The sequence below is a fragment of the Mobula hypostoma genome, chromosome 2, assembly GCF_963921235.1.
Source record: "Mobula hypostoma chromosome 2, sMobHyp1.1, whole genome shotgun sequence".
NCBI classification, from domain to species: Eukaryota; Metazoa; Chordata; class Chondrichthyes; order Myliobatiformes; family Myliobatidae; genus Mobula; species Mobula hypostoma.
In genome coordinates, this window is record NC_086098.1 from 243,867,471 (window position 1) to 244,119,970 (window position 252,500).

A 252,500-nucleotide genomic window follows, 5' to 3' on the forward strand; every position below is an offset into this window, starting at 1 on the left:
GTAACGAGGCAGCAACACCGGCTGCAAATGGCTGGCTATCTCTCTACATGACACACACACACACGCACACACACACACACACACACACACACACACACAGATACAGACGGACAGACATACACACACAGACACAGATACAGATACAGACACACACACACACAGATACAAACAGACAGACATACACACACAGACACAGACACACACATATACACAGATACAGACGTACACACACAGACACAGATACAGACACACACACACACACACACACACAGATACAGACAGACAGACATACACACACAGACACAGACACAGATACAGACACACACACACACACACACAGATACAGACACACATACACACAGAGATACAAACAGACATACACACACAGATACAGAGAGACATACACAGATACAGACACAAACACAGAGAGACACACAGGCAGACTGACACACACATAGACTCACACACAGACACAAGCAGACACACACACACACACACACACCTTGGGAGTGATCTGTACTTTTGGGGTGGTTTATACCTTTGGAGCAATCTGCACCTTTGGGGTGATCTGTACCTGTGGAGTAATCTGTGTCTGTCGAGTGATCTGTTCAATTGCAGTGATCTGTACCTGTGTAGCGATCTATACATTTGGGGTGATTTCTAACTCTGCAGTGATCTGTACCTGTGTAGCGATCTATACATTTGCAGTGATATGTACCTTTGCAGTGATATGTAACTGTGGAGTGAGCTGTATCTTGTGGGGTGATCTGTACCTGTGGATTGATCTGTACCTGTGGATTGATCTGTACCTGTGAATTGATCTGTACCTGTGGGGTGATATTTACCTGTGCAGTGATCTGTACAGGTAGAGGTAGAGTAGAGGCTGCTAATGAAGACAAGCAGTATGGAGAAGCATGGCGTTTAGTCAACGAGATCGGCAGATGGAAGAAGTCCCCATCAGGTCAAATAAGTGGTAAAACAGCAGAGGACCATGTCCAGACATGGTTTACCCACTTTAAGAACCTGCTGGGAAGCCCTCCAATGATCACAGAAGAAGAAGAGGACATAACCACGATACTAACAAAAGTCAACGTCAATGCCGGCCCATTCACCATTGAGGAACTGAAGAAGGCCAAATATGTACTCAAATGGGGCAGGAGCATTGGACCAGATGGGATACCACCAGATGTCCTGAAGAACTGCGACCTGGACAACATCTTGCTGGACATATGTAATACGGCACTGATGAAAGGCGATAAACCAGAACAGTGGTCACTCTCAAACATTACCCCAGTCCCCAAGTCTGGATCGCTCACGAAGATAGATAACTACCACGGTATCAGCTTGACCTGCATCTTAGCAAAGCTATACAATCGGGTGATCTTGAACAGTAGTCGCACCGTCATTGACCCTAAGCTAAGATTCAATCAGAATGGTTTTTGGCAGAAGCGCACAACAGTAATGCAAATACTTGCTCTCCGTAGGATCATCAAGGAAGTCAGGAAGAACAACCTACCAGCCGTGCTTACTTACATCGATTTTCGCAAAGCTTTTGACTCCATTCACCAAGGTAAAATGCTGAAGATCTTGAAAGTTTACAGAGTGCCAGACCATCTACTGAGAGCAATAGAGTCCAGCTATACCAAAACCATGGCGAAAGTTGTATCACCAGACGGAGAAACAGCAGTGTTCGAGCTCCTAGCTGGTGTGCTGCAAGGAGACACTCTGGTACCCTACATCTTTATAATCGTCCTTGATTACGCTCTGCGTCAAGCTACCAAAGATCATGACAAGCTTGGTTTTACCATAAAAACAGGGCGAACCAAAAGGGTCAGACCAGTTACACTCACAGATCTCGATTTTGCAGATGACATAGTCCTGCTCTCTGACCAGATGGGGGAAGCACAGCAGCTGCTGACAAAAGTGGAAATTGAGTGCAGTAAAGTTGGACTTCACCTAAACGCTAAAAAGACAGAGTACATGGTGTTTAACTGCGACGAAGGTACTCTCAAGACTGTAGAGAATGATACCATTAAGAAGGTCTTTGACTACAAGTACCTCGGGTCAGGAATGATGAGTTCGGAGAAGGACATGAAGATACGGAAGGCGCTGGCGTGGAGGGCTATGAACGACCTGAAGGAAATCTGGAAGTCGAACCTGACCAGAGGGCTTAAAAAGAGGATTTTCATAGCAGTCATAGAGTCCATTCTCACGTTCGGACGCGAGACGTGGACACTCACCAAGACGATGTGAAAGACTCTAGATGGTTGCTATACACGAATGCTCCGGATGGCTCTTGACGTGAGTTGGCAACAGCACATGACGAACGTTGAGCTCTATAACAACCTACCGATGCTCACCACTAAAATCGAGGCGAGAAGACTGCAACTAGCGGGGCACTGTCTACGCCACCCCAAGCTACCTGCCAGCCTAGTCATCATATGGGAGCCCAAGCACGGGAGGATGAACCCTGGGCGCCCTCCCAAGACTATGGTCAACACGCTCCTAGAAGACAGCGGTGCGGCTAATGTAGATGAACTGAACACACTGATGAGGGAGAGGGAGAAGTGGAGAGTCCGTCATCGTGCCCGACGTCGGCCCCCTAGGCCTGAGTCGACATTGTAGTAGTGATATTTACCTGTGGAGTGATATTTACCTGTGGGGTGATCTGTACCTGTGGGGTGATATTTACCTGTGGGGTGATCTGTACCTGTGGGGTGATATTTACCTGTGGAGTGATATTTACCTGTGGAGTGATATTCTCCTGTGGGGTGATCTGTACCTGTGGGGTGATCTGTACCTGTGGGGTGATATTCTCCTGTGGGGTGATCTGTACCTGTGGGGTGATATTTACCTGTGGGGTGATCTGTACCTGTGGGGTGATATTTACCTGTGGGGTGATATTCTCCTGTGGGGTGATCTGTACCTGTGGGGTGATCTGTCCCTGTGGAATGATATGTCCCTGTGGAGTGATATGCACTTGTGTTGTGATCAGTAACTTCGGGGTGATCTGTTCCTTTGGTGTGATCTGACCCTGTGAGGTGATCTGTGACTGTGAAATGATATTTGCCTGTGCTGTGACCTGTACCGGTGCAGTGCACTCTATCATGTTTTTTAAAAAATTTTATTTAGCGATACAATGCCAAACAAGCCCTTCTGGCTGACTGAGCAACCAGCAACTCAACTACTTAACCCTAGCCTAATCACAGGGCTACTTACAAGTACCAATTATCCTGCTAACCACTGCACCTCTTGGCTTGTGGGGGGAAACTGGAGCACCCAGAGTAAACCCATGCACTGATGGGACGTGTGTGCAAACTTGGTACAAACAGCAACGGCATTGAACTCTGAACTCAATGTCCCAACCTGCAATATTGTCACACTATCCACCACGGTACCGTACTGTCAAGGATTAGGAATTGAGAAATGAAGAATTTTATGAAAGGACAGATATGGAATAAAATGTGCATAAATACCAGCGTATACTTACAATGGAAACAACATTATAAAAAGTGGTTTTCTGTGTTTACTGTGCAGAGACTGAGGGTATAGATGGGGGCTAACTAGAATGGTTGATCAGATTAACTGCCTGGAGGAAGAAAGTGTTAAGATGCTGTGAGGTTTTTGTTTTAATAGTCCTATCGCCCTTTGCAGAGAGGAGGGCTGGGAAAAAGCAGCCTGCAGGATGGGTAGTGTCCGCAATGATTTTCCTGCCTGCTTGCTTCTTTGTTCTGAACACATGTATCAGACTCCAGCAGGTACCAAGAGGGAACTAGTTATCAGGCGTTTAGATACCGTTTGTCAGCTGAATGGATGATAAAAGTCACGGTGTGATTTATGTAAGTGTAAAAGCTGGCAATAATAAGTTGCCTTTGCTTATCAGTGGCCTTTGGAAGGATTTATCAAGTGGGATACAATACTTCTGTTTGTAACGCCCAGCCTCACTGCTGATGAAAGAGTGATTATCTGCCCTGTTGCTAATCCCCCATATTTTCATAACGGCGTTCACCTCTAGGTTCAAATTTACTTAATAATCCTTCTTGAAATTAAAATATTCTGTTGCTTCCTGTAATTCACATCAAAGAGAACCGGCCACTGCAGCCTACTGCACAGGAAGCACCTTGTCCAAAGTTCAAAGTATGTAAATGTCAGCAAATACTACACACAGGTTCATTTCATTGCAGGCATTCACAGTGGAACGAAGAAATACGGTAGCGTCATTGAGAAGCTACGCTCAAGCAAAGACTGACGAGCAACCAATGTGCAAAAGAAGATAAACTGCAAATACAAAAATAAAAGAAATAAATAACACCGAGAACATGAGTTGTAAAGGTCTTGAAAGTGAGTCCATAGGTTGTGTCCAGTGATGAGTTCAGTGTTGAGGTGAGTGAAGTTATCCACGCTGGTTCGGGAGCCTGATGGTGTGGGGTCCTGAGGCTTCTGTACCTCCTTCCTGATGACAGCAGTGAGAAGAGAGCACGGCCTGGATGGTGGGGGTACCGATGATGGCTGCTGCTTTCTCATAGCAGTGCTCCTTGTAGATGTGCTCAGTGGAGGAGAGGGCGTTTCCTGTGATGGACTGGGCTGTGTCCAGCACTTTCCGTAGACTTCTCCCTTCTTGGGCATTGCTGTTTCCACACCAGGCCATGATGAAACCAGTCAGGATACTCTCCACTGTGCATCGATTATCCGGCTGCATCACGGCCACAAGAAACCGTGACGGCAAGAAACCGCAGCGAGTTTGTGGACACAGCTCAGCGCATCACAGAAACCAGCCGCCCCTCCGTGGAATCTGTCTACACCCCTCACTGCCCCAGTAAAGCAGCCAGCATAATCAGAGACCCCACCCAGCCGACAGAATCTCTCTTCTCCCCTCGCCCATGAGGCAGAAGTTGCAAAAGCCAGAAAGCACGCACCAGAGGGGCTCAAAGACAACTTCTTCTCAAACTCTTGAACAGACCTCTTGTACGATAAAATGGACTATTGAATGGTTCCCTGGAACAATGATGGGCTCTTGACCTCACAATCTCCCTCGTTATGACCGCACACCTTACTGTCTGCCTGCAGCACACTCTCTCTGTAGCTGATACACTTTACCTTGCTCTGCGTTTATTTTGTTCTTCAGAGCCAGAATCACTGACACAGATCGTGAAATCTGTTGTTTCGCAACAGCAGTACATCGAAATGCATAAACATGCTATAAATTGTAATACAAATTGTCTAAAAGAGCAGTGCAAAAAGAGAGCAAAATGACAGTGAGGCTTATGGGTTCGTGGACCGCTCAGAAATCGGGTGGCAGACCAGAAGAAGTTGCTCCTGAATCATTGAGTGTGTGCCTTCATCTCCTGCACCTCCTCCCTGATGGCAGCAATCAGAAGAAACAACGATATAAGGTAGTAACTATGGTAGTAATTGTTTTACCTTATTCTGGCTGAAATTCAGTATGCAACACCTTCCTTTCACTGTAGAATCTTGATTCTGATCTTTGTCTCAACAAGTTAGCAGTCAGAATCTGAATCTGAATCCGGTTTAATATCGCCGGCTTATGTCATGAAATTTGTTAACTTTGTGGCAGCAGCACAATGCGATACATTGTAATAGAGAAAAAACACGAATTACAGCAGATATATAATAATTAAGTTAAATTAGTAGTGCAAGAATAGAACTAAAACAGATGTGAGATAGTGTTCACGGGTTTAATGTACAATCAGAAATCTGACGGCAGAGGGGAGGAATTTGTTCCTGAATCGCTGAGTGGGTGCCTTCAGGCTCCTGAATGTCCTTCCTGATGGTAGCAATGAGAAGGGAGGATGACCTGGGTGGTGGGGGTCCTTAATGTTGGATGTTGCATTTCTTTGAGGCATCGCTCCTTGAAGCTGCCCTGGACGCTGGGGAGGCTGGTGCCCATGATGGAGCTGACTAAGATGACAACTCTGCAGCACACTTCGATCCTGCGTGGCAACCCCTCTCTATACCAGACAGTAATGCAGCCAGTTAGAATCGTACATCTGTAGAAATTTGCACGTGTTTTAGGTCTCCTCAAACCCGAGTGAAACATTAGCTGCTGTCTTGCCTTCTTTGTAGCCGCATCGATATGTTGGGTTCAGGTTAGGTCCTCAGAGATACTGTCAGCCAGGAACTTGAACTTGTTCACTCTTTCCGCTTCTGATCCCTCTCTAAGGACTGCTGCGTGTTCCCTAGTCTTACCCTTTGTGAAGTCCGCAATCAGCTCTTTTGGTCTCACCGACACGGTGCAAGGGTGTTGCTGCGACACCACATGTAACTTTACCAAAAGAGCCCACGGCCACAGAATCAGGTTTACTATCACTAACATATGTCGTGAAATTTGTTGTTTTGTGCACAGTACAGTGCAATACATAGAATAATATAAATTACAGTAAGTGCTCTATATATTATATATTTTCTGCCTGCACTGCACCTTCCCTGTAACTGTAACACTCTATTCTGCACTGTTGTAATGAAACCTGTATGAACAGTAGGCAAGGCAAACACAATCCATAAAATGACTATAAATTACAACAGTATTCACTATGGAAAAAGACCTTGGCGATTGTAGGGATGACTTACAGCGGACTGAAAAGCTTGAGCATGTAGATATTAAGGAAGAGGATGTGCTGGAGCTTTTGCAAAGCATCAAGTTGGATAAGTCACCGGGACAAGAAGAGATATAACCCAGGCTACTGTGGGAGGCGAGGGAGGAGATTGCTGAGCCTCTGGCAATGATCTTTGCATCATCAATGGGGACAGGAGAGGTTCTGGAGGGTTGGAGGGTGGCGGATGTTGTTCTCTTATTCAAGAAAGGGAATAGAGAAAGCCCAGTATATTATAGACCAGTGAGTCTTACTTCAGTGGCTGGTAAGTCGATGGAGAAGATCTTGAGAGGCAGGATTTATGAACATTTAGAGAGGCATAATATGATTAGGAATAGTCAGCATGGCTTTGTCAAAAGCAGGTCATGCTTTATGAGCCTGATTGAATTTTTTAAGGATGTGACTAAACACATTGATGAAGGTAGAGCAGTAGATGTAGTGTATATGGATTTCAGCAGGGCATTTGATAAGGTACCCCATGCAAGGCTTATTGAGAAAGTAAGGAGGCATGGGATCCAAGGGGACATTGCTTTGTGGATCTAGAACTGGCTTGTCCACAGAAGGCAGAGTGGTTGTAGATGGGTCATATTCTGCATGGAGTTCAGTCACCAGTGGTGTGCCTCAGGGATCTGTTCTGGGACCCCTACTGTTTGTGATTTTTTAAAATGACCTGGATGAGGAAGTTGAGGGATGGGCTCATAAATTTGCTGATGACACAAAGGTTGGGTGTGTTGTGGATAGTGTGGAGGGTTGTCAGAGGTTACAGCGGGACATTGAATGATGCAAAACTGGGCTGAGAAGTGGCAGATAATGTTCAACCCAGATAAGTGTGAGGTGGTTCATTTTGGTAGGTCAAAAATGATGGCATAATATAGTATTAATGGTAAGACTCTCGGCAGTGTGAAGGATCAGAGGGATCTTGGGGTCCGAGTTCATAGGACACTCAAAGCTGGTGTGCAGGTTGACTCTGTGGTTAAGAAAGCATACGGTGCATTGGCCTTCATCAATTGTGGGATTGAGTTTAAGAGCTGAGAGGTAATGTTACAGCTATATAGGACCTTGGTCAGACCCCACTTGGAGTACTGTGCTCAGTTCTGGTCGCCTCACTACAGGAAGGATGTGGAAACCATAGAAAGGGTGCAGAGGAGATTTACAAGGATGTTGCCTGGATTGGGGGCATGCCTTATGAGAATAGGTTGAGTGAACTCGTCCTTTTTTCCTTGGAGCAGTGGAGGATGAGAGGTGACCTGATAGGGTGTACAAGGTGATGAGAGGCATTGATCATGTGGATAGTCAGAGGCTTTTTCCCAGGGCTGAAATGGCTAACACGAGAGGGCCCAGTTTTAAGGTGCTTGGAAGTAGGTGTAGAGGAGATGTCAGAGGTAGATTTTTTATGCAGAGTGTGGTGAGTGCGTGGAATGGGCTGCCGGTGACGGTGGTGGAGGCAGAAACAATAGGGTCTTTTAAGAGACTCCTGGATAGGTACATGGAGCTTAGAAAAGTAGAGGGCTATGGGTAACCCAGGGTTCTAGGTAGTTCTGTGGTAAGGACAAGTTTGGCACAGCTTTGTGGGCTGAAGGGCCTGTATTGTGCTGTAGGTTTTCTATGTTTCTACAACAAGTATATATTAAAATATTAAATTTAATAAGTAGCGCAACAAGTGTGCGAAACTAGTATGTTAGTGTCCAGTCAGAAATCTGATTGCAGAGGGGAATAAGCTTTTGCTAAAATGCTGAGTGTGTGTCTTCAGAATCCTGTACCTCCTCCCTGATGGTAGTAATGAGAAGGGAGCCTGTCCTGGGAGATGGGGGTCCGCCCCGGTTTGCACCTATTTTCACACAGGGAAACTTGTTACCCTTCCCCCGTACAGCTGACAGAGCCAGACTCCTTATCAACAATTCCACACACTTACCAACGATTCTAATATTGCCAACAATGTTAACATTTTGTAAAAGAATATATAGAACAAAAACAATTGGTACTTAGCTGTGGAAGGAAGTGTCATTAAATGTAAATGTGAATGGTTCAACCCATTTGACAGAAATGTTATATTTAGTAATACAAGAGTTATTAACAGTATTGTAAAAACCAAACTTCCCAGTGGCCAAACATTTTAATTCTAAATCCCATTCCGATATGTTGGCCCGTGGCCTCCCCTTGTGGCATTCCGATATGTTGGCACGTGGCCTCCCCTTGTGGCATTCCGACATGTTGGCCCGTGGCCTCCTCTTGTGCCTCAATGGGACCACCTTCAGGCTGGAGGAGCAACAACTGAGTAGTCTCCAACCTGACGGAATGAACATCGAGTTCTCCTTCTGGTAAAAAAAAATCCCTCCTCCTCTCCTCTTCCTCTATTTCCCACTCTGCCCTCTTACATCTTCTCACCTCCCCATCATCTCCTGGGTCCCCGCCTCCTATGATCTCCAATGATATTCCTTCCTCTCCAGCCCTTTACCTTTCCCACCCTTCCAGTTTCACTTGTCACCTTCTAGCCATCCCTTCTCCCCCACTATTTTATCCTGGCTTCTTCCCCCTACCCTTCCAGTCCTGATGAAAGGTCTTGGCCTGAAACGTTGACTGATATTCATTTTCATAGACGCTGCCTGACCTGCTGAGTTCCTCTGCATTTTGTGTGTGTGGCTCTTAAATACCTTGTGATATTGGAGTGTTACATCTATTTAAGAAAGTGTTTTCTTTCAACTGCTTGACACTATTATAACTAGTTGGACAGGACTGGGTGTGCAGGAAGTTCCACTTCTATGTAAAGAAACACACACGCGCATGTACACACACACACACACACACCCACATATGCACACACACGCACAATGCCAGTCAGTCATTGTAATTGAGTTGTAGAATCCTACAGCACAGAAACACTCCCTTCGGCCCATCTAATCCATGCTGAACTGTTATTCTGCCTGGTCCCATTGACCTGCACCGGGACCACAGCCCTCCACAGCCCTCCCACCCATGCACTTATCCAAACTTCATTTAGTTTATTTGGAGATACACCTCAAAGTAGGCCCTTCCAGCCCCTTGAGCTACACCGGACGCCCAACAATCCCCCAATTTAACCTGAGCCTAATCACAGGACAGTTTACAACAACGAATTAACTTACCAACTGGTACGTCTTTGGACTGTGGGAGGAAACCAGAGCACCTGGAGGAAACCCACTCAGTCATGGGGAGAGTGTACAAATGTAATAATGGGGGGGGGGCGCTGGGAGCGGACCCAAATGCAAGACACAGACACTGAAGCACTAGGAACAGGACTAGGTGTGACAAGGAAGCAAGGGAAGTGGGGAAGAAAGGATGCTGGACATGACACAGGCCCTGGACGAGACCAGGATACAGGGCCTGGGCTAGGACTTGACTAGGACAGCGGAACCAGGACATGGAACTTGGAACTAGGAGCCTGGGCTTGGACTCTGAGCCAGAGACTGGACAAGGACCCAGAACCTGGGTCTTGACTTGGGCTCGGACCCCGGAACCAGGCGAGGACTTGACGTGGCTACAGGACTGGACATGGCTTAGGTACATCATGGCTTGGGTATGGACTCCGAGCCAGAGACTGGGCAAGGACCTAGAACCTGGGACTTGACTAGGGCTGGGACTCCAGAACTAGGCGAGGACAAGACGTGGCTACAGGACGAGGAGAGGCAACAGGACTGGACAAGAGACTCCTGGACAAGAAAGAGGGAACCCCAGCACTGGGCTGGGCAAGGTACTCCTGGGCTGGGCAAGACACATGGACAAGATGAGAACACAAAGCCATGGCTTGGACAGGACAAGGTTCTTGGATTGTGGCTAGGGCTGGACGAGACCCTGAAGCCTTGATTTGGTCAAGGGAGAGACAGGAATATGGAACACAGAGCCGGGACCCCTCCTTGGAAACAGGATATAGGGCCGGGACTCATACACAGAATGCAGAATATGACGAGACAGTTCTCAACACAAGGCAGCGTCAGATGGCTGGACCTACCTAGCGAAGGGGTGGACACGGAGACAGTTCCCAACACTAGGTAGCAGCAAACGGCCAGACCTACCTAGTGAAGGCATGGATACAGACAGTTCAAAACAACGAAAGACAGTTCCTTATCTTGCTCCGGCAGTAGAATTTGACAGCAGTGCAGGCGAGGGTTACAGGCGAGGCAAGGCTTCAGACCAGGCGAGACGAGGCGAGGCAAGGCAAGGCTTCAGACCAGGTGAGGCGAGGCAAGGCAAGGCTTCAGACCAGGAGAGGCGAAGTGAGGCAAGGCTTCAGACCGGGCGAGGTGAGGCGAGGCAAGGCTTCAGACCAGGCGAGGCGAGGCAAGGCAAGGCTTCAGACCAGGCAAGGCGAGGCAAGGCTTCAGACCAGGCGAGGTGAGGCAAGGCAAGGCTTCAGACCAGGCGAGGCGAGGCAAGGCTTTAGACCAGGTGAGGCGAGGCGAGGCAAGGCTTCAGACCAGGCAAGGCGAGGCAACAGAAGGAAGGGGAACAGGAGGGATTCAGACAGGGGGTATGGACAGGAACAATCCAGCAGCCAGAGGCCGAATCCTGAAGCTATTTATGAAGCCAGCCCAAACAAGAATCAGCTGCCTCAACAGAAACTGGTGAAAACCGGAAAACCTGGAATAAGGAGCCGACTGTAGCAGTGGTTTTAGATGATGAAAAGGCCTTTGATAGACTGGAATGGGATTTTTTATTTAAAACAATGGAAAAATTTGGTCCAGGCCAAATATTCATAAATTGGCTAGGAGCACTTTACCATCAATCTAAGGCCAAAATAATTATGAACGGGCAGATTCCATCAGTTTTCTCTCTACATAGATCCAGTAGACAAGGTTGCCCACTATCTCCAGCTCTATTTGTTCTGGCAATAGAGCCATTGGCTGAGGCTGTTAGACGGGATCCAGACATAAAGGGGTTTAAAGTGTCCCAGGAAGAATATATAATTAATTTATTTGCTGATGGCATTTTAGTATATTTGGCTGGCCCGGCCAGCTCTTTGGTAAGACTTAAGGCCTTGCTGGACAATTATGGTATAGTCTCGGGATATAAAATAAATTGGAATAAAAGTGAAATGTTCCCTTTAGGTAGAGGAGACTATGCCCAATATCAATATGGCACTCAGTTTAGATGGGTTAAAATCAACATGAAATATCTGGGGATTAAGTTTAATCATAATTTGGATGACCTTTATAAACTTAATTATCTCCCCTTGCTGTGGAATGTCGAGGAGGACCTACGTAGGTGGATAAAGCTTCCCATCACACTGATGGGCAGGGTAAACTGTATAAAAATGAAGATAATGCCAAGACTTCAGTGTTTTTTTCAGTCTTTACCTATCCCTTTACCCGATAATTTTTTAAAAAAGATTCTTAATGGACATATTCATCTATTTTTATGGTAGGGTAAAATATCTAGAATCTCCATGGAAAAGTTGACCTGGGACTATAAATTGGGAGGGTTAAAATTATCAGATTTTCAAAAATATTATTTAGCCACACAAGCATGTTTTATTGCTACTTTTTTTGATGAGACAACTATTCCTTCTTGGGTTACAATTGACTTGCATATGGTAGGAGAAGAGATGGCAGAAGAATTTATATATAAATGGGACTCCAAATTAATTAAAAAGAAAACAAACAATCCTCTACTGAGACATGTAATTTATATCTGGGAAAAAATTAAACAATTTATGGGTCTAAAAGAAAGGAATATCCTCAAAGACGCCTCTATCTCAGAACAGATTAATACCCATGACTCTGGGTAATAAATTTCTAGTCACCTGCTATCAACACGGTATCAGGCGCATTGAAGATTGTTATAATCAGCAGAAGCAATTTATGTCTTTTGAGGGACTTAAAAATAAATATAATTTATCTAATAACACATTCTTCTGCTATCTCCAATTACGATCTTTAGGCTCCATCACTGGCCTTACCAAGGTGCTCAGACATGGAGATTCTAATTCAAAAGGGGAATACAACTAAATGTATTTCTAATATGTATTCTTTATTCCAGGACCAATGCCCAAAGCTTGGTATATACAGATCGAGGGAGAGATGGGAGTCGGATTTGGGCTTTGTAATTGATCATCAATGTTGGTCACATCTATGTTTGGATAGTGTTACCACTCTTATCAACTCTAGATACAGGATGATACATTTTAATTTTTTTACATCAGTTGTATCTCACACCTGAAAAAATACATAAAAATAAACCAGAAATTTCTGACAAGTGTTTCAGGTGTGGCATAGATGTTGGTACCTTTTTTCATTCCACCTGGCTATGCACAAAACTGAGATCTTTTTTGGATAGAACTGGGGGAGGTACTGGGAAAAATTCTGGGGATGGATTTCCCTCTAGACCCAGAATTGTTTCTTCTAGGGAACTTAGCAGTTTTGGAAGTTAACCTCCCCAGGAATAAATCCAAATTTATTAAAATTGCGTTGTCAGTGGCCAGGAAATGCATAGCGTTAACATGGAAATCCGATTCCCTTGTAAATATTGATCGTTGGAATAAAGAAATGCAAAGTTGTATACCCTTGAGAAGATAACTAATACCCTTAGGAATGGATACACTATGTTCATTGAGATTTGGCAACCATGTTTGGATTACTTAAATGCCCAGATTGTTTAATGTATTTATTTTATTTTTTAAAAATTAATAGATCCCTTATTATAAGCTAGTTTCTTTAATTTGTATTTTAAACTGACTCTGAGAGCTGGACGCCTACTCTTCTTTTTCTTTTTTTTCTCTTTTTTTCTTCTCTCCTTTCTTTCCTCTGTCTTTTATGTTTTTTTCTCCCTCCTTTTTTCTAAACGCGGGGAGATGGTGTTGGGATAGGTGTTCCTTTTTTCTCTTGGACTTATTAATGTATTTGAATTAATTTTTTTCAATATGTATTAATTGTTGCATTAATTGAGTCCTTATATTTCTTCTTTAGAAAATTAAATAAAATAATTTAGAATAAGGAATGCGGATTTCACGGACCGGACCATGACAACAAACTCCTTGCAGGCAGCGATGGGAATTGAACCCAGGTCGCCTGTACCGTGAAGCGCTGTGCTAACCACTTCACTACCATACCACCCCCGGTCCACTCTCCGTTCTTCCTTTAAATGCTCCATTCAAACCCGCATCCATCACTTCTGCTGGCAGCTCATTCCACAATCCCACACCCTCTGAGGGAAGATATTCCACCTCAGGGTCCCCTTAAACATTTCACCTTTCACCCTTAACCTACGACCTCTAATTCTGGTCTCACCCAACCTCCGTGGAAAAAAGCCTGCTTAAGTTCGCCCCTCACAATATGGTACACCTCTTTATCAAATTCCCCCCGCATTCTCCTGCGCTCCTGTTGCTCAATTTTTCCCGATAACTCGTCCTCAATTGTTGACAACATTCTTGTAAATCTTCTCTGTTCTCTTTCCACCTTTCTGGTATCTTTGCTGTCGGTGGGTAACAGGCAGCATCGACGGAGAGGAGTAAGCGGCTGACATTTCAGGCATAAACTCTCCATCGAGACTGGACAGGAAGGTAGACAGCAGCCAGAAAAGAAGAACAGGGGGAGGGAAGGACGAGCGACAGCAGCTAGCAGGGAATGGTTGAGTCCAGGTGAGGGGAAGATAGGAAGATGGCAAGGTGGCGGAGCGCGAGTGGTGTGAAAATCTGAGAAGGCTGAAGAAGGACGAATCCGACAGGAGACCATGGAACAAAGGTGGGGAACCAGAGGTATAAAACAGTGGTACCGAAAGTGAGAGAAATTGAGGTTCATGTGTCAGGTTGGAGACTACCCAGATGGAACATGAAGGGGAAGCCATGGACAGACATGTCGGCGTGGGAAGTCAGATTGTAATGGTTAACCACCGGGAGATCCTGGCTGTCTGGCAGTCGAGTAACGGTGTTGGATCGAGCCCCCTCCCCTCCCCTCCCCTCCCCTCCCCTCCCCTCCCCACAATCTACGCCCGGTCTCGCCGACGTAGAGGCGCCGCACCGGGAGCAGCCGGCACACTCGCTTGCAGAAGTGTCGCCTCACCTGGAAGGACTGTCTTTAAAGGCCCCGAATCGTGGTGAGGGCGGGGGTGTAGCACTTGTGACGGCTGCAGCTTCTTCGCCTCAGCTATCAGATTTCTGAATGGTAATTGTACTAATTACTAGTTAAATTACAGTTTATGTCTTGCTGCCGCAAAACAACTAATTTCACGACAGGAGTCAGTGATAAATAACCTGATTCTGATGTACAGAATCATAGTATTACAACAGAATATGTAACGTGCCCAGGGAAGAACGATGATCACCTGTTGATTGATAAGTTATTGAAGTTATCTTTTAATATACACAGCATAGTTATGGCTGTGATGCCGTTCTTGTGCATACATATACTTGTGCATGTGGTAATAAACTCGACTTTGTTGTAACTGCGTGCACATGATAATTTTCCTGGGTTCTCCTGTTGCCCAATGTTATTACCCACACACAGGCTGATGCGCCTAACTACACGGCAACGTTGCTGATATCATTATTGCAAAACTGTTCCGAGATTTTTAGTTGTCGGGATTAAATCACAGCCTACCCCTGAGCGATTTGCAATACTTTTGTTGGTCGGAAACTTCAAGGCCACAATTGCACTGAAGTCGGTTAAAAAACCTCCGGCTTTCCCAAAGCTAAGGAGTGGTCGGTTGGACTACAAGTCCCAGGGAGCAACGGAGGGGGGGTGGGGAGTGAGGGCAGGCCAACGCGTGCGCACCGGCCACCGAATGAAGGCGAGCGGCTGTCCGGTTGGAGGCGTGGTCTGGAGAACCCCGTCCAATGGAGAGGCGAGGAGGCCGGCGAAGGGGGCGGGGTCGGCGGCCGTAAGGGAGGGCGTGGTCTGGTGGAGGGCGTCGGCCAATGAGAAGGCAGTGGAGGTGGGGAAGAGGGCGGGGCCGGGTACAGCTGGGAGGAGGGTGAGCCCGGAGGTTCGCCGCGAAGCGTTTTCGTTGGGATGGATCGGGGCGGTTCTCGGTGAAGCGACGGCCGAGGAGGCGGCGGCGAGCTGGGAACTGATGGCGGAGGCAGACCGGGCTGTTGAAGCTGAGCGGGACTGAGGGTTGGGCTACATTGTGGGTCTGAGGCTGGGGAGGGTGGGAGGGGACGGCGAGTGGGATGCTACCCGTAAAAGGCGGATAACCAGCTTTGCTAGCGGGAGAGAGCAAGTGAAGTGGAGCTCTCCCCGTTGGCGGTTAGAGAAGGCGGCGAGTCAAGTTGGGAGGTGGGTGAGGGGGGTGGGGAGGAGAGGAGGAGGGAGGGAGTGAGGGAGGGAAGGGGTGGAGCACTCCACTCCTAGTTTGCAGCCCGGAGACTTTGTGTTTGGGGAGTGGGTAAGGTACTGACTGACCATGGAGGGCGTACATTGCCATGACTCGGGGGTGGCGGACCTGGACGAGGACTCGGTTAGGTGCCAGTGTCCCGGGGCCGCGGGATTCCGGGAGCCTCCACCGCCTGGCCAGCCGCCTCGCTGCCACCAGCCAGGGTGTCCGGCTCCGCTCCTGCCCCGTCCGCCCAAGACGTCGCCCACCACCTTCTGCCCGGACGCCGGTGCCCTGGCCGCAGGGCAGCCCTCCTCTTCCAGGCACGGCAGTCTGCTCCAGCTGGGCGAGGACCACCCTGCCGGGGTCAAGCACCGGCAGCCCAGTCCGCTGGTCCCCAGGAGGGATAGCAACCCCTTCACTGAGATCGCTATGAGTAGCTGCAAGTACAACGGCGGCGTGGTGAAACCCCTCACCAGCCTCAGCACCTCCAAGCGCAACCTGGTGGACTCGGAGGCCGAGCCGCAACCCTTGCAGGTCTTCGCCTGCAACCACGTCCTGGGCTCCTGCACGGAGGACCAGCAGCAACAGCAGCAACAGTTCCTGCAGGGGCAGCCCGGCCAGTCGCGGCAGCCGACCGGCGGCGACGGCGGCAGCCGAAAGAGCACCAAGAAAAAGAACCATAACATCGGCTACAAACTCGGGCACCGACGGGCTCTGTTCGAGAAGAGGAAACGGCTGAGCGACTACGCGCTCATCTTCGGCATGTTTGGCATTGTTGTCATGGTGATCGAGACCGAGCTGTCTTGGGGCATCTACAGCAAGGTGAGTGGCGACCACCCTCCCCCCCTAAATTCCACCTCTATTATTGCCTACTCTCCTTCCAGACGAGAGGTTTCAGAACACGGACAACGAGAGAGTCTGCACATGCTGGAGATCCAGAGATCAAGCTGAAGGAACTCAGCAAGTCAGGCAGCAACTGTGGACGGTGTCTTCAACCCTCAAATGCAGGAGGAGCTCAACAGGTCGGTCAGCATCTAAAGAGGGGGGATGAAGCTGCCTTACCGGAGTTCCTGCGTGTGTTGCTCTGGATTTCCGGCACCTGCATTCTCAACCCCGCTGCCCTCCAGTCCGGCTCTTGCCCCTCCCGATACTTGTCAGGCCATTCTTGCCCCCACCGTCCCCTCATCCCCCGATTCCAAAGTTTGTATCCCGGCGCCCTCTCGTCCGGTGGGAGCATATTTTTGGGGAGTTGGATCGTGAAGACGATGATGAACGCCATCCTGCCGTGTCTCCCTGGGGAGACAGAAGCACCGCGGCGAGGGTTTGGGAGCGCAGCCCGCTTCCGTCTCCGGAGAGCCCGTTCCCGGAGGAGGGGGGGGGGGCTGCCATTGAATTTGTCCCTCTCCTGCCCCTTGATGTTTAGCAGTCCCCGTTGGCACTGACGGCCGATGCTGCCTGGGTGCCCCCTTTCCCGGCCGAGGAACAACATGTTGCGCGTTGCTCGGCTGCACGGCGTTCTCGCTGGCGCTTGCATTCCTCCACCCTCCCCACATCCAACAACCCCCTCCCCCCTTCTTTCTGCTGTCGACTGGTCTGTGTAGCAAATATAGAAGGATAGACCTCTCCTCCCACTTTTCATCCTCCAGTGTCAGAAGCATCCTGCCACACCTTTCTGGGCACGTCTTTTCCAGCGTAAAGGACAATCTGAACGCATCCTGGTCAACTAAGCCGCAAGCGGGTGGCGATGGGGCAGAGGGGGATTGGCTCGGGTCCCTTCCCTCCAGCGTGTCTCGTGTCTCAAAGCCCTTTCCATCTCTTTGAAGACGGAGTTCACGGCGACAACTCCGGTCCTCTATCGCGTCATTTCGGCGTGAGACCCGGTGTTGTGCTAACTTCTCCCGAGAAAAAGCCTTAAGTGACCCAGTGGCCCCCCCCCCGGTGGACCTACACCGAACCAGGGATGAGATTTGCCTTTTTGTTTCAGCCGCTGGGTGTTTGTTAACAAATACTGAAATTTTAAAAAAAAATTTGCGTGGCAGTCGTATGTCTGAGGGAATGCGGCTGGAGGGAAGAGGGAGGGAGAGAGGCTGGGGGTAGGTCAGAGTGGGTTGATCGGTTGAGAGAGGAGAGGTTTTCTAGGAGGGTGGGGGCTGTGATTTACAGAGCAGTTCGACATGGTAGTCAATGCCTGCGATCTGAGCGATGCTAATTTGAGAGCGAGCCTGCTACACCGAGCCACAGCTGTTGCGAAGAGATTTTCCTCTTCGAGGACTCCCAATGCACATATTCGGCGAGAGCTGCCTTTCGCACCGCACAATTTACATTTCCTTATTAACTATTAATTAATAACTGATTAGCCCAGTACTGGCTTACTGCCGCACGTCATGCCTTCGGTCAGTCTCACTCACTCGCACCTTCAATCAATTTCATCCCTCTCCCCCCTCCCTCTTCAACTCTTCACTCCGGCTCCCCTCGTACCCCTCCTCTCCTCACCCCTCCTTCCCTTTCCTCCCACGGTCCATTCTCCGCTCTTGTCAGACTCCTTCAGCCCCTGACCTTTTCCAGCGATCACCTCCCAGCTTTGCACTTCATCCCCACCCCCCCAACCTCCCCCACACCTGTGCTCCCTCCCCTCACTCCTCCACCTCCCTCACAGACCTGCAATGCTTGGCTGTACAGCGTTCTCACTCGCCTTTGCATTCCCCCGCCTTCCTCACCGCCAACAACCCCTCCCCTCCCTCCTCGGCCTGCAATGTTAGCTGATTATTCATCTCCATAGATGCTGCCCGACCTGCACAATTCCTCGGCTTTTTGTGTATGTTATTCGATTTCATCCGCTTTTTCTGACCCTATTTGCTCCCTCTTTTTTTTCATGTTCCTTCTCCAGTCTGTTATATAATTTTCACAAGAAAGTATTTGTTGTCGGCAATCACTGCTATATTTATTATAGACTCAGTGGCCAGTGCATTAGGTTCAGGAGTGGAAACCCAGTGTGCTGCCGTAGCCCGTCCACTTTAAGGCTCAATATGTTGTGTGTTCAGAGATGCTCTTCCGCACACCACTGTTGTAATGTGTAGTTATTTGCCCGTCAGCTTGAACCAGTCTAGCCATTCTCCTCTGCCCTCTCTCAGTAGCAAGGCTTTCTCTTCGACAGAACTGCTCCTCAATGGATGTTTTTCCTCACACCATTCTCTGTAAACTCTAGAGAATGTGCGTGAAAATCCCAGAAGGTCAGCAGTTTCTGAGATATTCAAATCACCTCGTCTGCCTCCAGCAATCATTCCACAGTGAAAGTCACTCGAATCCCATTTCCTCCCCATTCCGATGTTTGGCCTGAACAACTGAACCTCTTGACCATGTCAGTGTGCTTTACGGATTGAGTTGCTGCCACATGATTGGCATTAACGAGCAGGTATGTCGAATGACGTGGCCACTGACTCGGTGTACACTCTCTACTGATCAAGTCCTGCTAAATCTAGGCTCTGTATTCTTCTCCATAGAAGCTGCCTGACCTGCTGAGTTCCTCCAGGTCTCTATTCTCACTTTCACGTGAGCGAGGAACTTCATTGCACCCTGGTACTTTGGATTAATGGTCACATTGTACTGAGATACAGTGGGAAAACTTGACCTGCATACTGTTCATGTAAATCAAAACTTTACACAGTACACTGAGGTAGTGCAAGGCGAAACTACCACAGTCGTGATGAGGTAGAATGTGAGGCAGAGTTCTTATTGTACTGGAGAGCTATTTAATCATGGGAGAGAAGCTCTCCTTGGACCTGGTGGTACATGCTTTTGGGCTTTAGTATCTTCTCCCTGTTGGAAGAGGGTCAAAGGGAGAATATCTGGGGTCTTGGATTATGCTGGCTGCTTGGAGTCAGTGAGACGTGTAGACAGAGTTTGTGGAGGAGGGATTGGTTTCCGTGATGTGTCCCGCTGTGTCCACATCTCGCTCAAAGTCACGTGCTTAGACTGAGTGAACTTCTCAGGCCCTTTGTCAGAACCAGATTTCAAACATCTTCCTTGTCTCCCATTTTGGGTCTTTTATATTTATAAGTTTGTCTTGTGTTATCTCAGAATGGTTTACTTGAACTTCAGCAGTTAAGGTGATGGACACAGTGAGAAAATGACAGTGTAATTAAGGTAATACACCAAGAGGTGAGAGGGCAGAACTGCGGGATGTATGAGAGGGAAAGAACGACAGATGCAGCAAAGCAGAGGGAGACGTCTCAATGGGTTGGAGCAGAGCAAAGGCGGTTTAATCAGTGAAGTATGATGCATGATGTTTAACAGGAGTGCCTACCCCCTGGTCTGCTGAATTTCTACTTTCAGCAAAAGCTGTTATGGTCTGTGACTGTGGTAGAAAGGTGGTTTGGGAAGCGGTGGCTGTAACATGGGTGATATCGGTCAGGGATCGGTTCTCACTGCTGCCCGTGAGGGGTTTGTACGTCCTTCCCATAACCATGGGATTTCTCCAGCTGCTCCGGTTTCCTCCGTTCCAAGCGTTAGTAAGTTGTAGAGTTGCTATGTAGGTGCCTGAGGCGTGGCCACACTTGGGGTCTACACTGAGATTTGCTCACTGATTTGGTCTAGCATAAGGGATGCTTTTCACTGCTTCCATGTACATGTGACAAATAAAACTAATCTTTATCTTTTTATCCACTGCTGTGGCTTTCTCCATAGAAATCTGTCTTGCTTGCTCCTGGGTGGCAAATTATGATCTCCCGGGCATCTGTGTGAGATGCTTCTTCTCTTTCTGGAGGGTTTCATGAATTATTTTTGCTTTTCGTTGCTATGAGGTAAGAGATGGGCAGGCAGCTGTGAGCTGAGTATATGGGAACTCCAGAAAACAGGGATTTTATTCCACCCTGGTGTACGTGAGCCTAAACAAATGTGAATTGTGTAGCACTCAGGACCTGCTCCAGCGTTTGAGTGCTGTGGCTCCTCCTACCTCGGGCTCACCTCCACCTTCCTGCCTGTTCCCAGTCTCCCCCAGTTTCCTTGTGTCCCAGAAAGCTGACGACCTCAGCGATGGACGTATTCAGAGTACCCTTCCCTGAAGGAGAGTTCCAAACACATACCGTCCCCTGTCTCTTTGACTCCATCGTAAACCAGTCGCCAGTCTCTCCTCTCTGGAAGTTTCCTCCCCTCATCCTAGCCATGCCTGAATAAGGTTCTCTTTCGCTCTTCTAAATGTCAACAAGACTGTGGCCAGCTGACTGAATCTTGCGTTATCGATGTCTGCATCTCCAGTGTTGACTGAGTAGGTATTCTGAGACCCTTCCAATGCAAATTGGAAGCAGCTGAGACCTCAACTTTGCAAATTAGAAGCACATGTTAGCATTGTGGTTAAAACGGCTGGGTTCAGTTCCTGTTGTGTGAGTAGATCCCACGTTCTCCCTGTTCTCCAGGTGCTCTGGTTTCCTCCCACATTCCAAGGGCGGACAGGGTAATGTTTGCAGGCATCTGCAGGATTTTTTTTTTGTTCAGAGTCAGTAAGTTGTTGACCTTCTGTGTTGGTGCCAGAAGTCTGGTGACACTTATGGGCGGCTCAGCCCAGTCCTCGCTGACTTGATGCAAATGACAAGTCTTTTCTATACATTTCGATATATGGGTGACGAACGAAACTAACCTTGCTAAACTTACTAATCTTTATTTCTAAATGGTACGTGTACACCAGATGTAGTCTTGTCAGTGCACGTTACAAATCCAACAAGAGTTCCTTGTGTTCTACTAGATCTGTCCTCCTAATTGTTGTACGTGATTTGACATTTTCATGTACAATGCCCCTTCCACCACCTCCACAATATTCTGTTCATTTTCCAGAATTTAATCCAATTTCCTTTCTGTAGCACTCCACTCATCAAAAAATTTGCCCATTCACTTGACCTCTCCATGTTGTTCAGTCGCTCGTGACCTCATGGACCATAGGGTTCTCATGGCAAGATACGCAAGTAGATTGCCAGGCCTTTCTTCTGCACAGATACTGCTGCTGCCCAAGTTGGGATCTGGCTAGGTTTGAACCATCTGTATTGAAGTTCAGCGCTGATGCTACCACACCACGGCCGACCTCTCTATCATTTCCCCCTACAAATACTGTCTCCAGTTTACTTCCCCAGCTATACTTGCATGGTTAACAAATGTGTCTACAGAGAGTACGAATGCTGCAATCTGGAGCTAGGAACTCAGCATGTCCAGCAGCATCTGTAGGTGCGATATAGAAAGAGGAATTATTGATGTTGTGGGTCAAAACCCTGTGTCAGTATTGGTCCTGCAGCAGACAATTTGTTCTAAAATCGTCGGCATTTTTGGATCCCATTATCTGATGTGGGATGTGCTTGCACTGGTGTGGGACCAGAGGTGATTTAGAAGAATAGTCCCAGGATTGAAAGGGTTAATGACAAAGGATCATTTGGCTCTGCGCCTGTAGTTAAGAGAGGGGGGTCTGGGGTGGCAGTGGTCTCATTGAAACCTACTGAATATTGAAAGGCCGGCACAGAGTTGACTTGGAGAGGATGTTTCCAGTAGTGGGAGAGTCTAGGACCAGAGTGCATAGCCTCAAAATAGAAAGACGTCCCTTTAGAATAAAGATGAGGATGAATTTCTTTATCCAGAGGGTAGTGAAACTTTGGAATTTATTGCCTCAAATGTGTGTGGAGACCGAGTCATTGAGTATACTTAAAGCAGAAGTTGATGGGTTTTTGATTGGTCAGGGTATCGAAGGTTATGGGAGGAGGCAGGAGAATGAGGTTGGGAGGAATGATAAATCAGCCGTGGTGAATAGCAGATCAGACTCAATGGGCTGAATGGCCTAATTCTGCTCCTGTGTGTTGTGGTGTTATAAATCTTTGTACAAAACGTTTGAAACCCACTTCATACCCCCCTCTGTCATAATGTCATAAATTAAATCAGATGCCACAATTTGAGTGTCGATGAAGGGTCTCAGCCTGAAACTCAACTGTTCATTTCCCTCAATAGTTGCTGCCCCACCTGAGTTCCTCCAGCATTGTTTGTGCGTTGTTCCAGATTTCCACCATCTTTGTCTACAGAAATTGTATAATTTGAGTGCTTTATAAGCAGTCTGCAGTCTGGTCAGAAGCTGCAACACAATGATGCAGCCAGACGAGGCTCTCAAATGGGGGCAGGGAGCCTGGCACACCTCAATCTCCTCAAAGTGTAAATGCTGCTGTGAATTCTTGACTGATGTGGTAATGTGGGTTCAGGTTAGGTCATCCATTATGTGCACACAAAAGAACTTTGTGCTGTTCACTCTCTCCACGGCAGCGCCATTGTGCAGTGGAGAGTGGTGGACCCGGACTCCCTGAAGTTCACAGTCATCTCCTCTGTCTTGTCCATGTTGAGACTCATTATTCTCACGCCATTTGACGAAGCCGCTCTGCCTCCTCTCTGTGGACTCATCGCCGTTGCTGATGAGGCCGGCCGTTGTTGAATCATCAGCGAGCTGGATGCGGTTCGAGCTGGTCTGGCAGTGCAGTCGTGAATCAGCAGTGGGTTGAGCCCCAGTGCTCAGCAAGATGGAGCTTGAGATGTTGCTGCCGACTCCGACTGGGGTCTTTCTATCCAGTTACAGAGAGGGGTGTTGAGTCCCCACAAGGACCACTTTCCCCACCGGCCTCTGAGGGGCGATTATTTCAAATGCTGAGCTGAAGTCGATGAACAACACCCTCTCATTTGAGGCATTATTTCCCAGGTAGGGTGGAGGGCTGAGATTGTAGGGTAGTAACTTACTGAACCTGGTGGTGTGGGGTGGAATGCTCCTGAAATCCTGCTGGATGGTGGGAGCAAGACGAGGGCATGGCCAGATGGGACCCTTGCTAGATGCTGCTCTTTGCAGTGCTCCTTATAAAATGATCGATGCTTTGCTTGGGCTGTATCAACTCACTTCTTGTAAACTTTTTCATTCCTGGACATGGTGTTTCCATACCAGGCTGTGATACAATCATCTGGAACACTATCCACTTTGCATCTATGGAAATCTGTCAAAATTAGCAAATCTATGCAAACTTCTAGTAGAGTCACTGCTGTGTGTTCTTCATGATGCTGGATGCAGGACGGATCCTCCACCACAGGGAATTTAAAGTTACTGACTCATGGACCTTCGGTTTCCTCCGCCTGTACTTGATAATAAGCTTTTTGGTCTGTTGAGGAATCACTCGGCCAGATTTTCATTCCCTCTCCTATAGGCCAATTAGTCGCCACCTTTGATCTGGCCAACAACAGTGGTGTCGTCAGCAAACTTAATGCGTGGCATTGGAGCTGCTCTTGACCACATAATCGGAGGTAGAGCAGGGGGAATAAACACACGGCCCCGTGGCTGATGGTGAGTGTGGATTCTCTCTGAACAGTTCCCATTGAAAATAGTACACATGCACCAGGTCCAGTCTTGCCAGTGCCCGGTAGAAATCTAGCAAGAGTTCCTTGTGTTCTGCATCATTTGCCTTCCTAATTGCTGTACCTGCAGTCTGACTGTGTCACATAAACAACACTATCCCTCCACCTAACAATATTTATTTTCTAGTTTTTAATAAAATTCCTTTGCTGTGATACCATATCCAATATTTGCCCATTCACTTATCCTCTCTATATCCCCCTACAACTACTCTGTCCTCAGTTTGCTTCCCCACCTACATTTGGATAGCTAGCACACTTGGCTACAGAGAGACAGGACTGTTGGTGCCGTATCTGTGGCAACAAGCTGCTGGTGGAACTCAGCGAGTCAGGCTCGTTGTGTTGGTGCTGTTGCCCCATCAATAGTTCCTCTCCTCCTACAGATGCTGGTCAACCTGCTGAGTTCTTGCAATTGGTTGTTTGGCTCTACTACACCTGATCCCTTTAAGTCAATCTGCCAGGTAATGTTGCTGCTCTATAAAGCCCTGGTTAGACCACACTTGGAGTGTTCAGTTCTGGTCACTTCATTATCATCGTTGTGGCTATCCCTCGAGCTCAAGGATGATGGTCTTCGTTCTGAAGTGGCCCACAGAGTGAAGACGCCTGTGCGTGTGTTTGTTTAACGTGTACTTGATGTTGCACTCCAAGAAGCACACGATACTTCACAAATCAACCAACTGATTCCAATGGCATGGAAACCACGACGATTGGAGCTGATGGATTTGTTGCAGCCTTCATTCACCTTCACAGCCGTAGAGTTCGAAGTAACTTCGTCTGCTTGTTCCACCATTGAGGTCTTGGTTTGATTGTTCTTTGTCAGGGACCTCACCCTCGACCTTACCGCCATGGGTGACCCTACCAGGAGCATAGTTCCAGATGGCATCGGTCTCAGGATCACAGGACCACACAAGCTTCTCCGCCACGACAAGGTGAAGATCCACAGAGAAGGATGTGGACCCCTAACCCATACATCTTTGGAAGGTGGGTGGAAGCCAGAGTATATTCCAAAGACGTATGGGTTAAGGTTATTAGTGAGTTGTGGGCGTGCACTACTGGCGCAGAAGCATGGCCCCTTGTGGCTGCCCCCAGCCTCTGGTTTTGATGGAGTATTTCTGCATGTTTTGTTGTACAAAGCTAATCTTTAATCGCCTGCCTTTAGCAGTCACCTTTTAGTGACACATTATCAAATGACTTGAAAAATCTAAATACATTACATCTACAAGCTGTCCTTTATCTATCCTGCTTCTTGCATCATGAAGGAACTCTAATTTCTCAAGCTCCACTCCCTTCTTATAAAAGCTGACTGACTCTATTTGTGACTTTGTAAACGCTCATCATAATATCTTTAATGGATCCTAGCACTCTCCTATTGGATTTGGGGCTAACTATCTGATTAGTTTCCCTCTCTGTAGCTCTGTCCTCAGTCAATGATTGCCTTTATGCTTTTTTTCTCGTCCGCTCTGGGACCTTTCTAATATCTGGGGAATTTTTGAAAATTGAAAGCACAGCATCCACTATCTCTGCGGTGCAGATCGTAGGGACCAAGGGAATTGTGTTTAATCCCATTAACATGCCCAGAGCCTTCTCTCCCCAGTGGCAAAGTTTGAGCTGAGTGTTTCTACCAGGCAATCTCTACCATTATTGTAATGCTTTTAGTGACTTCTACCACAAAGATAAACATTTTTATTCATTTTTTTCCTCATTATTAATTCCCATGTCTCGGCCACTAAGAGGCCAGTGGTAATCTTGTCTGCTCTTATGTAACTTTTAAAAGCTCTTTTAATGATTAGATTAGCTTTATTTTTCCCATATACCTGGCAATGTACAGTGAAATACCTCATTTGCGTCAAATCAAATCAGTGAGGGTTGTGCTGGGGGCAGCCTGCAAATGTTACCACACTATTGTCTCCAACATAGTCCACACTCCCTAACCCTAACCAGTATCTCTTTTTGGAATGTGGGAGGGAACTGAGGCACCCAGAGGAAAGCTACATGGTTATGGGGAGAGCGTGCAAACTCCTTAAAGGCAGCAAGAGGGAATTGAACTCAACCTTACAGCTGGTGACGTAAGGCACTTACACTAACCACTATGCTATGGTGCTGCCATGTTAATTTTTGTTGTTAGTAGTTGTATTAACAATATTACCATTCCAAACTGTAGGTCCAAGGATGCCTGCGTGAGGCCACTCTCAGGTTGGAGGACCAATCCTTCAAATTCTGTCTGGGTAGCCTCCAACCTGACTGTACGAATATCGATTTCTCTAATTTCCAGTAATTTCTCCCCCCCCCCACTTCTTTTTCCATTTCCATTCTTGCTCACCTGAGTATCACCGCCATCTGGAGCCCACCCCCCTTCCCTTTCTCCCGTGATCCACTCACCTCTCCTATTAAACTCCTTCAGCCCTTTGCCTTTTCCACCTATCACCTCCCAGCTTCGCACTTCATCCCCCCGCTTCCCTGTCAGCTGATTTCACCTATCACTTGCCAGTTTGGACTCCATCCCTCCACCACCACCTTATTCTGGCTTCTTCCCCCCCCCCCCTTCCTTTCCAGCCCTGGTAAAGGGTCTCGGCTCGAAGCGTCGACTGTTTTATTTCCTTCCATCGATGCTGCGTGACCTGAGCTCCTCCAGCACCCATGTGTTGCTGTGGATTTTCAGTATCTGCTGAATCCCTTGTGATTGGTTATTTTCTGATCAGTTTACCCCTAGTGAGGTCCTCTAGATTTAATAGGTTGTATCTATTTCCTTTAATATCTGCAAAGTAGCACCTACGAAAGGATGATTTGGGTGTCTTGGGATGGCATTCCTGTCACACAGCAGTGACTACATTTGATAAACCATAGAAAAACTACAGCACAGAAACAGGCCTTTTGGCCCTTCTTGGCTGTGCCGAACCATTTTCTGCCTAGTCCCACTGACCTGCACACGGACCATATCCCTCCATACACCTCCCATCCATGTATCTGTCCAATTTATTCTTAAATGTTAAAAAAGAACCTGCATTTACCACCTCGTCTGGCAGCTCATTCCACACTCCCACCACTCTCTATGTGAAGAAGCCCCCCTCCCTTATGTTCCCTCTAAACTTTTCCCCCTTCACCCTTAACCCATGTCCTCTGGTTTTTTCTCCCCTTGCCTCAGTGGAAAAAGCCTGCTTGCATTCACTCTATCTATACCCATCATAATTTTATATACCTCTATCAAATCTCCCCTCATTCTTCTATGCTCCAGGGAATAAAGTCCTAACCTATTCAACCTTTCTCTGTAACTGAGTTTTTCGAGTCCTGGCAACATCCTTGTAAACCTTCTCTGCACTCTTTCAACCTTATTTATATCCTTCCTGTAATCTGGTGACCAAAACTGAACACAATACTCCAGATTCGGCCTCACCAATGCCTTGTGTCTTGATAGCCTGTAAGTGTCATGGGATATTGGAATGAGGTAAACAGCTGAAATATTTTTATTTGTAACTGTACTACAGAGTCATTTTAGACTTGCCAGGATAAAGAGATTGGGTTTATTAGTCACGTGTACATCGAACCACATGGTGAAATACATTGTGTCAATGATCAACCAAGTGTCGTCACACCTCCAGCGCCAACATGGCAGGCTAACCTGAACCTGTGGGAGGAAACCAGAGCCCCAGGAGGAACACGCCACGGGGAGAACGCACAAACTCCGTACAGATGGTGCACTGAATTGAACCCTGGTCTTATAGCTGGCTCTGTAACACGTTATGCTAACTGCTACACTACCTGGATTAGAGAACGTGTATTGTGAGGAAAGGATAACCGAGCTACAGCTTTTATCTTCGGAGTGATGGAAGATGAGAGGTAATTTGGTAGAGGTGTTTATATTAAAAGTTAGGGGGAAGTTCCTGAACCAGCATGGATAACTACATTTAACCGATTCCACAATCTATGGACTCAAGAACTCATGTTCCCAGTATTATTTATTTTTCAAATTTATTATTGGCATGATTTGACCTCTTTTGCAAATTGGATGTTTGTCAGTCTTTGTGTGTAGTTTTTCATCAACTCTGTATCTGTATTTTTGTGTAACAAAATGAATCTCAGTATAGTGTTATTTATTAATGTTATGCCACTGGTGTTTAGGGCAGCAACTAAGACCCTCCATCTCTGGCAGTGTTCAGGGCATCCTCTTGGTTTTCACTGCTGTCAGCCATGCAAGTCCCAGGTGGACACTTGGATGTAGAAGGATTCTTCATTGCTGTCTCCATAAGTTTTGTTTGACCAGTCGGGGTTGTTAACCCTGAGCTGAACCCCTACAACTGGAGGACCAGTGGACCACTCTTAGTCTGTCCTCTACTCTTTGATCTGTTTGGCATGGGTGATCCTACCAAGAGCCAAAGCACAAAGCCCTGACTCCATTCAACATAGCTCTCTGGGTCATTGAAGCACGCAATCCTCCAAACCCTACAATAAAGTTTTGGTCCTCTTGGAGATCAGTATAGTATCTGGTGACATCTATAAACTTTGATAATACATTTACATTGAACTTTGAGAGAGTAAACCCCCAGCACCTTTCACAGGGTATCTGTTTAAGGTGAGTGGAGGCAAGTTTTAGGAGAGATGTCAGAGGTTTTTTTTTTAACACAGTGGTGAGTGCCTGGAATGCATTCAGTGCTGGTGGCACAGGCTGATACATTAGAGACATTTCAAAGAGCCTACAAATGAAACAACTCTAAAATGATCACTTCAGGAAAATGGAGAGAGGACATTTCCAAATGTGATCTAATCAGTTTTATAGAGCTGTAACATTACCCCATGGCCATTGAGTTAAAAAGACCAGCTTAAGGGTGACTTAAATGGATCAGGTGTAGTACAGCCAAAAGCTAGAAAATAAACAGAATACTGCTGAGGTGGAGGGATGGGTGTTTTATGCGAAACAGTCAGACTGCAGGTACAGCAATTAGGAAGGCAAATGATGCAGAACACAAGGAACTCTTGCTGGCTGTGTACCAGGCTTGGTGTGACTGCATCTGCTGCACCTGTACAATTTGCATTGGAAACAGTTCAGAGAAGGTCTACTCAGTCAGCTCCCAAGATGCAGACATTGATAATTCAGTTAGCCAGTCACAGACTTGATGAGATTTAGAAGAATATCAGAGAACCTTATTGAAAAACGGGTACACAGATGGAGAGAAGGTTTCCCATCCAGAGGTAGGCGAATTGGTTCATAAGGGACAGCCAATTTAAGATGTTTTCCCACAGGAGATTACATGACCTCTTACGTGACCACAGGACCTCTTTCTCGGGGTGGGGGTGGGGGGGGTACTCTGAATATGACCATAAATTAAAAGCTCATGTGTACAAAGTCGCAAAGAGTAGTGGGAGACTGGAGGATTGGGAAAACTTTAAAAAGCAACAGAGAACAACTAAACAAGAAATAAGGAAAGGGAAGATAGAGTATTAAAGTAAATTAGCATAAAACAAAAACAGATAACGAAAGTTTTTATAATTATATAAAGTGAAAGAGGGTGGCTAAAGTCAACGCAAGTCCTTGGAAGACAAGAAGGGGAAGTCGATATTGGGTGATAAGGAAATGTCTGAGGCCTTGAATGACTATTTTGTTTTGGTCTTCATGTCTAATATCCAAAGAGTGATGTTATGGATGAAATGGGAGGTGAGGACCTTGATAAAATCACTGTCACTAAAGAGATAGTGATGAGCAAACTAGAGGGCCTGAAGGTAGATAAGTCCCCTGGTCCTGATGGGATGCATCCCGGGGTGTTAAAGGAATTGGCGGAGGTTATAATAGATGCGTTGGTAATCATTTACCAAAATTCTCTAGACTCTGGGCAGGTCCCGGCAGATTGGAAGACAGTAAATGTCATGCCACTTTTTAAAAAAAGGATGTAGGCAAAAAACGGGCAACTATAGGTCAGTTAGCTTAACATCTGTAGTCGGGAAAATGCTTGAAGCTGTCATTAAGGAAGAAATAGTGAAACATTTAGAAAGGAGTGGTTCCGTTAGACAGACGCAGCATGGGTTCACAAAGGGCAGGTCCTGTTTGATAAACTCACTGGAGTTCTTTGAGGACATAATGAGTGCAGTGGATAGAGAGGAACAGGTGGATGTCGTATACTTGGATTTCCAGAAGATGTTTGATAAGGCGCCGCACAAGAGACTTATAAATAAGATACAGATGCATGGAGTCGGAGGAAGTGTATTGGCATGGATAGTGGATTGGTTAACCAATAGAAGGCAGAGAGTTGGTATAAATGGGTGTTTCTCCGTTTGGCAGTCAGTGGTGAGTGGGGTGCCGCAGGGGTCGGTGCTGGGCCCGCGGATGTTTACCATTTACATTGATGATTTGGAAGAGGGGACTGAGTGTAGCGTAGCAAAATTTGCCGATGGACACTAAACTGAGTGGAAAAGCAAATTGTACAGAGGAGGTGGAGAGTCTGCAGAGGGATATAGGTAGGTTAAGTGAGTGGGCCAAGGTCTGGCAGATGGAATACAACATTGGTAAATGCGAGATCATCCACTTTGGAAGGTATAATAGAAGAGCAGATCATTATTTAAATGGTGGAAGATTGCAGCATGCTGTTGTGCAGAGGGACTTGGGAGTGCTTGTTCATGAATCGCAAATTTTGGCTTGCAGGTACGACAGGTTATGAAGAAGCCAAACAGAACGTTGGCCTTCATTGCTAGAGGGATTGAATTGAAGAGCAGGGAGGTCATGCTGCAACTATACAGGGTACTGGTGAGGCCGCACCTGGAATACTGTGTGCAGTTCTGGTCTCCATACTTGAGGAAGGATATACTGGCTTTGGAGACTGTGCAGAGAAGGTTCACCAGGTTGATTCCAGAGATGAAGGGGTTAACCTGTGAGAAGAGATTGAGTCGCCTGGGACTATACTCTCTGGAATTCAGAAGAATGAGAGGGGATCTTATAGAAACATACAAAGTTTTAAAAGAGATAGATAAGACAGAAGTAGGAAAGTTGTTTCCATTGGTAGGTGAGACTAGAACTAGGGGACATTGCCTCAAGATTCAGGGGAGAAGATTTAGGACGGAGATGAGGAGAAACTGTTTTTTCAGGGAGTGGTGAATCTGTGGAATTCTCTGCCCAGGGAAGCAGTTGAGGCTTCTTCACTAAATATATTTAAGAAACAGTTAGATATTTTTTACATAGGGGAATTAAGGGTTATGGGGAAGAGGCAGGTAGATGGAGCTGAGTTTACAGACAGATCATCCATGATCTTATTGAATGGCAGAGCAGGCTCGATGGGCCGGATGGCCCACGCCTGCTCATATTTCCTATGTTCTTACTACCAAGTCTGAAGTTATCAGCTATCTAGGACACAAAGGAAATTGAGAGACAAGGGGAACAGGCAGAAAGGTGGTACTGGGCCCAAGGTACAAACAGCCACTAACCTTCTGTGGGGCAGAGTTTGTTTTCAGCTCCAGATTCCAGCACCCGCAAGACTGTGTCTTCCTAGCCAAATTGGGTGAGGAAGAACACTGGTCTCAATTGGCTTTGAGGTTGGGAGTTTGAGGGGAAGGTATAAGAGCCGGTGTTATGAAGGCAAAAAGGGGGACTATCGAATGGTAGTCCTTTAGTCCACGATTTACTGACTTTTCAAGATCAGTCTCATCTTTCCCGGGATAGCAGGTTGCACCCTCAACCTGTTGCCCCAATTAACCGGGACTTTTGCCCAACAGCGTAACGCTGTCCCGGGGTATTTGCGGCCGCACGCTTGTTTAGGTCTGGGCTTCAATCTCAAGTGCCTGGAGGAACGCGACTTGCACCCGAGACCTCTGGGGTGGAGTAGAGCTTTTGCCCCCCCAGAGAAGAGACAGGGTGACTGGGGCTCGATAAAAATATTCCTTCCTTTCTCTCCGCCACCTCCTGCGTTTGCTTTTTAAGAGGCTTTTATTTTTAAACCTCGGAACACCTGAGTTAGTCTGATCAGAATAGGCATGTTTGTTTTCCGAGATTACGCCCGTTTGCGCACATTACTCCAGGTCGGGGGTCAATTGTCTCCGAATTCAGTGAACACACAGCTGCGCTCTGCTCCCCAGAGCCCTGCGCACATCTGGGCGCTGGCCAGCCGTTCGGTGACCGCGGACAGCCTAGGATAAACAAGCACAGCGGCGTGCCGGAGTGTCAGCAGCGTGTTCGTGTCGCCGGGACGGTTTCACTTGTTTGTGAAATCCGGAGCAAGACCGGATCGACCTCGCAGAGATCAAAAGATTAATACACAGGCACAGGTTTATCGGCTCCGGGCATTGAATACTGGTCTTGCAGGCCACACTGACACATTGGTGTTGAACACTATGAGCTCAGGGGCGAAATGCAAAGTGAAATTCATTTGGGCGCGTAATAAGTTCACAGCTGCTCGGGCAAGCCCAGTTTGTCTGAAGCAACCGCACGCTTTTGAATGCCAGCTGTAACCGAAGCTACGGCTGTACGGAGCGCATCGCGGCTGGCAGACCATGCAAAGCTAAATCCCTGAAATAGCAAAGCCCTGCAAGACAACCCCTCAGGCGTGAGACCGCAGACGCTGGCATCCAGGACACGAGTCAAAGTGCTGGAGGAACTTTGAAAGTCAAGGTAGATCTGCAATCGAAGAAGATTCAGTAGACGTCACGAGATAGTTCGAAGTGTGTATCTACCGTATACTACCCTGAGATTTTTCTTGCATTCACTGTGGAATAAATGAAAAAAAAACAGAATTAATGAAAAGCTACATACAATCAAAAACTGACAAATAACCTAGCCCTCGGGCTTCTGTACGTCTCGGCCGATGACAGTAAGGGGAAGAGAGCTTGGCCTGGTTGGTGGGGATCCTCTCATGGACTCGGTGGGTCGAGCAGCATCTGTGGGGGAAGATGGGCAGTCCAAGTCCCTTTGTCTGAACTGTGCCTCCAGGCCGCTGGTCACCTTGTCCAGAACGAGATCGCCTTTGTCATCTGCACAGCGCCGGGTGTGCACGGGTGCAATGAAAAGCTTGCTTGTAGCAGCGTCCCAGGCTCACGGCATCAGGTACACAACATTCAAGAGATGTCAATTAAATCAGAAATAACACAACTGAAACAAAAGATGTCCATTGCCGTGCTACACCAGCTCCCTCACCATTCCGGGCCCTGCCAAGTGAGGTTTCACTTCATCTGCAAGACTGTTATGGACATCTATTGGCTGCCTCGACATCGGTGAGACTTGATGTAGATTGGGCTACCGTTCCATAGACAACCTTCACTCCATCCGCCACAAAAGGCGGGAGTTTTCCCAGTGGACACCCATTTTAATTCTGCTTCCCATTTCCAATTGGAAATGTTGGTCCATGGCCTCTTCTACTTCCCCAGTGAGGCCACTCTCAGGTTTGGTGGGTGGGTCATTCCATCTGGGTAGCCTCCAACCTGATGGCACAAACGTTAAATTCTGATAATTTCTCCTCTCTCTTTTTTCCTGTTCCAGTTCTGCCTTCTCTCTTCTCACCTGCCCATCACCACCTCCTGGTGTCCCTCCTCCATCTCTTTCTCCCATGGCCCACTTTCCTCTCCTGTCAGATCCCTCCTCTTTCAGCCTTTTGCCTCTTCCACCTATCACCTTCCAGTTTCTTACTTCATCCCTCGTCTCCCCCACCCACTCACCTTCCCCCCTCACCTATCACCTACCAGCTTGTACTCTTTCCCCCCCCCCGCACCTTATCCTAGCTTCTGCCCCTTCCCTTTCCTTTCCAGTCCTGATGAAGGGTCTCCACCCAAATATCATTTTTCCCCCTTCCGTAGATTCTGCCTGACCTGAGTTCCTCCAGTATTTTGTCTGTTGCTCAGATTTCTGGCATCAGAGACTCTTGTCTCCATTGCAGCTTGAAGTGGTCATAATGTTGCTGTGCTGCATTGATTAGGGTTGTGCAGATTGGTTTGAGATGGTTGAAGGGAAGTCTCTATCCTTGAACCTGTTAGTGCCGGACTTGGGGCTTCTGTTCCTCCTGATCGACGGGAGTTGCTGAAAAGGATGGACGCTGAGTAGCGAATTGAAATGTTTGGAGTGAGTCCGGTCAGTTCACCAGGAATGGTCACGCTGCAGTGCTGGGCCAGGACGGAGTTTAAATTCTATTTTTATATTTAGATTTACAGCATGATCCTAGCCTCTTCCCAAGACTGAAAACATCCTCTCCATCCCCTCTTTCCAGGCCTTTCATTATCCGATACATTTCCATGAGAAACAATCTAACTTTCATCCCAGAGCCATCAATCGCTCCTCATTCTTTTCAGTCTCAAGTACACACTCTGCACCGGCCTATCCTCCTCGGAGATAGTCCCCAAAACTGCTCGCGGTACTGCACAGACGCAAGGGATTCTGCTGATGTTGAAGGGTCTCTGCCCAAAATGTCGACTGTTTATTCCCCTCCATAGATGCTGCCTGACTTGCCGAGCTCCTCCAGCATTTTGTGTGTGGTACTCCCGATATGGTCTGACCAACGCCCTATAAAGCCTCAGCAGTACATCTTGCTTTTACACCCCAGGCATTTGCCTGCATTAATTCCACCTCCTTGTATGCCCTGTCCAGATACCTCGTAAATGTTACAGTTCCTGCCTCCGGCAGTTCATACCAGACACTAGCAATCAGCAGACTCGATGGGCTGAATGCCCGTAAAACCTTGCCATTTGAATAGCCTAACCAGTATTGTTTACGGGGCATTGCACAGTGGCAGAGAACGTCAGCTGTTCATAAGCTGTAACAAAATGTACCACAAATAATTTATCCTTCCCTTCAGTACAAGCAAACATTTTTAAAGGGTTGAGAGTTATTAAAGTATCCTTCCCTTGGGCCTTATAGGAAGGTTTAATCAAACGCTAGTCTGTGGAGGAAAGGTCTTGTTATTTCCTGTGGAGAAGAAGCCGACAATACCTGCTTCTGAGTTATCCAGGAGCTGCCTTGAGGGCAGAGGGTGGAGGTGGATGGAGCGTGTTCTGCCTTCAGATCGGTGACCAGCAGCGTTTCGCAGGGATCATTTCTGGGACCCCTGCTGTTTGTGATCGTTATAAATGACTTGGATGAGGCTATTGATAAGATGCAGAACTGAGATGAGAAGTAGCAGATGGATTTAAATCTGGAACAGTGTGAAGCAATACACTTTGAAAGGTTGAACTTGGAAGGCAGAGTACAGGGTTAATGGATTCTTAGCAGCGTGGAAGAAAAGAGGAATCTTGAGGTCCACCCCCACAGATCCCTCAAAGTTGCCACACAAGTTGATAAGGTGGTTTATAGAGCTTATGGTGTGCTGGCCTTCAATAATCGGGATCGAGTTCGAGAGCTGCAAGGTAATGTTGCAGCTCTATAAAACCCTGGTTAGACCCCACTTCGAGTATCGTGTTCAGTTCTGGTCACCTCATTATGGGAAGGATGTGGAAGCTTTAGAGAAGGTGCAGAGGAGATTTACTTGGATGCTGCCTGCATTGGAGAGTGTCTTATGAGAAAGGTTGAGTGAGCTAGGGCTTTTCTCTTTGAAGTGCAGGAGGATAAGAAACGATGGCAGTCAGTGCTTTTCTCCCCAGGGTGGGAAAGGCTAATTTCTTCCACCAATCCCCACCAGCAGCTTACTTCATCCCTTCTCCCACCTATCCCCTTACCAGGTCACCTGCCAACTTATCCTCCCCCCACCCCCACCCCCTCCAGTCCTGGTGAAAGGTCTCATTCTGAAACATCAGCTCTTTATTCCCCTCCATAGATGCTGCCAGTTCCTTAAGGTTGGTGGGGGGGGGGGGAGGGGGTGGTCAGTAGTGGGGGGCAAGCTCCCACTACCTATTAAATGCTCTCAATGGTGTGTTTCTCAAATAGCCTCTGACAAGCAAGTCCTGTTCCTTCATGTGTAGTTTAGCTTCTAAGCGGGGGGGGGGGACAAATTTCTACTGACAGGAGCAGGGGCAAAGGTGGGTTACTGGAGCCTTAAAGCCACTCACTTTGGGCAGATGGGGCTTGTCAGCTGTGGTTGGCAGCTCATCCAGGAGGAGAACTCCGATCTCCGGTCTGGAGCTGGAGTCCCTAAGGCAGTCCTACGGTGAGTTCAACACTGCCTGGCAGCTCCTGCGGTGCCGCCGGTGCCAGACTATGTCGGTCTCTGCCGTTCCTTTGGGTTCATCCGCTGCTTGGAGAGGGGGAGCCTGCTGCGTGGGCTGCAGCTTGCTCTCCATGTCGTACTGCCCGGGCTTGCATATCCTGTAGACGGCTAGGATGCAGTGACCGTGGTCAACCCCGACCAACGGAGGGCCTCAGATGCTGCTGAACTTGCTGAGTTCTCCCGGCATTTTGCGTCTGCTGCCCTGGGTTTCCAGCATCTGCAGAATCTCTTCGCGTTTGTGTTTCTGCACATCTCCTTTAAACTTCTCCCTCTCACTGCCCTCTTCTACTTGACGTTTCTACCCTGGGAACAATTTACCAACAGTCATAGTCATACTTTATTGATCCCGAAGGAAATTGGTTTTCGTTACAGTTGCTCCACAAATAATAAATAGTAATAGAACCATAAATAGTTAAATAGTAATATGTAAATTATGCCAGGAAATAAGTCCAGCACCAGCCTATTGGCTCAGGGTGTCTGACCCTCCAAGGGAGGAGTTGTAAAGTTTGATGGCCACAGGCAGGAATGACTTCCTATGACGCTCTGTGCTGCATCTCGGTGGAATGAGTCTCTGGCTGAATGTACTCCTGTGCCCACCCAGTACATTATGTAGTGGATGGGAGACATTGTCCAAGATGGCATGCAACTTGGACAGCATCCTCTTTTCAGACACCACCGTGAGAGAGTCCAGTTCCATCCCCACAACACCACTGGCCTTACGAATAAGTATGTTGATTCTGTTGGTGTCTGCTACCCTCAGCCTGCTGCCCCAGCACACAACAGCAAACATGATAGCACTGGCCACCACAGACTCGTAGAACATCCTCAGCATCGGCCAGCAGATGTGAAAGGACCTCAGGAAATAGAGACAGCTCTGACCCTTCTTGTAGACAGCCTCAGTGTCATCCTCCCCCTCCCTCCCATGTTTTTGCATCAGGTCTCCGTTCCGCCCCCACTACAATCCAAGTTTGTTCAAGCTTTCCCTGTAGCTCTAGCCCTGTGCCCTGTGTCCCGGTGAGCCTCTCCCCAAAGCCTCTGCATCCTTCCTTCAACAGGGCTGACCATAACCGCGACAGCAGCGCGCACAAACCTTCCCCCTCTGTGTGCTCATTCCTTGTTTGAAAGGAGTGGTTGCGATGGGAGATGGCTGGACAGAGTCCAGATTCTGAGATGAAGGGATTGCCGTGTGTTTAACTTTTGATGTAATTCACCTGTTTTTCAGAGTTCCATGTATTCGCTCTCACTAAAATGCCTTATCAGTTTCTCCACGTTCATCCTGCTTGGACTCGTCATTGCCTACCATGCCAGGGAGGTCCAGGTGCGTAATCTCTCTGACTACTGATTTAAGTCATTTTTTTTAAATTTTCAGTGGATTCTGGTTAATTGGGACATGGCGGGGCCAGGACATTTTGGCCGAATTAAGCGACTGCCCAATTATCTGAAGTTTCATGGAAATAGTTAAACAGACAGACTGAGTAACAAGTTGGGCATTTACATTGAATACAGAACAAATTAGAACACTGCCATAGTACTACTGTACTATAAAACTATATTAGTTCCTAATAGCTATTAACAATGGAATTCATCCAGTGTACGCAACAAACAAAATCAGTGCAGACACCTCGTGCAGATAATAGTCTGCCTTCATACAATGCTGTCAATGATTGCGTCCTCCAAATCTTCATCGTCATTGTAACTTGCAAGAGGATTGTTGATGCCTTCAAATTGTTCGCAGTTCCTAACTTGTTGAAATCATTTCGCTTTCACTCCCTGCTGTTCCTGGCATCTCCAAACCTGAATGCTTGAAACCGCAGTGAGCAGAGCGGTTACTGCTTGTTTCTTGCTGGTTTCAGTGCCAAAAATCACTGCTTTTTGAACATAAACACACGCAAATAACACTATTTTAAAGTGCTACACATGCCCTTACACTTCCTCCCTTACCACCATTCAGGGCCTCAGACAGTCCTTCCAGGTGAGGCGACACTTCACCTGTGAGTCGACTGGGGTGATATACTGCGTCCGGTGCTCCCGATGTGGCCTTCTATATATTGGCGAGACCCGACGCAGACTGGGAGACCGCTTTGCTGAACACCTACACTCTGTCCGCCAGAGAAAGCAGGATCTCCCAGTGGCCACACATTTTAATCCCACATCCCATTCACATTCTGACATGTCAGCCTCCTCTACTGTAAAGATGAAGCCACACTCAGGTTGGAGGAACAACACCTTATATTCCGTCTGGGCAGCCTCCAACCTGATGGCATGAACATTGACTTCTCTAACTTCCGCTAATGTCCCACCTCCCCCTCGTACCCCATCCATTATTTATTTATATACACACATTCTTCCTCTCTCTCTCCTTTTTCTCCCTCTGTCCCTCTGACTATACCCCTTGCCCATCCTCTGGTTTTTCTCCCTCCCTCCCCCTTATCCTTCTCCCTGGGCCTCCTGTCCCATGATCCTCTCATATCCCCTTTTGCCAATCACCTGTCCAGCTCTTGGCTCCATCCCTCCCCCTCCTGTCTTCTCCTATCATTTTGGATCTCCCCCTCCCCCTCCCACTTTCAAATCCCTTACTCACTCTTCCTTCAGTTAGTCCCGACGAAGGGTCTCGGCCCAAAACGTCGACTGTACCTCTTCCTAGAGATGCTGCCTGGCCTGCTGCGTTCACCAGCAACTTTGATGTGTGTTGCTTGAATTTCCAGCATCTGCAGAATTCCTCGTGTTTGCTATTTTTAAAACTGTTCACTCTAAGCACGGTAGAGTATCTAATGGCCGCACAAGTACGTGCGACTGACGCTAGTTAGAACCTTTTGAGCAATAGTCTCCTGTCCCTGTTATGCGGTATAGTATCCCAAATAAGCAGCTGTCCTGATCAACTGATGGCCCAATTAACTGGAATCCACTATACTATTGTAATTTAGATTTTTAAAATGATTATGTACTGCTGCTGCAAAACAACCCAATTCTGAATCCTATTTCTCTATTCCCCATGTGCCTTTCTAAGAGTTTACCAAATGTCCCTAATGTATCTGCCTTTACCACCATCCCTGGCAGTGTGTTCCGCGCACCCACTACCCTGTGTAAATAACGTACCTCTGTCATCCTTATTCAAATTTCTCTTAAACGTTGCACTTCACCGCATCCACTGGCAGCTCATTTTGCACTCTCATCATCCTCTGAATGAAGAAGCTCCCGTTTAGGTTCTTCTTAAATATTGCACCTTTCACCCTTAACTCATGACCTTTAGATCTAATCTCACCCAACCCCAGTGGGGAAAAAGCCTGCTCGAATTTACCTTATCTATACCCCCAAAATTTTTGTATACTATTCCTCCATCAGATCTCCCCTCATTTTGCTACGCTCCAGGGAATAAAGTTAAAAACCTATTTTAGTCTTTTCCTATATCTCGGTGAGGTACTGCAACCCCCAGCAAAGAATTCAATAAATTTACTACTCTCTGGAAAAAGCAGTTCCTCCTCATCTCAGTGTTAAATCCACTTCCACCAAAACTTGGAGTTACGTCTTCTGGTTCCAGTTTCACTGAGCAGTGGAAATGGTTTTCCTTCCTCTGTCCTTTTTATAACTCTCCTCTGGGGCTTCTTTCCTCTTCCCACTGCTCTAGGATAAAATCTCAAACCTTCCTCCAACCCTGAGGCCTAAATCTTTTCTCATCACGTGTGCCTCGTGGCTTCAGGGACTTAGGTTTGATCCCGACCTCCGGCACTGCCTTTGTGGAGTTTGCATGTTCTAGCTATGACCGTGTGGGTTTCCCCCCTGGGATTTTCCAGTTTCCTACCCTATTGAACGTTGAAATGCCTGGTTAGAGGGGATGTGGAGAGGATGTTTCCTATAGTGGGAGAGTCTACAGTCTCAGGATAGAAAGACGATCCCTAGAACAGAGATGAGGAGGCATTTGTTTATTGAGAGGGTGATGAATATGGAATTCGTTGCTACAGATGGCAGAGGAGCCAGCACTCAGTAATCCCCTGATTTAACGCTAGCCCAATCAGCAGTCTACCAACCAGTAAGCCTTTGGACTGTGGGAGGAAACCAGAGCACCCGGAGGAAACCCACATGGTCACTGGGAGAACATACAAACTCCTTTCAGGCAGCAGTGGAAATTGAACCGGATCAGCTGTACTGTGAATTGTTGTACTAAACATTACGCTACTGTGCTGCCATGCCTTTGGAGGCCAGGTCATTAAGTATGTTTCAAATCAAGTTTAATTATCATTCAAACCATACATGGATACAGGTGAATGAGAGAGTACTCCTCTGGGGCCAGGGTGCAAAGCATTCAAAATAGTGAGCAAAGAAGCATATTCACTCCAAAAAAAAAACATGTATGTAGTCTAAGACCTTGCCCGGCAATCGATGTTACAGTCTGGTAGTGTACAGATGCACGCCGTCCGGCCTGTCATTTCACTGCTTGAACACGGGAGGGCAGCACCAGCAGGAGAGGAGGGCCAGGCCCCAGCTGAGCGCGGATGCCACGCTGTAATCCTTCTGTGTCTTTCACCTGGCCTGCAGCAGCAGGCAAGCCTGAGGCTTTTGAGGCCTAGTTCTTGCTACAACCGAGGCTACACAGCTCCCATGTCACCTGCCACCGGACAAGGGTAACAGGCCTGTGGCAACTTACATGGTCACTGTCCAACAGTCTTGTGATTGCAAGTGAAACGTCTGAGACAATCTCCCACTGTTATACTGCACCAACTCTGATGCTTTCAAGTAGCAGGCAGCAACGTGGTCTGCAGTTAGGGGAGCTCCGAACCCAAACCGGCCCCTCCGACATCCCTGTAGGCCTCTTTCCCAACATACCAGCTGGCAGCTCTCTGATGGAGTAGCACTGCTGTACTTGAAGAGTTTGGAGTAGAGCAGTCTTTGGAACAAATTTTTTCAAAGTAAAAGCATCTTTGGTTGGCTCCTGAGAGGCTGCTGCGTTTGCACGCGTCACTGCCTTACCACCATTTAAAACAGAGGTTGATGGGTTCTTAAGAACACTAGAAAATCTGCAGATGTTGGAAATCCAGGCAACACACACACACACAATGCTGGAGGAACTCAGCAGGTCAGACAGCATCCTGGCCTGCTGAGTTCCTCCAGCATTTTGTGTGTGTGTGTGTGTGTGTGTGTGTGTGTGTGTGTGTGTGTATGTGTGTGTGTGTGTGTGTGTGTGTGTGTGTTGATAGGCACTTCATTAGAAAGGACATTGAAGGCAGAAGAATGGAGTTGAGAGGGATAATAAACCGGATGTGATAGAATGGTGGAGCAGACTCGATGGGCTGAATGGCCTAATGGTGCTTCTATGTCTTGCGATGTTATCTCAATGAGCTGTGAGTTTTGGGGGGAGGGGTGGGGTTAATGGTCTGCTATAAATTCCCCTGCAGTGGGAGGTGGGAGAGTTGGAGGGGTGTCAAGGGTAATTATACTTTATACTTTATTGTCGCCAAACAACTGATACTAGAACGTACAATCATCACAGCGATATTTGATTCTGCGCTTCCCGCTCCCTGGATTACAAATCGATAGTAAATATTAAAATCTTAAATTATAAATCATAAATAGAAAATAGAAAAATGGAAAGTAAGGTAGTGCAAAAAAACCGAGAGGCAGGTCCAGATATTTGGAGGGTACGGCCCAGATCCGGGTCAGGATCCGTTCAGCAGTCTTATCACAGTTGGAAAAAGCTGTTCTCAAATCTGGCCGTACGAGTCTTCAAGCTCCTGAGCCTTCTCCTGGAGGGAAGAGGGACGAAAAGTGTGTTGGCTGGGTGGGTCGACTCCTTGATTATCCTGGCAGCACTGCTCCGACAACGTGCGGTATAAGCAGTGAGAGGTGAAAGGGAGATGGGAGTGTTCTCAGAGTCAAGTTTATAATAACTGATGTAAGTGACAGCAGTGTAGTTCAAAACCTAACAATTACACTTAAGTTGCAATAAATAAAACCTCGTGCCACCCGGCTGTGTCCTGCTGTTATCAGACTGTTGAACGGACTCCTGTACGATGAGATGGGCTGTTGGCCTCACAATCTGCAGAATCTCGATTACGATCTTGCACTTTATCGTTGACCTGCTCTGCCCTTTATCAGTAGCTTTTGCACTTTATTCCACTGTTGTTTCACCTTGTACACTGTGTAATGATTTAATCTGTATGAATAGCATGCATGACGAGCTTTTCACTGTATGTTGGTACATGGCCCTCCGTTGGCCAGGGTCGACCATAGACGCTGTGTCCCAGCTCCAGCTGTCTGTTTTACACGAGCCAGGGCGGTGCGGTATGGAGAGCAACCTGTTGCCAGTGTAGCAGGCTCCCCCTCTCCATGAACCTGATGAATCCAAAGAAATGGCAGAGACCGGTACAGTTTGGCACCAGTGGTGTCGTAGGAGTTGCCAGTCAACATTGAACTCAATGTAGAGGCCTTGGGAACTTCAGCTTCGAATTTTTCCTCAGGGGTTTACTCCCAAAGTGTTCCCCATGGGTGGGTTCAACCACAGCACAGAGATCAGAGTTTTCCTTCTAGATGAGCAGCCAGCCACGGTTGATGAGTACCATATACCCAAGGTGACTGCTTTTAAGGCACCAGAAACCCGCCTTTGGCCCGTCTCCTGTCAGTAGAAACGATTCCATTGGGCTTAGTATCTAAGCCACACGTCAAGGCCAGGAGCTGGACTTGGTTGTCAGAGGCTCTTTGGGAAGCACGCCATTGGGAGTGTTTAATAGGTAGTGGGAGCTTATCCACACTACAACTCCCGGCTGTGACAACCTTAAGAAACCATTGCGACATTTGACAATAATAAACCAATACCAATTTTCTATCTCTGGCGATCAGGCCAGAGAGCCGGGAAAGACAAATCCTACTCCCATGTTGGCGTAACCTTGGTTGTAAGCATACTCTGGGACAGAATTATTGATTATCTGGAGGAAAATTTTAATACTTGTTGCTAAGTGAGAATGTTTTATTAATGAGATAATGTGAATGAACCTTCTCATTAAGTCAGGCCTGCATAGATTTGTCAAGTGTTTTGTCATTTTTTACCCAGTTTTAATCCAATGTTCTGCAGTGGACTTCCAACAACGACGAAGCAAGTGCCTTATAAAGTTCAAAGTAAATTTATTATCAAAGTACATACAATATGCGTCTACCCTGAGATTCATTATCTTGCAGGCATTCACAGATACAATTAAATACAATAGAATCAATGAAAAGCTACACAAAATATTGACAAACAACCAATGTGCAGGAGGAAACAAATTGAAAATAAAAAACAAATAATAAGTAAATAAACTTTGAAAATTAAAACAGATCAATAAGTAAATTAAAACAAATCAAAGCTTGCAGAGAGATTTAGGCCAGTTAGAAGAGTGGGCTGAAAGATGGCAGATGGAGTTTGATGCTGAAAAATGTGAGGTGCTTCATTTTGGTAGGACTAATCAAAATAGGACATACATGATAAATGGTAGGGCATTGAAGAATGTAGTAGAACAGAGGGATCTAGGAATAATGGTGCATAGTTCCCTGAAGGTGGAATCTCATGTGAATAGGGTGGTGAAGAAAGCTTTTGGTATGCTGGCCTTTATAAATTAGAGCATTGAGTATAGGAGTTGGGATGTAATGTTGAAATTGTACAAGGTATTGGTAAGGCCAAATTTGGAGTATTGTGTACAATTCTGGTCACCGAATTATAGGAAAGATGTCAATAAAATTGAGAGAGTACAGAGGAGATTTACTAAAATGTTGCCTGGGTTTCATCTCCTAAGTTACAGAGAAAGGTTGAACAAGTTAGGTCTTTATTCTTTGTAGAAGGTTGAGGGGGGGACTTGATAGAGGTATTTAAAATTATGAGGGGGATAGATAGAGTTGACGTGGATAGGCTTTTTCCATTGAGAGTGGGGGAGATTCAAACAAGAGGACATGAGTTGAGAGTTAAAGGGAAAAAGTTTAGGGGTAACATGAGGGGGAACTTCTTTACTCAGAGAGTGGTAGCTGTGTGGAACGAGCTTCCAGCAGAAGTGGTTGAGGCAGGTTCGATGTTGTTGTTTAAAGTTAAATTGGATAGATATATGGACAGGAAAGGAATGGAGGGTTATGGGCTGAGTGCAGGTTGGTAAGACTAGGATAGGGTAAGAGTTTGGCATGGACTAGAAGGGCCGAGATGGCCTGTTTCCATGCTGTAATTGTTATATGGTTATGGTTAAATAATACTGAGAGTTGCGGAGTCCTTGAAAGTGAGTCCTTAGGTTGTGGAATCGGTCTTGAGGTGAGTGAAGTTGTCCACACCGGTTCAGGAGCCTAATAGTTGAGGTGTAATAGCTGTTCCTGAACCTGGTGGTGTGGGACCTAAAGATCTGGTACCTCTGGGCTGATGGATGTAGTGAAAAGAGCATGGCCTGGCTGGTGAAGGGCCTTGAAGATGGACGCTGCTTTCTTGTGACAGCACTCCTTGTAGATGTGCTCAGTGGTGGGGAGGGAGGGCTTTTCCTGTGATGGACTGGGCTGTGTCCACCCCTTACTGTATTTTTTTAAAGGGAGTTTGAGAGCCTTGTTTCTGTGTTGGGTAATGAGGGATTGTGGTCAATGGTTGCTCTTCAGACCAGGGGAAGGCCTGAGGTTGTTTGTCAGTGATCGGTGTTGGGATCAATGCTGTATTTAGTTAATGATGGAGCAGGTCACACTTTGTAAGCTTGCAGATGACACGTGACATTGCTGAATTGTCAACGCAGTGGAGGGGATGATTTAAAAAAAAACTGCAGAAGCGTTCTATAAAGTCTGGGGGAACAAGCAAAGCATGAAGCTGAATGTGGAGAAACATGAGGCGATGCCTTGTCGTAGGAAGGTTGAGGTGGCCATGAAAGAAAGGACACTTCTCAAAGGGATGGCTGGACAAGGTGCGAATGTACAGCACTGAAAATGGCAGGGCTAGGTGAGAGATTAGTAAAGTTTACATAATTCTGAAACACTGTCATGTTCAGTCCCAAGCCGAGCTGCAAGAGAATTGGGTATGGGGCTAGCTATCCCATCCCATTTAAAAAACCGTTGTCCAGGAAGCTCTAATCCCTCCTTTCTGGGACAGAAAGGATCTTTGAAGGTGGGCTTTCCAGTTGTCCCTAGGTGTAGACTTGAAGGGGATAACTGGGAAGACTTGAAGGGCAGAGGACTCTGGCAAGCTGCTGTCGGCAGCCTATACGCAGTAGGAGTCATGAGCTAAGAGGACATAATTCTGGATTTGAATTGAATATCGAAGAGAGCAAAGCTATGCTACTGAGTCCAGTTTTTTTATGATGAAGGTTCAGAAGCCAAGAATAATGCATAAAATGTATTGGGTATGATTTTATTAAGTGTTACAGCAGCAATAGTCAAACAAAAAAGATGTGCCAGGAGAACGAAGAAAAATAACTAAAGTAAAAACCGTCATGATCATCTCCTACTTGGGCTAAAGGTAACAACATTCCAGTGGTAACAGTTAACCTATAGTTAATTATAGGTAAAATAACTATTACAGCTTGTTATCAGAATTTTGTTATCTTAGGTGGCCTGACACCTATTGAAAAGTAAGAAGTTTCTGGAAAAATGCAGAAGCAGCTGTACTATAATTACACTGAAATTCACTGAGCACTCACATGTGTAGAGATGGTTATATATAAACTATCAAGCATGGGAAAGTAAAACTGCAAGAAAAATAATTCTGCACACCCTGAGCTAACAACTTCAAACTTTAAGCACGCTGGCTAGTCTCAGTGACGGCATTGTCTTTGAATAAAGTGGTTGCCTTGTTAATTGAAGGATGTGAAGAATTTTGGAGAGGGTCTGGAAAAGCTTCCAAAAATGGTAACGCACATCAAAGTTGCTGGTGAACACAGCAGGCCAGGCAGCATCTCTAGGAAGAGGTACAGTCGACGTTTCAGGCCGAGACCCTTCATCAGGACTAACTGAAAGAAGAGTTAGTAAGAGATTTGAAAGTGGGAGGGGGAGGGGGAGATCCAAAATGATAGGAGAAGACAGGAGGGGGAGGGATGGAGCCAAGGCTGGACAGGTGATTGGCAAAAGGGATACGAGAGGATCATGGGACAGGAGGTCCGGGGAGAAAGACCGGGGGGGGGGGAACCTGGAGGATGGGCAAGGGGTATAGTCAGAGGGACAGAGGGAGAAAAAGGAGAGCGAGAGAAAGAACGTGTGTATAAAAATAAATAACGGATGGGCCTCCCCCTCCTGTCTTCTCCTATCATTTTGGATCTCCCCCTCCCCCTCCCACTTTCAAATCTCTTACTAACTCTTCCTTCAGTTAGTCCTTACAGAGGGTCTCGGCCCGAAACGTCGACTGTACCTCTTCCTAGAGATGCTGCCTGGCCTGCTGCATTCACCAGCAACTTTGATGTGTGTTGCTTGAATTTCCAGCTTCTGCAGAATTCCTGTTGTTTGCGTTTTTCCAAGAATGGTGTCCTGTGCAGAGCAATATTAGAGTATTAGAGAGGCTGCACGGGTTTTCTTTCAGGAAATGACACTAAGGGGAGTTCAGAGAGAAATATATAGAAGTGACAAAGTGTGCGTTGTGGGAGATGGTTCTTTCGGGTATGGGGGTAAGGGCGACACAATAGAGGAGGAGGAAGTCCTTGCCGTGGTGTGGAGCTGGAATCCGGACGTACTTCTTGCGGCTGTGATGGGGACCGGTTCTGTGGTTGCCTTCAGGATGTGAGATTCAGAGTCAGGTTTATTGTCACTGATGTATGGAGTTCCCAATGATGGCAGTAATGAGAAGAGGCCTCTGATGGTGATTGTGCTCAGTGATGGATGCCCCTTCTCCGTGGGAGGACGTCAAGTGTAATAATATATAAAAAAACAATCTTGCAAAGCTGCAGATAAGAGACTGGAGAGGGGAGCCACTGTCTTTCTCTGGTATGAAGACGATGTGTCAAATGGCCTTGTGCACCGTGACTTTTCTAACACTGTTTGCTTCTTCAATGTTATCAGAAGATTGGAGCAGAATTGGGCCATTTAGCCCGTCAGGTCTGCTCTGCTATCCAACTGCCTCTAACTTTTTTCTCGCAACCCAATTCTTCTCCTGTATCTCCCTTTCCAATCATGAACTTATCAATTATTGCCTTAATTGCATAACTAGGATTCCACACTGATCTGTGGCAACAAATTTCAAAGATACACCACCTCTGGCTGAAGAAGTTCCTTCTCATCTCTGTTCTAGAGGGATGCCTCTCTATTCTGAGGCTGTGCCCTCTGGCCCTAGACTCCCCCACTATAGGAAACATCCTCTCCATGTCCACTCTACCCAGGCCTTTCAATATTCGATAGATTTTAATGAGATTCTCCCCCCATCTTTTGTCTGAGTCTGTGCCCCGGATCCTAGATATTCCTACTAATGGAAACATTTCTTTTGGCTTTGGTTTATTATTGACACCCATACTGAGATGGGAGTGGAAAAACTTGTGCACTCTCCTTGAAGGTGGCTACACAGGTCGGTAAGTTGGTGAAGAAGACTTGCGGAATGCTTGCTTTTATTAGTTGAGGCATTGGATTCAAAAGTCGGGAGGTGATGTTGCCACTTTATAAAACTCTGGTTAGGCTGCATCTGGAGTATTGCACACAGTTCTGGTTACCCCGCTGTAGGAAGGATGTTGAGGTTTCGGAGAGGGCGCAGAAGAGGTTTACCAGGACGCTGCTTGGTTTGGAGGGCATGTGCTACCACGAGAGGCTGGATAAACTTGGGTTGTTTTCTCTGAGCGTTGGAGGCTGAGGGGAGATCTCCTAGAACTTTACAAGATTATGAGAGGCACAGATAGACCTCTCTTTCCCAAGGTTGAAATGTCTCATACCAGAGGGCATGCATTTAAAGTGAGAGAGTGTAGGTTCAAGTGGGATGTGAGGGGTAAGTTTTTTTACTGAGAGGTGGGTGCCTGCAATGCACTGCCTGGTGTGGCAGAAGCAAATACGTTAGAGGCCTCTAGATGGGCACATGAATATGAGCAAGATGGAGGGATATGGATATCGTGTAGGTAGGGTGGAGTGGGTGTTGTGATTTGTTGCTTTAGCTGGTTTGGCACAACATTGTAGACCAAACGGCCTGTTCCTGAGCTGTACTGTTCTATGTTCAGTCTGGTCTTTACCCAGTACTGTACACTGAGTACAAGGTAAAGCAATAACAAAGTGCAGAATGAAGAGTAACAGCTACAGAGAAAGGGCTGTGCAGCTAAACAATAAGATGCAAGGTCATAACGAGGGAGACTGAGGTCAGAAGTCCATTGTATTGCACTGGGGGCAATTCAATAATCAGAACAGTGGGGTAGAATCTGCCCGTGAGCTCGCTGGTATGTGCCCTCAGGCTTGTGTACCTGCTGCTTGATTGGGGGCGGGGGGAGTTGATAGAATACCTGGGGGGAGATGGGGTTCTTGATCATGCTGGCTGCTTTACCGAGGCAGTGAGAAGTGTAGACAGAGTCCATGGAGGGGCGGCTGGTTTCTGTGATGTGCTGAACTGGGTTCACAACTCTCTGCAGTTTCTTGTGGTTATGTCCACTCTATTTTGAGTTATAATTGAGCCAAGGTGGACCCCATCCACCCCTGACATTCTATCTTCTCGCCCCCATCCCACCCCCAAATCAAGCAGCAGGTACACAAGCCTGAAAACACATACCACCAGGCGCAAGGGTAGATTCTACCCCACTGTTCTGATTATTGAATTGCCCCTAGTACAATATTCAATGGGCCGAATGGCCTAATTCCGCTCCTATGTCTTGTGGGCTTGATTGCCAGATTTAAGACATGGAACTGGTAAAGCAATTGTAGGAGTGTCCGCCAGATCTTCTAGCTGCTTGGCACTGAGAATTTAGCGATGCAGCTCTTGTAACTGTCCCCGTTCTTAATCACTTTAAGATCCAAATCGCCTCTCCCACTACGGAAATTGTTCTGCGGGACTGAACCTCTGGGTGTGAGGTAACTCTCCCCGCAGATTGCCAATGGCTGTGAAATCCTCTCCCTGCCAGCACCATAACGGGAACTGCTCTGAGCTTGTGAATTGTGGTTCATTTACAATATTTCATTAATAAAATATTCCCACCTAGTAACAGCAGAGACGGATGAAATATTAAAATGTTCCCCTCGGGGTGAGGGGTGACGATGCTGAAGAGGGCTCCCTACGCCCAGCACCCGTGAAATTCCACGCCCCCGAACAGAAAATATGTTCTCTCTGTTGCTGATTGTGAGAAATAATTAAAAGTATCCGGGCAAAATCACAATCAGGTTCATTATCACTGACATGTATCGTGAAATTTCAAACACAGGAAACTCTGCAACACACGCAAACGCTGGAGGAACTCAGCAGGTCAGGCAGCATCCTTGGAAATGAGTTACTGCTCCGGGCCAAGACCTTTTGTCAGGAATTGTTTATTCCTCTCCGTAGATGCTGTCTGACGTGCTGAGTCCCTCCAACATTTTGTGTGTGTTGGTGTGAAGTTTGTTGTTTAGCAGCAGCACAGTGCAAAGGGATAAAATGTACTATAAATTGTCATTACAAAATGTATATTTAAAAACAATCAAATAAGTGCTGCAAAAAAGACCAGAGTAGTGAGATATTGTTTCCTGGATTCACGGATTATTCAGAAATCTGACAGTGGAGGGGAAGAACCTGTTCCTAAAACACTTGAGTATGTGCCTTCAGGCTCTTGTCCCTCCTCCCTGGTTGTAGTAATCAGAAGGGGGCATGTCCTGGTGATGAGGTTCTTAATGGTGGATGCTGTCGCCTTGGAAGTTTTGATGCTGTCTTCTGGCGGGGAAGGCTGTCCAGGGAGAAAGTGAGTATCTGGACTGAGCGGCCAGTGGAAGTGCTAAAGCCGGGTCCAACTGCAACGTTTAAAAGGCGTTTGGGTGGGTACACGGAGTGGGAGGGCTTGGGGGGTTATTGGCTGAATGCGGGCAATTGGTTCGAGCAATGTGGTCGGCGTGGACCAGTTTCCTCCGGGTGCTCTGGTTTCCTCCCACAGTCCATAGGCCCGTGATGAGGCTGGTGTTTGTTCTGTGGCGAGACTGAAAGGGCCTGTTCAGCGCTGTATCTCTAAATAAATAACTAAATAACTCCTACCGAGGCTGGAAATCGATTGGCAGAGGAGGCTGCACCAGCCGTGATTCCGTCTCCCCGCTCGTTATCTTCAAAACACCTCGCCGCTGGTGTCGAGCATCGGGGAATGGCAGTCGCTGAAGGTTGGCTGAGGGCAGGGGGAGTCGATGGGACTCCAGTGAGCAAGTCAAGTTCAAAGTCAGAGTATCAAAGCACACACATGTCACCTTGCAATGGTCCCTCTAATTGTACTGAGAATGTGAGTTACCGGATCATTGGAAGTGTATCTACAGGGTGTGGAATTGGCTCGGAGTTGAGGTGAGTGAAGTTGTCCACACTGGTGCAGGTGGGTAGGGTTACTTCCTGTATCAGAAGGCTTTAGTGTCATTGTTGTTTAGACTAACCAGTAGAAATCTTGCCACCATCCCCCACCTCACAATGGCACCGTGAGGCCACACCGTCCGCTGGGGCGTGCCTCCCTCAGTCCTACCCCTCTGTCAATATGACATCACCTCTGACCCCTTCTCCACGCCCCTCCCCCGAAAGGCCAAGTGGCTACCACAGGGTCCCAACATTCGGCCTGGGGCAATAATACCTTCTCCCTCTTCTCTTTCCTCAGCTTTCTCCGGAAGCAGCAACCTTTCTCTGATTTAGTCATGTTGGGACACTGAGCTCTCCTTGGCGGCCTTTTGTTCCTACCTCTCTGGTTTGGGACATTAACCCTTACCTCCCCCCTTTATCATCTCTGCTCTTGGGGCAGGGAACCCTGTTTTGTTCCCATCCTTCCCATTGTGACAAATCACACCCCCTCCCCACCTGTCTTTGATCTCCAATCCCGATCTTTGGTCCCAACCTTAACTTTCGAAATGGCCACTCCTGACTGAGCTGAGAGGACTACCCGTCGAGTGACCTAGCTCCTCACTCCCTCCTCTACTCTTCCCCTACCCCTTCTCAAACTGGAGGGAGAACACCAACCCCTCCACACCTACCCTCTTCTCGGATCCACTTGAACTAAGCCAGAAGACGTGTAGGAATTATTCCTAGGGGACTAGAGTATAAGAGTAAGGATGTAATGCTGAGGTTTTAAAAAGCATTGGTCAGGGCACATTTGGAATACGGTGAGTATTTTTCGGCCTTGTACCCAAGAAACGATGTGCTGGCATTGGAGAGGGTTTAGAGGCAGTTCACGAGAATGATCCCGGGAATGAGAAGGTTAATGTACAAAGAGCATTTGATGGCTCTGGGTATGCACTTGCTGGAGTTTTGAAGAATGAGGGAGGGATCTAATTGAAACCTACTAAATATTAAAAGGCCTGGATAGAGTGGGCGTGGAGAGGATGTTTTCAATAGTGGGAGAGTCTTGGACCAGAGGGCACAGTCTCAGAATAGAAGGCTCTCCTTTTAGAACAAAAAATGAAGAGGAATTTTTTTTTTAGCCAGAGAGTGGCGAATCTGTGGAATTCCTTGTCACAGGCGGCTGTGCAGGCCAAGTCATTGGACAGGTTCCTGATCAGTAAGGGTGTCAAAGGTTATGGGGAGAAGGGACGAGAAAGCGGTTGAGAGGGGAAGTAAATCGGCTATCATCGAATGGTAGAGCAGACTCGATGGGCCAAATGGCCTAATTCTACTCCTATGTCTTATGGTCTATCTTAAATCTGTGCTGGTGCTAGGTTTTAGATTTATACCGAACATTACAACGCAGTACAGACTCTCGGGCCCATGATGTTCTGACCTTTCAACCTGCTCCAAGGTCGATCTTGCCCGAGGAAGATCAATAAGTTAGTGAGGGACAGCGCGGAACCCTGTTTTTTCTCTTCTACGAGGACAGTGACTGCAGCCTCGATTGCTTTACCGTGCTGGGTTTCCATGACGACTATAACTCTTGACTCGGAGGGCACAGATGCGCCAATGGCTTTCTCTGGGTTTTTGAGCTCGAGCCCGCGACTCATTGTAATGCTGCCTTTGTTTTCGAGGCTTTCTCCGCACTTGCAAATGAAAACAAAGTTTGGAGTCGTGTGCTTCCATGGAGAATTCTCTGAGGTTGCTAAACCTTGATGCTGGATGGGGGGTGGGGGTGAGTTTTACACACCGGAGAGTGACGAGTACTAAATGGCAGGGTAGGGGAAGTGGAGGTGACATGCAAGCCCCCACCCCCACACCTACTCTTGCTCCTGTGAGCAGTCTGCAGATGGGGGAAAAAGCAATAAGCAATATCTTGGAGGCTTTCTCCTCTCCCCGCCCCCCCCCCCATACTCAACGCTTCTACCCCTCCGCCATCATCGGTCCACAAGCACTTTTGTCTTTTCCAGTGTTTATTTTTGTAACTTAGAATAACTCTTGCACTGTACTGCTTCCTCAAAGCAACACATTCCACAGCATACAGCACCGGGCAAAAGTCTTGTGTGTGTGTGTGTGTGTGTGTATAATATATATAGCTAGGGTGTCTGAGACTTTGCACAATACTGCTGCAAAACATATTTATGACATCTGTGTTTGATTATAAACCTGATTCTAATATGAGCCTCTGTTGTGGACTGAGAACGGGATGGGGGCAGGGAGAGGGGATTTCTGGTTGGGAAAAGGAGGAGGGAGCAGGAAGCACCAGAGGGACTTTCTATAATGATCAATAAACCAACTGCTGGGAATCAAATGATCTTGCCGGGTGTCTCAGGGCTGGGTGTGCCTGTACATGCGCTGTCCCCTCACCCCCGATATGTCTCCTCTGCCGCCTGTCCCACACCTCTCCCATGGTACTCCACCCTCGTCATTTTTGTCTTTCAATATTTTTATTAATTTATATATATAAGAATACAGAGTACAGGAAAAAATATATATGTCAATACATTAAGCTAATTCACATATAAAGACTCCTTGCCCTATATTTGCACACGTCAATTAGTTTGTAACTTTGAAAAATAAAAATTAAATTATTTTTCAAACATCCAGATTTGCAAGCTGTGTCTCTGCTCCATGTTGACAAAGGTCTTGGGGACCCTAGCCTGATTTATATACAGTCTGTGTCCAAGACTTTGGCACAGTACTGTAGGTCAGTGATGATAAACCTGATTTTGATTCCTCTCATTATCAGGGAGGAGGTACGTGAGCCCAAAGACTCCACATTTTAGGATCAGCATCTTCCCCTCTGCCATCAGATTTCTGAATGGACAATGAACACCACTGTGTTATGCATCTTTAGCACAATTTATAGTTTGTCTTGCACTGTACCGCTGCCACAAAATAACAAATTTAATGGCATGCCTGATTCTGAGAAATGTCCCCAGTAGTTTCCACTGAACCTGGTGGATGCAGACGGGAGCCTGTTTAAATGAATGAATTTCCTGATGGAGGGTCTCGGAACAACGACCGTTTATTCCTCTCCATAAATGCTGCCCGACTTGCTGAGTTCCTCCAGCATTTTGTGTGTGTGTTGCCTGTTTAAATCCCCTGGATTTCTATCAGGTGTTTGCACCCTGAGATTACGGGCAGTAGTTACTGTGCCCTCACCTCTGTGAACGTGTCCTGGTGCTGAAAGCCCACAGGACACCCATGTGCATGCACCCTGAATATTCCACTACCATCCCTCGATGCAGGCAAGCCTTTAGTGTGGTGTTTTATGTAGATACTGGACTCAACATTGCAGCACAACACAGGCCCTTTGGAACCTCTTAATCTACTCAAAGTCAATTCAATCCTTCCCCCTGCATAGACCTCCATTTTTCCATAGACCTGTCTAGGAGTTCCTTAAATTTCCCTAATGTATCTGCTTCCACTACCATTCCTGGTGTTTAAAGGAAACTTATTTCTGATATCCCCCGAACCCCTACATTTTCCTCCAATCACCTTAAAATTATGGGCCCTTGTATTAGTCATTTCTACTCTAGGTAAAAGTCTATCTCTCTCCTTTTGATCTGTACACCTCTGTCAAGTCACCTCTCAACCTCCTTCACTCCAAAGAGCTCACTCAAGAAATCCTCATAAGACATGCTGTTCAATCCTGGCAGCATCCCGGTAAATCTCTTCTGCACCCTCCCTAAAGCTTCTGCCTCCTTCCTATAATGAGGTGACCAGAACTGCGGACAATACGCCAAGTCTCTCCTTGTGTTCAAGTTTCTACTCATGGTTAAGCACGCCCGGGGAATAGATGTCTTTGAACCTGAACAAAACGTTACATGAGCAGCGCGAGTTAACATCAAATTAACATAGATTGTATGCAAAATTGATTGCCAAAGTAGAATGGTTCGTTCCAGTGGAGAGAGAAAAAGACTCCAGTCTGGGTGTGTGTTAAGTTTTGTTCAAGAATCCAGTCTTCTAGGAAGTGCCATTGTGAGTAGTTTTGGAACTCTTATGTAAGAAAGGATGGGCTGGCATTGGAGGGAGGGTCAAGAGATGGATCTAATGCAGGGGTCCCCAACCTTTTGCGGACTGGTTTAATATTGACGATATTCTTGCGGACCGGCCGACCCCGGGCGGGGGGGGGGGTGTTCAACTTCAACACTGCGTGACAGGGGATGAAGAAAGGTGCAGCTGACTCATATCGTTTCATATCGCCAAATCATATCGTTTCCTCACGGCCCAGTGGTTGGGGACCACCGATTAAGAAGTACATGGGGAGCATTTAACAGCTCTAGGCCTGTACTGGCTGGAGTTACAACAGTGAGGGGGATCACACTGAAGCCCATCGGATATTGAAAGGCCGAGACAGAGTGGCTGTGGAGAGAGTGTTTCCAATAGTGAGAGAGTCCAGCACCAGATGGTAGGATGTCCTGTAGGACAGAGATGAGGAGGAATTTCTTTAGCCAGAGGATAGTGAGTCTGTTGAATTCATTGACACAGATGGCAGTGGAGGCCAAGTCATTGGGAATACTTAAGGTGGAGCATGGCAGGTTCTTGATTGGTAAGGACGTCAAGAGGTTACCGGGAGAAGGCAGGAGAATGGGTTGGGAGGGATAATAAATCAACCATGTGATTGGTGGAACAGACTTGATGGGCTAAATTACCATGTCTTATGATCTGCTGTTTTCAGATACTAGCCTGCCCCCAAACTCCTCTTCCCACCACAGGGGGCACAGGTTTAAGGTGAGGGGGGAGGAATTAAAATTGTGCAAGTACAAGAAGCGAGAAATAAAACAAACAAAATACTAAATAAATAAACAATAAACATCGAGAACATGAGTTACAGAGTCCTTGAAATTGCTGTGGGGACAATTCAGTGCTGGGGTGAGTGAAATTATCCAAGTTGGTCCAGGAGCCTGATGGTTGAGGGGTAATAACTGTTCCCGAACCTGGTGGCGCGAGTCCAGAGGTTGCTGTATCTTCTTCCTGATGGCGGCAGTACTAAGAGAGCCTGGCCCAGATTGGGGGGCGGGGGATAGTTGATATGGTACAGCTGTAACTCTGCTGAGGAAGTGTTAAGCCATCATTCCCTGCCTCTTGGGTGGATGTACGTGATACCACTCAATGACAGGTTTCTATTTATAACGTGCTCTTGAATCTGCAGGATATCCCAGTCTTATTTTTCCACAGAAATGCTGTCAAACAAAAGTTGGTGCCGTGCATCGTGAAGGAAGTTAGGGCAGATATCCAAAGAGGTGGTATCACTTTATTCTGCATTGTTATTGTTTAACCTTGCGTAATGCACTGAGCAGTGAATTGAACTGGAAGCACGATATGTAACACACACGAAATGCGGGAGGAACTCGGCAGATCAGGCAGCATCTATGGAGGAGATTAAACGGTTAATGTTTCAGGCCAAGAGCCTGCATCAGGGTTTCTGCCTGACTGGCCGAGTCCCTCCAGCATTTCAAAGTTCAAAAAGTTCAAAGGAAAATTGATTATCACAGTACATGTATGTCACCACATACAACCCTGAGATTCCTTTTTCTTGGGGGCAAACTTAGCAAATCTATAGAATAGTAACTGTAAACAGGATCAATGGAAGCACAAGTAGAACACAGACGACAACAGGCTGTGCAAATGCAAGTATAAATAAATAGCAATAAATAACGAGATCATGAAATGACAAGATAAAGAGTCCTTAAAGTGAGATAATTAGTTGTAGCAACATCTCAATAGATGAGTGTAGTTATCTTCTTTTGTTGAAGAGCCTGATGGTTGAGGGGTAGTAACTGTTCTTGAAGCTGGTGGTGCAAGTCCTGAGGCTCTTGTACCTTCTGTCTGGTGGCAGCAGAGAGAAAAGAGCATGGCCTGGATGTGGGAATATTTGATGATGGATGTTGCTTTCCTACAACAGTGTTTCATGTAGATGTGCTCAATGGTTGGGAGGGGTTTACCTCTGCAGATTCCTAAGGAAGTCGCTGTATGCTCCAATGTACGTACAACAAATAAATCTAGTCTCTTTATCTTTCTTTAGCCGGCAGCTGGAAGTGGATAGTGAGGTCATTAACTCCCAGTCCTTGAGGGAGATTGCCCTAGACGTGCTAACTGCCCGTCTCGGTGACTCCAGTTCTGGGCTGGGTGTGTAATCATGGACAAAGCAAGAGCTAAAATAATGTCCAGGCAAGGATAGTACACAGATAGTGTGCAGTCAACTCAGGCAAGAAAGGCCTTTGAAGGACAAGCAACACACACAAAATGCTGGAGGAACTCAGCAGGTCAGGCAGCATCCATGGAAAAGAGTACAGTTGACGTTTCAGGCCGAGACCCTTCAGCAGGACTGGAGGAAAAAGAAAAGATGAGGAGTTGGAGAACATTCCTTCCCTTGGCACAGCAGGGGACCGGAGCCATTTGGAACACCAAGACATGGACTGGACAAATGGACTGGAGCCACTAGGCACACCAAGACAAGATAAGGATGTAAATGAAGGGTTCTAGGGTGACACTTACTATTGGTTGGTTACTTTCCTAATTCTGAAGTATTATTGGCCTTTAATGTGGAGATCCTATTGGCTATTAATACCCATATTATTGTAGCCTGGTGGGTGATTGATTGCGCAAATAAGATATTTGAACATCCACAAGTTCAATGTCAGCCGTTACACAACTTCTGAATAAAACACAGATGGTCCGTCTGTCCATCTGTCTGTCCTGAACTGTAATTCCACCTAGTTCCATCGACCTGCACCTGGACCATATCTCTCCATACCCCTCCCATCCACGTACTTATCCAAACTTCTCCAAAAGTTGTGGTCCAGCCCACATCCACCACTTCCTCTGGCAGTTTGTTCCTCACTCTAACCACCCTCTGAGTGAAGGAGATCCCGCTCATTTCTTTGTTGAGACTTCAGAACGGAGAACGGTTTGGTGACCAGGGCCACGCTGTTCTCCTTGTGCACCCGTAATCAAAGTGTGGCTGAGGAGCGGGAGCAAGTTAATCAGCAACGTCACCTACATCACACCTGGCCTTTGGTTCTGGCTGTATACCTGTCCACAGGTACTCTCTCCTTCTACGTTCTCTCTCATGGAAAGTCTGAAGCAGGGTTGCAATGGAACGTCACCATCAGCAATATGGGATTACCCCACACGTTGGCGTAATCTGATCCTTTTCATAAACTATTATTACTTTAATCTCACATGCACTGATACAGATGCCATGACCATCAGGAAGGAGGTACAGGTCCCACACTCCCGGGTTAATACCTTTATGATCATGGAAGATAGAGCTCTACAGCAGGCCCTTCAGCCCACAATATTGTGCCAACCTTTTACCACTCTCTAAGATTAAACTAACCCCTCCCTCCTACATAGCCCTCCACCTATGTACCTATCTAAGAGATTTTTAAATGCTCCTAATGCATCTGCCTTCACCATCACCCCCAGCAGAGCGTTCCACACAGCCACCACTCTCCATGTAAAGATCTCACCTCTGACCTGCTCCCCTATACTTCCCTCCAATCATCTTAAAATTATGCCTGCATATATTCCAGCAAGGAAAAGATTCTGACTGTCCACTCTTTTTAAGCCTCTTGTCATTTTATACACTTCTATTGAGTCACGTCTGAACCTACTTTGCTCCAAAGAGAAAATCCCTAGCTTACTGAATCGATCCTCAGAAGACATGCTGTCTAAGTCAGGCATCATCCTGGTAAATCTCCTCTGCACCCTCTCTAAAGCTTCCACATCTTTTAATAATAAGGCAGCCAGTGTGATAGTGATTGATCATGCAAATAAGGAGTTTGAACATGCACTAGGTAACCCATTGTTCAATATCTGTTTCCACTTGTTAATTCTGCATTAGAAAAGGCGTTTCTTTGTTCAGCATTTAGAATGGTCTGCTGACGGGGACCATGCTGTTCCCTTTGTGCCCAAGGAAATAAAAGAGCGTTTAAGCAGCAAGTGCAAGTTTTCAGAGAATCGGAGTCAGAATTAGGTTTACTATTACTAACATGCTGTGAAATTTGTGTTGTGGCAGCAGTATAGTGAAATACTACAAGTTACAACAAGAAGTATAAAAAAATAAGTAAACAGTTTAAAGGAGCTAAATAGTGAGGTAGTGTTGATGGACGTTGAGAAATCTGATGGCAGAAGTTGCTCCTAAAACATTGAGTGTGTGTCTTCAGGCTCCTGTACCTCCTCCCTGATGGTAGCAGTGAGAAGGGGGGGGGCGTGTCCTGGGTGGTGAGGGTCCGGTTAATTGCAATGACATCCTCTTGTCCTTAACCACAAGCACAAGGCTATTCAGGAACAGTCCCAAGATAGCAACTAGTAGATGGCTGGGGAGAACTCGTGAATCTGATGAATGCTTTGGAAAGGGTGAGGTTAAAATGTATTCTTTGTTCTGGCAGCGAAGAGCGTTATAAATGGAGTCCCCATGCCGTGTGAGCTGGCGTTTATAGCGCTGTGTGAGGGAGTCAGACAGAGAGGCACTTCATTTCAAATGTGGTACTCAGCGGCCTTTTACTGGGAAGCTAATTAGTTATTTACTGGACTTTGATGTTGTTGCCCGGGCAACGGGAACAGCACACTGTGGTGTTCCGTGCTTGGAGTACAGCCGTGTTCACCCACTCGCTCACAACGTCCCCCTCAAGTCTCTCCCCTTGTCTGCCCCCCCCCACCCTCCATACCTTTCGTCACCATCTCCCTTATTTTGCCCAATTCCAGTCATTATCCCAACACTTCTCCCTGCCGTTCCCCCCTCAACATCAGCCTCCCTCTCCAGTTGTCTCTCCTGTTTTCCCTTCCTCACTGTCTCTCCCTTATTCTCTCTGTCTGTCTCTCCTTCCCCACTCTCTTTTTCTCACTGTCTTATTTTCTGTCTCTATCTCTCTTATTCTTTCCTCTCTCTTCTCTGTCTCTTTTCTTTCTTTGTCTGTCTCTGTCCTTTCTCCTTTCTCTCTCTTTCTCCCTATCTCTCCTCTCTTTTTCTGTGTGTCTGTCTGACTACCTCTCTCTCATTCTCTCTCTCTCTCTTACTCTCTGCAAACATCTTGTTCTCCCCAAAACATCTTATTCTTCCCGCCTCCCTGTTACTGACCCCACACACTCTTCCATTTGATCTCGGGTTCCTTCCCCTTGGGCTCTCGCTGTGTTTTCTTTGGCTTGCCTCTTGCCCAGCAGTAGTGAAGGCCGCAGACTCTGGCCTGTCTGGTTCACACAGACTTCCAGCTTGGAGATCTCGTGCCACATCTCTTATCTTTCTGAAACCGTGACTGCAATTCCTTGAGGACCTGACGTCAGCTCCTAATGCCAACATCCTTACCATGTCAGGATCTCTGCCTCTTAAGCATTAAAAGCCTTAAAATTACATTCCCAGCAACATTCAGTTCTGGATTTTGGAAATCTACTTATCTGTATCCCAGCAACCAACACCCCCTCCAGTAGCTGCAGTTTAGAGAGTGGTTAGAGGCACAGGTTTAAGGTGAGAAGGTGTCCTGAGGGGTAGGTTTGTCACACTTCAGGGTGGTGGGTCTGTGGATCGAGCTGCCCGAGGTAGAGGGCAGCAAAGCAGTGAGCATAACGCCTTACAGCACCCGTAATCGGGTTCAATTCCCATTGCTGTCCTATAAGGAGTTTGTAAGTTCTCCCTGTAACCGTGTGGGTTTCCTCCGGGTGCTCTGGTTTCCTCCCAATTTCCAAGGACATCGCTTTCCTCCCACTGCTGTCCTATAAGGAGTTTGTGCTCCCTGTAACAGTCCTCCCACACTCCAAAGATGTTGGGTTCCCTCCTCGCCAATAGTGTAGCACGTGGGTACAGCTGCCCTGCACGTCCTGCATCGCAGGTTCGATACCAGCCTCTGCGTTGTCAGGAATTGGACTGGGATTGGTTTATTATTGTCGAATGTGTGAGATACAGTGAAAAACTTGTCTTGCATTTTGTTCATACAGATCAGATCATTACACAGTGCATTGAGCTGGAATAAGGTAGACCAATAGCAATGCAAAATGAAGAGTAACAGCTACATAAAAAGATATAGTGTAGGTAAACAGTAAGGTGCAAGATCATAGTGAGGTAGATTGTGAGGCCAAGAGTCTATTTTATTGCACAAGAGTCTGATAACACTGGGGCAGAAGCTGTCTTTGAGCGTGGTGGGATGTGCCTTCGAGCTTTTGTATCTTCTGCCTGATGGGAGAGCGGAGAAGAGAGATTGTCTGGAATGGGAGGGGTCTTTGATTCTGTTATCTGCCTTACTGAGGCAGTGAGAAGTGCAGACAGAGTCCACGGAGAGGAGGCTGGTTTCCGTGTGTCGGCAAATCTCTGTAGTTTCATCAGGTCATGGGCTGAGAAATTGCCATACCAAGCCATAATGTATCCAGACAGAATGTTTCCAATGTTGCACTGATAAAAAATAATTGGTAAGAGTTGACAGGGAGTGAGACGATAATGAACTGATTACAATTTGATTCACCACAGAAAGCATCCTATCCAGATGCATCACAGCTTGGTACAGTTACTGCTCTGCCACTAGTTACAAGAAACTGTGGAGAGCTGTGGACCAGCCTCCCTTCCATGGACGCCGTCCATACTTCTCACTGCCTCGGTAAAGCAGGGCCAGCACAATGGAAGACCCCAGCCATTCTCTCTTCCCTGTTTCTTGTTTCAGCATCTGCTGGTTTCATTTTGATTTCACATGGAACATCCTGGAGGGGAGAAGGGAAGGAAGGTGGCTAGGAGGAGCCGGGTGAAGCCAGTTGGGTGGTTAAGGTCAGGGGCTGGAGAAGAAGGAATGTGGTAGGAGAGGAGAGAAGACAATGGGAGAAAGGGAAGGATGAGGGGCACCAGGGAGGAGGAGTTAAGCAGGTGAGGAGAAGAGGTAAGGGCCAGAGTGGGGAATGAAAAAATAGGGAAGGGGAAAGGGATTTTTTTTTAGTCATAGTCATACTTTATTGATCCCGGGGGAAATTGGTTTTCATTACAGTTGCACCATAATCATAAATAGTTACATAGTAATTTGTAAATTATGCCAGGAAATAAGTCCAGGACCAGCCTATTGGCTCAGGGTGTGTGACCCTCCAAGGGAGGAGTTGTAAAGTTTGATGGCCACAGGCAGGAATGACTTCCTATGACGCTCAGTGTTGCATCTCGGTGGAATGAGTCTCTGGCTGAATGTACTCCTGTGCCCAAACAGTACATTATGTAGTGGATGGGAGACATTGTCCAAGATGGCATGCAACTTGGACAACATCCTCTTTTCAGACACCACCGTCAGAGAGTCCACTTCCATCCCCACAACATCACTGGCCTCACGAATGAGTTTGTTGATTCTGTTGGTGTCTGAAACAAGAAGTTGATGCTCACGCCAGAAGGTTGGAGGCTATCCATGAGCTGTTGCTCCTCCACCCCGAGGGTGGCCTCATCATGGCAAAAGAGAAGTTGGAATGGGGAAAGGAATTAAAATAGTTGGGCGCTGGGAAATTCTGCTTTTTGCGGATGGAGAGGAGGAGCCCATAACTCCCCCCGTCCCTGTGCATATCCACGAATCTTTAAGTGTCCCTAATGTATCAGCATCCATTACCATGTCTGGCAGTATGTTCCACACACCCACCATTCTCTGTATATAAAAAAAACTACCTCCAACATCTCCCCTAAACTTTGCTCTACACACCTAAAACAGACGTCCTCTGCTATCAGCCGTTGCCGTCTTAGGATAAAGGTATTGGCTGTTACCTCAGCCTTTGTCTCTATGATCTTATACACCTCTATGAAGTCCCTCATCGCCTGTTGCTCCAAAAAGAAAACCCTAGCTCATTCAGAACTTTCCTAATAAGATATGCTCTCTAATCCAGGCAGAATTCTATGGTAAATATCCTTTGCACTGTTTTTAAACCTTCTACATCCTTCCTATAATCAGGCAACCAGAAATGAGCAATAATGCCTGTCTAACAAATCCCTTTCTTTTTCAATCTTTTTATTAGTTTCATAATAATAAACATAGCATAATATTGATACAAAGTTATTGGGAATACATCGTTGTAATTGCTTGTCTAACAAATCCCATCTCCTCACCCATGGTCTGTCTCCTGCTAATCTGGTTTAATATCTCCAGCATATGTCATGAAATTTATTGTTTTGTGGCAGCAGTACATTGCAATACATAATAAGAATGATAAATTACAATAAGATATATATATATATATATATATATAAGTTAAGTAAGTAACGCATAAAAGACAGCAAAAATAGTGAGGTAGTGTTCAATGTCCATTCAGAAATCTGATGGCGGAGGGGAAGAAGCTGTTCCTGAATTGCTGAGTGTAGTGTGTGTCGTCAGGCTCCTGTGCCTCCTCCCTGATGGTAGCGATGGGAAGTGGGCCTGTCCCGGGTGAGGGACTACCATTTGAGGCATTGCCCTTTGAAAGTGTTCTGGGTGCTGGGGAGGCTGGTGCCCCGTGATGGAGCTTTGCAACTTTCTACAGCTGATTCCCTGTGCAGTGGGCCCTCCATGCCAGTCAGCATTGCCGCCAGTCAGAATGCTCTCTGTGGTACATCGGTAGAAAATTGGGTGTGATTTTGGTGACGTACCAATTCTTGTCAAACTCCTTGCCTCTTCACGTATCTGTACATAAACCTCTGAAATGTCACTATTATCTCCGTTTCCACCACCTCCCCTGGCACGTTACAGGCACCCAGCACGCTCTCCATCTAAAAAAAACTTTTCATGTAAGTCTCCTTTAAACTTTCCCCCTCTCATCTTTAACTTATGCCCTCTAGGTTTGGCACCCTGGGGAAAAGATGCTGTCACTCCTATGTAGGCCTCGGATAATTTTATAAAGTTCTAACAGACTGCTCCTCAGCTTCTGATTCTTCAAGTTTGTCCAAACTCTCCTCAGAGTTTGTGCTCTCTAATCCAGGCAGCATCCTGGTGAACCTCTCTTGCTGCCTTTCCAAACCCTCCACATCCTTCCTCCAATGGGATGACTAGAATTGAATGCAATACTCTAGATGCAGCAGCCTAACACCGAGGTTATACTGGCTGTCTACTCTTATCTATGCCTCTCATAATCTTGTAAACCTCGATCCGATCTCCCCTCAGCCTCCGGTGCTCCAGAGAAAACAAACCCAAGTCTATCAAACCTCTCCTCGTAGATCACACAGCCCCTGGTCCAGGCAGCGTCCCGGTGAGCCTCTCCGATGCTCACTGCAACGTCTCCGCATCCTTCCTGTACGGGGGTGACTAGAACTGTGTGAAGTCTCCAAGCTCAGCTCAATTAATGTATTACTCCTCGCAATGGGATCTCCTTCCCAAATCTGGGACCCCGTAACTAAGAAAGGATGTGCTGGCATTTCGAGAGGGTCCAGAGGAGGTTTACGAGGATGATTCCGGGAGTGAAAGGGTTAACCAACAAGCAGCATCTGGTGGTTCAGTGCCTGTAATTGCTGTAGTATCCAATTCATCTTCAAGGAGCGGTGCCTGAGGAAGGCGGTGTCTATCATTAGGGATCCCCACCACCCAGGACATGCCCTCTTCTCACTGTTACCATTGGGAAGGAGGTACAGAAGCCTGAAGGCTCACACCCGATGATTTACGAACAGCTTCTTCCCCTCTGCCATCTGATTTCTGAATGGACAATGAACCCATCAACACCTCCTCATTACATTCTTACTTCTGTAATTTTGTTCTATTTTTTTAACTTAACTATTTAATAGATATATATATAGGCATCCGTTAGTCTCGTGAGACCATGGATTTGCGCCTTGGAAGGTTTCCAGGGTGCAGGGCAAAGTTGTATGGAAGACTGGCAGTTGCCCATGCTGCAAGTCTCCCCTCTCCACGCCACCGATGTTGTCCAAGGGAAGGGCATTAGTACCCATACAGCTTGGCACCAGTGTCGTCGCAGAGTGGTTAAGTGCCTTGCTCAAGGACACAACACACTACCTCAGCCAAGGCTCGAACTAGTGACCTTCAAATCACTAGGTGAATGCCTTAACCACTTGGCCACGCACCAACACACCTAATAACATATATATTAATAGGCATATATACTTAATGTAACTGTTCTTTCACTATATTTATTTATCATGTATTTCATTGTACTGCTAAAGTAAAGTTTACAAATATCCTCAGAAATGCTGGTGATATTAAACCTGATTCTGATTCTGGAGTTTAGAATACCTGTGGGGGGAGGAATCCCATTGAAACGTAGTGAATTTTGGAAGTTCTGCATAGAGTGGACACGGAGAGGACGTGGGGGAGAATCGGACCCGGGGCACAGCCTCAGAATAGAAGAACACAGATAGGGTGGAATTTCTTTAGCCAGAGTGAGGTGATCTTTGTGGATTTTTTTCCCCCACAAATGGCTTTGGAGGCCAGATTACTGGGTACTGGGTATTACAGGGAGTTGATTAGTAAGAGCGTCAAAGGGAGAAGGCAGGAGAACGGGGTTGAGAGGAAACCTAAATCAGCCATGATTCGATGGGCTGAATAGCCTAAAATTCAGCCCCTCTGTCTTACGGTCTTGTAATCAATGCCCCGATCGATGAAGACAAGCGTGCCATGCACCTTCTTTTCCGCCCTGTCCGCTTTCAGGCGTGATAATCGTGCACCTGAGGGTCCTTCTGTCCGCCATTCATGGTGTTGTTCTGTGACCGTGTCTCCTCTCTTTCAGCTCTTCATGATAGACAATGGAGCTGACGACTGGAGGATCGCCATGACGTACGAGCGGATTTTCCTCATCAGCCTGGAGATGGTGGTGTGTGCCATCCATCCGGTGCCCGGCCGCTACATGTTCCATTGGAAGGCGCGCCTGGCCTTCAGCTATACCATGTCAGAGACCTGGGCCGACGTGGACATCATCCTCTCCATCCCCATGTTCCTCCGCCTCTACCTCATTGCCCGGGTTATGCTCCTGCACAGCAAGCTCTTCACGGACGCCTCCTCACGCAGCATCGGCGCCCTCAACAAGATCAACTTCAACACCCGCTTCGTCATGAAGACCCTCATGACCATCTGCCCCGGCACCGTGCTGCTGGTGTTCAGCATCTCGCTGTGGATCATTGCGGCCTGGACCGTGCGTGTCTGCGAGAGGTGAGGGATCCCCCTGTCTGGGGAGGGGGGAGGGCGCGCTGTTGGTGGAACGGGGAGGGGGGAGTGCGGAATCGGATTCTGCCGCCACTTAAAGTGGCGGGGAAGAGTAGCTGAAGTGGCCTAACCCAAAACAGCTAAGTGAGGGGATTGACGCTGTGTGACGTGTTTTTAAATAACCAGTTTCAAGTTTTAAAAAAGTATATTTGATCATTACGAAACCAGCAAATATGAATGACAAAGAGATCAAAAATAGCAATAAAGACTAACAAAACTAGTGTAGCAACAGCAAAATCGGCAGTCAACAAAAAATCCATTCCCTACTCAGTTTCTTCCGAACTAAAGTAACAGTCAGCGTGAATACGTGACTACAATCATTTACTTCTACCACACCCAAACCCACGGGACAAACTACCGTAACCCTTAACAAAAACACGCAACACAAAATATAATACAGGCAGACAGAAAATAAATACAGGGCCCTGACAGTAACGTTGCAGCTAGCATGACATCTTGCAGCCCAGTCTGTGGCACGCATGGACACATCTCCAGCGAGAGTCCCATTTCATTCTCCACATTTCAGCAACCCCTATGCAGTTTCAAACTCCTGGGAGTGCACATTTCGCACAACCTCTCATGACCCCAGAACACATCTTCCACAGTCAAAAAAAGCACACCAACACCTCTACTGTCTGAGGAGACCGAAGAGAGCTGGTCTATCCGCATCAATGCTCAGTCTGCGCCGTGGAGACCATCCTAACATTCTGCATCACTGCGCTATGGAAACTGCCCAACGCGTCACTGGCACCAGCCTACCCGGAATTCAAAAAGGATGAGAGGAGATCTCGTGGAAACATATAAAATTATGAAAGTGAAGGATAAGATAGAAGCAGGAAAGTTGTTTCCACTGATAGGTGAGGCTAGAACCAGGGGACATAGCCTCAAGATTCGGGGGACTAGACTTAGGATGGAGATGAGGAGGAACTGCTTTTCCCAGAGGATAGTGAATCTGTGGAATTCTCTGCCCAATGAAGCAGTGGAGGCTACCTCAGTAAATATATTTAAGACAGGGTGGAATAGATTTTTGCACGGTGGGGGAATTGAGGGCAGGTAGGTGGAGATGAGTCCATGGCCAGATCAGCCATGATCTTATTGAATGGCGGAGCAGGCTCGATGTGCCAGATGGCCAACTCCTGCTCCCATTTCTTATGTTCTTATATACCTGCCATCAAGGACATATACAGTACCATGCATAAGTCTTAGGTGCATGTATATAGCTAGGGAGGCCTAAGACTTTTGCACAGTTCTGTATTTGTCAATGTGGAGTGGAGCGCGAGTTTGCAAATCTGGCAGGAGCAAAGGATGTTGGGAATGGCAAGGGTGGAGCACTGTGGGAAGGGTGTGGGACAGGTGGCAGAGAAGCACCATAAGATATTGGAGCAGAATTAGGCCATTTGGCCCATCGAGTCTGTACTGCCATTTCATCATGGCTGATCCATTTTCCCTCAGCCCCAATCTCCTGCCTTCAGACCCTAAATAATTAAGCATCTATTTAATATACCTAACGCCTTGGCCTCCACAGCTGCCTGTGGCAACAAATTCTGCAGATTCACCACTCTCTGGCTAAAGAAATTCCTCCTCATCTCCATTCTAAAAGGACATCCCTCTATTCTGAGTCTGTGTCCTCTGGTTCTAGACTTCCCCACCATAGGAAACATCCTCTCCATGTCCACTCCATCAAGGCCTTTCAACATTGAATGAGATTCCCCCCCCCCATTCTCCAGTGAGTACAAACCCACAGCCATCAAACACTCCTCATATGATAAAGCCTTTCAATCCCAGAATCATTTTCGTGAACCTCCTTTGAACATTCTCCAATGTCATCGCATTCCTTCGTAGATAAGGGATCCAGAACTGCTCACAGTACTCCAAACGAGGCCTCACCAGCACTTTATAAAGGCTCAGGGTTGCATCATCGCTTTTATATTCTAATCCTCTCAAAACGAATGCTAACATTTCATTTGCTTTCCTCACTACCGACTCGTCCTACAAGTTAACCATTAGGGAATTTTGCGCAAGGGTTCCCAAGCCCCTTTGTACCTTGGATTTTAAAATTTTCTCCTCATTTAGAAAATTGTCCGTGGCTTTATTCCTTCTACCAAAGTGCGTGACCACACACTTCCCTGCATTGTATTCCATCTGCCACTTCTTTGCCCATTCTCCCAATCTGTCTAAGTCCTTCTGAAAAGTCTCTTGTTTCCTCAACACTACCTGCCTCTTGACCTATCGTTATATCATCTGCAATTTTGGCACAAAGCCATCAATTTTATTATCCAAATCATTAGCGTACAATGTGAAAAGAAGTGGTCCCAACACCAACCCCTACAGCACACCACTAGTCACTGGCAGTCAACCAGAATATGTCCCTTTATTCCCACTCTTTGCCTCCTGCCAGTCAGTCAATCTTCTATCCATGCTAGTACCTTTCCTGCAATTCCAAGGGCTCTTATCTTGTTAGGCAGCTTCATGTGTGGCACCTTGTGAGAGGCCTTCTGAAAATCCAAGTAAACAACATCCACTGACTCTTCTTTGTCTATCCTGCCTGTTATTTCCTGAAAGAATTCTAACAGATTTATAGAGAAGTACAGCACAGAAACAGGCCTTTCGGCCCATCTAGCCCATGCCAAACCATTTAAACTCCCATCGACCTGCACCTGCACCAGGACCATAGCCCTCCATATCCCTACTACCTCGCCAAACTTCTCTTAATTGTTGAAATTAAGCTTGCATGCACCACTTGTGCTGGCAGCTCATTCCACACTCTCATGACCCTCTGGGTGAAGAAGTTTCCCCTCTTGTTCCCCTTAAACTTTTCACCTTTCACCCCTTAGCCACAACCTCGGGTTGTAGTCCCACCCAAACTCAAAAAGCCTGCTTACATTTACCCTATCTATACCCCTCATAATTTTGTATTCCTCTATCAACTCTCCTCTCAAGCTTCTACGTTCTAAAGCACACAGTCCTAACCTATTTAATCTTTCCTTATAACTCAGGTCCTCCAGACCCAGCAATATCTTGGGAAATTTTCTCTGCACTCTTTCAAATGTGTTTACATCTTTCCCATAGGTAGGTGACCAAAATTGCACCCAATATTTCAAATTAAACTTCACCCACATCTTATGCAACTTCAACATAACATCCCATCTCCTGATCTCCATTCTTTGACTTATGAAGGCCAATGTGACAAAAGCTTTCTTTATAACCCTGTCTACCTGTGACACCATCTTTAATGAAGTATGGGCCTGTATTCCCAGATCCATTGTTGTACCACACTCCTCAGTGCCCCAACATTCACTTTTGTAAGACCTACCCTGGTTGGTCCTACTGAAGTGCAAAATCCTGCATGTGTCAGAGACTTGTCAGGTAAGATTTCCCTTGAAGGAAATCATGCTGACTTTGGCCTGTTTTATCATGTGCCCCTATGTCCCTGGAAAGCTTATCCTTAATAGTGGACTCCAACATCTTTACAACCACTGAGGTCAGTCTATAATTTCCCTTCTTCTGTGTCCCTCCTTTCTTAAGCAGTAGGATGACATTTGCAATTTTTCAGTCCTCCGGAGCCATTCCGGAATCTAGTGATTCTTGAAGGACTATTAGTAATGCCTCGATACTCTTTTCAGCTACCCGTTTCAGAACATTTGGGTGCAGACCTTCTGGTCCAGGTAACTTATCTACCTTCAGACCTTTCGGCTTCCTAAATTGCATCGGTTCCAGAGTAACAATCGTTTTGTTCTCCTTTACACGTGTGTATTGAAGAATGACAATAAACCGTCTTGTTTCCCATAAACTCCCTTCCCTGTACCTTCACGGACTCTATCAACCAACTACATAGTTAGAGCTGTTTAACCTTCCAGCTTGCATGTGAGAGGTCATGTTTGGAAGGAAACCGGGAAACCCAGGCAGTTACAAAGAGAGAACGTACATACTCTGCTTAGAGAGCAGCGGAGGTTGGGATTGAACCCAAGGTCCCTGGTGTTTTGGGACTTTGGCTCTAACTGCTGCACTGCTGTAAATAGGACTGCACTAGGAGTCCATAATCCAGCAGTGTGCAAAAACAGCATGACCTATAGGGCCAGCAATCACCATTTGGTGTTTAATTCCCACCACTGTCTGTAAGGAGTTAATACAGTCTTCCAATGACCACATGGGTTTCCTCGCAGTACTTTGGTTTTGCCCCACATTCCAGAGACCTCTGGGTTAGGGTTCTTACATTGTGGGTATACTATGTTGGTGCTACTTTGACCGTGGCCATTCCCAGCATCCTTTGCTTCCGCCAGATTTACAAACTGACAAATACGGTGCCTAAGACTTTTGCACAGTACTGTATTCATCAATGTGGAGCGGAGAGTGAGTTTGTAAATCTGGCAGGAGCGAAGGATGTTGGGAATGGCGGTGGTCGAGCGCTGGGGAAGGGGTGTGGGACAGGTGGCAGAGAAGGAGTGCCGGGGTCGGGTGCAGACCACTCAACCCTGAGACACCAGGCAAGGTCATCTGATTCCAAACAATTGGTTTAATGATCATTGCAATTGGCATATTGATCATTATTGATCTTCCCACTCTCTCTACTCTCCATTCCCATTTTGCCAAGCATGATCAGTCCACAACAGAGACCCATAACAGAACCAGGTTTATCATCACTCACATATGTCATGAAATGTGTGTTTTTTTTACCGGCAGCAGTACAGTGCAATACATTAAAATTACTACAGTGCTTTGATGATTGGTATGAACAATGATTTCACTGTATGTTTTGATGTTTCAGTGTACATGTAATAAATGAAGGTAAGGCAGAATCCATTACAGCTATTTCCCTGATTGCCCATTGCCGCAAATCCAATTAGATCTCCACATTGGAACGCTGGATGTGAAACGTGGTTGGTTGGACAAATTAATATTCCTGGCGGAAATGGTTATTGATCAAATGGGGACTGCAGTTGTTCCACCCACTCCAACATTTCAGTCAGTTTTCTCAGCTTGTAGAGCGGTGCTGATGGTAAAATCCCAGCACGCTGCCTCTCACCTCTGGTGAAGATCCCCTGACTCCTCCCCCCTTCGCTCTGGACCCCTCCACCTCCAAGAGCGTTCCGTCATTTTAGGCTTCCATGTTGGGACCATGATCCCTCAGCCCTTGCACTGTTTAAAGTGTCAAAAAATGGCATGCTGTTCCTTGTCAGCACACACACAACGCTAGGGGAGCTCAGCCGTTCGGGGAATAAACTGCCGATGCGTTGGGCCAAGATCCTTTATCAGGACTGGAAAAGAGGGGGGCAGAATGTGGGGGAGGGGAGGAGTCCAACTTGGCAGGTGATGGGTGAGACCAGGTGGGTGGGTGGAGAGGGGGAGCTGGATGATGTGAGAATCTGACAGGTGATAGGTGAGACCAGGTGAGGGTGAAGGTGGGTGGAGGGGGGAGCTGGATGATGTGAGAATCTGACAGGTGATAGGTGAGACCAGGTGAGGGTGAAGGTGTGTGGAGGGGGGAGCTGGATGATGTCAGAATCTGACAGGTGATAGGTCAGACCAGGTGGGGGTGACGGTGGGTGGGTGGAGGGGGGGAGGCTGGATGATGTGAGAATCTGACAGGTGATAGGTGAGACCAGGTGAGGGTGAATGTGGGTGGAGGGGGGAGTTGGATGATGTCAGAATCTGACAGGTGATAGGTCAGACCAGGTGGGGGTGAAGGTGGAGAGGGGGAGGCTGGATGATGTGAGAATCTGACAGGTGATAGGTGAGACCAGGTGAGGGTGAAGGTGGGTGGAGGGGGGAGCTGGATGATGTCAGAATCTGACAGGTGATAGGTCAGACCAGGTGGGGGTGAAGGTGGAGAGGGGGAGGCTGGATGATGTGAGAATCTGACAGGTGATAGGTCAGACCAGGTGGGGGTGAAGGTGGAGAGGGGGAGGCTGGATGATGTGAGAATCTGACAGGTGATAGGTCAGACCAGGTGGGGGTGACGGTGGGTGGGTGGAGGGGGGGAGGCTGGATGATGTGAGAATCTGACGGGTGATAGGTGAGACCAGGTGAGGGTGAAGGTGGGTGGAGAAGTGGGAAGTTGGATGATGTGAGAATCTGACGGGTGATAGGTGAGACCAGGTGAGGGTGAAGGTGGAGGGGGTGGAGAAGGGAGGTTGGATGATGTGAGAATCTGACAGGTGATAGGTGAGACCAGGTGAGGGTGAAGGTGGGTGGAGGGGGGAGCTGGATGATGTGAGAATCTGACAGGTGATAGGTGTGACCAGGTGCGGGTGAAGGTGGAGAGGGGGAGTTGGATGATGTGAGAATCTGACAGGTGATAGGTGTGACCAGGTGGGGGTGAAGGTGGAGAGGGGGAGGCTGGATGATGTCAGAATCTGACAGGTGACAGGTGAGACCAGGTGGGGGTGAAGGTGGGCGGAGGGGGGAGCTGGATGATGTGAGAATCTGACAGGTGATAGGTGAGACCAGGTGGGGGTGAAGGTGGAGGGCGGTGCGCTGGATAATGTGAGAATATGGGAGGTGATAGATGGAAGAGATCTGATAGGGGAGGACAGTGGAGTAAGCAAACATGGAACACTACAGCACAGTACAAGCCTTTCGGCCTACGATTTTGTTCCAACCTTTTAGCCTACCCTAAGATCAATCCAACCCTTCTCTCCTCCATTTTTATTTAATCCATCTGCCTATCTAAGAGTCTTGTCAATGTCCCCAATGCATGTGCCTTACCACCATTCACAGTGTACGTTCCGTGCAGTTACCACGCCTTGAGTAAAAGAAACCTCTGGCATCCACCTTATCCTTTCCTAGAATTATGCCCTCTCACTTCTGCTCTGGGAAAAAGTCTCTGGCTGTCCACTCTATTTATGCCTCTTATCACCTTTAACCTCTATCAAGTCACCCATCATCCACCTTCACTCCAAAGAGAAAAACCCCAGCTCGCTCAACCTTTCCCCTGGGCCAGGAGGTGAGGAAACCGGAGGGAGCTGATGGACAGGTGATCAGGGTGGGGAGGACAAAAGGAAGGAAGTGTGAGGGCCACCATAATGGGAAAGAAAGAAATGGATGGTGATAAAAGAGAGAGGGGAGTGATTACGTTAAGAGTTATCAGCCTACAATCTCCAAGGGTCGTAAACCAACCTTATTTGTCTTTCCACTCAGTGACCATGTTGTGAGGTACCTCCTGTACCTAATAAAGTGGCCATTGACTGTAGGTTTGTGGCTTTCTGCTGTAGCCCAGCCACTTCAAATTCAGTATGTTGTGTGTTCAGAGATTTTCATGGTCATTTGAGTTACTGTTGTCTTCCTGTTAGCTTGAACTAGTCTGACCATTCTCCCCTAGCCACCCCCTCTGGCTCCACGGTCAAAGTCACTTAGATCACTTTTCTTCTCCATTCTGATGTTTGGTCTGAACAACAATCGAACCATGTTGGCATGCTTTTATGCATTGAGTTGCTGCCACATGATTAGTTGATTAGATCTTTGCATTAATGAGCAAGTGGACGGGCGTACCTAACAAAATGGCCACTGAATGTTTGTTGCCATACATTACCCTGAGATTCATTTTCTTGCGGGCATTCACAGTAGATACAAAGAAACACAGTAGAATCAATGAAAAACTACACACAAAGTCTGACAAACAACCAATGTGCAAAAGAAGACAAACTTAAGCAAATACAAAAACGTAAATAGATGGGTAAATAATACGGAGAAAATGAGTTGCAGAGTCCTTGAAAATGAGTCTATAGGTTGTGGGATCAGTTCAGTGATGAGTTGAGTGAAGTTAAGCTTCTTGTAAATGGTGGGGAGAGCTCTGACTGCACAGTGAGGGCTTTGCTCAACGTGGGATTTTTGCTGGCCAGACCAGCAATACCAACCAAGCAACGCAGTAGTTTTCTGAGTCCAACATCTTGTAGCATCTCTGATGGAAACAATATAAATAAGTCTCCCTTTCACTCGCTTCAGTAAACAAAAGTGTAATTATCAAACCACAGATTAATTCACTCCAACAACCTCAGAACCATCCTATCTCTATCATTCTTTCTCCCAATTGCTGTTATGAATCCAGCTATAACAAGGTTTTAAAGTTATTGCCCAGGGCTTATTCTCTGCTTCCTAAGCACTGAATGTAATTTCATTCAATTTGTGCCGGGGATCGAACAGTGCTGAAGGAACAGGGGGAGGTGAATTTGATGTCTTGGGTAACTTGAAGCCATTGGTCAGTGCCAGATACAGTTTGTGCTTGATAAATCACGATCACCTTTGCTTAAAAAGGTGCTTGAAAGTTTGTTGAGACAAGGACGCCCCAGGGCAATCTCCAGTGAGCTGTTAATTCCCTTTGAGACACTGGGCATGTAATCCAGAGCAGTACAGAGGAAACAGTGCGGAGATGTTGATCTGAGAGTCTGTGCGTCTTCAGACGTGCACATGAACCCCTGTGATCAATATTTTCAGAATTGGAGAGTTGCTTCATTTGTCACATATACATCAAAACATACATTGTTTGCATCAAATCAAATCAGCGATGATGGTGCTGGACAGCTCGTAAGCATTGCCATACTTTTGTTGTCAACGTAACTCACTAACTCTCATCTGTATGCCTTTGGAATGTGGGAGAAAATTGGATTACCCAGAGCAAACACACACGTTCATGGGGGAAAAAGTATAAACCCCTTACAGACAGTGTGGGGATTGAACCCTGATCTTACAGCCGGTGCTGTAAAGCGATTGCGCTAATTACTGTGCTACCCCATAAGTTCAAAGTTCAAAATAAATCTATTAGCAAAGTTCGTAGATGTTGGCATATACTACCTTGAGATCATTTTCTTGCAGGCATTTACAAGGAAAAAAGGAGATACATTATGCAAACTAGACATAAACAGACAAACTTGCAAACATCCAGTGTGTAAAAGAAGACAACATGTACAAATGATAAATAGTACTGAGAACGTTGAGTTGTAAAGAGCCCTTGAAAGTGGGTTTCTAGGTTGTGGAATCGGTTCAGTGTTGGGGTGAGTGAAGTTATCCACACCGGTTCAGGAGCCTGATGGTTGAAGGGTAATAACTGGTGGGGCAGGGCCTAAGGCTCCTGTACCTCCTATTGAATGGTAGAAGTGAGCAAAGAGCACCACCTGAATGGTGGAGGCCCTTTATGATGAACAAACACGAGCGATTCTGTAGATGCTGGAATTCCAAAGCAAAACACACAGAATGCTGTAAGTGGAACAAGTGCTACACATGCCCTTACACTTCCTCCCTTACCACCATTCAGGGCCCCAGACAGTCCTTCCAGGTGAGGCGACACTTCACCTGTGAGTCGACTGGGGGTGATATACTGCGTCCGGTGCTCCCGATGTGGCCTTCTATATGTTGGTGAGACCTGACGCAGACTGGGAGATCGTTTTGCTGAACACCTACGCTCTGTCCACCAGAAAAAGCAGGATCTCCCAGTGGCCACACATTTTAATTCCACATCTCATTCCCATTCTGATATGTCTATCCACGGCCTCCTCTACTGTAAAGATGAAGTCACACTCAGGTTGGAGGAATCACACCCTATATTCCGTCTGGGTAACCTCCAACCTGATGGCATGAACATTGACTTCTCTAACTTCCGTTAATGCCCCACCTCCCCCTCGTACCCCATCCGTTATTTATTTATATACACACATTCTTTCTCTCTCTCTCCTTTTTCTCCCTCTGTCCCTCTCACTATACCCCTTGCCCATCCTCTGGGTTTTCCCCCCCTCCCCCTTTTCCTTCTCCCTGGGCCTCCTGTCCCATGATCCTCTCATATCCCTTTTGCCAATCACCTGTCCAGCTCTTGGCTCCATCCCTCCCCCTCCTGTCTTCTCCTATCATTTTGGATCTCCCCCTCCCCCTCCCACTTTCAAATCTCTTACTATCTCTTCTTTCAGTTAGTCCTGACGAAGGATCTCGGCCCAAAACGTCGACTGTACCTCTTCCTAGAGATGCTGCCTGGCCTGCTGCGTTCACCAGCAACTTTGATGTTTGTTGCCTGAATTTCCAGCATCTGCAGAATTCCTCGTATTTACAAATGCTGGAGGAACTTGGTAGGTCAGGCGGCATCCATGGAAATGACCAGTCACCGTATCAGGCCGAGACCCTTCTTCATGACCCTTCCTCGATGATAGATTCTGTTTTCTTGTGCCAGTGCTCCTTGTAAATGTGCTCAATGGTGAGAGGGCTTTGCCTGCGATGGACTGGGCTGTGCCCACCACTTTCTGTAGAATTGTAGTATTTTATTTTTAAATCGTAATTTATTAAGTTGGAAAGCATGGGGTGGGGAGAGGCATCTTGGCGACCCTTTCCATTTGACCCTCAACCAGCAGGGAGCAGTCGTTTATCCGCTCATTCAATTTACTTTTACGTTGTTGTCACAATATTAAGAGCACTGACCAGCGCTGAGGTTGGGTCGGGGTTCCTGTCTTGTAGAATTGGGTCGATCATCCAGCTGTGGAGAAACGGAGGGATCTTGGGGTCCACATCCACAGATCCCTCAGAGTTGCCATGCAAGTTGATAGGGTGGTTAAGAAGGAGAATGGTGCTTTGGCCTTCATTAGTCGGGGGATTGAGTTCAAGTGCCTTGAGGTGGTGTTGCAGTATTGTAAAACTCTGGTTAGACCACTCTTGGGTTATTGTAAATGCAAGACATTCCGCAGATGCTGGAAATCCAGAACAACACATGCAAAATGCTGGAGGAACTCAGCAGTCAGAAATGAATAAAGAGTTGGCATTTCAGGAGATGGAAAGGACATTGTGCTCAGCTCTGGTCGCCTCATTATAGGAAGGATGTGGAAGTTTTAGAGAGGGTGCAGAGGAGATCTACCAGGAAGCTGCCTGGATAAGAGAGCATGTCTTGATTGAGCAAGCTGGGAGTAAAGGAGGATGAGAGGTGACTTGATAGAGGTGAACATAGTCATAGTCATACTTTATTGATCCTGGGGGAAATTGGTTACAGTTGCACCATAAATAATAAATAGTTATAGAACCATAAATAGTTAAATAGTAATATGTAGATTATGCTAGTAAATTATGAAATAGGTCCAGGACCAGCCTATCGACTCAGGGTGTATGACCCTCCGAGGGAGGAGTTGTAAAGTTGTAAAGAACAAAGATTATAAGCAGGCATAGATAGAGTGGACAGCCTCTTTCCTAGGGAGGCAATGGTTAATACTAGAGGACTTCCTTTTAAGGCGAGTAGAATCAAGTTTTGAGGAGATCTCAGAGGTTTTCTTTTGCGCAGAGAGTGATAGGTAATCTGTTCTTTTAGAGTCTCTTTTTAAATCCTTTAGGTGCCTGGAATGCACAGGTTACCGAGGCTGATACATTAGGAAAATTGAAGAGCCTCTTAGATAGTCACATGGATGTAAGAAACATGGAGGTTATGGGCTGTGTAGGAGGGAAGGGTTAGATGGATTATAGAATAGCTTTAAAGGTTGGCACAACATTGTAGGCTGAAGGGCCTGAACTATGCTGTTGTGTTCTATGGTCTGTGAACATATTTGTGGTTGGTACAAGTATTTGGTATCAGACTATGACGGCTTTGGTGGCGGTTAGGAAGGTATTCGTGGTTTGCAGGCGTATAGTATTGTTGGGGCAGTGGGGGAGGGGTCACCCCAAGAGCCCAGGGTGGGGAAGCTGGCCATGGGACAGGCTTGATGGTCACTCTGGGTGGGTGAGGAGCAGCTGTCTGCCTTTGGAAAGTAATCGGAATGAAGAGCAAAAGTTATCATGGGTGATGCCAAGGGGAAAGTTAGAATATTGGGTCTGTTGGATTCCTTGGCCAGTCTGTGGTGAAATTCTTCATGAAGGATCTCAGCCCAAAGGTATCAGCTGCTTATCCCCCTCCACTGAGGCTGCCTGACCTGCCCAGTTCCTCCAACGTTCTTTGTGTGTTGTTCCACGTTCCCAGCCTCCTTGTGGCCCGGGGCTGTGAAGGAACTGGAGTTGTTGATGAGGATAGGAGATGTCGAGAGGGCTGTGGGCCAAATGCAGGCCAATGGGACGAGCTTGCTGGGTAACAAAGGATGAGTTGGGCTGAAGGGTCTGTTTCTTTACTCTATGACACTCTCACTCGCTACCTCAGGACATCGTAGAATCCTTCCAACTAAGGGTAAAGAACCACCCTTTTTCCAGGATACCAGGGAGAAGCTCATTTGCCTTTCAACAAAACTATGCCAATATCGTAGATCCTGCTCAAGGCCGGGGGTAAGGATGGGTGCCCAAAGCAACAGAACCCTGGATTGATTTCTGAAAGATTAGCTTTATTTATCACATATACATTGAAACGTACAGTGAAATGTGTCATTTGCTTCAACAACCAAAATGAATCAAGAGCATGCGGGGGGCAGTCTGCAAGAGTCACCATGCTTCCAGCGCCAGCATAGTGTGCCCACAGCTCACCGGCTCTTTGGAATGTGGAAGGAAAATTGAGTACCCGGAGAAACCCATGTGGGCAACTGGAGAAGGTGCAAATTCCTTGCAGGGAGCAGTGGGAATTGAACTCAGGTTGGTAACCGGTGGCTTTGTAAAGCACTGTGCAAACCCCTATGCTACCATGCTGCCCATGTACGATCTCGGATAATGGGCTCGAGTCCCAGTCCTATTACTAGCGCAGCGGGTAGAGGCACTATTCCACAACACCAGAGACCCCAGGTTCAATCCTGACCTCTGGGGTTCTCTCTATGAAGTCTGCATGTTCTCTCCCTGGGACTGCATGGGATTGGGATTCCTCTGGGTGCTATGGTTTCCTCCCATGTCCTGACCACATGTGTGCTCCTAGTGTGTAGATGGGTGGATGAATCTGGCAGGGAGAGGAGTTGATAAGAATGGGAGGATTAATGCATGAACAACACACTCAAAATGCTGGAGAAACTCAGCGGGTTGGGCAGAATTTATGGAGAGGAATAAACAGTTAACATTTCATCAGGACTGGAAAGGAAGCGGGGGATGAGAAGCTGGGGGGAGGTGACGGGGTACATGCTGGTAGTTGATAGGTGAGACCTGGTGAGGAAGGAAGCTGGGTGGGTGAAGAGAGAAGCTGGGAGGTGACAGGTGGAAGAGGTAAAGGGCTGAAGAAGAAAGAATCTGAGAGCAGAGGATAATAGACCATGGAAGATGGGGAAGGGGGAGGGAAACCAGAGGGCATCTTCTAAAGAACACCTTCACTCCATCTGCCACAAAAAGCAGAACCTGCTGGTGGCCACTTCAAGTTCAATTTCCCATTCCCAATCTGACATGTCTGTCCGTTGTCTCCTCTGCTGCCATGATGAGGCCATATTCAGGTCGAAGGAGCAACACCTCATATTCCAGCTCTGTAGCCTCCAACTTGATGGCATGAACATTGATTTCTCCAACTTATGGTAATAAGTTGCCCCTTCACCTTCCCTCTTTTTCGATTTCCCGTTCTAATTCCCCTCTCACCCTTTCCCCCACTCTGGCACCTCTCCTTCTTCCCTTTCCTCCTTGATCCACTGTCCTCTCCTATCAAGTTCCTTCTTCTTCAGCCCTTTACCTCTTCCACCTATCACCTGCCAGCTTCGTTCCTTCCCCCTCACCAGATCTCACCTATTGCCTGCCAGCTTCGTTCCTTTCCCCTCACCAAATCTCACCTATCACCTGCCAGCTTCGTTCCTTCCCCCTCACCAGATCTCACCTATCACCTGCCAGCTTCGTTCCTTCCCCCTCACCAGATCTCACCTATTGCCTGCCAGCTTCTACTCTTTCCCCTCCCCCCATCACCACCTTATTCTGGCTCCTGCCCCCTTCCTTTCCAATCCTGATGGAGGACTTTGGCCTGAAATGTTGTTAATTCCCCTCAATGGATGCTGCCAGACCTGCTGAGTTCCTCTCAGAATTTTGTGTGTTTTGCCCAAGATTTCCAGCATCTGCAGAATATCTTCAAAGTTCAAAGTACATTTATTATCGGTGTGAATGCAGTGTACAACCCTGAGGTTCAGCTTCCCCACAGACAGTCATGCAGCAAAGAACTATAGAACCAATCCATTCAAAGAAAAACGTTAAACCCCCCTCCCCCCCATGCACAAACGGCAAGAAAAGAAACACGATCAAGCCACAGAATATAAACACAAAAGGCATATTTCAGTTCAGTTCAGCTCAGTTATTCATTATCTGCAGGCTCTCTCCCCGATTCAAAAATTGCCTAAAAAGTAGTAACAAAAAAATATCCAGAACTAGATCTAGAAACTGGAACGCATCATGAAAACTGAATTAGAGCCCAAATCTACAATCTGCATGGATTATACCTTGCTCCAGCCCCATCCGCTGACAGCATCGAGGGAGAGCGCGGACCTTCCCTTGGGAGCAGCGAGAGGGAGAGCCTGCTATACGCAGACATCTTCTCCAGCAGCGAGCGAGAGGCTGGTAGACGGCGCTGGACACTCGCTCACCTCCACACCTGCCTCGGTGTCCTCAGTCTCCCTTGATGCTTTAATCAGCAAGGTTGGCAAGAGATGGAGTCAATCATGGTCTCGCGCCTTATCTCCTGGTTTCCTGGCCTCTGCAGCGCACCCTTTGGTCACAACCTTGTGAAACATTCTCTGGGACAGCAAAGCGCTCAATCGGCCCAAAATCATACTGCAAGGATGTAGATTACAGGCTCCAACAGTAGCAGAGCCATATCTGAAATAAAAAGATGTAAAAACAGTGGAAGGATATTCTTCGTGACCTGTCTTGAGGATATCACCTTTGGTAACGTTGCTTGCTGGCACCATCTTCTTCTGGACTTGTGTTTAGGATTAATGCAGGAACCCTGTCCATGAGAGGCACAGACTGGACTGGCTCAATGTCCATGAGAGATTGATGGTCAGCACAGACTGTCCTGGCTGAATGTCCATGAGTGGTTGGTGGCTGGGTGAATGTACTGTTTCCGTACCGACTCTTTCTACGACTGTGACCCTTTGACCCTGACCAGCTTGAGGTATTTCCGATGTCATGGCAGCCTTGGCTTTACACTGACTTGGAGCTCTCCCACCACCCCCCACCCCCAAAAACCCCTGGAAAGGCGCTATGGACACACAACCTTTGCCGGTGTGAAGGGGAGAGGGTGGATGTGAACGGTGGTGGGGGTGAGGGGGCCCATTTCTCGCGTGTGATCAAGTCATCTTGCAGTCATTGGCCATCACCTTAACCCTTTCCAACCTCTGTCTACCCTCCCTCCACCCCCCCACCCCCTACTACCTTAAGGTACCACGACAATCAGGATGTCACCAGTAACTTCCTGGGTGCAATGTGGCTTATTTCCATTACCTTCCTGTCCATTGGATACGGCGATATGGTACCCAACACCTACTGTGGGAAGGGCGTGTGCCTGCTGACAGGGATCATGGTAAGTTGCCCTCTCTTCTACTTCACCGGGTGGCTGTGCGCTCAATAGTTGACACAGGGCTCCCCTGCAGCGTTCCTGGGGGCAGGCGGAACATCGCAAGAGCAATCATACCTTCAAGCCTGCTGTACCCTGCAGTGTGGGATCTGGAAGAGAAAACACGCAGTGCTCTGAAAGATCTTGATAGTGGTGATAAGTGGTATAAATCGAGTGGATAATCAGAAACCTTTTCCCAGGGTGGAAATGGATAATAGTCATAGTCATACTTTATTGATCCTGGGGAAATTGGTTTTCATTTCAGTTGCACCATAAATAATAAATAGTAATATAACCATAAATAGTAACATGTAAATTATGCCAGGAAATAAGTCCAGGACCAGCCTATTGGCTCAGGGTGTCTGACCCTTCAAGGGAGGAGTTTTAAAGTTTGATGGCCACAGGCAGGAATGACTTCCTATGACGCTCTGTGTTGCATCTCGGTGGAATGAGTCTCTGGCTGAATGTACTCCTGTGCCCACCCAGTACATTATGTAGTGGATGGGAGACATTGTCCAAGATGGCATGCAACTTGGACAGCATCCTCTTTTCAGACACCACCGTCAGAGAGTCCAGTTCCATCCCCACAACATCACTGGCCTCACGAATGAGTTTGTTGATTCTGTTGGTGTCTGCTACCCTCAGCCTGCTGCCCCAGCACACAACAGCAAACAGGATACCCTGTTTCTTGGGTCCCCAATAATAACAAAAGGCATAATTTAAAGATGATTGGAGGAAAGTATAGGTTGGGGGGGGGGAATGTCAGAGGTAGTTTTTTTTAAAGAGCACTGAGAGTAGTGGGTGTGTGGAACCTGCTGCCAGTGGTGGTGGTAGATGGACATCTGGGACATTTGAGGAACTCCGAGATGGGCATATGGGTGATAGGAAAATGGAGGGCTGTGTAGGAGGGCAGGGTAAGATTGATCTGAGAGTAGGTTAAACGACTGGCACGACAAGGGCCTGAACTGTGCGAATGGTACACCTCACCATGCGTGTGAGCGCCCCACCAAAGCAAATTACACGTTTAGCCCCGTGTGACGTGGCGGCATCTATGGAGAGGAATAAACAGTTGATATTTTGGTCCAACCTGCAGAGCTCCTCCAGCACTTTGCTGGTTTTGCTCAAGATTTCCAGCATCTGCAGGCTCCCTTGTGTTCTACGTCGCTGCTTGAGGTCGTGGTTGAGTGAGTCCCTGGATTTGTGAGGCAGTAGCTCTATCTCCTGTGTTACCATGCCCACTCCCCCCCCCCCACTCGGCCTTCAGTGAAACTGTAGTGATCTACGTTCTAACTAAACAGGTCAGGCAGCATCTATGCCCTGTCATCCCTATTGGGATATAGGCTGCCCACAGCATCTCACCAGGGTCCTCTGTCCTGGGCTAGTCTTTCAAGTTGTCCCCAAGAGTAGCTCATCCTCGAAGATCCTTCCTCTCTCCGGGGATGAGGTCTTTGGAGCTGCTGTTGGCGTTCCTGTAGCTCTGGGTTTTTATGGGATGGGGTTTCTCGCCCCATGCCCAACCGTCCACCGTTCGCAGCCAGGGTCGTGTCTGTCCAGGGTGGAGTTAGGTGTTTTGTATTTAATATTTGAGTAACATTGCAAATACATTGCTTGACCAAGCACTCTTTGTTGTCTGTACAATTCATCGCAGGCCACATGCAAAAACATACGACTGGCACACGTCACCATGCCACCACACCACGCGTGAGCGCCCCACCAAAGCAAAACGAAGTAGGCACGTTTAGCCCCTGACTCCCGTGCGACATGGTGGTATCTTTGGAGAGGAATAAACAGCTGATATTTTGGGCCAATCTGCAGAGTTCCTCCAGCACTTTGTGGGCTTTGCTTGAGATTTCCAGCATCCGCAGGCTCCCTAGTGTTCATAGCTAATTAAGGAATTACAAATCTAATCTTTAAAATGTTGGAGGAACTCAGCTGGTCTGGCAACATCTATGGTCAGAGGCTGAGATACATCCTAGGATGTGCTGGGACACACCATCAGTGATGCAACCTGGTGTCTTCAGCTGTTTCTGGTCTTTGAACATCAGACACCCTCACCCAGGCGACCCAGCCAGGGTTAATTAGACCCCGGCGTGTGTCCCAGCAGCACTGATCCATGGGTCAACCTCTTGATCCATAGCCATCTGGAGGCTCGTTCAGCAGCCTTTGTTAGCACAACACTTTACAGTACAGGCGACTCAGGTTCGATCCCTGCTGCTGCCTGGAAGGAGTTTGTACATTTTCCCTGTGACCATGTGGGTTTCCTCCGGGTGCTCCAGTTTCCTCCCATGGTCCAAAGACGTTCCGGTTGGTAGGCTAGTTGGTAGGTAAATTGTCCCGTAAGTGGGCTAGGGTTAAATCGGGGACTGCTGGGTGGCATGTCTCAAAGGGCCAGAAGGGCCTATTCCGCACTGTATCTCAATAATAAACAAATAAATAATAATGCCATGGAAAGAGTAGGTTCTGCAGAGCGAGCGGCAAACAAAACCCCTACAGCCCACCATTATAGACTCACGACATGCCTTCCACCCCTGCCTCTGACACTGATCTACCGGCTCCTGGTATCTGGGCGTTTTACGCTCAAACGCCTCCTCAATCCGGTCTTCCCAAGGCACTGTCAGCTCTACCATGACCACCTGCTTTGAGGTTTCTGACAGAATGACCATGTCAGGCCTCAGTGAATAAAACAGTCGATGTTTCAGGTCATCAGGATTGGAAAGGAAAGGAGCAGAAGCCAGGGTAAAGGTGGTCATTTGAGTTACTGGAGCCTTCCTGTCAGATCAAACCAGTCTGGCCATTCTCCTCTGACCTCCCTCATTAACAAGGAGTTTTCACCCACAGAGCTGTTGCCCACCGGATTTTTTTCTGTTTTGTCACACCATTCTCTGTAAATCCCAGAGAGATTCCAGGAGATCAGCAGTTTCTGAATACACAATCCAAACCACCTGACACCAACAATCATTCCACGATCAAAGTCACTTAGATCACATTTCTTCCCCATTCTGAAGTTTGGTCTGAACAACAGCTGAACCTCTTGACCATGTCTGCATGCTTTTGTGCTTTGAGTTGCTGCCACATGAGTGGGTGATTAGATATTTATATTAACGAGCAGGTGTACCTAATAAAATGGCCATTAAGTGTTGATATGGTACGTTGTGATTAATAGTTTATTTTGTGTCATGCACTATACTGTTGTCTCAAAACAACAAATTTCAAGACCTGTGTCAGTGATAGTAAAGCTGATTCTGAATCTGAGTCACTGGGAGCAGGAGAGGAACCTTTGAATTCCTTCTCATTTGTCCTTGGGAAATGGATCTGACTAGAGTCCCACACATAAAAACAGACGCTTCAGGCCAAAGTATCCAAATTGACTGTGTTGCCCAGTGAGCTGCTTCCATTTGACCCCTAGGCCTATAAACCACCTCCTGTTCATCTGATGGCTTTTAAATCTCGGGGCGGGTCTCAGTCCTCTCAACCTCTCCTACCCATGGATGGATTTTAGCGGATAGCGTAACGCTTTACAGTGCCTGCTGTAAGGTCAGAGGTCAATTCTCACTGCTGTCAGTAAGGAGTTTGTATATTCTCCCTGTGACCGTGTAGGTTTCCTCTGGGTGCTACGGTTTCCTCCCACCTTCCCAAGACTTGCGAGTCTGGGTTAGTGAGTGTGCTATGTTGGCACTGGAAGCATGACAACACTTGCAGACTGCCCCCAGAACATCCTTGGACTGTGCTGGTCGTTGACGCATTTTGCTGTATATTTTGATGTCTTGTTATTCCTCTCCGTGCCTTGAAACACAACAGAATCAATAAACAGGTTCAGGGCCCTGATGGTTGATGGGTGTTAACTGTTCCTGAACTTGGAGGTGTGGCTCCTGTACCTCCTGCCTGATGGTAGCAGTGAGAAGAGGGCATGGCCTAGGTGGTGGGGGTCCTTGATGATGGATGCAGCTTCCAATGAACTACACACCTGCGTTTCTCTATTCCATTACACTCCCTACTATTCACTAAGTCCCAAGCCTGGCTTGATCTCCCAAAATGTAATACCTCACATTGACCTGGGTTGGAAGCAAGTTGCCTGTCCTCAGCCCACATACCCAACCGATCAAGATCTCACTGTCATATTTCATGACCCCTGCTATACGTCATCCATTCGAGCATGAGGATTGTGGGATCCCTCCCGCACACGTAATGAAGGTACCTCCACTGTCTGGTTAGGTCAGATGTTCCAATATCCCAGTATACCAGCCGCCAATACATTTCAGAATCAGATATACCAGATGGAATTCAGAGATGACTATACCTCCAGAATAGTAAGAAACAGGAGCTAGCCATCTGGCCCTTCGAGTCTGCTCTGCCATTGAATAAAATCACGGCTGATCTGACCTTGGACTCGGCCTCACCTACCTGCCTTTTCTCCATAACCCTCAATTCTCCTGCTATGCAAAAAATCTATCTAACTGTGTCTTAAATATATTTAACAAGGTGGACTCCACTGCTTCCCCCGGGCAGAGAATTCCACAGCTTCACTGCTCTCCGGGAAAAGCAGTTTCTCTTCATCTCCGTCCGAAATCTATTCCCCTGAATCTTGAGGCTCTCTCCTCTGGTCTCAATTACCAATGGAAGCAAATTTCCTGCCTCTAGATTACCTAATCCTTTCATAATTTTGTGTGTTTCTCTATGATCGCCTCTCGTTCTTCTGAAATCCAGTGAGTATAGTACAAGGCAACTCAGTCTCTCCTCACGGGCCAACCCCCCTCATCTCCAGAATTATCCTGGTGACCCGCCTCTGCACTCCCTCCAAAGCCAGTATATCTCTCTCCAAGTAAAGACACCAGAAATGTATGCAGTACTCTAGGTATGACCTTACCAATACCCTGTACGGTTGCACCTCCTTGCTCTTAAAGTTAGTATTGCAGCATTTGAACAAGCGCCTGGAAGGGGATAGAGGGATGCGAAACGGACACAGGCCATTAGGACTAGTTTACTAGAACTAGGGGACAGAGACTGAAGATTTGGGGGAGTAAATTTAGGATGGAGGTGAGGAGGGACTACTTTTCCCAGAGAGTGGTAAATCTGTGAAATTCTCTGCCCAATGAAGCAGTGGAGGCTACCTCAGTAAATATATTTAAAACAAGGTTGGATAGATTTTTGCATAGTAGGGGAATTAAGGGTTATGGGGGAAAAGGCAGGTAGGTGGAGATGAGCCCCATGGTCAGATCAGCCATGATCTTATTGAATGACAGAGTGGGTTCGATGGGCCAGATAGCCGACTCTTGCTCCGATTTCTTATGTTATGTCCTTATGACTAGCAAGATGAACAGGCCTAAGGGCTTGTTTGTGTGGTCCCAGGCAGAGACGGGCTGGTCTGGAGGGCAGACGCTGTCTGTCAAGCACCACGCAGACCTGTCACAGAGCACAGACTGTCGGTTAGAGCAGGGAATCCCCTTTCCTGTCAAGGGTCCCGGTCCAGATATAGCCTGGGGTAGACGGTGGAATGCACTGAGTGACCAGTTAATGTTACAGAGATAAATTTACACAGACACACCCACACAGTCCCACAGGGAGAGGCTGGGCTCATTTCTAAATGTGGCTGTTGGGACGCTAAGGTTTGTCTGTTGTCGGGGCAGTCAGTCCCTGCGTCCTCTCTTCCCGTCCTCCTCCCTCTCCTGAGCTCTCAGAAACCAGAGAGCACCAGCTGTCTCTGCAATCATCTCTGGAGTTCCCGTGTGCGACGTGATAATACTTCCCCGCCTTGAGAAACCATCCCCATGTGCAGAATTCCACCAGCTCCCTTCCCTGTAGGCGAGTGCGGCCCAGGTCACTAGGCTGTGCGGGAGGCACTTGGTCAAGCAGCCCCTTTGGCTCATCTGCTCCGTGCTGATAGGAGGAAAACACAGCACCCAGAGGCATTCCACGTGGTCATGGGAATAACATCCAAGCTCCTTACAACGGGAATTGAACCCCAGCCTTCTGATCATCCAGTCGCTGACACTGTAAGTCACTATGCCAATGGCTACATTACCACACAGGTCAGGCAGAATCTGTGGGAAGGAGATCCCTTAAGACAGGCTCCACAGCCAGAAGCATCCCCTCAGTTTCCCTCCCGCACCGATGCTAAGCATTTCCGTCAGATGGTAAAGCATCTTGCCAAATTAGGCCATTCACCACATTGCGTCTGCTCCACCATTCCATCATTTATTTTCCCTCTCAATTCTTTTTTCCTGATTCATTTTCCCTTCTCCCTGTAACCTTTGACATCCATGCCAATCCAGAACCTATCAACCTCTGCTTTAAATATACCCAATGACTCGGCCTCCACAGCTGTCTGTGGCAATGAATTCCACAGATTCACCACCCCTTGGCTAAAGAAATTCCTCCTCATCTCTGTTCTAAAGGGACGTCCCTCTACTCTGAGGCCGTGCCCTCAGGTCCTAGACACTCCCACTACTGGAAACATCCACTCTTATGTCCACTCTGTTGGGGCCTTTCAATATTTGGCAGGTTTCAATGAGATTCCCCGTCATTGTTCAAAACTCCTGCGAGTTCCTCAAATGCTCCTCATACATTAACCCTTTCATTCCTGGATCATTCTTGTGAAACTCCTCTGGACCCTCACCAATGCCAGCACATCCTTTCTTAAATAAGGAGCCCAAAACTGCTCACGAGTGGAGTCTGACCAATGCCTTATAAAGCCTCAACATTGCACCCTTGTTTTTATATCTAGTCCTCTTGAAATGAACCATGGTTCTCACAGTGTGATACAGCACGGGGCACATGAAACTCAGAATCAGATTTATTGTCACCATCTTGTACGACGTGTTCCTCTTTCCCTTGATGTATGTATAGAATGCCTTGGGATTCACCTTAATCCTACTTGCCGAGAGCTTTCCACAGTTCCTCTTGGCTTTCCAAATTCCCTTCTCTAGTTCTTTTCTAGCTACTTTATACTTCTCATGGATCTCCACCCACGCCACCCCCCACCCTGGTACTCCTTCTCTGCTTCCTGCCCCACACCCCTGTGGCGGCGCTCCACCCTCAACGGTGAATGGAAGAAAGTGGCCTGTTAATGAGCGAGGCCAGAGGAGAATGGCCAGAGTGGTTCAAGCTGACAGAAAAGCAGCACTATCTCAACCAGTCACTACAGTGGTGTACAGAAGAGCACCTCTGAATGCACAACATGTTGAACCATGAAGTGGATGGGCTACAGCAGCAGAAGACCACGAACATACACTCAGTGGCCACTTTATTAGGTACTGAGTGTATACATCCTTGACGGCGGTAGACTGGTACTGGTGATGCAGCGGGCATTTCTAACTGCCCGTTGTAGATCCCTCTTGCCTGCCACAGTACAGTTTCCATACCACTCAGTACAACACTCTATGACCATTGAAGAAGTGAAAGGCACGATGTAAAGGAAGCTGATTTTCTTCAATAACAAAGTACTAACATTTCTTGTTGTAAAAGAAGATATGTGGAGGACGTGGACCATTCCAATTCCATCTACGCAGGCTACAATTTATTCATCTTCACGTAGTGAGTGCTGTAGGACACGCTCCTGTCCCTGAGGAGATACAACTAGCTGCCTCAAATAAATTGAATTCACAAGGAAGTCAGCACAACATCAAATCAGTTTCTCTATTTAACAGCAGCCGGGAGTAGGGGAGCAGGTTTGGGCCCCTTATCTTAGATGTGCTGGCATTAGAGATGGCCCAGAAGAGATTTATGACAAGGATCCTCAGAATGAAAGGGTTAATGTATGATGGACATTTGATAGCTGTGGGACTGTACTCATTGGAGCTTAGAGGAATGGGTTGGCGGGGGGGGGGGGGGAGAAATCTCGCTGAAAGCAATTGAATACTGTAAGGCCTAGACAGTGTGGATGTGGACAGGATGTTTCCTATAGTGGTGTGTAGGACCAGAGGGCACAACCGCAGAATGGAGGGACATCCCTTTCGAACAGAGATGAGGAGGAATTTGTTTAGCTAGAGGGTGGTGAATCTGTGGAATTCATTGCCAGGAGTGGCTGTATTGGCCAAGTTATTGAATATATTTATGGAGGTTGATAGTTTATTAATTAGGTAAGGGTGTCAAAGGTTACAGGGAGAAGTCCGAGAAATGGGGTTGAGAGGATAATAAATGATAGAAAGGTGGAGCAGACAAGATGGGCCGAGTGGCCTAATTCTGCTCCTATGTCTTATGCTCTTAGAAAGTCTCCTCAGAATAGTGATGTAAAAAACAAAAAAAAAATTATTCTGCTGCTTGCCTGAAGGAGTCAACGATTTTGGTGTGGCCAGCAGCGGCAACCCTTTTGACAGCAAGTGTACAAATTGGTGATAATCTTCTATAAAATATTCTCTCCTGTCCCATGGTAATTTTGAGCAGTGATTAATGAATTAGTACCAATAATTATGGACATTTTTAATGAAAAAGGGATGAGTCCTGTTGCTTATTTATGTGTGTTCATTGTTTGACTGTTAATATAACAGAGACAGATTGAAATTAATGTGTATTTTAGAAAAACTGTTCAAAAATTAATCTTAGTCTTTTAGAAAGACAATTGGAAAATAAACACAAGAGGTTCTCCAGATGCTGGAAATCTTGAGTAACACACACAAAATGCGGGAGGAACTCATCAGATCAGGCAGCATATTGGAGGGGAATAAACAGTCGATGTTTCAGGCCAAGACCCTTCATCAGGACTGAAAGGAAAGAGGCAGAAGCCAGAATAAGAAGGTGGGACAAGCTGGCAGGTGATAGGTGGGACCAGGTGAGGGGGAAAAGGTCACTTTTTCCATTCCCCATTCTGGTTACCCTCTCACAACTTCTCATCTCCTCAACTGCCTAATCATTTCCCTCCGACACCCCTCCACCTTCCCTTTCTTCCATGGTCCACTGTCCTCACAGGGCAAAGAATTTCCACAGACAAAATGCTGAGGGAACTCAGCAGGTCAGGCAGCAGGTACGGAGGGGAATAAACAGTTGACTGACGTGAAAAATTGTTGCATTGTGGTAGCAGTACAGTGCACGACATAAAACTTTAACTTGGAAAAATAATAAATTGTGCAAAAGAGGATTAGTGAGGTAATGTTTGTGGGTCCCTGGGCCGTTCAGAAATGTGATGCTGGAGGGGAAGAAGCTGTTCCAAAGTTAAGTGTGAGCCTTCAGCTTCTGCAACATCTCCTTGATGGTAGAGATAAGAAGAGAGCATATACTGGGTGGTGAGAGTCCCTAGTGATGGGTGTCACCTTCTTATAGACAATAGGTGCAGGAGTAGGCCATTCGACCCTTCGAGCCAGCACCGCCATTCACTGTGATCATGGCTGATCATCCACAATCAGTATCCAGTTCCTGCCTTATCCCCATAACCTTTGATTCCGCTATCTTTAAGGGCTCTATCCATCTCTTTCTTGAAAACATCCGGAGACTTGGCCTCCATTGCCCTCTGGGGCAGAACATTCCACATATCCACCACTCTCTGGGTGAAAAAGTTTTTCCTCAACTCCTTTCTAAATGGCCTACCCCTTATTCTTAAACTGTGGCCTCTGGTTCTGGACTCACCCATCAGCGGGAACATGCTTCCAGCCTCCAGCGTGTCCAATCCCTTAATAATCTTAAATGTTTCAATCAGATCCCCTCTCATAGAACCATAGAACATTACAGCACAGAAACAGGCCTTTTGGCCCTTCTTGGCTGTGCTGAACCATTTTTCTGCCTAGTCCCACTAATCTGCACCTGGACCATATCCCTCCATACACCTCTCATCCATGTACCTGTCCAAGTTTTTCTTAAATGTTAGAAGTGAGCCCACATTTACCACCTCATCTGGCAGCTCATTCCACACTCCCACCACCCTCTGTGTGAAGAAGCCCCCCCCCCCAATGTTCCCTTTAAACTTTTTCTCCTTCACCCGTAACCCATGTCCTCTGGTTTTTTTCTCCCGTAGCCTCAGTGGAAAAAGCCTGCTTGCATTCACTCTATCTATACCCATCGTAATTTTGACTGTGGAGGGGTTGGGTGAGGAGGATGACTGGATGAACAGTAGATCCCCCCTGCCCCACCCCCAGAGGGCAGGAAGAAACGGGGTGGGTGTAAGAGGTTCCAGTTCCCGCCGTTAATCTGGGACCCACCCTCAAACTTTCTCTAGAGCCGAGTTCCACTCACCCCAAGGCCAGCGGCAAATCCTTCTAAATTCCAGTGTATACAAGCTCAGTCGCTCCAATCTTTCAACATATGATGGTCCCGCCATCCCGGGAATTAACCCAGTGAACCTACGCTGCACTCTTGAAGATATCCTCAATGGTGCGGAAAGTTGTGCTTGTGATGGAGCTGGCTGACCTCTACAACCCTCTGCAGCTTCTTGCGACCCTGAGCATTGGAGCTCCACATCAGGCTGTGATGCAACCGGTCAGAATGCTCCCCATCTTACACATGTAGAAATTTTTAAGGGTCCTTGTTGACGCACCTCCTCAAACTCTGGATGACACGGAGCCACCGGTGTGTGTTCCGCAGTGTAGATTTCCCGCTCATGTTTCAATCTCCCCCCACGTCCCCCAGCACGTGGTGGGTAGGTTAATTTGCTGCTGTGAATTGCAGATTGTGTGGGTGTGCGGATGAGTGGCAGGATCCAAGGGGATTTGTTGGAAACATGGGGAGAGAAATGGGATTGGCAAAGAGCTAGTGTGAATGAGTGGTTGCCGGCTAAAAAAAGATTTCCTTAGTTTGCCATGTACATTAAAACATACAGAGAAATGCTTCATCTGTGTCAGCGACCATCACAGTCAAGGACGTGCTGGGGGCAGCCCACAAGTGTCGCCATGTTTCCAACATGAGTATGGCATGCCTACAACACACTAACCCTAACCTGTACACCTTTGGAATGTGGGAGGAAAACCAAGGTCACGAGGAAAACTTAAAACTCTTTACAGGCAGGGGCAGGAACCCGGATCACTGGCACTGAAGCTATGCGCTAACTGCTCTACGCTACCGTGACCACTTTCCATCCTATGTGGCTCTGTGACACTTCCTGCTGCCTCGGTTGTGCTTAGCTCGAGCCGACTGGCTTTCTGATGGGAGACCTGATCTGTTCCCAGCCAGTTGCTTCTCAAGTAAATTGAATTCACGCTGAGATCTGCAAAACGACCCCACTGGGAGTTCAGTGAAGAGCACCTCATCAGAAATCAATCATCTGCTGCTTGGACACAAAGATTCAGGCAGTTTAATTTGAGTATATGCAGCAAGATGAGCTGAATTTTAGAACATAGAACACTACAGCACTTCCGCAGGGGAAGAACAACAACGAGGTTAAATGTTTTTACCGAATTGTGGAACACGCTGGGCAACTTACAGTGTGGGGGTGACAAACTGAGCCTGCCATGACAAAAAACATGCACAATCGAAACTTCGTGCTCAAAAGAGAATGCATCCCACACGTAGAAGGTCCAAACAATTCATTCTCACACTCACCGCATCCCTGCAATCGATCTGATATGGTACCTGGCCCACAATGTTGTGCCAAGTTCTAACCTACTCTGAGGTTAATGTAACCCTTCCTTCCTACGTGGCCCTCTACTTTTCTATCATCCGTGTGCCTCAGAGTCTCTTAAATGTCCCTAACGGATCTGCCTTTGCCACTACCCCTGGCAGTACGTTCCACGCAGTCACCACTCTCTGTGTGAAAAAACTTACCTCTGACATCCCTCCATATACTTTCCTCCAAATCACCTTAAAAATTTGCATCGGTTATTTTGCATTTCAATTTAAATTATAATTTTAATTTTGCACCAGACCAGCACTGAGTGGAGGGTATGTGGAACGCAACTCGATGGAGTTGGTTTGATCTCCAGATGTGTTGATTTCAAAGTCAGCCCGGGGTACCACCGGGGAGCTCAGTGACCAAAAGAAGCTTCTAAAGAGGTGCAGGAGCCAGCTGTTTTCTCTTTCACTAGCAATGCACACAGAATGCTGAAGGAACTCAGCAGGTCAGGTGAGACACAGACTGGAGGACCAATACCTTGTATTCTGTCTGGGTAATCACCAACCTGAATGGAATGAATATAGATTTCTCCAACTTCCCATAACCATTCCCCTCTGTTTTTGTCCCATGCTCTTTTTGTTTTGTTTTGTTTTATCCCATTCTGGTGGCCCTCTTGCCTCTTCTCTTGGTGTCTCCCAACCTGCTAAGATCCTCCAGTATGTGGATTTCCAGCATTTTTTGCGGGATCTCTTGTTTGCGCCTTCTTTACTCCTCCCCTGTGGCCATCACCTCCCTCTGGTCCTTCTCCTTTCCTTTCTCCCATGGTCCATTCTCCTTTCCCATTAGATTCCTTTTTCTTCATAGTGCAAGAGATTCTGCAGAAGCCAGAAATCTTGAGAAACACACACACACACACACATACACACACACACACACACACACACACACACACACACACACACACACACGCAGAGTGGTGAAGGAACTCAGCAGGTCAGGAGGGGAATCAATAGTAGACATTTTGGGCCAAGGCCCTTCAGGGCTCCTTCTTCAGCTCTTTATCTCTCCCAACTATCACCTCCCAGTTTCTCACAACATACCCCCTCTCTCACTCACCAACCTTCCCCCTCACTGGGTCTCACCCATCACCCGCTAGCTTGTACTCCTCCGATACATCTCACCCTCTTATTCTGGCTTTCCCCCTTTCTTTCCAGTGTTGATGAAGGGCCGCGGCCTGAAACATCAGTTATTTATTCCCCTCCATAGATGCTGCGTGACCTCCTGAGTTCCTCCAGCATTTTTGGTGTGTGTGTTGCTCTGGATTTTCAGCATCTCCTCTCTGTCTCTGTGTGTGTCTCTCTCTCTCCCTCCTTCCATCCCTCTCTCTCCCTCTCTCCTTCCCTCCCTCTCTCCTTCCCTCCCTCTCTCTCTCTCCTTCCTCTCTCTCCTTCCCTCCCTCTCTCTCCTTCCCTCCCTCTATCCTTCGCTCCCTCTCTTTCTCTCTCTCCCTCCCCTCTCTCCCTCCCCCCTCTCTCCCTCCCTTTCTCCCTCCCTCTCTCTCTCTCCCTCTCCCTCCCTCCCTCCCTCCCTCGGTTGGTTTATGACCCAGCTGTCACTCAACAAGGGAGGGGGGTAAGACTTGTTTCTGTCCTTCCTATTGGGATTCTGATCCCTAAACTCTTCCCTGTATAAAGCGTCGGCAATGATTTGTCACCCATTCCCGGTTTTTCCAAGTATAAACACACTAATACTCACACAGAGAAGAGCATACCAACATGCCACACTGCAGTGGACAGGAGGGATCAACAACGGGTAGTTAAAACTGCCCAACACATCACTGACACCAGCCTACCCACCCATCAAGGACATATATACAGAAAGGTGTCACAAAAAGGCCAGCAATATCATGGAGTATGCCACCCACCCAGTCTGTCCCACTCCCATCAGGGGCTACGCAGACTCTAAGCTAGGACCACTAGACTCAAAAACGGTTACTTTCCCCAAGCCGTCAGGCTGATCAATACCTCCCCCCATTAACCCACCTAGTGACACTTTATGTACGTGTATTTGACAGTTACTTCTACCCTCTCTCTGAAAGTTGGTTTTATATTTATACTTATTGTGGTCTTTTTTGTGTTTTTAGTTGTATATTTCATGCGTACTGTGTTGTTTTATGTTGCACCAGATCCGGACTACCAATCATTTTGTTCTCTTGTACACTCCGGTATTGAAGAATAACAAAAAGTAATCTTGAATCTTGAAGTACTGTACATTCCAAACTGAGTTACAGCGAATACAGCAGCAACTGCGTGCCTAATAATGTAATAATAGATTTGGAAATCAGCACGCTCCATCCCCTCTCCTGTCTCCCTCCCTCCTACTTCTCACCCTGTCTCCTCCCCTCTCCTCCTTGTGCAGGGAAGTTAACTCTTATATTACATAGAATAGTACAGCACATTACAGGCCCTTCGGCCCACAATGTTGTGCCAACCCTCAAACCCTGCCTCCCATATAAGCCCCCACCTTAAATTCCGCCATATACCTGTCTAGTAGTCTCTTAAACTTCACTAGTGTATCTGCCTCTGCCACTGACTCAGGCAGTGCATTCCATGCACCAACCACTCTCTGAGTAAAAAACCTTCCTCTAATATCCCCCTTGAACTTCCCACCACTTACCTTAAAGCCATGTCCTCTTGTATTGAGCAGTGCTGCCCTGGGGAAGAGGCGCTGGCTATCCACTCTATCTATTCCTCTTATTATCTTGTACACCTCTATCATGTCTCCTCTCATCCTCCTTCTCTCCAAAGAGTAAAGCCCTAGCTCCCTTAATCTCTGATCATAATGCATACTCTCTAAACCAGGCAGCATCCTGGTAAATCTCCTCTGTACCCTTTCCAATGCTTCCACATCCTTCCTATAGTGAGGCGACCAGAAATGGACACAGTACTCCAAGTGTGGCCTAACCAGAGTTTTATAGAGCTGCATCATTACATCGCGACTCTTAAACTCTATCCCGCGACTTATGAAAGCTAACACCCCCTAATTATATTCAACACTATCTTGGAATAAGATGGCAGCTCCCTGGTAGGAAGACTTCCTGAGGCATTTGATCAGAAGATAATTAGATCAGATGGGGCAACAAGCATGTCCTCGGCCCATCACAAAAGTGCAATGTTGAAGAATTTCCTTAGGAGATTCGGCATGACATCTAAATTTTTGACAGACTTCTCTAGAAGTTGTGTGGTGGAGAATATGTTGACTGGCTGCATCACACCCAATGCCCTTGAATGGATAATCCTTCGAAAAGTAGTGGATAGAGCCCAGTCCATCACGAGTGAAGCCCTACCCACCATTGAGCACATCTACATGGAGCATTGTCACAGGAAAGCAGCATCCATCATCAGGGACCCCCACCACCCGGGTCATGCTGTCATCTCACTGGTGCCATCAGTAAGAAGGTACAGGAGCATCAGGATCCACACCACCAGGTTCAAGAACCCCTCAACCATTAGGCTCTTGAACCAAAAAGAATAGCTTCACTCAATTTCACTTGCCCCTTCACTGAAATGTTCCCACAGCCAATGGACTCACTTTCAAGGACTCTTCATCTCATTTTCTTGACATTTATTGATTATTTATTATTATTATTACTTTTTGGTTTCTTCCTTTTTGTATTTGGAGTTTGTTGTCTTTTGCAGATTGGTTGAACACCCAAGTTGTTGCAGTCTTTCATTGATTCTGTAATGGATTTACAGAGTATGCTCACAGAAAAATGAATCTCAGTGTTGTATCAGGTGACATATACATAATTTTACTTTGAATTTTGAAGGAGCTATAGACGGAGGCGGCCTGCCCAAACTCGAGTCTGTGAAGGAATGGCACAAACCGGCACTCAATCAGACCAGAGAACACAAAGGTTGGGGGTGTTGTAGATAGTGTGGAGGGCTGTCAGGGGTTACAGCGGGACATTGATAGGATGCAAAACTGGGCTGAGAAGTGGCAGATGGAGTTCAACCCAGATAAGTGTGAGGTAGTTCATTTTGGTAGATCAAATATGATGGCAGAATATAGTATTAATGGTAAGACTCTTGGCAGTGTGGAGGATCAGAGGGATCTTGGGGTCCAAGTCCATAGGACACTCAAAGCTGCTGCGCAGGTTGACTCTGTGGTTAAGAAGGCATACGGTGCATTGGCCTTCATCAACCCTGGGATTGCGTTCAAGAGCCGAGAGGTAATGTTGCAGCTATATAGGACCCTGGTCAGTCCCCACTTGCTCAGTTCTGGTTGCCTCACTACAGGAAGGATGTGGAAACCATAGAAAGGGTGCAGAGGAGATTTACAAGGACGTTGCCTGGATTGGGGAGCATGCCTTATGAGAACAGGTTGAGTGAACTTGGACTTTTTTCCTTGGAGTGACAGAGGATGAGAGGTGACCTGATAGAGGTGTACAAGATGATGAGAGGCATTGATTGTGTGGATAGTCAGAGGCTTTTTCCCGGGGCTGAGATAACTAACACGAGAGGGCACAGGGTGCTTGGAAGAAGGTACAGAGGAGATGTCAGAGGTAAGTTTTTAACGCAGAGACTGGTGAGTGCATGGAATGGGCTGCTGGTGACAGTGGTGAAGGCGGATACAATAGGATCTTTTAAGAGACTCCTGGATAGGTACATGGAGCTTAGAAAAATAGAGGGCTATGGGTAACCCTAGGTAATTTCTAAAGTAAGTACTGTGGCATGCAGAAGTTTGAGCACCCCGGTCAAAATTTCTGTTAATGTGAATAGCTAAGTGAGTAAAAGATGACCTGATTTCCAAAAGGCATAAAGTTAAAGATGACACATTTCTTTAATGTTTTAAATAAGATTACTTTTTTATTTCCATCTTTTACAGTTTCAAAATAACAAAAAAGGAAAAGGGCCCAAAGCAAAAGTTTGGGCACCCTGCATGGTCAGTACTTAGTAACACCCCCATTGGCAAGTATCACAGCTTGTAAACGCTCTCAGGAGTCTTTCAATTCTTGTTTGGGGGATTTTCACTCATTCTTCCTTGCAAAAGGCTTCTAGTTCTGTGAGATTCTTGGGCCGTCTTGCATGCACTGCTCTTCTGAGGTCTATCCACAGATTCTCGATGATGTTTAGGTCGGGGGACTGTGAGGGACATGGGAAAACCTTCAGCTTGTGCCTCTTGAGGTAGTCCATTGTGGATTTTGAGGTATGTTTAGGATCATTATCCTGTTGTAGAAGCCATCCTCTTTTCATCGTCAGCTTTTTTACAGATGGTGTGATGTTTGCTTCCAGAATTTGCTGGTATTTAATTGAATTCATTCTTCCCTCTACCAGTGAAATGTTCCCCGTGCCACTGGCTGCAACACAAGCCCAAAGCGTGATCGATCCACCCCCGTGCTTAACAGTTGGAGAGGTGTTCTTTTCATGAAATTCTGCACCCTTTTTTCTCCAAACATACCTTTGCTCACTGCGGCCAAAAAGTTCTATTTTAACTTCATCAGTCCACAGGACTTGTTTCCAAAATGCATCAGGCTTGTTTAGATGTTCCTTTGCAAACTTCTGATGCTAAATTTTGTGGTGAGGATGAAAGGTTTTCTTCTGATGACATTTCCATGAAGGTCATATTTGTGCAGGTGTTGCTGCACAGTAGAACAGTGCACAACCACTCCAGAGTCTGCTAAATCTTCCTGAAGGTCTTTTGCAGTCAAACGGGGGTTTTGATTTGCCTTTCTAGCAATCCTACGAGCAGTTCTCTCAGAAAGTTTTCTTGGTCTTCCAGACCTCAACTTAACCTCCACCGTTCCTGTTAACTGCCATTTCTTAATTACATTACGAACTGAGGAAACAGCTACCTGAAAATGCTTTGCTACCTTCTTAGAGCCTTCTCCTGCTTTGTGGGCATCATTTATTTTAATTTTCAGAGTGCTAGGCAGCTGCTTAGAGGAGCCCATGGCTGCTGATTGTTGGGACAATGTTTGAGGAGTCAGGTATGCTTTGAAATATGCATCACCTGGCCTTTCCTAACAATGATTGTGAACAAGCTATAGCCCTAACAAGCTAATTAAGGTCTGAGACCTTGGTAAAAGTTATCTGAGGCTCAAATCTCTTGGGGTGCCCAAACTCTTGCATGGTGCTCCTTTCCTTTTTCTCCCCCCTAAAATTGTACAAAACAAAAATAGTACACTAATCTTGCTTAAAATGTTGAAAAGAATGTTTCATCTTTAACTTTATGACTTTTGGAGATCAGTTCATCTTCTACTCACTTAAGCATTCACAGTAACAGAAATTTTGACCAGGGGTGCCCAAACTTTTGCATACCACTGTCCATGTTCAGTACAGCATTGTGGGCCGAAGGGCCTGTAATGTGCTGTAGGTTTTCTATGTTTCTAGAACAGTAGAGAGTGCAGGAGGCTGCAGGAGCAACAGGTTATGGAGAAGGGTTGGTCTTGAAGGATGAGTTAACAAGGAGAATAACCCAAGACATTGTTAGCTTTTGAGCCAGTGATAGGTGAGGCGTGTAAGTATTGCTGGGGTATGAGCTAGGCAGTGGGTCTGCCTTGCAGCCGTGGAGGTGGAGTTATGGAGAGTTGGAATATCAGAGGCTGGATGGATAATTCCCAGTCCATTGGAGAGGATTCAGAGTAGAGTACGCTGCCTGGAATGAAGAGCATGTCTTATCAAAGTCATTGTCAAAGTCAAAGTAAAATTTATTTCTAAAGTACGTATATATTACCATATTCTACCTTGAGATTCATTTTCTTATGGGCATTACATAAAAAATAAAGAAATACAATAGAATTTATGAAAAGCTATACTCAGATTTATGAAAAGCTGTGCTCAGTGGTGGGGAGGGATTTGCCTGTGATGGACTTGGAATGTCCACCACTTTTTGTAGACTTTTCTGTTCCAGGTTATTGATGTTTCCATACTAGACTGTCAGGATACTCTCCACCATGCATCTATAGAACTTTCTCAAAGCTTTTGGTGACGTGCAGAATCTACACAAACTTCTAAAAAAGCAAAGGTGCTCTTGTGCTTCATTTGTGATGGAATTTATATGCGGGTCCCAGGGCTGATCCTCTGAAGAATTACAAAGCCTTGTGATGGGGCAAGTGAGTGAGCCGGGGCTCTTCTCTTTGGAGCAAAGGAAGACGAGGGGTGATGAAGGAGGTGTATAAGTTGAGAAGAAGCATAGACCTGGTGGACAGCCAGAAACTTTTTCTCAGACTGGAAATGGCTAATCTGATGGGGCATAATGTTAAGGCGATTGGAAGAATGTACATAGTGGGGAGATATCAGAAGTAACTTTTTACACAGTGGTGGGTATGTGGAACGCATTTCCAGGGGTGGGGATAGAGGCAGCTACACGATGAACATTTAAGAGAGTCCTGGATCAGAGAAAAATGGTGTGTTTTGTGGGAGGGAAGGATTAGATTGATCTTGGAAGAAGTTAAAAGGTCAGCACAATATTGTGGACATTGTCCTACACTGTGCTGTGCTGTTCTATGTGGCACCAGCCAGTAGATCATTAGAGAAGCAGGTCATCCATGCCTATCAAGATGTCCACTTAGGCTCATCCAATTTGCCTGCATTTGGCCCACGTTCCTCTCAAATGTGATAAAGAAATGTTCACAGCCCCACAAATCAAGGCAGATGGTGTATGAGCAGCAATTTGTCTTCATTGTACGTTTAATGTTTCCTTTCTTGCTGCTATTTCCCAGATTGCCCATTGCCACAAATCCAATTAGATCTCCACGTCGGAACGCTAGATGTGAAACAGGGTTGGTCTGGCAAATTAATATCCCTGGTGGAAATGGGTATTAATGAAAAGGGGGACTGCAGATGTTCCACCCACTCGAACATTTCAGACGGCTTTCTCATCTCAAGTGCGTTGCTCCGCAGAATCCTAGTGCGCAGTCACTCACTCATCCAGTGAAGTCCCCCCTCTAAACCCCTCCAGTTGAAGAGCTTTGCATCATTTTTGGTTCCGTGATGGGACCATGATCCTTAAGCCCTTCCCCTATTTAAAGTGTCAAAAAATGGCCACTTTATTAGGTACCTCCTGTTATGTTTTGTAACTTCAAAACATTAAACTAATTCAAAGGAAGATACAGGAGTCTGAAAATGCATGTCTAACTTTGGGTTTACTTTAAGCGACGTGCCCACATATCACGTGGTAGCGTGATGACATTAGTAATTCACGTATTTATACGTATAACCTGTAATGAATTATTTAAATGAACAAGAATGCTTAATCAGCTAATATATATGATTTCTCAAACATTACTTAAATATTGTGTTGGCGCGTGGCCGAGTGGTTAAGGCGTTCGTCTAGTGATCTGAAGGTCACTAGTTCGAGCCTTGGCTGAGGCAGTGGGTTGTGTCCTTGAGCAAGGCACTTAACCACACATTGCTCTGCGACGACACCGGTGCCAAGCTGTATGGGCCCTAATGCTCTTCCCTTGGATAACATCGGTGGCGTGGAGAGAGGAGACTTGCAGCATGGGCAACTGCCAGTCTTCCATACTACCTTGCCCAGGCCTGCACCCTGGAAACCTTCCAAGGCACAAATCCATGGTCTCATGAGACTAACGGATGCCTATAAACTTAAATATTAAATACACAACACTCCCCTCTTCTTTGCTATAAATTCTAACAGAATAGAATGCATTTCAACTGTATACACAGTGTATTATATAATACTATTACTATATACAGACATCCATAGCACAGTAAATTTTTTAACTGTCCTATTCAGGCCTAAAGATTTTGTTACTGTGGAGGATTTATTACTCTTGTTCTATAATACCTTTCCTGAAAAGAGGGAAAACTCTGCTTGGTTGGTGAAATTTGTGGCTGTGAAACAATCTCAGGTTCTGGTGCTGCTCCATAGTGGTTGTTGGAGTTGACTCTGAGACTGTAAGAAGTGGTTCTAACAGCTCTTGACAACTCTCTCTCCTTTTCTTTCTCTGGATTTCTTTCTTTCTCATGTTCCTTTTCTCTTTCCCTCCATCTCTTCCTTCCTTTTCCTCCTTCTAGTTGGTGCATCTTGATCTTGGGAAGCTGCATTTAGTTCACTGGCGTATTCTCTTATTTATCGTTCTGTTGCTCCTTTTATGATCTGATTTCTTCCCTTAGTTTATGCATCCACAACATAGAGTCATTGAAAAGTGCAGCACAGAAACAGGCCCTTTGGCCCATCTAGTCCATGCTGAGCCATTTAAGCTGCCTACTCTCCCAATGATCTGCACCCAGACAAGAGCTCTCCATACCCCTACCATCCATGTACCTATCCAAACTTCTCTTAAACATTGAAATCGAGCTTGCATGCACCACTTGCACTGGCAGCTCGTTCCACACTCTTACAACACTCTGAGTGAAGAAGATGTTCCTCATGTTCCCCTTAAACTTTTCAACTTTTATCCTTAACCCATGACCTCTGACTGTAGTCCCACTCAACCTCAGTGGGAAAAAGCCTGCTTGCATTTACCCTATCTATATCCCTCATAATTTTATATACCTCTCTCAAATCTCCTCTCAATCTTCTATGTTCCAAGGAATAAAGTCCGAACTTCTTCAGTCTTTCCTTATAACTCAGGTCCTCCAGATCTAGCAACATCCTTGTAATTTTTCTCTTATTTACATCTTTCCTATAGGTAGGTGACCAAAACTGCAAATTAGTCAATTGAGGATGAGCTGTCAATTGACCTCTCATCCTCTTCACACCAAAGAGAAAATCCTCAGTTCACTCAATCTATCTTCATAAGAAATAAACAAGAGAAAATCTGAAGATGCTGGAAATCCAAGCAACTGTGGAAGAATGCAGTTGACATCTTGGCCCGAAACATCGATTGTACTCTTTTCCATAGATGCTGCCTGGCCTGCTGAGTTCCTCCAGCATTTTGTGTATGTTTCGTCATAAGGCATGCCCTCTAATCCAGGCAGCATCCTAGTAAATCTCCTCTGCATCCTCTCTAAAGCTTCCACATCCTTCCTATAATGAGGTGATCAGACGGAACACAATATTCCAAGTGTAGTCTAACCAGGGTTTTGTAGAGCTACATTACCTCGTGGCTCTTGAATGCAATCCACCGGCTGCTGAAGGCCAACACACCATACGCCTAACCTGACTTAACCCATCACCTAACGCGACAACTTTGAGAGGTCTATGGCCCCTAATGGGTGGACTCCAAGTGTGGTCTAACCAGAGTTTCTTATACCATCTTTTGCGAGTGCTGGACATCTCAAAGTGGTCTCAAAGACCATAAGATATAGGAGCTGAAGTAGGCCATTTGACCCATCGAGTCTGCTCCACCATTCAATCATGGCTGATCCAATTCTTCCAGTCATCCCTACTCCCCTGCCTTCTCCCCATACCCTTTGATGCCCTGGCTAATCAAGAACCTATCTATCTCTGCCTTAAATACACCCAGTGACTTGGCCTCCACCGCCACTCGTGGCAACACATTCCACAGATTTACCGCCCTCTGGCTAAAGTAATTTCTCCACATCTCTGTTCTAAATGGACATCCTTAAATCCTGAAGTCGTGCCCTCTTGTGTAGACTCCCCTACCTTGGAAAATAACCACCATATCTAATCTGTTCAGGCCTTTTAACATTTGGAATGTTTCTATGAGATCCCCCTTCATTCTCCTGAATTCCAGGGAATACAGCCCAAGAGCTGTCAGACGTTCCTCAAATGGTAACTCTTTCATTCCTGGATTCATTCTCGTCAATCTTCTCTGAATCCTCTCCAACATCAGTATATCTCTTCTAAATAAGGAGTCCAAAACTGTACACAATGCTTCAAGTGTGGTCTCACGAGTGCATTATAGAGCCTTAACATCACATCCCTGCTCTTATATTCTATACCTCTAGAAATGAATACTAACATTGCATTCGCCGCCTTCACCACCAACTCAACCTGGAGGTTAACCTTTAGGGTATCTTGCACAAGGACTCCCAAGTCCCTTTGCATCTCTGCATTTTGAATTCTCTCCCCATCTAAATAATAGTCTGCCCGTTTATTTCTTCCACCAAAGTGCATGACTATACACTTTCCAACATTGTATTTCATTTGCCACTTCTTTGCCCATTCCCCTGAACTATCTAAGTCTCTCTGCAGGCTCTCTGTTTCCTCAACACTACCCACCCCTCCACCTATCTTTGTATCATCAGCAAATTTAGCCACAAATCCATTAATACTGTAGTCCAAATCATTGACATACATCATAAAAAGCAATGGTCCCAACACCGACCACTGTGGAACTCCACTGGTAACCAGCAGCCAGCCAGAATAGGATCCCTTTATTCCCACTCTGTTTTCTGCCGACCAGCTGATGCTCCACCCATGCTAGTAACTTCCCCGTATTTCCATGGGCTCTTATCTTGCTAAGCAGCCTCATGTGCGGCACCTTGTCAAAGGCCTGCTGAAAATCCAAGTACACCACACCTACTGCATCTCCTTTGTCTACCCTGCTTGTAATTTTCTCAAAGAATTCCAGTAGGTTTGTCAGGCAGGATTTTCCTTTCAGGAAACCATGCTGGCTTTGGCCTATCTTGTCATGTGTCTCCAGGTACTCCGTAATCTCATCCCTAACAATCCATTCCAACAACTTCCCAACCACTGATGTCAGGCTAACAGGTCTATGGTTTCCTTTCTTCTGCCCCCCACCTTTCTTAAATAGCGGAGTAACATTTGTAATTTTCCAATGATCCGGGTCAATGCCAGAATCTATCGATTTTTGAAAGATCATTGTTCATGCCTCCGCAATCTCTCCAGCGACTTCCTTCAGAACCCGAGGGTGCATTCTATCCGGTCCAGGAGATTTACACGCCCTCAGGCCATTAAGCTTCCTGAGCACCTTCTCAGTCATAATTTTCACTGCACAACTTCACTTCCCTGACACTCTTGAATATCTGGTATACTGCAGACGTCTTCCACTGTGAAGACTGATGCAAAATACGCAATCAGTTCCTCTGCCATCTCTGCATCTCTCATTACAATATCTCCAGCATCATTTTGCATTGGTCCTATATCTACCCTCGACTCTCTTTTACCCTTTATATACTTAAAAAAGCTTTTAGTATCTTCTTTGATATTAGTCGCCAGCTTACTCTCATAATTCATCTTTTCCTTCCAAATGACCTTCTTAGTTTCCTTCTGCAAGTTTTTAAAAGCTCCCCAATCCTCTATCTTCCCACTAGCTCTGGCTTCCTTGTATGCCCTCTCTTTTACTTTTAATTTGGCTCTGATTTCACTTGTCAGCCATGGTAGTGTCCTTCTTCCCTTTGAAAATTTCTTCTTATTTGGAATATATCTGCCTTGCACTTCCCTCATTTTTTGCAGAAACTCCAACCATTGCTGCTGCGCTGTCCTTCCTGCAAATGTCCCTTTCCAGTCAACTTTGGCCAGTTCCCCTCTCATGCCATTGTAATTTCCTCCATTCCACTGAAATCCTGAAACATTGGATTTTATTTTTTCCCTCTCAAATTTCAATGTGAACTTGATCATATTGTGATCACTGTTCCCTAAGGGTTCCTTAACCTTAAGCTCTCTTATCACCTCTGGATCATTGCACAACATCCAATCCAGCACAGCTGATCCCATAGTGGGCTCAACCACAAGCTGTTCTGAAAAGCCATCCCTTAAGACATTCTACAAATTCTCTCTTGAGGTCCAGTACTGACCTGGTTTTCCCAATCCACTTTCATGTTAAAATCCCCAACAATTATCATGACTTTGCCTTTCTGACACGCCTTTTCTATCTTCTGCTGTAATTTGTAATCCATATCCCGGCTGCTGTTTGGAGGCCTGTATACAACTGCCATTAGGGTCCTTTTACCCTTGCCATTTCTTAACTCAACCCACAGACACTCTACACCTTCCAATCCTATGTCATCTCTTTCCAATGATGTAATATTATTTTTTGTATACAGAGCCACATCATCCCCTCTGCCTACTAACCTATCTTCCCGATATACTGTATATCCTTGGACGTTCAGCTCCCAATGGCAGCTATCCTTCAGCCAAGTTTCAGAGATGGCCACAACGCGTCCATTTTATTCCTTATGCTGCGTGCATTCAAATACAACACTCTCAGTCCAGTATTTGTTGCTTTCTGTTTTAACTGCACAATGCCTCTATTGCCCGGTAACTCATGCCACTGGCTTTGATTAAGTCTCATCTCCTGCCTGTTCTTTCTATAATCTCTGTTGCATGCTACCTTTGATTTATTTCTGTGTTCCCCTTCCTCAGCCCTATCAGTCTGGTTTCCATCCCCCTGCCAAATTAGTTTAAACCATCCCTAACAGCTCTATTAATTGTGCCCGCTAGGATTGGACCCCTTTGAGTTCAGGTGTAACCCATCCTTTTCGTACAGGCCGTACCTCCCCTGGAAGAGGCCCCGTTGATGCAGGAATCTGAATCCCTGCCCCCTACACCGGTCTCTCGGCCACACATTAATACATCTGATCATGCTATTCTTGCACTCGCTGGTACCTGCTGAAGGAGTTTACACATCAGGGAATACAGCAGCCACTCACTGTGTGCTTGGTAATACAATAATAGATTGGGAAAATAGGAGCAGGGATCAGAATCGGGCTTATTATAATTGACATGTGAAATTTGCTGTTTTGCAGCAGCAGCACGGTGTACTATATATACAAAACAAATAACTAGTGCAAAAAGAGAGCAAAATACAGAGGTAGTGTTCACAGGTTCATGATCAATTCAGAAATCTGATGGCAGAGGGGAAGAAAACGGTTGCTAAAGATGTTGAATGTGTGCCTTCAGGCTCCTGTACCTCTTCCCTGATGGTAGTAAAGAGGACATTTCCTGGGTGGTGAGGGGCCTTCATCCATAACAAGTCCTGTTCCTCCCTCCCATCCGTCCACCCACCCATGCACATATACAGTACTCTAACCCCACGATAGGCTGAATTTTTCAGCCTCCAGCCTCCAGTGGGCTCATGGATTCGCAGATATTCGCAGACTTTTGACTGACCTTCGGGCTTCATTTTGGACTTTTGGTCAACTTTCGGGATCGAGCTTTGGATTCAGCAATAATGATGAATGAGGATCCCGGATGCAGGCCTCAACTCTGGGCCTCGAACGCCAGGCTCGCTAATGACTGTGGGCCTGGACACCAGGCCTCGAACGCCAGGCTTGCTGATGACTGTGGGCCTGGACACCAGGCCTCGAACGCCAGGCTCGCTGATGACTGTGGGCCTGGACACCAGGCCTCGAACGCCAGGCTTGCTGATGACTGTGGGCCTGGACACCAGGCCTCGAACACCAGGCTCGCTGATGACTGTGGGCCTGGACACCAGGCCTCGACCTCCAGTCTTGCTGATTAGCATACTTGGGGGTTCAAATTCCAAATGCCTTCTTCACGATTGCATCAGGGTGTTGGGCTGAGGATAGATCTTCACAGATGTTGACACCCAGTCTGTGCATAGGCTTATAAACCTATTTATTTAGAGATACAGAGTAGAATGCGTTGCATCTGTAAACTAAATATCAATTAAAATAAAAGCACACAGGTGGTGGTGAGGTTAATTGGTATATTCACTTTGCAGAGAGAGAACAACAGATCAATCTGCATGAGTAAGTTATCATCAATAAGTAATCCTAAGGGAAGTTATTGCACTAAATGAAATAAATCCATACATTACACTTCTTCCCCCTTTAGATTAATGTAACAAAACATTCAATTTCCCTTTAACAAACCATATTCAAATATACATGCTTTCACAATAACACTCCATAACTACACTATACTAAAGAGTCAGTCTTTTGGGTGCTGCTCTGTTTCTTTCAGGATAGTGATTCTGGACCTGTGGAGTGGTATCAGGTTGGGCAAGTGTCTTATCAAAGACAGCTTTGACTGCTGCTGTCAGTGGCATGACCATCCTGAGAGATAAATCTGCTTGATGTAATATGTCCATCTTGTTGGATGCAATCGACTCAGGTGTGTTCTCCAGCTGTGCATCCAGTATCTGGTCCACATGACATCTCCATGTCTGGTCTCCAACATCCATTGTGTACATCAGTGGTCCAGTTCTTGTAGCTATCCTACTGGGTGTCCACTTGTCTACTTGGTAATCATGCAATAGGATTTCCTGTCCAATCTCAACACTCCTTGCTGATTTACATGACAACTGGCTGAACTGTTTATTCTGAACTTCCCTCCGGAGATCTGGTTTCAGGAGGTCTATGTGAGATCTCAGGTTCCTGCTCATGAACAGCTTTGCAGGTGTTTGATTTGCCATCGCATGAACATAGTTCTGATACACATAAAGGAAGTTGTCCACCTTGTGCTGTAGAGAAATGTCCTCCTTGCCCATCGCTTTAATGGACTTCTTGAAGGTTTGGATAAACCTTTCAGCTAACCCATTCACTGCTAGGTGGGGAGGACCTGACTTGAAATTTCTGATGCCATTTTTCTTCATGAATAATCTGAACTCTTCTGATGTGTATCATGGTCCATTGTCACCCACAATTTGTTCAGGTAAGCCATTTCTGGAGAAGATCGTCTTCAGAGCGGAAACAAGTCTTTTCTGAGGTGGTTGACTTCATCGGTGTGACTTCTGGCCACTTCAAATGAGCATCCACAGCAATCAAAAACATGGAGTCCATGAATGGCCCAGCAAAGTCAATATGCACTCTCTGCTATGGTGAAGATCGCCACTCCCATGGGTGTAAAGATGCGTGTGGGGATGCATTTTGAACTTTGTGGCATCAGCTTTTGGTCAAATCTTCAATCAGTCCTCTTATTCCCAGCCACTACATATAGTTGCAGGCAAGACTTTTCATCTTGACTGTACCCAGGTGCAGATTCTTTATAAATCTGGTGGGCAGTTTGGAGGGAACCACAACATGAGATCCACACATCAGTGTCCCTTGACATGCAGACAATTGGTCTTGTCTCACTGAGAACTCTGGAAACATAGGATTACCATGAGCTGACCATCCTTGCATGGTGATGGCATAGACTTCTGATAATGTCAGGTCTTTCCTTGTTTCTCTTTGTATTTCAGAATTTGTTACTGACAACTGGTCCACCAGTGCTGTGTGGAGCACCTCTGCTGGGAAGACTTTTCTTCTTCAGTTACCAACAGTGGAAGATGTGACACGCTGTCAATGTTGCTGTGTTTTTCGGTACCCTTGAACTCCATGTCAGAAGAGTGGGCTTCTAGGAAAAGTGCCCATTGTTGTATCCAGGTAGCAGACATCACTGGATTTCCCTTGAAAATGGACACAAGGGGCTGGTGGTCTGTCACTAGGGTAAACTTTTGTCTTTATTAGACAAAGGGACTTTCGGTCGATCTGTGTGTAGTTGCGTTCTGCACTTGTTAGTGACCTTGAAGCAAATGCAATTGGACGTTCAGATCCATCTTTTTAGTGTGTGACAAAACAGCACCAATGCCTTATGGGGACACATCACATGCCAGTCCGATAGGCAAAGATGGGTCATAATGGATGAGCAGTTCATCTGATGTTATTAGTTTCTTTGTTTCCTTAAATGCTCTTTCACATCTTTAAAAGTTTAAGAATCGCGATGTAATGATGCAGCTCTATAAAACTCTGGTTAGGCCACACTTGGAGTACTGTGTCCAATTCTGGTCGCCTCACTATAGGAAGGATGTGGAAGCATTGAAAAGGGTACAGAGGAGATTTACCAGGATGCTGCCTGGTTTAGAGAGTATGCATTGTGATCAGAGATTAAGGGAGCTAGGGCTTTACTCTTTGGAGAGAAGGAGGATGAGAGGAGACATGATAGAGGTGTGCAAGATAATAAGAGGAATAGATAGAGTGGATAGCTAGCACCTCTTCCCCAGGGCACCACTGCTCAATACAAGAGGACGTGGCTTTAAGGTAAGGGGTGGGGAGTTCAAGGGGGATATTGGAGGAAGTTTTTTTACTCAGAGAGTGATTGGTGCATGGAATGCACTGCCTGAGTCAGTGGTGGAGGCAGATACACTCGTGAAGTTTAAGAGACTACTAGACAGGTATATGGAGGAATTTAAGGTGGGGGCTTATATGGGAGGCAGGGTTTGAGGGTCGGCACAACATTGTGGGCCGAAGGGCCTGTAATGTGCTGTACTATTCTATGTTCTATCTTTCTGACCATTCCCACTTTGCCCCTGTCTGTAACAGTGCATTCAACAGATGCAGCACTGTAGCAGTGTTTGGGAGAAAGCAGTGGTAGAGGTTTACAAGGCCCAAGTATGGCCCGAGGTGTGACACATTTTCCAGTTTGAGTGCCTACAACCCTGCCTCAGTCTTGTAAGCCATGTTTATCAATGACATGCCCACAATATGAGATTTCATTCTTGAAAAACACATTTCTCTCTCTTTGCGCACAGACCATACTCACTCAGCCTGGTAAGCACTTTACCGAGGTTCTGGAGGTGCTCTTCATCATTCTTGCCAGTCACACAGATGTCATTAAGGTCACATTGTGTTCCTGGGATATCTTGGAGTACTTGGTCCATTGCTCTTTGCCGAATTGCTGGAGTTGATGCGACTCTAAAGGTGAGACGATGATACTGGAACAGTCCCTTGTAATGTTGATTGAGGACCTTCCTGCTTGACTCCTCCATCTCTATTTGCAGATAGGCTTGTGACAAGTCAATCTTTGAAAACCTCTCCTCACCTGACAAAAATGTCTTCTATTTGTGGCTGGGTTGATGCTCACTTTGAAGTCCTCGCATATGTGAACAGCTCTGGCCTTCCCTTTCCTGATCACTGGGACAATGGGCACAGCCCAGTCGCTCCACTCAACCTTGGAGGGAAGGCCAGATGCCTCCAAGCTCGGCAGTTCAGCATCCACTTTAGGGTGTAGAGCGTAAGGCACTGGATGCGCTTTATGGAATCTTGGTGTTGCTGCTTCATCAGTTCAATTCTAGCCTTCATGCCTTTGAGTTTACCATTCACCTTCTCAAACTCCTGCTGATTAGCATTAAGCAGATGTGACTGTCTCTGGTTAGTGCTACCATTTGGGCTGCCGTTGCCTGTTGATGACACATTGAGAGCTTTGATTGTGTGCCGGTCTAGTTGGATTTTTCTCAATCATTCACGTCAAAAAGAGCTGGCCCTCCACTTTTCAACACATATAGCTCCAACTACTGTGTTCTGCCTCTGAGTGAATCAATGAGTAGTGCTAAGGGCAGTCATTGCACTAAAAGAAATAAATCAATTTATTACAGAACAGGCCCTTCTAGCCCAACAGGCCACACCATCCTGCAACCCACCTATTCATCTCTCGCCTAATCGCAAGACATTTTGCAATGACCAATTAACCTATTAAGCGGTTCGTCTTTGGACTGTGGATTATTGGATGTACATATAAACTTCTTATAGATGGTGCCAGAATTGAACTCCGAACTCCGACACCCCGAGCTATAATAGCATTGTGCTAACCGCTACGGTAATGTGACACCCTTAATACAGGGCATAGCTCTATGCATAAGCCTCCAACCCACACTCTGCCCTTATCCCGGGACAGTGTGACAGAAAAGTTTAAAGAGAACTTTCACACTGTGTTTGAAATGAGAAGCACTCTGCTTCCCAGTGGTGAACACAAAAATGGCTAATTTTCTGGAGAGCAGGTATATTTATTGTCCCCATCAGTTCTCAGCTAGTTTCAGTAATATTCCCTTGATCTTATAAATGTTTTGGAGCTGTGGTGTGCCACTACTCATTATCTTTTATTACGAATCATCTTCGATGTGTGCCTGCAGCAAGCAGTCAAAGACAGCTGGGTGTGGGGAATAAAACACAGATCCTCAAAATAGAGAAGTGAATTTTCTTTAAAATATCACCCAAAATGCTGAAGAAGCTCAGCAGGTCAGACAGCATCTCTGGAGGGGAATAAACAGTCAATATATCAGGCCGAGACCCTGCAACGGGGTTATTCCTCTCCATAGATTCTGCCTAGTCTGCTGAGTTCCTCCAGTATTTTGTGTGAATTGCTCTGGGTTTCCAGTATCTGCAGAATCTCTTGTGTTTAAAATATTATTTCACTCCAGTGCACATCTGAAGACATTGATGGTTCTATCCTAGAGCTTGGTTATTGGCTGTTGGATTCCCCATGAAATCCTCAGGAAGTTCCCAGGAAAATGGGACTGCACAGTAGCATAATGGTTAGCGCATTCGTGTTCTCCCTGTGACCGTGTGGTTGCTCTGCTTTCCCCACACATTCTAAAGGCATACAGATTCAGGTTAGTAAATTGTGGGCATGCTATGTTAGTGCCAGAAGCATGGTGTCACTTGCAGGCTGCACCCAGCACATACCCAGACTGTGTTGGTCGTTGATGCAAACAATGCAGTTCACTGTATGTTCTGATCTTTCGATGTACATGTGACAAATAAAGCTGATCTGAAATTCCTCCGTGCATCACACCCCAACCCATGGTGACTTCATCTGGCCCCACATACAATGTTCTCCCTTCCGCAGTTTGGAGACCTTGAGACAAATGATCAGACCATTTACTGTGTATGACCTACCAGTATCTGACCTTACAAAGTGCATTCAATCTCACTCGCCTAGATTACATTCCTTCTGCCATCAAGATGGATGGATGGTAACAGTCTTTTTTTAAAACAGTGGAATATTGCAGCATACTGTTGTGCAGAGGGACTTGGAGGAACGCTTGTGCGTGAATCGCTGAAAGGTTTGTTTGCAGATCTAACAGGTTATCACAAAGTCTAAGGAATGTTGGTCTTCATTGCTAGAGGGAATGAATTTAAAAGCAGGAAGGTTATACTGTAACTGTACAGGGTACACGCTACCTCATCAACTATAATTAAGCCACAGTTAGATAGATTTTTGCACAGCAGGGGAATCAAGGATTATGGGGCTTGTTATGTTTTGTAACTCCAAAACAGGAATCTAATTTAAAGGAAAAGGCAGGAGCCTGAAATGTGAGTCTATCTTCGTTTTTTACTTTAAGCAAGGTATGCATGCATCACATGGTAGTGTGATGACGTATGCCATTTACATACTTTTGCATATGACCTGTAATGAATTACTTAAATGAACAAGAATACTCAAGCATTACTTAAGTATTAAATAAACAACACTCCTCCGTGCTTAGCTATAAATTCTAATTCAATATAGAATGCACCTCAACTTATATGCATCTCTATCTATCTATCTATCTATATATATATACACACACACATACATATGTATGTATGTATGTATGTATGACACGTACATATACACACACACCATAGTAAATTTTAAATTGTCCCATTCAGGCATAAAGATTTAATCACTGTGGAGGATTTCGTTCTCTTGTGGGATAATATCTTTCCTGACAAGGGGGATCACTCTGCTTGGTAGATGAGACTTGTGGCTCTGAAACAAACTCAGGTTTTGGGTCCTTCTCTGTGGTGTTGTAGGAGTTAACTCTGAGACTACAGGAGGTAGTTCTGACAGCTCTGGACACCTTTCTTCTCCTTCTCTCGGCTTTTCTCTGTAGATCGACTCTCCTTTTCACTTCATGCCTTACTTTTTCTCGCCTTCCTTTTTCTTCTAGTTTCTTGCGAGTGTCTCTGAATTTGTTAATTTCTTGAGAAATTAGCTCTTGTTTATCCCCTTCCATTTTCATAGCACTTATGTCATCTTCCCCTTTCTTTTCCTTTCTCTTCTTTCTTGGATTTGCATCTTGATCTTGGGAAGGTATATTTAGTCACTGGCGTATGCTCATATTAATCCTTTACTGCTCCCTTTATGATCTGATCTCTCCTCTTGGTTTCATAAGGACTTAAGAAATAGGAGCAGGAATAGGCCACCTGGGCTGTCGAGCCTGCTCTGCCATTTAATAAGATCATGGCTGATCTGACCATGGACTCATCTCCACCTACCTGTCTTTTCCCCATAACCCTCAATTCCCCTACTGTGCAAAAAGCTATCCAATCTTGTCTTAAATATATTTGCTGATGTAGCCTCCACAGCTTCACTGAATTCCACAGATTCACCACTCTCTGGGAAAAGTAGTCCCTCCTCATCTCCGTCTTAAATCTACTCCCCCAAATCTTGAGGCGATGTCCCCTAGTTCTAGTCTCACCTACCAGTGGAAACAACTTTCCTGCCTCTATCTTATCTATCCCTTTCATAATTTTATGTTTCTATAAGATCTCCTCTCGTCCTTCTGAATTCCAGTGAGTACAGTCCTATACGACTCAATCTCGCTTCATAGTCTAACCCCCTCATCCCTGGAATCACCCTGGTGAACCTCCTCTGCACCACAAATAAAGCCAGTACATCCTCCTTCAAGAAAGGCGACCAGAACTGCTCACAGTACTCCATGCATGGCCTCACCAGTACCCTGTACAGTTGCAGCATAACCTCCCTGCTCTTAAATTCAATCCCTCTAGCAATGAAGGCCAACATTCCATTTGCCTTTCTGATAACCTGCTGCATCTGCAATACAGTACAATCTTTTGTGACTCATGCACAAGTACTCCCAAGTCCCTCTACACAGCAGTATGCCACAATTTTTTACCATTTAAATAATAATCTGTTTCATTTTTCCTTCCAATGTAGATGACCTCACATTTACCAACATTGTACTCCATCTGCCAGACCCTTGCCTGCACACTTAACCTACCTATATCTCTCTGCAGACTCTCCATAACTTCTGCACAATTTGCTTTTCCTCTCAATTTAGTATCATCAGCAAACTTAGATACACTACACTTGGTCCCCTCTTCCAGATCGTTAACCTATATCGTGAACAGTTGTGGGCCCAGCACCGACCCTTATGGCACACCACTCATCACTGACTGCCAACCAGAGAAACACCCATGTATCCAAACTCTCTGCTTTCTATTGGTTAACCAAACCTCCATCCATGCTAATACATCACTCCAACTCTATGCATTGTTATCTTATGGAAAAGTCTTTTATGTGGCACCTTATCGAACGCCTTCTGAAAATCCAAGTAAATAACATCCATCTGTTCCCCTCTATCCACTGCACTTGTTATATTGTCAAAGAACTCCAGTAAACTTGTCAAACAGGACCTGCCTTTGCTGAATCCATGCTGCATCTGCCTAATGGATCCATTTCTTTCCAGATGCCTTGCTATTTCTTCTTTAATGATAGCTTCAAGCATTTTCCAAACTACAGATGCTAAACTAACTGACCTATAGTTACCTGCCTTTTGTCTACATCCTTTTTTGAAAAGTGGTGTGACATTTGCCTCCATCCAATCTGTTTGGACCTGCCCAGAGTCCAGAGAATTTTGGCAAATTATCATCAAAGCCTCAACTATAACCTCTGCCATTTCTTTCACTACTCTGGGATGCATTCCCAGAACCAGGGGACTTGTCTGTCTTTAGCCCTACAGGTTTGCTCAGCACTACCTCTTTAGTGTATCAAGGTCCTCACCTCCCTTCGCATCCATATCATCTCTCCTCGGCATTTAGATGTTTCCTCCACCATGAAAACCGACACAAAATAATCATTTAAAGCCTCGGCCATTTCCTCATTACCCAATATTAATTCCCCCTTCTCGTCTTCCAAGGGACCTATGTTCACTTTGGCCACATTTTTCTGCTTTTTATAATTATAAAAACTTTTATTGTCTGTTTTTGTATTTTATGCTATTTTATTTTCATTTTCTATCTTCCCTTATTTATTACTCACTTAGTGGTTCTTTGGTGCTTTTTAAAGTTTTCCCAATCTTCCAGTTTCCCACTGATCTTGGCAACTTGGTATGCACGAGCTTTTAGTTTGATGCCTTCCTTTATTTCCTTAGTTATCCATGGCTGGCTCTCACCATCGTTACTGTCCTTGCTTTTCACTGAATATACTTCTGTTGAGCACCGTGAAAGACCTCTTTGAACGTCTTCCACTGTTCCTCGACTGTCCCACCACATAGCCTGTGTTCCCAGTCTGCACTAGCCAAATCCTCCCTCATCCCGTTGTAGGATCTCTAACTACAAGATCACTAATTTTACCTGTTTCATTGCACAGGACCAGATCCAAGATAGCATATTTCTCTGTAGGTTCAGTAACATGCTGTTCAAGAAAGCTATAATGTATACATTCTATGAAGTCCTCCTCAAGACTGCCTCAACCAACTTGATTCACCCATCTATGCAAGTTAAAGTCCATCATGATAACTGCTGTTCCATTCTTACATGCCTCAGATATTTCTTGGCTTATTGCCTGTGCCACTGTAATGTTACTATTCCGTGGTCTATAGACAACTCCCATCAGTGATTTTTTTTCCCCCCTGTACTATCCCTAATCTTTTCCCAGATGGATTTAACGTTCTGCTCCTTAGATCTTATGTCATCTCTCACCATCACTCTGATCTCATCCTTAATTAAGAGCGCTACCTCACCTCCATTTCCTTCCTGCCTATCCTACCATATTACCTGATATCCTTGGATATTTAATTCCCAACCTGTCCACCCTGCAGCGACGTTCCTGTAATGGCCACTAAATCATACCCCTTTTTACTGATTTGTGCCACAAGTTCACTGACCTTGTTACGAATACTATGGGCGTTCAGGTAAAGTGCCCTTACACTCATTGTGACTTTAAGATCTAGTAATCGTTGTCTCTTATGCACTTGACTTTCCAGCACTCCACCCTTACTTTTCCCTCTTTTAACTTTTGCTTTTGGTGGCATCCGTTAGTCTCGCGAGACCATGGATCTGCGCCTGGAAAGTCTTGCTTCAGACTGTGTTAGAGCAGCATCTATTGTGGCTGTAGAGTCCCACACGGGAGTGACAGTCTCGGCTGCAGCAACTGCACTTGAAGGCGCTGTCCTCCAGTGTTGTCTTGGTGCTGTTTTTCCGACGAGTGCGCTTTTCTTCAGCAGCAAGCGTCAGCTTCTCTTCTCCTCTTTTTAGACCTCTGTGTAGTTCCAGCCTCCAGTGAGAGCAATTGCTTGCGATGTCCTATCTTTATCCACACTTTTCTCTTTTACTTTATCCATACTTCTCCAATCTGTTGAACCCACCGCCCTGGTATTTAGTTTAAAGCCCTATTCACAAACCTTGTTATGCAATTTGCCAGGATCCAGGTCCCATCACAGTCAGGTGGAGCCCATTCCAATGGAACAGCTCCCTCCTTCCCCAGTACTCATCCACAACATCATCTGGTGAATCCTCCGTTTCTGTATCTCCATTAACTCCTTTCTTTTTGGCCTTCTATTCATCCATCTGGGTTTTGGTCTTTGTACCTATACTTACAAGCAGCTTTTTGTCTCCCACTTGAAGTTCATGCAATAACCTTAATGCATGCAGAGTAGATTCTGGTTCTTTATACTCACAAAAGCTGAATGTTTGCAACTTCCCCGAAGCTCCCTGAACTCTCTTCCAACTTAAATACAAGCCACATTTTGGAAGTAATTGCCTGATTAACATATTCAAAGCTTTCTCAGATATGTTGCCTACAAAAACTGTTTTAGTCGAACAACTGCTTTCATCACTTTCACATTCCCTCTGAGCAGCATGGTCCTTCCTTGGTCCAATATGCTTTCCAACCAGAGGCACGGAGGTTGGCATCAACACCTGTTTATCCTCTGTTGGGGAATGGTTCATGGTCTACACTATGGAGACAGTTGTGGTATTATCCAGTACCTCGTTAATTCACTTTCAGCTGACTATTACAGGGCATGTGACATGCAAATAGTGTATGGATCTCCAGTCAAGCTGTAGTTGTCTCAGTTAATCACAACTCCAGAATACTGGCCCTTCTGTTTTTACCACATACAAGCTGAATGTGGTTTGTTGGTAGTTGTATTTCCACAGTTATGAATATCATTCCCACAAGAGTTACCTTATCTTCAGTCTAAGTTGTTAATTGGTTATCTGTAGACTGATTGTATGCACAGTACGGTATTTGTCAATGTGGAGCAGAGAAAGAGTTTGTAAATCTGGCGGGAGTAAAGGATGTTGGGAATGGTGAGGACGGAGCACTGTGGGAGGGGTGTGGGACAAGTGGCAAAGGAGAAGTGCCGGGGTGGGGGGTGGCACAGGTGCTGACAAACCCAGCCCTGAGACACCAGGCAAGGTCGTTTGATTCCAAACAATTGGTTTATTGATCATTACAGAATGTCTCTGTAGTGCTTCCCACTCCCTCCCCTCTTCTTTCTCCTTTTCCCAACTGTGATTCCCCTCTCCCTGTCCCCTTCCCACTCTCAGCCCATGATAGAGACCCAGATCAGAATCAGGTTTATCATCACTCACATATGTCATGAAATTTGTTTTTTGTGGTAGCAGTCCAGTGTAATACACAAAATTACTACAGTACTGTGCAAAGGTCTTAGGCATCCTGGCTATATATATGTGCACAGTACTGTACATAAAGTGATGCTAGGTGGACTGTACATAAGGACACTGACAGGAACTGTTAAAGTGACAAAGTGTCTCTTGGCAAGAGAAATTCTTCTAAGTAGCCGTGGGATGTATGAAAACATAGTAGGGCAGTGACTGTGTCAGTGTAGGTATGAGGTGTGGAGTGTAAATCTAAAGTGGCAGTGCATTGGGGGGGGTGAGTTTGAAGGGCTATAGACCCGGAAGAAATCAAGGTAGTGAAAGCAATATTGTGGCAAGATGCTATAACACAAGAAAATAAGGCAGGGGTAACCCAAGCGGCCCCTCAAGCCTGCCCTTCCCTTTTAATGTGTAATGGCTGATCTGTCCAAATTCTCAGCTCCTCTTCCCTGTCAGTTGTCCAAACTTCAGTGATCACGCCCCCACAAGACTCTGGTGCAGATAATTCCCGGGATTCACCGCCTTCTGTGAGAACATAGCCAGAATGGTTTCCCGGTCTCCTGCCGAGTCCCATCGCTCCCATCCATGTGCTTATCCAAACTTCTCTTGAACGTTACAACCGAACCCACATCCATTCCACTCTTACACCATCCTCTGAGTGAAGAAATTCCCCTTAAGAGTTTCACCTTTTATCCAAGACTATGACCTCTAGCTAATAGACTCAGTCAGCCTAAGGGGAAGAAGCCTGCAAGCATTTACCCTATCTATATTCCTCATAATTTTGTATATCTCTCCTTCTCCTGCACTCCTAGGAATGAAGTCCTATCCTATTCACCATTTCCCTATAACTTAGGTCCTCAAGTCCCAACAACATCTGTCAGGTGCCATGGTAGTGTAGCAGTTAGGGTGATGTTATTACATTTCGGGGCGTTGGAGTTCAGTATCCAATCCCGACATGCTCTGTAAGGAGTTTGAACGTTCTCCCCACGAAATGCGTGGGCTTCCTTCCACAGGCCAAAGGCATATCAGTTAGTAGGTTAATTGTCTGATGATTAGGCTGGTGTTAAATTGGGGGTTGTTGGGTGGCGCGACTCGAAGGGCCGGAAGTTTTCATCATGGGAGACAGCACTTGAAAAGGAATGGAAGTGGGTGTGGGCGCTCTGATTCTGTTCTGTTAGTTTTCCTTGACTAATTTCCTGGGCAATTCTCTTAACTCTTTTGATGTACATTAGAAATTCTGCCCCATTGTAATGAGTGGCACTAACTAAGTAAATAAGAAATTTTTCTCTGTATTCCTTCAATCATATTGATATCTTTTCTGTAGGTAGTGACCAGCACTGCACATAATACTCTAAGTTTTGCCTCGCCAATATCTTGTACAACTTCAACAGAACTTCCCAGCTCCTGTTCAAGATGCCTTGATTTATGAAGGCCACGCTAAGATTGGTTTTTAGAAGATTAGCTTTATTTGTCCCATGTACATTGAAAGATCAAAAGATCCAGTGAAGTGTATCATTTACGTCAACGATCAACACAGTCGGAGGATGTGCTGGGGGCAGCCCGCTAGTGTCACCATGTTTCTGGCGCCAACGCAGTATGCCCACAACTTAATAACACTCACCCATACATCTTTGGAATTTGGGAGGAAACGCAGGTGTTCACAGGAAGAATGTACAAACTCCAGACGCACACCAGCATGATTGAACCCAGATCACTGGCGCTGCAAGGCATTTTGCTAACCACTATGTTACCATGCCACCCCAATCTGCCAAAAGAGATGGGAGCTGAAGTTACCACAATGGAAACCGGCCCTTTGGCCTTCCTTGTCCATGCCAACCAAGTAGTCCAGGCGAAACAGTCCCATTTACGTGTGTTTGCTCCATATCTCCCTCAACCCTCAAAGGTAACGCACAGGTTAATAGGGTAGTTCAGAAGTATAGCGTATTGACTTTCATTAGTCGGGGGTGCCCTCCTCCTTCCCCTTCCTCCATGGTCCTCTGCCCTCTCCTATCATTTCCCCCCTTCTTCAGCCCTTTATCTTTTCCACCTACTCCCTTCCAGCTTCTTACTTCATTACCCCTCCTCCACCCAACCACCTTTCCCCTCACTTGGTCTAACCTATCACCTTCTAGTTTGTACTCCTCCACCTCCCCCCAACTTCTTATTCTGGCTTCTGCCCCCTTCCGTTCCAGTCCTGATGAAGGGTCTTGGCTGAAATGTCTACTGTTTATTCCTCTCCATACAAGCTCTCTGATTTGCTGAGTTCCTTCGGCATTTTAAAGACGAAAGATTACTTCTCACGTACATGAAAACATACAGTGAAATGCCGTGGTTCTGTCAATGACCAACACAGTCCGCGGATTGTGCTGGTGGCAGCCGACAATAGTTGCTAATACTTCTGCTACCAACTTAGCATGGCCATAACTTACTAGTTCTGACCTGATGTGGGAGGAAACCAGACCACCCAGAGGAAACCTACATGGTCAAGGGGAGAATGTACAAACTCCTTAGAGACAGCAGCAGGAATTGAACCCAGATCGCGAGAGTGGCATTTTGTATGTGTGAGTGTAGGATTAGCATTGGTCCACTGCTTTTGATGGCCAGCACAGAGTCAGGGTGCTGAAGGGGCCGGTTGTCTGTACTGCATGTCTCTATGAAGCAAGGGGACAGGACAAGAAACAAACATCTGATCTGTTGACTCAACCCCCCACTCCCCCTGTGATCTCTCAAAGAGCTTAGGAAAACAACAGCTGGCATTTTCTATAGTGCTTTGTTAAGGCAGAACACCAATTTAGCAGCAAGCCACACAAGGACATGCACCAGGCAAAGTAAACTTCAACCAGGGCAAACCGGTACATTTTAAGGAAATCATTAAAAGAGGAGAGAGGGAGGGAGGACGAGAGAGAGAGAGAAGAGAGTGCCACAGAGAAAGAAGAGGCAGAGTGAAAGAGAGAGCGAGTAGAGAATGACAGAAAGATAGGAGAGAGAGAAGAGAGACAGAGAGAGAGAGAGAGAGAGACAGAAAAGGTGGGGGGTAGAGAAAGATTTGGGGTACAGCTGGTTGGAGGCAAATACATCAGACACCTGCAGAATTCAGAACTGGAATCAATCACAGAGCTCAGGAAAGGAAGACAGAAGTTTAAGGAATTATTAAAGCTTTTGACGTCACTGGCAATGGGAGAAATAAATCCTCAGTTTAATATTTCATGTATGAAATGAATTTCATGCAGGGAAGGGAACATCTATAATTCCCATCAAACTGAGGATCACTGTGTGAGAAACAGTGAGTTCTTAATTGTGGTATCCATGGGAGCAGTTGTTTAAGCAGCCCAACTGATAAAAAATTTTTTATGGATTGAGATCTTTATTGCAATTTTGCAAAACATCCCTCTAAAGCACTCCATGGGAAACTGATTCCACAGACATTAGGCGTCTCTGGGGACCATTTTCACAGACACTTGCTATATCTCGGGTCCAGTTTCACAGACACTTGCTGTCTCTATGGGGACCAATTTCATAGTCATGCGCTGTCTTTGGGGACTGCTTTCACAGACACTCACTGTCTCTGGGGACAGGTTTCACAGACACTCACTGTCTCTGGTGACTGCTTTCACATAACTTGCTCTCTCTGACCTGGAAGACAGAATTGATGGCTTTACGGCCAATTTTGAGGATGCTGAAAAGATAGGTGGAGCAGCAGGGAGTGTTGAGGAAGCCCTGTCACAGGGAGAATATCCAAACTCCATACCCAGACATACCCGAGGTCAGGACTGAATAGAGTTATACGGCATGGAAACAGGTCCTGCGGCCCCACTGGTCCATTCTAACCACAACATCATCCATACCAGTCCCACTCGTTTGTGTTCACTCCATAATCCTTCCCTCCATGTACCACAAATACCTTTTAAATGTTGCAATTGTATCTGCCTGAATCACTTACTCTAGCAGCTCATTCCAGGTACTCACTGCCCTCTGTGCAAAGAAGTTACCTCTCAGATCTCTTCTAAACCTCTCCTGTCTTATCTTGTGCCCTCGAGGTTTGGACTCTCCAACCTTGGGGAAAAACAATGACTGTCCACATTCCCCATGATTTTATAAACTTCTCTGAGGTCAACCGTCATTCTTCTAAAGAGATTTTAAAAATTAGCTGTATTTGTCATATGTACATAAAAACATACAGAAAAGTGCATCGTTCGTGTCAAACCAAATGGTGCTGGGCAGCCCGCAAGTGTCGCCACACTTCTGGTACCAACTTAGCATAGCCTACAACTCACCGAGCCTATCCGCCGTGTGTCCTTGGAGCGTGGGAGTCATGGGGAGAAGCTACATATTCTTTACAGACAGCAGCAGGGATTGAACCTCCATCTTATGGCTGCCGCTGAAATAGCGTAACGCTAGCCGCTACCCTCCCGTGTCGTGCCTCGGCTACAAAGGATAAAGATCAAGCATAGCCAACTTCTTCCTCAGACCCTCTAGTCCAGGGAGCATCCTTACGAGTCTCTTCTGCACTCTCCCCAGTCTTTCCCACAACAGGATCAGGTGACCAAAACTGTACGTGATCTCCAAGTGTGCAGGGGTCTTTGGCGCTGTGGGACGGCATTAGTGCTACCATGGTACTGTGCCAACCTGTTGTATCTAGACCTGGGTTTGGAGCCAACAATGAGGTTCTCTGGATGACTTAAATCCGTTATTAAAAGTCCCGTTACATATGTCGGTGAACAACAAAGGTTGAGAGCTGTTATTCTCACCGCCTGGCTGACTGTAGCCCCTCAGGGATTGACAGTGTGACAGCAGTGACGGATTACTTGAACATAATATCTGTGCGGTTTATAATCCCACCAGGAGAAATTAACCTGTCTGCTCTTTCTCGATTTATCTTGGTTCATTCCCTACTTTATATTTTCCATCAATTATTGATCATTGGGCCAGCAACAGATTCCGATTCAGATTAAATTATCATATGTATATTGGGGCATACAGTGAAATCTGTCATTTGCGTTAATAACCAGCACACCCAAGTATGTGCTGGGAGCAGCCCGCAAGTGCCACCGTTCATTCCAGCGGCAACATACAATGGCCACAATACTCAGAAGAACAACACAGAGCACAACAAGCAACAAAATGACAACAAACGAGCCTTGTTCCTCCCTCCCACCCGCATACAGAGTCCTCTAACCCAAGGACAGGCTTTGGCTTCCATCAGACTCCTGGATTCACTGGGCCCCAACTCCCCCCGTGGACTTCCCGAGATTCGCAGACTCAGTATTCTGGCCGTTGGGTCTTGAGATCTGGACTTTGACCTTTAGGCTTGGATCTGGATTTCTGAGAGTTGTCTCTTCAGTACTCCAGATTCAGATTTATTTATCATATGTACGTGGACACATACAGTGAGATGCGATATTTGCCTGAACAACCAACACAACCCAAGGATGTGCTGGGAGCAGCCTGCAAGTATCACCACGTGTTCTGGCGCCAACAATAGATTAGATTATGAGGACACGCAGTCCTCTTTTATTGTCATTTAATAATGCATGCATTAAGAAATGACACAATGTTCCTCCAGAATGATATCACAGAAACACAAGACAAACTGACTGAAAAACTGACAAAAACCACATAGTTATAACATATAGTTACAACAGTGCAAAGCAATACCGTAATTTAATGAAGAACAGACCATGGGCATGGTAAAAACAAAAGTCTCAAAGTCTCTCGAAAGTCCCGCCATCTCACGCAGATGGTAGAAGGAAGAAAAAAAACTCTTCCTGCCATGAGCTTCCAGTGCCGCAAACTTGCCGATGCTGCATCCTGGAAGCACCCGACCACAGCCGACTCTCGAGCCTCCGACCAGCCCTCCGACACCGAGCACCATCTCTGCCGAGCGCTTCAACCCTGGCCCCGGCAACAGGCAATAGGCAAAGCCGAGAATTTAGCGTAGCGATTAATTACTTTACTTTACTTTATACTTTATTGTCGCCAAACAATTGGTACTAGAACGTACAATCATCACAGCAATATTTGATTCCGCGCTTCACACTCCCTGGATTACAAATATTAAATATTAAAAGTATTAAAAATAGTTAAAATTAGTAAATATTTAAAATTTAAATTATAAATCATAAATAGAAAATAGAAAATGGGAAGTAAGGTAGTGCAAAAAAACCAAGAGGCAGGTCCGGATATTTGGAGGCTACGGCCCAGAATCCGGGTCAGGATCCATTCAGCAGTCTTATCACAGTTGGAAAGAAGCTGTTCCCAAATCTGGCCATACGAGTCTTCAAGCTCCTGAACCTTCTCCCGAAGGGAAGAGGGACAAAAAGTCTGTGGGCTGGGTGGGTCGTCCTTGATTATCCTGGCAGCACTGCTCCGACAGCATGCGGTGTAAAGTGAGTCCACGGACGGAAGATTGGTTTGTGTGATGTGCTGCGCCGTGTTCACGATCTTCTACAGCTTCTTTCGGTCTTGGACAGGACAACTTCCATAACAGGTTGTGATGCACCCTAGAAGAATGCTTTCTACGGTGCATCTATAAAAACTAGTGAGAGTTTTAGGGGACAGGCCAAATTTCCTTAGTTTTCTCAGGAAGTAAAGGCGCTGGTGGGCCTTCTTGGCAGTGAACTCTCCTTGGTTGGACCAAGTCAGGTCATTTGTGATATTGACCCCAAGGAACTTAAAGCTTTTGACCTGTTCCACTTGAGCACCACCGATATAAATTGGGTTGTGCGGTCCGCTACTCCTTCTGAAGTCAACAACCAATTCCTTCGTCTTGCTGACATTGAGGGATAGGTTATTGTCTTCGCACCATGCCACCAGGTTCTTAATTTCCTCTCTGTACTCAAACTCACCATTATCCGAGATACGGCCTATTAGCGCAGCCCTATTACAGTTCGGGGCATTCCTGAGTTCGGATTTCAATTCCGGCACTGTTCTGTAAGGAGTCTCGCCATGGAAATGGTGAGGTTTCCCCCAAGTGCTCCAGTTTCCTCCCACAGTTCAAAGATGCATGGGGTAGGGTTGGTCCTGTGATGACGTGTGGGTTGATCGGAGTGGTGCAGTTCCTGGGCTGGCATAGCCTAAAGGGCCGGAAGGGCCTACTCCGCATTGTATTGCTAAGTAAATAAATAGCATGCCCACCATGCTTGGCAGAACAGCACAATCAGTAACAACAATGAAAAAAGAAAAATAAGATAATTACCATTCCCTCTTAGCTGTGCAGGTGCACAGCCATGGAATAACCAACATGCTCCCGTGCACATAGCCTTTGTTGCCACGTTGCTGGAATTTCCAGTATGTGTGTAATCACTTGGATAATAGATTCCCTGACTGTGAGATAAGAGAACGGCAAGCTTTGGACCTGTTGCTATTGCAATTGCAACCAATTTTGAATTTGGAAAGGAGAATGTTGTAGAACTATAAAAAAAATACCCGGTGACTATTACGAACTATGCCTCAAAAATAATGCAGCAGTACTGTGATTCCAAATTTATCATTTCTGTAAAAGTTAAGACTGGTTTAATTAAGACATTCACTGACATGTTGAACTACGTGCTTAGAAATGAAGAATTTGAAGAATTGTCAATCCTTGTTGGACTATTTCAAGCCTTTTCTGCTGACTGCAAATGTGGATTCAGTATTATGAATTCAATCAAATGTAAATCCAGAAACAGACTATAAGTGGAACATTTGGATTATCTAATGAGGATTAAGACGTATCTTTCATTTGGATGTGAAATTAATCCCTGTCCTGAAGGAGGGTCTTGGCCCAAGAGGTCGACTGTTTGTTCAATCCATAGATGCTGCCTGACCTGCTGATTTCCTCCAGCATTTTGTATAAGTTGCTTTGGATTTCCAGCATCTGCAGAATTTCAAGTGGTTATAGACAATGGGTTTGTAATAAAGACAGACGAGAAAAAGTTTACAAAATGTGATTTTCTTTGTTATACTGTATTTCATTATACCCTTCAATTAATAAATAAAATCGTGTGAGATTTTTCATCTATCATTCTAAATATTCACAGTATGCATATTACAAAAAAAGAACATTTAAAATGCCACTCAGTTTTCAAGCCATGCAGATTTCCTGCTCAGAGCAATGGTTGGACTGCGCAGCTGTAAAAAAAAATAGAGGGAACAACAGCAAACAAGCCCCTCTCCCAAACAACTTATTCTCAGTCACTTTCCCTCCTATTGGCTCTTTTACCAACCACTCTCCTTTCTGAGAGTTTTTCTAATTTTCTTTCACCACAGCTTCCAGGCGGTACATTCCACATTATGACACTTTGATTTAACTTGCCTACTTTGCCCTGATCCTCTGCCAACTGATGTGAATCTGTGTCCAGATTTATTTAATCACATGTACACTCAGTGGTCATTTTATTAGGTACACCTGCTCGTTAATGCAAGTATCTAATCAGCCAATCACGTGGCAGCAACTCAATGCATAAAAGCATGTAGACACAGTCAAGAGGTTCAATTGTTGATCGGACCAAACATCAGAATGGGGAAGAAATGTGAACTAAGTGACTCTGTGGCCTGCAACTAACGGGCTCCTGGACCGACTGCAGTGATGACTGTGAACTCTCTTTTATGAACTTTCATTATTGGCCTACTTTGTATTGAGTGTTGAATGTTTTCTTTTTTTTTTAAATAGGTTCTTTTGGGTTGCTTTGTTTTGTGGCTGCCTGTAAGGAGATGAAACTCAAGGCTGTAGATAGTACACGCACTTTAATAAACGTACTCGGAAGTTTGACTGTGGAATGATTATTGGTGCCAGGTGGGGTGGTTTGATTACTCAGAAACTGCTGATCTTTGGGGATGCTTCATGCACAACAGCCTCTGGCGTTTACAGAGAATGGTGCAGAAAACCAGAAACATTCAGTGAGCAGCCGTTCTGTGGGTGAAACTGCCTTATTAAGGAGAGATGTCAGAGGAGAATGACCAGGCTGGTTCAAGCTGACATGAAACAACAGTAACTGAAATAACCACGCGTTACAATGGAGGTATGCAGAAGAGCATCTCTGATCGCACAACACATCGAACCTTATAATGGATGGGCTACAGCAGCAGAAGACCACAAACATACGCACAGTGGCCACTTTATTTGATATAAGAGATACCACTGAGTGTGACGTCGAAAAATACAGCGAAATGCATCATTTGCGTTCATGCCCAACACCACCTACAGATGTGCCAGGTGTTGCCATACATTCCAGCGTCAACATGCCATTCCTACAAAGGTCTTTCCTCTCTCTGTCGATCATCCTCTTCAATTGTCCTTCACTTTTTCCATCTGTACAGATTTCTCCTTCAGCCTTTTTAGTGATTAGCTTTACTTGTCACACGTACTTTGCAACATACAGTAAACGTGCCCTTTTGCGTCAACGACCAACACAATCCGAGGATTTGCCCACGAGTGTCACCATGCTTCCGGTGCCAACATAGCGTGCTGTCAACTCACTACCTGTACGTCTTTGGAATGTGGGTGTAAACCCGAGCCCCCATAGGAAACCCAAACCATCGTGAGAAAAACATACAAACTCTTTACAGAGAGTGGTGGGAATCAAACCCCAATCAATTATCGCCGGCGCTGTAATGCTGTTGCGCTAACCACAACAGTACTGTGTTTATGGCCTGCACCCTTTCCTATAATATCTTATTTCTCATCCTCTCTCCTTCACAATTCATCTCTCACTTTTACCTCATTACTAACATTCCACTTATTTTCTGCTCACAGAGTATTACAGCAAGGAAACAGGCCCTTCAGCCCAACTCCTCTGCGCCGACAACAACATCCACCTGCTAGTCCCAGACGCCTATATTTGGCCCATAGCCATCCGAGCCCCTTCCCCTCTATCTTACCTGTCAACTACTCTTATGTGTTGCAATAGTAACCATCTCAACTGCTTCCTCTGGCAGCTCATCCCAGGTACTCATCTCCCTCTGGCTCCTTCTAAATGCTCTATCCCACTTGGTTAGACACAGAAGGTTGTAGACTCAACCAGCTCCATTATGGGCACTAACCTCCCCACCATTGAAGACATCTTCAAAAGGCAATGCCTCAAAAAGCCAGCATCTGCCCATCATTAGGTACCTCGTCACCTTCTTCTCATTCTACCATTAGGGAGGCGGTACAGAAGCCTGAAGACCCAAACACAACATTTTAGGAACAGCTTCTTTCCTTCTGCCGTCAGATTCCCGAATGGTCTGTGAACCCTGAATGGTCACTCTGTACAGAAGGCCCGTGTTCAAACGGTCACTTTCCCTGATGCTGCTGGAAGATGTTTTTGTAATTCTGAGATTTATGTGATTATTGGTGTGGACTGTAGTTTATATTGCTCTCCCTTTGTTTTCTCTGTTTTCCTTCTTGTTGCCGATTGGTGGGTTGGGGGTTTGGGACTTGATGTTCTTGTCGGTGTTTTTAAGTGAAGGGAAATCCGTTAGTTTTTTGTGCGCGAGAGAGGCAGCTGGGGGTTTGATGTTATTGTCACTGTCTTTTTTCCTTTTGGGTGACCTGGTTTTTGTGAGGGAGGGGTTTAGATTATGAGAACACTCAGTCCTCCTTTATTGTCATTTAGAAATGCATACGTGCATTAAGAAATGATACAATGTTTCTCCAGAGTCGTATCACAGAAAACAGGACAGACCAAAGACTGACACTGACAGAACCACATAATTATAACATATAGTTACAGCAGTGCAAAGCAATACCATAATTTGATGAAGAACAAACCATGGGCACGGTAAAAAAAAGTCTCAAAGTCCCCGAGTCGATTGACTCCTGAGTCCCCGATAGCAGGCAGCAAAAGGGAGAAACTCCCTGCCATAAACCTCCAGGCACCGTCAACTTGCTGATGTCTTGGAAGCAGCCGACACTGAGTCCGTCCATCCGAAAACTTCAAGCCTCCGACCAGCCGCTCCGATACAGCCTCCCGAGCGCCATCCTCTGCTGAGCGCCTTCAACGGTTTAGGGGTTTGAGGTTTGATGTTCGAGCTGCTGTTTCTCGTGTGGGCAATCTGTTAGCTTTTGTGCAAGGGAAGGGTTGAAGGTTTGGAGTTTGCAATAGTTTGTTTCTATTTTTTGTGTGTGGGGGCCGTTGATCTGTTTTCTTTCAACAACTTCCATGGTTTTTCTTTGTTCATGACCATCTGGAGAAGACGAATCTCAGAGTTGTATTCTGGATATGTTCAAAGGTTCAAATGTTGAGGAGGCGGAGCTAAGTAGTTATGGCACCCAACATGTTGATAATAAAATGAACCTTTGAACCCATGAAAACTACCACACTATGTTGCTCTCTCTCTCTTTCTGCTTTTCATTTCTCTGCAAGAACACAAATGGGAAAGGTTCCTTTAGATCCTCGCAACACCCAGAACACACTGGAGGAACTCAGCAGGTCACGCAGCATCCGTGGAAACATTAACTGATCGTTTCCACGGATGCTGCCCGACCTGCTGAGTTCCTCCAGCGTGTTGTGAGTGTTGCTTTGACCCCAGCATCTGCAGAGTATTTTGTGTTTACCTTTAGATCCTCGAACCTGTATTATCATTTAGTAAGATCACAATGGATCTAACACTTTTTGCTAGCTACCAACTCTCAAAAGAGAGCTTTTGGCACAATGCCCTTCATAAATTAGGGCATTGAGTACAGGAGCTGGGGTAGTATGTCGGGGTTGTGTAAGACATTGGTGAGGCCAAATTTGTAGTGTTGTGCAAAGTTCTGGTCACCTACCTACAAGAAAAATATCAATAAGCTTGAAAGAATGCAGAGAAAATTTGAATGGATGTTGCCTGGACTTGAGGGTCTGAGTTATAGGTAAAGGTTGAATAGATTCGGATTTTATTCCTTGGACAATAGGAGAATGAGGGGAGATCCTCTATCAAAGAGGTGTACTAAATTATGAAGTGTATAGACAGGGTAAATGCAAGCAAGCTTTGGTTAGGTGAGACTAGAACTAGTTCATAGGTTATGGGTGAAAGGCAAAATATTTAAGGCGAATCTGAGGAGGAACTTCTTCACTCAGAGGGTGGTGCAAGTGTGGAACGAGCTGTCAGCGGAAGAAACGCTTGGATAAATACATGGAGGGGAGGGGTATGGAGGGGTGCAGGTAGTTGGGACTAGGCAGAAGATTGGGTTGGTATGGTCTGTATCTCTGATTCCAGATCCCTCAGCTTGCTCACCTCGCTCTGCTCCTTTCTTCTGGATCGGGTGATCCTGATGAAGGGTCCCAAATAGTCAACTGTTTATTCCCCTCCATAGATGCTGCCTAACCTGCTAAGTTCCTCCAGAATTTTGTGTGCATTGGAAGATCATTAGTTAGAAGTATTCTGGAATTTTGATTTTTATCCTGAGAGGTGCTGGAGATTACAGATCAACTTTGCGGTCTCTCCTATTGTAATGTTTACTCTGTAGGATAGATGTCTATCTTCACTTTCAGTAAGAAGTAGTTCACGAAGAATAATTAATCATTGTTTTTCTTTCCTTCCCACACTTTGAATGCCCCATTACCTGTGTGTGTATTTTCCTCCCTCACCCACCTTCCTTATCTCCCTCCTTCTCTGCCTCTCTCCCATCTTCCCTCCATCCTTCCTTCCCTCTCCCTCCCTCCCTCTCTCCATTTATTCCTCTCTCTCTCCCTCCCTTTGTTTCTCCTTTCCCCTCTCTCTCTGCCTCTCTTCTACATGACCCTCTTTGACATTGTGTTTTCCTCTCCTTCTCCTTGCTTATACTTTGCTTTCTCCTCTCCCTCTGCTGGCAACGTTTCTTTCTTTCTCCACACAAATCTCTCCCCTTCCTTCCTTTCTGTTTGCTGCACCCACTCATCACCCCTCCCCTCTAACCCCTTCACATTCCCTCTCCCCTTCTTTCACCCCACCTTTCTTCTTTCATCCCCCTCTTCCCCCCACACACTTGCCACTCTTTCCCAACTTCTCTGTCCTTTCCATTTCTCCCCTTTCTGTACTTCCCCTCCATCCCTCTCTCTCCTCTCCAATTTTTCTTTTCTTCCTTTTTTCTCTCCCCTCTCTATTTGTCTTCTCTGCCTCCCTCTTTCTCTCCTAAACCTTCTTTTTCCCCTCCCACCACAATCTTTCTTTCTCTTCCTTCCTTCATCCTCTCTCTCTGTCTCAATATCTATCTGTCTGTCTCTCTCTGTTTCTCCCTCTCCCTCTCATACACGCATCCTCCTTCCCCCCCCACCTTCCTCCCTCCCCAAGGGTGCAGGATGCACTGCTCTGGTGGTAGCTGTCGTTGCTAGGAAACTAGAACTAACCAAAGCCGAGAAGCACGTCCATAACTTCATGATGGATACACAGCTCACTAAGCGGGTAAGCATCCAAGATTTCATTAACCTCTCCGACCTTGTGCCACGTGTCTGTATTAAATGCATTGAAAGGGCCGGTCCCGTGCTGTCACACTGTAGAGTAGAGTGCCAAGTGCGACAAAGGATGTAATGGGTAATTAAATGGCAAAAAACGAGACTAGAGCAACTTTGGAGAGGAAAGAGTTGCTGAAATATAATTATCATTTTTTTTGTAATCCCACTTTCTCTGGGTCTTCCTTTCTGTTCCGCTAACCCTCTTTATCCCCCTCCTATCCCCCACCGCTTCTCTCCCCCTCTCTCATACGCTCTCTCCTCTCCCTCTCTTTTCCATTCCCTCCTCTCCATTCCACCCTCCACCTCTTCCTCTCCCTTTCCTTCTCTCCCTTTCTCTTTCATCCCCTTTCTCTCCCCCACTCCCCCCTCCACTCTCTCCATCTTCCCTTCTCAACTTCCCTCTCTTGCGCCTCTCCCCCTCTCTCCCCTTCCTCTCTCTACTCCCTCCTCCTCCTCTTCCCCTTCCCCTCTCCCTCTTCTCTTTCTGCTGCCTTTCTCTCTTTCTGAAACTCCCCTCTCTGTCTCACTCTCACATTAAGACAATGTGTTCCCCCCAATTCTTCTTTCTGCACAAAGAGCTTTGGCAGTTTGGCCAACTACAGACAGCAGCTCACCCCATCCTGACTTGGGGTCCTGTATATTTCCCACAGCAGTGATCGCAGCATAGAGACAGGAAGGACTGGACAGGCTGGGACTGTTCTCTCTGGAGTGAAAGAGGCTGTGGGTGATTTTAGAGAGGTTTATAAAATGATCAGGAGCTTAGATAAGGTGGCTAGGTCACCATCTTGTCCTCAGAGTATGGGAGTCCAAAACTACAGGTTTAAGATGAAAAGTTCAGGGATAGTTATTACCCTACAAATATCAGGCTCCTGAACTGGTGTGGATAACTTCAGTCACCTCACCTCTGAACTGATTGCATAACGTATGGCCTCACTTTCAAGGACTCTATTACTCATGTTCTCAGTATTTTTTATTATTTTCAATATTTGTCTTCTTTTTCACGAGTCTTTATGTATAGTTTTTTAAATAAATTTTACTGTATTTATTTATTTTTCTGTAAATACCAGCAAGAAAATCAATCTCTAGGTGGGATATTGTGACATTTATGTACTCTGATAATGAATTTATTTTGACTTTAAAGGGAACCTGAGAGGTAAGTTCCATCACCCGGAGGGGGTTGGTATATGGAACAAGCTGTCAGAGGAAGTGGTAGAGGCAGGTACAAATACAACATTCTAGAAGGCATTTGGACTTCGATAGGTGAGGCTTAAATGGACCAAATGCACAGGGAATTGGATTAGTTTTGGAAGATACCTCAGCAAGATTCCAGATTGTTAAATGTTATTTATTTATTGACATAGGGTATGGAATAGGCCCTTCCCACCCTTTGAGCTGCACTGCCCAGTAATCTCCCAATTTAATCCTAGCCTAGACATGGAACAATTTACAATGACCAATTAACCCACCAAGCGGTACGTCTTTGGATTGTGGGAGGAAACAGGAGCACCCGGAGGAAACCCATGCGGTGATGGGGACAACGTACAAACTCCTCCTGGGAACTGGAAGTAGTGGGAATTGAACCCGGGCCGCTGGTACTGTAAAGTGTTGTGCTGAGTGCTATGCTACAGTGCTGTTACTCCAGATCTGATGCAGCACGAAAAACCCCCAGAAAAGACACAGAACACAACAATAATAATAATAAACACAATAAAGACATAAGATATTTCATATACATAGATTGATTGTATGATCATAAAATGTTGCTAGGGACAGGAATGTCTATACATTCAAGGACAAGATGGGTTGAAGGGCCGATTCCCCTGCTGAATCATTCTGTGATTCTGAGCTACTAAAGCCCACTTCTTAGTAGTATTGAGGCATCTATATCTCTTCCCTCATTCTCCCACAGTATTACTAATAAAAATGGTAGTGTAGCAGTTAGTGTGACGCTACTACAGCTTGGGTGTTCTGGAGTTCAGAGTTCAGTTCCAGCATTCTATGTACGTCCCCCCACCCCATGAAATGAGTGGGTTTACTCTCACAGTCAGACACGTAGCGGGTAGGTTAGTTGGTCATTGTAAATTGTCCCATGATTAGGTTAGGATTAATTATGTTCGCCGAGGATTGCTGGGGTGGCTTAACTCGAAGGGCCATAAGGACCAACTCCATGCTGTGATTGCTAAATAAATAAATATTAAAATGACTCACAATAAAAGCAGTAGCTGTTTTTGCTAAATCCCTCCATCCTTAGTAAATTATGTACATCGCTGTAAGTTACACTTTAGTGATCTGAATCTGCCGGTAATAATACCCTTCTGTTCCACAACCAACTCCAGTGATGATATTTCCATCCCTTCTTCAAAATCAGATTTATTGTAACCGACTTAGATGACATGAAATTTTTGTATTGTGGCAGCTGTACAGTGCAGGGTCATAAAATTGCTATAAATTATAAAAACAAGTAACGTAAAGGAGTAATGAGGTTATTTGAGTTACTGTCACCTTCCTGTCAGCTTGAACCACTCTGGCCATTCTCCTCTGACCTCTCTTACTAACAAGGCATTTTTGCCCACTGAACTGCCTCTCACTGGATTTTTTAAACATTTTCGCACCATGCTCTATAAACTCTAGAGACTGTTGTGCATGAAAATCCCAGGAGATCAGCAGTTTCTGAGATACTCGAACCGCCCCGTCTGGCATCACAATCATTCCACAATCAACAACGTTTTCCTTCCCCATTCTGGGGTTTGGGCTGAACAACAACTGAACCTCTTAAACCACGTCTGTATGCTTTTATACATTATGACTCCGGCCCGTGAATGGCTGATTGGATATTTTCATCGATGAGCAGATGTACAGGTGTACTTAATAAAGTGGCCGCTGAGTGTAGTGCATAAGGAAATGGAATAATCAGGTCTTCAGTTGCCTCCCATAAATAGTGTTGGGTTTAGAGGGGGTGGGGGCTACCAGAAACAGAAGGGCAGAAGGCAATGCTGAAGACCCAGTTGGACCCTGCCCTTGCATTAAGAGGTATCTCCGCCTCAGACAGCAGGAGCTGCCACACAGTTAGGAGCAGGAGGAGAGGCAGGCTTGTGCACAGCAAAGAACATCAAGCTATTTGTTTAATCTTAATGGGGGGGTCGGGGTGTGCTGTCTGATGGTGTGACATTCTCTGCTGAAGTGCCACTTGGTAAGGGCGATGACGGACTCCAAAAAAATTTGAGTATTAAACCATCCAAGGGGTCTTGGAGTGAGATCCAGTTTTGAATCCGGTCCCCGTAAGTTGCAGCATCCATGCCTTGTTGCCAAAGGTATTGCTATTGGTTTATAATTGTCACCTGTACTGAGATACAGTGCCCCGCATTCAGGTCTAATCATTACATAGTGCATCCAGCTAGAATAAGGTTGAACGACAACAATACAGAATAAAGTATAAAAGCTACAGAAAGAGTCCAGTGCAGGTAAACGGTGAAGTGGAAGATCATAATGAGGTAGATTGTGAGGCCAAGAGTACAGCTTGTTGTATAAAAGATCCATTCAATAGTCTGATAACAGTTGGATAGAAGCTGTCCTTGAGCCTGATGGTAGGTGCCATCAGGCTTTTGTATCTTCTGTCCGATTGGAGAGGAGAGAAGAGAGGATGTCCAGGATGAGTTGGGTCTTTGGTTTTGCTGGCTGCTTTACTGAGGCAGCAACAAGTGCAGATGATGGAAGGGAGGGTGTGATGTGCTGAGCCGTGTCCACAATTCTCTGCAGTCACGTGCAGAGCAGATGTCACATTAAGCTGTTATGCATCCAGATAGGATGCTTTCTATGATGCATCGGTAAAAATCGGTAAGGGCTGAGGGAGACATGCCAATTTTTTTTTGCCTCCTGAGGAAGTAGAGGTGTTGGTGAGCTTTCTAGGCTGAGATGTCAACGTGGTTGTACCAGGACAGGTGATGGTCACTCCTAGAAATTTGAGGTATGAGTCTCTCGTGGCTTTCTCTTCCGCTTCTCTAATCGGCTGCCTTCCCTGTGATGAACAGATCAAAAACGCTGCTGCCAATGTTCTGCGGGAGACCTGGCTGATCTACAAGCACACCAAGCTGCTCAAGAAGATCGACCATGCCAAAGTAAGGAAGCACCAAAGGAAGTTCCTGCAGGCAATCCACCAGTGAGTTTGTGGCAATGGACGGTGTGGAGGGAGGGAGGGAGGGAGGGTGGTGTGTCGGGGGGGGGGGGAAGGAGGGGAGGGTAGACCGCATTCAGTGCACAGGACCATTGGAATGAGATGGAGGCTGGGATCTGACAGAGGTGGCTGGTGTGGATGTGTCTTACACACACATACACAAAATGATGGAGGAATTCAGTAGGCCAGGCAGCATCTGTGGAGATGAAATATTGACACTTTGAGCCAAGACCTTTCATTAGGACTGGAAAGGAAGGGGACAGAAGCCAGAATAAGAAGGTGGGGGGGGGGAGGGGAAGGAGTACAAGTTGGCAGGTGACAGGTGAGAGGGAACCGCTCTGGTTACCCTCTCATCTCTCATCTTCCCCTCACCTCCCTCTGGCTCCCCCTCCTCTATTCCTTTCTTCCTTGGTCCACTGTCCTCTCCTATTCAATTACTTCTTCGGCCCTTTACCTCTTCCACTATCACCTCCCAGCTTCGCACTTAACCCCCTCTTCCCCACCCACCTGGTCTCACCTAAAACCTGCCACCTTGTACTTCTCCCCATCTTGCCACCTTCCTATTCCGGTTTCTGCTGGTAAATGGGATTAGAATAGCCACGTATTTGATAGCAAGGATGAGATGGGCTACTCCGTTCCTTTCCAGTCCTGATGAAGGGTCTCGGCCCAAAAAGTCAATTGTTTGTTCCCCTCCATCAATGCTGTTTGTTCTACTGAGTTCCTCCTGTGGTTTGAGTGTGTTGCTCTAGATTCCCAGCATCCACAGAATCTCTTGTGTTTATGGTCTGGATATGGGCACTGTTTTGTACAGACGAACCCTGTACCTGGACGTTGGAGGATTCTTGTTGGGGGGGGGGTCATGGTTTGGGGTAATAACTGATACTTGTGTAACCCTCTCACCGGGGCCAATACATAGATTTGGCTCATTAGCTAACTGCTAAAAGCCAGGTGACTCCACAGTGAAAGGCTACCCTTCATAAACAATGTACGTCCAGGGTCGGTATGATTTGGGGTTCAACCAAACGGGAGCATTGTGATGTTCCCATCAAATAAACCTTGATTTGAGCAAATGTTGTGTAAATCCTGCCCATACACAATTATTGGTAGCCCAAAAATGACAGATCATACACCAGCATAAAATTATAAACTATATGTACCAAATTATCAACTTTAACAAACATTTACAGAAAAAGAAAAGCTACAAAGGGCCCACTACAGTTAAACCAGTCCAATGTGCACATAAACATTGAAGCTCATACTGGGGTACTCGGGGGGTGTGTCTCTTATTCACACACTGAACTCACGGTCTGCGTGAAAGCACACGCCATATTCCGAACACCCCTGGAGGACCATCTCGAGGGAACTGGCTCTCTCTCGGGAGTATTATCCCTTCCTCCTTGCAGCCATTCATCTGCACAAAGCACTTCCTGCAGCAGCGACTCCCCTTCCAATGATATTCTGCGGCATCTTTCCTTGTGCCCCGCTCGGCAGCTCCCGCCAAAAGACCCCAAACCAGAACAATGTTCCGAAGAAAACTCTTCCCGACAGCTCTCTCTCACATCCCACAATCCTGATTGGTTGACACACATTCCAAAGTGGCTCCTTATCTTTAGCCAAAGCCAAAACATTCTTTCCAGCAGGTCACATTGCTTGTACAGAAAACTGCATAGCAGTAGAAACCTTAACCAGGACATTACAGCTGGAAGGAGAGATCTGCTGGAATCTGTTGATGAAATTCGAGGGGGTATGAGAGGTGTTAGGTATAGGATAATGTATCAGGCCTGCAATCTACCTGCAGTATTCGGGCGATGGTGGCAGCAAAGTGGTACAGCTGCTGCCTGACAGCCCCAGAGATCCCGACCACCAGTGCTGTCTGTGTGGAATTTGCAGGCTCAACCTATGACCGGGTGGGTTTCCACTCACACCTCAGACATGCACAGATTGGTGGGTTAATTGGTGCTGTAAATTGCACCCCCCCCCCCGTGTGTGTTTGAGGAATAGAATTTGAGGAGAGTTAACAAGTTGAGAAGGTGAATAAAAGAAGTGGTTAATGTGGTATAAATGGCTGGTTGGAGGTTGATGTGGACTTGATGGGCCAAAGGGCCGTTTTCCATGCTGTATCTGTCAGATAAGAATTTATCTGAGAGGTTTGTGGGGTCAGGAAAGTTATGCTTTGAGTGGGTGTTGGGAAGGGCAGCGAAACTCTTAAGAGGGAGCTGGATAGCGGAGCACATGAATTGTCAATGCACTAGAAGTTACAGGCCAGGTGCCAGTAAATGGAATTAGAATAGGTGGGTGTTTGATAGCACAGGTGAGATGGGCTGAAAGGTCTGTTTCTGTGCTGTATTACTCTGTGATTTACAAACAGTGAATCAGATACCCTGGTGTGAGATACTGCTTCTGGTGTCTAGCCAGTCAATGTGGTTGGCAGGAGCCTTGATGAGTTGGGTGAGATTAACATGAGGTTTGGCTATGATGTTATTTGTGTAAATATTCCCTGAAATAAAAAAAGGAAATGTCGATGATACTTAGCAGGTCTGGCAGCATCCATGGAGAGGGAAACATGTTTCACACTTCAAGCTGAAATTAGTAGAAGGTGCAGAAATCAAAGGGAACATAGATCACACAGGTGAAGGTCCACGATAGGGTGAAGCTTGATAGAGGTGTACAAGAGTGGATAGCCAGAGACTTTCTCCCAAGACAGAAATGTCTAATACTGTACCAGGATAATTGGAGGAAAGTATAGTGAGGATATCAGAGGTAAATTCTTTACACAGAGAGTGGTAGGTGCATGGTCTGCCAGTGGTGGTGGTAGAGGCAGATACATTAGGAGCAATTAAGAAACTCTCAGATGGCACCATGGATGATAGAAAAGTGGGGAGTTATGTAGGAGGGAAGGGTTAGATAGATCTTAGAATAGGTTACAAGGTCAGCACAACATCATGGTCTGAAGAGTCTGTACTGTGATGTTCTATGAGAGAGGGGTGGTGAGACAAGGGCCAGAAGTGATTGGTGAACCTAAGGGGGGGGGAGGCAGTGTGGGTGAAGGATGATTTAAAGATTTGCTTTATTTGCGACATGTATCAAATATAATGAAGTGCATCGTTTTGTGCTATCAACTTGCACAGTGCGACGATGTGCTGGGGGCAGCCTGCAAGTGTCACCACACTTTTGCCACCAACATAGCATGCCTACAACTCACTAACTCTAACCATGTGGGACGAAACTGGAGCACACGGTGGAAACCCATGCGGTCATGGGGAGAATGTAGGAACTTCCTACAGGCAGGGGTGGGAATTCAACTGTGGCGGGCAGAATAAAAGGATGAATGTGAATGATGAGACCCTGGATGGGCTGAATTCCCTCCCTTTACGTTGTCGGAAGTGGGGTTGGTGGGGGACGACTGGCAGTCTTGAAGCACTGTGCGTTTCTGTACATCCCACAGGCTTCGCAATGTGAAGATGGAACAGAGGAAGCTCAGTGACCAGGCAAACACTCTTGTTGATCTTTCCAAGGTAACATTGGCGAAGGGAAACGCTTTGCCTTGCTGGAGTCCTTCCTGCTTCCTGCTCAGAATGTCCCAGAGGGAGTAACACGTACAAAATGCTGGAGGAACTCAGCAGGTCAGACAGAATCTATGGAGGGGAATAACAGTCGATGTTCTGGAGCAAGACCCTTCGTCAGGACTGTACAGAAAGAGGGAGAAACCAGGATAAGAAGTTGGAGGGAGGGGAAGGAGTACAAACTACAAGGTGGTAGGTAAAACTGGGTGGGATAGACAATAGACAATAGCTGCAGGAGTAGGCCATTCGGCCCTTCAAGCCAGCACCGCCATTCACTGTGATCATGGCTGATCATCCACTATCAATATCCAGTTCCTGCCTTATCCCCATAACCTTTGATTCCGCTATCTTTAAGAGCTCTATCCATCTCTTTTTTGAAAGCATCCAGAGACTTGGCCTCCACTGCCTTCTGAGGCAGAGCATTCCATATATCCGCCCCTCTCTGGGTGAAAAAGTTTTTCCTCAACTCCGTTCTAAATGGCCTACCCCTAATTCTTAAACTGTGGCTTCTGGTTCTGGACTCACCCATCAGTGGGAACATGCTTCCTGCCTGCAGTGTGTCCAATCCCTTAATAATCTTATATGTTTCAATAAGATCCCCTCTCAGCTTCTAAATTCCAGAGTATACAAGCCCAGTCACTCCAATCTTTTGACATGACAGTCCCGCCATCCCGGGAATTAACCTTGTGAACCTACGCTGCACTCCCTCAATAGCAAGAATATCCTCCCTCAAATTTGGAGACCAAAACTGCAGACAGAACTCCAGGTGTGGTCTCACCAGGGCCCTGTACAGCTGCAGAAGGACCTCTTTGCTCTTATACTCAATTCCCCTTGTTATGAAGGTCAGCATGCCATTAGCTTTTTTTCACTATGGGGGAGGATTTAGTGAGAAGATGTGAGGTGATAGGTGGAAGAGGTAATGGGCCGAAAAAAGGAATCTGATAGGAGAAGAGAGTGGACCATAGGAAAAAGGGGAGGATGAGGTGCACCGGGGAGATGATAGGAAGGTGAGAAGAAGTAAGAGGGGAGGCAGAATGGGGAATGGAATAAGAAGGAAGGGGAATGGGAGAAATTGATGTTCCAGCATTTGCAGAATGTCTTGCATCCTAAAGAAACGTGCCTGTTTAACCGAGGTGCAGCTGCAGTTGTATTGATGGAAACCTGGCAATTTGTTTTCCCAAAGCAAGATCCTGCAACATGTAACCTGATCATGAAAGCAATGGCAAACTATAAAGACGAGAGATTCTGCAGATGCGGGAAATCTTGAGTAACACACCCACCCAAAATGCTGGAGGAACTCAGCAGGTCAGGCAGCATCTATGGAAGGGAATATGAAGGGTCTCTGCCCGAAGCTTTGACTGTTTATTCTCCTTCATAGATGCTGCCTGACTTGATGAGTTCCTCTAGCATTTCGCATATGTTGCAGGAAGAGAAGGCATTTTCCCAGGGTGGGACATCAGTGCTGGAGCAGCCAACCTTTCCGTCAGACCTTTCCTCACTGTCATTAGAGCAAGGGCAAGAATCGGGCAGAGGAGCAAGTCTTCTTTCTGCTTTATATGAGGGTGATAATCGCATAACCTGCGCCTGAACTTAACATGGAGAGGGAGTTGGTGTGTGATTTTAGACTCTGTCCACTTCTCTGCTCTCTCTCTTCTCAATACCCCTTGACATCCTCCCTGCTCCTTCCTCCATTTTCCCCACTCATCCCTTTCCACTGTCCATTCAACCTTCTCCTCTTCAACCCCTACCCCACCTGTTACCTCCTGTACCCCTCATCTTCTGCTCAGTGACCTCTCCTGCTACTCACACCACTGCTTCTCTGCCTCTACCCCTCTATCTCAATGCCTTCCCTCCCCTCAAAAATTAGCTCCTTCCAGTCCTTCCCTTTTCACCTTCCCTCCCCCTCCCTTGCTCCCATTCTCCTTCCCACCCCCTCCCTCCTACTCTCCCTCCCCCTCCTCCCCCACTCTCCTTTCCACTCTCCCTCCTAACTTCCCTCCCACTCTCCCTTGCCCCACTCTCCTTCCCTCCAACTCTCCCTCCCCAACCACTCCCCTCCCCGCTCCCCCAACTCTTCCTCCATCCCCACTCCCCAACTCTCCTTCCGTCCCCCCTCCCCCTCCTTTCCTCCCCTCTCCTTCCCTCCCCCTCCCCTCCCCCAACTCTCCTTCCTTCCCTCCGACTCTCCCGCCCTCCTTCCCTCCCAGTCTCCCTCCCCAACTTCCCTCCCACTCTCCCTCCCCCAACCACTCTCCTTCCCCTCCCCTCCCTCCCCCCACTCTCCCTCCTCCCCTCCCCCCACTCTCCTTCCCTCCCCCCACTCTCCTTCCCTCCCCCACTCTCCCTCCTCCCCTCCCCCCACTCTCCCTCCTCCCCTCCCCCCACTCTCCTTCCCTCCCCTCCCTCCCCCCACTCTCCCTCCCTCCCCTCCCTCCCCCCACTCTCCCTCCCCCACTCCCCCTCCCTCCCCCCACTCCCTCTCCCCCTCCCTCCCCCCACTCTCCCTCCCCCACTCCCCCTCCCTCCCCCCACTCCCTCTCCCCCTCCCTCCCCCCACTCCCTCTCCCACTCCCTCTCCCTCCCCAACCACTCTCCTTCCCAACTTCCCTCCTGCTCTCCCCCCCACTCCCCCTCCCTCCCCCACTCTCCCTCCCCAACCACTCCTTCCCAACTTCCCTCCCGCTCTCCCCCCACTCTCCCTCCCCCACTCTCCTTCCCACTCTCCCTCCCAACTTCCCTCCCCCTCCTCCTCCCACTCTCCTTCCCTCCCCCTTCCCCCAACTCTCCTTCCCTCCCCTCCCCTTCCCCCCAACTCTCCTTCCCCCTCCCCAACTCTCCTTCTCTCCCCCCTCCCCTCCCCTCTCCCCCTCCCCCTCTCCCCCTCCCCCTCCCTCTCCCCAACTCTCCTTCCCACCCCCTTTCTCCTCCCCTCCCTCCCTCTCCTCCCCTCCCTCCCTCTCCTCCCCTCCCCCACTTCTCCTCTCTTCTTCCCTCCCTCCCTCCCCCTCTTCTCCCCTCCCCCTCCTTCTCTCCCCTCCTTCTCTCCCCTCTTCTCCCCTCCTTATCTCCCCACTCTCCTTCCCTCCCCTCCCTACCACCCCCTCCCTCCCCCTCCCGCCTCTCCTTCCCTCCCCTCCCCTCCCCCTCCTCCCCCCCTCCCCCCTCCCCCTCCTCTCCCCCCCTCCTCCCCTCCTCCCCCCTCCCCCCTTCCCCCCTCCTCCCCTCCCCCTTCCCCCTCCTCCCCTCCCCCCTTCCCCTCCCCCCTTCCCCCTCCCCTCCCCCCCTTCCCCTCCCCCCTCTCCCCTTCCCCCCTCCCCTCCCCCCTTCCCCCCTCCCCTCCCCCCTCCCCCCTCCCCTCCCCCCTTCCCCCCTCCCCTCCCCCCTTCCCCCTCTCCCCTCCCCCCTTCCCCCCTCCCCTCCCCCTCCCCCTCTCCCCTCCCCCCTCCCCTTCCCCCTCTCCCCTCCCCCTTCCTCCCCTCCCCCCTTCCCCCTCTCCCCTCCCCCCCTCCCCTCCCCCCTTCCCCCTCTCCCCTCCCCCCTTCCCCCTCTCCCCTCCTTCCCCCTCTCCCCTCCCCCCTTCCCCCTCTCCCCTCCCCCCTTCCCCCTCCCCCCTTCCCCCTCCCCCCTTCCCCCTCCTCCCCTCCCCCCTTCCCCTCCCCCTTCCCCCTCCTCCCCTCCCCCCTTCCCCCTCCTCCCCTCCCCCCTTCCCCCTCCTCCCCTCCCCTCCCCCCTCCCCTCCCCCCTTCCCCCTCCTCCCCTCCCCTCCCCCCTCCCCCCTCCTCCCTCCCCCCTCCTCCCCTTCCCCCTCCTCCCTCCCCTTCCTCCCTTCCCCCTCCCCCTCCTCCCCTCCCCCCTCCTCCCCTCCCCCCTCCTCCCCTCCTCCCCTTCCCCCTTCCCCCCTCCCCCCTCCTCCCTTCCCCCCTCCTCCCTCCTCCCCTCCTCCCCTTCCCCCTTCCCCCCTCCCCCCTCCTCCCTTCCCCCCTCCTCCCTTCCCCCTTCCCCCCTTCCCCTCCCCTTCCCTCCCCCTCCCTTCCCCCCTTCCCCCCTTCCCCTCCCCTCCCTCCCCTCCCCTCTTCCCCTCCCTCCCTCCCCCTCCCTCTCCTTCCCTCCCCCTCCTTCCCTCCCCCTCCCTCTCCTTCCCTCCCCCTCCCTCTCCTTCCCTCCCCCTCCCTCTCACTTTACTTCTTTCTCTTCCCTCCCTTTCCCTCCTCCTCCCCCCTGCACCTCCATTTTCTCCCACTCTCTTTGCTTCCCTCTTCCCCCTCTCCCTCAACCTCCCTACACCTCTTCTCCCTCTCCTCCCTGCTGTCTCCCCCACCTCTCCTCTGCATCCCTTACTGTTTCCTCCCTTCCCTTCCCTACCCTACCCTACCCTACCTCACCTCAGACATTGACCCTGGTCGATCCTCCTCAGTTGACTGGGTGAACACTTTGTCGAGGTGCTGGTAAAAGAGTGGTTTCCCCAGCCGGTGATGGAGCACACTGTGGGAAGTAGGGAGGGAACTTCCATGGCTCAAGGCAGAGAAGGAGTGAATGGGTGGGAATCTGTAGCAACTTTACACTTTCATAGGGTTCAGAAGCAGGGAATAATGAGAGGATTATTCTGAAGCTACATGGCAGAATTAAATGAGAGTTAAGAACAAGGTTTAAATTATTAGGGGATTAAATCTATGTGGCTGCAGCCTCTCAGCCTATGCCAGCCTTAATCCCACCCGCCATTCTATCTCATTACATTCACCTGTCTGTTGACTCCCTTCACCCCTGCTTTAGGATTGTGGCCATGGTAACCAGCAGGTTTTTTTAAATCCAATTGCAGATCTTTATTTAATTCAATTAGAAATCCTTTAACAGCCAGCTCAGGGACCGTCTCCAAAATGCAGAGCTCTACCCAAAGTGAACTGCACACCATTTTTATATTTTAAAAAATTAGAGATACAGTACAGTTACAGCCCTTTCCAGCCCAATGAGCCCATGCCATCGAATTACACCCATGTGGCCAATTAACCCACTAACTCGTACATCTTTGGGATGGGGGAGGGACCCAGAGCACTTGGAGGAAGTCCATTTAGTCAAGGGGAGAGTGTACAAACTTCTGAAAGGCAGTGGTGAGAGTTGGACCCGGTTCACTGGGGTTGTAAAGCATTGTGCCAACCCGCCATACTGCTGTGCCTCCTCCAACCATTTTATTTTAAATGATAAATGGCATCAGTGAACTGATTTTCCTCTCGAGATTAAATTGTTGAGGCACAGAGTAGTGAACAGCTGTGTGGAAAGTGAGATGGAGGAAAAGGCTTTGGGTCAATGGCCTTCTGAAAGCTTGTTTTTAAAGTTTAGCTTTATCTGTCACATGTACATCGAAGCACACAGTGCAATGCATCATTTGCATCAAATCAAAACAGCAAGGATGTGCTGGGGGCAGCCCACAAGTGTCATAGAAACATAGAAAATAGGTGCAGGAGTAGGCCATTTGGCCCTTCGAGCCTGCAGTGCCATTCATTACGATCATGGCTGATCATCCAACTCAGAACCCTGTACCTGCCTTCTCTCCATACCCCCTGATCCCTTTAGCCACAAGGGCCATATCTAACTCCCTCTTAAATATAGCCAATGAACTGGCCTCAACTGTTTCCTGTGGCAGAGAATTCCACAGATTCACCACTCTCTGTGTGAAGAAGTTTTTCCTCATCTCGGTCCTAAAAGGCTTCCCCTTTATCCTCAAACTGTGACTCCTCGTTCTGGACTTCCCCAACATCGGGAACAATCTTCCTGCATCTAGCCTGTCCAATCCCTTTAGGATTTTATAAGTTTCAATAAGATCCCCCCTCAATCTTCTAAATTCCAACGAGTATAAGCCTAGTCGATCCAGTCTTTCATAGAAACATAGAAAATAGGTGCAGGAGTAGGCCATTCGGCCCTTCGAGCCTGTACCACCATTTATTATGATCATGGCTGATCATCCAACTCAGAACCCCACCCCAGCCTTCCCTCCATACCCCCTGACCCCCGTAGCCACAAGGGTCATCATATGAAAGTCCTGCCATCCCAGGAATCAATCTGGTGAACCTTCTTTGTACTCCCTCTATGGCAAGAATGTCTTTCCTCAGATTAGGGGACCAAAACTGCACACGATACTCCAGGTGTGGTCTCACCAAGGCCTTGTACAACTGCAGTAGTACCTCCCTGCTCCTGTACTCGAATCCTCTTCTGGTGCTAACATAGCATGCCCACAACCTAACTTGTACGTCTTTGGGATGTGGGAGGAAAACGAAGCACCCGGAGGAAACCCACATGGTCGCAGGAAGAACATACAAACTCCTTACAGACGGCAGTGGGAATTGAACCCCACCTGACAGCGTTAAAAGCGTTAAACTAACCGCTACGCTGCTGTTCCACTCCCTCCTGCTCCCACTTTTCATGTGCAGAGTGGGGTGGAGTCAGCCCAACACATCACGAGCACGTCATTCCACACCATCGGTGGTATCTGCAGACGGTGCTGCCTCAAGAAGGCGATACCCATCATAAAGATCCCCACCATCCAGGCCCTGCCATCCCAGCAGCCCGCTAGTGTCGCCACCCTCCCAGCGCCAATATAGCATGCCCACAACTTACTAAACTGTAAGTCTTTGCAATGTGGGAGGAAACCCACTCAGTTACAGGAAGACATACAAAGTCCAAACCAACAGCGGTGGGAATTGAATCCCAACCTTACAGCCAGTTCCACCCCAACAGAATCAGATTTTTTATACTGACTTATATGCCGTGAACTTTGTTGGTTTGTGGCAGCAGTACAGTGAAGGCAAAGTCATGAAAATTACAAAGTAAATTGTTCAAATAAAAGGAATGAAGTAGGGTTTATGGACCATACAGAAATCTGATGGCAGAGGGTAAGAAGCTGGACCTGAAACATTGAGTGTGTGTCTTCAGCCTCCTGTAACTCCTCCTTGATAGTAGCAATGAGCAGAGGGGATGTCCTGGGTGGCAAACTTGGATGCCAACTTCTTATGAAGGTCAAATCAATGGGTATATCTAAAGCAGAGGTTGATAGCTTTGTGATTAGTCAGGAGTGTCAACGGTAACAGGGAGTGATAGCAGGAGAATGGGATTGAGAGGGAAAATGAATCAACCAAGATCGAATAATGGAGAAGACTGGATGGACTGACAGGCCTAATTCTGCTCCTATGTTTTATGGTCTCATGCCCACGATGGTGGGGAGGGTTGTGCCCCTGATGGATCTGGCAGAGTCGACAACCCTCTGCAGTGGCTTATGATCCTGTGTGTTTGAGGCTCCACACCAGGCTGTGATGTAACCATTCAGAATGCTTCCACTTTCTTTTTAAGGTAACCTGACCCTGTATCTTGTGCAGTTGTGTCTTCTGGTGAACCTCTGTGCATGTTGTTTGTCATGTATACCAACGACTTGATGAAAATGTAGGTGGTCTGTGAAGAAGGCTGTCAAAGGTTAGAGTGGAATATAGCTCAGTTGCAGATACCAGCAGAGAAATAGCAGGTGGAGTTTAACCCAGACAAAGCAGGAGAATGTTGCACTTTGGAAAGGGGATGAAAACAAAATGTAAAGGGAAAGTATACAGTTAAAACAAGATCCTTAACAGGACTGGGATCTTGAAGCAGAGAGAGCTTGAAGCGCAAGTCTTTAGCCCAAAAGTGGCGATACAAGTAGAAAAGGGGGTAAAGAAGATTGAATATGAGTCAGGAAGTTGTGTCAGGCAGTATTTGTAAGCACTGCATGCAGTTCTGATTGTCCCATTACAGAAAGGATTGTTACAGATGATGCAGAAGAGGTTCACTACAATGCTGCCGAGATTAGAGTTTTACCTTTAAGGAGAGGTTGGATGTAATTGAATTGTTTTCTTTGGAGTGTCAGAGACTGAGGAAAGACCCAATAGAGGTTTATAATATTACATGAGGCATTAATAACATAGACAAACAGAGTCTTAATCTGAGCAATATCAGTACCAGAGGAAATAGCTCCCTTTTCACAATCAGATTTCTGAAAATTTCATAAACACTACCTTGTTATTCCTCTTCTGCGCTTTTATTTTTGTAACTTACATGGATGTTTATTGTCTTGCACTGTCCTGCTGCGCAAAGCAACAAATCCCATTATTGATTTATTAATTTGTTTATTTATTGAGATACAGCGTGGAACAGGTCTATTCGGCCCTTCGAGCCACACCGCCCAGCGATCCCCGATTTAACCCCAGCCTAATCACAGAACAATTTACAATGACCACTTAACCTACTGACCGGTACGTCTTTGAAATGTAGAAAGAAACTGGAGCACCCAGATGAAACCCACGCGGTCACAGGGGGAAGGTACAAACTCCTACCAGACAGCCATGGGATAGGAGCAGAATTAGGCCATTCAGCCCATTGGGTCTGCTCTGCTATTCCATTATGAATGATTTATTATCTCTCTCAACTCCATTCTCCTGCCTTCTCTCTATAACCTTTGATGCTCTGACTAATCAGGAGCCTATCAACCTCTGCTTTAAATATACCCAATGACTCGGCCTCCACAGCTGCCTGTGGCAATGAATTCCACAGATTCACCACCCTCTGGCTAAATAAATTCCTCTTCAGCTCTGTTCTAAATGGACGTACTTCTATTCTGAGTCTGTGCCCTCTAGTCCTGGACCCTCCCGCTATAGGAAACAACCTCTCCATGTCCACTTTATTTAGGCCTTTGAAATATATTGAATATTAAATGAGATTCCCCCCCCTCCCAATGAGAACAGGCCCAGAGCCATCAAACACTTCTCATACATTAACCCTTTCATTCCCAGCATCATTCTTGTGCACCCTCTCTGTCAGCGATAATAACCCTGATTCTGAGAGAGCGGGATGAATGCTGATAGAAGTAGGTTCGATAGTGGTGTTTTCGAGGCATATGAACGTGCAGGGATGGATCATGTGTAGGCAGATAGGTAGATTTGGCATCACAGCAGTATAGACATTATGGGTCGAAAGGCCCCTTTGTGTTGTACCGTTCTATGTTCAAGACGACTAATCTCGGCAAAGTGATTCCAATCCCTTTCTGGGGACCTGATACATCGGGTGCAGTACTGAGGGTCACTTTGTGCACAGTGACTACTGTGGGTGAGGTGGTACTGAGGAGGGTCACACTGTAGGAGGAGCAGTACTGAGGGAGGAGATTATTGAGGGAGCACCACACTGTGGGAGAAGGGTAATGAGGGAGTTTCGTACAATGGGAGAGGCAGTACTGAGGGAGTGCAGCACTATGGTTGGAGACATACTTGAGGGGTGTCACGCTGTGGGACAGGTGGCACTAAGGAAGCATTGCACTGTGGGCGGAGAGGTCCCGAGGGAGAATGGCACTGTGGAAGGGGTGGTGCTGAAGAGATGTCACACTGTGTTTGGGGCAGTACTGAGAATCCTCTGTCCCTGTCAGAAGGACGGTGTTATGGAACCTGTCACACTTTGTGGATGGCTAGGGGATTTTCCCCATGTTGTAGGATAAGTATTTACCTCTCAATTAAAAAGGCAAGAACAGATTATGTCTATATCACTTCAGCATGGTGAAAGAATAATTTCTGCTGTGGTTTTCCAGCTGAGATGCGTGAGAGGCAGCAGCTGCAGTTGTGTGAATCGCAGGGGTCCACTTGCAATGGCCTCTCTGATGATTGGTATGATATGCACTAATTCAGGACTGAGATCTGAAAGCTTAGTATTTCTTGAACATTTGGTGCCATCATGAGGAATCCCAAAAAATCACAAGCAGCAGACTTGAATTGAAAAATCAGAATCAAAATCAAGTTTATTATTACTGCTCTTTCTCTTTCTCTCATGGTCTGCTGTCCTATCCGATTCCTTCTTCAGCTCTTTACCTCTTCTGCCTATCACCTTAAAGTAAGCTTCTTACCTTATCCCCCTCCCCCACCTTCTCCCTCATCTGGGTTTACCTATCACCTGCCAGCTTATACTCCTTCCCCTCCCCCTACCTTCTCATTCTAGCTTCTGCCCCCTTCCTTTCCAGTACTGATGAAGGGGCTCAGCTTGAAATGACAATAGTTTATTCCATTCCACAGATGCTGCTTGAACTGCTGAGTTCCTCCTGCATTTGTGTTTGTTCCTGTGAATTTCCAGCATCTACAGAATCTCGTGTGTTTATGATCATGGACATATAGAACATAGAACACTTCAGGCCCTTCGGCCCTCGATCCTGTACAAGCCTTTTAAGCTACTCTTAGATTAATCGAATCCTTCCCTCCCACATAGCTCTCCATTGTTCTTCTATTGATGTGCCTATCTAAGGCTACGTCCACACTAGACCGGACAAATCCGTAACCGAAGCTTTTTCTCTTCGTTTTGACCCTCCGTCCACGCTGAAACGCCGCTTTCCTCCCCCAAAAACGGAGCTTTTCTAAAATGCTCTCCAGAGTGTTTAAATCTGAAAACGCCGGTTGGGTGTTGTAGTGTGTACCGGGTAACCGGAGGTTTTTAAAAACCTATCGTCCCTTTCATCGGTGAAGAGACTATGGCTGTAGGAAATGTTTCCAGGGTGACCCCTCAGTGGGAGTGGGGAAGATGTTGATGGGGCCACCCGGAGGTCTGTGTGTCTGTATGTGTAGCTACTGTAGTGGCTGTGAGGCTGGTATTGTGGCGGTGAAAAGCTCTGGGGGGTAGCCATCATATTCCTCATCATTGCAAATCCCTCTGCAACAGAGTTAGTCAGTTTTTCAATGTTCATCGTCAGCCAGGTCATACTGTCCGTGAACTCCTTGTCGGTTGCCTCCATACGCTCCAGTATTTGTTTTTTTCAGTTTTAAGTCCTTCTGCGCAAAAGCCAACAGCTGTCATTCTCTTGGCAATTTCCTTTTAAGTTTTTCTAGTCTGTAACTGGACAAACGCGCACCAAGTATACCATTTCCTCTTCGCTTGTTTCCTGTAGATGTGTCCTGCGCACGCCCAGTAGGAGGAGATTCGCCCAAATACCCATTTTAATGTGGACGGAGGTATTTTCAAAAACGCCTGGTGTGGACGCCTATCGTTTTTACGCACAACCAGCGTTTTCAAAATTATCCGGTCTAGTGTGGATGTAGCCTAAGAGTCTCTTAAATGCCTCTAATGTATCTTCCTCTACCACCACACCTGGCAGCGCATTCCACGCAACAACCACTCTGTTTAAAAACCTACCTCTGACATCCCCCCATACTCTGATCCAATCACTAAGATGATGTTTCCTTGTATAAGCCATTTTGCCCTGGGGACAAGGTGCTGGCTATCCACTCAATTTATGACTTTATTATCTTATACACCTCTATCAACTCATTCCTTCGCTCTACAGGAAAAAAAGCCCTAGCTAGCTCAATCTTTACTCATAAGACATGTTCTCTAATTGGGGGAGTAATGTGATAAATCTCCTCTCCACCGTCTCCAAGGCTGCCACATTCTTCCTATAATGACGTGACCAGAACTGAATACAATATTCTAAGCGTGATCCAACCAGAGTTTTTCAGCTGCAACATTACCTTGTAGCTCTTGAACTCAATCTCCCAACTAATGAAGGCCAGCACACCATGGCCCTTCTTAACAACCCTATCAACTTGTGTGGCAACTTTGAGGGACCCCAAGATCCCTGTTCCTCCTCACTGCTTAGAATCCTGCCATGAAGATAAATAAAAACTACAGATGCTGAAAATCTTAAAAGATTAGCTTTATTTGTCACATGTAGATTGAAACATACAGTGAACTGCATCATTTTGCGTCAACCCTTTTATGAGGATAAGTGAGCTAGGGAAAGGAGGAGAATGAGAAGTTATTTGATACAGGTGTACGAGATGATAAGAGGCATAGATTGTATGGATAGAACAGAGAATATTGCAGCACAATATTGTGCTGACCTTTCATTCTACTCTAAGATCAATCTAACTCTTCCCTCCTACATAGCCCTCCATTTTTCTATCATCCATGTGCCTATCTAAGAGTTTCTTAAATGCCCCTGATGTTTCTGCCTTCAGAATCACCCCCAGTAGGGTGTTCCACTCACCCAGCACTCTTTTTGTAAAGAACTTACCTCTAACATCCCTCTACACTTCCCTCCAATCACATTAAAATTATACTCCTTTGTATTGGCCATTTCTGACCTGGGTAAAAGACTCTGGCTATCCACTCATCATCTTGTACACCTCTACAAAGTCACCTCCCATCCTCCTTCACTTCAAAGAGAAATGCCCTAGTTCATTCAACCTATTTTCATAAGACATCTGGTCCAGGCAGCATCCTGGTAAATCTCCTCTGCACCCTCTTTAAAGCTACCACATCCTTCCTATAATGAGGCGATCAGAACTGAACACATATTCCAAGTGTGCTGTAATCAGGGCTGCAGATTACCTCATGGCTCTTGAACTCAGAGCTCAACACAGTACTCCAGGTATGGTCCAAGTAGGGTTTTATAGAGCTGAAACATTAGTTTGGGCCTCTTGAAATCATGATAGTCAGAGAGTTCAGTGCAGACGGGTATGTTTTGGTGTCATTGTAGGTGGGTACATGTTGCAGTCAGTGCGATGGACAGTGTAGGTGAGTATGTGTTGGGATTAGTGTTTACAGGTATGTGCTGGGGTTAGTGCAGGTGGCCATTCCAAGATTAGCCTATGGATGGGCATTCCATGGTTGGCATGAATGGGGGCAGTTCTGCTTTGGCCTCTACACTACCACCGACACTAACTGCCTCTGCTTCTACGGGCCAGATGCAGACCATCATGTATGACCTGATCACGGAGCTGAACGACCGCGGTGAGGACCTGGAGAAGCAGATCCTGAGCCTGGAGACCAAGCTAGAGGGACTGACCAGCAGCTTGCATGCCCTGCCCGGCCTGATCGCCGAGTCCCTGCGGCAGCAGCAGCATCAGCAGCTCTTGGGCGCCATCGCCGAGGCGGGTGGTGACCCCGCTGACTCCCAGCGCTCCGACAGCCAGCTGGGCCTCAGCTCGGCCTCCTTCCCCACTGGTTCCAGCAGCTGCTAGGGAGCCGGGGAAGGGGGAGGGAGTTGGAGCTGGACAGATATGACTAGACACCTCCCTCACCCCCACCAACTATGCTTCCTCCCCATGCCTCTCCCTCCTAACCTGCCCACTACAGAGGCTGACAGGTGCCAGTGGGGCTTGGCTTCGCCGCAGACTGCATTCTTGCTACGGGGCACCCCCCCCCAACCCTCCTCATTCTCGCATTCCCCAACCCAACACCCTCAATGCAAGAGAAGGGGCTCCAGAACTGGCTGATTGGGTGGTGGTGGTAGGGGGGGGGGTAAAATAACAGACAGAAGCAGCCAAAGAAGGGACCAGAGGATCTGGAGCTGATTCTGACAAGAATTTACAAGGGGACATGGGGTGGGGGTCTGTTCCGCCCTGTGCCCCAAACGGTATTATTTTTTAATGGAAGAAATATAGTAACCAAAAAATTAACAAATAGCTCAAGCACAATGGGACTGGCAGGCACCCAAGGCAGGGGATAGTACTGGTGGTGGTGGTGATGGGCAGTGTCTCCCTCTTGTCTAGACTAGATGAGAGAGAGAGAAGAGACCCTAGGTTCAGTCTTGCCTGACGCTGGGATGCATTTCCCGTTCTGGAGGGGATCAAGGGACATGTGGTCTTGAGGACATCCTCTGCTGCCCGAGGATGGTGTTTGCCTAGAGTCCTGGGGAGACGAGGCCTGCTCCAGACAACAGGAGGAAGTGCCCATCGTTTCTCCCGAATCAAAGGGGTCCCCGAAGAGTAAGTCGCTGAATGGGATGTGAGGGAAACGCTTAGCTTCTTAATTGTTTCAAACAGACATTATTACGGTGGTGGAACATTAATGTGTCAGGACCCTGTTTTGGCGATGGGATGTGATTTAGGTGGGTGGTGGAGAGGTCATGAGTTGATAGTGGAAGAGAGGCCAGTACCAGGACACAAAGAGGTTGGGGTGATTGTGGTGGGGGTGGGGGCGGGGGCGGGGGAGCGCAGCACTCCTTCTCTTTCTTTATAAAAGCCAAGAAGTGCACAATTCAAATGCTGTGGACTGGGGAAAAAAAAATCTGCATCTTCCCTTCGCAATGCCACGTTTTTTTATTAATCAAAATGAAAACAGATGAGATGAGGGATTAAAGCCGTGGAAGAATGCCAGGAAGCCGGAGGGGACTGAAGACATTTAGCAGTACCTGTACCTGTAATATTGGCGATGGGTTTACACCATACGTTATACCTGTCCAGGTTTGACAAGAAGGAAAATTTGCCTATGGCAATGGGTGTCAGAGTGGGTGCGTTTTAAGTGAGTTGGATCCTCCGACGGCTCGATGGGGAACCTGAAGCTGGGTGGTTCAGAGATTATCCCTCCTCAGCGTCCGGTGAGGAAAGTTTAAAAGCTGCCTCTTGGGATTTTGTTCCAATAGCAGCAACAGAAAATAATGTCAGCTCTGTGGGATAATAGGTGGCAAAGCTGATTCTGCCTATCCATACCACTATCCCTGTCTAATTTCACCACAAGTGAGAAAAGGGCATCATTGATACAGGGAAGGTGAACATGGATAGAGATGTGGAAGCTAACAGCAGTGACAAACCACAAGTTATGGCATGGAGGAAATCAGGTAATGGTCAATAGAGGATTATATAATGATAACTTGTTTAGAATTGCACGGCTTACAAGCTAGAATTACCCTAATATTAACTGCCTGGATAACTGTTTGCAATATCCAAATACCCTATCCTTGGTCAGACTCTTAGAGATTTTTTTATTTTTTTATCTGTATGGCAAACTTAAAAGTATTTTAAAAAGTGGTTCAGCCAAGGGTCGGGATTTGATTCATCCCTTCAAGTAAGATTGATTAAAATCAAATTGGAAGTACAAATCTTTGGTCATCTGGAGATGATTTGATTTGAACTGCTTTCTGTGGATTATTCGATGTGCGTCTGTATAAGTTGCTTCCTGTTTTCTGACTGTTATCTATATAGAGATGGTAGTCAGGGCAAATTCAAGATTCAAATTTCTCCTGCGATCTTTCTGATCTACTTGTTGCAGCATCACAATGGGTTACAAATCTGCACAATGGGAGGTAGTGGAGAAATGTACATTTCGAATGACTACTGAGTCAGCACAAAGGGAGTCATGTGATGTACACTGCAATGGCTACCAGTCTGGGAAGTTTGTGAGTCACACAATGCACACTGCAATGGCTACCAGTCTGGGATGTTGTAAGTCACACAATGTGCACTGCAAATGGCTACCTGTCTGGGATAATGGGAGATCAACTACTGTATAATATAAATATACAGTTATAGGGGGAATAAACTTTTGTACAATGCAAATAGTTCCCAATCTGGAATGACTACACCACCTGGAACAATGTGATCAGTTATACTTCACTACAAATGGTTATCAATTTGAGAATTTTGTGTCAACTGATGTACACAACAAATGGCGACCTGTTTGAGACAGCCGGGCATACAAAAGCGTGGGAAAGTGGATGCACGAATGTGTCTCGGCTGAAAGTTAACTTGTTTCCCACTCCCTCTAACTGACCTGTCCCACTGCTAACCAAGCAGTGCACATATAGACATAGCTGAATTATGTTATAACATTTGCAAACATCTAATCTGTTGCTTGTTTCTCAGTCAATCAATTTCCATTATCATTTGGTTGGTGGCTTTGTTTTGGTTATATGTGCAGTGTCACTGTATCCGGAATCTGACACCATCTAAACAATGGTCTAAACCTGTTCACTGTGCAAAGTGCCTTGGACTTCAAGCTAAGGGGTCATCAAATTTGAAGGATATTTATTAAACGGCTTCAGAACCTACCAACTGAATCTCTGGCTCTTTATTCATTCTTACAAATTTAACCTGTTTTTATTCAAAGAGTGGAGGCAACAGTACAGCATTGGAACAGGCCATTCAGCCTACAATGTCTGCTAGACTAACTAATCCCATCTACCTGTATGTGATCTCTATCTCTCCATTCCCTGCTTGTTCATATGTTAGCCTAAATATTATATCTGCTTCTCTCACTTCCCCAGGCAGCACGTTCCAGACACCCAACACTCTCTGCAAATCTTCTTTACACTTTCCCCAGCTCACCTTAAACATATCCCCTCCAGTATTTGACGTTTGCATCCTGGGTAAAAGACTGTCGACACTATAATTTTAGACAGTTATATCAAGTCTCCCTTGGCCTCTGATGCTTCTCAGTCCTTGGTCAGATCTGCTCTGGAGTTTAATGCATCAAATCCATGCACCACAGCTTGGCCAAAGTGTCCTTGCCGTGGCAATGCGGTTTCACTGGAGCAGCACTGGTGCATACTGGCTCCTGTGCTGTACTGTTCTATGTTCTATGCACTGGTGCTAAAAGAGCTCAAGCATAAAGTCAGTTTACACAGGATTGGCTTGCAGTGCATTGAAGGCATGGTACAGCAACTGCACTGTCCATGTCCGCAAAAAGCTGAGGAGAGTGTCACTACACTGCTCGCTGCCTTGAGAAAGCCAGCAGCATGATCAAAGGCCCCACCCATCCATCCCAATCATCTTCTCTTCCTCTCCCACCCATTGGGTAGTGGATGCAAAACCCTGAAAGGATGTACCACAAGGGTCAAGGACAACTTCTACCACACTGTTTTAAGACTATCGAATTATTCCCTAGTATGATTATGTGGACTCCTGATCTTACAGTCTACCTCGTTATGATCCCGCACCTTATTCTCTCCCTGCACCACATTCTCTGTGTAACTGTTGCAGTTCTGCACTTTGTCATTGCTTTAGCTTGTACTACCTCAATGCACCCGTGTAACGCTTTGATCTACGAATACGGGGATCGATGGTTGCCTACTACTCTATATGAACAGAATGTAGGACAAGTTTTCACTGTACCTCGATAAATGTGACAATAACTAACCAATTCCACAAGATCCATATGACATAGGAGCAGAATTAGGCTATTTGACCCATTGAATCTGTTCTGCCATTCCATCACGGCTGAGTTATTTTGCCTCGTAACTCCATTCCCCTGTCTCGCAGTAACCTTTGATGCCCTGACTAATCAAGAACCTATCAACCTCCTCTTTAATTATTCAATGACTTGGCCTTCCCAGCCATCTGTAGTAATGAATTTAACAAATCTGCCACCCTCTGGCTAAAGAAATTCCTCATCTCTGTTCTATAGAGATGTTCATCTATTCTGAGGCTGTGCCTTCTGGTTCTAGACTCCCCCTATCATTCCAATGATAGGAAAAATTGAACTGGAATAAATAGATAAATATTTATTTTATTTATACATACAACACAGAATAGGCCCTTCAGGTCAGCAATGTCCGATAACCCTGAATTAACCATTACCTAATCAGGGGCCTGCCTTATTCTGATCTCCATAACCAGTCAAAGCATCTTGTGGAGGAGGGTGGTGTGATGGTTATGATAAAGGTTTAGAAGATCTGAGGTGCAGAAAATGTGGATTTCTTAGAAGTTTGTGTAGATTCAGCATCCCACCAAAAACTGTGACAAACATCTATAGATGCACAGTGGAAAATATCCTAACTGTTGCATCATGGCCTGGAATGGAAACACCAACGCCGAGGAATAGAAAATTCTACAGAAAGTGGTGGATATGGCCCTGTCCATCACAAGCAAAGCTCTCTCCACCACTGAGTATATTTACATGGAGCATTGCCATCCATCTACAAAGATCCCCACCATCAAGGCCATGATCTCTTCTTGCTATTACAATCAGGTAAGGGGTACTGAAAGCTTAAACCCCTACCACAATCCGATAGCCATCAGGCTCCTGAACCAGTGTGGATAACTTCATTCACCACTGCTCTGAACTGATTCTATGGCCCAAAGACTGACTTTCAAGAACTCTTTACAACTCACGTTCTTAGCATTTTTTTTAAATTTGCTATTTATCTTCGTCAACCTTTGTATAGTTTATATAAATTCTATTATAATGGATTCCAGTTAATTGGGCCATCGATTCATCGGGCAGCCACTTATTTGGGACAGCTCTTAAAGACACAATGCTGCTCAATTGGGACAGGAGACTGTTGCCGAACAGTTTCTAACTAGCATCTGTCATGTGCGCTTGTGTGGCCATTGGACACGACCTGATTTAACCCTAGCCTAATCACGAGTCAATTTACAATGACCAATTTATCTGCCCAGTGCATCTTTGGACAGTGGGAGGAAACTGGAGAACCCAGAGGAAATCCATGCATTCCACACGGAGGATGTACAGAGACTACTTACAGAGGGTTAGTCAGTTGTGGGCATGCTACGTTGGTGTCAGAAGCATGGTGAACAACCAAACAACAGCAAAATGAGCCTTTTCCTCCCTCCCCTCTACGCACCCACACATAGACAGTCCACCAGCCCCAGGTCAGGCCACCTCTGGGCCTCCAGCCTTCACTGGACTTGCAGACTTCCCCCATGGACTTGCAAACCTAGGGCTTTGGAGTTTAAAGTTCAAAGAAAATTTATTATCAATGTACAGTATATGTTACTATATACTACCCTGAGATTCATTTTCTTACAGGCATTTACAGAAAAATGAAGTACAATAGAATTTTACAACAACTATACATAAGTAGAAAAAGAATTACAACCAACCAAAGCACAAAATAAGACAATTAGAAAAAACATTTTTAAATTAAAAAAATAATCAACCCATGATTGGCAACCTGTGCTTTCTGGAATTCTCTGTGTAATCTTTCTGAAGTGTGGTCTCCACCGAGGTTGCTTAACCCTCTGAGATCCTCCAGCAGTTCCCTTTTTTCTGTAGGTCCCAACATCTGCAGACCCTTGGGTCTCAAAAATCTTTCTGCCTTCGTAACTTTGTACACTCCTTAAGTTAATTTTTTCATGCTAATTTTTATCACGGGTCTTAACAACTGTTTGTGCAGTTCAGAGTCAAAATAACTGTCTTTCACAATGCAAAAGGCGTTGTTAATCACCTACTTCTCTGGTGAGTCGCTATACAGCAGGGGGAGACAGAGTACCTCAATCTGCAAATGTTGATGAATCTGATACAGTATAAGAGCAGAGTACCCATGTAGGAAAGGGAGAGAGGAGAGGAAACAAAACCAGAGTGGGGTGATGGGCAGGTGAGGAAAAGAGAAGGGGTAAGGGGATGTCTAGAATGGGGAATAGAAAAGACCTGAACATTGTTCTGTGAAAGGCTTTTTGTAGTTTCAAGCGGTAATGTGGAAAATACCCAAAACAACAGGGACTTTCATATACACAAGAGATTCTGCAGATACTGGAAATTTTGAGCAACACACACAAAATGCTGGAGGAACTTAGCAAGCCAGGCAACATCGCTGTGGGGAATAAACAGTGATGTTTTAGGCCAAGACTCTTCATCGGGACTGGAAAAGAAGGGGACCGAAGCCACAATAAGTAGGTGATGGGGGGGGGGGAGGGGAAGAAGTACAAGCTGGAGAGCGATAGGTAAAACCAGGTGAGGGGAAACGTGTATTAAAGGGGGAGGGGTGAAGTAAAAAGCTGGGAGGTGATAGTGGGAGAGGTATAGGGCTGAAGGAGGAATTTGATAGGAGAGAACAGCGGACAAATGAAGAAAGGGAAGGAGGAAGGGAACCAGAAGGAGATGGGAGGGTGAGGAGAAGAGAAAGGGTGAGCGGTGAACCAGAATGGGGAATAGAAAAATAGAGAAAGAAGGGGGGAGGGTGGAGAAATTACTGGAAATTGGAGAAATTGATGCCATCAGGTTAGAGGCTACCTGGACAAAATATGAGGTGTTGTCCCTCCAACCTGAGTTTGACTTCATCGTGTCAGTAGAAGGAATATTGTATAAAGTTTTTGCAAACTTTCCCCATAATTTAACCCTGTTTAAGGCCTGGCATGACTAGTATAGGAAATGAAAATCTGAGCTGAGGCCAAGATTAGATCAAATGTAATCTTATTGAGCAGCCTAGGGGACATGATTTAGACATAAAATTGAAAGCACACATGGAGACAAAACTATCTAAATACTGTACAGTTTTCAACCAACATCATCCTTTCTGTAGTATAAAAATCTCTAACATATTTGAGATTGAAACATTAACTATTGATATTGAACATGCAGTAATACAAACCATGTCATTCACCACCAGAATAAAACACAGAGACACACTGGCCTGGAAAGATACTCTACATCCAACCCTAACTGAACCTTTTGAACTTGGGCTGGGGAACCAGCTTCTAGTATAGCCTAATCCTGCTTGTTTTTTTCCTGTCAGTCACATACACTCAGTGGCCGCTTTATTAGGTACCTAATAAAGCATACAGAGTGTACTTTCATGGTCTTCTGCTGCTGTAAGATGCAGCAAGATCCACTGCAAACTTCAATGTGTTGTGCATTCAGAAATGCTCTTCTGCCCATCACAGTTGTGCAGTACTTGAGTTACTGTCACCTTCCTGACAGCTTGAACCAGTCTGACCATTCTCCTCAGACCTCTCTCGTTAACAAAACATTTCTGCGAACACAACTGCCACTCATTGGATTTTTTTGATTTTCCCACCATTTTCTGTAAACTCTTGAGAATGTTGTGTGCACAAATCCCAAGAGATCAGCAAATTCTGAGATACTCAAACCAACAATCATTTCCACAGTCAAAATCACTTAGATCACATTTCTTCCTCATTCTGAAGTTTGGTCTGAACAACAACTGACCATGTCTGCATGCTTTTATACATTGAGTTGTTGCCACATGATTGGCTGATCAGATATTTGCATTAAAGAGCTGGTGAACCTAGTAAAGTAGCCACTGAGTTTATCCTTAGTATGGAGCTTAAACCATTGATAAAATTTGACTGGATGGACACCAGAAACAATTTCCTCTGATTGGGAGGAGAAAGGGGTGTGGGGCGAATGGTGATTTCAGTGGCAAAGGATTACAATATTATTGGAGCTAAGTTATTAAGGAGTGAAATGAGGAACAACACAGAATCAGAATCAGGTTTAATAACACTGGCATACATTGTGAAATTCTTGTTTTTCAGCAGTAGTACAGTGCAATACATAATTTAAAAAACACAATAAATTACAATAATATATACAAGAACATAAGAAATCGGAGCAGGAGGAGGCCACCTGGCCCGTCGAGCCTGCTCTGCCATTCAATAAGATCATGGTAGATCTGGCCATGGACTCATCTCCACCTACCTGCTTTTCCCCCCATAACCCTTAATTCCCCTACTATGCATAAAGCTATCCAACCTCGTCTTAAATATGCTCACTGATGTAGCTTCCACTGCTTCACTGGGTAGAGAATTCCACAGATTCACCACTCTCTGGGAAAAGTAGTTCCTCCTTATCTCTGTCCTAAATCTACTCCCCCGAATCTTGATGCTATGTCTCCTAGTTCTACTCACCTACCAGTGGAAACAACTTTCCTGCCTCTATCTTATCTATCCCTTTCATAATTTTATATGTTTCTATAAGATCTCCTCTCATCCTTCTGAATTTCAGCGAGTACAGACCCAGGCGATTCAATCTCTTCTCATACTCTAGCCCCCTCATCTCTGGAATCAACCCAGTGAACCTCCTCAGCACTGCCTACAAAGCCAAAGTATATGCTTTCTCAGGTAAGGAGACCAGAACTGCACGCAGTACTCCAGGTGCGGCCTCACCAGTACCCTGTACAGTTGCAGCATAACCTCCCTGCTCTTAAATTCAATCTCTCTAGCAATGAAGGACAACATTCCATTTGCCTTCTTGATAATCTTCTGCATCTGCAATACAGTACAATCTTTTGTGATTCATGCACAAGCACTCCCAAGTCCCTCTGCACAGCAGTATGCCACAATTTTTTACCATTTAAATAATAATCCCCTTCCAATGTAGATGACCTCACATTTACCAACATTGTACTCCATCTGCCAGACCTTTGCCCACTCACTTAACCTACCTACATCTCTCTGCAAACTCTCTGTAACTTCTGCACGATTTGCTTTTCCACTCAATTTAGTATCATCAGCAAAATTCGATACACTACACTCGGTCCCCTCTTCCAGATCGTTAATATATCGTGAACAGTTGTGGGCCCAGCACCAACCCCTGCTGCACACCGCTCACCACTGACTGCCAACCAGAGAAACACCCCTGTATCCAAGCTCCCTGCTTTCTATTGGTTAACCAATTCTCTATCCATGCTAATACATTATTCCAAACTCTATGCATTGATATCTCATGAAAAAGTCTTTTATGTGGCACCTTATTGAACTTCTCCTGGAAATCCAAGTAAATAATGTCCATTTGTTCCCCTCTATACCACTGCACTCATTATATCCTCAAAGAACCTTCCCTTGGTTCTTCCTTTGCTGAATCCATGCTAATCTGCCTGATGGATTCATTTCTTTCCAGCAGCCTTGCTATTTCTTCTTTAACGATAGCTTTAAGCAGTTTCCCTATTACGGGTGTTAAATTAACTGCCTATAGTTGCCTGCCTTTTGCCTACATCCTGTTTTTGAACAGTGGTGTGACACTCACAGTCTTCCAATCCGCCAAGATAATAGGTGCAGGACGAGGCCATTCGGCTCTTTGAGCCAGCACCGCCATTCACTGTGATCATGGCTGATCATCCACAATCAGTACCCCGTTCCTGCCTTCTCCCCATATCCCTTGACGCCTCTACCTTTAAGAGCTCTATCTAACTCTTTCTTGAAAGAATCCAGAGAATTGGCCTCCACTGCCTTCTGAGACAGAGCATTCCACAGATCCACAACCCTCTGTGTGAAAAAGTTTCTCCTCAACTCCATTCTAAATGGTCTACCCCTTATTCTTAAACTGCGGCCTCTGGTTCTGGACTCCCCCAACATCGGGAACGTTTCCTGCCTCTCGCGTGTCCAATCCCTTAATAATCTTATATGTTTCAATTAGATCCCCTCTCATCCTTCTGAATTCCAGTGTATACAAGCCCAGTCGCTCCAATCTTTCAACATATGACATTCCCGCCATCCCTGGAATTAACCCAGTGAACCTACGCTGCACTCCCTCCATAGCAAGAATGTCCTTCCTCAAATTTGGAGACCAAAACTGCACACAATTCTCCAGGTGGGGTCTCACCAGGGCTTTGTACAACTGCAGAAGGACCTCTTTGCTCCTATACTCAACTCCCCTTGTTATTAAGGCCAACATGCCATTAGCTTTCTTCACTGCCTGCTGTACCTGTATGCTTACTTTCAGTGACTGATGAACAAGGACACCCAGATCTCGTTGTACTTCCCCTTTTCCTAACTTGACACCATTCAGATAGTAATCTGCCTTCCTGTTCTTGCCACCAAAGTGGATAACCTCACATCTATCCACATTAAATTGCATCTGCCCACTCACCCAACCTGTCCAAGTCACCCTGTATTCTCATAACATCCTCCTCACATTTCACACTGCCACCCAGCTTTGTGTCATCTGCAAATTTGCTAATGTGACTTTTAATCTCTTCATCTAAATCATTAATGTATATTGTAAATAGCTGCGGTCCCAGCACCGAGCTTTGCGGTACCCCACTAGTCACTGCCTGCCATTCTGAAAAGGACCCGTTAATCCCTACTCTTTGTTTCCTGTCTGCCAACCTATTTTCTATCCATGTCAGTACCCTATCTCCAATACCATGTGCTCTAGTTTTGCCTACTAACCTCCTATGTGGGACCTTATCAAAGGCCTTCTGAAAGTCCAATACATCCACTGGCTTTCCCATGTCCATTTTCATAGTTACATCCTCAAAAAATTCCAGAAGATTAATCAAGCATGGTTTCCCCTTCGTAAATCCATGCTGACTCGGACCTATCCTGTTACTGCTATCCAAATATGCCGCTATTTCATCTTTTATAATTGACTCCAGCATCTTCCCTACCACTGATGTCAGACTAACTGATCTATAATTGTGTTTTCTCTCTCCCTCCTTTCTTAAAAAGTGGGATAACATTAACTATCCTCCAATCCGCAGGAACTGATCCTGAATCTATAGAACATTGGAAAATGATTACCAATGCGTCCACGATTTCTAGAGCCACCTCCTTAAGTACCCTGGGATGCAGACCATCAGGCCCTGGGGATTTATCAGCTTTCAGTCCCATCAGTTTACCCAACACCATTTTCTGCCTAATGCGAATTTCCTTCAGTTCCTCCGTTACCCTAGGCCCTCTGGCCAATATTACACCTGGGAGATTGTTTGTGTCTTCCCTAGCTCGTCCTGACTTGACCTGCTCAGAGTCCAGAGAATTTTGGCAAATAATCACCAAATCCTCTACTATAACTTCTGCCATTTCTTTCATACCCTGGGATGCATTCTATCAGGACCAGGGGACTTATCTACCTTCAGGCCCACAAGTTTGCTCAGCACTAACTCTTTAGTGATAGCTATTGTATCGAGGGTCTCACCTCCCAATGCATCCATAACATCTCTCTTTGGCATGTTAGAAGTGTCCTCCATCATGAAGACAAACACAAAATAGTCATTCATATCTTACTGTATATCTTATTGTTATTTCTTATATATATTGCACTGTGTATATGGTCCTTTGCTTTTTTAATTCAATTTTTGTTTAAGGTGTTTATTTTTGTCTTCGGCATTAGTGCATCAGTAGAAAAGAGCAAATTTAGATTTCCAAAATCTAAGTGGAACAAGTGCTACACGTGCCCTTACACTTCCTCCCTTACCACCATTCAGGGCCCCAGATAGTCCTTCCAGGTGAGGCGACACTTCACCTGTGAGTCAGCTGGGGTGATACACTGCATCCGATGCTCCCGATATGGCCTTCTATATATTGGCGAGACCCAACACAAACTGGGAGATCGTTTCACTGAACACCTACGTTCTGTCTACCAGAGAAAGCAGGATCTCCCAGTGGCCACACATTTAATTCCACATCCCATTCACATTCTGACATGTCTATCCATGGCCTCCTCTACTGTAAAGATGAAGCCCCACTCAGGGTGGAGGAATAACACCTTATATTCCGTCTGGGTAGCCTCCAACCTGATGGCATGAACATTGACTTCTCTAACTTCCGCTGATGCCCCACCTCCCCCTCGTACCCCATCCGTTATTTATATATATATATATATATATATATATACACATACACACATTCTTTCTCTCTCTCTCCTTTTTCTCCCTCTGTCCCTCTGACTATACCCCTTGCCCAACCTCTGGGTTTTTTCCCCCTCTCCCTTTTCTTTCTCCCTGGGCCTCCTGTCCCATGATCCTCTCATATCCCTCTAGCCAATCACCTGTCCAGCTCTTGGCTCCATCCCTCCCCCTCCTGTCTTCTCCTATCATTTAGGATCTCCCCCTCCCCCTCCCACTTTCTACTAGCTCTTACTAGCTCTTCCTTCAGTTAGTCCTGACGAAGGGTCTCGGCCCGAAACGTCGACTGTACCTCTTCCTAGAGATGCTGCCTGGCCTGCTGCGTTCACCAGCAACTTTGATGTGCGTGGCTTAGATTTCCAACATTCATTTTCCAAAAACTTACATGTTAGAGAATTTTTTGTATTTTGTTAAAGAAGCTAACATATTAAGTACAAGATCACTTTTCAAATAAAACTTGATTACTTTGTAGGCATACAGCTCAGTGCACGATTAAACAAAGATAACAAGTGCTAATGATCACTGACGTAATGAGTTGAATGAACTAAACTGGTTAACTGAAACAGAAATGGGTGTAGAAGGAATCAAACTGGGTGAAGGACAACCAGACTAAAAGTTGTGGCAGATGTAACAGCTGAACCTTCAAATCATTAATTCTTACACCCCGGCAAAAGCAAGCATAGCAACAAGACACAAGATGGTCATCCTGCATCAGGAAAGTTTCCCCAAGCAAAAATTTTGCAGCAGACAGGTGTTTCAAGGTGTGCTGTCCAAGCTCTTCTGAAGAAACACAAAGAAACAGGCAAGTCTGAAGACCGGAATCACAGTGGTTGGTCACAGAAACAGAGTGCAGCAGATGAGAAATACATCAAACTGACATCCCTTCTAAATTGGAAGATAAGCTCTGAACTCACAGAAACCACTGGAACTCAAGTATACCCCCCTACAGTCCAGAGAAGTCTTGCCAGAAGTCGTCTTCATGGAGGAGTTGCCGCCAAAAAGCCATTCCTCTGGTGGAAACGAAGCTAATGGACTCATCTATACACAAAAACACATAGACTGGGTTGCTGAACAATGACCGCAAGTACTCTAGACTGACCAGTCAAAATTTGAAATTTTGGGCTTAAACGGGAGGCAGTTTGTTAATAGCAGAATTGGAGATTGCAACATGGTTGAGTATCTGCAGCCAACGGTGAAGCATGGCAGAGGTTCCCTGCAGGCTTGGGGTTGTATTTCTGCAAACAGTTGGTAATCTGGTCAGAATTAAAGGAATTCTCAATGTTGAGAAGTAAACATCAGGTGGGAGGAGAGAGAGCAGCGCACCGCATGCGTGCGCAGCCCTCCGGTGAATATGATATCATATCTGTTAAATAGGAGCCGTGGACAATTCTGATTTGATGGAGAATGAACGTGAAAGCACAGAGGAACATCTGGAGAAATTTCTGAAACGCTCGTTCGCTGCTGTCGTTACTGCGTGGTTGGGAATCTTTCGGAGGGTAGGCCTCAAAATCCCCGGCTTTGCCTGCTGTTGGCAACCGAGGTTGAGGTCGAATCGTTCGGACAGAGATGGTGCTCAGTACTCTGTGTCGGAGAGCTGATTCGGAGGCTCGAAGTTTTCGGACGACTCAGAGTTGGACTGTGGTCAGCATGGCAGGGAGAGTTCTTCCTTCTCCCGTCTGCATGAGATGTGGGACATTTGAGAGACTTTGAACTTTACTGTGCTGATGGACTTCTTCATCAAGTTATGGTATTGTTGCACTGTTGTAACTATATGTTATAATTATGTCAGTTTTTTCAGTCTTGGTCTGTCCTGTGTTTTGTGATATCACACCGGAGGAAATATTGTATCATTTCTTAATGCATGCATTACTAAATGACGATAAAAGAGGACTACGTGTCTTCATAATCTAAAAGCAGATTCTTACCACCAGGGAAGTGTGATTGGTCCCAACTTCATTCTGCAGCAGGACAATGACCCTAAATACATGGCCAAGGTTATAAAGAACTTGAAGTGAAGAGAAGAACAAGAAGTTCTACAACAGACGATATGACCTCCACAAAGCCCTGATCTCAACATCACTGAGGCTATCTGGGATTAGCTGGAGAGACAGAGGCAAGCAAGACAACCAAAGTCTGCAGAATAACTGTGGCAAGTTCTCCAATATGCCTGGAAAAATCTATCAGCCGACTTTCTTATAAATCTGTGCAACAGTGTAGCTAAGAAAATTTATGCAGTTTTAAAGGCAAATGGTGTCACACCAACTATTGATTTGATTTAGTTTTTACTGTTTACTGCTCTTTATAGTTTTTTTGATACTTAGAAACTTTACATTACACTATTTTTTAAAGCATCTTTGCTTTACAGAATTTTTTTCATGTGCCTAAGAAGTCTGTATAGTACTTGTGGTATATATTTATATATAACTGTACATATTGGTGATAATATCTCCTCCTCGCTGATGATCAGGGGTGCACCTCAGGGGTATCTGCTCAGCCCACTGCTCTACTCTCTCTATACCCATGACTGTGTGGCTAGGCATAGCTCAAATACCATCTATAACGTTGATGATACAACCATTGTTGGTAGAATCACAGATGTAGGTAAGAGGGTGTATAGGAGCGAGAAGTACCAACTAGTGGAGTGGTGTTGCACCAACAACCTGGCACTCCATGTCAGTAAGACGAAAGCTGATTGTGGACTTCAGGAAGGGTAAGACAAAGGAACATGTACCAATCCTCACTGAGGGATCAGAAGTGGAGAGAGTGAGCAGTTTCAAGTTCCTGTGTGTCAAGATCTCTGAGGACCTAACCTGGTCCCAACATATTGATGCAGCTATAAAGAAGGCAAGACAGCGACTATACCTTATTAGGAGTTTGAAGAACTCTTAAATGGTCACTGAACCCATGAACACTTCCTCACTTTTTTAATATGTACTATTTCTGTTTTTGCATGATTTTTTATCTATTCATATATTATGTATTGCATTGAACTGCAGCTGCTAAGTTAACAAATTTCATGACACTTGCCAGTGATAGTAAACCTGATTCTGATATATATATGGATTCCAGTTAATTGGTACACATCAGGACCAGTACATTTTGGCCCAATTAAGCGACGGCCTCAATTAGCCGAGGTTTCATGGAAATAGTTCAAAAGGTATAAAAAGACAAACTACCATTTAATTAAGTCAAATATTATGTACTTAAATGAAATACAAAACAAGTTAAACAACAGGAATTCTGCAGATGCTGGAAATTCAAGCAACTCACATCAAAGTTGCTGGTGAACGCAGCAGGCCAGGCGGCATCTCTATGAAGAGGTACAGTCGACGTTTCAGGCCGAGACCCTTCGTCAGGACTAACTGAAGGAAGAGTTAGTAAGAGATTTGAAAGTGGGAGGGGGAGATCCAAAATGATAGGAGAAGACAGGAGGGGGAGGGATGGAGCCAAGAGCTGGACAGGTGATTGGGAAAGGGAATATGAGAGGATCATAGGACAGGAGGTCCGGGGAGAAAGACAAGCGGGGCGGGGAGGAACCAGAGGATGGGCAAGGGGTATAGTCAGAGGGACAGAGGGAGAAAAAAGAGAGTGAGAGAAAGAATGTGCGTATAAAAATAAATAACGGATGGGGTACGAGGGGGAGGTTGGGCATTAGCGGAAATTAGAGAAGTCGATGTTCATGCCATCAGGTTGGAGGCTACCCAGACGGAATATAAGGTATTGTTCCTCCAACCTGAGTGGGGCTTCATCTTTACAGTAGAGGAGGCCGTGGATAGACATGTTAGAATGGGAATGGGATGTGGAATTAAAATGCATCTCCCAGTGGCCACACATTTTAATTCCACATCCCATTCCCATTCTGACATGTCTATCCACAGGCTCCTCTACTGTAAAGATGAAGCCACACTCAGGTTGGAGGAACAACACCTTATATTCTGTCTGGGTAGCTCCAACCTGATGGCATGAACATCGACTTCGCTAATTTCCGCTAATGCCCCACCTCCTCCTCGTACCCCATCCGTTATTTATTTTTATACACACATTCTTTCTCTCACTTTTTCTGTCCCTCTGACTATACCCCTTGCCCATCCTCTGGTTCCCCCCCCCTTGTCTTTCTCCCGGGACCTCCTGTCCCATGATCCTCTCATATCCCCTTTCCCAATCACCTGTCCAGCTCTTGGCTCCATCCCTCCCCCTCCTGTCTTCTCCTATCATTTTGGATCTCCCCCTCCCACTTTCAAATCTCTTACTAACTCTTCCTTCAGTTAGACCTGACGAAGGGTCTCGGCCTGAAACGTCGACTGTACCTCTTCCTAGAGATGCTGCCTGGCCTGCTGCGTTCACCAGCAACTTTGATGTGTGTTACAAAACAAGTTAGAACACTTGTGGCTAAAGGGATTAGGGGGTATGGAGAGAAGGCAGGTACAGGGTTCTGAGTTGGATGATCAGCCATGATCATACTGAATGGCGGTGCAGGCTCAAAGGGCCGAATGGCCTACTCCTGCACCTATTTTCTATGTTTCTACTATCAGCAGTATGAGGAGCTACGGGATCTTAGCTCCTCATAGTTGGCTTGGGGGTTGTCCATTGTATAGACCAATGGCAGAAAACCTGTTGCAGGTGCTTTAAAAGTGGAAACACCATGTCACTGGGGCAGTTCCACTGTCTCATACCCAAAAGTCCAGGTCCAGCGATACAAAGGTCGTCACAACTGAGGTCTTCATTCTTTGCCTTGGTTAACTGTTACTTATTTTGTGCCTTGTCATGTCCTTCGCTCTCCACAGAGCATTGCAGAATCACCTTTCTGGCCATTGGATCTCACTGTACATCTTACCTACCTAGTTCGTAGGAGCTAGATTTGAATGCTAGGACAGGCATGACCTTATCTCACAGGGGTACAAGGCCCGCTGGTTACCCTCACCTGATTTAGCCTACCTGTTGAAATGGTTTACTGGGATGTGCCTGCTGTTGAATGCAAACAGCTGTTTGGAGCCACAGGTGAGAGCTTATTGTATGCTGTTGTGTTCTTTTGATTGACTGTAAATGAACAAACTCAGTGCAGACACCTAAGTGTAGATAATGGACTACCTTCATATAATTTTTGATGGTTGCATTCTCCAACTCTTCATTTTCATTGTGCATTCAAGATGATTGTTGATACCTTCAAATTCTTCGTAGTTCCTAATTTGCTAAAGTAGTGAAATTGTTTCATTTTCATTCCTGGCTTTTTCTGGCATCTCCAAGCCTGAATGCTTGAAAGCACAGTGAGCAAAACAGTTCTGAATTGTCTTACTGCTTATTTCTCACCAAATATCAGCGAAAAAAAATTGCTGCTTTTTGAATACAAAGACATGCAACTGACACTATTTTAAAAACTGTTCGCTCGAAGCATGGCGATGTGTCTAATAGCCACGCAAGTACACATGACTGACACTATTTAGAAACTTTTCAGCAACAGTCTCCTGCCCCAATTAAGCGGAATAGTGCCCCAAATAAATGAAGGGAATCCCAGCTATTTTCTCGATTAGTGTTTGTTCTTTAAGAGTTGTCCCAAATAAATGGCTGCCCTGATTAACCAATGCTCCAATTAACTGGAAACTCACTGCACATAAAATTAAATAAGTCGTGCAAAGAGTGAGGGAAAATTATAGTGATGTAATGCACATGGGTTAATTGTCCCTTTAGAAATCTGGTCATAGTACATATGTAGAAATTTGTTAGAGTCTTTGCAAATCTCCTCAAACTTCTCATGAAATATAGCCACTGTCGTGCTTTCTTTGTAATTGCATCAATGTGTTAGGCCTGGGATAGATCTCCAGAGATATTGACACCAGGAACTTAAACCCTTTCCACTGCTGATCGCTTGATGAGAACTGGTGTGTGTTCTTTTGCCTTCCCCTTCCTGAAGTCCACAATCAATTCCTTGATTTTACTGACATTGAGCACTTTCTCACACAGGAATATTGGAGCTCTAGGCTACATACTGAGGTCAGTAAAAATTGGCATGGAGGTAAAAAATGAACCAAAAGGGCTTTTGGAAAGTTTCCCTTCCACTCGAGAGTGCTGTGAAATTGTACTTCCAATGTAAACTATATTGAATTGGCTCCATCTGTATTCCCACTTTCAGCATTGCAGCTTACAGGAAAGAAGGGCTTCTGGGTTGTGCAACCATTCACAGATCCGCCTTTGATCTCCATATCAAACTATCAGTCCAAGTATCTAAGTGTCTTGCTGAGGTAGGTGGTATGGTGGTTATGATAAAGTACTCGTAAATCCGAAGTGCAGCTATGTGAATTTCTTGGAAGTTTGCATAGATTCAGCATGTTGACAAATGTCTATAGAGGTACAGTAGAGAGTATCCTGACTGGTTGCATCATGGCCTGGTATGGCAATACCACTGTCCAGGGATGGAAAATTGTACACAATGGTGGATATGGCCCTCCCTACCATTGAGTACATTTACATGGAACACTGCCACAAGAAAACAGCATCCATCTTCAAAGACTCCCACCATCCAAGCCATGACCTCTTCTCACTACTACAATCAGGTAGGCAGTATAGAAGGTTTAGACCCCTACCACCAGGTTCAGGTTATTCCTACAACCATCAGGCTCCTGAACCAGTGTGGATAACTTCAGTCAACACTCCTCTGATTCTTTGGCCTACAGACTGACTTTCAAGGACTCTTTACAACTCACATTCTTAGAATTTAAAAAAAAAATTTGCTATTTATCTTTGTCAGTCTTTGTATAGTTTTTTGTAAATCCTATTACAGTGGATTCCAGTTAATTGGGCCATCGACTCATTGGGCAGCCATTTATTTGGAACAGCTCTTAAAGACGCTGTGCTGCTTAATTAGGACAGGAACTATTGCCGAACAGTTTCTAACTAGTGTCAGTCGTGTGCACTGGAGTGGCCATTAGACACTACACTGTGCTTAGAGTGAACAGTTTTTAAAGAGCATTAGTTGCATGTGCTTGTGTTCAAAAAGCAATGATTTCTGTCACTGATCATTGATGAAAAGTAAGCAGTAAGACAATTCATAACTGTTTAGCTCACTGCAGTTTCAAGCATTCAGGCTGTGAATGAAAATTAAACTATTTCACTACTTCAAAAAGTTAGGAACTACAAAGAAATTGAAGATATTGACAATCATCTTGAAAGTTGCAATGAAAATGAAGATTTGGAGAATTAAATCATTGGAAGTTGTATGAAAGCAGTCCATTATCTGCACTAGATGTCAGCTGATTTTGTTAATTTACAGTCATTCAAGAGAACACGGCAGTGTGCATTGGATGAATATCCCAGATAACCATTAGGAACTAAAACAAAGTTTAATAATACTGTAGTAGTATTGATAGTGTACTAACTTATTCCATGTTTCATTTAAATACATAACTTGTAACTCAGTACTTTGTGTTTTTATACCTTTTCAACTATTTCCATGAAACACTGGCTAATTGGAACAGCTGCTTTGTTGAGCCAAAATGTACTGGTCCTGATGTGTCGCAATTAACCAGAATCATTATATCTTTATTTTTATTCCACTAAATGCATGCAAAAAAATGTATCGCAAGGTAGTATATAGTATCTTTGACAATAAATTTACTTTGAACTTAAATATGAGGTATCACAATTTTAAGATGATGGAAGGAAGTATAAGGGGGAAGTAAGAGGTAAGTATTTACACAGAGTAGTCGGCAAGTGGAATGTGCTGCCTAGGGAGGAGGTAGAGGCTGATACATTAGGAACATTTAAGAGACTCTCAGCCACGTGAATAAAGAAAAAATGGAGGCTCTAAATGGGAGGGAAGGGTTAGATCGATTTTGGAGTAGGTTAAAGGATTGGCATAACTTCTATGTTCTAAAGTGCATCATAATAGTTTAAGGATTTAATTTTTTTTTGAATTTTTTAAAAAAAAGTGTACTTAGTACAAGTGATCATCATGCCCAGTGTCAGTTTGTCATTTAAAAAACCCGACTGGTTCCCAAATACCTTTTTACAATAGAAACCTGTCCTATGTGTCTCCATTCCTCAGACCATTGTGTGGGGCATCTGGCACAGAAACAGACCATTCAGCCCTACTGTTCTAGGCCACTGCTTTTGTTTGCCACCAAACCATTCCCATCCACATCACCCTAACTGGCGGAGGTTACATCCTCTTGAGTGAACTAAAATAAACGATACAGAATAGGGTGGTTAACGAATTGCCACACTTGCACTGAACTTCTCTGTTCCTGTGCACTGTAGTTAGGGTTAATTTGAATGGTATCCCTCTATGAGGGAAACAAATTCACCAAGGTCCCTTCATTCTGACCTACTACTGAAGAAGACAACAATGCTCCCAAGCCACAAAAGGGTGCAGAAAAGATTCACCAGGGTGTTGCCTGGGATGGAGCATTTTATCCGTGCACATCTTACTTAAAACTGCTCACAATACTCAAATACCTTTTGAGGCCTTACCAGTGTGTTATAAAGCTTCAACATTACATCCTCGCTTTTATATTCTACTCCTCTCGAAATGAATGCTAACATTGCGTTTGCCTTCCTCACCGGTCTGCAAGTTAACCTTTTGGGAATCCTGCACGAGGAATCACAGGTCTACTTGCATCTTGGATTTCTGAATTTTCTCTCCATTTAGAAAATAATGCACATTTTTATTTCTTCTACCAAAAGTGCATGGCCATACACTTTCCAACACTGTATTCTATCAGCCACTTCTTTGCCCATTCTCCTTGACTTGCTAAGTCCTTCTGCAGCTCCCTGCTTCCTAAACACTACATGCCCCTACACCTATCTTCATATCATCCACAAAGAACATCCAGGTGGTCTTTTACAAACTTGAGTTGTGCAGCAATGTTTTTTTTTGGAGAGCAGTGGTTTCCTCCATGGGGTCCTTCCATGAATACCATTCTTGTTCAGTGTTCTTCTTATCGTGCACACACGAACAGAGACCTTAGCAAATCCTAGAGATTTCTGCAGGTCTTTTGCTGTTACCCTTGGGTTGTTTTTAACCTCTTTCAGCATTGCATGTTGTGCTCTTGGTGTGATCTTTGCAGGATACTCACTCCTAAGGAGAGTTGCAACAGTACTGAATTTCCTCCATTTGTAGACAATTTCCCTTACTGTGGACTGATGAACACTCAGGTCATTAGAAATGCTTTTATAGCCTTTTCCAGCTTCATGCATCGCTACAATTCTTCTTCTCAGGTCCTCTAAAAGTTGTTTTGATCACAGAACGGTGCACATAAACAGATATTTCTTGAAAAGAGCAGGCTCTGTCAGTAACCTGACTGTGTGTGTGTTTTTACAGAGCAGGGCACCTCTACAACCCACATCTCCAATCTCATCTCGTTGACTGGAACACCTGACACCAAATAGCTTTTGTAGAAGGTATTAGCCCAGAGGTTTACATTTTTTTCCCAACAAATACATGTAATATTGGATCATTTTTTCCAATAAATAAATGAACAAGTATAATGTTTTTGTTATTTATTTAATTGGGTTCTCTTTATCTAGTTTTTGGACTTGGGCGAAGATCTGATCACATTTTAGGTCATGGTTATGAAGAAATAGAGAAAATTCTACAGGGTTCACAAACTTTATAGCACCATTGTATCCCTTCAGACCTTTCAGTTTCACAAGCACTTTCTCCTTAGTAATGGCAACTTCACTCACTTCAGAGTGGTCGGCTATGTGCGGAACCAAAGGAAATGGGGGAGATCTTAAATAGGTTTTTTGCGTCTGTATTTACTAAGGAAACTGGCATGACGTCTATGGAATTAAGGGAAACAAGTAGTGAGATCATGGAAACTGTACAGATCGAAAAGGAGGAGGTCCTTGCTGTCTTGAGGAAAATTAAAGTGGATAAATCCCCGGGATCTGACAGGGTGTTTCCTCGGACCTTGAAGGAGAATAGTGTTGAAATTGCAGGGGCCCTGGCTGAAATATTTAAAATGTCGCTGTCTACAGGTGAGGTGCCAGAGGATTGGAGAGTGGCTCATGTTATTCTGTTGTTTAAAAAAGGATCGAAAAGTAATCCGGGAAATTATAGGCCAGTAAGTTTAACGTCGGTAGTAGGTAAGTTATTGGAGGGAGTACTAAGAGACAGAATCTACAAGCATTTGGATAGACAGGGACTTATTAGGGAGAGTCAACATGGCTTTGTGTGTGGTAGGTCATGTTTGACCAATCGATTGGAGTTTCTCAAGGAGGTTACCAGGAAAGTGGATGAAGGGAAGGCAGTGGATATTGTCTACATGGACTTCAGTAAGGCCTTTGACAAGGTCCCGCATGGGAGGTTAGTTAGGAAAATTCAGTCGCTAGGAGAGGTGGTAAATTGAATTTGACATTGGCTCGATGGAAGAAGCCAGAGGGTGGTGGTAGAGAATTGCTTCTCTGAGTGGAGGCCTGTGACTAGTGGTGTGCTACAGGGATCAGTGCTGGGTCCATTGTTATTTTTCATCTATATCAATAATCTGGATGATAATGTGGTAAATTGGATCAGCAAGTTTGCTGACGATACAAAGATTGGAGGTGTAGTAGACAGTGAGGAAGGTTTTCAGAGCCTGCAGAGGGACTTGGACCAGCTGGAAAAATGGGCTGAAAAATGGCAGATGGAGTTTAATACTGACAAGTGTGAGATATTGCACATTGGAAGGACAAACCAACGTAGAACATACAGGGTTAATGGTAAGGCAGTGGAACAGAGGGATCTGGGAATACAGATACAAAATTCCCTAAAAGTGGCGTCACAGGTAGATAGGGTCGTAAAGAGAGCTTTTGGTACATTGGCCTTTATTAATCAAAGTATTGAGTATAAGAGCTGGAATGTCATGATGACGTTGTATAAGGCATTGGTGAGGCCGAATCTGGAGTATTGTGTTCAGTTTTGGTCACCAAATTACAGGAAGGATATAAATAAGGTTGAAAGAGTGCAGAGAAGGTTTTCAAGGATGTTGCCGGGACTTGAGAAACTCAGTTACAGAGAAAGGTTGAATAGGTTAGGACTTTATTCCCTGGAGCGTAGAAGAATGAGGGGAGATTTGATAGAGGTATATAAAATTATGATGGGTATAGATAGAGTGAATGCAAGCAGGCTTTTTCCACTGAGGCAAGGGGAGAAAAAAACCAGAGGACATGGGTTAAGGGTGAGGGGGGAAAAGTTTAAAGGGAACACTGGGGGGGGCTTCTTCACACAGAGAGTGGTGGGAGTATGGAATGAGCTGCCAGACGAGGTGGTAAATGCAGCTTCTTTTTTAACATTTAAGAATAAATTGGACAGATACATGGATGGGAGGTGTATGGAGGGATATAGTCCGTGTGCAGGTCAGTGGGACTAGGCAGAAAATGGTTCGGCACAGCCAAGAAGGGCCAAAAGCCCTGTTTCTGTGCTGTAGTTTCTATGGTTTCCCCCTGACAGTCTTGAACTTCTGGCATACTACTAGCGTCTTCCATAGTGAAGACTTATGCAAAATACTTATTCAGTTCGTCTGCCATTTCCTTGTGCCCACTACTACCTCTCCAGCATCATTTTTGTAGCGGTCCGATATCTACACTCACCTCTCTTTTACTCTTTATATTTCTGGTGAAAGCTTTGGTATCCTATTGGCTGCCATCATTTCCCCGCTAGTGTCCCCTTCCACTCAACTTTGGCCTAAATACTGATATATCTGACTTTAGCTTCCTCCTCTCAAGTCGCAGGGTGAATTCTATCATATTATGATCACTGTTACCTAAGGCTTCCTTAAGCTCTCTAACTAATTCCGGATCATTGCACAACACCCAATCCAGAATATTTGATCCCCTAGTGGGCTCAACTATGAGCTGCCCTAAAAAGTCATCTTGTCAGCATTCTATAAATTCCCCCTCTTGGGATCCAGCACAAACCTGATTTTCCCAGTCTACCTGTCTATTGAAATCTCCCATGACTATCATAACATTGGCCTTTTGACATGCTTCCTCTTTCTCCTTCTGTAATTTGCAACCCACAATCTGGCTACTGTTCATAGGCCTGTATATAACTCCCATCAGGGTCATTTTACCCTTGCAGTTAACTCTACCCACATGGATTCTACATCTTTTGATCCTATGTCACCTCTTTCTAAGGATTTGATTTCAGTTTTTACCAACAGAGCCACCCCACCCACTATGCCTACCTCCCTGTCCATTCAATACAATGTGTATCCTTGGATGTTCCCTACGCGACTCCCTTGTCCATTCATCCCTCTGCACTGATCTCCTGCCTGGCACTTATCCTTGCAAGCAGAACAAGTACTACACCTGCCCCCTACACCTCCTTCCTCTCTACCATTCAGGGCCTCAAACAGTTCTTCCAGTGAGGTGACACTTCATCTGTGAGTCTGTTGGGGTCATCTACTGTATCCATTGCTCCCGGTGCGGCCGCCTGCATATCGGCAAGACCTGATATGGATTGGGAGACAGCACCGTTGAGCACCTACGCTTTGTCTGCCAGAAAAAGAGGGATCTCCCAGTGGCCACCCAGTTTAATTCCAATACCTATTCCCATTCTGACATGTCAATCCATGGCCTCCTCTACTGTTGTGATGAAGCCACACTCATGTTGGAGGACCTTATATTCTGTCTGGGTAGCATTCAACCTGATGGCATGAACATCGATTTCTCCAACTTCTGGTAATGCCCCCTTCACCATTCCCCATCCTCTTTTCTCTTTCTCACCTTATCACCATTGCCTCTCTGGTGTTCCTCCCCTTTTCTTTACTCCATGGCCTTTTGTCCATTCCTATTAGATTCCCCCTTCTCTAGTCCTGTATCTCTCTCATCAATCAATTTCCCAGCTCTTTACTTCACCACTCCCACCTCCCAGTTTCAGTAATAACCTTGTATTTCTTCCTCCTCTCCCTTCCCCCTGCCCCCACCTTCTAACTTTGACTCCTCATCTTTTTTTTCCTTCAGTCCTGCTGAAGGGTTTCGGCCTGAAATGTCGGCTGTACTCTTTTCCGTAGATGTTGCCTGGCTTGCTGAGTTCCTCCAGCATTTTGTGTGTGTCACCTCTTTCTAAGGATTTGATTTTTTTTTACAACAGAGCCACCCCAACCCCTCTGCCTACTTGCCTGTCCTTTCGATACAATGTACACCCTTCCATAATCTTCCCTCAACCACAACACAGTGATGCCCACAATGTCATACCTGCCAACCTGTAACTGTGCTACCGGTTCAACTACCTTATTCTATATACTGTGTGCATTCAAGTATAACACCTTCAGTCCTGTATTCATCACTCTTTTAAATTTTGTCCCCATTTTACATTGCATTTTATCCTACTGACTGCAATTTTGCCCTATCATTGGCCTGTGCTTGCAAGCAGTCTTTTTAGTAGCCTTGTGGTAAGAGTTCAAAGGTATCATTAGGTAAGTATAAGTAATGTTACATCAAAATGCTTCGACTACAATTTCAACAATAATGTGTTAGGAGTATTTTTAACTAATTTGGGTTTCAGTTTCCAAAGCAGAGATGTAATTTAGGCTACTTGAACGATACTGTTAAAGAACTCTTCTTGTAGGTATGAAGCTGGTCCTAACTTTTTCTTGAAGTTCATGTGAGTACAGTCCAGCCTCTTGCAAACATTTCTCCTTTTAGAAAGTAGCAATTGACAGTAATTGAAATAGTTTCTATAAACACTCAGTGGCCACATTATTAGGTACACCTTGTCAATGCAGATATCTAATCAGCCAATCATGTGGCAGCAACTCAATGCATAAAAACATGCAGGCATGGTCAAGAAGGTTCAGTTATTTTTCATACCAAGCATTAGAATGGGGGAAGAAATGTGACTTAAGTGACTTTGACTGTTTAATGATAGTTGGTGCCAGACAGGGTGGTTTGAGTATCTCAGAAACTGCTGATTTCCTGGGATTTTCACACACAACAGTCTCTAGAGTTCACAGAGAATGGTGTAAAATAACAAGCAACATCCACTGAGTGGTAGTTTTGAGTGAAAATACCCTGTGAATGAGAGATGTCAGAAGAGAATGGCTCGACTGGCTCAAGCTGACAGTAACTCAAATAACAACAGTGGTGTGTAGAAGAGCATCTCTGAAAGTTACTCCACATTGAATTTTGAAGTGGATGGGCTACAGTAGCAGAAGATTGTGAACATACACTCAGTGGCCACTTTATTAGGTAAAATAACCTAAAGTAGTCACTGAGTGTACTGTATATTGGCTAATGTTTGCTATGTTTATAAATAACTACACTAAAATGAGGGTGTGGGATGGCTTTGTAAGTAATGCATTTGTTTGTATAAACAGAGTCCAGTCTGTTTGTTCCCCTAGTAGTGACGTGTTGGTGGAGCTTGTGTAAAATGTCCAGCAGGTTAACGTGATTGAAGTTTCCTGCAATTGTGAAGAAACCATCTAGATGCTTGTTCTGTAGAGAGCTGGTAATACTGTGAAGATCTCCTAGTGTGTCCTTGGCATTCGTGCTCAGCGGGGATAGGATGTAGACAGCGGTGATGAACATAACAGTAAGCTCCCTGCGCAGGTAATATTTATTATTAAAGTCTGTCATGAGCCTTGTGGCCCATCAGGCCGGTGCTTATGCCGGTTTCCGTGGCGTGAAGTAACTGAGAGTACGAGACTCCCCCCCCCCCCGCCGATAGGACGCCAGGTAATATGGTGGCATTTAATTATGAGATGCTCAATTTCCTCAGAACAGTAACTACTAGCTACAGATAAGTTTGTGTACCAACATTTGTTGATCTACGTACAGATTCCACCTCCTTTCGATTTCCTCGACAGTGAGTTCCTGTCTGCATGGAACAGAGTCATCCGGTCAAGTTGAAACACTGATGCTTGACCCCTAAATAACGATGACAACAGAAACACTGCCACAGGGAAATCAATACTGAAGGTGCTGCAAAAGGAAGATATACTAACGCCCACCTAGCAGCTGCTGAACAGGCCCATTTTGTACCTGTGAAGAGACTCTGGCTTCTTACCAGAACATACTAAGACTTTTTTTTTGAGACAATCAATTTATTAATCACAAATTCCTGCAGCGGAAATTTAAGGGAAACTGAGTGGGAAAGCATAGATAACTATAGTGAAATAGCAAATTGGGTGCAGTGGCAAGGGGAAAGGGAAAGGGAATGGGATTGATGGGGGAGTTCAGTTCAGAGCCATGTGGACCTGATGGGCTGAACCGTCTGCCACGCCATGAGTCCATAAGTAGAAAGGAAAATTAACATTAAATTGTTAAAGAGAATTACAAAATATTTTCTGTAGTCACTAAAATGGGAGGTTAGGCTCAGAATAGGGTCGAAAGGAATGATGGAATTAGGAAATTAAATTAAATTAAATTGCTTGTGATGAATTAACAATGACATAACATACATGAATAATTTATAATTGTCAATTATTATTTATATAGTGTGGACGAGAGGATATTTCCAATAGTGGGTGATGTCTAGGACCAGAGGGCACAGCCTCAGAATAGAAGGATGTCCCTTTAGAACAAAGAGGGAGGAATTTCTTTAGCCAGAGGGTGGTGAATCTGTGGAATTCATTGCCACAGGTGGCTGTGAAGTCCAAGTCATTGAGTATATTTAAAGTGGAGGTCGATAGGTTCTTGATTATTAAAGGTATCAAAGGTTATGGGGAGAGGGCAGGAGAATGGGGTTGAAGGAAAATAAATCGGCCAAGATGGAATGGTGGAGCAGACCCACTGGGCCAAATGACCTAATTCTGCTTCCATGTCTTACAGCAGCGGTCCCCAACCACCAAGCCGCAATGTGCTACCAGGTCGTGAGGTAACAATATGATCTGGCGATATGAAATGATACGAGTCAGCTGCACCTTTCCTCATTCCCTGTCACGTCCACTGTTGACCTTGAACGCATGCGTGGTCTTTACCCACGCAAGGTCATCAGTTGGTCAGACTTACAGAACTTAGTTAAGCTTCTGAATCCAGACTCCTTCAAATATATTGGCAATTGGAGCTCTCGGCTGGGCTCGAATTCTCAGGAGTCTGAGACTTATTGAAAACTGTACGAGACAGTGTGTGTGTATCAATGGCGCAAGGACCCAGCAAACCAGTGAAAGGTGTTAGCCTCACTTTCCTCTGGAAAAGAAACCTTTATTTGTTTATTACCTTTCACACATGCTGCATTGCTGATATTAAATAGAGGAAATAGCAGCAAATCTAAGGTTAGGGCATTTCTCACAGCAATAAAATAATTAGTGCAATTATCTTTTGGTGTTGACTCAAGGTATTGAGCAGTGTTCTCTAAGAACTGTTCTTCAATATTGCTGAGAGATCATCTACCTTCAATTAAGAGCAAAGACAGATGGAGGCAACATATGTTTAGGGTGGTAGGTCGAACATCAAGCTACTGAGTTACTTATGTGTGGGAAATACTGTCATAGAACAATACACAATACAGCGTTGAAGCAGGCCATTTGGCCGATCCTGTGCCGAACCATTAATCTGCCTAGTCCCATTGACCTGCACCCAGCTCATACCCCTCCATACAAGCTGGGTGGACAACCAGCTTGCAAATACAAAAAGAGAAAAAATACATTATTATAGTAAAATAAATAAGTAATAAACATCAAGAACATGGAGCCTCAAGAGTCACATCACCAGGTTCAGGAACAGTTATTATCCCTTTAACCATCAGGCCCAGGGGATAACTTCACTCAACTTCACTTGCCCCGTCACTGAACTGTTACCACAACCTATGGACTTACTTTCAAGGACTCTTCAATCTCATGTTCTTCTTCCTGAAGGCAGCAGAGAGCATGAACTGAGTGATGAGAGTGATGAGGGTTCCTGATAATGAATGTTGTTTTTTCTGCGACGACACTCTGTGTAGATGTCTTTAATGGTGGGGACAGCTTTACTCGTGATGGACTGGGCCCTAACCGCTAGTTTTGGTAGGATTTTCCATTTAAGGTGTTTCTGGCTATGATTCCTGAAAGATCATTACTAATGCCTCCACAATCTCTTTAGCTACCTCTTTCAGAACGCTGAGCTGCAGTCCATCTGATCCAGGTGACTTATCTGCCTTCAGACCTGTCAGCTTCCCGAGCACATTCCCCCTAGTAATAGCAACTGCACTCACTTCTGCCCCCTGACATTCTCAAACTTCCAGCATATTGCTAGTGTCTTCTATAGTACGATGAAGACTGATGCAAAATCTTCTAATTCAGTTCGTCCACTATTTCCTTGTCCCCCATAACTACCTTTCCAGCGGTCCAATAGCTACTCCCACCTCTCTTTTGCCCTTTATCTATCTGAAAAAAAGTTTAGTATCCTCTTTGATATTATTGGCTAGCTTTCATCTTTTCCCCCTTTATGGTTTTTCTAGTTGATTTTTTAAAAGTTTCCCAATCTTCTAACTTCCTATTAATTTTTACTCTTTTATAGGCCCTCTCTTTAGCTTTTATGTTGACTGTAGCAGTTACTTGAAAACAAAGCAAAACCAACGAGAGTCTAAGCCAGGGAACATTTGATCCTTTATTACCAAACCAACAAGGATGAATGATCTGGTAACGATAAAAGAACTATTGAAACTAAACTAGTGAAGAAACTAAGTGATAATAAGCGTAATTAGTAGTCAAACTAAATTAGTATTTCAATTAATGAAGTTAGCGCATTTAAGCAATATTAGGATTGGCGTTCCATATGTAGTTAAGCGATCTAACAACATTCCAATTAACGGTCAACAAAAAAAAACTATCATTCTCTGTAGCTCAACCCCTCTTCACTAGACTTAACTAAGCAACTAACAAAACGTGAATACGTAACTATACCACCATGCTTCTACCATGCCCTAACCCATGTGACAGATTACCATAATAAACATGGTACAAACTACAATACAGAGAGGAAATAGATGGATCCAACAGACAGAAAAGATACATGGGTCCTGGTCCCTTAATAATTACAACTACGTACTACTAAAACAGGAGACATTCAAGGACAAACATCTTAACATTCATACAAATGTTCTCTTTCTTCTTCCAGTCATGTAACAGTCATCTAAGTCAGATGTTACCAGTACAGAGTGATCTTTACCACCATGCTCTGTCAAGTCAAAGTCATGAAGCTTCTACAGCTATCACTCCTCAAACCTCTGCCTGCTGTAGAAGACAGATCTTGGTTATAGGCCTATAACCTGTCTTGGTTTTGATGTGCACCTGCTGCAGAAATCCTCTTCCGTCTAGAAAGACTTGAATGACTCTTCGCACGATCCATGAATTGTGGGGCGCTGTGTGTCATCAACTATAAGCACAATGTCTCTTGGGAGGAAACTGCATTTTATACCCGACCATTTCTGACGTTCCTATAACTGCGGCCCACCGTTTCCAAAACAAGTTTGACGTGTATTGGACCTGCTTCCATCTACGATGTCTTCCTTTTAGAACTCTCCTGTGGTAAGGATGGTGAGGTCTTCAGAAGCAACAGATGGTTGGGTGTGTTAGTGCTTCCAAATTATTAGGATTAGAGGATGCTTTAATGATTGGACGGCCATTGATAGTAGCCTCTACTTCAAAGGACTGTGTGGAAACACTCCATCAAGATTCTGTACCTTCATGGAGGAATTGAAGACCTTTCACACAGACCTGATTAATCTCTCCTATGTTCCTCCATGATGTGAACCAGCTGGGTGGGTTAAAATCTACTTAATTCCTCTTCAAAGAAGGACATCACTGATCTGTGAATGATTCCACTTTTCAATGGCTTCTAGCAACTCGCGCTCAGCACTAACAAAATTTGTTGCATTCTCAGAGCGCAGTTCATGAACCTGTCCTCATCTTGCTAGAAAGCGTCAAAATGCATTGACAAAGGAAGATGCCACTTCAATGTGAACAGTTCATACAGCTAGACAGGTAAATATGACCCCATACCTCTTCACTGTGCTTCTTTTGCTCTTCACCTCAAAGGTCCAAAGTAGTCCACTCCTACACATGTAAATGAAGGTTCATCTGGAGAGACCCTATCCAGAAGTAAATTTGTCATGTGCTGGCATTCTGGAGTTGTGTGCAACCATTGACAAACAACACACTTGGACAGGATTCTTCTTATAGCTGCTAGTCTGCTTTAAGTGTTTATATACCACCACTGAGACGCTTGTGAGACTTTTAAATTTTGTCCCCTTTTTACACTGCAACTCATCCCACTGACAGCAATTTTGTTCTATTCTTCCTGACAGTCTCACTAACACTGTTTCTGCTGTCAACCAACTGCCCTACTCTCAGCCCTATCACCCTGGTTCCATCCCCCTGTCAAACTAGTTTAAACCCTCCCCAACAGCTGTAGTAAACCTGCCTGGTCCCCCTCGGGCTCAGTTGTAACCCATCCTTCTTGTACAGGTCACACCTTCCTCAAAAGAGAGCCCAACGATCTAGAATTCTGAAACCCTGCCTGCTGCACCAGTTTCTCAGGCACACGTTCATCTGTCATGTCATCCTATTTTCACCCTCACTGGCACATGGCACATGCAGCAATACAGAGATTGCATTGCTAGAGGTCCTGCTTTCAGCTTTCAACATAGCTCCCTGTATTCTCTCTTTAGGACCATCTCACTTTTCCTGCCTATGCCAGAGGACACCTAGTCTTGACTGTTTGTCATTACTGTTATGTTTCAAGTTAATAACCCCCAGGCTCTGGGTATTGGGAGAATCTGGTGACAGAAACACCATTAAATATCAAAGCATTGTAGTTCAGCTCTTGAGATGTTCAATGCCTGGCATCTTTGAAATTACTGACCGCCCCCCCCCCCCACTCGGTCCAAACCCTGGATGCTGTCTAGTTTGGCTGCTGTAAATGGCTATGTGGAGTTAGAAATAGAATTGAAGATTGCCGACTTTTTAACTTGAAGACGGAAGGTCACAGAAGCAGCTTAAGATGGCTATTAATGTACTGAAGCTGAGATGACTGACCTCCAGCCTTTGAGCTACTACTCTGAATACTGGAGGCATTTCCTCTTCCAAGTGCACCAACCTGAGATCCTCGATGCTACACCGGGTGCTGTGTTAATGTCAAGGATAAGCCCTCTTGCTTCTAGGGGGTCATTCAGTTGCTGGTTCACACTTGGGCCAAGCAATCCTAATGAAACCTAAACTGGGCATTTGCCATGCAGCTTAGGTACCACGCCATAATCTTTATTGGTAACATATCAACAAGGCAATGGGAACCTATCCAATACCTTCTGAAGTGTGCTAATGCAGGGTCTTGACCCAAATCGTCAACTAAAACTTTGCCTCAGATGCTGCTTGACAAGTTGATTTTTCCAGCAGATTTTTCCAACTTCAGATTCCAGCATCTGCAGTCTCTTGTATATCCTCAATTCAGAAGAGTTTTAGAACATACAGCACAGGACACCAAATATAACTCAAATTAAACTAATTTCTACCTGTACAGATCCACATCACTCCATTCCTTGCATATTGCTGTCCAATCCTGGCCCCTGACAGCTTATTCCAGGCACATATCATGGTGTATTTTAAAATAAACTTGTCCTGTACATCTTTAAAAACGACCCCCACCATAAATACAGCTCTAGTGTTCTTCCCTGGGAAGGGGGTGGTACTATCTCAAAGTATGTTTTGAGATCATCTGTACGTGACTGCAAAACTCCCCTCCAGCATTTACGTAGGGAAATAAACAGTCGAAGATCCTTCGGAACAGGAAGGGGGGGGCAGAAGCCAGAATAGAGGATGGAGTGAAGGAAGGAGGAGCATAAACTGGCAGGTGATAGGTTAAACCAGATGGGGAGAGAATGAAGGTTCACGGCGCACAGGTCAATGATAATTTCTGATTCCTTACTCATAGGACGGCGGCTTGACATTCCTGCCTTGATCAATGATGGCCGCTCACTCTTCTAATTGGCTTCGAGGCCGCAATGTACAGGCGGGCTCTCTCCTGCCTACGTTGCCCGCACTCTGGGGCGAGAAGCTTCCCGCCTGCCCCTATCGGACGGAGGTCGCAAGTGCCGGCTTGGTCTGCAAGGGGAGGAGTGATAATGAAGGTGGGGGGGAAGGGGGCGGGAGAATGGAGGGGAGGGCTATTATCATTTGAAGGAAGGAAGCAATAGGAGCCGGTGTTTGGGAGGGGGGTGAAAGAGGGAGGTGTTGGGGGAGGGGAGGGGGAAAAAAAAACGTGGGAGCGAATCAGAGACGTAAGAGCCGCCCGGCGCCGCGGAGCGTCGGTCAGAGCCTGAGGAATACGCCGGCGCCTGCGGCCTAAGCCGGTAAATGAGAACCCGCCGCCTGTGCACGGATGGTTGGGGGGAGGGTGGAAGGAAGAGAGAGGGAAAGTGAGGAGAGATTGTTTAGTCGCCGGGATCTTACCTGAGGGAGCGGGGTGGCGGGCGGGAGACGGGAGGAATCGCGCCGGAAGGAACAACCACCGGAGAGCACGAGGGCGCCGCTGGGGGTGGGGGGGGTAGTTCACTGGAGGCCCCGGGCTCTGGATAGTTTATATTGGGGGGGGCTCGGTGGCGGGCCCCGGGCTCTAGATGGTTTATATTGTGGTGGAGTACGCACTGGACGGTTTATATCGGGGGCTCACTGGCGGGCTCCGGACTCTGGATGGTTTATATTGTTTGGTGGGGGCGGTGTTGTTCACCAGAGGGCCCCGGATGGTTTATATTGTGTGTGTGTGTGGGGGGGGGGGGAAGAAGAGATGTACTTGCGCGCTCCCGAGCCCTTAAATCGCTCCCTCCTCCCCTCACCACGGCCCTGTGCACGTGCGCCTTCAACCTCCGCCCTCGGCGGGAAAATCTCGCACGCGCAGTCAACGTGAACGCGCTTCCGATTCCCAATCCCCATCCCCTTTCATCCCTTACAACCTTCGCCATGCCCCCTCCCCAGCTCATTCCCCTCACCTCTATACTCCAACCTCTCACGTTTATCTCATCCTCTCACACTGACTACCCCATTCCCCTCATCTCATCCCCTTACACCCCCCTCATCATCCTTCCCCTCCTCATCCTCTCACCGCCATTTCCCCACCACATCATCTCCCTCCCCTTTTCACCCCCTCACTCAGTCCCATCAGCTGCCGCCCCCAACTTGTCCCTCATCCGCAGTCTCCTTCACCCCCTCCCCAACTTGACCACCTCTATTTCTCCTCCTTCCTTTCCACACACCTACCCTGACATGGGTTCTCAACCCCAAACGTTCAGATGGTGTTTGACCCACTGAGATCCTTCAACACTGTTAGCTTTTAATCCACCATGTCAGAGTCTTTGTGTAGGCCACAAAGTTTCCATTTACCTTCCACTTTTTATATGCAAAATGACTTCAGATGTAGAAGTGAACTTTTCACATTTCCTGCTTTTATTGTAAAAGTAGATTTGTAAAACTTCATAGAGACAGCATGGAACCATACCTCTGAGTCCCTGCCAGCTTTCAACTACCCATTTACTTTAATTCCTTTATTTATGCTTTTCCTCTTCCCGTCAACTTCCCCCCGATTCTCCCGTTCACCTACTCACTGGGGGAAATTTTGAGTGCAGAATTGGCACCACAGTAGTGTAATGGTTACAGTCGGGCATTCTGGAGTTCAGAGCTCAGTTCCGGTGCTGTCTGTCAGGAGTTTGTACGCTCTCCCCTTGACTGCGTGGGATTCTACCGGGTGTTCCTGTTTCCACCCATATTCCGAAGATGTATCAATTAGTAGCTTAATTGGTCATTGTAAATTGTCCTGTGATCAGCTAGGGTTAAATAGGTGGGTCGCTGGGTGGTACAGCTCATTGGGCCAGAAGGTTCTGTTTGGCGCTGCATCTCTAAATAATCTATCACCTTTGTGATGTGGGAGGGAATCCGTGCAGTCACAGGAAAAACATGCAGACAGCTCTGGAGGTCAGCTTCGAACCCGCGTCTGACATTGTGAGAGTCTACGAGCTGCGCCACTATATAGGGAGGCAAATTTGCAAACTGTGCATGTGGGTGTTTATTAATCTTGCCCTGCATCTTCTAGGGTTGCCTGTGAGGTTGCTCAAGTGAATGTGCTGTTTAGTAATGACTTGCACTGCTCAGATATGGTCGTGTTTGCGGCCTTATGTCACTTTGAGCTGCAGTTAATGCCATGCAGTATTCTGCTACCCTGCAGTTTTGTAAAGGTGCATTCGAGTTAGAGCATGATATTATTCTGCTGCTGAGGTGCAGTTGTAATAATGCAGTAGAGCTGTGCTTGCTGTTGAGGTGGTGACATGCGTATACAGTTGGAGCATTATTTTGTTATTAAGTGGTAGTTTGTTGAAAAGTGACATTCTCTGGCTGGAATTAATGGCTTCAGACACTTTAGTGCCTGCTGCTCATCCACATTCAAAGTCAGATCATAGTTTCTCATTTTGAATTTCTCATCTGGAAACTGCAAATTAATTTCTCGTGGCATTTGTATTATTTGACATCTACATATCTGTATAGCATTGGCATTAGGAAATGGCCCAATTCTGTCGTGAATATTTTGAAGTTAGTTAAATATTTATCTGTAGTTGCAAGTGCTTGAACGTTTTTGGTTTAAATTCATTTTAATCACATTTATTCAGTTACTTTTGGGTGTTTTTGCAGTTCTGGGTGCTATATGTCACAAACAGCATATTATTTTTATATATTTAAAGTTCTCGGCTTATTTGGAAGATTTATACTGCCGGCAGAATCTCACTAGTGCTTTATGTATTTTTAACCTACGCAGTTTTTGTTCATTTTCAAACCCGTATTTGCAATTTTGGCCGTATATTGTAGAGAGTAAGCATTTATTTTTGTTGACGTTTGATTTGTCTATTGTTGGAGAGATAATTGAGAAGTTATATTCCTGGTAGTTTTATTCTATATTTTTTAAAATGTGAACTACGGATGAAATTAGCACAGAGTATATGTTGCTTGTGTATCATTGGCCTATGGATATTAAAAATCTACTAATTGCCATGGACTAGTCAAGACATAGATCCCAAGGAATCTTCCCAGAATGGTAATAGTGAAATTGGGATTTTACAATAAATGGTCAGTTTAGTCTATTGTAATTTTCTAAAAAAATTACATATTGTTGAATCTGTGATTAAAAATTCCACAAAAAGTAGTGGACACAGCCCAGTCCATAATGGGTAAAGCCCTCCCAACTATTGAGCACATCTATGTGAAACACTCGTATAGTAAAGCAGCATCCATCATCAGGGACCCCCCACTGCCCAGGACATGCTCTTTTTGCTGCTGCTGCTATCAGGATGAAGGTACAAGTGCCCTTAGGACTTACACAACCAGGTATAGGAATAGTTACTACCCCTTAACCATCAGGCGCTTGAAGAAAAGGAATAACTTCACTTGCCCCATCATTGAATTATTCCTACAACCAATGGACTCACTTTCAAGGACTCTTCATCTCGTGTTCTCAATAGTTATTACTTTAATATATTATTGTTTCTTCTTTCTGCATTCGTACGGTTCGTTGTCTTCTGCACTCTACCTGAAAACACTAGTTTGGCAGCCGTTCATTGATTCTGTTATAGTTAATAGTCTATAGATTTGTTGAGTATGCCCACAAGGAAAGACAAATGAGTCTCAGGGTTGTCTATGGTGAGAAATATGTACGTTGATAATAAAATTTACTTTAAACTTTGAATTCGTACTCATGTGACAACTATGCTATAAGACATAGGAGCAGAATTATGACATTCAGCCCATCGAGTCTGCTCTGCCATTCCATCATGGCTGATTTATTATCCTTCTCGGCCCATTCTGCTGCCTTCTCCCCGTAAACTTTGATGCCCTTACCAATCAACAGCCTATCTTTAAATATACCCGATGACTTGGCCTCCACAGCTGAATGTGGCAATGAATTCTGCAAATTCACCATCCTTTGGCTAAAGAAATTCCTCCTTATCTCTGTTCTAAAGGGATGTCCCTCTATTCTGAGGCTGCACCCTTTGGTGCTAGTCTCCCCCACTATAGGCAACATCCTCTTTACGCCCACTCTTGGCCTTTCGATATATGATGGGTTTGAATGAGATTCTCTCCCCTCCCCCCAGAAATGCTTCTAAACTCCAGCAAGTACAGGCCCAGACTCTACTCCTCATATGTTGCCGGGATTATTCTCGTGAACCTCCTCTGGACCCTCTCCAGTGCCAGCACATCCTTTCTTAGACGAAGGACCCAAAACTGCTCACACTACTCTGAGTAAATACTCAAGATATTTAGCTGGCGGTTTCATGTATTGTTGGAATTCCCTCTTTCACCCTGTGTTAGAGGAGGGCATATGATTGCTAGTCATTGACGGACATCTGACTGTTAGTGTGCCTTGACTGATCTGGGGTCCGTTATGACAGTGTAACTCTGTGCCACTACCTGGTTGATTTCTTTTTAATTTGGCTATCGCCCTTAATAACCTTGGGTGATTAAATTTTTATCCCATTATCCCGGTCCTAAGAATATTTGATGAAATTGTATGGAAGGTTGTTTATATTACATCCTATGCCATACCTGCACAGGGCATATTTGATGTGACAGTGTATAGGAAGCTGGATACCATCAAGTCTCAGGTATTCTGGGAACTGTCCGATCCACATTGTTAGTGAGATAAACCTGATTCGGAAAAACTAATTTCAAGATGGCATGCCAATCTGGAGTAGTGTTTGATTCTATTCCTTGTTTTTTGAGAAGTGATTTAAGTGCATTGGATGTGGTTCGGAAGAATTCAGATCCGAGTTTCAGTTAATGAAGCCCGTTACGTATCCTTATCTCCGAATTTGATGCCGATATTGCTATCTATGTCACAGAAATGGTACCAAGCACCACCTTTGGGATGAGTATCAAGAGGTGCTTGTGCCAGGCTTTCAAGCAGTTCAGCACGTTGTGCAATAACATACTGAAATATTTGAAGGTAAGTGTCCAATTTCTAATAACTCCAGTTGGACTTTGTTTTCCCAGTGGCCCAAAGGGTCCACTCTCTGACTCTTGACAAAAAATTTCCGAGTACCCTAGTTAGCTTTGGCTGTACCTGTGACTCCAAGGAACAATTAAATTTACATAAGGGAACTTTTACTGTACAAAATATTTGAGAAATGTATGTACATGTATTGTTCGTTTAAAATTATTTTAAGTGCAATGTATTTGGGAAACTCCACATATAATTGCAATTTTCACCTGAATCTTTTCACGGAAGACAGCGTTTACTTGAGTGCTTTCCAAACCATTTGCGTGGATTGTTTGGCTGCCAGTTGATGACAAAGGCAAATATTTTCATATGGAAAAAATAAATTGAGGCATCTAAATATGTCTCATTGGTTGCCATGAAAGTCACCCTCCCTGATGTGTAATTGGACGAGCCATGGGAATGACATCAGCGGGGGACATTGCTTTTGTCATTGCGAGTAGGGTGGTATGGTGGGTGTGATGGACATTCAAGGGCTTGCTGAATGGAGAGGAGGGAGTGGGAGGTCCATGGCTCCATTATTGATTGCTCTTTAATAGATTGTGCTCCCGTTTGGATTGTGGTGAATTGGGTTGGAATTTGGCCATATTTCTTATCCCTGGAGATCTTGCTGACAAAATGCACATCTGTAGCTGGCTGCTGAGGGTTGGACTGAAATCAGTTTTTATATCTTTCAGTTGGATATCTTACTTTCAAGAGGGCAGGATGGTAGAATAGCAGTTGGTGTAATGCTTTATAGCACCAGCTTTAAGATTGGGGTTCAATTCCCTGCGCTATCTGTAAGCAGTTTGTAAATTCTCCCCACGACCACGTGGGTTTCTTCTGGGAGCTCCAGTTTCCTCTCAGATTCCAGAGATGTATGAGTTAGGCTTAGTGACTTCTAGACAGGCTGTTTTGTCTCGGGAAGCATGGTGACACTTGTGGGCTACTCCCAGCGCAACCCTTGGACTGTGTTGGTTGTTTATACAAAGCAACACCTTTCACTGTATGTTAATATGTACTTGTGAGAAATAAGGCTAACCTTTCCATGTCAAGAATGATTATAGTGACTCTTGCATGTGGTCAATTTTGGCTATTAGTTTAGTATCCTTCTGAAACTTGTCTGTGACAAATACAAGACCACTCCATAAAGACATGCAAACCATGATTTAAACCAAAGGGTCTACATCAAACACGATGTAGACTGGGCGCCACGGTAGTGTCGCGGTTAGTGCAACACTATTACAGCTCGGGCCGTTTTGGAGTTGAATTCTGGTGTTGTTCTTTAAGGAAACTGTACGTCCTCCCACAGTCTAAAAAACGTACTGAGTAGGTTAATTGGTCAATGTAAATTGTCCTGTAATTTAGGTTAGGGTTAATCAGGTTTGTCACAGGCGGCACGGCTCAAAGGTCTAGAAGAGCCTATTCTGTGCTATACCGCTAAATAAAATAAAAACACATGCCTCTGCCATCTTCCTAGTGCTTGTTGTTGTACTCTGTCCATCAGCTCCACCACAGCAGGAAGCTGGAGTGGAACCGGGGGAAGTTGAGAAACTGTGCAATCTAATTTGCTTTCACTCTGAAGCCAAGGGTATCCCAACCTCTCATTACCCCAATGTGAGGTTGGCAATGACATCCCTAGGAATTGTATAGTCACTTGCCATATTTTGAGAGCGCCTCTCAGTAAAGGGGGATGCTGATGATGAAAGTACCATCAACTTCTGTACGGCTCTGTAGCTTTTGGCCACCTGACATGTTTGAAAAACTCAAAGTAACGCAGGTTGTGAACTTGTGCACATCTGAAACATTGGCTACCCACAGCATGCACCTCAAAACACTGATAAATCAGTTTATAATTGTCACGTGTACTGAGGTGCAGTGAAAAGGCATGCTGTGCGTACTGATCAATTCATTCCAACAGTATATTGAGGTAGGAAAGGAAAGGTATGTCGCTTCTGGAGTTTCTCTGGTTAGCGGACGATTTCGCCTCTCTGATGGCAAGTTACAGCAATGGTTTGCCATTGCCTTCTGCCGAGCTCACCAGCTTGTAACCCAGCATGGATGGAAAGCCTGCAGGGGAGCCAGCTGGATTCGAACTTGGGACCTTTCGTCCCAAAGTCCGGCACTGATGCCACTACACCACCAGCCAGGTCGTATTGAGGCAGAACAAGGTAAAATAATAAGAGTGCAGAATAAAGATTAACAGCCACAGCAAAAGTGCAGTGGAGTTGGACAATAAGGTGCAAAATCATAATGACATAGAATGTACTGTCCAGAGTACATTTTATCATACTAGGGGACAATTCAAGAGTTTAATAATGGTCTAAAAATAATTTAAGCTGTCCTTAAACCTGGTGTTATGTGCTTTTGGGCTTTTGTATCTCCTGCCCAATAAGAGAGGGAAGAAGACGCAATGTCTGGGCTGGGTGGGATTTTGATTATGCTGGTTTCTTTACCCATGCAGCAGGAACTGTAGACTAGAGTCCATGGAGCAGAGGCTGGCTTCCAAATGTGCTGAGCAGTGGTCACAACTCTGCAGTTTCTTGTGGTTAAGTGGAAGGCAGTTACCATACCAACCATGATGCATTCAAATAGGGTGCTATGTCTTGTGTGTTGATAAAATTCGGTGACGGGGTGACAGGGGCATGCTAAGTTTCTTTAGCCATCTTTTGAAGAAGTAGAGGCACCGGTAAGCTGTCTGGGCCGTGGTGTTAACGTGGTTGGACAGATTGGGTGCTTCTACCTCTCTACCCTCTCAACCTCATCACCATTGATGTAGACAGGAGCATGTGCACCGTCCCCCTTCATGAAATCAGTGACCACCCCTTTTGTTTTGGTGCCTGAATCAGTTCATTGGTCTTACTGATGTTAAATGCAAAGTTGTTGCTACGACATTACTCAACTAGCTGAAACATCTCGTTCCTACATGCCCTCTCGTCACCAAGCTCTCTTATCAACTTCCTGCATTCCGACTCATTGATATGGGATATATGGTCCACTAAGATGGTATCTGCAAGCCTGTAGATGGAGTAGAGCAGAATCTGGCCACACTGTTGTGATTGTACAGGGGATCGGGGCTGAGGATACAGCCTTGAGGGGTACCAGGGTTGAGAATAGTGAACCATGTTATTACTAGCACCAATACTGTAATATTGAAACTGCCAAAGAGGTAATGCATTCCTCCAAGTGAACTATCCTCTCCTAAGCTGAAATAGTCAGAACTAAGGGCGTCATTACACTCTGGGCAGGCTATTTCATTTGTAAACACAACAGAGGCAAACAGGCCCACTGCTGGGAGCAATGTCTTGGAAGTGATTACCTTCTTGACAGGGAAGCAATTTGTAGATTTTCTCAAAGCCTCCTTGGGGGGGAGGGGGGAGACATTCCTTACTGACCTGTTGGTCTTCCTTGCATGTGATTATTCAAAATGGAGGACGAGCACTTGGGATGCCACGGAAAGCCTCGTGCCCCTGAAGAAGCTGAGTTTTTTTAAAAAAGGCTGGAGATTACCACCCCATCTGCACGTAAAGAATCTGCTGCCCCGGTCATGGCAGTGTCTGCTGTTTCCATGTTGGCCTCATGACCAACCCCAAATCCCACAAAACCAGAGGGAAAAGACTCCACCCTGAGGGGCTGGCTGAGAAGCAGACATATCTGGAAGGGAAGTGGTGATTGATTACCTGATTATGTTCGTAGAGTGAGGAGCTAGATTGAGTTGAGACAGGAGCGAAAGAGAATTAATTGTTTGCAATTATATAAATTGCGTCTACTCAGGGTTGTTGGTTGATGTTAGTATGTTGGGTCGTTCTAACCCGGGCTTTGTTCCTCATTGTTGGCCAGAGGGGCTCTGCCAGTGAAAACTGCCTCACCAAGCAAAAATATGAATCACAATTAAAGGAATTTCTTCAGAAGTCATGATGACGGGTTTTGGACTAAAACATCAACTATTTATTCCTTTCCATAGATGCTGCCTGAACTACTGAGACCCTCCAGCATCTTGGCTGTCTTTCCATGCATTTCCAGCATTGGCAGATTTTGTGTAAAGGAATTTCTTCATAACCTTTGCTAGTGTATTCATATTTTCACAATGTTTCCTATAGTCCAAAATAGTTGCATTTTTGCCATTGAAAACGTGCTATGATAATACTGCTTGATGTGTGTGTGTATATATACACACACACACCCTCTCCCTCTCCCTCTCCCTCTCCCTCTCCCTCTCCCTCTCCCTCTCCCTCTCCCTCTCCCTCTCCCTCTCCCTCTCCCTCTCCCTCTCCCTCTCCCTCTCCCTCTCCCTCTCCCTCTCCCTCTCCCTCTCCCTCTCCCTCTCCCTCTCCCTCTCCCTCTCCCTCTCCCTCTCCCTCTCCCTCTCCCTCTCCCTCTCCCTCTCCCTCTCCCTCTCCCTCTCCCTCTCCCTCTCCCTCTCCCTCTCCCTCTCCCTCTCCCTCCCCTCTCCCTCTCCCTCTCCCTCTCCCTCTCCCTCTCCCTCTCCCTCTCCCTCTCCCTCTCCCTCTCCCTCTCCCTCTCCCTCTCCCTCTCCCTCTCCCTCTCCCTCTCTCCCTCTCCCGGCCTTACATTGGCTCCTCACTAAATATAAAGCAGTAGATGGGTTGGATTGATTGACCTTGGAAAGCCATTTGGGAAATTTCATTATATTGATTCTTTGGTATCTTTATGGCCTCTGTATATTGGAATACATTTCCTAGCTGTCAGGGTACATCAGTAATAGAGCAAGTGTAACTTTTGTGACTCGGACCCTGGCACCGAATGTGTAATTTGCACGCTGTAGGAAGCAATGACATTGGGGCTATGTTAATGATGGCTCCACTTGTTTTCACTTGAAAATAGTTTTTTATTCATCCTATGTGGGTGTTTGCTGACAAGCCCAGTATCTGTTACTCATCCTTGGCTGTCTTTGTGTAGATGGTGGGGAGCTGTGCGAGTTGAAAATATTCTTAGTGCTGTTATATTGGAAATTTTGGGTCGATAGGATTATGCAAAATAATAGCTTGTTATAGACTAAATGGGCTAAATGGCCTCTTCCTGTGATGTAGTGTTCTATGACTGAATTTGTCCCAGTGACAATGCAGGTCCTTCCCAGTCAATGTGTTACATTATAGAAGATGCCACCTCTGTATTCTCTGTACCTTATCCCATATAGCCAAGGTTCAGTTTTGGGCCCTTTATTGAAAAGGTTTTGGGGAGCCAGGAGCCAGTATAATCCACACTCAGTCTCTGACCATCTCTTGCAGCTACAGTGACCACAGTATTGATGAACTTAGCAAGCCTCTGGTTTCTCAGTGCATTTGTACATAAGGACATAAGCAGGAGGAGGCCACTCAATCCCACTGTTCTACTTCCTGCTGGATCCCCTTAAACCTTCAGGAAAGAGATCTAAAAATCTGTTTTCATCACACTTGAATATGCTCATAGATTAAACACCCACAGCCCTTGAAGGAAGAGAATTCCAAATATACCTTAAATCTCACTGTACAGGGGAAGCACAAGTTGAGCTGCTTGTGGAATGAAACAGTGATAGAAATTCACCATGCCTAAAAATTCTAGTAGTTTTTAGTAGTGTGGGGCAGTGGGAAATCCATAATAGTGGCTACTTTTGATGGGAAGGATTTTGCACCCTCTGTGGAGATGTGATGGTGGAGAAAGTCAATAGTTGATAACCCAAACTGGCATTTAACAGCATTAATAATCAACCCGTTTTGGCTTAAGTGCTCAAAAGGTGTGCGGAGATAATGTAGATGCTCGGATTTGGATGCACTGGCGACAAGTTAGTCATCCAGATAAACAAAAAGAGAATCTAAGTCTTTTAATACACAGTTCATCAGCCATTGGAAAGTCTGTGCTACATTTTTCAGCCCAAATGGCATGCATGTAAACTCGAGGCGATTTGGGGTTATCACAGCTGGTTTGGGGATGTCGTCCAAGCACACAGGCACCTAATGGTAGCCCCTAACTAAATTGACTTTGACTTTCCAGCTAAATGTGCTGGAAAGTCTTGGAAGTGGGTGACCGGGTAACATTTGGGATTGGTGAACTAATTCAGGCGTCAGTAATCGCCACATGGGTGGCAACCACCAACTGACTTGGGAACCATATGGAGGGGTGAAACCCAGGGGCCATTCGATTTCTGTACATTGCTGCATCATTCCATGTTGGCAAACTCGCCCTTTGGGGTTGCCAGCTTTTCTGGGTCCAGTCTACGTGCGGTGGCATGAACTGGCAGACCAGTTGTGAAAATATGGTGCTTCACCCCATGTTTTGTGACTGTCGCGGAGAACGTGGGCTTGGTGAGATTTGTGAATTCATCCAGCGGTTGAGTAAGCTCACATGCGGTGGTACATACGCTTGATAATTGTTGTGGGGAACTTACTGGGGGAGAAGGGTAATGACCCAAAATCCTTGGATATCCACAAGCCGGCAGTTCTAAAGGTCAACCAGCAGTCCTTGGGCACACAGGAAATTTACGCCAAGCAGAGGTTTAGCCACTTCAACCAGGACAAGGTCCCAGAATATCACCCGTTGTGTCCCATAAGTCTGGATTTTGCTGCCATTGGTGGACTCCAGCAAGGTTTCATGGCGCTTTGCCTTCTGGGAAAGAGCTGGCGTTGAAGGCAGCACACTCACTTGAGTAACCGTGTCATCTTGAAGCAGTTCCATAATGAACAGTAGATGGCCCTGGCAGCTGGAACCCACGGTGTTCACCCACCTCTGTTGTCCCGATGCGCTGGCACCGTTGAAGCCGCAAAGCGGTCGGCACTTCCTAGTGTTCCTGCAGAGTGAGCATGGTAAAAACACATACCCGGCATAGTCTGTTTCGCAGCTGTGGGCTTCCTTATGTCGTGGGTCTTGCTGACCAGGCTTATTGAAGTAGAGAAAGGAGGAGGAATGATGCAATGCTGCCCGACTGAGTGTAGACTTTCAGCCATTTTAGCAAGCTCCCTATAGTCCATAATGGGTGCGTTAACGGGGGCTATGTGAACTTGATCAGGCACTTGCTGCATGAAGACTTATTTAAAAAATAAAATAAGGATGGTGATTTGCCAAGAGAGACAGCATGTGGTCCATCAGTTACGATAACTTAGCATTTCCGAGGCCGGGCGAGGAGAGCAACTGTTTGGCATGCTCAGACTCTGATAGTCCAAAAGTCTGGAAAAGGTGAGTTTTTAGCAATCAATATTTATCATGTTTGGTTGGGTTTGGAGCAGACTCGCCACCCTTGCAGCTGTGGAGTTGTTGAGCGATGTTACTACATGGAAATATTTGGTGGTGTCTGCTGAGATTTCTTGAAGCATGAATTGAACTTCAGCTCGTAGAAACCAAGTGAAGAGATTTTGAACCAAGTGAAGAGACTTTGCTCTCAAAACTCTGTCAGCTTCAAAGCAACTGCGTTGGCTGACATATTCGATAACCTTGGAATCATCCTAGTGCATCAGGGTCACCAATGTAGGTTTTTGCAAATACAAATCCCATTTCCAGAAAAGTTGAGATATTTTCCAAAATGCAATAAAAACAAAAATCTGTGATATGTTAATTCACGTGAACCTTTATTTAACTGACAAAAGTACAAAGAAAAGATTTTCAATAGTTTTACTGACCAACTTAATTGTATTTTGTAAATATACACAAATTTAGAATTTGATGGCTGCAACACACTCAACAAAAGTTGGGACAGAGTTAAAATAAGATTGAAAAGTGCACAGAAAAGTCACTACTGTCGCTACTGTGACAATTATAGCCACCTGGGCTCGGGAGTACTTCGGAAAACCATTGTCACTCAACGCAGTCCGTCGCTGCATCCAGAAATACAACTTGAAACTGTATTACGCAAGGAGGAAGCCATACATCAACTCTATGTAGAAACTCTGGCGAATTCTATGGGCCCGAGCTCATCTCAGATGGACCGAAAGACTGTGGAACTGTGTGCTGTGGTCAGATGAGTCCACATTTCAGCTAGTTTTCGGAAAAAACGGGCATCGAGTTCTCTGTGCCAAAGATGAAAACGACCATCCAGATTGTTATCAGCGAAAGGTGCAAAAGCCAGCATCTGTGATGGTATGGGGGTGCATCAGTGCCCACGGCATGGGTGGGTTGCATGTATGTGAAGGTACCATTGATTCTGAGGCGTATATTAGGATTTTAGAGAGACATATGTTGCCATTAAGGCGACATCTCTTCCCGGGACGTCCATGCTTATTTCAGCAGGACAATGCCAGACCACATTCTGCACGGGCTACAACAGCGTGGCTTTGTAGATACAGAGTGCGTGTGCTTGACTGGGCTGCTGCCAGTCCAGATCTATCTCCTATTGAAAATGTATGGCGCATCATGAAGAGGAGAATCAGACAACAGGGACCACGGACTGTTGAGCAGCTGAAGTCTTATATCAAGCAAGAATGGAAAAAATTTCCAATTGCAAATCTACTATAATTAGTATCCTCAGTTCCAAAATGATTAAAAACTGTTATTAAAAGGAAAGGTGATGTAACACAATGGTAAACATGCCTCTGTCCCAACTTTTGTTGAGTGTGTTGCAGCCATCAAATTCTAAATTTGTGTATGTTTACAAAACACAATTAAGTTGGTCAGTAAAACTATTGAAAATCTTTTTCTTTGTATTTTTGTCAGTTAAATAAAGGCTCACGTGAATTAACATATCACAGATTTTTGTTTTTATTGCATTTTGGAAAATATCCCAACTTTTTTGGAAATGGGGTTTGTAAAACGACAGTGGCATCTTATGTTTCAGAAAAGCCGTAGCAGCCTATTTATCGAGTAACAAAAGATTTAACACAAAGCGTACTGAAAAAATTCCCTTCATGTAATTCAGTCATCATGGCAGACTGACCTCTCAAAGTGAAACCTCAGCTCAATGTTAGTGGTAGTGAATTATGTACATTTCCACCAATTACATTACCCTACAGTGGCAATGAGAAGAGGGCATGTCCTGGATGATGGGGGCCCTTAAGGATGGATGCTGCCTTTTTGGGGTATCACTTTTTGAAGGTATGCTAGTGCTCATAATGGAGCTGGCAGAGTTCACAACTTTCTGCAGCTTTTTCCGATCCTGTGCAGCGGCCCTTCCATACCAGACAGTGTTGCAACCAGTTAGAAGCTCTCCATGCTATACCTGTAGAAATGTGATTGCCTTTGGTGGCATACCAATTATTCTCAAAATCCTGATGAAATATAGCCGCTGTTATGCTTTCTTTGTAATTGCATCAATATGTTGAGCCCAGGATAGATCCTTAGCAGTATTGAGACCTGGGAACTTGAAACTGCTCATCCTTTTCATCTCTTGATGAGGACTGGTGGGTTTTCTCTTCAATTCCCCTTTCTGAAGTCCACAATCAATTCCTTGGTCTTGCTGACATGAGTACAAGGTTGTTGCTGTGACACCACTCAACCAGCTGATCTCTCTCACTCCTGTACACTTCGTCATCACCATCTGAAATTTTGCTAACCCTGGTTGTGTCGTCAGTAAATTTATAGATGGCATTTGAGCTGTGCCTAGCCACAAAATCGTGGGTGTAGACAGTAGGGCAGTGGGCTAAGCACACATCCTTGTGCAGCAGTGTTGATTGCCTTGACTTTCATTAGTTAATTAGCCAAATTCACTAGTGTATTTCAGATTCTGTATTGAGTGTTACTCTTCCTGGTCCATTTCACAGGGCCTCCTGGTGACCAAATTTACAAAGTATTCTCAAAGAATTTTATTTTATTTTAAAAAGTTTTGGAATATAGATCAGTATGGCATAGTACAAGTCCTTCAGCTCATGCTGTTGTACTACTTTTAAACATACTCCAGGATAATCTGACCCTTCTCTCTCACGTAGCCTTCCATTTTTCTATCATTCATGTGCCTATCTAATAGTCTCTTAAATGTCTGCCACCACTCCTGGCAGCAGATTCCAAGCACCCACCACTCTCAGTATATAAAAAAAATTACCTCTGACATTCCCCCTATACTTCCTAACAAACACCTTAAAAGTTATCTTGAGGGTTCTGCATGATGATGCTGCCGCCTTGAAGATGTCCTCGAGAGAGAAAACCATTCACAATGCTGTGGAAAAGCTGTTTTTTTTAATGTCTATTTTGAAACTTGACACACTGCATTGGATAGAGTAAGGATGCAAAGTTATCATTCAACTGAATTTGTAGCTAACTATTCCTCCTGCCCACAGTTGAAAAGTTGTCTATACTTGGCTTTGGTGGAGTGGGGCTAATGTGCAACTGACCCCATTTTGCATGTTACGATCTTTAATGGCTGTATTAAAGCAGAGATTGGTCTGCTAAATTGCTGCTGACATTGTTGACTCCAGTCGCTTTCGTAATCCACGCTTGTATTGCAGCATTGTTGTTCCTTGGTAAGTGAAGCTGATTGAATTTCTGACCTTGTAGCAGTGGGCAAGTGATAAATGAACATTAATGTACTGATGTGCTCATTTCTCTGGAGTCCAGTTGTACAGCCAGCTGGGAGTTAATGCTGGAGACAATATAGGAAGTTAGTTCAATGTAAAGAGCTATTTGTTCCTTTCTTCTGGTTGTGATATTTTTAATGTCTGTCAACATAAGACATAGGAGCAGAATTGGACCATTTGGCCCATTGAATCTCCTCTACCAGTCCATCATGGTTAATTTATTACCCCTCTCATTGCCATTCTTCGGTCTTCTCGCCATTACCTTTGACATCCTGACTAATCAGCCTGAACTTTAAATATACCCAATGACTTGGCCTTGTCAACCATCTGTGCACTGAATTTCACAAATTTACCATCTCTTGACTAAATAAATTCTTCCTCATTTCTCTTCTAAAGGCATGTCCCTCTGTTTTGAGGTAATGCCCTCTGGTCCTGGTCTACCTCACCATTGGAAACATCTCCACATTCACTGTATCCAGGCCCTTCAGACCCTTAGGTTTCCATGAGGGGGGCCTTGCGAATATTAATAGGCTTCCATCGTAATTTTCTGAACACGATGCAAGAATTTAACTTTAATTCATATGTATTCTGCATCAAAAAGTCATTATTAAGTTAGCCAAAAGCAAGCAGTGCTCATGACAAAAAAATTATTTAAGGTGATACTATGAAACAGAAGTAAAGGGCTGGTATAAGTCTTGAACAGAGGAGGTGATCTGAGTGATATCTGGCACCTCCCTCTGTTTGACTCACTCTTTGTTCAGTATTGGGTAGATTATCTCAATTATGTGGGCGTTTCCGACAAGATCAGTATTCTCTGCCTACTTCCCAGTTGCTCTTAAAGGTGACAATTTTCTTGAAAGCTGCATTCCATCTGGTACAGGAACTCACAGTGCTTTTTGACTGACAGAACCCTTTGAGCCTGCTGCTTGGCTGTGTATGTGCTTCACAGTCGTGCATGAGACAAGCCCATATTCCTCGGCTTGTAAGCCATTTGTTCTCAAATGACTTCTTTCTACTGAGGTTGTACGTGAACATATATGCTCACCTATGTGACAAGAGAACATTGTAGAGTTTGAGGAACTTAGATTTGAGGTTTGGGCAAGAATTTTTTTTCGGTGGGGGAGGGACAGAGTTGGCAAGGGTGTCATGTTGGGTTGGATTTGTTGAGGGTGGCATGCTGAGAACCTCTGATTTGTGGAGGTAGCATCATTCAGCACGGTAGCATGCCGGTTAGCGTAACTCGTAACAGCACCAACGAATGGGGTTCAATTCTGTCTGTAAGGAATTTGTACGTTCTTCCCATGACCGCTTGGGTTTCCTCCAGGAGCTCCGGTTTACTCCCACATTCCAAAACACATGGGTTAGTAGGTTAATTGGTGACGTGTGTAATTGCATGGCGTGGGTTCGTTGAGCTGGTCCTGTATCTGTAAATAAATAGACTAGAGTAGGGTGTTTCATTTGTTTATGAGATTCGTAGCTCATGGATTCATGATTCACGAGTCGGGGCATTACTGAGTCATAGGGCATCAGGAATGAATACTCTCAATCTTATCGGATGCTAATCTTTCAGTCTTGCTTTTTGGTGTGGCACGTTGATCATGTGAGGTCTGGTATGGAGTGAAAATGAATTGTAGAGCAGTTGGTCAGGTTCTGAAATAAACAGCCATCTGTTTTGCACAAATAAACTGTATTGTTTGCGAAAATATTCCAAGCTTTGATTTGAGAATCTGGAATACTTAAAGTACCTTCCTCAGCCAAACATGAAATGGCCTGTAGCGTGTATTCAACATTGTGCTGCCTGTCATTAAAGGACATCTCAATTATCTTTCAATTCATTAGAAAGGGAAGTGTTCGTATGCAACAGGGATTTTATTAATTCCATTTTCTTCAGTATAAAGACAACCAGTTGAGTGGGCTGAACGCCTAGTGTGACATGCATATCCACACAAGGTGCTGGGTCGCTTTTTTTGTTCTGTCTGTTTATCAGCCAGGGGGTCTATGGGGAAAGCTCAGAATCTGAATCTGACACTAGCTGCAAGGAAGCAAAAATACAGAAGTGCTGAACTGAGAAAACCGAAATGCACTGGGGACTTGCTTTGTAGTCTTCTAAATTGGGATTCAAAGTGACTGTCGACGATGTTAAATAAAGGATGATTAATGAGATTTTTTTCCTACAAATTTGAGCCATGTGCTTTAATTGTGGTAGTGCAGTTGAAATGTAGAATTCAAATCAAGATCACTGATTAATTCCTATTGAATTGGTAAATTGGTTTATTACTGTAACATGTACTGAGGTACAGGGAAGAACATTGTTTTGCATGCCATCATACAGATCACTACATTACACAGTGTATTAAAAGGGAAAAGCACTAACAGAATATAGAATAAAGCATTACTTTTACAGAGAAAGTACAGTCCAGGCAGACAATAAGGTGAAGACCATGACCAGGAAGATTGAGGTCTTACTGTACTGGGGAGCCATTCATGAGTCTGATGATGGTGGGATAGATGCAGCAAGGTAACAGTGGAGGACATCTTAACTGGCTGTACCATTGGTGTGGTGGCTACATCACAGGATTGAAATAAACTGCAGGGAGTTGTAAAATTAGTCAGTTCCATCATGAGCACTAGCCTCCATAGTATCCAGGACATCTTCAGTGAGCGATGCCTCAGAAAGATGCTGTCCATCATTAAAGACCTCCATTACCTAGGACATGCCCTCTTATTGCTACCATCAGGAAGGAGGTACAGAAGCCTGAGGAGAGACACTCAACAATTTAGGAACAGCTTCTGTCTCTCTGCCATCAGATTTCTGAATGGATATTGAACCCATGAACACTACTTTTTTGGTTCCTATTTTTGCACTACTTATTCACATAGTGCCTGTAAAAGTACCCCCTAGAAGTTTTCATGTTTTATTGTTTTACAACATTGAATCATAGTGGATTTGATTTGGCTTTTTTGACACTGATCAACAGAAAAAGACTCTTTCATGTCAAAGTGAAAACAGATTTCTGCAAAGTGATCTATATTAATTACAAATGTAAATCACAAAATAATTGATTGCATAAGTATTCACCCCCTTTAATATGACACCAAATCATCGCTGGTGCAGCCAGTTGGTTTTAGAAGTCACATAATTAGTTAAATCACTTGTGTGCAGTCAAGGTGTTGTCAAGAGACTGTTGTACATAAAAGTCCCAGCAGTTTAGCAGTTTCTGAGATACTCAAACCATCCCCTCTGACACCAGCAATCATTCCACAGTCAGAGTCACTTAGATCACATTTCTTCACCATTCTGATGTTTGGTCTGAACAACTGAGCCCCTTGACTATGTCTGCATGTTATGATGAATTGAGTTGCTGCCGAGTGATTGGCTGATCAGATATTTGCATTAGTGAGCAGACGCACAGGTGTACCTAATAAAATGGCCACGGAGTGTATGTCACCATGCTTCTGGAATACAATTAATGACTTGACCTCAACTGTTCTCTGTACTAGAGAATTCACTGGTTAATCATCCCGTGCATGAAGAAATGTCTTATTCCTGCCCTAAATGGCACACTCCATATGGGTCATTACGGTAGCGCAGGGATGATGTGGTAACATAGCAGTAGCATAACACTATTAAGTGACCTGGGTTCAATTCTGCTGCTGTCTGTAAGGAGTTTGTGTATTCTATCTGTGACTGCATGGGCTTTCTCTGAGTGCTGTAGTTTCCTTCCACGTTCCAAAGACCTACCAGATGGAAGGTTAATTGGTCACGTGGGTATAATTGGGCGGCACGGCCTCATTGGTATGGAAGGTCCTGTAACCGTGCTGTAACTCTGAATAAAAACAAATAAAAATCCTGAGGCTATGACATGCGATCCTGGACTCTCCTGCCACAGGAAGTTTCCTTCCTGTGTCATACCTGTCCAGTAGTGTTCAAATTTTGAATAGGTTTCTGTCGTCTTCTCTTACTCCAGGACTAACTGATCTGATCTCTCAAGCATCAGTCCTTCCATCCAAGGTATCAGTGTAATAGGAGTTTGTTGGGGTTTCACCAAGGCCTGGTGCAGCTGCAGCTGCAGCTAGACACCCTTCCTCTTGTACAGAGTTCCTCATGTATGAAGGCCAACTGTGTGCTTTCTGAATTGCTCGTACTTTGGCTGAAGGACTTGTTTCATCTTCAGCAATGCCCGAAGCATTGTTGAGAATCCCTACCACCCATCCCACAATCTCTCTGACCCACTACTGTTAGGAAGGTGGTACAGGAGCATCCGGACTAGGACTGCCAGACTAGGTAACAGCTTCTTCCCTCAGGCTGTGGGACGAATGAATACACTGCCACCACGTTGAATTAAACCATTTTGAACGATATTAACTTATTTGTGGTAATGTTTAGCTTTATGTGCCGTGTGTATTGTGGGTGCACCATGATCTGGAGGAATGTTGTTTCTTTTGATTGTATACACGTACAGTCAGATGACAAAGTTGACCTTGAACTGTCCCTTCTCCTATCATCCCTTTCTATCAAGTGAGCTTTGTGGTGCTGATTCCACTATCTCTGGTTCAGCCCACAATGTCTGCGCCAAACTTGATGCCAAATTAAACCATACTCCCAGCTTGGTCATGTACCTATCTAAAAGTTCCTTAAACACCACTATCGTATGTTCTTCCATCACCACACCTGGCACCCACCACTCTCTGTGTAAAATAAAGGGTGTCCACACACCTCCTTTAGACATTCTCCCTCTCAGCTGGTGACGCAGTGGAATCAGCGCCGGACTTCGGAGCAAAGGCTCCCAAGTTCGAATCCAAGTCGGGCCACCCCCGCCCCCCCCCCCCCCCGTGGCACGCTTTCCATCCGTGCCAGGTGGAGCGTTGAGCTAGCCACTCGGCCTCGTAAAAAAAAAAGGGTCGAGTCAGGAACGTTCATATCATGACCCGGTTGATCTGAAAGGAGACCAATCCTGACACCACATGCCAGACAAGAATGGCTGAATGTCTGGTGCGACATGCTAGGAAGGAACCTCAAAGCTATGCCCTTTAGATTTTGACGTATCTGTGCCGGGAAAAATATCTGACTGCCTACCTTGGCTATGCCCCTCATATTTATATAAACTTATATCAGGCTTCCGACACACCAGATGTTCAGTAGGATTTTTGCCAATGCTTATAATAAAACTGAGGTCTCCCTGTGAATGATAGAACAATATCATTTTGCAATTCCTTCCAAGCAACACATGGGTTTTTTTTCAATGGTGTGCTGATCTGTCGACGTGAACCTATGTTTCTCCTATGCTATCATGAAGGATCCCACCCACCCTGCTCATGGACTGTTTGTCTAATGTTCAATAAAGCAGTTGTTTGGAATCAAATGACCTTGTCTGGCGTCTGTGGGCTGGGTGTGTCTGCACCTGTGCCACCCCCTGCCCCTGGCACTTCTCTGCCACCTGCCCCACGGCCCTCGATTGGCACGCCACCCTTGGCATTCCCAACATCCTTTGCTCCTGCCAGATTTATGAACCTGTTCTCTGCTCCATGTTGACAATTATACGACTGTGCAAAAGTCTTAAGATACCCTAGCTATATACAATGCCATGAAAAAGTATTCAACCCTTTGGAAGTTTTCATGTTTTATTGTTTTACACAGTGGATTTGGCTTTTTTTGGACACTGATGAACAGAAAAATACTCTTTTGTGTCAAATGGAAAACAGATCTTTACGAAGCCATCTAAATTAATTACAAATATAAAAGCCAAATTAAATTCACTGTGATTCAATGTTGTAAAACATGTAAATTTCTGGGGTTGGGGGGGTTAAAGACACTGTATACATGCCTAAGATTTCTGCGTATATTTATCGTGATTTTCTTTTTAATTGATATTGCGTTCTTTATCTTATTGTGGTTTTTGTGTTGCATCAACTCCAGCGTAACAATTATTTCTTTCCCCTTTACACTTGTGTACTAGAAGTGACATTAGTAATCTTGAATCTTGAAACTAGGGTTTCTTCAGCAGCACATGGGAGGGAAAAAAAGACTTCCATTTCTGAAGTGATTCTCTTTGTTTTGGGATGCCTCGGAGTATTTTATGTCAGCAACGCAAGCTTGATGGTCAGCACAAATAGAGCGGAGTGAAGGGTCTGTTTCTGTATTGTATCGCGCTCTGTGACTCAATAACGTGTTGTGAAATTTGTTGTTTTGCAGCAGCAGTAGTACATTGCAATACATAGTAATTAAAAACTATAAATTACAACAAGAAATATACATATTAAATAACTAGTGCAAAAAGAGGAGGGCAAATAGTGAGGTAGTGTTCATGGGTTCATTGTCCACTTTATTGATGATAGCAATGAAGAGGACATGTCCGGGTGATGGGGGTCCTTAATAACTTTTGTTGGTGGAAATGTTACAACCATTCAGGCAGATGGGGCTTATCGGCTGTGGTTGGCAGCTTGTCTAGGAGAAGGAACACACTTATCTCCAGCCTCCGCTACCTTGCAGTTATACCTAGGGGAAGGCTTCGAGTAAACCCCATGGGAAAAATCCCTAACTGGAGTCCCTAAGGCAGTCCTACGTTGAGTTCAACACTGGCAGCTCCTGTGGTGCCGCTGGTCCCAAACTATATCAATCTCTGCCATTCCTTTAGATTCATCAGCTACCTGGAGAGTGGGATCCTACTACATGGGCAACAGTTTGCGCTCCATATTGTACTCCCCTGGCTTGCATATCATGTAGGCAGCTGGGATGCAACAATCGTGACCCTCATAACGGAGAGCCTCGGCAACCAGTACGCATCAGGCTCCCGACAATTAGCAAAAAGAAAATCCTCTTAATTAGTTGACTGGGAAAGTACAGAAGGCTTCCCTGCAGAGCAGAATTCAATCCTAATTCATCCTGTCAATTCCTCTTTCTGCTACCAGTGACAGGCTTGTTATTGCCCTGTTATAAAATGCAACATTCTTCCAGCTGCTTATTCTGCTTTAGAAATAGAGTTTGAGCACACACTAAAGAATTTGCTGTAACAGCAGAGTTCATCTTTTAACTTGGGTTGTTTTCTCTGGAGTGGCAGGAGCTGAGTAGAGAACTGATAGAAGTTCATAAGAGTATACCGTAGATAGAGTGTACATAGTTTGTGAGTGCCTGGGTTGTTCTGCCAGTGGTGGTAGAGGAGGCAAATATGATAGAAGAGTTTGAGGAGCGGTATGACAATGTAGGTGTTGTGGTTTTCCCTTTGAGGCAAAATCTTGAACTCGGGAGTGTAATGTCAAAAAAAAAATTGGCTATTAAGATGGAGAGAAGGGTATATTTTCTTTAAGCCTCTTATAAGTCACGATATGAGATATATGTCACCATATACAACCCTGAGATTCATTTTCATGCAAACATACTCAGCAAATCTATAGAACAGTAACTATAACAGAATCAATGAAAATTGAGAGTGCAGAAGACAACAGATAAATAAATAGCAATATATAATGAGTACCATAACACCTCTCCTAATTGTCAGAGATGTAAATCTTGTGACGGAGGCTTACTTCATATGCTTTGGAATTGCTCTTATCTGGAAGACTTTTGGAAATACATTGTTAGAATAACCTCAGATATTATAAAAACCAAAATTTCATTTGATCCTGGGGTCTGGATTTTGGAGACCTACAAGGTCTTAATGTGAACTACAATAAAAAAAAGTACTTAATATTGCTCGTGGCTACAGCCGGGAAAAAGTGTATCCTACAAAACTGTAAATCAGAATTTCCTTCCTCACTCAGGCAGTGGTTAAATGAGTTAACATCCTGTAGTAAACCTGAAAAGATCTTGTATATTGTGAGGAGGAAACCAGCAACATATGAAAAAATATGGGGCTCCTTTTTGGCCTTATTACCATCATTACACCTCCTCGGTTACTGAATTAGTATGGATACCCATCTTCGCGTGCTTCTACTATCTGCGTAGTCTAGTAATATATACTTCATTAATACACATTAGGACCTCATACCTTACTTGATCAAATTTTATTTTTGCTATTTTTCAATTGTGAACGAAGAAGAAATTTTTACCATACCAGGGTTGTGGGTGGGTGGGGGGGGGCGGTGGGAGGGAGTATTTTGTCTGTTTTTTGTTTGTTTTCTTTCTTTCTTATGTGTATCTGTTTATAAAATATGATTTTTTTCCAATAAAAATATCTATAAAAATAGCAATAAATAATGAGAATATGAAATAACAAGGTAAAGAGTCCTTAAAGTGAAATTATTGGTTGTGGGAACATCTCAATGGATGGGCAAGTGAGTGTAGTTTATCCCCTTTTGTTCAAGAGCATGATGGTTGAGGGGTAGTAGTGGTTCTTGAACCTGATGATGTGAGTCCTGAGGCTCTTGTACCTTCTACCTGATGGCAGCAGTAAGAAAAGAGTATGATCTGGGTGGTGAGGATCTCCGATGATAGTTGCTGCTTTCCTACGACAACATTTCGTGTAGATGTGCTCAATGGATGGGAGGGCTTTACCTGTGATGTACTGGGCCAAATCCAGTACCTTTTGTAGGATTTTCTGTTCAAGAGCATTGGTCTTTTCATACCAGGCTGTAATGCAGCCAGTCAGTGCACTCTCCATATGGCAAGTGATCAAGATCTTATTAAGATTCTTAATTGATGTGGGAACAGTTTGGCATAGGACCTTTTGCTTTCCAGAGGTTCAGTGTGAAGCTCATCACTTCAGTGAAGTAGTCCATAATACTTCTAAACACTGAGATTGGTTCTGGGGTGGAGCTAACAAGCACGGGCAATCTCCTGTTCATCCTGTACATAAAGTCTGCTTTATAGAATGGGAAAGCACAGAAATAGGCCCTTTGGCCTATCACATTAATTACCATCTTTTTGGCCATCTCTATTAATCCCACTTGCCTGCATTCAGGCTGTAAGACACAAGAGCACCTCTTGATTTTGTTACCCCTTCCATGAGGGAAAGAAATTTTGGCTCTCTATATTTCTCATCATCTTGTACTTCTTGTCAGGTTAGCCTTTTTCAAGAAAAATAACCCAGGACATGCCCCCTTCTGACTGCTACCATCAGGAAGGAGGTACAGAAGCCTGAAGGCACACACTCAATGATTCAGGAACAGCTTCTTCCCCTCTGCCGTCTGATTTCTGAATGGACATTGAACACTACCTCACTACTTTCTTATCTTTTTTTTACGCTACTTATTTAACTATTTAATATATATATTCATACTGTAATTTAGTTTTTTCCCTCTATTATTCTATATTACATTGTAATGCTGCCACAAAGTTAACAAATTTCACATGTGCCATTGATCTTAAACCTGGTTCTGACAAATAAGCCCAACCTGTCCAATCTCTCCCCATAACTTCTCTCCTTCAATCTACGCAATGTCCTTCCTGGTGAATCTTCTCTGCGTTATCTCGTGCAGCCAAACCACTGTTTTGTAAAGTTACAACATTATGTCTTAACTGTTGTATGCTATACCTTGGGCTATGAGCCCCTGTTGACCTCATCACTTTCAAGGAACTATGATTTGCACTCCCCTAGCACCATTCCTTAGCACTTGACTACTTAAATGTATATGTCCTTTCCCTATTTGACTTCCCAAACTTCACCACTTGTTAGAATAGAATTCCAACAGGCAATGCTCTTTCCATCTGATCTGTATCCTCTTCTCGCTATCCACAACACTAGCGGTTTCTGTGTCAACCACAAACTTACTAACATGGCTCTTACATTCACATCCCAGTATATAGGTTGATCACCACTAGCAACGATCTCTGTGGTACTCCAGTCACAAAAGTTTACTTCCACCTCTGACCTCCTATTAACAAGGCAGTTTTGGATCCAATTAGCCAGCTCACTTTGGATTTTAGACAACCACCTTATCAAAATGCTCTACAATGGTTCATATAACAAAATGGTAGATGTTGTCTATTACTTCACAAAAAAAGTCATATTCACGACACTAAAATTTCCCTGCACAAAGCCATGCTGATTATCCTAATCAGTTCACACTTGCCCAAGTGTATGTAAATCCAGAAAAACACACACATAATGCTGGAGGAACTCAGGTCAGGCAGCATCTATGGAGAAGAATAAACAGTGTTTTGTGCCGACACCGTCATCAGCATCCCGGTAGATGGTGCCAGACCTGTTGAGTTCCTCCAGCTTTTTGTGTGTGTTACTCTGGATTTCCAGCATCTGTAGAATTGCCTGTTTTTATGTCTGTAGATCCTGCTTCTTACAATTTTCTCTAATAATTTCACTATCACTAATACCAGTGTGTAGTTTTCTAGCTCATACTTGTGGCCCCGCTTAAAGGAACAGTATTTCTTATCCTCCGGCCTTCTGGCCTACAAACTAGGAAAAATCTCTCCAGAGTGAGAAATGTAAAGCAGGGAAATTATTAAAAAAAAACTTGTGCTGAGCCTTAAGCACACCACACCAGGAACTGGGTACATTTTCTGCTTTATATATATATATTGGTTTCCAGTTCATTAGGACACCTTGGGACCAATACAGTTGGCCCAATTAAGCGGCTGCCCCAATTAGCTGAAATAGTTAAAATGGAAATAATGAAAAATGCTTTTCAGTTCTCACTCTGGGGGGTGGAGGGGAGGTATAAAAAGTACAAACTGCCGTTTAACTGAGTAACAAATTAAGCACTACAATTACTACTACAGTGCTATATTAGTCCTTAGTAGTTAACCATGGAGGAATTAATTCAGTGTACACAGTTTGCCATGATCTTTTGACTGTAAATGAACAAAATGACCTAGTGCAGATAATGGACAGCCTTTATGCAATGCTTTTGACAGTTGCAACCAACAAATCTTCATTTTCATTGAAACATTCAAGATGAATCATCTCTAAATTCTTTGTAGTTTCATTTTCACTCCTAGTCGTTACTGCCATCTCGAAGCCTGAATCCTTAACTGCAGGGAGCAAAACAGTTCTGAATTCTCTTGCTGCTTACTACCAACTAACATGGAAAAAAAAAATCACTTTTTTTTTGAACACGAACACAAGTAAGTGGCATTATTTTAAGAACTATTTACTCTAAGCACAGTGTAGAGTCTAAGGGACACACAACTGTACACGACTGATGCCAGTTAGAAACTGGCAACAGTCTTCCGTCCCAATTCAACAGCAAATAAAATGGTTATTTTCTTGATTAGTTTTTGTTCTTTAAGAGTTGTCCAAAATAAGCATCTGCCCTGATGGTCAAATTAACCGGAATCTGCTGTATTTAAATAAATCAGGTCAGGCAGCTCCTATGGAAGGAAGAGAAAAGCCAACGTTTCAGGCCAAGATCCTTCATCAGGACTGGAAAGGAAGGGGACAGAAAATGGGGAGGGGAGGAGCATCAGCTGATGGGTGATCGGTTTATCCAGGTAAAGGAGGGGGAGGAGCTGGTTGGTGACAGGTGGAAGAGAGAAGGGGCTGAAGAAAAAGGAATCAATGGGAGAGGACATGGAAGGAGATGGGGATCTGGAGGGAGGAAGGTGTAGACAATGGGCATGTCATGTGGGTGGGGGAGGGTTAGAGGGGTAAGGGTTCTGGCCCGAAGTCTCGACTGGTCATTTCTCTCCAAAGTTGTCTGACCTGATATGTTCCTCCAGCATTTTGTGTGTGTTTATAGATACAGTTCCTTAGGATTTTCTCCAATAATTGCATGAATCCCAGCCCACGTCTGCTACCCTGCTTAAATAAAGGAACAATATTTATTACCCTCCAGCTTTTTGGTACCTTGCCTGTAGCTAACAAGCTAGCAAAAATCTTGTCAATTTCCCAGAGTGACAACTGCATGGCAGGAAAATTATATCAACTTGTGCGGAATCATGGTCATGCCACTCCAGATGTGTAGTTTTAACACCAAATACTGGAGTAACTCAGCAGCTCAGGTAGCACCTGTGGCATCTTACCCCTTGCTTTCCAGTCCTGATGAAGAGTACCTTGGCCCAAAAGGTCGTCTCTTTATTACCCTCCATGGATGCTGCTGCTGCCTGACCCGAGTTCCTCTGGCATTTTGTGTTAGTCCAGATTTCTAGCATCTGCAGAATCTCTTATGTACTGCAGCTTTGTTGCCAGTTTTTAGTTTTAAGTGAAAAGAAACACACACAGCATCAGGACCGAAGATAAAGGGGGCAGAAGCCTGTGTATACACAAGCCAGCAGGTGACATGCTGTCGTCCTTTCCAGTCCTCGTGTGTTAACACACGTCCCCCTTAGATCCAAGTCAACACACACAAAATGCTGGAGAAACTCAGCAGGTCTGCCGGCATCTATGGAGAGGAATAAACAATCGATGTTTCGATCTGAGGCCCTTTACCACGACTGGAAAGGAGCCAGAAGCCCAAATAAGGTGTAGGGAGTGGGAGGAGTACAAACTGGAAGGCGAGACCAGGTTGTGGCGGGGGGGGGGGAAGAGTGCGAATCGCGAGGAGCTGGGAGGTGATTGGTGAAGGAGGGAAAGGGTTGAAGAAGGGATATTGATAGGAGAGGACAGTGGACCATAGAATAAAGGGAAAGAGGAACCAGAGTGAGGAAGGTGTAGGTGATTGGCAGGTTGAGGAGGGCTAGAGGGATAAGGGTCTTGACCCGAAACGTTGACTATTCATTTACCTCCATGGACACTGCCTGACCTGAGTTCCTTCAGCATTTTTGTGTGTGTTTCTCCGGGTTTCCAGCATCTGCAGACTCTGTTGAGGAGTCTTTCTGTTTCCCTTGCATGCTGTGATGTCCAAGCAATGATGCATCAGAAATTCTGCTAGCCCATTTCACTGCCTTTAACTTTATGAAGTCCATTTGATTCTTCTGCTGGGGACAGAAGCAGAACCAGAACCACAAGAATTTCGCTCCATAAACAACCCCAGACTTAGAAGGTCAAAGGGCATTTGTGTGTTTAAGTAGAGACTCATTTAAAATGGATATATACAATTTTGGAATTGCCACAAGGAGATGATGAACTCCCAAAAACAACAGTGCAAAGCTTGATGACTTGATGATCATTTGTAATCTTTCAGAAAAACTGAAAGTGAAACTAACTCAGGCCCCCAGACAGAAAAATTTTGCCCTGAGCAGGGAGGGCGGAGCAACTGTGGTTTACACTCAGTATGAGAGGGCCCCCGTAAATCTCTAGTGATTGGAAATTGTCAGGCAGCTCAGCCGGGAATCAAAACCGAAACTTAAAGCTTGCTAAAGGAGCGTTTAAAGGCTGTATCGGGGCCCAGGAAGCACAGTGAACTCTGCTTAAGATAAGATTCTTGTAGCCAGAATTGTTCCATTTTAGACTTTGCATATAACATTACATTAATAGATGTATAATCTGTGTACATTTTGTAGAGATTATTACTTGGCTAAACCTAGGCGTTGCGAATCTTCCTTGCCCCGATACAGTCGTTTATCAGTGGAGATTCAGCTAACTTCCTGACCAGGAAGCCTGGTTTTTGTGGTGAAACTCTTCCCTCTGAGTTGCCAGTAAGGAAAGAGTTAGTGCTGCTCCTCAAAGCATGCAGTTCGTCTGTGACTAAAGGTGGTGCCTTTGTTTTGAAATACCTGTTTGACAGGGATTGTGCTTGGCCTTCCTAAGGTGGGTGTTTAATAATAGATATTTCTGAGAGCATGTTCATTTGGTTGAATTAGAATACCATGTCTAATTTAGTAATTAATTCAGCTAACTTTCTGAAGTGTGCTTTCTTTCCCAGATTAGTTTTGCTAAGTATGTGCTAATTCAAATCCCTTTGCTGCCCTGTGTTGATACTGATACAAACTGCTTTCAAATCAGCCTCTTTGGATTCTAGCACAGAGTCTCTGTGCTGATAGGAATGAGTCAAAAATAGGATCAGGAACTGGAAGATTTTTAAAAACTTTTTTTTGGTCTGCCATCCATGAACGAATCTTTGAATTCACAGTACAGAGACAGGCTGTTCAGCACCACCAACTGTACATGTTACTGACCAATGTTCCCTCTAATTTTTAATAGTGTGCGCAAAAATTTTATGTTGTGCAAATTTTTTTCCTGTGACAAAAGTATGTGCGCACTGAATGCACACATGGCACAGTTTATGGAGGTTTACAAAATGTTTGACATAAAACTTCACAGAATAACAACAAAATAAGATACATATTTAAGTCACTCAGTTATTTTTTTCTCTCTCCTGTCTTTGGCATTTACCCATTCTTTGTAAACTCTATCTAGACTAATAGAACTTCCATCCAATTGATAGCTTTTGATTCTCATTAACATATCCAAATGACATACACCTAAATGAATGTTCTGAACTTAAAGAGGGGTAACTTTGAAGGTATGAGACGTGAATTAGCTAAGATAGACTGGCAAATGACACTTAAAGGATTGACGGTGGACATGCAATGGCAAGCATTTAAAGGTTGCATGGATGAACTACAACAATTGTTCATCCCAGTTTGGCAAAAGAATAAATCAAGGAAGGTAGTGCACCCGTGGCTGACAAGAGAAATTAGGGATAGTCTCAATTCCAAAGAAGAAGCATACAAATTAGCCAGAGAAAGTGGCTCACCTGAGGACTGGGAGAAATTCAGAGTTCAGCAGAGGAGGACAAAGGTCTTAATTAGGAAGGGGAAAAAAGATTATGAGAGAAAACTGGCAGGGAACATAAAAACGGACTGTAAAAGCTTTTATAGATATGTAAAAAGGAAAAGACTGGTAAAGACAAATGTAGGTCCCCTGCAAACAGAAACAGGTGAATTGATTATGGGGAGCAAGGACATGGCAGACCAATTGAATAATTACTTTGGTTCTGTCTTCACTAAGGAGGACATAAATAATCTTCCAGAAATAGTAGGGGACAGAGGGTCCAGTGAGATGGAGAAACTGAGTGAAATACATGTTAGTAGGGAAGTGGTGTTAGGTAAATTGAAGGGATTGAAGGCAGATAAATCCCCAGGGCCAGATGGTCTGCATCCTAGAGTGCTTAAGGAAGTAGCCCAAGAAATAGTGGATGCATTAGTGATAATTTTTCAAAACTCGCTAGATTCTGGACTAGTTCCTGAGGATTGGAGGGTGGCTAATGTAACTCCACTTTTTAAAAAAGGAGGGAGAGAGAAACCGGGGAATTATAGACCGGTTAGCCTAACGTCGGTGGTGGGGAAACTGCTGGAGTCAGTTATCAAGGATGTGATAACAGCACATTTGGAAAGCGGTGAAATGATCGGACAAAGTCAGCATGGATTTGTGAAAGGAAAATCATGTCTGACGAATCTCATAGAATTTTTTGAGGATGTAACTAGTAGAGTGGATAGGGGAGAACCAGTGGATGTGGTATATTTGGATTTTCAAAAGGCTTTTGACAAGGTCCCACACAGGAGATTAGTGTGCAAACTTAAAGCACACGGTATTGGGGGTAAGGTATTGGTGTGGGTGGAGAATTGGTTAGCAGACAGGAAGCAAAGAGTGGGAATAAACGGGACCTTTTCAGAATGGCAGGCGGTGACTAGTGGGGTACCGCAAGGCTCAGTGCTGGGACCCCAGTTGTTTACAATATATATTAATGACTTGGATGAGGGAATTAAATGCAGCATCTCCAAGTTTGCGGATGACACGAAGCTGGGTGGCAGTGTTAGCAGTGAGGAGGATGCTAAGAGGATGCAGGGTGACTTGGATAGGTTGGGTGAGTGGGCAAATTCATGGCAGATGCAATTTAATGTGGATAAATGTGAAGTTATCCACTTTGGTGGCAAAAATAGGAAAACAGATTATTATCTGAATGGTGGCCGATTAGGAAAAGGGGAGGTGCAACGAGACCTGGGTGTCATTATACACCAGTCATTGAAAGTGGGCATGCAGGTACAGCAGGAGGTGAAAAAGGCGAATGGTATGCTGGCATTTATAGCGAGAGGATTCGAGTACAGGAGCAGGGAGGTACTACTGCAGTTGTACAAGACCTTGGTGAGACCACACCTGGAGTATTGTGTGCAGTTTTGGTCCCCTAATCTGAGGAAAGACATCCTTGCCTTAGAGGGAGTACAAAGAAGGTTCACCAGATTGATTCCTGGGATGGCAGGACTTTCATATGAAGAAAGACTGGATGAACTGGGCTTGTACTCGTTGGAATTTAGAAGATTGAGGGGGGATCTAATTGAAACGTATAAGATCCTAAAGGGATTGGACAGGCTAGATGCAGGAAGATTGTTCCCGATGTTGGGGAAGTCCAGAACGAGGGGCCACGGTTTGAGGATAGAGGGGAAGCCTTTTAGGACCGAGATTAGGAAAAACTTCTTCACACAGAGAGTGGTGAATCTGTGGAATTCTCTGCCACAGGAAACAGTTGAGGCCAGTTCATTGGCTATGTTTAAGAGGGAGTTAGATATGGCCCTTGTGGCTACGGGGGTCGGGGGGTGTGGAGGGAAGGCTGGGGCGGGGTTCTGAGTTGGATGATCAGCCATGATCATAATAAATGGCGGTGCAGGCTCGAAGGGCTGAATGGCCTACTCCTGCACCTATTTTCTATGTTTCTAAATGGTTTCTCAGCTTGTTTTTGAGTTGATTCGCTCACAGTCCGCACTAGATGCAAGAAAGGGTTTCCCAATGTCCGCATCAACTGCGCAAGGTCGCAAAACTGTTCATTTTGAAGTACAAATGCCACCATTTAAGCAAAGTTTGAAATCAGTTTGGACTTAATTTTTTTCTTGCACGGAAAATTTGAAATCATTAAACTGTCTAACTATTACAGTATGTTCAGCTAGAAAATTATGATATTTTAGACATAAGGCATTAACTTGTTAATCGCCAAATGTGAAGTCACAATCTGCAATTGCAGAGAAATCAAAAGCTGACCATTCTTGTACCTCACCCTGTAACGGGTAATGACGGGTTCTGTTGCTTGAGCTTTAGTACACCGTCCAAATGCAATTTAGTTGCCAAATGACAATTGAAAAAGTCAAGTTTCCAAATATCATCCCACTTCTTTCCACTAGCGTATTCTCCAGCAACTTTGCATCACGACAATACAAACAGCTAACTCCAGTTTCCGATCATATGTAAATATTTTTCGTAGCTGAACGTTCATGACCTCATGAGCTTTCGGTGTAGCCGTTTTTACAATTTTGTTAAGCCATTCAATTTTGAACAAATTTGCAGTTCTTTTGCGCTTCACGCCCTTCGCTTCTTTTGAATTCGACATAGTGAATCAATAATTTTTCAATTAAAAACTTTGTGAGCTATCTACAGGATTTGAAACAGATCTTTGTAAACTTTACGATATGAACACTGTCCGTCAAAGATGGCTGCTGCCATGATGCAGCAGTACAAACTGGAACAGGATAGGTGAGGTGACGAAAATTACTGACGTGCGTTGTGGTATTTGAAAAACCGACTAACTAGTTAACAGAAGCATTTAGCTAAAAGATTATTTTCAGTAAGTATAATTATTAATTACATTATTTTGGGTAACTAACCTTTTGTGCGCTGGTTGAAAAACGCACACTGCTTAGAGGGAACATAGTTTAATAGAAACTAAGATTTATGAGTCAGAATCTATGTATTTGCATGCTTCTCCACTTTTATGTACTTAATCAAAACTCTGGAAATTTAAACTTAACTCATAAAAAAAAAACCCATCAACTGTTTATTCCTCTCCATTGATGCTGCCTGATCTGCTAAGTTCCTCTAGGTGTCTGTTTTTTGCTCTAGGTTTCCAGCCTCTGCACCATTTCTTGACTTTTAAATTCCCAGTAGTTTCCTCTTGATGGATTATAACACTATTCCCATTTTTAATAGTGGCTGCCATCCATGGATTAGCGTTGCATGGTATAAACTGACATTTGACCCCAGTATTCCTGCAACCATTGTGTCTGTTACCTGACCCAAGAGTAGGTCAGTTCCAGCACGGTTAGGGGTTTGTCGTGGTAATTAATTTTTCAGGTGCCTGATCTGAAATTCTTTAATCATTTTCTCTGGAGGGGCAAAGGCAGTAATAATAAACCTGATTCTGATTCAAAGATAGTAAGGAAAAGTGATTAAAGCTGCAGATTTTCAGTGCATATTCTTAATTAAAATGTAATTGTGCACCAACCTATTTTCAGGAATCCTGGTTCTCTGAGACCTGATGGTTCCCAGGTCCCCAGCTTTTTGGCACCTGGATTATCTGAGCTGTCCTCATTCATCCAGCCCACTGGATACTGCCCTCAGTCAGGTGCTGACCGTAACGATGACATGACCGCTGACTGTGACATGTAATGATGTGAGCTGACTAATTGATGCCATGTCACACTTCAGAGCAGGTGATCAAAGGCTTACGCAGTGGAGTAGGGTTCAAAGTGTGCCTTAAAGGGGAAAAAAATGTTGATGTGGAGAGGCTTTGGAAAGAAATTCTAGCAATTAATACCCAGGCAAGTGAGGTAGCACCAATGGCGGAATGGTGAAAAATGACAAGGGATCAGTAATAATGAAGCACATACACTCATTAGCCACTTTAGATAGATACTTTATTGATCCCAAATAGGAAATTACAGTGTCACAGTAGCATTACACGTGCACAGATATACAAATATTGGAAGAAAAGTAAGAAAAAAATAAGTTACCACGAACAGTCTAATAGGAGGGGGTTATTACTTCCTTGGCGATAGGTTGCCTCATTATAGAGCCTAATGGCCGAGGGGAAGTATGACCTCGTATAGCGCTGTTTGGAGCAGCGCAGTTGCTTTAGTCTATTACTAAAAGTGCTCCTCTGTTCAGCCAAGGTGGCATGGAGAGGGTGAGAAATATTGTCCAGATTTGCCAGGATTTTCCATGGGGTCCTTTTTCCTACCACAGCCTCCAGTGTGTCCAGTTTGACTCCTATAACAGAGCCAACCTTTATAATCAGTTTATTGAGCCTTTTGCCATCACCTATGTTGATGCCATTGCCCCAGCACACCAGCACATAACATTGTACCAGCGACAGCAGACTGGCAGAACATGTAAAGGAGAGCTCTGCCTACTCCAAAGGTCCTTTGTCTCTTCAGGAAGTAGAAGTGACTCTGGCCCTTCTTGTACATAGCCTCCATGTTGGTAGCTCTACTCAAGTCTGTCATTCAGGTGCACCCCCAGGTACTTGTAGGTCCTCACCATCAATAGTAACAGGAAGCAGTGCAGGCTTAGTCTTCCTAAAGTCCATCACCATCTCCTTTGTCTTACTGATGTTTAGCTGCAGGTGATTCAGCTTGCATCATTTTACAAAGTCCTCTACCAGGGCCCTGTATTTAACCTTCTGTCCTCCCTTTAAACACCCAACAATTGCTGAGTCATCAGAGAATTTCTGCAGATGACATGACTCAGTGTTGTATCTAAAGTCTGAGGTATACAGGGGAAACAGCGCAATATAGTCCCCTCTGGGGCCGCAGTGCCTCTGATAGCCATGTCTGACACGCACCTTTGAAGCCGCACAAGCTGTGGTCTGCCAGTTGGTGTTTTGAGTTGAGTGGAATCCAGTGTGGTCTTCTGCACACCACTGTTGTAATGTATGGTTATTTCAGTTACCGTCTCCTTCCTGTCATCTTAAACCAGTCTGGCTATTCTCCTCTGATGTCTCTCATTAACAAGGCAAAGCCCACAGATCTGTGGCTCACTGATTTTTTTTTTTGTTTCTCGTAGCATTCTCTGTAAATTCTATAGAGATTGTTCTGTGTGAGAATCCCAGAGAGTAGCAGCTTCTGAAATACTCAAACCACCCCATCTGGTACCAACAATCATTCCACAGTCAAAGTCACTTAGATCACATTTCTTCCCCATTCTGATGTTTGAATAACAACTGAGCCTCTTGGCCATGTCTTTATGCATTGAGTTGTGCCACATGATTGGCTGATTAGATACTTGCATTAACAAGTAGGTGTACTTAATTACTTAATAAAGTGGCCATTGAATGTGTGTGTGTGTATATATATATATATATATATATATATATATATAAATACACACAGGAGCAAAGAGATACCTTATTAGATAGAGATGTGTGTGTTTATATATGTAAGGTCATGGAGAGATTTATAAACAAGCGTGCCAATTTTGAAGTTGGTTCTGCTTAACTGTAAATACAATATGTCAAAGAAGTAGGATTGTGCTGGTTTAGACAGAATAAGCAGAGTTCTGGATGTTCCCAAGTCTCCTTCTCTGCTTTCACCCCTGGATGTCTTGCTCCAATAATCACAGACTCTATTTTGTCATCTAATGGGGTATCTCTTTGCTCGTGTCCTCAGATATCAAACTTTACCTTCTCCAGCCATGTTTTTCTCCCTAGCCCTGTGCCTTCCCATCTTTCCTGCCACAAAACTCGCATTTGTCACGACAGGAGCTTCAGGTATTGGTTTTGTTCGGTTTTCCGGGAGCAAAAAGGTGTACTTGGAGGAATATTGTCTCACTTAATAGAAGGAAAAAGTGCCCAGCGTCAAGGACAGAAAAAAGGTGAAGTTCCCACAGTCCAAAGGTGTACCGGTTGGAAGGTTAATTGGTCATTGTAGATTGTCCTGTGATTAGCCTGGGGTTAAATCAGGGACTGCTGGGCTGTGCTGCTTGAAGGGCCGGAAAGTTCCGTTCCGTGCTGTATCTCCATCAGTCAGTCAATCCTACCTCAGCCTTGTTTGCTGCATCGGGCAGCAACTTGCTGTTTCTTTAGCGTTTGTTCGTTTTACGAGGTTCAGTTGCTAGCGTGATGCGTAACCCAGCACAGGTGGAAAGCATGCTAAAAGCTGGCTCGATTCAAACCCGGAACCTCTTGTGCAGGTTCAGATACCACTATATCACCAGCACGGACATATCAAATCAAAGCAAGTTTAATCGTCGTTCAGACCATACATGGATACAGTTGAATGAGAAAGTGTTCCTCTGGGGTCAGGGTGCATAATATACTTCCAAGATAGCGAAAGAGAGAAAAGCACACACACACATAGTTAAGCAAGAAAACACAGGTATGGTCCAAGTCCCTGAGCGACATGCAAATTAATGGTACAGCTCCCGGCAATCCAGCCTGTCAATTGACCAGTCGAACACTGGAGGGCAGCACTGATGGGAGCAGCCAGCTTGCAACTGGACTGCAGTGCTTGAGGCCTAGTCCTCGCTACACCCGAGGCTGTGCTGCTACCTTGTTGCAAACAAGAGAAAATCTGCAGATGCTGGAGATCAGCCTGTCTCGCCACCAAACAAGGGAAACAGGTTTGTGGTATCTCACATTACCAGTGTCCGACAGGGTCTTGCTATTGCAAAAGAAATGTCAAAGACATTCACTCATGGTTTCACTGCATGCTGCTTTCACACCCAATCTGCTCATGGACTGTATGTCCCACGCCCATCAGGGGAGAATGCTGTGTGGCCATCCACACCAGGGCACCAGGCTCATAAACAGTTACTTTCCCCAAACAGTAAGGCTGATCAACACCTCCACCCAGTAACCCCCACCCCACCCCCACAGCAACACTGCTTTATCATTTCCTGTTAGAGTCATCTTATATGCAGGCAGTCCTGCACCTAGAGTCACTTTATGTACATATATCTATGTATAAGGTATCTTATGTATTTATATTTATTGCGCTTTCGTTTCATTGTGTTCTTTTTGTGCTGCATTGGATCTGGAGTAACAATTATTTTGTTCTCCTTTACACTTGAATCTTGAAATTCATTTGCAGGGATTGGTATCTTCAAACGTCTGAGTAGGTTTTTCCTAAAAAGGATTATTTGTCTTTAGGCACTCAAGCTGAGATTCAAGATAATGTTGTCATTTTTAGTAATTGTTTTACTCCAAGGTTTTGTGTGTATTATTTCATTTGCACGTGTTGGCAGAACCATCCATATTTCTGCAGTGTGTTCATGATCCTCCATTTGTCCTTGAAGCCAGGCTTCTGTTAGCCAGCTCCGTGTGACGTCAGAAGCTGCTTTCAATGCCTGGATACTGTAGGGAGCAGGCGGGCTTGAGCAAATTCCAGGGCTTTCCTGCCAAAGTCCTGTTCAGAGCTTCAGCATGAGCCTTGTGGTGTTTCTGCCTCTCGGGATCGGTAAAATACAGGCTATTTATGCTATTGGAAGCCTGGAGCTTGTCCTCGTAATCTGAAGTAGTCATGGTGATGACAGTGCTGTGCACACTCCATTGTTCACCTATGGGATAAATGACTTGGACTGAATGGCCTCTCTCAATGTGTAATTCCACAGTCAAATCTTCCATCTGGTCTGCGACTTCTGGCTGTTGTAAGTTGGTAACTGGTTCCCTGTGATGTTGCTTAGAGTCTGTGGATTCTGTGCATTAACTATTGCAGCATGCTGGCAAGTTCCCCACCACCACCTCCCACCTCAGCTTGTGGTGTACAACCATTTACTGGGGACTTTCCTGATTATTGAGGCAGATCACTTGAGTTTTCTGGGGTGGCAAGGAGTAAGATGATGCAGAGCTGCTTTCAGGATTTTGAAGTAGCTTCTCCAAAATTATATGCCGCCTGGGTAGCCTCCAACCTGATGACACAAACATTGATTTTTCGAACTTCTGGTAATTGCTCCCCACCCTCCCCGTTTCACCTGTCATCTGCCATCTTGTACTCCTTCCTTTGCTCCCCCCGACCTTCACAGGGGAAAGGTAAGTGGTTAGAGGTGGAGGAGAGGGACGAACCCTGGGAAGTGATAGAGTGGAATAGGCAAAGGGCTGAAGAAAGAGGAATCTGATGTGAGAGGATAGTATGCCATGAATAAAGGAAAGGAGGTGGCAAACCAGAGGTCAAGGGGGTGGGAAGGAGGAAAACAGAACTGCAAATTTGAATAATCAATGCTGATGTCATCAAGTTGGAGGCTACCCAGACAGAGTGTAGGGGATTGCTCCTCTAACCTGTGTCTGGCCGCGCCTGTCCATGCTATGATGTGCCTGTGTGGGAGTAGGAAGTGGAATTGAAATGGGTGGCCACCGAGGATGTATTTTTCTCGTACTGTTCCAAGACCTTAATGCTCATTGGCACAATCATTGGGGCGGGGGATGGATGCAGGGGGTTGTCCCGTCTGACTTCACCTGTTTCTTCTTCTGGCTACCTAACAAAGGACTTCAGCAATCACTCTCCTTTCAGTTATATGTCCCAAGGTAAATACAAGCAGGCTTTTTCCACTGAAGTTGGGTGGTACTATAACTAGAAGTCATGGGTTAAGGGTGAAAAGTGAAAAGTTTGAGGGGAACATGAGGGGGAAACTTCTTTACTCAGCGTTGTGAGAGTGTGGAATGTGCTGTCAGCACAGGTGCCCGTGAGCTTGATTTCAACGTTTAAGTGAAGTTTGGATAAGTAGATAGATGGTAGGGGTACGGAGGGCTGTGGTCTCCGTGCAGGTCACTGGGAGTAGGCAGTTTAAATGGTTTGGCATGGAATAGATGGGCCAAAGGGCCCGTTTCTGTGTTGTACTTTTTTGTGTAATAAAGTACTAAAGAAGGAAATCAAGAAGGCAAAAAGACACGAGGTTGCTTTTGGCAGATAATGTGAAGGTAAACCTGAAGGGTTTCTGCAAGTGTATTAAGAGTAAAAGGATAGTAAGGGACAAAATTGGTCCCCTAGAAGATCAGAGTGGTCGTCTATGTGTGGAGCCTCACGAGATGGGGGAGTTCTTAAAACAGTTTTTTTGCATCAGTATTTACTCAGGAAACTGGCATAGTGTATATGGAAGGAAGGGAAATAAGCAGGAGTGTCATGGAACATACAGAGATTAAAGAGGAGGAGGTGCTTGCTTTCTTACAGCGAATAAAGATAGATAAGTCCCCCGGGCCTGACATGATATTTCCTCGGACCTTGAGAGAGGCTAGTGTAGAAATTGCAGGGGCCCTGGCAGAAATATTTTAAATGTCCTTAGCCACGAGTGCGGTGCCAGAGGATTAGAGGGTAGCTCATGTTGTTCTGTTGTTTAAAAAAGGCTCCAAAAGTAAACCAGGTAATTACAGGCTGGTGAGCCTGACATCAGTAGTAGGTAAATTATTGGAAGGTGTTCTGAGAGATCAGATATGCAAGTATTTAGACAGCCAAGGGCTGGTTAAGGATAGCATGGCTTTGTGCGTAGTAGATCATGTTTAACGAATCTTGCAGAGTTTTTCGAGGAGGTTTCGAGAAAGTAGATGAAGGAAAGGCTGTGGATGTTGTCTACATGGACTTTAGTAAGGCCCTTGACAAGGTCCCACATGGGAGGTTAGTTCAGAAGGTTCAGACACTAGGTATCCACGGAGAAGTTGTAAACTGGATTCGAAATTGGCTGTGTAGGAGAGGACAGAGAGTGGTGGTGGATTATTGCTTCTCAGACTGGAGGCCTGTGACTAGTGGTGTGCCTCAGGGATCTGTGCTGGGACCATTATTGTTTGTTGTCTCTATCAGTGATCTAGATGATAATGTGGTAAATTGGATTGGTAGGTTTGCTATGTCACTAAGATTGGAGGCATTGTGGACAGCGAAGAAGGCTTTCAAAGCTTGCAGAGGGATCTGGACCAACTGGAAAAGTGGTCCAGAAAATAGCAGATAGAATTTAATGCAGACAAGTGTGAGGTGTTGCATTTTGGAAGGACAAGTCAAGGTAGGACATACACAGTAAATGGTAGGGCACTGAGGAGTGCGGAGGAATGAAGGGATCTGGGAAGTGGCGTCACAGGTAGACAGGGTTGTAAAGAAGGCTTTTGGTATCCTGACATTCATAAATCAAAGTGTTGAGTATAGGAGTTGGGACATTATGGTGAGGTTGTATAAGACATTGGTGAGGCCAGATTTGGAGTATTGTGTGCATTTCTGGTCACCTAACTATAGGAAGGATATCAGTAAGATTGAAAGAGTGCAGAGAAGATTTACTAGGATGTTGCTGGGTCTTCAAGAGCTGAGTTACAGGGAAAGATTGAACAGGTTAGGACTTTATTCCTTGGACCGTAGAAAAATAAGGGGGGAATTTGATAGAGGTTTACAAAATTATGAGGGGTATGATGCGAGTAGGCTCTTTCCACTTAGATTAGGAGAGATAAATACGAGAGGACATGGCTTTAGGGTGAAAAGGGAAAGGTTTAGGGGGAACTTTTTCACACAGAGAGTGGTGGGAGTGTGGAACGAGCTGCCATCTGGTGTGGTAAATGCGGGCTCAATCTTAAGCTTTAAGAATAAATTGGATAGATACATGGATGGGAGAGGTCTGGAGGGTTATGGACTGGGTGCAGGTCAATGGGACTAGCAGAATAAAGTTTCGCACAGACTAGAAGGGCTGAATGGCCTGTTTTCTGTGCAGTAGTGTTCTATGGTTCTATGACTGTGACTCATTTCAGAAAAGATTGAGCAATTTGACACAGACTGGGGCTGTACTGTAGAGCCCTTCACAATGATATTGTTGGCCTTGCACCTGTTTGTTATGTACCTATGAACCTGTCAGGAGTTGCTTAATACATTTGCAGATGATGCAAAGGTTGTGGAGTTGTGGATAGTGTGGAGGGTTGTTGTAGCTTGCAACAGGACATTGACAAGATGCAGAGCGGAGCTGAGAAGTGGCAGATGAAGTTCAATCTGGAAAAGTGTGAAGTGATTCTTTTTGGAAGGTCAAATTTAAAGGCAGAGTGCAGGGTTAATGGCAGGATTCTTGGCGATGTGGAGGGACAGAGAGATCTTGGGCTCCGTGTCCATAGATTCCTCAAAGCTGCTGTGCAAATTGACAGGGTGGTGAAGGAGGTGTATGGTGTGTCGGCCTTCATTAGTCAGGAGATTGAGTTCAAGAGCCATAAGGTAAAGTTGCTGCTCTATAAAACTGGTTCGATCACACTTGGAATATTGTGTTCAGTTCTGGCATCTCATGGTGGGGGGGTGGGGGGAGGATGTGGAAACTTTAGAGAGGGAGCAGAGATTTCGCGTGGATTAGAGATCATGTTTTATGAAGATACTATTGGTTGAGCAAGCTAGGGTTTTTCTCAGTGGACAAAAGGAGAGTAACAGGTGACCTGATAAGTGTACATAATAATAAGAGGCGTAGATCAAGTGGATAGATAGCGACCTTCTCACAGGGCCAATGTCCCTAATTTGATGGGGCATAATTTTAAGGTGATTGGAGGAAAGTATAAGGAGCATATTAGAGGCAAGTTCTTTATACCAAGTGATGGGTACACGAAACGCCTTACCAGTGATAATAGTAGAGGCAGATTCATTAGGGGTATTTAAGAAATTCTGGGATTGGCACATGGATGATAGAAGAATGGAAGGTTATATAGGAGGAAAGGGTTAGATTGATCTTGGAGTTAGTTAAAAGATTGCCACAATATCGTGTGCCGAAGGGCCTATACTGTTCTAAGTTCTATAAAGTGCTCTTGAACTGTTATGTGACCGTAACCAAAATCTTTTTTCAATTAAAGGTACATATCAGGGATCTAGTCAGTTGGGCTTTTCTGGTTCTACGTGACCAAGACACACCACAAGGCTCTTAATTAAGAGCATGAGCAGAGGTGGTGGCGGTGACAGAAGAGCACGAAGAGGTAAAGCAAACAGCTCTCGCCAGTACAGCCGTTTCAATCACCCACACGAACAGTCCAACTACACTCAGTCGGCACCTAGTTCCTTTGGTCAAGGAGCGGGAATTGATCAATTCCGGAACCAGCAGATTCTGTTTCTCACTGGGCAAGCTGCGCGAGCACCTATCTTTCTGCCCCAGCAAGCGTACAGGTACCCGGTATACTACCAACAGAAGCAGCAAGACTTCCGCCCAGCCGCGCACAGTTCTCTGCCAAGACCCAAATACATAAGCCGCGGCAAAGCCTGCTTGCAGCCTGTCACTTATCCCCGCCCGCCTGCTGTCCCGGCCCAGAAGGGGACCAAGAGCTCAAGGTCAGTTGATAATCTGAATCAACTGTTCTCAAACCTCTGTAATATCTCCTTTGGTGGAGGTATTCAGCAAGAGATAATCTGTGTTCTGGGAAAGCTTAAACCGGGGGAAAGCATACCAGCACGTAAAATAGCCAAGCAACTTGAAATTCAGAAAAAAATTGTCAACCACAACCTGTACAAGTTGTTGGAGGGAAGAAGTGTGAGGAAGGAGGGAACTTCACCCCCACTGTGGTGCCTTGCTGAGGCTGCGGAGGCCACTGTAAGGTCTGAAAGTCAGCAGTCAACTCCTGAGGGCTGTGCCGTAACGCTCCCAGTCAAGGAAGAGAAGCCGGCATCTGACGACGAAGACAGCTCCGAGGACAGTGTGACTGAGCAGTCCAGCATGGAGGACAGCGAGAACAACAGGGACAAAATCTTCCATTTCCTCTTGGAAAAGAGCAAGGCAACAGCCCTGGAGATTGCCAAGAACATCGGGCTGAAGTCAGCCCGACAGGTCAACCCCACCCTCCACATGCTGGAAAATCAAGGTGACCTCGACAAGGAGGTGGCCCTCCCGCCCATTTGGACACTCTCGGATAGGAAAAGGGAGGTTCTGCTGCGGAAGAAGAAGGTGCACGAATTGGGCACAACTGTAATCGGACCTGTGGACGCCATTCCGGTGGCAATCAAGTGTGGGAGTGATGTTACACAAGAAGAGGTTGCAGAGGTCAAAGTCCACGAAGAGAGCAGCATTGGGAATGGGCAACCAGTCGCTCCCAAAGGGGAGGAAAATGACATGGAGCCAATGTTACTCACTGAGCCGTTGATGCCCGACAACAAAACTATTACAGAGACTAACAAAGTTAATCACGCCAGGCCGAACTACTACGATAACACCGCGGGAAATTGCCAGTGGGCATCTGATGATATTCCCGATGACCTGAACATCATAAACCGGGTGAGCGCGGCCGGTGAGGTGGTTGGCCTCCCGCAAGGTGTGCTGGCAGGCAAGCCCGGCGGCGACCAGCACCCGGTGCTCTCGCCGACAGAACGGCTTCGTGCGTGCTTAGCAAAGAATCCGGTGAGCGGCCTCATGGAGTACTCGCAGGGTGCGTCGCTGCAGTGTGAGTTCATCCTCCTTGATCAGACGGGCCCATCACACGACCCACGGTAAGAGAAGCCTTCCTTATTAAAAAGAAATGTCATTGGCTATGTTGACTCTAAGGGTGAGATCAATGATTTTAAGGGGCAAAGGTTGTGCTCCTTCACTCCATCTGCAACAAGCAGGGTTTCCCAGTGGCCAACCATTTTAATTCCATACCCATTCCCAGTACAACATGTCAGTCCATGGCCTCATCTACTGGCATGATGAGAACACTCTCAGGTTGGAGGAGCAACACTTCATATTCCATCTGGGTGACATGAACTTTTGATTTCTCTAACTTGCAGTAACTTCTCCCCCTCCCTTCGTTCTTTTTCCATTTCCCATTCTGGCTTCCCTTTTACCTCTTCTCCGAACAAGATTATCACCTGCTTCTGACGCCCCACCTGCTTCCCTTGGTCCACTGTCCTCTCCTATTAGGTTCCTTCTTCTTCAGCCCTTTATCGTTTCTATTTATCACCTCACAGCTTCTCACTTCATCCCACTTCAGCTGGCCTCATCTATCATGTAGCTTGGGCTCCTTCACCCAACCACGTCACCCCCCACCGTCTTTTTCAAGCTTCTTCACCCTTCCTTTCCAATCCTGATGAAGGGTCTCGGACCAAAAAGATGATTGAAGATTCATTTCCTTGGGTGCTGGCTGACCTGCTGAGCTCCTCTAGCAATATGTGTGTTGATCTAGATTTCCATCCTGTGCAGAATCTCTTATGCTAATGATTTTAACTGTTATTAAAACCCTTAGGGAGATGGAATGATTTGTTTTTAATAAAGCCTTGACTGCTCCATCTAACTTCTAATCAAAGAGAAATAAAATCGAGAGAAAGACTGCATTTTACAAATCTCAATCTTTCGGGTCGGCTTAAGCCTGGCTGTTGGGATATTTGTAGCCTGTCCCTCAAATTTATTTAGCCAGTCTTGGCAAGAATACCCAATCCAGTGCTCTATCCAGGCACCAGGATTTTTCAGTGTTGCTGGGACTGATAAATTTAATCACACCACCATTAAAGCTCCAATTATTTTATTTATTTTTTAATTATTAAGATACAGTGCAGAACAGGCTTTTCCAGCCCTTCGAGCCGTGCCGCCCAGCAATTCCCCAATTTAAACCCAGCTTAATCACAGGACAATTTACAATGACCAATTAACCTACTAACGGGTACGCCTTTGGACTGTGTGGGGAAACCGGAGCACCCGGAAGAAACCCACGCGCTCACGGGAGGAACGTACAAACTTTTTACAGACTGCGGTGGGAATTGAACCCAGTCACATCCGGTCCTGTAAATCATTGTGCTAACCACTATGCTATTGTGCTGCGACGACGTTAAAAACAAGATTTTTACTTGCCATATAATGCCTGACATTCTTTATTCACTTAACGCAAGTTTAAGTTCAAGTTTATTGTTATTCAGCCATACATGTGTATACAGCTCAATGAAACATCATTCCTCTGTGGCTAAGATGCAAAACACAGTACATATAATCGCACACAGCACATATAGTTACAATCCAGTACAAGCAGTTATAAAGTACAGGTCGACCTTCACTAATCCGACTACCTGTAATCCGGTTCCCTTGATAACCCGGCACTGATTATGCTTAATGTGATCCTTCTGTAATTTGACATTTTCAGTAATCCGGCACCTCTCAGGTCCCAGTGATGCTGGATTAGTGAAGGTCGACCTGTAATAGAACAAGTCCCTGAGTGATGTGATGAGGTTCATGCCTATGTGAAGCAGTATAATGTTACTGCCACTATTATAATAAAACAAGTAGTCATATAACTTTGTGAAACAGCAGCATTAAAAGATGAGAAGTGACTAATGCAGGATTGGAATTGGGGCAGGGAGGGTGTCAGGGCATTCAGAGAGTGTGTGCATGTGTCCTGAGTGGCAGCAGGGCAGCCTGGGGGAAGAAGCTTGTCATCCAGCCTGACAGTTCTGGTTTTTATGCTGTGGTACTTTCTGACTGACAGCAAGACAGAGCTGTTTATGGCCTGAATTTTTGAGCTCAAGTATGACTGGATTTAACTGCCCCAGGTTAAGGAGGCAACGTGAGCTCCTTTGGATCGATTCCAGAGTGGAGACTAGGAGTGGACCATACTGGAATCGATCCAAGCGATTCCAGGTTGGGCCACACCCAGTCTCCACCCTGGAGTTGCAAATGACTGGATGCAAACACTGGTAAAATAGCTGACACTGAAATGGTGAGATTTCACTGAAAAGCAGGAGGCTGCCCTTCATATATTGTTACACTATAGTTTGCAGCATTATCTTCCCCCGTCTCCTCTCCTCTGACATCCATAACCAACAATCTTGTCATGAAAATCAAAATGGCTGAAGAAGCAGGGAATCTGAAAACACTGGAAAGACTCAGCAGGGCAGGCAGCATCAGTGGAGAGCAACACTGATTTCTCTAGCTTCCAGTCATTTTTCCCCTGCCTGCCCCCCCTTTTCCTTTCCCCATTCTTGCTTGTATTTTATTGGTAGCTATGCATTTCCTCAGCCCCATTACTCCCCAAATCAATAGGTCCTCTACCTTGTCAAATTCTTCAAAGCACAATCAGATGAGCACTGGGAATCTGTACATGTAGCAGCTGATGGGACTGCTCTTTCCTTCCCAACCTACTCCATCATCCACGGATGGTTACTTTTTATTCTGCATCTTTTGATCGATCTATTTCAGCCTTAAAGGGCTTTTTTCCAGCCCCAGCATCCACAGTTTTGTTAGGGGAGAGGCTTCCAGATGCTTTCATAAAACTTGTGCGTGCTGCAGTCCGAACCAGAATCAGGTTTATTATCACTGACAAAAATTGTGAAATGTGTTGTTTTGTGGCAGCAGTACAGCACAATATTTAAAAAACTAAAAATTACACTCAAAATATATGTACGTTAATTGAATAAGTAGTGAAAAAATAGTGAGGTAGTGTTCACGGACTGCTCATGATGGCGGAGGGGAAGATGCTGTTGCTAAAACGTTGTGTGTCTGTCTTCAGTCTTCATTTTTGCTGGAGGACACAGCATGGGGATGTTCATAATATACTGTTAATGAGTTTCAGATTGTCATTTTTCCTAAAAACTGTAAAGGGTCACACACAAAATGCTGGAAAAACTCAACTGTTCAGGCAGCGTCTATGGAGGGAAAGAACAGTCGGCGATTCAGGCCAAGACCATTCACCTGGGCTGTCCTCATGAAGAGTCTCAACCTGAATTGTAAACTGTTCATTTCCCTCTGTAGATGTTGCCTGACCTGCTGAGTTCCTTCAGCACTTTGTATGTGTTGCTCAGGATTTCCAGCATCTGCAGAATCTCTTATGTCATGAATGCACAGACTTCATTCACTTCTAAAATCATAAGCAAAAAAAAATGTTTTTGTTTTGTTAATCCAGGCTATTCTTTGAAATGGTACACCTCTGCCTGTTTTAATTTGCATTTCAACATACCTTCCAGATTTCATTGTTCCCCAAAATTACAACAGTTGACAACTTCTCTTTGTGTTGTGACTTGCCATTAGAATCTGAATCAAGTTTATTATCACTGACATATACCTAGTAGCCACTGAATATATGTTTTGTGGTTCAACGTGTCGATCAGAGATGCTCTTCTGCACACCACTGATGTAATGTGTGCTTATTTGAGTTACCGTCAATTTCCTGTCAGGTTGAACCAGTCACGCTGTTCTCCTCTGTCCTCTCTCATTAACAAGACATTTTCACCCACAGAACTGCTGCTCACTGGATGTTTTTTGTTTTTCACACCATTTTCTGCTGTGCAGTTTCTGAGATGCTCAAGCCGCCACATTCAGCACCAATAATCATTCCACGGTCAAAGTCACTGAGATCACATTCTTCCCCATTCTGATGTTTGATCTGAACAACGGCTGAACCTCTTGACCTTGTCTGCATGCTTTTATGCATTGAGTCGCTGCCACATGATTGGCTAATCAGATATTTGCATTGATGAGTAGGTGTACAGGTGTACCTAATAAAGTGGCCACTGAGTTTATATAACAAAGCAGTGCAAAAAGTGAGGTAGTGTTCATGGTCCATTCAGAAATCTTATGGTGGAGGGGAAGAAGTTGTCACTAAAATGTTGAGTATTTACCTTCAGGCTCCTGTTCCTCTCCCCTGATGAGATGAGGGAATGTCCTGGCTGTTGAGGGTCCTTAATGATGGAGCAACGTATATTGAAACAATGGGAAAGCTTCAGGCATTTTATCAGATTCAAGGTGTAGTTCTGAATTGACTTCTCTAAAACAAATGCCTTGTAAATTTTAAGTCATCCCGACCCCCCCAGCCTCAAGCAGCTGTGCATTTAATGTGGAGTGGGAAAGATTCACAGTAGAGTTAACTCAAGGTCGAGATCAGAATTCAAGTTTGTTTATCACGCCTACATCAAAACGTAGTGAAATGTGGCATTTGTGTTAACAGCTAACACACCTGAGGATGTGCTGGGGCAGCCTGCAAGAATGGCCACACTTTCCAGCACCAAAATAGCATACCTATTAATGTTGGCAGAAAAGCACAGAACAGACCAAGCAACAACAGCAAAACAAGCTCTGTTCCTCCCTCCCACCCACACTCAGACACAGTCCGTTAATCAGAGGACAGGCCTCCAGTGTCCAGTGGACTCTGACACGGGCAGGCAGACAGGAGCTCCATTGCCCCAGTGGATTTACACAGGTCCGCTAACTCTGTTTTAGCCAATGGGTTTTCAACTCTCAGCTCCTCACCAGACTGAATGCCATGAACTTTTAGTGGGCTAGGGGACAGGGTAGATCAGAATCTGCATTTTCACAGATCACTGCTAAGATTCAGAATCGGGTTTAATATCGGTAGCGTACATTGTGTAATTTGTTAACTTTGTGGCAATGGTACATTACAATACATGATTATAGAGGAAAATAAACTGCAATATACATACATATATTAGTTAAATAGTGCAAAAAAGAAATAAAAAGTAGAGAGGTAATGTTCATGGGTTCATTAAGAAATCGTATAGTAGAGGGGAAGAAGTTATTTCTGAATCGTGTGCTGTCAGAATTCTGTGCCTCCTTCCTGATGGTACAAATGGGAAGAGGGCATTTCTTTGGTGATAGGGATGTAAATGATAGATGCCATCTTTCTGAGGCAGCGGTCTTTGAAGATGCTCTGAGTACTACGAAGACTCGTACTCATGATGGAGCTGACTAATTTTACAACTCTGCAATTTATTTTGATCCTGTGCAGTAGCTTCCCTCCCCCCACCCCACATGCCAGACGGTGATGCAGCCAGACAGAATGCTCTTCACTGTACATTTGTAGAAATTTGGTGTTACTGAAGTTGAGTGCAAGGGTGTTGCTACAACACCACTCAACCAGATGGTATATCTCAGTCCTGTACACCCTCTTGTTACCACTTGAGATTCTGTCAACAATGATTGTGTCATCAGCAAATTTATAGATGGCATTTGAATTGTGCCTCGCCACACAATTGTGGGTATAGAGAGAGTAGAGCACACGTCCCTTAGGCTCGCCAGTGTTGATTGTCAGTGAGGCTGAGGTGCTATTTCCAATCCACACGGATTGCGGCTTTCCAGTTAGGAAGTCGAGGATCCAGTTGCAGAGGGAGGTACAGAAGCCTAGGAACTGGAGTGGCTTCAGGAAGAGGCAAGAATTCGGATTAAGTTAGGCATCCATTGACTGAGCAAAAATGGTTAGTTTCTAATCGCATATAGCCGAAAACGTGATGTTAAGAAGCAGATACTGCAATTTTTTTTGTGCTTCTGACGTGAAGCAACAAATTTCACGACCTGTGTCGGTGATGGTAAATCTGATTCTGATTTTGTTGAATTGTGATATTGATCCAGTTTCTTTGGAAGTCAAGAATAATGCATAAACTTGGTGATTATGGCCATTTTATTAAGTTTTACAAGAATGAAGAACAAATAAAGGAAAGAGGGAAAATGAAAAGTTGTGGTCATCACTCACTCAAATTAGAGATAAACAGAATTCCAGTGATGGCATTTGACCTATGAAGTAGCCAGATTCAAGTTGTGTGACATGTGTTGCCGAAAAACACAGAACTGGCAATTATTAGAAGATTTACTGATCAATTACATGTATATAGACTATAAGATGTAAGGGCAGAATTAGGCTATTCAGTCTATTGAATGTGCTCTGCAGATGTTTATACAGTACTATGCAAAAGTCTGAGGCACATATATATAGCTATGATGCCTAAGACTTGCACAGTACTGTAGTAATTTTATGTATTGCACGGTACTGCTGCAAAAAAAAACAAATTTCATGACAAATCTGATTCTGATATGGGTGTGTATGGTGGAATGAGAATGGGAAGGGGACAGGGCGAGGAGAATCATGGTTGGGAAAAGGGGAAGAGAGGCACCCGAGAGACATACTGTAATGATCAATAAACCAATTGTTTGGGATCAAATCACCTTTACTGGTATCTCAAGGTAGGGTGTGGCTGTATCCACCCCTCCTGCAGCGCTCCATACTTGTCATTTCCAACAGCTTTTGCTCCTGCCAGGTTTACAAACTTGTGCAAAAACAGGAATAAGCAAAGATGATTATATAAAAATACAAGCAAGCATAGGAAAGTAAAACTAGAAGGAAACTACTAGAAAATTAGCAACAGTACAAGGGTGGTAAGTTATTGGACCAGAATACGCAGGACTGGGCTATTAATCCACAAGTTTCAATTTCATCTTTCCAACTGGTGAGTTAAATTATAGCAGTAAAATTGATCTGAAATTACCAAGCAAGATTCCATGATACTGATGGTGATGTCAGTGCTGCCAGATCCTTCAATGTCATTTCAGGGCAGTGGTCCCCAACCACCGGGCCGCGAGCATGTGCTATCTGGCCATGCGGAAACGATATGATTTGGCAATATGAAACGATATGAGTCAGCTGCACCTTTCCTCATTCCCTGTCACGCACTGTTGAACTTGAACACCCCCTCCTCCCCGTCGGCTAGTCTGCAAGAATATCGTCAATATTAAACCAGTCCGCGGTGCGCAAGAGGTTGGGGACCCCTGCTTCAGAGGATGTAAATCAGTTACATTTGAATTAGCTCATGTGACTCTAGATCCACCAGTGAATTGAGGGGGGACTTCTTCACACGGAGGGGGGAATGAGCTGCCAGTGGAAATGGTGGATGTGAGTTCAATTTTATATCATTTAGAGATACAGTGCTAAGCAGACCCTTCCAGCCCAGTGAGCTGTGCCGTCCATCAACCCACCTACTTAACCCTAGGCTAATCATGGGACAATTTACAATGACCAATTAACCTACCTACGGGTACGTCTTTGGACTGTGAGAAAAAACCGGAACACTTGGAGGAAACACACGGGAAGAACGTACAAATTGCTTACAGATGGCACCGGAATTGAACTCCGAACTCCTGAGCTGTAATAGCATCACAGTAACTATTACACAACAGTGGCACCCGTTTAAGAGAAATTTGGATAAGTGTGTGGATGGGAGGGGTATGGAGTGTGAAGCAATGGGACTAGGCAGAGTAACAATTCGACAAGGACCAGATTGCTTGTTTGTGTGGTGTAGTGCTCCATAACTCTCCAATGCACAGTTTGGGGAGCTCAGGATTGACAATAAATTCTGCCATCCAAGACCAGGAATGAATTTGAAACCACTGGGAATACATATTACATGAGCAGTTAATGGGGGAAAGCCTCCAGGGATCCTGATGGAATGCCAGATTACTCTAGATACTTGGGTATTATTCTTCAGCTTCTTTTAGAGAGTGGCTTCTGGTGTATTCTTGAACAGGAGCTTTTAGTTTCTCCACCTGTGAGAGACCCAACCCTGCAATCTTCACTGCCGTGGATTGTGGGTTCTCTTTGCATGAGCTCAGTTTATTATGTAATACCACCCATCTTCCCCTGTCATCAGTTCATTGGCTATGTGCTCTATGTAATTGCTGCTGTTTTCCTAACAATCTTTTCTTCTCCCCGCCCCTGCCCCCCCCCCACGACAAAGGTTCCGGATGCAGGCCGCCATAGACGGCAGGAAGTTCCCCCCAGCTGAAGCCAATAGCAAGAAGACCGCAAAGAAAGACGCGGCAACCAACGCTCTGAAGGTGCTGCTGAAGGAGATGCTCGGTGAAGACATCGAGATTCCTCCTCCTTCGCCACAACAGGAACCCATGGCGGTATTGGAGGTGAGTGTTATGCTGTAAGCTAAGCACAATGTCTGCCTGCTCTTTGGTCTTGGATTTAAAAATCCTTGCTTTGCTTTGCTTTGCTGTGCTTTTCGTACTGGTAGCAGACTTTAGAAACATTTGTATCACTAGCAACACAGCACACAACGAATGATGTATCAATAGCAATAGGAAGATTCCTGTGGCTATTTTCAATGTTTCCTCTTTGTAATTGCCTTTTACTCAGTGCCAATAATCAATTTGCAGATTATTGTTGCAAATTCACAGGAGGTGAATCAGAATCAGGTTTTTTATCACTGATGTATACTCAGAGTGGCCACTTCATGAGGTACAGGAGTGGAACACGGTGTGGTCTTCTAAAAATCATAGCAAGAAATATGTTTTTGCTTTGTTAATGCAGGCTTTTCTTTGAAAGGGTACACCTCCACCTAGTTTAATTGGCATTTTAACACACCTCCCAGATCTCATTGTTCCCAAAAAATTATGCCTGTTGATAATTGTCTTTGTGCTGAGGCGTGGCCTTAGAATCTGAATCAGGTTTATTATCACTGACGTACACTCAGTGACCTCTGAGTGAATGTTCGTGGTTTTCTGCTGTTTTAGTCCATACACCTCAAGGTTCGCCATGTGTATTCAGAAATGCTCTTCTGCAAACTACAGTTGTAATGCATGGTTATTTGAGTTACTGTTACCTTCCCGTCAGTTTGAACTAGTCCAGCCATTTTCCTCCAATCTCTCATTAACAAGGCACAGAACGGCCACTCACTGGATGTTTTGTTTCTCATACTATTCTCAGTAAACTCTGGAGACTGGTATGTGTGAAAATCTCAGGAGATCAACGGTTTCTGAGATACTCAAACCACCCCATCTGACCAACGGTCAAAGTCACTTGTATCACATTTCTTCCCCATTCAGATGTTTGGCCTGAAGAACAACTAAACCTCATGACCATTTTGGCGTGCTTTTAATCATTGAGTTGCTGCCACATGATTGGTTGATTAGATATCTTTATTGATGTGCAGGTGTACTTAATAAAGTGGCCACTGAGTGCACATTGAGAAATTTGTTTTGCGGCAGCAGTACAGTGCAAAACATAAAAATCACTATAAGTGACAATAAGAATGTATGTAAGAGGCAAACGGGTTTTCCACTGAGGTTGAGTGCGACTAGAACTTAGAAGATTGAGGGGAGATTTGATAGAGGTATACAAAATTAAGGGGTATAGATAGACAGGCTAAATGTAAGCAGACTTTTTCCACTGAGGTTGGATGAGACTAGAACTAGAGGCCATAGGTTAAGGGTGAAAGGTGAAATAATTAAGGGACACTTTTGCTCAGGATGGTGTGAATGTGGACCAAGCTGCTTGCGTAAGTGGTGGGTGTGGATTTGATTGCAACAGTTAAGGTCAGTTTGGATAGGTACATAGATGGGAGGAATGTAATGGGCTATGGTTCGGGTGCATTTCCATGGGACGAGGCAGATTAACTATTTTTCTGCTATAGTTCTCTAACTAAATAGTGCAAGAAGAGATCAAAAATTGAGAAATAGTGTTCATCTGAAGGCAGGCAGGAAGAAGCTGTTCCTAAAACTTAGAGTGTGCACCTTCTTCCTGATGGTAGTAATGAGAAGAGGACATGTCCTGGATGATGATGGTCCTTAATAATGAGATGTCATCTGAAAACAGAAACTAATCGGCTTCACAAATGCACTTTCATTCCGGTGCAACATTTTCGTCAACTTTTGAATAGTTAAGGACATGAGTAATTGATGGCAGGGAAAGCCCGGCTGAACTATCAAGTTTCAGTGGACCTATACAGTTAAAACTCCAACTGTTTCACCCTGTGAGTTGTACTCACTTTCTCCTGTCAAGTAATCCCAAAGAAAAAGCAAAAAAAAACCCCTCTAGGGCCAGTAATTGGGGGGGGGGGGAGGGATCCATAAAATTTAAACAGCAGAGATTCTGCGGAGACTGAAAGTCCAGAGGAACATACACAAAGTGCTGGGAGAACTCAGCAAGTCAGACAGCATCTACGGAGAGGAATAAAGAGTTAACGTTTCGGACCGAGACCCTTCATCAGGACTGGAAAGGAAGGAGGAAGAAGCCGGAGCAAGGGGGGGGGGGTGAAGGAGTCCAAGCTAGGAGGTGATAGGTGAGGCCAGGCGAGGGGTTGAAATGAGAAGCTTCGAGCTGATAGGTGGAAAAGGTAAAGGGCTGGAAAAGAAGGAATCTGATGGGAGAGGGCAGTGGATCATGGGAGGAGGGGAACCAGAGGAAGGCGATGGGCAGGTGAGGAGAAGGCATGAGGGTAAGAGGGGAGCCAGAATAAGGAGTGGAAAAGGAGAGAAGGGTGAAGGAATATGAAGTGAAGCTTCTCCCACCTGGGTGGCATCATCATGGCAGTAGAGGAGGCCATGGACCGACATGTTGGAATGAGAATGGGGAATGGAATTAAAATGTTTAGCCACTGGGAAATCCGTAAAATTTGTTCTCTAAGGCACGAGAATCTAGACCAGGAAATCCTGTAGAATACCTGTAATCTGTAACAACATTTGCCTTCCAGATATGACGATCTCTGAACATATACAGAGCACAGTCTACATCAGCCAGCAACAGTTTCTAAAGACATTTATTGGGGAATGAAAGCACCACTCTCAGTCTCTGCATAGCCGACGGCCCATCCTTAGTGGCTCTGCCAATTCCTAAACTGTTTAAGCTGGGCCTAGGATTGAAAGGGTTAATATACTCTGTGTCTCCGGCCTGTACTTGATGGAGTTCAGAATGTTGAAAGGCAGGTGAAAGGGGGGAAATCTCAATGAAACCTGGATATTGAAATGCCTAGATAGATTGAACGTGGAGGGGATTTGGGATCTGAGGTCACAGCCTCTAGAACTGAGATGAGGAGGAATTTCTTCAGCCACAGGATGATGAATCTATGGAATTCATTGCCACAGACAACTGTGAAGGCCAGATCATTGAATGTATTTAAGGCAAAGGTTAATTGGTTCTGAATGGTAAGGGGGTTAAAGGTTACAGGGAAAATGCAGGAGAATGCGGGTGATTGAAAAGATGAGCAGTGATTTAAGCTGATGGATTGAATAGCGTACTTCTCCTATATGGTGAAGATTTGTGACTCTTAGACCAAAGACTAGCGAATTTCTATAGGTGTAATGTGGAGAGCATTACCGTCTGGTATGAAGAGGACCACGGCACAGGTTTTGAAAAAGCTGCAGAAGATTGTAATCTCAGCCAGCTCCCATCCTGGGCACTAGCCTCCCCATCATCCAGGACATCTTCAGTACACGGTGCCTCAAGAAGGCAGCATTCATCATTAAGGATCCCGATCATCCCGGACATGCCCTTGCCAAGGAGGTACAGGAGCATGAAGACACACACCCAATGTTTTAGGAACAGCTTCTTCCCCTCTGCCATTTGATTTCTGAATGGACAATGAGCCCTACTCACGATTTTTTGCTCTCTGTTTGCACTACCTATTTAATGTGTTATATATATAACTTATAATTTATAGTATACTTTGTGTATTTTACTGTACTGCCAAAAAACAGCACATTTCATGATGTGTGTCAATGATAAACCTGATTCTGATTCTCCCCAACCTGTTAAACTGAAGAAATTTAGCTGTAGAGATGCTATCTCACCTTGTATTCATTAATCACATTACTTCCAAATCTGTGCTGCTGTAAAATTAATGGGTCTTTTGCTCTGTAGAACGTGAGTTTATCCTTTGTGTGCCCTGTCACTTGGCAATTTAAGGAGTCCTCTTGGGCAGTAGTGCCATGGGTTAACAGTGAAAGGTGAAATATTTAAGGGGAACCTGAGGGGGAACTTCTTCCCTCAGAGAGTGGTAAGGGTGTGGAATGAGCTGCCAGTGGGAGTGGTGGATACAGGTTTGATTGCAACATTTAAGAGGAGTTTGGCTAGGTATATGAATAGGATGGTTACCTAGAGCTACGGTCTAGGTGCAGGTTGATGGGACTAGGCAGATTAATAGTACTGCATGGGCCAAAGGGCCTTTTCTGTGCTGTATTGCTGTATGACTAGTAGCATACAGACCATTTAATCCCAGGACGTTTGTTGAACATCTATGTCAGAGGCCGATGCTGAAACTCTGCTGAGTAGCCCAATGACCGTTACGAGCATATAACCGTATAACAATTACAGCACGGAAACAGGCCATCTCAGCCCTTCTAGTCCATGCCGAACACTTAATCTCACCTCATCCCACCGACCTGCATTCAGCCCATAACCCTCCATTCCTTTCCTGTCCGATGAATGCAGTCTGCTTCATCGGCCCTCCTGTGGGGAAATCTTATTTCAGTTAAACAAGTTGGTTCAGTGATTGGAGGTGGGCCCATTCTGTGTTACTGGAGCAGTATAGATGCAATAACTCTTCCTTCGCTGGCCATTCAGTGTGGGTAATCGTCATGGATCTTGACAAAAGGGGTTATGAAGTCTGCAATGCGATCTTCATTAGTTAGATACTTCAGACAGTCACTCATATTCTCAGTACATACAACTTGTAGTCTCAGCATCATTTATTTATTTACCTTGCTTATTCATCCATTACACTGGACAACAAAGATTTTGCTTGTTAAAAACTTTTGGGTGTAGAGTCACAAGAAGAAGTTTGTGAACTCTGCAATTACCTTGTTTTCTATATTAATTACTCATGAAATGGAGTCTGATCTTCATCTTGGTCACAATAAGGCAAACACAATCTGCCTAAACTAATAACATACAAACAATTTTACTACTTCTCGTTAATATTGAGTACACCATTTAAACAATCACATTTTGGGTTCAAAAAAGTATATGACCCTCCGGGGTCATGCCTTCTATGAAAGCTATTTGGATTCAGGTGTTCCAATCAATGAGATGAGATTGGAGGTGTGGGTTATAGAGGTGCCTGCCCCATGAAAAAGACCAAGTCAGGTTACTGACAGCCTGCTTTTCTCAAGAAAGATCAGTTTATGTGCACCATGCCTCGATCAAAACAACTTTCAGAGGACCTTGGAAGAAGAATTGTAGAGATGCATGAAGCTGGAAAAGGCTACAAAAGCATCTCCAGAGACCTGAGTGTTCATTAGTCCACAGAAAGAGAAATTGTCTACAAATTTGTCTACAAATGGAGGAAATTCAGTACTGTTATTACTCTCCCCAAGGGCGGGTGTCCTGCAAAGATCATACCAACAGCACAACTTGCAATGCTGAAGGAGATGAAACAGAACCAAAAGCAAAAGACCTGTAGAAATTTCTAGAACTTGCTACAGTCTCTGTTCATATAAGAAAAACACTAAACAAGAATGGTGCTCATGGAAAGACCACAGAGGAAACCACTGCTCTCCAAAAAATATTGCTGAACATTTCAAGTTTCCAAAAGATCACCTGGATGTTTCTCAACGCTTCTGGGACAATGTTCTGTGGACAGATGAGACAGAATTCGAACTTTTTGGCAGAAATGTAGGGAAAAGGGCACTACACACCCCATCCCAACTGCCCAGCATGGTGGAAGGAGCATCATGGTTTGGGTCTGCTTTGCTACCTCAGGGCCTGAACAGTTTGCAATTGTTGAAGGGAAAAATGAATTCAAAATTGTATCGAGACACTTTACTGGAGAATGTCAGGGTAGCGGTCCATCACCTGAATCTTAATAGAAGTTGGATGATGCAACAAGATAATGATCCAAAACACAATAGTAGATCAACAACAGAATGGTTTGAAAAGAAGAACATTCATGTTTTGGAATGGCAACATCAGAACCCAAACTTGAACGCAATTGAAATGCTGTGGCATGACCTGAAGAGGGCCATTCATTCAAGGTATCCCAGAAATATTGATGGACTGAAACAGTTTTATATGGAGGAATGCTCTAAAGTTCCTCCTCGCCATTGTGCAAGTCTGATCAGCAGCTACAGGAAATGTTTGGTGGAGGTTAAAGGAAGGGCTGACAGTTATTAAATACAAAAATTCACATACTTTTTCCAACCTGAACTGAATGATTGAACAATGTGTTCAATAAAGACACGAAAAGTTCAATTGTTTGTGTGTTACTAGTTTTGGCAGATTGTGTTTGTCCATTATTGTGCCTTAGATGAAGATCAGACCATAATTAATACAGAAAACCAGGTAATTGTATAGGGTTCACAAGCTTTTTCTGGCAACTGTACCTTATGGATTTTGGGCTGTGAATCATGAAAATCACCATGAAATTTCCCTACCTTGCACCATTTTTTAAAAAAATTGTCGACATTTGCTATTTCAACTCATAATTCAAGTTAATTAAAATGTTGTCCACAATTGGAGGGTGGCTAATGTAACCCCACTTTTTAAGAAAGGAAGGAAAGAGAAACCGGGGAATTATAGACTGGTTAGCCTGACATCGGTGGTGGGGAAAATGCTAGAGTCGGTTATCAAAGATGTGATAACAGCACATTTGGAAAGCGGTGAAATCATCAGACAAAGTCAGCATGGATTTGTGAAAGGAAAATCATGTCTGACGAATCTCATAGAATTTTTTGAGGATGTAACTAGTAGAGTGGATAGGGGAGAACCAGTGGATGTGGTATATTTGGATTTTCAAAAGGCTTTTGACAAGGTCCCACACAGGAGATTAGTGTGCAAACTTAAAGCACACGGTATTGGGGGTATGGTATTGATGTGGATAGAGAATTGGTTGGCAGACAGGAAGACAATAGACAATAGGTGCAGGAGAAGGCCATTCGGCACTTCGAGCCAGCACCGCCATTCACTGTGATCATGGCTGATCATCCACTATCAGTATCCAGTTCCTGCCTTATCCCCATAACCTTTGATTCCGCTATCTTTAAGAACTCTATCCATCTCTTTCTTGAAAGCATCCAGAGACTTGGCCTCCACAGCCTTCTGGGGCAGAGCATTCCATATATCCACCACTCTCTGGGTGAAAAAGTTTTTCCTCAACTCCGTTCTGAATGGCCTACCCCTAATTCTTAAACTGTGGCCTCTGGTTCTGGACTCACCCATCAGCGGGAACATGCTTCCTGCCTGCAGCGTGTCCAATCCCTTAATAATCTTATATGTTTCAATAAGATCCCCTCTCAGCCTTCTAAATTCCAGAGTATACAAGTCCAGTCGCTCCAATCTTTCGACATATGAAGCAAAGAGTGGGAATAAACGGGACCTTTTCAGAATGGCAGGCAGTGACTAGTGGGGTACCGCAAGGCTCAGTGCTGGGACCCCAGTTGTTTACAATATATATTAATGACTTAGATGAGGGAATTAAATGCAGCATCTCCAAGTTTGCGGATGACACAAAGCTGGGTGGCAGTGTTAGCTGTGAGGACGATGCTAAGAGGATGCAGGGTGACTTGGATAAGTTAGGTGAGTGGGCATATTCCTGGCAGATGCAATATAATGTAGATAAATGTGAGGTTATCCACTTTGGTGGCAAGAACAGGAAAACAGATTATTATCTGAATGGTGGCTGATTAGGAAAAGGGGAGGTTGCAACGAGACCTGGGTGTCATTGTACACCAGTGATTAAAAGTGGGCCATGCAGGTACAGCAGGTGGTGAAAAAGGCAAATGGTATGCTGGCATTCATAGCAAGAGAATTCGAGTACAGGAGCAGGGAGGTACTACTGCAGTTGTACAAGGCCTTGGTGAAACCACACCTGGAGTATTGTGTGCAGTTTTAGTCCCCTAATCTGAGGAAGGACATCCTTGCCATGAAGGGAGTACAAAGAAGGTTCACCAGATTGATTCCTGGGATGGCAGGACTTTCATATGATGAAAGATTGGATGCGTTAGGCTTATACTTGCTGGAATTTAGAAGATGGAGGGGGGATTTTATTGAAACATATAAAATCCTAAAGGGATTGGACAAGCTAGATGCAGGAAGATCGTTCCCGATGTTGGGGAAGTCCAGAACGAGGGGTCACAGTTTGAGGATAAAGGAGAAGCCTTTTAGGACCGAGATGAGGAAAAACTTCTTCACACAGAGAGTGGTGAATCTGTGGAATTCTCTGCCACAGGAAACGGTTGAGGCCAGTTCATTAGCTATATTTAAGAGGGAGTTAGATATGGCCCTTGTGGCTACGGGGATCAGGGGGTATGGAGAGACGGCAGGTACAGGGTTCTGAGTTGGATGATCAGCCATGATCATACTGAATGGCGGTGCAGGCTCGAAGGGCCGAATGGCCTACTCCTGCACCTATTTTCTATGTTTCTGTGTAAACTGAGAAGTTTTCTATTTTGTCCAGGCATGTACACTTAGGCAGGGCAGATGCTGCATAGTAGAATTGGGTTTAGAAAGGCTCTAAATTTTCAATATTTGAGACAGGTGTTTCCCAGCATAACTGATGCCAAGATTAAGGAGGGAATTTTTGTTGGTCCCAAATCAAGCAGATCATCAATGACTCATTTCAAAGGACTTCTAGTGGGACCGGAGAAAATCGTATGGAAGTTATTGATATTGTTGATAATTTTCTTGGCAACTACAGAGTACCAAATTCCGTGCAGCTAGATGACACCATGCTTCAAGTATACAAACCATGAAGTGCAACATGTTGCTTAAGATTCAATTTCTGCTTTCCCATTTAGTTTTCCTCCCTGCAAATCTTAGTGCTGTCAATGACGAGCACAGTGAAAGGTTTTACCAGGACATTGCGCTCATGGAGAAAAAGTATCAGGGCAATTGAAATCCATCAGTGCTGGCTGATTATTAGAGGACACTTAAGCAAGAAGCCTCAGACATGGAGTACAAACAAAAATCATCAACAAAACATGTTTAGCTTAGTTGAACTGTTGCGAAGTATCAGTACTGTTATTCAATTAAATGAATTATATTCAATGAAAGTTAATTTCTTGTTTCTCCAAATTCCTATGTGATACAAGTAGTCTGAAATTATATTTGTGTTCAGCTTCACACGGTCTATCATTAAAAAAACAATTCTGAGGAAGTAACACATTCAAAAAAATTTGATGTCCAGTATTAGCTATATTTTTTTGCACTGTTTGTCCTCCTTTGTACATTGCTTGTTTGTTAGTCTCTATGTGTAGTTTTTTTATTGATTCTATTGTGTTTCTCTGTTCTACTGTGAATGCCTGCAAGAAAATAAGTCTGTAGGTAGTATATGGGGACATATGCAATCTTTGATAATAAGTTTACTTTGGACTTGTAAACTATTAAACGGTTTGTCTGGTTCTTTGCTAGAGTTATTGTTCCATCCTCCGAAATCTACCAAATACATTTTTAATCATTCTCTCCTCTCACCATTATCCCATCCAGTGCCCAACTGCTCTGAATGAAGCCAAGAATGAACCGTGCACTGCCTCTCAACCGATGCTGCCTGCCGGGAAGAACCCCGTCTGCATGTTGATGGAGTACGCACAGAAGTCAGGCAATGCCTGCGAATTCCAGCTTGTTTCGCAAAGTGGTCCTCCACATGACCCCAGGTATGTGGAATTACTATCTACCAAGCAGAAGACATCTCCGATAATGTTTAAACTCATCAGCTCGAAGCATTTAACTGCTGGGAAACACAATATACCTAGCAAGGTATATTGCCCCATTAAGTACTCCCTGGGACTCAATTCCTTAAAGACTTTTAGTTATAAGGAAATCAAGGGGTGCGGTAAGTGGTGCCAACCTACTAGAACAGCCACAATCTTAAGACCATAAGACTTGGGAGCAGAATTATGCCATGCACCCCATTGAGTCTTCTCTGCCATTCCATCATGGTTGAGTTATTATACCTCTCAATCCCTTTCTCCAGACTTCTTCCCCTGACCTTTGATGCCCTTACTAATCAGAAAACATCTCCAATAATGTTTAAACTCATCAGCTCGAAGCATTTAACTGCTGGGAAACACAATATACCTAGCAAGGTATATTGCCCCATTAAGTACTCCCTGGGACTCAATTCCTTAAAGACTTTTAGTTATAAGGAAATCAAGGGGTGCGGTAAGTGGTGCCAACCTACTAGAACAGCCACAATCTTAAGACCATAAGACTTGGGAGCAGAATTATGCCATGCACCCCATTGAGTCTTCTCTGCCATTCCATCATGGTTGATTTATTATACCTCTCAATCCCTTTCTCCAGACTTCTTCCCCTGACCTTTGATGCCCTTACTAATCAGAAACCTACCAACGTCTGCTTTAAATATATCCAATGACATGGCCTCCAGAGATGTCTGTGGCAGTGAATTCCACAGATTTATCATTATCCTCTGGCTAAAGAAATTCCTTCTCATCTCTTGGAAAGTGGTGTCCTTGTACTCTGAGGCTATGGCCTCTGGTCCAGGATTCCCCCCATCTTGCTGAATGTCAGAGCAGGCACCAGGGGCTGAATGGCCTGTCCCTGCTCAAACTAAAGTTCAGGTAAACCACTCATTCTGTATCCTGCATCTTAAGAGTTGGGGGGGAAAAAAAAGGGAAATGTGGTAAGCTGTCAGTGTACAGTTGGCCTGCTGACCATCTTGTTTACGGGTAGATAAAAAAAAAAGTTGGCAGAGAGATTGAATCCGAATTAGTTCTGGTATCGTTGATATATGTTGTGAAATTTGTTGTTTTGTAGCAGCAGTGCATGTATAAATAAATTACAATAATAAATACATGTAAAAGTTAAGTAAAATAGTGAGTTAGTGTTCATGGGATGGTTTATTGTCCATTCAGAAATCTGCTAGTGAAGGGGAAGAAACTGTTCCTAACATGTTGGCTCCTGTACCTCCTCTCCAATGGTAGTAATAAGATGAGGAATGGGGGGGGGGAGAGTGGTGGGATCCTTAATGATGGATGCTACCTTTTTAAGGCATCGCCTTTTGAAGGTGACCTCAGTGCGGGGAGGCTAGTGCCCATGATGGAACTGGCTGAGCTTGCAACCCGTTCAGCTTAGTCTGTGTGTATAAACTAATCCCGTGCAGTGGCACATTCATACCAGACGGTGATGCAGCCATCTGGAATGCTATCCACAGAATTGCATCTGGAGAAGTTGGTTTCGTACCAAATCTCCGCAAGCTCTGAAGAGTGAACCTGTATTTATTTATGGAAGAGTTTTCTGAACTTGCCCTCCTGCCTTCACCATCCCAAAGGCTTTATAGCCAGCCCAAGGTTCAAGACTGTTTACTGCTATTCTTCAGTGCAGGAATGCAAAGGAGAACTCCAGATCCAAAAAATCACAATAAGCATAAAATACACAACTGTAAATATTGAAGCAATCCGTAAAACACAATGTACAAAGAACTGTTAAGTGTGACCATATATACATAAGATTAGCTTATATACATAGACTAATTGTATATACATAAAGTGACGTTAGGTTCAGGAGTATCTGAACATCAAGTAGGAAATGATAAATTAACAAAGTGACTCTTGGCAAGACGAACTCTCCTAGGTAGCAGCAGGACACATAGAACATAGAATAGTACAGCACAGTACAGGCCCTTCGGCCCACAATGTTGTGCCGACCCTCAAACCCTGCCTCCCATATAAGCCCCCACCTTAAATTCCTCCATATACCTGTCTAGTAGTCTCTTAAACTTCACTAGTGTATCTGCCTCCACCACTGACTCAGGCAGTGCATTCCACACACCAACCACTCTCTGAGTAAAAAACCTTCCTCTAATATCCCCCTTGAACTTCCCACCACTTACCTTAAAGCCATGTCCTGTTGTATTGAGCAGTGGTGCCCTGGGGAAGAGGCGCTGGCTATCCACTCTATCTATTCCTCTTAATATCTTGTATACCTCTATCATGTCTCCTCTCATCCTCCTCCTCTCCAAAGTGTAAAGCCCTAGCTCCCTTAATCTCTACAACACAGTATGTCAGTGCAGGTAGGAGGTGTGGGGTGTAAGCGTAAAGTGACAGTGTATGGGGAGATGATGAACTCTGAAGGGCTGTGGAGTGGAATGGCTGCTGTATGTGTAGTGGTGAGTGGGTTAATGGGTGGAGGCATTAATCAGCCTGATAGCTTTGGCAGGGGGCTAGAGGTAACTGTTACTGAGTAGAGGTCCTGGTGTGGAGCTGAGTACTCAAGTTGTCAGTGTTGAGATGCAAAAATACATTTGCCAATTTTCACAATGTGCGAGCAGATTCCCCCCCCCCCCCCAAGTGAACAACAGTATAACTTTACGCATTTAAGGGCTGTGGTGGAGGGAGAATCTTCCCCCAGACTTTGTGATGACGACAGTGTGCTTTTTGTTTACCTGCACCTGTTGGGTAAATGGATCCCATTTAACATCTGATGTGAGCACAGTAATTAGGATGGTGTGAGAACTCCCTCAGTACTATCCCCAGAGCCTATATTCCTGCCTCTGTACTATCCTAAGAAACATGAGTCTCAGGTAGGCTTGAGATCAGAGTGAGGACTTGGCAAGTAAATTGATGTCGCACGTCACACTAGTTTGTTACTTTTTAATAAATTCTGTAAGAGCTTTTGGAATTAGTGTATTATTGTCACGTACCGAGGTACGGTGAAAATATTGTTCACACAGATCAGATCGTTAGGAAGTGGTTTAAGCTAAATCAATGTAAAACAATAACAATCAAGAATAAAGTGTAACAGCTACAGAGAAAGTGCATTGCAGCTAGATAAGGTGCGCGTTTATCACAAGGTAGATCGTGAGGTCAAGAATCCATCTTATCATACAAGGCGTCCGTTTAAGTGCCTGATAGCACTGGGGTAGAAGCTGTCCTTGAGCCTGGTGGTGCGTGTTTTTTTAATCTTCTGCCCGAAGGGAGAAGGGAGATTGTTTGGGGTGGGTGAAGTCTTTTATGCTGGCTGCTTTACTGAGGCTGTGAAACATCTGGCAAGAGTCCACAGAGAGGAGGCTGGTTTCCTTGATGTGCTGAGCTTTGACCCTCCAGATGATGATGTGTGGGGATGTGACATTCTGAGGGGCCAAAGTGCTACTTTTAACTTAGTAAAGTGGCTAATTAATGTATTAGATAACTTGAGGATGAAATGTTTGTTTCTCCAAGGTTAAAAATTTCTTATGATGCAGGAATAAATCTGGCATTTCTAGTATGCCCTCTCCTTGCTGCAGCCCATGACTAGTTTTATTCTGCTCTTTTTGACATCAGCTTTATTGTCATGTTTTAAACTCTTCTCTGTAGATTCACCATCATGGTTAAATTGGGCAATGAGACCTTTCCCGCTGCCACAGCAAACAGCAAAAAACTGGCCAAGATGCTTGCAGCAAAGACGGCTGTCCTCCTCCTCCTCGGGAATTCTCCTCAGTTTCCTGCAAGGGTAAGCCGTGGACCTGCCTGCTGATGGTAAGGTCACCTTCTCTAATCCGGTGGTTCGATCGAGAGGGTGAGGAGGATGTGGTGTGTGGAACCGATGAGCGACATCACAGAGCAGCTCTGTGATTTCAAATGATTCATCCCACCCACTGGGATTTTAAAATCTGTCACAGTAGTAAGTTGCCAGGAACATCAAGCAATGCTTGTAAGACCTTTTCGGTCCTTATATGTGTATATCTCTGTCCATCTATTTGAATGCATGACATAGAGTTGTCCAGTACACAAACAGGCCTCTTGGCCCACTTCATCCATACTATTAATTTATTTAGTGATACAGCACAGTCGTAGGTCCTTCTGGTCCAGTAAGTCCGTGTCGTCCAAATACACCCAAGTGACCAATTAACCTACTCACCGGTGCACCTTTGGGATCTGTGAGAAAACTGGAGCACCCAGAGGAAACCCACACAGTGGTAACGGGGAGAGCATAAAACCCCCTATAGACAGCGGCGGGAGCTGAACGTGGGTGGCTGGCGCTGTAGAACATTACACCAACACTCACGACACGCTGGAGGAACTCAGCAGGTCGGGCAGCATCCGTGGAAAAGATCGGTCGACATTTCGGGCCAGAACCCTTCGTCAGGACTGTAGGGGGAAGGGGCAGAGGCCCTATAAAGAACGTGGGGGGAGGGTGGGAAGGAGAAGGCTGGTAGGTTCCAGGTGAAAAACCAGTAAGGGGAAAGATAAAGGGGTGGGGGAGGGGAAGCAGGGAGGTGATAGGCAGGAAAGGTGAAGAAGGAATAGGGGAAAACACAATGGGTAGTAGAAGGAGGTGGAACCATGAGAGAGGTGATAAGCAGCTGGGGGAGGGGGCAGAGTGACATAGGGGAAGGGAGGGGGAGGGAATTACTGGAAGTTGGAGAATTCTATGTTCATACCAAGGGGCTGGAGACTACCTAGATCAGCGGTCCCCAACCACCGGGCTACGAGGAAATGATATGATTTGGTGATATGAGTCAGCTGCACCTTTCCTCATTCCTTGTCACGCCCACTGTTGAGCCTGAACGCACGTGAGGTCGTTACCCGGGCGTCGTCCATGTCAGTGCGGGAAGGAGATCAACTCCTCGAGCTTGCAAATGACGGCAGGCTGAAAAGTATGTTTGACACAACATCTCTGCCGGTATTCTGGATCAAAGTCAAGGCTAAATATTCTGAGATAGCCACAAAAGCACTGAAATGGTTGCTTCCATTTCCAACATATCTCTGCAATGAATGCAACGAAAACTAAATTGCGGAATAGACTGGACATAAGGAACCCTGTTCGAGTTTCGTTGTCTCCCATCACCCCTCGATGGGACCGTCTTGTTGCAGGAAAACAAGTCCAGGGCTCCCACTGATTCAGCGATATTGGTGTGTTGCAATGATTTTATAAGTTCATACAGGGAAAATATGCGCTGTGTGTTTAATATTAAATTCATTAGATCAACCTTTTTAGAAACGAAATTGAGTGTATTAGCCTCTTATCACCTATATTTCGGTCGTGATTCACACCCCCGTGCCCCCCCCAATCAGAATCGCCGAAAAGGATTTGTAGAAAAAAATTGGGAGGTACACGCATGTGCCATTTACGCATGCACACTGGTGCCCGCGCAAGGTGTCATGGTCATTGTAGTCTTTCTTGGGGGTAAACACAACGTATTTGACTGCTACTCTTGTCTGTTGGCAACCCTACCCCCCGCCCCCGGGTCGGCCGGTCCGCAAGAAAATTGTCAATATTAAACCGGTCCGCAATGCAAAAAAGGTTGGGGACCCCTGACCTAGATGGTATATGAGGTGTTGCTTCTCTAACCTGAGGTTAGCCTCATCATGGCAGTAGAGGAGGCCATGTATGGACATATCTGAATGGGAGTGGGAAGCAGAGTAGAAGTGGGTGGCTACTGGGAGATCCTGTCTGTTTTGGCGGACGGAGCGGAGGCGCTCGACGAAGCAGTCCCCCAATCTGCGTGGGCTTTCACCGATGTAGAGGAGGCTGCACCGGGAGCACCGGATGCAATAGATGACCCCAACAGACTCACAAGTGAAGTGTTGCCTCACCTGGAAGGACTGTTTGGGGCCCTGAATGATGGCAAGAGAGGAGGTGTAGGGACAGGTGTAGCACTTGCGCTTACAGGGATAAGTGCCAGGTGGGAGATCCGTGGGGAGGGACGTGTGGACCAGGGAGTTGCGGAGGGACCGATCCCTGCGGAAGGTGGAGAGGGAAAGATGTGCTTAGTGGTGGGATCCTGTTGAAGGTGGCGGAAGTTGCGGAGGATAATGTGTTGGATCCGGAGGCTAGTGGGGTGGTAGGTGAGGACAAGGGGAACTCTGTCCCTGTTGTGGTGGCGGGAGGATGGGGTGAGAGCCGAAGTGCGGGAAATGGAGGAGATGCGGGTGAGGGCATAATTGATGACAGCAGAAGGGAAACCACGATCAACAAACACTTACCTACCTGCCCCATATCATGTATATCTGTGCTACTTCCTTAATCCCATATCCCTCTATGTCTTGCTTATTCACATACTTCGTCAATGTTGTTACCATTTCTGTTC

At 45.4% G+C, this 252,500-nt stretch overlaps 2 protein-coding genes across 6 annotated transcripts in view; both read left to right on the forward strand.

The window, feature by feature from the left end:
* The first annotated feature begins 5,084 nt into the window (after nucleotides 1–5,084).
* Nucleotides 5,085–154,946, forward strand: LOC134343040 (small conductance calcium-activated potassium channel protein 3-like). Of its 4 annotated transcripts, none has more exons than XM_063041869.1 (8): nucleotides 5,085–5,393; nucleotides 37,626–37,721; nucleotides 65,466–65,884; nucleotides 81,143–81,284; nucleotides 131,247–131,357; nucleotides 135,436–135,563; nucleotides 139,024–139,093; nucleotides 151,870–154,946. In XM_063041869.1, exons 1-8 carry the CDS (start codon nucleotides 5,250–5,252, stop codon nucleotides 152,143–152,145), a joined length of 1,386 nt encoding a protein of 461 aa, XP_062897939.1. In that variant the 5' UTR covers nucleotides 5,085–5,249; the 3' UTR covers nucleotides 152,146–154,946. The 4 variants fall into 4 exon arrangements, with proteins under 4 accessions (XP_062897939.1, XP_062897940.1, XP_062897937.1 ...); XM_063041870.1 differs by lacking the exon at nucleotides 5,085–5,393 and adding an exon at nucleotides 15,596–15,694; XM_063041867.1 differs by lacking the exon at nucleotides 5,085–5,393 and adding an exon at nucleotides 15,921–16,718.
* Nucleotides 154,947–185,357: 30,411 nt separating this feature from the next.
* The window catches only part of adar (adenosine deaminase RNA specific), a 112,858-nt gene continuing 45,715 nt past the window's right edge, over nucleotides 185,358–252,500 (forward strand). The window contains exons 1-5 of one of the 2 annotated variants that reach the window (XM_063041866.1): nucleotides 185,358–185,466; nucleotides 226,880–228,497; nucleotides 236,490–236,670; nucleotides 245,957–246,123; nucleotides 249,784–249,919. In XM_063041866.1, the coding sequence (XP_062897936.1) occupies nucleotides 226,960–228,497; nucleotides 236,490–236,670; nucleotides 245,957–246,123; nucleotides 249,784–249,919 (2,022 nt within the window). In that variant the 5' untranslated portion in view covers nucleotides 185,358–185,466; nucleotides 226,880–226,959. Of the gene's footprint in view, nucleotides 185,467–213,748; nucleotides 214,141–226,879; nucleotides 228,498–236,489; nucleotides 236,671–245,956; nucleotides 246,124–249,783; nucleotides 249,920–252,500 lie in introns of those variants that run through there. The other variant, XM_063041865.1, reaches the window with a different exon arrangement.

Excerpts from the sequence above, each read along its gene's own strand:
- LOC134343040 (XM_063041867.1), top strand. The coding sequence starts at position 15,984 with ATGGAGGGCGTACATTGCCATGACTCGGGGGTGGCGGACCTGGACGAG. Across the intron at positions 81,285-131,246 it reads GCCTGCTGACAGGGATCATG|GGTGCAGGATGCACTGCTCT; the intron begins GTAAGTTGCCCT and ends TCCCTCCCCAAG. Across the intron at positions 135,564-139,023 it reads TTCCTGCAGGCAATCCACCA|GCTTCGCAATGTGAAGATGG; the intron begins GTGAGTTTGTGG and ends TACATCCCACAG.